Source organism: Camelina sativa, chromosome 3, assembly GCF_030686135.1.
Source record: "Camelina sativa cultivar CO46 ecotype springtype chromosome 3, ASM3068613v1".
NCBI classification, from domain to species: domain Eukaryota; kingdom Viridiplantae; phylum Streptophyta; class Magnoliopsida; order Brassicales; family Brassicaceae; genus Camelina; species Camelina sativa.
The window spans coordinates 26,910,692-27,191,893 of record NC_141882.1 but is presented as its reverse complement, the minus strand read 5'-3'; the positions used below and the strand labels follow the sequence as shown (position 1 = coordinate 27,191,893).

The window sequence follows — 281,202 nt, the reverse complement described above, 5'->3', positions numbered from 1 at the left end:
TAAGTGTTAAGACGATGAATCGATGCAGCAAAGATTGCTCGGTTTGTAAATAAGTCGATGTTGTTTATCATCTAGTTTGTATAGCAAATCTTTACGGGCTTTGGCCTTCTCTAATGTCTTCACCTGGAGTTAGTTAGTTTCAGACAGACTAATCTCAGCAGAGTGAAAGTCTTTTGTTCTTGATAAGTTGTCTTCCTTGTAATGGGATGGCGAAATATATTAGCTTGATTGCTACAATCCTTGGTTGGAATGAAATTTATGCTTAGGAGAACTGTGTTTTCTTTTGTGCTCTATTTGTATTTGATCTGACATACTGTTTTACTTCGCCTTTTTTCTTTAGTGATGCAGAACTACAAGAATGTACCGCAATACTTTTACGGGCTTAATCCAGCTCAAATGGATATGTTCATGACGGAGGATAGCCCTGTCCGTCAGCAAGCAGAAAAAGTTACAGAGGTTTGTTTTCTCTTTAAGTCTTTCTTATCAGTCTATTCACAGTTATGAATATGGAAACGGCTAAATAAAAGGTGAACAAAGTTGAATCTCAAATATATGAATCTGGACTTGTTTGTTTGTTGTGCTACTTTGTGAACAGGAAAGCATCTCGTCTAGAAGAAATTATTTGGACAATGGAGGGATATGGAGTATGTCCGGTATGAATGCAGCAGATCCTAGAAGATATAGTATGAGTGTCCAGATGTACAGAGGTGGAGGTGGCGGAGGAGGATCTGCAAGACCAAGAACTGCTCCTCCAGATTTGCCTTCTTTGCTATTGGATGCTCGGATATGCTACCTTGGGATGCCGGTAAGACCGTCATGTCTCGGAAATTTGTTATTAAACCCATTTCTTTGCTACTGTGTTTCCTCTCCGCTCAGGCAATGTATCTTGCTCTTTTTCTGTATTTTGCTTGTAGATCGTACCTGCTGTTACTGAGTTACTCGTTGCTCAATTTATGTGGCTAGACTATGATAACCCAGCAAAACCCATCTACCTATACATAAATTCACCCGGGACACAGGTCAGTTACAAGAAGTTTAATAACATATTGTTTTTTGGTTGGTACTTTTCTGGCGTTATTCTGATATGCTTGTCACCTATTATGAGCTATCAATTCGGATTTTTTCCTCTTGCTTATGCCATGTCACCTATTATGAGCTATCAATTCACTTTTTTTTTGTCTTGGTTCTGCCATGTAGAATGAGAAGATGGAAACTGTTGGATCAGAAACAGAGGCTTATGCAATAGCTGATACCATCTCTGTGAGTCATCTCACGAAACTGTCTAAGCATTTATCTAGTGTGTTTTCTTTGCTGATTTGTGTCACCTTTTTTTGTGTGGTATAAAGTATTGCAAATCAGATGTGTACACTATCAATTGTGGCATGGCTTTTGGTCAAGCAGCAATGCTTCTTTCTCTCGGGAAAAAAGGTTACCGTGCTGTACAACCACATTCATCAAGTATGGTTCGATTCTCTTAATATTTGTAGTCTAACTTTGTATTTAGATCATAATAAACATATGATATATCAGTTGCACACTTGTGTAATCTTCTAAGTTTTGATCGTTAATGTTGCAGCAAAATTATATCTGCCAAAAGTAAACAGATCTAGTGGAGCTGCCATAGATATGTGGATAAAGGTGTGGCTCACATTCTTAAACCCTTATATGTAATTCCCCTCGAGTTTCTTCACCTGTACTGTAATGAATAATCCTCTGGCAGGCCAAGGAACTTGATGCAAATACCGATTACTACATCGAGCTATTAGCTAAGGGAACAGGGAAATCCAAAGAGCAGATCAATGAGGACATTAAGCGACCGAAATATCTCCAAGCACAAGCAGCTATTGACTATGGAATTGCAGACAAGATAGCTGACTCGCAGGATAGTTCCTTTGAGAAACGGGTAACTTTCAAATTATACTTTACATTCATTGAAACCAAGTCATCTTTGTGTGTTGCCTTCATTCATTTTATTCATGCTAAAATGGAAAATATATCTTGGTTTAGGATTACGACGGGACTCTTGCACAGAGAGCCATGAGACCTGGAGGAGGTAGCCCAACCGCTCCAGCCGGACTAAGATGATCAATTCCCACCAGAAAAGAAGAGGTTGAATCTTGATTTTCCTTGTCGCTCTGGGATATGTAGCTCTTACAATCTATAAGCAAAACACATGTAGTAGTAACATACAAAAGTGTTGGCAGAAAGGAAAAAAAACATTAGAAGTTCTCTAAGTGGAAAGTTATTTGCGGTATACATATATCTCTCCAGATGCAGGTTTCTCAGACTCTGAAAAAACCAAGTCTCGGGTTTTCGGGACTTTCAGAAAGAGGGGAAGAATCTGTTGAGGTTGTAAGGCAATGCGTAAAACTCTTCTGTTCGAGTATCAGTGTGGTAGACTCTGAATTTCTCCCACCAATGTCTTCCACTGTCTCTCCGCACCGAGGCATGTCCATAGCTATGAGTACAGTCCAACAAGAACGCTGCCATTATCCCAACAGTTGCAGCCGAAGAGAATATCACTTGCATTATCACATTGAACTTTGTTGTTGGCAACACCAGACACGAATCAGTACATAGGAGAAGACCAATATAAAAAATGATAATGAAGGTTTCTGTTTCTCTTGGACACTTACAGCGGAAGTACGAGTGTGAACAGGTCCACGACCAGAAATGAATAGATATTCGGTGAAGTATTGTGCAACAGAGAGACCGATGAAGATGGAGAAGCCGAGGATAAATTTAGTCCTAAAGCTGTTTAAGTTGCAGAATTGAAGAAGGCCGAGTCCTGCAGAAGCTGTTCACAAGGTCATCTGCTTAATCCAATAATTTATATAGAAGCTAAATGGATCAGAACGAGTTTGTGTTTTTTAAGTTATACATACCAACATAGGCGAACAGAACACAGTACACAGCTGCAAAAATCGGTAATGGTATAGATGCGAGAACAGCCCCAAACTTCCCTGTTTTTCACCAACTTAAGCAGTCAATTACAAAAAACAAAGACCAGTTTCGGAGTGACTTCACGGGTTAGAGCATTACCGAAAATAGAGAAGAAGATCATGAAACCTGCAGATATCTGAACCACTCTTCTGCTCCCAACCTTCGTTAATCCTAGAAGCCCTGTATTTTCACTACACATAACAAGATCAAACCAAAACCTAGTTTAAGAGTCCAAAAACTAGTTTTCTTGATTGTAGAAAAGCTTCAGAGCAGAAAGAGAATGGTTTCCATTACACCAAAGCTGTGGAACCAGTTGCTGTTCCAAACAGTCCATCCAGCAAAACAGCTATGCCCTGTTTTTATTCAATTCCCACAAAGCACACACATCGGACTCACATACTAACATTCTTGAAATCAAACCTTATATAACAATCCGTTTTACCTGCCATCCAATGCCACGGCTAAGTACCGAGGGAGGGATATGTGTTGCGCTGCCAAATCTTGAAGCAGCGATGAAGGATCCTGTAGTCTACTCTCCATTGAACAAAAGACAAGGTGATCTTTCCGAAAGATACGTCATTCCATAAACCTAAAAATGTGAATTGAAATGGTTACAAAACCTCAACAATCGCCACATAAGTAGCTGCCATCATTGCGAATGCATCGCTTCCATGAAAACTTGGACGTCCCCATTGCAATGGATATGGAACTCTCACCCTAAGAATGTAAAAATAAATTGTCAAGAGATTCCTGTGTTTGTTACTGAAACAGAGGAGATCCAGTGAAAGATGGAAGATGATCAGACCATGGAGAAGCACTAATGAGACCTGACCGGTCTGTTCGACAACTGAGCTGTGTATTATCAGGTCTTTTGTCGTAAGCTCCAGCTGCAGTCAGAATCTCTGCGTAAGCCCAGACGATCGCTATTGTAAACAGAACAGCGAATTGCTCGCATATCGATCTTTTACACTTGAACAAGTGAGGAAGATACTGACAAACATTCATACAACCATTGTCAGAGACTTATGAAATGATAAAGGTTTTACAGAAAATCTCACAAAATTAACCAAAAAACCTGAGATAAAATTATCAGTATGATCAATGCTGGGAGTCCAACTTCTATACATCTCGCAAGCTGTAACAGAAAGACTTAATTAATCTCCTCTCACCGACTCACCCTAAAAAACTCCTAAACCAATTCGACTATGTTTCTTTAATGGAGAATAGAGAATAGAATGTTTACATATTTTAGATATGTGTATATTTAGTTTATACTTATCGTATATTCTCTTAGCTTGATCTCCAAGTTTTGTAAAATTGTATATATACTCGACCTTTAGGTCCAAAGCAATACACAGAAAATTCAGTCTTTGATCTCTTCTTTATTTATCATTGTATCAGAGCGGGCATAAAATATTTTCTGATTTGATCCTGATATTCGATCTCTTTGTTGAACCTATCTTGATTTTTCTGTGACAATGACCGAAGACGTGAAGAACATCGAATCGAAACCGAAGACGATGGAAAATCTACGACGAACGATTTCTCCATATGACTTGACCTCGAACGACAATCCCGGAAGCATCATATCGCGTCCTCTCTTGAGAGGAGATAATTATGAAGAGTGGGCTATCAACTTGGAGACCGCTCTTTACTCACGAAAGAAGTTTGGGTTTCTCGATGGATCCATCAAAGCTCCGACCGAAGGATCACCGGACTTTGATGATTGGAAGCCAATCAATGCACTAATTGTCTCTTTGTGGGAACACATAAGAAAGAGATTTCGTGTTACCAACGGACCTCGTGTTCAACAGTTGCGAAAAGAACTTGCAAATTGTCAACAAGCTGGGATGAGTATTGAAGCATACTACGGAAAGCTTACGAAGATTTGGGATTGTCTTGGATGTTATCGACCTCCGCTGAGCTGTACATGTGGTCTTTGCACATGTAACTTCAGTGCTGAAGATGAGAAGAGAAGAGAGGAAGATAAGGTTCATGACTTTGTGATGGGACTCGACGAAGAAGTTTACGGAATGGTGAAGTCAAACTTGCTTTCTCAAGAACCGTTGCCTACTCTCGAGTATGTTTACTTGAAGGTGACTCAAGATGAGGATGCTCGACTGAAGAAAAAGAATCCTGAAGAGAAACAGGAGAACATGGCGTTTGTAGCGCAAATTCAAAAGCCAAAGTATCGAGGAGATGACAGAGACGTTGGAGTTGTTTGTTCAAATTGTGGACGAACAGGACACCGATCTGAAACGTGCTTTCAAATCTTAGGATTTCCAGAGTGGTGGGGTGACAGACCACGAAATCGTGTGGGTCGTGGAAGAGGAGTTGCACCACCAGCCAGACTCTCACGAGGAAGAGGTGGAGTTGCCCGTGCAAACGTGGCAAGAGTAGTTGGTCAACCAACAGTTGGTGTTGCGAACGTAGCCGTCACGGATGCGGATAGAACAGCGGTGTGCGGTCTTACAGATGAACAGTGGCTCAGCGTCAAGCGTGTGATGAACGCTGCAGCCATCGGAGCAGATGAACAATCCTCGGGTAAGTTGATTTCTCCCTCTTGGATAATTGATAGCGGAGCGACACATCACTTGACATGTAAGAAAGAGATTCTTACAAACCTGAGAACATCGACACCAACGCAGATAATTTTGGCTGATGGTCGGATAGTAGTAGGAAATACAGTCGGAACAGTTGTGTTGAACTCTCATCTAAGTTTGATTGAAGTGTTCTACATAGAGAACTTAGGGTTTGATTTGATATCGGTTTCACAGTTGATGGAAGAAAATAACTGTGTTATTCAAATGTCTGTTCTGTTTTGTGTTGTTCAGGACCGCACTACGAGGATGCTGATTGGGATAGGTAGACCTCTTGGAGGGTTGATGTACTTTCAGAATATGAAGATAGTTGCAGCGGCAAAGGGTCACACAAGTCAGTCTGTGGAGTTGTGGCATAGACGTCTGGGACATCCATCTTTGAAAGTAGTGCAAAAATTGTCTGGTTTTGGTTTTAGTAGTGATAGTAGTGATTTATCGAATAAAGCATGTGAAATTTGTGTCCGCGCAAAACAAACTCGTCGTTCTTTTCCTTTAAGCAATAATAAGACTTCAAAGATTTTTGAAATGATTCATTGCGATGTTTGGGGTCCGTATAGAACTCCACCGTTCTCAGGAGCAAGATACTTCCTTACCATAGTTGATGATTACTCTCGTGGTACTTGGATCTATCTCATGAATGCAAAAAGTGAAACTCCAACAAAGTTGAGATATTTTCTTGCTTTGGTTAAACGACAGTTTGGGAAGCAAGTTCGAACAATACGTAGTGATAATGGAAGCGAATTCATGTCACTAACGACATATTTCTTAGAACAAGGGATACAACATGAGACGTCTTGTGTTGGAACACCGCAACAGAATGGATGTGTGGAGAGAAAACATCGTCATTTGCTTAACGTGGCTAGAGCGGTCATGTTTGAGGGACACTTACCGGTTGAATTTTGGGGAGAATGTGCACTTGCGGCTGCTTATCTGATTAATCGAACACCATCTCTAGTATTACAAGGGAAGACACCCTATGAAGTGTTGTATGGAAAACAGCCTTTGTATGATCATCTTCGTGTGATAGGATGTGTTTGTTACATTCATAACCAAGATCATAAAGGAGACAAGTTTGTGAGTCGCAGCAGAAAGTGTGTTTTTGTTGGGTATCCTCATGGAAAGAAAGGATGGCGTGTGTATGACATAGAAAAAGAAGTGTTTGTTGTTTCACGAGATGTGGTGTTTCGTGAGGACACACTTCACTTCTTGTCTTCGCAGAGAAGTGAAACTGAAGATCCATTTGTGGACAAAGCACAAGTGGGTTCTACGACTAACGATGATCAAAGAGACTTTGTAGAAGCTGATAAGGTAGTTGTGACAAGTTCAACTCAAGATAGAGTTGACGTATCTCTATCATCGAGCGACAGTGATAGTAATGATATCTCTGACGGTGACGTTGAAGGAGATGATGTCGTTGAGCAGAACGCAGATGATACACACGAACCAGAACAAAGTACGGCACCTCCGCGTGCTGGGAGCAGAGAACGTAAACAACCTGGATATCTCAAAGATTATGACACAAGTTTTGTATGTGTTGACTCGGACAAGCCTTACCCTATTGCTGATGTGGTTTCATGTAGTAGGTTTTCTGAAAGTCATAAAGTGTTCTTAGCTGCAATTACTAGTGCACATGAACCGCGGAGCTTTGCAGAAGCAATGAAAGATGATCGATGGAGAAATGCAGTGGGTAGTGAAATAGGGTCACTTGAGCTGAATAAGACATGGACACTTGAGGATTTAACAAAGAATAAAAAGGCAATTGGCTGTCAATGGGTGTTTAGAGTTAAGCATCGTTCGGATGGAACAGTTGAGAGGTATAAAGCGAGACTAGTTGTCTTAGGAAATCGACAGGTTGCTGGAGTAGATTACGGTGAAACATTTGCTCCAGTTGTTAAGATGACTACGGTGAGAGCCTTTCTATCTGTGGTTGCAGCTCGTAACTGGGAGGTACATCAGATGGACGTACATAACGCTTTTCTTCACGGCGATCTTGAAGAGGAAGTGTATATGACGTTACCACCTGGATTTCCTTCCCGACACGATGGTAAAGTATGTAGACTGCGGAAGTCGCTATACGGTTTGAAGCAGGCTCCACGTTGTTGGTTTGCTAAGCTTGCCTCTTCACTTGAAAAGTATGGTTTTGATCAGTCCTTTGCGGATTATTCTCTGTTTGTTTACAAGAAAAATGGAGTCGAAATTAGAGTACTGGTTTATGTGGATGACTTGGTCATCACGGGAAACACTGTACGCGCGATCGAAGAGTTTAAAAAATATCTTAGCACATGTTTTTACATGAAGGATTTGGGTGTGTTAAAATATTTTTTAGGCATCGAAGTCTCGAGAAGTCCAAAGGGGATTTATTTGAGTCAAAGGAAGTATGTGCTTGATCTTCTAGCGGAGACTGGGCTGTTAGATTCGAAACCGATATTTTTTCCTCTTGAGCAACATCATCGACTTGGTTTGGCAGTTGGTCCATTTCTTACAAACCCGGAATCGTATAGACGACTAGTTGGTAAATTGATTTATCTTGGTGTTACTAGACCCGACCTCACATACTTTGTTCATATTCTGTCTCAGTTCATGAGTGCTCCGCGAGAGGAACATTGGGATGCTGCTGTTCGGGTTCTTCGATATTTGAAAAGTAGTCCGGGGCAAGGTATATTGCTTCGAGCGGACTGTGATCTTCAAATCACCGGGTGGTGTGATTCCGACTACGCCGGCTGCAAACTAACACGACGTTCTTGTACGGGCTGGTTTATTCAACTTGGACAGTCACCAATTTCTTGGAAAACGAAGAAGCAAGATGTGGTCAGTCAATCGTCGGCCGAAGCCGAGTATAGAGCAATGGCTATGACAACAAAGGAGTTGAAATGGGTGAAAAATCTTCTTCTCGATTTAGGTGTGGTGTTGACGCAACCGATGCGTCTTTACTGTGACAATAAGGCTGCTCTACACATTAGTGCGAATCCGGTGTTTCATGAGAGAACAAAACATATCGAAAATGACTGTCATTTTATCCGCGATGAAATCAAGGCAGGACGTATTGTTGCAGCTTATGTTCATACGACAATGCAACTTGCGGACATTTTCACTAAAGCATTGGGACAACGGGAGTTCGATGAGTTTCGAGACAACCTAGGCATTTTGGATCTTCATGCTCCAGCTTGAGGGGGGTAATGGAGAATAGAGAATAGAATGTTTACATATTTTAGATATGTGTATATTTAGTTTGTACTTATCGTATATTCTCTTAGCTTGATCTCCAAGTTTTGTAAAATTGTATATATACTCGACCTTTAGGTCCAAAGCAATACACAGAAAATTCAGTCTTTGATCTCTTCTTTAATTATCATTCTTGCATTTAATCTTACCTGAGGAAACGCAAAGGCGACAAGGCCAACGCCTGTGAGAATCACGAGAGGAGCAGCCGAAAGAGGAGTAAGAAACCTGAAAACAAAAACGAAAAAAATCTTTAGGGTTAAAAGGGTTTCTTGTACTACAAGTAGTTAGACAAAGCTTTAATCTTGTTTCTCCGGACCTGACCAAGATCCTCCACAAACCGAAGAAACCCATAATCATATGACATATAGAAGCAATGATAAGAGCTCCTTGAATTGCTCTCATTGTCTCCTCAAATCTCTGCAATGACCACACAAGCTTTTCAGTGTTCGATTTGCAAATATCTTTAAAGAATGAATGAAGAAAACGGATTGTGATCTAACCAGGTGAGGGTGGAGATAGTAAGTGAAACGGTAAGAGAAAGTGATGTAAAGAGCAGGGATGACGTAAGCATAAGAAGCTCCGATGACGACAGGGAGTCGACTCCCGAACAAACTCTGTAGCAACGTGTTTATTCCGGACACGAACAACACTGTGTTGATCACTTCTGCTTTCTCCACCTGAAACGTCGTACGTTGTGTTTACTGCGAGACTACTCTGTTTATGAATTTATAAGTAATAATTTAGATGAGATTAGCGTTGTACTGCTTACGTCGCCACCACCCATGAGAGGGACGAGTATGGAAGGTATGATTACAGTAGCACCAAGCATTACAATGTAATGTTGAAACCCAAGAACTATGCCTTCCGCTGCATTATTAATCATATCAAACCTCATCAATTTGTTAGTACTTCTAACATATACGAAGACAAGTTTAGACAACTTAGACAAATATGAGTATACCATTCATCACTATTGGTAACACATAAATTCTTAAATATTAAACATCAATACTACTACTAATATAACAAATAACACACAATATATTAACCAAAAAATAAATGATAGAAAAAATGCATACGCCAATTAGGAGAGCTCGAGACACAAAATTCGACTCCTGGAAGCTGATCTTTAACCGGAAATGGTGCAAAATCATCGTTCTTTGTCGCCATAATTATTTGTTGCTGCTCTCTCTCTAGTCTCTTTGTGAAAGCTATAAAATTTACATTACGGCTTTGCTTAAAACAGACTCAGAAGTGGTAATTAAGCGTTAGGCGGGCAACTTTGTTGACTCTTTGTTGCTTTTCTTAATTTATGTTCTTGTGTTCTCGTGCACGTAATTAACCACTAGCTAATGCAATATGTAGAAAAATGAACCGGATTAGACCACTGGTTTTGACTTATCCAGAATTTCCCACTTGTCTAGTACATATGATGTTCTAGTATTCAAAATACCAAATTATTCCCATCTTAATGCCAAAAAAGTATACAACTAACTCCATCCACCACTTATACAATTTCTTTTTTACAAAGTTCATACATGACTAATTGGTATGACTTATTGTGTTGGCTTGATCAAAATAAAATTAAAAATCGATATGATAGTATTACAGATTTAGCGACGTTTAATTTCAATTTAAAGTATATATATCAGAATAATACATATGATGGGCATATAACTATGATATTTTCAGAATAAACTTTTAAGCAAAACACTTTTTTTAATGAGTTTTGTTGCAATTGTTACTTGAATTGTTATACCTAGCTGTACATATTTTCACATCATAAATTTCTGTGGGCTCATCACTTTTCTAGAGTTTTTTTTCCAGTTCTTACAATAAAAAGGCAGTGCTAATTGTTAACAAATTGTTTTGTATGGAATTGATTGCACATTTTTATTTTGTTTACAATTTCAACTTTTCTGGGCCAATTTTTGATAAACTGAAATAACATTTTGAAAAAATTATCACAACTACCTCAATCAGTGGTAGTCTCAACTCTCAACAATATAAGTTTTTCAGAGAAAATACTATGGAAAAAGGGAAAAAAAATAGCATTTTTGGAAGAAATGATCGTAACTACCACCTCCACCACACAATTTTTTTTTAATTACATCTATCAATTCAAAGGTTTGTATTTTATGTTCAAATTACGTCTAACTCCTCAGCTTTTTTTTATTTCTTATAATCAAAACTAAAATTTTGTAACAAATAAACCAAATTGGTCATGTAAATATATGACTGAACAAGGTGTTACTTTTGGATGAATAAAAAATTAAAATGATTAATCAAAACAATACTACACTTAAGAAGAAAATATTAGTTAGTATATAATTAAATAAGCTTGCTGTAAATTGTAATAAAAAAGGAAACGTGTTTAAAAGGCCGTTTAAAAAACGCGTTTTGAAGCCTAATTGGTGGTCTAAGCGGTTTGCCCCCCATCAGAATTGACGGAGGTCCGTTATCCTTTGTACTCGCAATTAACCCTAACTTTTTTTTCTTCAGGAGAAAGAACGGAAGCGTCTTGAAATCTGAATCCAGAGATAAAAGAACCAAATTGGTATTGCCGAAGATCGATTCTTTCTGATAAAAATCTCATCTTTCTGGTGAATTCATCTGTTTCTTGTTTCTCGATTGTTGGGCATGAGATTAGGTTTCCATTCTCAAAGTTAGGAATTTTTTTTCTAGGGTTTGAGTTCGGCATCTTTCCAGTGATGTGAAGAAGTTTTGGAGTTTGCTATTGCTTCGTAGTTTCTGAGTTACTGCTGCGGTTTAGTTTGATATGTACCTGTTAGGGTTTCCAAGGAACAGAGGATTAGGGTTTTACTGAGATTAGGTGAATCTACTTTTGGAGTCTTACTTTATTAGTTGTGGTTGTGTAAAGAGAATGGTTTGTGGGTTTACAATTGAAGAAACCATTTTTATGGTAGCAATTTTTGTTCTGATTGGTTTCGTGACGTATGGATTTTGTTGCAGAACGGACTTGCTCCGTAGTTGCATTTAGAAACCGGGATGGGTGCTCCTAAGCAGAAATGGACACAAGAAGAAGAATCAGCTTTAAAGTCTGGCGTTATAAAGCATGGACCTGGTAAATGGCGCACAATTCTCAAAGATCCTGAATTTAGCGGAGTCTTGTACCTTCGTTCCAACGTAGATCTTAAGGTCATGATTGTTTCTTATCCTTTGTTTTAACTCCACGATGCTGCTTTGTGTTTGTTTGTGATTTCTGTGTGTGTCTTTATCTGATTTGGGGGAACAGGACAAATGGAGAAACATGAGTGTCATGGCGAATGGATGGGGATCGCGCGAAAAATCTAGGTTAGCAGTTAAACGGACGCTCTCCCTTCCTAGACAGGAAGAGAACTCACTGGCCCTAACCCCTTCTTTGCAAAGTGATGAAGAAATGGTGGATGCAAAGCATTATTCAACTACTGGCTCCTCTGCACTGCAAGTGCAAGTTTCTTCTGCTCCTGCTCCAAGGAGACCTAATGTAAGGTTAGAAATATGTCTATTTTGTTTCTTGAATTGAAGAGTAGTTGCTTTGTTGCTTATCTCCGGGTGGTATTTCTGACGTTGGATAAATCTCAAAATGTATGGTTTGCCGTCACTTTTTCTTTTTCTTCTGTGAAGTCGATAAGTGTTGCATCACATTTATGTGACATAGATTTGTTTTCACACCTACTCTAATCTCTGTTTAAATTGTCTTCACTGGTTATCCTCCTCTTTCAGCTTTTTACCGTTAGCATGCGAGCTGTTTGCTCCATCTTATTGATGTTTCTATAATATTTCGATCTTATGATGAGGGTTTAAGTGTGTAAAGTCCCACTTATGTTGATGTTTGTATCATTTGAATCTATTGTTACACACAAATTGTAACTTTTTAAAAACGTTGCAGGTTGGATAGCCTTATAATGGAAGCAATAGCGACCATGAAGGAGCCTGGTGGCTGCAATAAAACAACAATTGGTGCTTACATTGAGGTATTCTTTCTCATTCTTGCATCTTTTTTTCTCATAGAAAATATGTACCGTTAAATTGTTCCTTGCAGTTAAATCGCATCGTCCTACATTTCAATTTGATGATCCTCAGTGGGTTGATAAGTTGTCGACAACTAGCAATTGTGAAGTCATTGCGGATGAAAATCAAAATGTAGCCGTTGGTTGTGTCAATAGAATATATTCTTCAATATAAGCAATGCATGGGATCAGTTTACTGAAAGGCAATGGGTGACATCTTTATCTTCTCCACTCCTGAATGTGCATTGAATATACTGACTCATATTAAGCTGAAATGTCTAGGAATACTTCTGTAATTACTAGAATTATTGTGATGGCATCTACTTATGTCTAGATATATATTGGAATATCATAAGAGTAGATTTTGTATTTATTTCAGAAACATGTTGGACATTACTTTGTTTATCTATTTATTTGATTAAAGCATGGGAAAATTGAACTCTCCATATACACTGATCTTTGTTTAAGTTCCTTGTAAAAGACTGATTTAGAGAATTAACTGTACCCGTGTTCCTTTTATTCGCTTGTGTATAGGATCAATATCATGCTCCACCAGACTTCAAACGGTTGTTGTCTACCAAGCTAAAGTACATGACAGCTTGCGGTAAACTTGTGAAGGTAAAATCCAATACATTTATCTAATGCATTTGCTGCATTGCAGGATCATGTGCATATAATTTTGGTCTATTGAATAGTATGTATGACTTTTTGTTTTTGTCTTTTGAATAGTAGTATGCTTGCTTTATAGTTGTTAGTAGAACAGAAGTCCTATTGATCCGGGTTTCCCTTTTACAGGTTAAGCGCAAGTATAGAATTCCAAACTCCACTCCGTTGTCTTCCCACAAGAAAAAAGGTCCAGGGGTGTTTACAGGAAGGCAGAGGACGTCTTCTTTGCATTCACCCAAAACAGACAGAGATGAAACGACTTTTCAGACAAGGTCACAGGTTGATGCAGAGTTAGCCAGAATGAAGAGTATGAACGTACATGAGGCAGCAGCAGTTGCAGCACAGGCAGTTGCAGAGGCAGAAGCTGCCATGGCAGAGGCTGAGGAAGCTGCAAAGGAAGCAGAGGTAGCAGAAGCGGAAGCAGAAGCAGCCCAAGCTTTCGCTGAAGAAGCTTCAAAGACATTGAAAGGAAGAAACAACTGCAAAGTGGTAAATAATCACCTCCTTTTATTTCAACACATGAAATCTATGACAGAGGAATACTTTGCAAATCTAAAAAAAGCTTGTATTGAAAATGTGATTCGACAGACGAATCCGTGCTTGAGGTGATGGAAAACGAAGAAGAAGAAGAAGCTAAAGGTGAAGAGAGAAAGAGTAGAGAGTGGCCTAGTGTTTGTGTTGATGATCCTCTCGTCTTGGGAAGTCTTTTTAGTAGTAAGCAGTTAGTAGTATGTATGTGTCTGTTCCTTGTTTCTTCACAGTTTACTCACTTTTGTATCCCTCTGTTTGGATTTGTAAACTTTTCAAATTTCCAATTAAGTTTTAGGAATCTTCATGTACATATCAGAGGAGATCTTTTAGTAATTGGACTTTACTCAACCAAAAGGAACATAATCTCAGTTACTAAAGCCATTGTAATGGTCACACACTTTACAGCGAATATAACCTTCGTTGGGCAACCACAGTAGCAACAATACCACACACAAGTCGACTTACTCTTCTCATTCCATTGTTCCCGACTATACCGCACGATTAGGGTATACTTTGGGTTTCGGTTTCACTTCGATTTCATTAACACTTCGAACAAAGATTGTGTCTGGTTCATGCCTGCAAAAGCACAACACTCAGTATCAGTTAAAAGCGAGATCAATCCAAAAGCAAACACAACAATATCTCGAAAATGCTATCCGTAAGTCTAAAGGCATGGAATTCAAAAACTTAAGGTTTTATAACGACAAAAGATTAAAGAGTGAAATTCTTACGGTTTGTCTCCCTCTTCAAACGTGTAACTAGAAGCAACAGCCAGTAATCCACCATCTCGGCTGAATGAAAGCGCCGCAATACTTGTTGGATACTTAGAGTACTGCAAACAAAAAGTAGCATATTGATGCTGTGTCTCACTAACCAAAAAACATTGAAAGATACAAATATCAAAAGCTCTTGTGATTGCTAAACCTGATATAGCCTCTTCTTGTTGTTACCATCCCAAATGTTGACGAAACCATCACAACCTCCGGAAGCAAAAGTGCCATAACTACAATTTATAAACCCTCAGGTTATTAGAAGCGATAGAGTTGGGCGATCGGGACAGATAACTTGAAGTTTCAAATTTTCTACATATGTAGTATCCCAGAACATACTTTTACAGAATTTGTTCTCAAATGAACTAGTAGCATTCACAATACTCTGAACTAGCCCTAAAAAGCCATATATTCTCCACTAGATTTTCATCTTCTCCATCCAAACTAACAAGTTCTGCTCTTTATCTAATAAACTGTAACTTAAGGCCCACTTCTGTGAAAAAACTAATTGATGCAATCAAAATGCTGAAAGGAAACAATCAGGTTTCTTGTTAAGATAAAGACTTACATCGGATGGAAAGCAATCGCATTTACAGGGTAGACAATGTCCTTACCATCCTCTGATTTCCGGTGACATTTGAAAGCATATCTGACATATTCAAATACAGTTAATGAGATTAAAGAAAAATATATGTAAAAGCCATATCTACCAGAAAAAAGATCAGCAAACAAACAAGAAGTCATAGACTACCATAGTTCGTCAAAAAGAGGTAAGAGGAAACACATTAGGGACATACTTTTTAGCTTGAGCAGCCTCTGATAGATCAAAAAACTCCATTGAAACCCTCCCTTCAACAGAGCTAAGAGCATATCCTGTAGAGTATTATTGAAAACAAAAGTGTGTAAGAAGAAATCAAGGCTACTGAGTATACTTGGCACAGAACAAAAGCAAATTTGACTGTTGGAAAAAAATCAGAGAATGGGAAATATCAGCCATTTAACCTGATCCATTGGGATAACAACGAACACATCTTGTCTGGTATTTAAGAGAGGACTCTCTTCTTTGCTCAGGCTGGGACATATATCTGAGGTCATAAATGTTGACGTGCCTTCCTGCTGTTGCCACTACCAAACGATTTCCAACTAAAGAAAGAGAGTTAACACGCTCAGGTTGCTGATATGTACCAATCTGTGTGCGCTCCATCCCACTTGCACCTCTTGGATCCCAACATTTAATCGTTTTATCCCAACTTCCAGTGATCACTTGCCCTATAACATCACGTAAACAAAGTGTTCAAGTAATACTATGATTAGAAAGACCAACATGCTAAAAAAGGATTTCTGAGTTCCAAATAAAATTGCAACGTTGAAGAAAATATATGCCCTCAAGTCTCAACACAAACGCACTATAATAGCTACTCTCAATAAATTTCGTCAACATTAACAATTAACAGAATGAACTTTTATCTAGCCATCAAAAGCATCTAAGTATCAACATGGTAAGCATAGGAATACTCAACACATCATGACCACATTACGAACCTGCAGCATAGGAATACTCAACACATCGCACTGGTTTATCATGAGTCCCTAAGACGTCCTCTTTGCCAGCATTAAAGTCAATTCTGAAGTATAACAAGAGAAACACAATTATTTAAAAATCCACAAAACATTTCCACTTAATCCCCAATTTAGGAATTTTCCTAAACACGATTTCCACTCTCTCTCTCTCTCTCTCTACATCACAAGTTTCACAATTTCTCAATTAAAATAGTAAGAGAACAAATTAAACATACCTTCTAACTTTATAATCGGCGCAAACACTGAATCCAGAAGAATCATCATGGAAACAGCAATCGAGTACCGCTCCGCCATGTTTGAACTCCCCTCTCAGCAAATCAGCGTTCGCGTCATATAATCTTACACTCTGCGATCCAAAATAATAAAAATCAAAGGATCAGATTAAACACAGATCAGACTTCAAAAGAGTAAAGAAGTTCAATGTTTAAGAGAAGAGAGATTAGGGATTTTATACTAACCTTGTCCCATGAAGAGACTAGTAAATGATCGCTGCTATTAGAAAATCGAAGATTAGAAATCCCATCTGACGGCGGATTCGAGAGCTCGCGACCAATGGTCGGCACCATAGTCATCCTCAAGAACACGAATTTTTAGGGTTTATGCTTAAGAGAGAGAGAGAGAGAGAGAGAGAGAGAGAGAGAGGGAAGGGGAGATTTGAAGAAAATGATTGTTTGAATTTCAAATTCTTTCCCAAATTGAATCTATGATCTGTATACAGTTTTTTGTTGGGCTGTGAATTAGGCCCATTTAATGCACTCGAATGGGCTTTTGAATATGATACATAAGTGTGATTTGCAGGGCCTTGAATGTTTACTACATTTTAAGTAATTTTTGGATTCTGATTTTTTGAAAATCTATTTTTTTACGATTCAAGATTTTCAAAAAACAGATTCTCTTGAATTTAGAGAAACTAGTTTTTGGATGGTTTCTTGCAATTGCAAAGAGAAATTAAAAACTATAGTTTGTGGTTTTTGTAAAAAATAATTATTTTCAACGAGAATATTTTTAATTTTTGAGTTTTTGATTTTTTATTTATTAATTTTAAATTCAATAGCAAAAACTAAAAATTAAGAAATTAGAAACCAAAATTCAAAATCTAAAATCTAAAAACCAAAAACCATCTAAAAACTAATTACTTTACTATTCATGGCCTAATTTGCAAGAAACGTCAGAAAATAATGAAAGAGAGAGACTAAAAAGTGAATTCTCTTGGATGATGTGTTTGAAATGAACTAATGACATATGTCAGAGATAGCCTAATCTGGCCACATCACGTCTACAGAAACACGTCGGTATTATAAGAAAAATCTGGTAATTAGAGTATCTCAGAATTTAAGTAGTTGCTTAAGAGTTGCTAAAGTATTATAACAGATAAAATTTAATTTTTTTTGTATGATTTAGTTTATAATTGTTGTTTACCTAATATGTTTTTGGTATGTTTAAACTTGAGTGTGTCAGTTTCTGATAGGATAGAAGAAAAATAAATATTTTATTTTATTTTTTTTTGTTATTTAATTTTCTCTCTCGTCTCTCTCCCTTGATCCCATCGACTTCCATATCATCTCCGCAGAAAAGACGACGATAGAATTGAAGGTCATTTAGTCGGTGATTCAGTTGGATATTGGATTTGACCGGCGGCATCACATCTCCACCGTAAGAGACACCATCGACAATCTCGAATCATCAATCCGATCGCGATTTGGTTGAACATATCAGATATTTGGTTGCTTTTTCTCTCTCGTCTGTGTTTATATGATTGTTCGCTTAGCTCCGAGTTTCTCTGGATTTGAAATATACGAGTTCGCTGCTCTGGATTTCGTTTTATCTTTCTTATTTGTCCTCTGAGATTTTTGTATGTTTGTTTGTTTCCTGCGTCTTTTTGTACAATTTGACTTTCAATTTTGAGATTGATTTCGTAGAACACTCGCTTTGTAGAATGTGCTGAGATAGCTTAATAAATGTAGCCTGTGATGTTTTATTATTCTAATCTGTAGGTGAAGTTTTCGCTTACTTGTGTTGTGACATTCAGATTTACATGTGCAAGCCAGAGTTGCTTCAGTTTGGTTATTCTGGAATTGATTGATCAGGTTCGTCTAATAGTTGTTTCAGTTCGTTGTCACTGCTTTACTCTTTGTTTGACGAGAGTCTCTGTTAAAAGTGCTCTTACTAATAATGCAGCACGAGAAAGTTGCGAAGATTGGTGAAGGAACTTACGGTGTGGTTTATAAGGCACGAGACAAAGTGACCAATGAGACTATCTATAGCTTTGAAGAAGGTCCGGCTTGAGCAGGAGGATGAAGACGGCGTGCCTAGCACAGCAAATTAGAGAAAATCTCCCTCTTGAAAGAAATGCAGCACAGCAACATTGTCAAGTACGTATGCAGTTGTCGAAAACTAATTCATCATGAATCTGGTGAACAATTAATTTTGGTTGATTTTTTTGTTTTGTTTGTTCACAGGTTGCAGGGTGTAGTGCACAGCGAGAAGCGTTTGTATCTGGTGATTTCTCTAAGGATCTACATCTGATCAAAGTGAGTGCTTAGAAACTTTATGTGCCCAGCTTAATGCAGTCTTTATGTGAAGCACTTTAACCGACCAGAAACTCCTAAAAGTACTGTCTTATTGAGCTATTTGGTTGGTCATGATGTCATACTTCCTCCTGGTCTTTTTAGTACTCAACATAGGCTGATTAGAGCTGTTCATTCACTCTTTGGAGAGACATATCTTTACCAGATTCTCCGTGGAATTCCGTATTGCCACTCTCACAGAATTACTCATGTGGTGCCAAAGAGCTTAATTCTTTGTTCATATGTTTCTGTAATGAAATCTTTCGCATGGGCTTCATATTTGCTTCATTCCTCAAGGGTAAAGAACCACTTACGTATCTGATATATATGTTAATAAAGGACTAAGAAATTTCAGATAGACGGTCGAATAATGTTAGATTCGATATATTCATAATAAGTTTCAGTGCTAGATTCAAATATTCGTAATAATTTACAATTACAAAGAAAAATATTTTTAAGACCTCAACTTTAAAAACCTTTAATGGACCTATGAAATATTAAAGTTTCTTAAGAAGTTCTTAATTTCACTTTTTTAAAAAATTAAGAATAAAATTTGTTTTAAGATACTTTATCACGTACGAGTGTACTGCTTACTAGTCTTCTTCTACTTGCTTATTTCACTAGTAAGTTATATCCCCGAACGAATGGTAGAGAATATGCCATTTGTCCCAGGAACGACGCCACGCCACAACACCCACACCTACAAAGAATCTTCTTCTTTTTAAACAAAATGGTAAAGTTGTTTTTTAAGAAAAAAAAAAAATTACCTTGGCTCCTTTTCCCATTATGTTATTGTTAATGTAGGTAATTGATGGATATATATATTTTTTTTTTTGATAAAATTGAACTTTATCAATTAATGAATTTTACAGGAAAAAAATATGATATTTAATTAAAGAAAAGATAAACCAATGAGACGTGTACGCGTCTGATTCAATGCGTGCCCAACACATAATATACAAGTTTTTTTTTTTTTTGCAGTGAATAGCATTTAACCTAATAAGTAGTTTTTATTAGGGTTAACTTAACCATCTTCTTAACAAGTGTCGTTTTTTATTTCTCACTCTCACTATATGGAAATTTTAAAAATTTACTTTTCTTTTTTTTTACTTTTCCTTTTCTCTCTATATACTAGATTTTACACTAAAAGATTAGAGATTAAGCTAATGGAGAATATTCCGGGTGTTGTAAACTAGAGGATTTAGGGAGCGAAATCTCTTAGTCTTATTGATGAATGTCGAGGTTACAAGTATATATAATAGGAGTACAAAGGCTAAAGCCCATAAAGCAAACGAGTACATAAGATAGGCCATGGGCCGTGAAGCAATGGCCATGGGCCGTAAAGTAATGGCCGATGGGCCGTACATGCGCGGACCGATATATGGGCCGTACATGCGCGGACCGGTATATGGGCCGTAAGGCCATGTCCTAACGGACTGTGAGCGGACCGGTCTATAGAGTCCACAAGTGTTTTACAACACTCCCCCTTGGACGAAATGACCGTGCCATGTTGGATGGGATCGCTGCAATGTGCTTAGGGGATGCTGCCTCATTAAAACCTTACCAGGAAAACCCAATGGGACAAAACCTTGGTGAAGGAAAAAGAGTACAGCACACATTGCTCCCCCTGATCCAAACATCACTCCAAGTCCTTAAGCCTTCGCATTCCAATCTTGTGCGTGAGCTTCCTGAACGTCGATGTCAATGCTTTGGTGAAGAGATCGGCTGAGTTGTCGCATGACTGTACTTGCACCACTTGAACTTCTCCGGCCTTTTGTATTTCATGTGTGAAGAAGAACTTCGGCAGTATGTGCTTCGTCCGATCTCCCTTGATGTATCCTTCCTTGAGCTGGGCGATGCAAGCCGTATTGTCCTCGTAGATGACGGTTGCTTCCTTGCTGTCTTCTAAGCCGCTATCCGTCCGAATATGCTGAGTCATGGACCGCAACCAAACACACTCACGGCTGGCCTCATGGATGGCTAGAATCTCCGCGTGATTTGACGATGTGGCTTCATCGAACGCCAAGAGATCGCCGTACCACCGTGCGTAAACACATAACCTGTTTGTGACTTACCGTTGTGTGTATATATTTTTTTTGATAAAATTGAACTTTATCAATTAATGAATTTTACAGGAAAAAAATATGATATTTAATTAAAGAAAAGATAAACCAATGAGACGTGTACGCGTCTGATTCAATGCGTGCCCAACACATAATATACAAGTTTTTTTTTTTTTTTTGGCAGTGAATAGCATTTAACCTAATAAGTAGTTTTTATTAGGGTTAACTTAACCCTCTTCTTAACAAGTGTCGTTTTTTATTTCTCACTCTCACTATATGGAAATTTTAAAAATTTACTTTTATTTTTTTTACTTTTCCTTTTCTCTCTATATACTAGATTTTACACTAAAAGATTAGAGATTAAGCTAATGGAGAATATCCCGGGATTATATTTTTCCTTTTCTACTAATAACCCCCTATTTCAATTGTTATCATCACAACAGTGAACAAAGAGTTTACCGACTTAAAAACTACAATAATAGTATTATATGTGTCCACACAGACACATAAACATTATCTTTCTTTTTTGTTAATCACTCCAAAAGTTTCTTAGGGTTTTGATCAAAAAAAAGAAGAAAAAAACTTGTGAAACGTATCGGAGAAGTATGGATCTTAAAACAACGCTTGATCAGTGTCCGCCGTTGAGAAAACTCACCTCTCTGAAACACAGATTCTTACAGCCACTCAATCAAGACGATTTGACAAGTTACGAACGACCAAAGCGAAAGTTTTCTTCTCTTCGTGGTAATGATGACGGCCAAGAAGATCCTTCTTGGAAACGCATACGCTTTAAACTCCGGCCAGAGAAGAAAGACGACGCCGTTTTCGTTGAGTCTCCTAGGTTTAAAAGTAGTCAATTGACGATACGACAGCGTTCTACTAGTGACGACTCTTCTGATACGATGAAACACGGAATCGAAGTAGGAGAAGGGTTTACAAGCGATGCAGTTTTCTATAAGCCGTGGTTTGATAGTTTACGATTGAAACGACAGCGTTTGGGTGAAGATCAAGATCCTTCTTCTTGTTCTCCGTCTGTAGATGACATCGCTGCTCTCACTCTCATCCAGTTTTCCCGTGATGATCGGCAATCTAAAACACAAACCCTAATACCACAACCGCAAACGCAGCCACAGACGCAAACGCAGACGCAGACTCATACAACTCAACAACAGACGCCTGTGAAGTCTGATCTGTTCGAGTGTACCGTATGTGGAAAAGGGTTTACTACGTATCAAGCATTAGGCGGTCACAAGGCTAGCCACAGGGTTAAGCCGCCACAACCGCTTGTTGAAAACGCAGGAGTAGACGCTGGAGATAAAACGCGGACAAAGATGTTGGCCCCTTCTGGGAAGATCCACAAGTGTTCTATATGTCATGTTGTGTTCCCGACGGGACAAGCACTAGGTGGACACAAACGCCGTCACTACGAAGGCGTTCTAGGCGGTCACAAACAGGGTAGTGACGAAGTTGTTCACAAGTTAAGTCCCGATAGTAATGGGAGCAGCCTTGTTACAAAAGTATTGGATCCAGAACAGAGCTTCAGTGTTAGTGAAAACGTTCTTCTCAGTGGTCACAAACGCAATCAGGACGAGGTTGTTCACAAGTTGAGTCTCGATAGTAATGGGATCCTTGTTACGAAAGTGTTGGATCCAGAACTGAGTTTAAGTGTTAGTGAAAACGTTCTTCTCAGTGGTCACAAACGCAGTCAGGACGAGATTGTTCCCAGTGTAGACAAGTGGAGTCTCAGTGATGCGAGTGTTGTTAAAAATTTGGTGAATCTAGAGCTAAGTCTCGGGGGTCAGAAACGTAGTCAGGATGAGGAGGTTGTTCTTGGAGAAAACAAGTGGAGTGCTAGCTGTAATGGGAGTGGTGTAACAAATGTGTCGGAACCAGAGCAGAGCCAAAGAAGATTGATAGATCTTAATAGCCCGCCGTCACCGGAGTTTGATGAATCTGGAGTCAGAGATGTCGAGGAAGCTGAAAGTGCAATCAACTAAGCCTTGTCAAGAAATGTTTTTTTTTTTTCAATTCTACTATTATGATTAAGGGTCTTACTTTGTTGTTATGATTTTTGCACATGTTCATTCGTCCGGTTTATATATTAAACAAATGCATATTATAATGTAGTTTACTAACCAAGATTCTGTGTTGAGTAATTTCAGTTTGCAACATCTTCGAAAACACACACAAAAAAAAAAAAAAAAAAACAGAAACTTAATTGGGCCTTTTAGATTAAAGAAATCTTTAAAAATTGAAACTTTAAAAGAGTCAATTCTTAAAAACAGAGTATGTTAAAATTGTAACGCAAGAAAGCAACTAGTATTTGGGAAAAAGAAAAAAAATAGATTAAAATAAAAGAAAAAAGGAAAAGTCAGTCGGGAGAAAAAGGAAAAGTAGAAAAAAATGTAAAATAATAACTTGACTTTTTTTTATGTAATTTAGGAAAACTACTCCAGTCAAGAAATAGAAATCGAACTTATACCTAAAGATATTCTGAGACCTCCAGCAACAAAAAAACCTAACCGACTATAAAACTAGTATATATATGAGTGATCCGTCAAGAAAACAGTCAGTACTCAATTCTATATCTCTATAATAATAATTCAACTCTGGTTTGTTTGTTTACAAAGTCTCCCAAGTTTTTCGTAGTCACCAAGGAAAAAAAGTAGGGTTTTTTTTTTTAATCTGATAGATATCGGAAGAGAAGAGGTATGGCTATCTCAACGCACTTGAGACAGATCTTAACGAAGGTGAATCAAGTTTCGCCGTCGATGTCTGTGGCCGATATGAAGAAAGAAGTAGAACTTTGGATGCAAGAAAACAAAGACGGTTTACCAGTCGACGACGATATTTTCGTTGAGAGCTTTTTGGGAACGATCGAACGTAATTGTTCTGCAACTGGTGATCAAGATCCGAATTCGGAACGCAGAGTCATAAAAGCGATAGAACACAGATTCTTAGAAGGAGTAGGAGGAAAAGAAGAAGGGTGTGGTTACGACGGCGTTTCGAATGACACGGGTTTGGAAAGTAGTGAGCGGTCTCAAAGACAGCGTTTTGGTGATGATGAAGATTGTTTCTCGGAACAGAGTTCATCCTTCTTGGAAACTAACCCGCGAGAAGAAGAAAGACAAGGAGGGTTCGCTAATAACGACGCTTTCCTTGAGCTTTTGGTGGAAAATATTGAGCGATCAAGACGAGGGCAAAAGCGTTCATCTTCTTCTGATGATGATGATGTTAAAGATCCTTCTTCCTCTTCTTCTCTGTCTGAAGATGAAATCGCTGCTCTCTTTCACAAACGGCATTCACCAACACAACCTCAAACGGAACCCCTACGGAAACCGAAACGGCAGATGCTGCACAAGCCTGATTCGTACAAGTGCAGTGTCTGTGGACAAGAGTTTTCTACATTCCAAGCTTTAGGTGGTCACAAGGCTGGCCACAGGATTAAGCCGCTTCTTGTTGACGCTGGAGAAAAAACGAGGCAAAAGTTGTTGGCACCATCTGGTAAACTCCACAAGTGTTCTATTTGTCATAGAGTGTTTCCCACGGGACAATCCCTCGGTGGACACAAACGCCTTCATTACGAAGGCGCTCTCGGAGGTCATAAAGACAGCATGGACGTGGAGGCCGTTTCCCAAGGAGACAAGTTGAGTCCTGGTGGTAATGTTGGTGTTGTAACACATGTACCTGACCCAAAGCAGAGCTTAGAGGGACTGATAGATACGAACAAAGTGCTGTCGCCAGGAGACGTTGAAAGTGCAAGCGAGCTTCGACAAGAAGAAGGAAGTACCAATGCTAACAGGATTCAGTTTTTTAACTTTTTTTAAACTGTTTACCAATTCTAGATTAGTTTTTTTTTTGTTCTTCTATAAAATTCTGGACTAGGTTACTTTCTGTTATCTCATACCCCTGATGTGGGACTGTTTTCAACTCTTACTAGTGTTATAAAACTTTTTGGAGGTTCCCCACAAAAGCAAAAGGAACAATTAGAGTTGAGGTGAGAGCGTCCTCTTTTTAACAACTAGAAACGAGTAAATGACAAGACATCATAATATGAAAGAACGGCATCAAGTCTAGAACTAGAAAACGGAGACAATCAGTAATTCATCAGATCATACATTACTACATCTTTATATGTACACAAGCCAAAGAACCATTAGAAAAACTTCTGTATATAAAAACTAAGCTTACTTACTTTTAGAGGAATTACCTGCAATCTTAAAAAAAAAAAAAACAAACGTAGAGCTAAAAGAGCAAGAGAGGGAGAGATGATAATCCGCGAATCTCACCTTGATCTTGGTTTGAAAACGATAAGGTCGGGATTCGTGGAAAGAAATGGCCCGTGTTAGCAACTCTGTTCTTGGTGAGTAGTGTAGTCAAAAAGAACAAATCTGTTCTCTTGAGGAAGATCAGTTTTTCTACAGTTGTGAAGTCAAGCTGCTTGTGATTGGTATCCGACTTAGTTGTATTATGTGCGTTTTCATGCTACAATCCGTAACCTGGTAATTGCATTTACACAAATGCAATGTCAGAAATGAGTAGAGACATCGCGAAGTAATCTAAACCCGAAAACAAGAAACCAATTATAAAGAGAGATGAAGATAAAGACCCTTTACCTGCATAGCTGCTACTCTTGATAAGCAATCTTGACATCTTTCAAGCAAAACCTTTTCCTTAGCAGTTACATTCACAGTTTCGACCATTACAGAATTCATCTCATCCACCTAAACGGACATAGATGAGTTTAAACCATAAAAACAAGGGTTGTGATAGAATAACTCGAGATAGGTAACACTTAAGACCCAAAAGGTTCAATAGACTCAAAAGATGTGTTTTAACTTCGGAAAACCATAAAAACAAGGGTTGTGATAGAATAACTCAAGATAGGTAACACTTCAGACCCAAAAGGTTCAATAGACTCAAAAGATGTGTTTTAACTTCGAAAAACCTGAGAGAGACAGAGCATTTATACCTTCAACGTCAGTGAGAATATGGAAGATGACATAGCTTGCATTACATCGACAGCTGAACTAACAGCATGCTTGAGGTCTTGGATATCAACCTAAACAGTTCAAGGAACATATTAACTTTTCTAATAACCTAAAGTTTTTAGATTAAGCAATCATATCAAGGTTTACAACCCAAAATTACTAACCACGGTTTTCCCAACTATTGGTAGACGAAGCGTGCTGGCTTTCAAGGATTCGGTTGCTCCAGACAAAGAACTTGAATGATCTCTATCCAGAAGAGACCATTCTTCTAGGAAACCCATCTACAGTTAAATAAACACAGCAAACACGTTAAGTATTACTAATACAAAAAAAAAAAATATATATATATATATGCATAATCTCTTTATATTTTCTTATCTGCTGCCTCTCCTGTAGGGATTTACTATTACTACAGTTTTCATTTCAAAAATAAATAAAATCTCATGTTTCTTATGATGATTCCTTGTCAAAGATTCAAATACTGTATTGTGGGATGATTCTAAGCAAGTAAGTATACCAACTTCTAAAGGTAGATCTAAGTATACCAACTTCTAAAGATAGATCTAAGTATACCAACTTCTAAAAGTAGATATAAAAATCTACCTACCTACATAAATAGTTAATTAGAGTCCAAATTTATTTGCTAAACACGTTATAGGACAGATACCATTCTACATAATTGAGTTATATCCAAAACTTTATTTTCTTCTTACGGAAAGAAGGAATCACTAAGCTAAATTCCATAGAATAACTGTTATTTCTCAAAATTAGAAGATAAAAGAAAACGTCTGAATTGGGACATTGGCCCTTTTAAAGTAAGAAATTGTAAGAACTTAAAAGAGATGAAATTCTTACCTGTCCCCTCAGAATAGAAGCCAGTTTCAATTTTTGCCTTAGCAAAAGCAACTTGATTCGTTTTAAAGTGACACTGTGCCGTAGTTCCGAGATTGATACCCATGCATTCCATAGGTTTTTCTAGCAAAGAGAAAAAGCAAGAGAGGAAATTTACACTTTGTATTACGCCAGAAACCGCTAGAAATAAAGACTTAGTTATACTTAAAACCATGATCTTGAAAGATAAAAAAAATTATACCCTATTCAGTAAGATTACTCTTTCACTGTATTAGTTCAGTAAGATTAAAAAACTCATGGTTAAGGTTAATCGTCAAATTGTCATATAATATCTGGGATGATGACACCTAGGAGCCTAAATGATGAGTTTCCATAAAAGCTCACTTGTAGCATCAAGATCCTACCTATAGCTGCAGTGGCTAAAAGTATTTACATCCCAGAAGGGACACAAATCCATAACAGTCAAGTTATTGACCCCAAAAGGAAATGAGAAACTCAGAATTAAGCCATACCTCTGCATTCAATCTTTGCACCATAACAGTAGAGTCTGCCCTCGCATTGACAAACCGCCACTGTAGGTATCGGTTATACAGAAGCCTCAACAAATGTGCATCCATAACACGATCTTCCCCAATTTTCCCTCTCCTAATATCAGCAGAGAAACTGAGAATCGAAGGCGTGTTGTTGCGGTTATAAGCGTTCATTTGATCAGAAACTCCATTTCTCACTCGAGAAGGACTAGAAAGTGCCCTAGCTGGAGATGATGTAGTTGTCGCCCAAAGCTTACTTGGTGAGGCAGAGCGAATAGCAGAACCTCTTATAGGGGAAGCCATACCACGAGGAGATGATAAAGGAACAGCATCACTAGAAAACCGTTTCGAAAGACCAAATTTTGATGATATACTACTGGCTTTCAAACCCGGACTAGAGGATAAAGGGGAGCCAGGATCCTGCAACCGCCTTAACCGGCTATTAGTCTCTTGCCAGAACCTAGCAGAAGCCATAATATTGCGAGGCAAGCTCTTAGATTTAGAGATTTCCCCATTAACACCAGAGCCACATTCCTGAACACCATTAGTGCTACCAGAAGAAACACTATCAGTATCAGAAGCAGTGAAGTCGCAGGAGACACTAGACGTCAGACCATTGCTAGGTCTTCTCTGGCTATCATCTCCAGTTTCCAAATATTCATCCCTACCTCCCAAATCTAAACTCAACCTCTCATTAACAGAAACCCTAGGGCTGTCATCAATCATAGAATTATGCAACATTGACCTCCCAACAAACCCAGATCCAAGCTTTCCTCTATCACTGCCACAATCTAAGCTTCTAGAAAGCGAATTCGGCACAACAGATTCAGAATCCCCTCGCCGAGAAGCTCCAGGCCACCGTTGCTGGTCCAGAGGCTTTGAGTTCTCTCTCTGATCTCGAACCGGCGTCGATCTCCGCCGCTCCGGAGTAGGTTTCCGGTGAGAAACAGGCGTGGAAGTAGTCTCTTTCTTTTTACTAATCGGAAGAGAAAAGGCTTCACCTTGAAACGAAACAGACAAACTCCTAGTGGAAGTGATGAGCATCTTCGTAGCCGCCGACATTTCACTACCTACAGCGACGGGAGCCGGAGAGGGTCGACGACGGTCCACGGATTGAGACCGTTTAGGTAACAAAGACGGCGTTTTGACGGAGTTAGAAGCGGAATTCGTGGTAGAGCGAGAGAGTAAAGGCGAGGGAGATGGGTACCGCTTACTTGTTCTGAGCACAGCAGAGGAAGAAGAAGAGGAGGAAGAGGATGTGGTGGTTGTGGTAGTGGTTGTGGTGTTGGAAGAAGCAGAGTGAGAAGGAGAAGGAGATAAGTAGCGAGAAGGGACTTGTTTGCCTCTGGGTCGTCTCTGCCCGCCATTGTTGGTAACGGGTTGAGGTTTATCTTGTCGATCTCGAGGTGGGTTTCTTTGTTCAGTGGTTGAAATCGCTGCAGCCACCATTCTCGTCGGAAAAAAACTATTCCTTTTTTATTTTTTTTGTTTCTTCCTTAGTGATCCTCACATTGCATTCAAGAGATTTGTGTGTTCTTCCCCCAAAACACTGACCCCAAAGCTGAAAAATTTCAGAGATTTTTGGGTACCAAATCGAAGAAGGATTTTGGGATTTGCTTTTTTTTTTTTTTTTTTTTGCTTCACAGCCGAAGGAGACGAGAGAGAGAGAGAGAGAGATGGGGAGATGTGGGGAGAAATTGTAAGTGGGGTTTGTGAATTTGGGGTTTCCTGAGAAACTTTTATTTTTGTTTTTGTTTTTGTTTATGTGTGTGTATGAGAAGAGCTTTCTCCTTAGTATATGTTTATTTTAATATTATTATTTTTTTGCTTTTTTAGAGGTTTACATCAACTTTAAAAGCTTCGTTTTGCCCTAAACTATATGTTTAAATTCTAATTAATCATTTGTTTTGGTTTTGGATGTTTATTCTTTAATCTTCTTTATTTAACCTTTTTTTTATGGAAGATCAGAAGTTAAATAGTATCGTTTTTGTGGCATTTTCTACTTTCTAATTCCCACAGTAAGATATGATTCTTTTCAAGTTTGAAGCACTTAACAATACTAACCATGATTTTTTGCATTTTTTTTCTTGAAGACAGAAAATGAGAAAAATAAGAAAAATGAACTAACTTTTTTAATATGACAATCGACATGTATGTATTTAGGTAGAATATATAGAAATAATAGCATGAATAATCTATATATATATATATATATATATACATGGAGAATCCAATGCAAAATTGAAACTATTATCTGAAAATAGTTATATGAACTCAAAAAGTTTTAGTTTGTTAAGTTTCAGTATTGTCAGAAATCTGTGTGATCTCACATGCCATTAGCTAACTTAACCATAATTAAAAAAAAAACTTGAATTTGAGTAGAGATTTTTCCTCTTCCAGCTATCGTGGTTGTTTTATGGCATAAAATTTTTAAATAATCCATCTATATTTGTTTTAAAAATCTACTTATAATTCGTTATATGTTGCTTATTGATATTTATACATCATGTTGTTGAGATTAATTTAATCATCAAAAACAGTTTATAGAAAATATGGGTTTTATTTATCTTTATGCTTTTTGAAAAGTTGATTTGAATATTTGCATGTGCTCAAATTGATACTTTTCTTAGAATTGTCACTGAGGATTACTTTTGGCTCTCTTTTACTTAAGAGAGCATTTCCTTGGCTTTCAAAGTTTGTTAATTCACCGCTAATATCTTTATCTTAAATCTTAACCGATAAATATATACACAAACTAATACAAGCAAAAATAAAATAAAAAACAAAATTGGAATAAAAAATGAAAATAAGAGAGAGATATAAATAAGTGAATGAATAATGATAATTTACTAATTTCTAGAATATGAACCATGAAAGCTGACAATCAAATACGTCGTCGGCAACTTCGGCATTATCCAATTCTTACGTTTCAAATATAATAACGATTACTCCCCCTCAAATATATATGCCTAATGAGAAATTTGAGTTTATTCTTCTTTACGAAAAAAAACAGTATGTATTTTTACGCATTGGTAGAGACATTGATGTGTACATATTATGATTTAGATCCATATCGAATTCTATATTTTTTTTTAATTAAAAAATCCACTAAAATAAGAAATACGTCTACTCTTGAGTCTTGATTGGTTTGGTCGTCTACGGTCAAGATATAGTCAACTAAATAGAAAAAGATACGGTCAAACTTTTTCTTTAAGGAAGAAACTTTCATACTAGTATGTATGTGTGTGAGAGAGAGAGATAAATAAATAGTAGTAATTCAAACTACAAGCAAAGTGATGTATTGTGCCATTGGTATTAAGGAAATACTAATTGAAAATCAAAGAGATGTAATGTCACTTTTAGCTTCCATTAATATTTTTTCTTGCTTTCGAGTGAGTATTAGTTAGTCCATTTTTAGTCATTTTTGCTTAGAGTCAAAGCTTTCTTAAACAACTCTCTTAATTTATAGATAACCAAAGTTTATTAGAATTTATCTAACGTTCATTTCTCGACATCATATTTACATGCACATATATATGGTGGACTATGTGGTAAACTGGTAATTACGACTATCAAATATTAATAGCTTTTCGTTATATATATGACAATGGTAATTATATTATATTGTAGTAGTATTAAACTTTAAATCATTTATTCAAAATTTTATCATTATTTCCATATTTTTTGTTTATAACTATTTTTTAATGAATAGAGGCATAATTTCACCCAACATAATTGTTTTGAGGGTTGGAATTACTTTATGATATATATTAATACTATAACAAATGAGTTTATTTTCCCGAAAAGTACTTACCTTAATCGATTCGAAAGCAGAATACGGACGGCAGGCACACCCCCAGAACTCCGGGATTGTGTTCAGCTTGTATACGTGAACGAAGAAGGTTGTGTATATTGTATCAAACTATAAATGTAGTAATCCATATTATATAATCAATCTTACAAGCTAAATTAAAATAAATATTATGGTTAAACCACTAAACCGAAAATGTCGAATAAGGTGAGGGGATGACATCTATTTGATTGTTATTAATTGGAAAAAGGGAAAAAGGCCTTTAAGTTAAGACCCATATATCTCTCTCACACAAACACAAAACACTCTCTAACTACTTTGACAACTTCATTACACTAAAAAAGCAATAGCGTACAGTGCAATGATTTTCTTTTTATTTGCATTGAGTTTTCATTTCTTTTTTTATTTTCTATAACTCACCAAAGCACACTATAAGATTTGAACATAACTTATTAAACGGTGATAGCGATAATACAAATCATTAAACTATATACGTTCTATCAACTTTTTTGTTGAAATCTGGATGAAACAATTTCTCAGGACAAAAGTGACATGCAAGTCTAGTTCTAATCCCTAAAACATAGCGACCAAATGCCAGTAATCGTTTGCAGTTTGTGAGAACTTAATCAAAATATCCAAATTGTAACATTTTTAAAAATTATTTTCATCAATAGACAAGTCAATCCAAATTTAGCAGTTTTTTCTCTCTTTTATTTTAGTTATATTGAAGAGTTTTAAAACCACCATAAAGCATTTAGCTTAAAAGTAATTTAGTTTTGAAAGTACCTTAAATCATTTAGCTTTAAAGTTGTTTAACTTATATATCTATAACAATATGATCACGATGCAAACTAGACGATTCGTTAGATGTCATTGTTGGGGTACTTGTAGTTGAAATTATAAAAGAGATCTTTATAAATTCTTAACGTTAGGTCTGATTTATAACTACACGCTTGTACTGTGGTAGGTTTTTGGTTGCCTTTTTATTAATAAGCTTGTTAAGCCCCATATCTACTTATAATTAATTTTTAAAAAACAAGTCACTTATGGATTTAATATTAAATTGTTTATCAGCCAAGTTTCTTAAGATCATGTGACTTGAAGCATACTCCATAGATTATTGACTAATCATTTTATATATTCAGTTGAGAGACCAATAATAGTTAGCAAACTTTGAAAGTAATTAAAATATTAAAACCCTTTTTGACAAACAAGTAGTAAAGTAACAATTATAGATTTTAATATTGGGTCACCTTTCTGCTTTCCAGACTTAGAACATCCTTTCCACTTAATCCCAACACATTCTTCTTCAAAAAAAGCTATTTTCAAAGGATCTTCACTTTATTTATAGATAATGTGTATTGTTTCTGTAATAATTATACTCACTGTATACAACATTCCACTATATTATGAATAGTCTCGAACAAGCTTAGTTTCTTTATTAAGTATGTAATGGTGAGAAATACAAATTTTTAGTTAATCCCCAAATAGAATATTCTCTATATTATATTAAAAGGATAGTTCTTGAGATTATCTTGCATCTCAAAACTCAATATTTACTCGATTATTTATGGGATTTGCACAAAACATGATACACATGGAGAGCTGGTGTAAAAACATTTTAAAATTGTCCATCGTAAATTCGTAATCAAGTAATTATGTAGTACAGTAGTAGTATTATATTTATCTAATTATGCGTGCCCTTGAATCAAACTTAAGATGTGATTTTAAGTACTTGATTTTTAGTCGTTCCCAAGTTTCTTAGAGGTAACGTTTCATCACATATATATAGCACACGAAAAAGTATGGAAGGAAGAAGAATAAAAAATATAACTAAAGAAGAAATTTGAGCACGAGCTAAATTTGATGGTAAATGTAGTATAACCAACAACCCATACATTTACACTTATCAAACATTCAAATATTGGTTTTATACATTACTTAAGAATTGGTAATTAATGTTTTAAGTTTTAACGATTTATTTCAGTTAATCCGTCAAATCAATTTTAATGTAATCGACAGTTTTTTTTTTGTAATTATTTAACTTAACTAAATGTTAAATAATTCACCAGTTACCACTTACCACTATCAAATATCAGTCGAACATCTCCATCAACAACTTTTGTTTCCTCCATTTTTTCAAAGTCTTTATTTACTTGAAATTTCTTAGAAAAGGATTGTAAATAGTTAAAAGATACTCTTTTTTTTCTTTCTGTTGTAAATTTCATAAATTATATATTATCAAGGTCAATACAAATAAAAGTAGTTAATAAAAATGGGTCTAAAAGTCCATAGAAGTTCCATGGAGATCACAACTTTTCTGCTCACACTCTAACTTGCCCCATCTTGCATCCACTCTCTCGCAAGGGAACACCAATTTCCCCAAACTGCAAAACCAATTTAAGAATCACATTGATTTGAGATATGCAAGAATGCTCCCACAATAACCTCGCTACATTTAACATTAATCTTCTTTACAGTGTTACCTTCTATTTACGGTGTTGTGTACATGGCAAAGCCACTGCGAGAACTCCTCCTGCGATCCAGCTTGTGCGGGATTTGATCTATTATACACAGAACCGAGAGAACGAGTGATCAAAACCCACTACAGTAAGTTGCTATGAGCTAAGAGATAGCACTACCTTAGGATTTCTTTGAAGTGATCCGCACATTCTCTACAAGGGTACATTCGAGAGAGTATCGACATCTACAGAAAAAGAGGTGGTTCACTATTAGCTTTCACAGGAAGAACACTTAAGGAGTGCAGGTTCTTGAGAACGAATGATCGAAAAATTAAGCCTTAAAGTCAATAAAGTAAATAAGATGATAGACAAGGGCAGGAAGAGTTGTACCAGTTCTTTTACATCCTTCTTTTGCTGTCTTGTTGGTTTTTCTGGATACTGATGGGAAAAAGAAAAAAAAAAGAAACATCTGATTCAGAATACATACTCTAGTTTAACCAATCCACAAACATCTACGCAAAAAACTGCTCGAGGTCTCATCAAGGTAATAAGATAGAAGTATGGAAACATTTGTTTCAATCTGTAAAACCAATGAACACAGAGCAACCTAAAGCAAGAACCAAAAGCTAATCAAAGAGCACTCGCGCAAAGACTTGCCAATAAACAATGAATCAAAACGCAAAAGAACATCTAAGTCTGTTCATTATCCCTCATGCACCACGGGTGTTCAAGGGAAGTGTAAAATACGACTAATTTGAGAAAAAAACGAAAGCAAGACTCAACCTGCGCAGCAAGAGTGTGCAAAAATGTCCATGTAGCTCTCCCAAGATCCTCTTTAGTCACAGGACCTATAGACTTTTCCTGAAAAGAATGAACATGAAGTAAGTTTGGTGTTTCGTATCAACAAAATCTATTGCTGAATGGGAAAGGTCGGATAACACTGACCAAATTCTTATCAATGAGGGGCTTAAAGGTGAATTTTTTTCGTAATGAAACCCTTAAACTTCGATACAAGATATACAGCCTCTTAATTTTATGGCTAGTTACACAAACTCCAAATCATCAAGTTTCAAGATAATGTAGTAAATGAACTAAAGTATATAAATTTCAACCATATATGTTTGGTAACGAAACCAAGGGAGACGATTTCTGACCCAGAAAAGGTAGAAAAGGTACATTGGGGAATTTCATCGAACACATTGGTGATCATAATAAGCAGATGAAAGGTTTTGAAAAGTTGCAAAAAAAAACCCTAACTTTTTGGAACCGGAATAGATTTGTACCTTCAAAGGGAGTTTCTGAAGGCTAGAGGAACTGTTGGTTGCGATTGGTGGAGAAGAAGAAGAATCCACGGAGATGACTGGGTTTTGGACTGTGGTTGACGAACGACGAGTAGTATTTTGGATGCCGATGAAATTGGAGAGGTGAGTTTGAACGCAATTCGATAGTTTCTCGAAGGTCTGGAGAAGTGGCTGCCATGGATTCTCACCCATTTTGCTTCTTTTGTTTGTCTGGGAATTCCGAATTTACTAAAGAGACAAAGGAAAGGACTGTGTTCAAATTGTTCGCAAGTGTTGTTGCTTTTGTTTTGTCTGAATAGATCAAAATTATGATAAAGAGTGAATAAAACAATTGGGTCCATAGCTCAGTGGTAGAGCAATTGACTGCAGATCAATAGGTCACCGGTTCGAACCCGGTTGGGCCCTTTTACTCTTTTGCATTTTAAAAATGACTTTTTCTATATATATATATATATATATATTTGACTATGGTTTATTCCAGCTTGATAATTTAAATTTATTTACATATTGATCATTTATTTTGTTGCAAATTGCAATGCTTTCTAAGTAGTTTGCAGAATTTAACGTCTGTTATTCAAATTTGTTCGTGATTTTATGATATTTTTCACACAAAGATTTGTAATCTGATTGAGCAACACATTGATGTAATTTTTTTTTAAAAGTTGGTCCTTGATAACAAAAGAAAACTTTATTACATACACGCTACAACTATTACCAAATGAAATTTACATAATATTTTTTTTTTTTTTGAAACTAGCTACATCCTTATGATCTAATTGTCCATTTATTATAAGAATCTACATATCTTTCTATTTTCTGTTCCATTTCACATTAGTTTCCTCCAGTAGTTTCCTCTTTCTCGGCCTTAATCCATGCAGCCTGCGAATGAGAGAACCAAACAGCAAAAAACAAGCTCAAATGATTGTTGTGTTATTAGGACAAAAAATCAGAATTGTTTTTTCGAATTGCAGCAGAAGGATAGTGTACCTTCTCTCTTTCAAGTTTTGACAGACTCGGTCGAATCGAGTTCCCGAGATCTAAACCACCCCAAGCTTCTTGCATCTCTCTATCCCTTGCTTTTCTTCTTGTTGCCAGTGGTATTGCTTTCTCTGTCTTCTCGGTTTCAGGTTTCGTTTTCTGCTTATTTTGGTGCAGGCTTGAGTCCCCAAGTCCTAAACCGCCCCAAGCTTCTAGCATTTCTTTGTCCCTCGCTTGTCTTCTAGTAAGAATCGGTCTTGTGTCTTCTCCCAAATGCTCAGTAGCTTCCGTTTTCTTGATTTCGAGTCTCTTCTGGCTATTGATCGTTGACTCCCCAAGGCCTAAACCACCCCAAGTTTCTTGTATCTCTATATCCCTCATTTGTTGTCTGGTGAGAATTGGTTTTGCCGTCTTCGTGCTCTCAGGTCCCTGGTTATGTTTTTCCCGTGTTTGGTCCAAGCTACCTTCATTATTGTTCACTGAGTTTTTCGTCTCTTCTAATTCAGTTTTGAACCTCTGCTTCTCATTCTCTAGCTTTGGAACATGTTTCACCAAAATTTTGTCCAAACTCTCATAATCTGAGTCTGTTTTTGCTGCTTGTTTTCTCTTTTGAATCCTCCGATTTCCATAAAATGCTTCTGATGCAACTTTTTCTCTTTCCAACCTGTGAACCGGCTTGACCAAGATCTTGTCTAAGCTTTCTTCTTGACCCTCAGCTTTATTGTTCAACTCGACGTTTTCTTTTCCCAATTTTTCAGCCGCCACACTTGAAACAGTTTCTAAATTTCTTGAATCAAGTTCTTCTTGGTTTCTCTTCTTTGCATCTTGGACTTCTTTCTCTAGCTTGGAGACATGTTTTACCAGACAACTATCCAGGCTGGGAACCTCAGACGAACTCTCTTTCTTTCCCGGCTTCTTCACGTTCTCATACATTTTTCCGCAGTTCCTTATAGTTTCTTGAACGTCCTTCTCCAGTCCAGAAACATGCTTTTTCACTAGCAAACTTTCCAAGTCGGGTATAGGATCCATTGACGTTTTGTTTCTGCTTGAGTTCTTCTGGTACTTTCTAGAATTCATTCCAGAGTTTTTCTTGGCTTCTTCTATCTCCTTCTCAAGCCTTGAAGAATGTTTCACAAGGAGGCTTCCCAAATCTGGAACAGGATCACTTGCAACACCTTGAGGAACCTTTCTGTCTTTGTCAGAATTTTCCTTTGAAGCCCTTTTGGCTTCATAGACTTCTCTTTCTAATTTGGTCATGTGCTTAACAAGATACTTGTCCAAACTCGGAATCTCTGTCTCTGTTCCATTCCTTGTTGTTTTTCCTTCCATTAAGGACCCACACTTAGAATCTCTTCTTGATCTTATATCCATTGAAGAAGAATTCCCATGTTCTGAAACGGTTGGTTCGTCGATGCTCGTGGTATGTCCCCTCAAGGCCTCATTTAAACCACAAGTTGCAACTACAGAGGCAAGACTTGAAAGATGATCTTCTTGTAAGCCCTGAAGCCTCTCAAGCAACATATCCAACAGCTTCTCTCTGCTAAACTTTCCAAAGGACTGCCGCCTTTTGACTTTTAGCTGTCTCGTTTTGAAAGATGGAGTCTCCTCGCATTCAGCCACTTCCTCATCAACCTTTTGTAGAATACCTAGTTCAGAATCTGACTCTGTGTCGCATTCTGAAGACATCTCAGTGATCTCATGAGTATCACGCACATCAGGATGCTCGCTGATTTTCTTCAGAAGGTCTTTAAACTCAGCTTTACTGACAGAGGGGGAGTTTGCAAGCCTAGCAAATGCAGTTTTAACAGCAGCAGCTACTTCTTTATCTACATCAAAGGCAGTTTCGAAAGACGCAGTAACGGTATGAGTAGGAGATCCCCTTCCATGTGTTCCTGACGTTTCGATACGATATTGTTTCCTCGAGCTATTGGGTTTATCATGCATTATCACTCCCATTGCAGATGCCGCTTCAAAAGCTTCCACTGCAGCCTTTTCTGCATTCTCCATCAAAGTTTCTGCTTCTGTACATGGAATCCTATTAACAGGAAACAATCCTATAGTTAAGAAAAGATAAAGAGGTACCCTCACAAAAAAATCTTCAAGATGTTAAATTACCTAGCAGCTCGAAGTATTCTACACCAAGAAGCTTCAACGAGAGCAGCTTTGCGGAGCTCCATGGCTTTACCAGCAGCCTCTCTCACAGCCATCTGTTCCCTTACAATCTTACAGTAGTGTGGATTAGAGTCGCCAAGAGTCTCATCAAGCGTCTGGTTCATTCCACCAACCTCCTATACAACAACACCATACAATCAAATTCAATATTCAAGATTGAACTATCAGTGGGAAGTATATAAAAACTAGAAAGAAACATTACCTGTAGCTTTTTAATCTTCCTATTAAGGTATGAATCCCCCTTTCTACTCCGAGGGAACCAGCCAAGAGGTGAGGTTTTACGTTGAGAAGAAGACCTCTTTGATTGTGATTTCCTAATCGCTGATGATGTCTCTCTTGGTGATTTGTTCTGCATTTTAAAAAAACGAATAGATTCGTAACAGGAGAACCTTAAAAATAGAGTATAGAGAGATCGATCAAGTTCGAGTAGCCTCTAAGCACCATGACTAAGAACTAGTTTCAATAGTGAAGAGGTATCATCAAATTCAAGTAATTAGGTATGTTTAAGCATCAATTCCACAATACGAGAGCCTAAATTACCAAAACCCTAATTTCTACTCAACCCAATGTCACTCGAAGCATCAAACGGGAGAACAAAATCGATTACACGGAATGAAATAAGATCTCGAATCAGAACTGACCTTTCCAGATCTCGAAGGTGAAGAAGAGAATTGAAGAGGATCGGAAACACCGACGGCGGCAGTTTTCTTGTCAGAGAGTGAAGAAAGACATCCCAAATCCAAACAACCGAGATCCATGGCGGCTTTAATCATGTTATCCTCAAATTTTGCTGTATCAACCTACTAATAAAGCGAAAGAAGAAGAAGATTCAGATTAAGCGTTGAAATCTTTGGAGAAAAAATTCGATTGGAGAAGACGAGAAAGAGAGAGAGAGAGAAGAACGATTTGATTGGTGACTCTTCTCTTCTTTTTCTTTTTTTAATTGAGTTTTAGGGAAAAATTATACAAAATGTGGAAGTAGCCGTTACAACGGGCATATTTGGTTTTTTCGTTTTTATTTATTTATTTCCCTCAACATTTTTTTCTCTCTCAAACGGTTCGTTTTGGGATGAATAATCTCATTTGTGCCTGTTCGCAATAGTAACGGATAGTCTTTAGCTTACGAATCAACCCGTGTCCTTGATTTATTTTGTTTTTCGTATCTCACTCCTATTAGATTCACTTTTCCATCTATGGCTCTGATTGGTAACATGATTTTAGTGAAGTTGAGTTGCATAGAATATTATAATTCGATGTAAGTTGGTGGTAAAAACAGCAGTTTGATATAATGGAACGCTGTAAAAATATGATTTATTAATCTTATCAAAATTACTGACTGGTGACTGTTGAACGAGTGACTGCACTAGCTCGATGGTTATGATTAAAGAAGGTGAAACAAAAGACTTTATTTAAGATTGTCAAAGATCGTCGAATTACAAGGTATTCACTATGAGGCCGATCAGCCGATTACAGAGTTATGTATTCTCAGTTTGACTAATAGTACTTAAAGCTAGAATTGGACGAACTCCAGATTCCTGCCTCCGAATACTTGATGCCCTTCTCCATGCTGCTCCCTCGGTATTTATAGTTGATGGGACGTTTCATCCCTCTGCCTCGGGATCGATGTGGTATTGTCTTGGAGCAAAGTCGGTGACCGACTTCTTTGCGGGCTGTCGTTAAATGGGCTATCCGTCCTTATTGGGTCTTCTAGAAGCTAAGTCGGCCTGGTAGGGATGACCTGGTCAGTCAATACTTCCAAAGGCTAGGTTGACTATTTCGTGAATGGGTCGGGTTGGAGGCCTGATAAGGAGGGGTGAAACCCATATCCAACAATTGTCCCCCCTTAGTTCATTGTGATCGATTTTAGTTCGAGCCAATGAGCTTTTGTTTGAGGGTTTTCGGCCTGGCCCATTTGCGAAATGTCTTACTAGGGTTTTGTGTCCTTTCGGAGGGAAAGAGATTGAAGCGTCGCGTCTTGGAGATCGTGCCATTTCACGCGCAATCGCCGCGTTGAGGGTTTCTCTATCCTCTTCCTATAAAAGGAGGGACTTCGGAGCGTTTTCCTCACTTCTTCTCCAGCCACAAAATTCGAGGTAACCTTTTATCTCTTTAGTAAATAATTTCTCTTGTAGTTTTAGCCTGTCATACTAGTAGCCCCTGGTTGGGTTGTTGTTGTAATTGCCGGCCTAGATCCTTTTTAATGTCGAACTCAGGCGAGGAGTATGTAATGGAGCGCTCGTCTTCCAGTTCCTCCGGGGTTAGCCCGTCGAATCCGGCTTTTGGGTTGTCTGATTCCGAAGCATAGACGGAATCGTGCAGGCTCGTTAGTCGGACCAAAGAGGGACGAACTCGCGGCTGCTCTCCCGATCTTAGGATTAACCCGGAGTCTTCTTCGTCTTCCAACATACCCATCGAGCTGGAGGTGGCTAGATCTGCACCTAACCAAACTGGCCTCTCTGATTCCCCGCATTCTTGTGACGAAGCGAGATCCGTCAATTCGCCCGATGATGTTTCGTTTGGCGACGAAGTCGAAGTTGGCGAAGGGATTGACTATCCCAACGCTCCCTTTGACTCTGGGCCTACGCTTTGTGATGTTGAGTCGCTAATCGCCATGATGGATTTCTGTAAGCCGCCTAGGCACGTTTCCATGGTATGTCTGACATCCGATGAGCGGGCTTTTAATTGTCTGGATGGGTACATTAGCTTGTATGAGCCCTTTTTCACCAAAGGAGGTCTCCGTTTCCCGATTCCGGCTTTTTTGATGGACTACTGCTGGCGTCGTCAGATAGCTGTGACTCAGCTTACCGTCCATACGACCCGCAATATGGTCGGCCTCAAACATCTCGCCGACCAGTGTGGGGTTAGGCTGACGGCTTGTTTTGTCGAGGATATGATGCGCTTTACCAGATAGCAAGGGTTTAATGGTATCTGGTATGCCAGCGCGATTCCTGGGTATAAGTTGATTGATCATCCGCCGACGAAAACCCACACTTGGCTGAATAGATACTTTTACGCTAAAGTTGATGATACCCTAGTAGAGGATGTGTCTTTAGGCTTTAAGACGGAGTGGAATTTGTCCCCTGGTAGTTTCTCAGGTGGACTTTGCCTTCTTTTCTTGTTTTAGTTGCTTGTTATTGACTAGTTTGCCTTTGTTGATTTTCAGAATCGGTATGCGAAATTGGCTGAGCCGCCGACTCCAGATTTCTTTGAGGTCTGCGATTTACTAAGGAGGCAGACAGTTCTTGATTGGCGGAACGTTCCCCAGCTGGACCAGACTAGAGGCAAGAAACCGTCAAAAGGTATTCGCTTGGTATATCTTATATTTATCCGATCGGCTCATTTTACCTCTTCTTTGTTCAATAACCTCGATACACATTCTTAGGGCATGCAAGTCGCATGAATATGGTTAAAATGGGCGTTCCCGAGTATTCTGGTAAGCCTGTGCCGAAGAAGAAGGATCCCGTGGAAGAAAAGGAACTGCAACTGGCCTTAAAGAAGAGTTTGGTTGACCATTCGTCTGCTTAGAGTTCTCGTGCCGCGGGTGCTTCGGGCAGTTGAGTTTCCGATGGAAAATCTTCCCGAGAAAAGGGGAAGGCTGGTGACGCTGGCAAGCGAGATAGGGATATTGTCTCGATCGATCTCACGGCCGAGAAAGATCGCTCATCTTCGAAGAACCTACCTGACTTGGCGGGGGATTCTGGCAAACACAAGGAGATTTCATCTGGTTCTGACGGTCTCGCTGTATTCAAAATCCGAGGACTTCTTCATCGGATCCGAACGAGAAGGGTGTCCTATCCTCCCATTATGTCCTTTTCTGTTATGTGAATGATACCCCTTTTTTGTCTGACAAGAAGGAGTGTGGTGCTCTTATCCGCGAAATATCTAAAGTGCCGGGCGATCGGTTCGAGGAAGATTTGAGGGAATCTGAGGTGTTGGACGAGTGGGCTCGGAAGGAACTTCAGGTTTTTTTTTTTTTTTTGATATTTTTTTTTATTAACTTTTTGCTGAACTGTGTTTCAGTCAGCGAGTTCAGTATACTCGATGGTATGCCGTTACGAACGTAAGTTGAAATCTGCCGACCGGGAAATTGCTGAGGCTGAGACCGGACTGAAGGAATCTCAGAATCAGATCGGCAAGTTCCGGGCTGAGTCGAATAAGGCTTGGCGGGAAGTTGACCGCCTGAAGGAGGAGAACCGCCAGTTGCAGGGGTCAATAGAACGTTCTTGCGCTGACGTTACTCGTTTGGAGGCCTCTGCTCGTCATATTGCGGAAGATTATGACCATCATCTTAAACTGGCGGTTGACAAGAGGGCCGAGGAGGTTCATCATGAAGTGAGAGAAGGCTACCGGGAACGGTCGTATCAAATTCGTCAGCATATCTGGGACGCAAGGCGCACTTTTAATTCGATGATGATGAAGGCTCAGGCTAACGGCGTTGCGAAGCAGGTTGAGGATCTTGTGTTGAGTGGTTGTGTGATTCCTGATAGCACGATCAAATTTATGGATGAAGGTTCGGCTTTTTGGGACAATTTTGTTGACGGTATCGAGATCCTTCCGCTAGTTAATGATGGGTATGTGGTGACTCCGACTGCTGAACATGTTGCGGTGATGATGAGGTCATCGATTTTGATGAATACGGTTCAAACATGCCGCCCGCTGCTATCGAGAATGTGGAATCTGGGCTGCTTCAGAAGAACAATGACGAGCTGGCTCCGGTTGTCGAATCGCAGGATGTGCTGCTGGAGACGTCTGAACGAGATATTGTCACCAGTCTTGCGCTAGCGGATGCTGTTCTAGTGCCGATCTCTAAGGGGATAGGGGAACACACCGTCCAGATTCTGGGACTTTTGAGTGGCGTGGCCGTTGTGGATCCATTAGCGCTGGTGCTCGCTCCTAAAGTTGTGAACGAAGCTGATCCGAATCATCCGTGTGTGGCTTTTAAATAACGCCGCTTGTGGCTTTAACTATCTTTAAGACCTCTTTTTGTGTTTGTTGTTTTTTTTATGAACTTGAACTCTAGTGGGGAAAATGGGATTTGTCCGTTTTTACTCTCCCCCTTCTTTTGAATATTGACGAAGCAGTTACCAGTTAAATTGTTTTGCAAAATTTGGAATTTGCCATTCTTTTTTTTTTTTTTTTTCTGGACGAGCTGGGGGCGAGCCTAAGCAAAGTTGGAATTTGCTATAGCCCCCCCCCCCTCCACTTTTTTTTTTGACGAGCTGGAGGCGAGTCTGAGCAAAGTAGGAATTTGCTATAGCCTCCCTTTTTTTTTTACGAGCTGGGGGCGAGTCTAAGCAAAGTTGGAATTTGCTATAACCCCCCCCTTTTTATTTTGACGAGCTGGGGGCGAGTCTGAGCAAAGTCGGAATTTGCTATAGCCCCCCTTTTTTTTGACGAGCTGGAGGCAAGCCTAAGCAAAGTTGGAATTTGCTATAGCCCCCTCCCCTTTTTTTTTGACGAGCTGGGGGCGAGTCTGAGCAAAGTCGGAATTTTCTATAGCCTCCATTTTTTTTGACGAGTTGGGGGCGAGTCTAAGCAAAGTTGGAATTTGCTATAGCCCCCTTTTTTTTTGACGAGCTGGGTGCGAGTCTAAGCAAAGTTAGAATTTGCTGTAGCCCCCCCCCTTTTTTTTTTTGATGAGCTTTGGCGAGTCTAAGCAAAGTTTGAATTTGCTGTAGCCCCCCCCTTTTTTTGACGAGTTGGGGGCGAGTCTAAGCAAAGTTGGAATTTGCTGTAGCTCCCCTCCTTTTTTTTTGACGAGCTGGGGGCGAGTCTAAGCAAAATTGGAATTTGCTGTAGCCCCCCCCCCCTTTTTTTTTTTGACGAGCTGGGGGCGAGTCTAAGCAAAGTTGGAATTTGCTGTAGCCCCCCCCCCCTTTTTTTGACGAGCTGGGGGCGAGTCTAAGCAAAGTTGGAATTTGCTGTAGCCCCCCCCTTTTTTTTTGACAAGCTGGGGGCGAGTCTAAGCAAAGTGAAATTTGCTGTAGCCCTACTTTTTTTTGACGAGCTGGGGGCGAGTCTAAGCAAAGTTGGAATTTGCTATAGCCCCCCCCTTTTTTTTTTGACGAGCTGTGTGCGTTGTGGAGGTAGGGACTCTCAAACTTTGGACTCTTCTATTTTGTCGTATTAAATGTTTGATTTGATTTGAAGCGTTTCTCATCATTACCGCGCGTGGATGTTGCGTGTGGCGCGATTTTTATTGTGGGATCCTGATCTGTGGAAGAGGGAGGCGCATTGAATGCTGGTAAGTGGACAGGCGCTTGGTTAATGCGACGTATCTTCGCTTTCCTTTCGTCCTTGCTATATAAAGGGAGGTGGGGGGGGGGGTGGGGAAGTAAACTACACAGCCTCTTCTTTTCAGCTAATAACTCTGTCTTGCTCTACATTCTCTTGCTTCCTTTCTTGTTTGATCATGAGTGACTCCGATAATTCCGGGGAGTGGGTTCCGGTGACCCGTGGCGGTCTTTCTCTCACACGGATGGGACTCGTGGCGGTCTTTCTCTCACACGGATGGTAGATTGAGATTCAGCATCGTGCCATATTTTCGTCAGCATGAGCTCCTGGTCGAGCAGATGATGGATCTCGAGATGGGAATGAGGAAGCTGGAGGCTTGGCAGGAAGATTGGGAGCGGTTCGGGTTCGGGAGATTCCGTATGATGCCTTTTTTACATTGTGACCGAGTTCGTGCTCTTAACCGTGGGGGTGATGGAGGTCGCTAAAGACGCCTTGCATGTTATTTGTTTCAACTTTTATATGACTTGAACTAGTGTTTGCACCCGTGTGTAGGGTTGCTGACTCTTTTCGGGGCCCTTGGCTTGTTATTGGGCATAATGTGTATTTTTTTTTTTTGAACATTGCACCTCCTCGGCGAATTTTATTTTCGAATATGATATGCTATGTTTTGGTTATTTTTATGTCTGGTTATTCTCGACAGTGAGACGTCTCTCAACTTATTATGTCGAGCCGAATGACTCTGTTCGGAACCATATGTTTTCTTTTGCTCGTAGTCTGCTTTGGCAAGGAGTTGCTATTAGATTCTGAGAGCGGGAAGCGTTGAATTCGCGTATTGGAGCCCGGCTTATACCCTGCCTTGGATCGAAGAGATTGCGCACGGGTGGCGGCTTACTTTGCTCGTCGACTTCGGACTATTTGCAGGCATTGCTTGGAGCCCGGCTTTTACCTACACTTCGCCTGGAGTGTAGCTATTGTGTGTAAAAGATTGGTTGGACAACTGGCCAGATTGCCGACTTTATTACTTGCATGTTTATTTTTTTTTTTTAGGAATTTTGTCGCGCTATGACTTTTGTCAAGCTTTGTAAGGCAGTAAACTTGAATAAAAAAGGGATATCAAAGTGACTTGAAAAGAAATTTTATCAGTATTGGCTGCGCCTTTTCAGGCTGCCTACGTACCTATTTTTTTTTTTTAAAGGATCAAGCCGATCGTAGTTCGGATTACATAGATTGTAAGTGTTCTTAAACAGGAATAAAAGAAGGTTGCTTAATAGAAATAACGTTTGAGGTTGCCAGCATTCCAGGATCGCGGGATTGCCTCCCCGGACATAGACTCCTGGGCGGACGACTTTAGAAACTTGGTACGGACCTTCCCACTTTGCGTCGAGCTTCCTTGCGTTGAGTTCGGTGGTATTCTCAAATACTTTGCGCAAGACGAGATCTCCCTCTTTGAAAGATCGCGGGTTGACCTCTTGATTGTACTGACGAGCTGCCGCCTGTTGGTAATTATGGATTCGAAGTAAGGCGCGGTCTCATAACTCTTCAATCTCGTCTAAGCTGTCGTAAAGCATTTCGTCGTTTAACTCTGGGTTTTGGACGAGCATGGTTTGGCGTAAACTGCCAATGCTGACTTCGGCCAGTGCCATTGCTTCCAAACCGTATGCCAGCGAAAATGGGGTTCGTCCTAATGCTCTTTACGGGGTAGTTCGGTGGGACCACATCACACCATCTAGTTCGTCGGCCTAGAGTCCTTTCTTCTCTTCGAGTCATTTCTTTAGGCCATTTATAATTGTCTTATTAGTTGCTTCTGCCTGGCCGTTGCCTTGGGGGTACCATGGGGTTGACTTACTGAGACGGATGCGCCAGGTTGCACAAAAGTCATCGATTTTTTTGGATATGAACTGCGATCCGTTATCAGTAACGATTTTAAATGGTAACCCGTGTCGGCATATTATATTTTTCCAGACGAAATTCTGGACCTCGCCTGCTTGGACTTTCTTATAAGACTTTGTCTCGACCCATTTGGTGAAATAGTCCATCAATATGAGGAGGAATTTTTTGCCTCGCGAGGCAGGCAGTGGTCCGACAATATCCATCGCCCATCACATGAACGGGTACGACGCCATCGTGGTGGAGAGTAATTCCGCCAGAGCGTGTATATCGGATGCGTGCCGCTGACATTTTTCGCATTTATCGGCAAATTGCTCTCAATCACTGATCATAGTTGGCCAGTATATTCCATGCTTTTTAATTTTGAGTGCTAGAGCATGTCCGCCTGAGAGGTTTCCACCGGCCCCTTCATGTGTTTCTTGCATTACCCGGTAGGCCTCTTCTGCCGAGACGCAATGAAGTAAAATGCCGGCCGCCTCCATCGATAGAGGCACCCTTCGATTATGGTGTACTGTGCCACAATCTTCTTTAGACGTCAGGCCTGCCACTTGTCTGCTGGGGTTGTTCCTTCATTGATGTATTGCAGTATCTCCTGTCGCTAGTCGGTCGGCTCGGCATCGTTGGGTTGCATTTCTTCATCAAGGTCGGCAGGCTCTGCTGGGTCGGCAGATATTACATTGACGAGGGCCACGACGTCGATGCTACTTGTGGAAATGCTCTCGACCGGGATTTTGACGTAGGTCCAGGTCCGAGGTTGATGCTAGGAATGCCAGGGCGTCTGCTGGAGCGTTAGCACTTCGAGGTATTTTGTTGATTACGAAGTGATCAAATTCTTGTGCGAGCTCCTTAACTATTTTCAAATAGGCGTCCATGCGAACGCATTTGGTGCCGTACTCACCATTGTATTGGTTGGCGACGAGCTGGGAGTCGTAGTAAGCGTGAAGTCGCTTCACGCCGATCACGGCTGCAAGTCGCATCCCGGCAAGTAACGCTTTGTATTTCGACTCATTCTTTGTTGCAGTGAAGTTTAGTCGGAACGACTGCTCAAGGACCTCTCCGGTAGGTGATGTCAGGCGGATTCTGATCCCTGACCCATGCTGTGACGATGCTCCATCGACGTATAGATACCAGTTCTCTTCGGTAGGGGTAGAAGTGGTGAAATGCTGTGGCAATTCGACAATAAAGTCTGCCAACACTTGAGACTTCATGCACGTCCGACCGAGTTACTCAATGTCATACTCGCTTAATTCAATCGCCCATTTTGCCATACGACCGGATTGTCCGGGACTGTGGAGAATTTGCCTTAGGGGTTGGTTTATCAGGACTGCAATCATATGTGATTGGAAATAGGGCCTAAGTTTACGAGCCGAGATGACCACGACGTAGGCTATTTTTTCCAAGTTTGGGTAGCGTAACTCGGCCCCATCCAGAGTCTTACTGACGTAGAAAATAGGCCTTTGTTTGCCTCGGTCATCTTTGACTAGTACCCCGCTTACTACCGATCCGGAAACACCGATGTACAGGTAGAGCTTCTCTCCTTCTTCGGGCTTCGAGAGTATGGGTGGGGTAGTCAAATAAGTTCTCGCATTCGGTTGTCCACTCGTATTCCTTGTTTGTGGATCGTAGCAACTGATAAAACGGCAAGCTTTTGTCGGTTGACCGCAAGATGAATCTGTTAAGGGCTGCTATTCTGCCGGTCAGACGTTGAACCTCACGCTTGTTCTTTGGCGAGGGCATATCGAGTATGGCCATGATCATGTCGACGTGACGTCGTGGTGGCCATTGAGTTGTCGTCGGGGTTGGCATAAAGGGTGTAAGTGTCGAACGCCGTTGGGAGTTTTACGCATTGATGGTACGTTGAGACCACGACCTTCATTTTATGGAGCCAATGCGTTCCGAGGATTACATTATATGCGGTTGGCCTATCGACGACTGCGAAATCGAAGAGATGAACTGTTCCGCCATTGTATACCGGGAGCATGACCGTGCCTAGGGAAGTGAGGGAGCGTCCATCGAAACCAGTCAAAGTTTGCACCTCTGGCATAGCAAGGTGCAAGTCGACTTTTATCTGGGGGAGCGTTCTCCGAAAGATAACATTTACTGAACTTCCCGTGTCGATTAAGACATCCGGGACTAGGAAATCGCCTATATTTATTTCGACAACGGTAACCGGAGGAACCACGAATGAAACTAGATCGTCCTCCACGTTAAGACCAAACCTTGGAATGATCTGCCAGCCCCTCCGATGGTGGATTTGCTATTATTATGGTTTTTCAAAATAGATTTGGGCATGAAAGGTGTCGTGGTGTCACGAGGTTGTTGTGTGTTGGTGTTGCTTTGATGAAACCTTCTTCGCAAAGAGTCTTGGCTTTGTGGCTCAAATCTGTTCATAATGAGTGTAGGGTTTCAGGGTTTTTGTTAGAGAAGACTACAACTCAAAGTGTTTCATGTGTTCTTTGTATGCTACGGAGAGAGATAGATAGAGAGAGAGAAAGAGAGAGAGAGAGAGAGAGAGATTGTTGTCTTAAATATTTCATTTAATTTGAAAGTACATATGCAATTTGGACTTCTCGTTAAACAATGGATCCTTTTAGACCTTCCCTATCGGTAAGCTCTTATAGGAGGTTTAAGGGGTTTGAATCAAAAAAAATAAATCAGAAGTAAAGAAAAAATGTAAGGGCGCCCCTTATATAGTATACTGAATGTTGATCTAAGAGACTAAACGTGTCAGCATTCTATTGGCCGAACAAAAAAATAGAGAAGAGAAAAAAATATTATTTGGATCGAATTTCATTCGTTTCGTTCTCTCTCTCTTTCTCTCGCGATTGAAGTCCCGAAAAGACAAAGATTTGTATTTGGAATTGAAGGGTGTGGAGGAAGAGGAGATTGCGATCGGAGGAGATGACTCTTCAATCTTCAATCTTCAATCTTTCTCTCTGAATTCTCAGATCTCTGAGAATTTGCCAATCTCCGGAGGAATCCGATCGAGAGTTTGGGGTTCTTGGGTCACAACCAACGACGCAAGAGAGTAACAAGAGTTCTTTGTTGGATCCAGATTCAGTTTCTGATCGATTTCACACCACCAAATCTAACTCCAGGAAGAGGAAATCGATACCTACTGGTAATGGCAAGGAGTCTCCAGCTTCTTCGTCTCTTACAGCTTCCAATTCCAAGGTTTTTTGATTTCACAATCTCTCTCTCACTCTAATTCAATACCTACTGGTAATAGCTTTCTTGATTTTATGAAACCATATGTGTGTTTTGTGGAGACTTTATCTTATTGACTTTTATTAGTGTGTTGATGATAGATTGGTATTAAGGATTATAAGCTTATTGACAGACCGGTCAATTCTGAGAACTTTTGTAGCCTGGACTTGGATAAGGGGTAGTAAGGACTTGTAATGAGACTATTAATGTCCCTATTCTATTATGTTTATGTGATGATTCTTGAGATTTAGTCACATTAATTTCCCTATTCTATTATGTTTATGTGATGTTAATCTGAAAAAGTCCTTAAGGATAAGCTAATTGATGGCATGATGTCATCAGTTTGAATCTTAAAGAATGTAGCGTTTTAAATTTGATGTTTGTGTTGTTCTTGTTTTATGTAGTCGGATGACATATTTTGATGGTTTATTGTGTTTTTTGTAATCTGGTTCTTATTAATCTGTTTAAGTTTGTGTAACCGACTGGTGTTAACTATGATTTTGTAATGGACTAAAGTTAACTTTGTTCTTGTTTCAGTTTGTTTGTGAAATCGGCTAGTGGTGTTACACTACAAGAAAACATGCATTTAGTGACTACCGTTTGTGACTTTTTTTTGGGTCGCAAATAATAGCGACTATTTTGCGACTATTTTGAGACTATTTCCCAACCAATATTCGGGCGGAAGCAAAACAGTCGCAAATTTACGACGAAGCATATATCGTCGGCAACTCATCGCAATTAGAGACGGTTTAGTGACATCTCCTTATTAAAAATAAAGAGTCACATATTAGCGACCTTTTTGCAACGCAAATTTCGGTCACAAGTTTTTTTATCGACGACGTGTTACGAATTTGCAACTCCTATTATCTGCGACGAATTTGCTACAAAATTTGCGACTAGAGTGCTACTACTTTTGCAACTGTTTTGCGTCTAACACCTGGATTAGATACTATTTTGCGACTTTTTAGCAACTTTCAATTTTTTTAATTTGAAGTTTCAAATTAGAGAAATGTTAACATGTTTCTATACATATTTCTACTTTAAGTTGATCAATATCAGTCATATAAACTTTGTCAAAGCTTTCCATTTCAATATTTAACCAGAAATTTTTTATAATATCTAAATCATTTTAAAGAGTTATATGTTATTTCATAAGAAGTTTTGTTATTTTATGAAATTTTCAAAACAAAGGTATCAAAACAATATTTTAAGCTCATAAATTGTTGATATACTCTATAATACAACCATGAGTGCTTATTGTGAATTTATATCAGTAGAATTGGTCAAAAACTATAGATTTCAAATATTTTGTATTGTGACTGAAATCTGAGAGTCACAATAGAGTAAAAATTTAAGACTACCTTGTTACGAATTTACAACTCATATTATTTGCAACGAAGTTGCTACTACCTTTGCGACTACTTTTCTCACTGTTTTGCATCTAACACCTGAATTAGATACTGTTTTGCGACTATTTAGCAACTCTCGATTTTTTGAATTTCAAATTTCACATTAGAGAAATGTTAACATGTTTCTATACACATTTCTACTTTAAGTTGATCAATATCAGTCATATAAACTTTGTCAAATCTTTTCATTTCAATATTTAGCCACAAAATATTCATAATATCTAAATCAATCTAAAGAGTTATATGTTATTTCATAATAAGTTTTGTTATTTTATGAAATTTTCAAAACAAAGGCATCAAAACAATATTTTAAACCCATAAACTATTTGGTATACTCTATAATACAATCATGAGTGCTTATTGTTAATTTATATCAATAGAATTGGTCAAGAACTATAGATTTCAAAAATGTGTATTGTGACTGAAATCTGAGAGTCACAATAGAGTAACAATTTGCGACTATATTGTCACGAATTTACAACTCCTATTATTTGCGACAAAGTTGCTACTACCTTTGTGACTAGTTTGCTACTACTTTTGTCACTGTTTTGCGTCTAACACCTCAATTAGATACTGTTTTGCGACGCTTTAGCAACTCTCGATTTTTTTAATTTGAAATTTCACATTAGGGAAATGTTAACATGTTTTTATACACATTTCTACTTTAAGTTAATCATTATCAGTCATATAAACTTTGTGAAAGCATTCCATTTTAATTTTCAATGTTTTAGAAACAAATTTTTGTAAAAAACCAAGTCATGTATTATATGTTACATATGTTTTAAAACTAAGTTTCCTAATTTATGTATAAACTTACCAAATGATTGTTTTACCATCCTAAACTAAGAGATATAGTTCAAAATGGATTATAAACTATATAAAAATATTGTAAATTGATAGTAAATCTTATAAATAAAAATATGGTTGTGAATATTACAAGTACGTCACAAAAGAGTAGCAATTTTGTGACGTAATTGCAACCGAATTTATTTACGACTATGTTGCAACAATTTTGCGACCATTTTACTATGAACTTTGTGACTACTTTGTTACTATTTCTTACTTGCGACCACTTTACCTCTGCTTAGCAACTCTTCGGGATTTAAAATTTGTAATTTGGCAATATAGAATGTTAAATATGTTAAGTTACACATTTTTGCATTGATTTGTACTAATACATATATATATATATATGTTTTATTAATATTTTTATTTTCAATGTTTTAGAAAAAAAAAGTTTTATAAAAAACCAAGTCATGGATTATATGTTACATATGTTTTAAAAGTAAGTTTCCAAATTTATGTACAAACTTAGTAACTTACCAGTTAAGTGATTGTTTTACCATTCAAAATGAGAGATATAGTTCAAAATTAGCTTATAAGTGCTTGTAACTATATAAAAACATTGTAAAAACTAAAAAGTAAAAATCTTATAAATCAAAAGTATTGGTTGAAAATATTACAAGTAAGACCCAAAAGAGTAGCAATTTTGTGACGGAATTGCAACCGAATTGATTTATGATATTTTGCTACAAATTTTTTAATTATAAAACATACATTTTAAACTCTAAATCATCAATTTATTTAATATATAGTGTTTAAAAAAATTATTTATGTTTTATTGGATGAAGGCTTCTCATTGGCTAATTCCTAGTGACAAGGATTGCTCTATCATTTATCATCCTCTGTTGATTAGAATTAGATCTAACGGACCAAAACTTCTCCTTCTACTTCTCTTCTTCTCCTTTATTCGATACAACAAATTACCAAAATCACTCACCACTCTATTATTACTTCTCTTCTTCTCCTCAGTCTTCTCTCTTCCTCTCAGCAAACCTCAATCGATTCTCCATTTGTGTCTTTAATGACTTCACTTCATCATATTTCCATTATTGTAAGCTTTCTACAAGTCGGTTCTCACTTTCCCCTTTTCATGTAATCGATTTTTTTTCTTGATTTTGTTTTTTTTAATATTCAGATCTCAGCAACAAATGCTTGTTGGGGACATAGATCTGGCTTAGCTGTTCGAATGAAACTCAAAGCAGGTCGATCTCAAGCTCTATCTCCTTCTTCTCCCTAATCTTGCCGTTGTTTTCTGTCACTGGCCGTCGTCGCTTCTCGTCATGCCATCGTTCTTCTTTACTCATCGTACGAAGCCAAAAAGAAGAAAAACCTAGTTTTTTTTTTTGTATTGGGTATGTAAATATGTATGTGGGCTTTAGAGAAGTTAACTATTTGGGTCTTTTGCCATTTAAGCCCATTGTTTTTTTTTTGTGTTATTCCTTTCAAATTAATTGAAATACAAATTTTCAGTTCTATTTTGGAATTGATTTTAAATCCAGTAACCAAACCAAACTTTTATTCAAATAAACCAAATAAATCAAACCTAAAAACTAAAATATCCGGATATCCATAACTAGTTAAATAAAGTCACAGTTTGGTCACAAATTAGCAACTGTTGTACGACTACTATAATTTGTGACAAAAAATAAGCGACTATCAAAACGGTCTTAGATTAGTCTTAAATGTGTGACCTTTTTGAAACGATTTTGATGGTTACAAAATGTAAATTTTTGGTAGTGTATATGGTCACAAAACCGTCACACATTTACGACCACGTTATGTTGTCTCAATATCGTCGCTTATATGTGACCATATAATGGGTCACAAAGGGGTCGCAAATTTGCGACCTTGTTGCGACCGATATATTTAGCGACCGTTTTTTAGCGACTAATTTTGATAGTCTCGCAATAGTCGCAAATAGCTGTTTTGCAACTCTTTTAGGACTCTTTTGGGGGTCGCAAACGGCAGGTTTTCTTGTAGTGTTAACTTTGTTTCAGTTTCAGATTGTTTCAGTTTGTTTGTGTAAGGGGCTGTTTTATTAGATGGTTTCAGTTTATAATCGGCTAGTGTTTTATACTTGTCATGCAGGTAGAAGCAGAGAGCAAGGAAATATGACCCATGACACCAAAAGAACAAGAAGCAGAAAGCAAAAATGACCGGTGACACATAAAGAAGAAGGTAGAAGCAAAGATGTTCATCTCACTATTGTAGCATTGTATTTCTACCACATAATTGTAGAAATACATATTCACTTTTGTATAATGTTGTACTTTGACCACATATTTTTACAAGTACTTTTGTATTTTTGTACTTCTACCACACATTTTATCCAATGTTTGTGTACCACAAATTTAAAGTTTTCCTATACCACAAAATTTTCTATATAATGTTTAAACCCAGCACACAAAATATTCACACGAAACCAATCAAAAGAACAACTCTTTCTCTAAATTTGGTTGAGAATCAGTATTAAAATTAATATTTTTCTCCATTTATGAATTGCACTTCTATTGTAGTATATATTAATGTTTCTATTATGTTTGAAAATTAATTAAATGCAATATTTTCTATTTTTATAAAATCTTAAATGTTTACACATTTATACCACTTCTATTCTATTTAAAATTTAAACAAACAAATTAAAGTAACATCAAATATAGCCTAACAAAAAGGAATTTTTTTTTTCATTTTCTCTCTCTCGTTTAACATAATACATCGGCGCTTCAAAAATTTCAGATCTGAGACCGGAGTGCGGTGGCTCCTCCAGCACCGGCTTCGGTCTCCCTGTTTTTCTTCATTTCTTGCTTTGTTTTAGTTTTATAGTAAGTTATGGGAAGTTGTTGGATTTCGATTGGGGATTCGTTATAGTTTAACCAGTTTGTAAGTTGGGTGTCTTGCGGAAACGGTTGAGCGGTTCAGATTTGCTAGGTTTGTTGCTCTTGCGAAGAGGATGGTACTGTATCTGAGATCGACGGAGATAAGCCTTTGTTTTTTCTCATGCTCACAACCCATATTTGATTTTACCGCTCCTGTGCTTCAAGTTGTTTTGATGCTGTGTGTGGCTTGTGAGTGTTCTGTTTGCAGACTTCACTTCGCCTTTGGTCTCGCTCATCCGTTTAGACTGGTTTTAGCTTTTAGTTTCCCATCTAGTTCGTCTCCTTACGAAGTTGAGGTTTGTGTTGTTCAAAGTTTTTGCTTGGTTCTATGCTTCAGATCTTTCTGCTCTTAGGTGGAAGTTGCTGGTGATGGTAGCTTTTGTAGATGAGTTTTGTTCTTGTTTCGTTTTCAAGGCTCATCGAAGTAGTTCTGTTTCGCTCCTTGTCTCTGCGTTTCTGAATCTGGAGGATGTCGGATTGCTGTTATATGGCTTCTATCTAGGCTCTACTTGACGCTTCAACCGTCAGCCGCATCTGACAGTGATTATTGAGGTTTTGAATTGAACCTTTGCTTGTCAGGTTATGAAGTTTGGTTCTTGTTTTGGAGAGATCATCTCTCATGTGAAAGGAGGAAGCAGCTGTGATCAATGTGTTGGCCGTGGCCAGCATTGGTATAGCTCATTCGCAGAAACTTCAGAAGAAAAGATCGGTTTGTTTGTTTAGACTTAGTATTTGTCTTCATTTTTATTGTTAGTATGCTTCTGACTTTAGTTGTTGGGTTCGTTCTCTTTCGTTCTCTGCTTTAAATTTCTCTTGTTGTAAGTTTTAGTTGTCTCCGGGGACTTATCCGTTGTCCGCCGGCTTAGCCTCCCTCTTTTGGGCCTTAGACTCCAAGGACATTCCTGTTTTCCGCCAGCTTAAGATTTAGGTTACAATGTATCCTTTCAAATATTATCAATAACATCAGATGACAAAAAACAAATTCTATTTAAAATTTTTAAATTTCAAAAAACAATATTTTCAAAAATAAAAGACCCAAAATTAGGACCTACTATTGGAGGAGAAAATTTTAACTAAGAGATCATGGGTTCTTATATTCAAAACAATACACAATTAATTCATAAAAAAATCAAACAGTGTTTAAGATCCTCCTTATAAGAACTCACCTATAATCTTGCCCTTAATAAACAATCAGTTTAATATTTAATCATTCAATGAACAATTGGATTCACATAGATGTTCGCATGCACATGCATATGTATCAAATGATACTACAATGCTAGCTATAATCTATCTGTGTCACTGTGGGAGCAAGAGCTGTTACTAGAAATGGCTAAAGGTTTTACTAATTTACTCAACATTATTTTCAACCCAATTTGTTTCTTTCAAGCGCAAGATAAATATGCAATTATGCATATGAATACGAAGATATATTAAAAGTAATAAATGTTTAGAAAGGTGGTCCACCTGGTTTAACAATTGACGTTGTTAGTTAACGATAAGGTGGAACGTTGTTGACAAAAAAAAAAAAAAAAGATAAGGTGGAACGTTACACAACCCAAAAAACAGGGTTTCGTTTATTTATTTACTAGAATTTGTCCCGCTTTTTACTTAAATTATAATCAAAATAAAATTAATTAAGTTGATTAAATTACAATTATGTAAAAAATAAATTGTCACGGGGTTAAATCATAAAATTAATAATTAAAATAAAATTATACAATTTTAAACACTAACTAAATAAAACAAATATTTTTAATATTTAAATTACAAAAATAGCCATTCGGTATACAGCAGGTTCAAATCTTGTTATATTTGACAAAAATTACATACTCCTCCATCCACATTCCCATGAGTAAGAACTTAAATTGCATCAAAATTCCTGTGCTGATTTATTAGCTAAAACAGCAGTCTCATGTAATTCTCAATGGTCTTTGTTTCGTAATTGTCCGGCTTTTCTAACTACTCTTGTAAACAATGATTATGTCAACGCAAACTAATAAAGTGATTTAGAGGAAAAAAAAAAGATTAAGAACTTAAATCGCATATTCGCATGTTGGATTATTTTGATATACAAACACATAATATGTTTGGATAAACCCAAAGAAAACACACAAATTGCTTCAATTCATTACAAATTGACTCATACAAATAAAAACATGCATAAATGACTCACTGAGTCTGAGACTATCGGTGCTTATAGCCAATGCAGTTTTCTGAGCAACAATAGTTGTTAATTCATGACACGATGAGTCTAACCTTTTAGGTAAACAACGACAATGCTTCATCAAGTCAACGATGTGGTTTTTCATGACGACTGTTTTTAGCCAAGCGGGTCTCGACTTCATCTTCTCGACCCATGCGGCTACATTGGGACGCGAATAGATCAAGTTTTTTAGCTCTTCTTCTTCCGCGTTCAACATCAGCGGAAGATGATGAAGATCTACTAAAGTGAAGCTTTCGCCCGCCAAGTATGGAGACTCTCCTAAACGAGTCTCGTAGATGTTCAGAATCTCTGATAACTTCTCTTTGTTTTCTTGAACGGATGTAACGTCTGTGGCTAAACCTTGGTACAGTTTAATTATGAGTTGTTTGATGAGAGCTAATGCGATATATAGGAAGAACCTGGTTATTATCTACTTCCATACACATCCCCACCATTGCCCTCTTTTTGGGATCATCTGGTAATAGACTTGTTCCACTGTCTTTGTATTGCTCCGCTAGGTATGGCATGATCGCCTTTGATTCTATATTTGCATTAGCACAAACAATACTATCAATTTTCACAAATTCCAAACAAACCAATTGACAAAGAAAATATATCATATAACTAATGACCGGTTATTTAAATTAAAAAGTATATAGCTAGTTTTCATATGTTACTTCAGTGTTACACTTTATAATAGTCACAACCGGCTGTCCGGCCAGAACGCATGCAAATTATTGTTTCCAAACTTAGCTATAAGACTAACAAAGGTATTAGAGCAAGCCACAAAGCTCTTCTCCTGACCAAACTATAGCTTTCATCCTCACAAGATCAACAACGCCTTTAAAGACATCTTCAGCACCAATAGGTATCTGAAGCACCAACGGCTTAGCACCCAAATTAGTCACAATCATATCCCTCGTCCTGAAAAAGTTAACTCCAAGACGGTCCATTTTGTTGACAAAGCAAATCCTAGGCACACCGTATTTATCAGCTTGTCTCCACACAGTCTCGGACTGAGGCTCGACACCAGCAGCACTATCGAACAAGCATATAGCTCCATCGAGAACTCTAAGAGCACGTTCGACTTCAAGAGTGAAATCGACGTGACCCGGTGTGTCAATAATGTTGATCCTGTGTTTGTCCCAAAACGTTGTGGTTGCAGCTGAAGTAATGGTGATTCCTCTTTCTTGCTCTTGTTCCATCCAATCCATAGTAGCTGTTCCTTCATGGACTTCCCCGATTTTGTAGTTTCTTCCTGTGTAGTAAAGAATCCTCTCTGTAGTTGTGGTCTTCCCAGCGTCTATGTGAGCCATAATACCAATGTTTCTGTAATCTTTAAGCGGCACAGCGCGCTTCGTCTCTGCTTCGGCTGCAGCAAAGACTGAGAATTGTTTTTTCCTGTGAGAAAGCTTGGAAGAACCAAGCCCAATACGAGAAGTGCCCAGAAACAGAGGAATTGAAGAAGAAATCGAAGAAGATGAAGCTCTAGGAGGAAGACCCAGAAACGTAGCACGATGAGACAGAGGAAGAAGAACAGGCCGCCTCTGTGACCCATTAAGATTACAAACCAACGAACCGGAACTAGAACTCGATATCCTCAGAGCATCCGCCGCCATTTTTGTTTATCAAAATCGCTCCTTTCTTCTTCTACTTCTTCTTCCTCGTCCTCTTGGCTAAAACGTATCACTTGGTAAATCTCTCTCTCTCTCTCTCGTATGGCTTGGGGTAAGTCTTCTTCTTCCTCTTCTTAGCACCACCACGGAGACGGAGCACGAGATGAAGCGTCGATTCCTTCTGGATGTTGTAGTCGGCGAGAGTGCGGCCGTCTTCGAGCTGCTTCCCGGCGAAAATCAAACGCTGCTGGTCCGGTGGGATACCTTCCTTGTCTTGGATCTTCGCTTTCACATTGTCGATGGTGTCAGAGGACTCAACCTCTAGGGTTATCGTCTTCCCCATTAGGGTTTTCACGAAGATCTGCATCGTTAAGGAACATATTAAAAATGTATTGATTATGTAACATTTTGCAAAACCTTCAAAAAATCTCTATACCATTAGTCCAGATTTAAAATAAAATTATAGAATAGGAGACACAAGATTTAATACCAGAAAGTTTGAGATCTCCATCTTCGAGAACCAGGACTTCACCAAATGGCTGCAAAAATTGGAAGGAAAATGATAGTCATTCATACACATGAAGTTAAAAGAGCTCTGGTAGAAGTAATAGTTAAAGAGTTAGCATTGAGAGTAGAGAGAAAGGTTTTGGTTTTGGATTCACCAGCAATCCAGTCTACGAATACAAGTTGGAAGTCAAGACCTTTCTCACTGATACCAAAGATAGCTGCCGAATTTAGAAAAAACCAGCCACAGTGGAGCTTCATCTTGGAATCAGCCATTTCTTTGTCCATGCACTAGCTTACTTATTATCGAGTCCGACTGTGATATCCGTATATATATCCATTAATTTTCAAAAGGAGTATATAATATGTTAATAATCTTTCGGCCTTCTAAAAGTTGCTTATGGAGATTGATAGTTGGATTATTTAGGTATTAACTAAATGGCTGTCAGACTCATTAACTCAATAACAACCAAAAAATGAGTTAATTAACAAAGTGGCAATAAAAACAAGACACTAATTAATGGAGGGAACTTTTTATTTATCTTAAACCAACTTGTAAACTGCAACTAGTACGTTGACTTTAACTGACCAAACAGTTAATGGACTTCAACTGTATAGGCCTAAACTTATTTGGGCTTCTTGCCTCACTTATCGGTACAACGACACCGTTTTAAGAAATGTCTTCCTTCAGACAACAACGAGTGGGATGACGTCACCTTTTCACTGCAGTTTCCTTTTACTTTTTCTTTGCAATGCTTCTCTGTCTCTCTCTCCTCCTTATCTCTATCGTCTCTGCACTTGTTTCAGAGAGATCATATTAACGAACGAATTCGGTGATTGATCGGTGCATGACGAGCGCATCAGAGCTCTTCTCTACACGAAGATCTCGTCCAGGTCGATCCGACCCGGATTTAGAATCCGATACTTCTTCTTATCGACACCACTCACACAATCATCATCGCCGTCTCGGTACCCATCACCATAACCAACGTCATGATTCCGACGGCTGTGATCTTCTCCGAAGACCCACTCCACGTCTCCGACGCTTCTGTCACCATACTGTTAAGTTTCCTTCCTCCAAAGAGTAGTTTCGATAGTCGTATGAATGAATTATGAATCTGATCCAATTTATTAAAATCTCGCCTGATTTGTTAATTCAGGAACGTAGACCTATTCGTGATGTTCAAGGCACCGCTCAGTATTTGAATCCTGACAGTAGTACTGATACTGAAACTCAGAGTAGCAGCTTTGTAAACCTAAGTGGATCCGAGAGGCTTCCTGGAGCTGTTCTGCTCGCAAGGGCAAGACTTTTCGAAAGATTGAGAGGTGTTTCTTTGTCTGGTAACAGGTCTGTGTTTAACCCACTGTAAAATTCTAGAGTTTTACTTGATAGTTTGATTTTAGATATTTTTCTTTTCTAAAGATGATTGTTTTTTTCTGATCACGGTTCTGGTTTTGATCTGCTCTTGATTCTTGTTAGAATTGGTCAAGACTTTAGCGTAAAAATCAGTTCTTGTGGATTCTTGCTACTTAGTCTATACTTACAGATCTTTCTTTGGAGCTTCTTTTCACAATTTGGGGTACTGAAGTTGTATTGGTGTCAACTTTGTTTTTCTCTGATTCAGTAGAAGCAACAGAGTAACATTGGGAGATGAGCAAAGGGAGTCCTCATTTCATTCTCCAGATGTTGATCCAATTTTTCAAGTAGAAGGGCTTCAAGTGACCTATGAATGTAACAAGAAACCACAAGGTCTTACTCAAGATGCTATTAACTGTTTACACCGGCAAACTTTTAGCTCAGCCGAGGTTAAAACTGAGATGAGAGATTGTAGCATATGTTTAGAGAGTTTCACTAAAGACGACACACTTATATCCTTGCCCTGTACCCATAGCTTCCACTCTTCTTGCTTAAACCCTTGGCTAAGAGCTTGTGGAGATTGTCCTTATTGCCGTAGAGCCATAGCTCAGGAATAATAAGACTTGTAAATAGAAAACCTTTACCCAACTATAGCCACGTCCTGCTTCTTTTAGCTCTAGCCAACCTTAAATCGGTCTTGGAGTTTTGTCGCCCATTTGAATGTTTTTGGTTGTTGTTCTGTCACGTGTTTTTGTTTGTAACGGTTTTTGTGTGCCATTGGGCAGTTCAAGCGTTGATTTTGTATGGTGTGAATCTTTTTAGTTTTCTTCACTGAGATCTCTCTTTTAATGTCTTGTTGGTTATCCAAGCGACCTTTTTTTTTTACCAAATCTTGATCCAACAATTTGGTTATCCTTTTGAGTAACGCTCAACAACTTTAACGTTCTCATTTTCAGAAACTTTGATCGTCTCAATCAGGCTATGCGGTTACAGCTTTGTTTCGTCTTCCAAAACTATGTCATTTTCATACATCCATGTAGGTTAAGTATATTGAAGTCGAATAATAAAAGATGCAATCAATATATAACAACTTTAAAAAGAAAGTTGTATGTCCAAAAAAAAGAACTTTAAAAGAAAGTTAAGGCAAAAAAGAGAAGACAGTTGTTCAAAAAGCTATTTTTTTGCTACAAAAGCATACAAATATGGACCCATTTCTTCATAAATTCATAATCATCATCTTCAATTCCTTTCATAAAATCCAATTTATGTGTTCCTAACTATCACTTTCTTTATTGGGTACCTAACTCACCTCACTCTCTGGCCACTAAAATTAACTATACATACATTAAGAATGTTTCAAACTTTTTTTTTGTATCACATCAATATCATCATGTCTTTAACAACATTAAATCTAATATGATTCAAATTCAAACAACTTGGAACGGTTTAGTCTGGTTTAAAACCAGGACATTTGATAGAAGATGGAGAAACTTAGCTTTTCCATTAATTGAAAATTTATCAAACAAACAAAAAAAAAATGAGACAAATTCATCACTTAAGCAACAACAATTCTCCTTCTCTTGTTGCCACCGTTTTTGCAAATCAATCCCATCATCACCTTACTCGAAAAAAATTGAAGGTGACAAAGAAGAAAAAAAACAGACAAACGAAAACTGAAATAAACCAGTTGTGTAATCAAACTCCTAATATGTAAGCTGTTAAACAAAAGTGGTTAGTTAGTTTTGATTTCAAGGATTACGGCTTGTTATAAGCATTACTATGCACAGATTGCATCTTCCCTACACAACTCAGACGTCGATATGCCAAACTGGATTCTCGTGGAACCTTCCTTTCTCCAAGGCTGCTACTTTAGCTCTATGTGCTGTTGTTGCAGCCAACGTGATCGAGCTCTTCCCTTTCTCCTCTTGACCCGAGTACTCGCATGCTTCAGTTAACGAACCAGACCTAAGATCAGCAGGAGGGATAAAGCAATCTGGAGACAGACCAGGAACATCGAAAGCAACTTCTTCAATAGTCCATCTTTCCTCCATCTTTGTCCTAGTGTGGCTCATCGCCACTTCCCCGAATCTGAAGAGAGTAACAACAGAGCGTCCAGAGTGAGCAATCATGATCCCTTCGACTTGTTTGTAATCGTCTAGAGACGAACTGATTGTAGTCTCCCAGTAAACAGCATCACCATCGTTAGATTGGATTCGAGTCAACTGAGAATCCTCGATTTGAGCTAAAAGCCCTGTTCTTTGGCTGAAGTAACCAAAGAGGATGTGTCTTACGATCTCTGCTGGTCCTTCACTCCTCGCCTTTAGCGTTTCAGGGTCAGTGCATAGCTTCAGAATGAAACAATCTTCACCATTCACCTTCCTCTCTCCAACACACTTCGACTCAGCAAACATAGTAGCAGTAGTTCTCGGATCAAGTCCCTGGGTGATCATTAAACATAATAAGACAACCATTGGATTGACTTCAAGAACCATGGAAGTTTTTTTGTTTTCGGTTAGGGGATTAAACCTGAAGAGCACGGCGAAGAGGTCTGACGGGTCCTTTAGCAGTGTGAGAACCAAGCCAAGGAGTATGTCGCCAAACGAGCTTCCCATTGCAGCCAGCACGAACCTTACTACCACCAACAGAGAGCTCAACATACCACATATCAGGATTCATCTGCCAGAGAACGAACCCTCCAATTTCAGACTTGGTGGAGTTCCGGTTTCTAACAGTACCAGTAGGGGTTTCAAGCTCTGAAGTGATCATCTTGAGCTTACCCATAGCATAAGCGTTTTTAATGGAGTTTTGTAACTTCTGACCACCACAACAAGCCGCCGTGTACTGTTGCAAAATGTACTGCGCAGATGATGTTTCCTACAAACAACACACCCACAGAAAAACATATATCACACAATAATACAAACAAAAAAACTGAATTTTATTATTATTATAGTAAATCAAATTCATATACAACTCAAAATCTGAGTATTATATGAATCAAACCCCCACCAGATAATGACAATACTCCACCAACCAATCCAAACAATCAACTAGAATTAAGAAATTTTCAATAAAACCAGGACATCACAAAAATGTCCATATTCTCAAACAAGAACTGGAGTCTAAAAGATTTATGAATTCAGGGGATTAAAAACTTCAACTTTATGAATGAGAGACTAACAATGGGAGAATCTGTGATGGTGAGGTGAAGGAGATGAGTTGAGGAAGAGACGCTAATGGGAGCGAGAGGAGCTCCCATAACGCCGAGGAGAACCCTCAGATCAGACCTCCGAGAAGCCGGAGTGTTGGAAGGCACGGAGGGAGCACGTGACCACTGACCTTTGACCCAATGGGTAAGACCCGACCCGAGTCTTTTCGAATCCCCACCACCAGGAGGAGGTATTTCACCGTTATCATCCGGATCAGGACCTTCCATGACAGGTCTTAAACTACCGGATCTCCCAATCAACGGCTCCGGTTGCGGCAAGTAGAGACCTCCGCCGCCGCCGCCGCTGCAGCCGCCGGAGCTAGCGAGTAGTTTCTTTCTACCCCAGAGAAGAGCTTTCATATGTGTTGGGTTGTTATTTGAGCGTGATGGGCTTGCGGAACGAGAACGTGGTGGTCTGGAACGAGAAGGTGATAAGCCTCTTACCACTTCGTCTCTCAGTGTTGAGAAAAACCCTTGCTTCTTCTCCATTTTTTACTTACAAAATGCAAATAAAAATGCAACCTTTACTCTTTCTTCTTCTTCGTAACCGAATGAAACTGAAAAACCCTAAAAAAAAAAACAGAGAAGCCGGAGAGAATGGGAAGAAGTCGCAGCGGAGAGAGAGAGAGAGAGAGAGAGAGTGAGAGAGAGAGAGAGAGAGAGAGAGAGTGCTTGTTTTGTAGAGAGGATTGTTTTGTTGGTAAATGACTATTTTACACTCTGTAGTGCTATAAAACGCGGCTAATGTAAGTTGTTGTCGTTGTCATTTTAGTATAGAAAATTTGGAAATTTTTAAAAATGTTAATAAATAACATGTCAAATTTTGATAGATTCTTTAAAATAATTTTTAATATTTAAAATTTTATAAATTTATAAAAATATTAATGAGTAACATGTCAAATTTTTATAGATTGTTTAAAATCTCATGTGAACAGCCTTAGGAAATTTGGACGCTTGATAAATTAAGCTTTTTGCTCGTTCGTAGTTGAAAACATATTTTTATTTATAATGTTTCTCAGCCATTGTCTAAATTATTTTAGCCGATGTGGGACGTTATAAAATTTTCCTTTTTCTAAAAATTTTTAATATAGAAAATTCTGGAAAGTTTTAAAATGTTAATAAATGAAATGTCAAATCCTGATAAGTTGTTTAAAAAATTCTTAATATATAAAATTCTGTAAATTTATAAAAAAATTAATGAGTGACATGTCAAACCCCTATTGGTTGTTTAAAATCCTATGTGGACAACTTTAAGCGCTTATAGCTCCTACTTTTATTTAGTACTAGATTAGGACCTGCCCGATGTGCGGGTTTAGAGTTTTTAAAATAAAATTAAATTTAACAAAGAATATAAAAAAATATTTTTAGTAAGTAAAAACTATCTCTAAAAATAAATTGATACACTGAGTTGTCCAATGTGATTTTGGTGTAAATGGTGCGACTATGCGGTTGACTATTAATCATGTTTTCTTTGAATGCCCTCGCTCGTGTGAAGTTTGAAATTTATCTCCGACTCAGGTCTCGTCAGAGGGTTTTCCATATGAGTCAGTGTACTCAAATTTGGATTTTGTTTTCTGGAAGGTTGCCTCTCAACAGGGTGACTCTGATCAACTTCTTCAATTATCATAGAATTTATGGACAATCTCGGAGGCCATAACTAAAAAAAAAAAAAATCAAATTTAGAGATCGAGGCGAATGAATAATTGCTCAGGCTTTGGAAAATTAGCCTGGGAAAAGGCGCTCTCTTTTACGGCGGTCATGTCAGCTCCATCTCCGTTTTCGGAGGTCCAAATTTCTTCACCTGGTTGTCAGATTAATGGTTCTTGGAAAGCAACCAATGCGCATTCAGGATTGGAATGGTGGTGTTGTGTTGGTGAGGAGCGAACCTTGTTGTTGGAGGCCAAGTGTCTAAGACAGAGTCCTCTCCCTAAATTCGGAGTTAAAAGCGTTGTTGTCGGTCATGGAGCGGATACGTGCTGCAGGTATCGCTTGTCGACATTTTGAGACTGATTGTGTGAGTTACTCACTATTGTGTAGTCTCTGAAGACTGACCGTCCTTCTCAAACATGCTCGATGAGTTTAACTTGCTGGAGTCCTTCCCACTATTCTATATCTCTTGGATCCTCCGTGCGTCAAATACGAAGACAGATTGTCTTGCCCCTCCTTCGCGTTCTCTTATCTTTGAAGTTTCTTTTGTAAACCTCTTCCCTCCAGCTTGGACAACTAACCAAGGAAATTCTTTTTAATTTATTGTTTGGTTGAAAAAAAAAGTAAATAGATACACTTTTAGTTAAAGAAAATAGTTGTAGATATGTTCAAAGTTAAAGTTTTAGTTAATTTATTGTTAAATTTAAAAAAGAATATATATTTAATTCTTTTCATAAGTAAAACAATGTATAAAAGTAAAGAGATAAACTTTTAGTTATAGAAAATAGTTATTTTTTTGTTTTCTGTAGTACATTAATGTATATTCATTTACAAATCTACTATATACATTACCACTAAAAATGTATTTGTAAACACAAATATATTTTACTGTTAAAATATACTCTTTAGTCTTTACTACTACCAACAAATTATCTTTATGACCACATTAAATAACCTATTATATGTCTCTTCACTTTAGCATTTTTATAGTTAAAAAACGCATACATTAATATTGCATACTCCTATCTTATATATTACAATAACAGTTTTTTTGAATAAATTATTTGATTGGTGAAAAAAATATGAGAAGATCTTTTTTTTTTTTTTTTACTTCAACCATCTTTTTCTTAGAAACAGTAATTAACTGTATATTTTCACAATCATTTTTTTATCTTATATAAAAAGTAATCAATTTTCTTGTAAAATTAGCAACTTAAAATTAAAATAAATAAAATATATTTTAAGTTAGAATTTTATTTATATATATAATTTCCTTATAATGATCTTTTTAAATTTTAAAGCTGTTTAAATTTTCTAATTTTCTTATAATTGCCTTTTAATATTTTAAAAACTTTTCATAGTTTTGTTTTACATTTGGAAGTTTACAAAGATTTTTTTTCCTTAAAAATTTTAAATAAACTTAGGTTTTCTTTTCTATATTTTACTTTTATATACAACCTTTTTATGGTAGGTTTTGAATTTTTACATTTTTATATTTTTAAAATTTTAATAAATTTAGAATTGACATGTGTCAACTTCTGAATGATACAATTGACACGTTTAAAATAAACTTAGGTTTTCTTTTCTATATTTTACTTTTATATACAACCTTTTTATGGTAGGTTTTAAATTTTACATTTTTATATTTTTAAAATTTTAATAAATTTAGAATTGACATATGTCAACATCTGAATTATACAATTGACACGTGTCATGATCTTGTTAATTAGTAATTTCGTCATCAAGGTTTATATAATAAGATAGACTAGGTTTTGAACTCACGCTACGCGTGAGATTATTTGATATAGTTTGGTAAAAACTATATACAATTGATGATAGTTATTATATATTATCTTTAAAAAAAATTAAAATTACTATTAAGACAAAAAAATTCAATTCAAATATACAACTTTTAAAATTATAAAAGTCAATAGTGTCTAAGAATCAAATATGATGAAAAGAATCATGAATCAATCTTGTTTTTCATATTTAATTGGCAGCCAATACATATATATATTCATATTTCTTTTTACGTTCACCGTCTCTTTATATTCCTTCTCGTTAGTCATATTCAATTTTTCAAGTTCATTGTTGTCGTTACTTTCACAATCCACTTATTCGTTATACTCTTCTTCTTCCTCTTCCTTACTTTCTTCCTAATCTTCTCCATCTTTTTCTATGTAAAACATTCGTTATTATGTGGTTGAAAACAGAGCAAGAAATTTATAATTTTAATTAAACATAGCTCTATAAGCCTATGAATTAACTACCCAAAACAACATCGTTCATTTGATATATTGAACTCGAAATTCAGTTATCTTCTACCATAACTTAGTTTTCAATGATTCTTGTCGTCTATCTTTCTTCTTAATATCCAAAAATCTTACACAAACAACATCAAATCATCTATAATATCATACACAAACACATGTTTTAGGTTTATAAGAGATGTAAAGAATAACCAGAAAGAGAAATGCCCACAATGGTGGCAAAAGCGATGAAAAAGAAAAATTAACGCCAGTAAGACCTATTAATCAACCATAACTGTAACTAATGTTCAAAATTTACAAATAAAAAATTATGATATGCCCCCGGTTATTATTTATACTCAAAAGATGTAGGATTGATCGAATACATTTTTTTTTGTTAATATTCATATTTTATTAAGAAATAAGAAACTTAACAAAATAAGAATAAAAATATCAGTTTCGTATATTCTATATGTTATTTTTGAAAATTTACATTTCTCTTTTTTAATATATTGATTTTCTTTTCTTACAGTTTCCTTAGTATAAACGAACAAAAGTTTATTGAACTAATCACATGTCAATTGCTTGAAATCTGTGTTTAAGAAAGTGTTAAGCACGTCAGATTTTAATAAGCACTTTAAACAATCATACAAATGACAAACTGATCAACTAAATTTCATCCAAAATCTGTAGGCCCAACACTATTTCATTCAAAGTCTCTAGACCCATCACTATTTTTAAATCCTATGAATTCAATTTTTTTTATTTTAAAATATTCATTTAGTGCATGTTTTTTGTTAAATATAATTAATCGAAAGTTTAAATAAAAAATAATTATGTAAAATAAATTAAATGTTAAAATAAGAAAACAATACTATAATTTTTCATTAGTGGTAAAAATATAGTTAAAAATTTCTATTAAACTGATCATAATTTAAAATTTCAAATATCAAAACAAGGCAACCCAAGCAACACTTTCAAAGAATCAAGGAAACACAACTAGAAATCAATTAAAATTATTTGGCAGCACTTCACAAATCCATCACCAAAGACAAAGAAGCAAAGAGATGAACACACATTTAATAAACTAAAAAGGTTCAAATATATGAATGCCACAATCAGATAACTGTAACACAAAATTATATGAAAAAAACAACCGAGAAAACAAAAAAACAACCCGGACTTTATAAAATTACAGCAAGATAAACAAGAAAATAATTTTCCCCAAAACACAACTTATATCGAATCGAAAAAACCACTCACAGGACAAAGGGGAAAAAATTACAACCAAGAACACAAAACAACTCACAACTTAATTAGGAAACCTAAAGAAGCCAACATATTTTCATATAAACAAATTTGCAACCCAATTGACATTCACCTTTAACAAAATCAACAGGGGATAACGATTACGACATGAATGACTGAAAAAACGATTAAGAGCATCAAAGACATAAGTTCAATACTCAAACAGACCTCTATATCGGAAAATTGCTTTTCTCCTATCCGTTCATGAGGACATCGGATTTTGAAAAAGAACAAATCAATTTCAACTCAATAACATATAAATAATGGTCCAATAAACCCACAAATTATAAGCTTTCCAGAGAAATTGGGCCCGATTGAAACAAACAAAAATAGCCCAGAAAAGAGGAATGTAAGTTATTGATTTTATTTATTTTTCTTAATAAAATCCACAATCTTTTCACTCCAAACACTAAAACATGGACAAAAAAATTACTCCAATAGTTTACAAAATACATATGAAAATATTAAATAACAATCCAATCACAAAATAGAAAATAATAATAAATTAATGACATCTAACAACTACAGCAAAACAACAACTTCAACTAAACAATGTTAACTTCTAATAATATTTTTTTAAAAAAACATTATAAACACACAAGATGATCTCAATTTTTCCTTTAAAAACAGCAAACTAAATTATACTTACTGCAAAACATATTTTTATTAAAATATTCAACAAAACAACATAAGCAACTTAAATTAAATACAAAAACAAACGTAAAGATGAATTTACAAAACCCAAAAAAAATATACACAACAAAACTCGGAATACACCTTATTCTAACTACCGTGCATAGCGCGGATCGATTGCTAGTATAAATATAAAATAGTTAGCTGCTTGAAAGTTTTTTTTTGTTTGACCTCTTTGCATTAACTTTAGGACTGTTTACCATATAACCAAGTTTGGTCAAAACTGACTAAAACATGCTGTAAACGCGTAAATAACTGATGTGTGTTATTCTATTACCAGTGCAATTGGACGATCACAATCACTATTACTTCTTCCGCTTATTTTTGTTTGTCCTCTTTGCAACAAAGGGTTCCTCGAAGAATACATAAACCTAACTCTAATCCAACCCCAATCTGATTCTTTGGATGTCGGATCCAATCTCATCTCACAATCAATAGAGCCACAGTCTACTACTCAGCAACAGCCTGATGCTTATGATCCGGTTATAATTATTCATAACCATCATCTCCAACTAATCACCTTTCAAACGAATTGACCAAAACCAGTGAGATTTTTTCACTAAACGATACATAATATTTATAGTAAGTTAAGAGGCGGCTATAAAGAAATATTAAATTATCATACGATTTTAACAAATTTAACTCTTTAGATTTAGAAAATACACATATCAATCAATTTTTGGTATTTAAAAAAATAGAAATTTTTTGGGATCTTTAATTTCCAGTTTTTTTTTTAACGAAAAACATAATATATAAAAATATTGTAATGACAAAAATGTTAATTAGTGAGATATCTAATTCTCATTGATCGATTAAAATCCTAGGTGGACGACCTTAAATTTATTTCCATATTTTTTTAAGTAACTTAATATATAGAATTCTGTAAATTTTTTAAAATGTTGAATAATGAAGCTAATCCTGGACAACATTAGGAGCTTATAATTCCTACTTTTATTTAGTATAGACTAGGTTTTGAACCCACGCTTAGATATATTTTGATGAAAATTATATATACTCACTTCGTTTCAAAATATAAGAAATGACCACTTTAAAAAAAGTTTAACCAATCATAAATAAAACAGTATAATAAAAAAATATTAAACTAATCTAAAATTAGCATATAAACTTGAAAACATCTTATATTATGAAACAAAAAATCTTTTCTAAAACATCTTATATTATGAAATGGAGCGAGTATGTGACTGATGACAATAATGAAATATTATCTTATAAAAAATTTAAGTTTTAGATACAATTTTTTTAAAAATATAAAAATGAGTTGTATTATAAAATCAAATCAGATCAAAAAAATCATGAATTTAACTCGACGTCCAGGAGAGGCGAATCAAACCGGTGACCTTACATATCCTAAACCATTTCTTTAACCATCAGAAAACGAAATAATTTTATAATCTTGAATTTATCTCGTTTTTCATATTTAATTGATTGCTACCATCTATGTGTTCGTGTTTTTATTCAATGTTTTCTTATTTTTCATATTCTTTCTTGTCATTTTCATTGTCAAATTTTATGGTAATTGTCATCATTACTATTATCCGGTTTTTCGTTATACTCTTCTTCTTCTTACATCAATTTTTTCACATTTTTCCAATGAAATTTTTTTTAGACAACCATACAACTTGTTAACCCATCAAACTCCAAGACCAAAATCATTTCTTTTCTCATAAAATTTGTGCAATTCATAAGACCAGCATAGTCAACACATGCATCCAATTATTGATAATTTCATCCATATGCTTATTCGGTTTTAGATCCACACATATTGAAAGTTCTCAAACCAAAATCCTTACTCGCGGAGAAAGTAATTTGAACACATGTATAGTTAAATATTTGTGCTTTTCGTCGATCCTTCTTCTTTAAACTCAAATAACATCAACTCAAGGTCTTGCGACGTCAATTCTTCTTTCTTAGACTTAAAAATAAAAATTTTACTGCAAGAATATCAAATCATATTTCTTTTATTTCTATAAATTTTACTCTTTGTTTTTTTTCTAAAAATTCATGATAATATAGATTACTACTATATTTCCAAAAATGTTAATTAGTGAAATATATAATTCTTATTGGTTGTTTTAAATCCTATATGGACACCTTTAGGAGTTTATAGCTTCAACTTTTTATTAATATACTAATATTTTAAAATTTTTATGGAGGTTAAGTAATTGTAATATTTTAAAACATTTTATGAAGTTTAAATATTTTTAATATTTGAACCTTTTAAAAGTTTCAATATTTCTAATATTTTAAACTTTTAAAATTTATAAACAATAATTTTTTAGAAACCTTTTATAAGCTAAGAAATTTTTAAAATTTAAAGATTATAAGATTTTGAAATCTTTTAAAAGCTAAGACTTTTAGAAGTTTCAATATTTCTAATATTTTAAACTTTTAAAAGGTTTCAAAATATAATATTTGAACCTTTTAAAAAGTTCAATATTTATAATATTTTAAACTATTAACAATTAAAAATTATAATATTTAAAACCTTTTTAAAGCTAAGAACTTTTAAAAGTTTCAATATTTATAATATTTAAACTTTTAAAAAATTTCAATATTAGAATTTTTTTTTGAAACTTTTTAAAGTTTTAATTTGATCAAATAAAAAATCGAATCAAATCGAATAAACTTTTTAACTTGGACGCCTGATAAATCAAGCTTTCCTGCTCATTCGCTGTTGGAAGCATATTAATCTTTATTTATACTGGTTCTGAACCATTGTCTAAAATTTTCTAGCCGATGTGGGACGTTGTACATAATTCTTTTATTTCCATAAATTTAAAATTTTCTTTTTAAAAAAAAATCTTAATATAGAAAATTCTGGAAATTTAAAAAATGTTAATGAATGACATGTCAAATAATTATAGGTTGTTTTAAAAAATTCTTAATATAGAAAATTCCGTAAATTTAGAAAATATTAATGAGTGACATGTCAAATCCCTATTGGTTGTTTAAAATCCTATGTGGACACATTAAGAGTTTATAGCTCATACTTTTATTTAGTATAGACTAGGTTTTGTACTCACGCTACGTGTGGGCTTAATTAATATATTTTGGTAAAAATGATATGCGATTGATGAATATTATGATATATTATCTTATAAAAAAATTACTATTAATGGAAAAAGTTCATTCATGTACTAGGTTTATTTGATATATTTTGATGAAAATTATATAAGATTGATGACCTTTGATTAAATATTGTCTTATAAAATTTAAATTAGTATTAAGGAAAAAAAATTCATATACAAAATTTTAAAAATAGAAAAAATCAGTTGTGTTATAAACTCAAATCTGATCAAAAAAATCATGAATTTAACTCGACGTCGAGGTGATGTGGATCAAACTGGTGACCTCACAGATCCTAAACCATTTCTTTGACCACCAGAAAAACGAAACAATTTTATAATCATGAATTTATCCCATTTTTCATATTTAATTGATCGCTACCACTTATGTTTTCATGTTTTTTTATTCAATGTTTTCTTATTTTTCATATTTTTTCTTTTTGTTTTCATTGTCAAATCTTATACAACTGGCGTTGATATAGATAGAAGCTATAGCTATAGCTAAATAAAAATTATAAATAGAAACTATAAGCTATAAGCTCCTAAAACTGGTGTTGATATAGATAGAAGCTATAGCTATAGCTAAATAAAAATTATAAATAGAAACTATAAGCTATAAGCTAAATTAGAAGTTCATTCAATTAAACTGGTGTTGGTGATAACATACATCTAATAAATAACAAAAAACAAAATTAAAATTTTTCAGACTATAATTTTTGTGACTTTTTTGAGTAATAACTCTTTTCCAATATGTACTTTCAAACATGCTAAGGGTTCTGCCAGCGCACATGAAGCATTAGATCCCTTTGCAGTGAATTTTTTTCTTGTGTTAAATCCTCAATATGCTAATAATGAAAAAGGAAACCATGGCTCAGAAATTTTACATGACCAATGCAACCGAAAGAGTGAAAGCAATGAAAGCTAACATCCTGATAATCAAAGTAAGAAGATTATTATATTTAAGGACCAATGCAAAACAAAGTAAGAAGATTCTTATTCACCAAAAAGGTTTCAGCTCAAACCGAGATTGTTTGCCCAACCCACAATACAACTTGTCAATTGTCATTGTTCATTCCATATATACAAAGCCTCCATAACAACCCTCGAATAAAACACAAACTAACAATTCCATTCGCAATTCCACTGTTGATTATGGAGCTTATATTACCACGAGTCTCTCCACAAATTTTCAGCTTGATCGAACATCCTTACAACCTCATAAAGATACCCTCAATAACTCATCTTGGAACTGTTCATGTTCCATACTTAACAAAAATTGCACAACTCCAGCTGTTTCTTCTTCAGGAAGTAACACGCATAATTCCTTGAGTTTAATGCCTATTGAGGCTCTGTCAGTTTCTATGCACTCCTGGCTTGTCGGATATCACGCCGATATATTTAACTTTCCTGAAAGACATCAGATACGGCGCCGGAGATCCCCCAAAGTTGGCTACTCAACATAGATTTTTTATCTCCATCTTCCTTTCACTTTCTTTCTCTTCTTCCCCTTTCCCTTCTCAGATCTGACCTGTCTTGGCTCCTCCAAGACCATCAAGACTTACCACAACCACGACATGAGCCCCAGACCCACCAATGGCTTTCACCACCTCCGCTCCGTCTCTCTCACTAGTAAAAATGTATTGTATAGTTACGAAAAATTGTGTAGGTATAATACGTTTTGCGTAGCTAAATAAAATTTGTTACAGTTTTGAGACAAAAAAAATTTGTAACTATTTGGTCGTCGCAAAATTCCTCTTTATAACAAATTGTAGCAAATTGCCACAAATTAGATACAAATTAATATGTCGCAAGTTGCTACTAATTGTTACATTTATCTACCACCATTTGTTACAATTTGCGTCAGAGATATTAGTAAGGACTATATACAAAAAGCCACAAAATTTTGGTGACTAATAGACTCACAACAAGCTACACAGTTACTTGTCATAAACTTTTTACATTTATTCTGTCAAATTGTACACCTATTATAACAATAATCAATTGATAGATTTCTAAAGAACTAAAGCCCACAAAATAATCATAAATTACAAAAAAAAAATTCCATTTAAAGAAAAGCATACAAAGTGAACACATTACAAACATGAACTCTAGAAAAGAACATGTAACCATCAAACCAAGTCATAAACAAAACACAAAATCATGTCCTAAACTTATCATTCGCACATTCCTCTGATGGCCAACTGCAAATGCCATGAAGTTATACTCTTCACTTTCAGATCTTTGCTAGCGTTTCCAGCTAACTCATGAACCTCTGCAGTCAAGTACTCGAGGATTGAAGCAGCAGATGGCAGCGGTGGCACCAACTCTACCATGTGCACTCGAGTTGCCTGTGAATACCACCCATGGAAACTGAAATAAACTGAACTTGACCTGCAGATATTTTCAAAACTTTAACCTCTAGTAATAAGAACAATATCACTAGAAATTTGACCAACAACTAAACAAGTAAACATCAAGAACATCAGACCGCATTGAGAGAAGTTAGTTACCTTTCTTGCAGCCATCAATACTCACCATCTCCAGTTTATCGAGAAACTCAGTCTCACCACAATACTTAAGGACGACTTATAGTCCCAAAAGTAGCACCTGGGATGTTCTGTCTTCTCTAAACGCATGTGAGAGAGGCTTAGACTCTTCCCGTGGTTCCTGAGAGATAAACGGATATCTCTTCAAATATAGCAGCTAAAAACAAACAAGCACAGCTAAACTACAAAGCTTTTGCAGCCCTGCAAATTGTTCTTACTTGCCAATTTAAGAAAAGTTTAACAAGGACCAAAAATGAAATGTTTAATTTACCTCTTCTCGTTAAAATCAGATACACTATTTGCAACAAGGAACAATTATGAATGTTCTGTTCCAATATCCAATGAATTCAGATTATCAGCTATTAGAAATACATGATTTGATAACAGTTTCAATATGAGATTGGAGATCAAGATAAAAGGGATAGGAAATCGAAAAGACAAACAAACCAAAAGTCAACCTCTCAAAAATAGCAAAACACATAATCTTAAAATAGAAGGACAAAAAATAAACCTAAGTTTGCTGTCTCTATTCCTAATTCACCCGATACGAAGAAACCAAATCAAAAGATATGATAACTAACATATAATTAAGTCATTTATAAGCTGAATTTGTGAGCGATTAAACAAAATACAATACGAATTCTAAGCAGAATAATAATTCAAACATAAGTCATTTTAGATTCCGACATAGAAGACATATGAAATGTTATGTGTTAGAACAGTCTTGGCTGTTGTGGGTCCCCGCTTCTCATCATAGCACAAAACTCGTCGTAGTTGATTTTACCGTCCTGTAACAAGAAAGATAAGAGGTTAGAGATTGAAAACCAAAACGTTTTAAGGGAGAAAGACTTCTTTTTTGGCTTTACATTATCGGAGTCGACATCATCTCCCATTCCATATTCCTTCAAAGCAGCCTCTAGCTCGTCTATCGTAATGTATCTATCAACACACAATTCCAACAAAAAGTCTCATCCATCATGCCTACAAATCTATTTACCGTTCGTATCAAAAACAAATAAAAAGATCACTCACCCACTCCCATCTTTGTCAAAATGTTGGAAGGCTTTGTAGAGACTTTCATTACTTTCAAGCCTATGTCTATGCATCGTTGCGGTAATAAACTCGGTGTAATCTATCGACCCGTTTCCATCAACATCAGATGGGTAAATCTCTGTGGAAGAAGATTAGATTACTTACGAAGAACTTGGCTAATCCTTCTTTCAATTCTTCATATGTGATTGTACCTATTAGCAAACATCGCCTTTAAGCCTTGTATCTCTTCCGTGTCAATATTCTCCGCAATCACCTGTTTCAAAATTTAAACAGTAAGAAAAAAAAAACACAAAAGGTCTGTCAGAATTTAGCAACAATGCATCACATCTTTGATCTTAAACCTTTAGAGCAAGTTTCTTTAGCTTATTCATCGCTTTAAATTGTTTCATCCTTGAGAGAACAGCACTATCAATAGGTTTATCCGATGCTTCTCCACCTTCTCTTAGCCATGGATGTTCTGCCAAAAAAGTAAACCAACCACATTTTCAGCATTCAAGTAAGTATACAAGAAGTTATCATAACTAAAAAGATCGTTTTACTTACCAAGAACTTCAGCAGCAGAAACCCGTCGTTTAGAATCTTGAGTCAACATTTTACGTACCAAATCCTTAGCACTAGTGGAAATAGAAAGCCAAGGTTGGGTATCAAAGTCGATTTCACCTTCCAATATAGCATCAAATATCCCTTTCTCCGTTTCTACATTCCCAAAGCCAACAAAACCATATACTCACATACATCACTAACTACACTCTTCTCAAATATATAATATGAAACTAAAAAAAGACGATAACAGTATCTTATTACCAGCCCAAAATGGAGGTACACCGCTAAGTAGAATGTAGAGTATAACTCCAGCACTCCGTATATCGACTTGTTTACCATATCTACGCTTCAAAACTTCAGGAGCAACATAATATGCACTCCCAACTATATCTTTATACACTCTCCCTACAAAAACAAACCTATCATGCCTCATTCAACCAACAACAATCTCTTCTTTTCATCAATTCTCAACAAAAGATGTAATAATATATACCTTCTTGGATAAAGACTGATAATCCGAAATCGGTGGCTATGATAAGAGCCTTGTCATCTTTGCTAGACAACAAGAAATTCTCAGGCTTTAAGTCTCTATGCATCACACCCATGAAATGACAAATGTTGACAACATTCACAATCTGTCTACAAACAGAAGCAGCTGCTCTCTCACTGTAATGTCCCTTTGCTAGAATCCTATCGAACAATTCTCCACCAGCACAAAGCTCCATCACCAAGTTCACAGCTTTGTCGTCTTCATAAGCTCCTTTAAACTCAACAATGTTAGGTTGTACACTCAAATGCTGCATCATCTGAATTTCTCTCCTCATATCCTCTTTATCAGCTTTAGTCACTAGTTTCTTCTTCGAGATCGACTTGCAAGCGAATCTCTTCCCCGTCGACTTCTCTGTGCACAGATACGTTACCCCAAACTGGCCTCGACCCAGTTCTTTGCTCAGCGTGTACAACAGTTTCACGTCTTCGTACGGCTTCTCGAGATTGAAGCAGCACCAACACTGTGTTTCTTCGGCGGATTACGCCACGGCGGTGGTTGATTCGTTCCGGTGGGTTTCTCAGGCGGATCTTGGTGGTTACTACTCCTTCCTCTGTTCTCGATCTCACCATTTTGTTGTGGTTTCATCACCAATCCGTAATTCTTGGCTAAGCAATTTCCCATTGCTTTCTCGTCTCTGATTTAGCTTATAGATTAGCTCAATATATCACGACCCAGATACCAAAGATGGAAACTTTCTTTAAATAAAAATTGCAGAGAATCAAGAAAATAAAACAGAGAAATATGCTGATATGCAAAAGGTTTGATTTTTTTTTTTTGTGGATGGGTTCGTTTATACTATAGGAAGAGGAAGTAACATCAAGCAATGATTTTGTGAGAATTGATTAATTGGAAAGTTGAATTGGAGAAGAAGAATCATGAAAAGGTTGGGGAAGAAGAAAGTAGTGGAGGGATCCCCTAAAAGGTCGGCTTTTTGGGCAGCTGTGTGTGGACTATGGAGTTTAGTTATTAGTTAATGTGACATCAAATTTAATAAGACAAGTCAACTGTTTCTGCTTTGATTTTATCGATTTTTCTTTAATATTGGACTTTCTCAAGTTTTCAATCGTTTCCATGTGAAGCAGCAACATTGACCACGATAAAGGTGATGATTAATTTAAAAAGCTTATTTGGTTTCAAAGCATTAACGGCTTTCATCCATAATCCATAGCATAGTACTATGGTTGGAATCATTTAGAAATCAGCATCATTGTAAAAATTGTCATAAGACTATGTGTATTGGTTTAAGTTTTCAACAGTTTACTTTTTACTCCATATCATCATTTTTTCTTTTTCTTCCTCCTCATCTTCCTTTTATTCCACGTAATAATTTAACACCCTCTCAATTTTTACTTTCTACGATAGTTCTGTTTAACTAAATTCAACATCTTATCCTACTATTTTTATAATATATTTTATCTTCTTTTATTTTTTTTGTTTTTTATTAATTAATAACAATTACTGATTAAAATTAAACAATAGTTTATTAAAGGATAATTAGAAAAATTATAGTAAAAAGATGAATTTTTTTATTGTCCAAATTAAATGAAACAAGTCTCTATTTATAAAGTCAAAAAAAATGATAAACTTTGATCTAAACAAAAAAAAAAGTTTATTATAATTTAATTGATTCAAATAGTTAGGAGTGGAAAATAATCTTTAAAATTCTAAATAAATGAGATAGTTTATTTCTTATTTCATGAGTTTTACGGTGAGTGCACACCACACATTGCTTGCTCCATTCAGAAGATGACATGTGGCATCAGGGGTCCCAGATTTTGTTTTCTCAACATGTTGAAAAAATTCAATTATGTTTAATCCATGTAATGTTTTTTTTAAAACTTTCAACACCCTCATCCCCTATATAATAAAACGAAAGTATACAATATTTTTTATACACTATATAATATGTGTTATAAAATTAATGATTTAATATTTGATAGGTTATAGCTTACATGAGTTGTAACCATTAATTAAATCTTGATTTAAGATCCTTTTAAAAAAGATATTCGAAAGAACATCATCAAATCTCCAAAGAATTTTTACTTAACCATATATAGGTAACAAAATCTTAAAACTTAATCATTTTTCCGCGTATTAAGAGTGATTTCCGATTATACTTCTTTGTACAACAAAATCCAAGCAGGGGTGACGAAGGAGGATGTTAAGAGATTTAAAAAAGTTCTCACAAAAGAGGATTGGAAAATCATTGAGAAATTTTCAGTCATCAAGGTGTTATAGCACGGGTTGATTTTAATCACTATATTTTAACCGTGTACGAGTACATGTACGATTACAGACAACCACATATTATCCAAAAAACATTTTTAAATAATCATATAAATTATATTTTATATAAAAATGCAATATAAATTAAATGAATTTCAACCAGTGCTCTAGCACGGGTTTTAATCTAGTTGAATCTATTAAACTGTCAAATAAATAATTCAACATGCCAATTGTAAATGGTCTAATGAAGGAGAAAAACAAAATGCCATGCTGATATATAACCAACATGAGAGATAGGTGAGATCAGTAACGTTTTAATGTTTTTGCTCCTACATTAATGGCCACTACTCAGCAGAGGCCTAACCTATATCTAACAATCATGGTATAGGTTTATTAACATCGTAGACCCTTGTATCATGTCCCATGATAAAGTAGGGATTTATAAACTGAGAGATTGATAAATTTGAGTTTTACATTTCTAGTTTTTCTTAAATGAGAGAGAGAGAGACCTAGGGGAAGCAAGTTTTGTTTTGTTCGAGGGTACAAGAGATCAATTCTTTTTAGTTCCTTAGTTCTTAATAAGTCTATTATCTTCTTGCCTTTCATTCGGTTCCTTACCCTTATCAGTTTCACATGTAAGGTAGGCAACGTTATAGCTTGGAAAGGTATTGGCTCACAGTGAGAGAAGCGTCCTTGGCCATCATATCAATCCAATATTTATAGTGAAATGATTAGTATTTTAAACTTTCATAAAACTGGATAAATGAAAATCAATATATAAATTTGTACCAAATAAATATATCTACAAATAAAATCCCTCACATATGTGAGAGTTTATAATCAATAAATTTTACAACCTTAAATTAATAAATCTAATAAATAAAACTCTTCTAAAACATGTTTACAAACAAAAACTTTACCCCGTGCAATGCACAATTATTACTTAGTAAATTTGGTAAAATCCAGAAAATAAAACAAAACTCGTATTGAAGCGGTCGTGTTTAGAAATCACGATTTAAATTTTTGATTTAGTTGTATATACTATATTGAATAAAATATAACATTTGAGATTTCTTAGATTTTAATAATTTGTCACAGCGTTGATGTATAGTGCGAAAAATATATAATAAATTAGATAGAATATTTATATTTTTAAACGATAAGAAATGTTGTATCTTAGTTTTAAAATATATCTGTCATAATTAAACAATTTAGGCATGCATATATTTAATCCTAGTTTTATAATTATTCTAAATAGTTTGTTATTGTTTTTTTTAGATTTCTGAAACAATAAATGGAATCTGTTAAATAATTTTTAAAATATTGTTTTATTATTTATAACCAATGAATTAATTACATAACAACTAAACCAATAAAACAATCCAACATAAATCAAGAACCATCAATCCTAGACAATGTTCTAAGGACTCAACTCTAGCAACCTAACATGAGCCAGACAACAACCAATCGAACCACTAGAACATCCTCCTCTTCATCGCCTTGATTTCACTATCACACTTTGCCTTTACCAGCACCATACACACAAATTGAGATGCATGAGTATTGTCATAAACACTCAGTGAAGCAATCATGCCATCTATTGGGCTATACACACAAGCAAATGAGATTCCAATGTTAAACAAGCAACAAACAATCCAATGAAACAAGTTTCAGCCGCCTGCTGAAAAGGTTGGTGTGGACCGACACCCTCCTGATGTCGACCGACATTGGTTCCTCATTATCAATCGACACTGCTTCTGGGTGTCGACCGACACCACCTCCTAGTGTCGACCGACACCCTTCCTCGAATAGGAAACTGTGGCATCGACACTTGCCAAGTCTCCGCGTCGTCAATGTCTTTGTGTCGACCGACACCCACCTGGTGTCGATCGACACCGACTCTGTAGACATGTTCTGCTCGAAGCCAAAAGTCGAAGATCTGATTTCCAATTCCTCCAAAATGTCTGAAACTCACCCAAAAGTCCTGGAATCTTATGGGAACCAATAACCAAACAAAAGCATACAAGAACACAACACAAACAGCCACAAAACAAGCAAAACATTGGATTCTCAGGCTTAGATCAGCCATGGTCATGCAACCACCACTTTTGCAGAAAGTTCTGACCCAAAAACGAAGAATCCTACATTTTAAAAGGCTTCTCCTTCGTTCCTAGCACAAGATATTCACTCCATAGCAACAGATCCCCCAAACAAGCCAAGCATCTCCCAAAAACCTCCAAACACATAAGCGCTGTAATGACCCGTAACCAAAAGTACGGACCAGACGGAGAAACATGTCCGAATGACAAGGAAAGATCTCGAGAAGATGGAGAAAAGAAAATCCCATAGAAAATTTAAGAGACTTGTGGAAGAAGTTACCAAGTCATGAATTAATCCAAGACCGGTAATGGACGAGAACCGTTAGGGCATCCGGTGAATTGGACGGTGGATGATCAATGATGATGGGGAAAGATCAAAAGAAGGAAAAAGGAAGGAATAGCCGTGGAAAAATGGAGAAAAGTCGTAGTCACGGACGAGAGGTCTGGAGACGGACGAGAGAAGCTGACTTCACGGACGAGAGGTCTGGAGGTGAACGAGAAGAGTCGAAGTCTCAGATGAGAGGACCGAGGACTATCGAGGAAATTCAAAGTCTCAGACGAGAGGACCGAAGACTGACAAAGAAATAAACCCACGGACGCATAAATCTTGAATTTGCGGACAAGCACGGGAGCTTGGGACACATAAATCTTGAATTTGCGGACAAGCACGGGAGCTTGGGACGCAAGAGAGATGCGGGAAGGTTGGAGGAAGTGGAAAGGTCTCTCAAGAGCTGTGAGACGACACGTGTCGCCATCGCATGCTCTCTCGCCAGAGACTGAGATGCACGCGCGTGTGAGTGAGACTGGAAGCGTTTTACATGCAGAATTTCTGCCACTTGTCAAACACAAATTGCCACTTTCCTAGACAGAGAACTCGACCAAGGGCTTATAAATAGCCTCTTTGGCTTCTCATTTTCGAGAAAGTCTCTCTCAAACACTAAACTCTTGCAAAAATTTTCTCTCAACAAATTCTTGAAGAAAAATTAAGAGACTTCCAAGGGAGGAAGAGGAAGAAGCTCGTCGGAGCTAGAGGAGGAAGAGGAGGCGAAGCGCTGTCGGATTGCGGTGTGGTGGTGGAGCTCGAATCAGTAAATCCTCTGCCTAAATCACTGTTAGTTGAGGATATGACTTTAGAGTTGTTGTGATTTGCGTTTGGTGTGAGTGTAGAGAGTACATGAGCTTGGTAGCTCTTGTGTCTTTCTTGATTTCTTGAGTGTTGCATGTTTATCTTTTAGATCTACATGACAACAAGTTAAGATCTGGAGAGTAGACTAACATGCATACATTGATTGTTGCATATAGTCTTGTTTGGGGTTAAGAGATCATGCATGCATAAAGAATTGAGTGATTTTGGTTGCATGCAAGATCAGATCCGAAATGGATGATCATGCATGCATCCTTCTATGATTTTTATCAACCGGTTAGGGAAGAGAAATGAAGTGGTGAGATGAGTGGAAAATGCAATACTTTCTTGCATAATTTTTGAGAATTATTTGAGTAGCATGCATGATAGAAATGGGAGGAAAATGGGTTAGCACCACTTGCATGTCAAGGAAAAATATTTAAGAAATTGTTTTTAATATTTCTTGAGAGTTGAATGGTTTGCATGCATGTGGTTGTTGTCTTAAATGCTTTAATATTTTATATCTTGCATTTTAAGAATTTTTGGGTGAATTTCTTGTTTGTTTTTCTTGCATGCATTGCTTGATTCTTGTTTGAATTTTTTTGTTATTTAAGTACTTGATTCTTTGTGTCGGTAGACTTAGAATAAGTACTTGTCTAGCTAGTTCTCATGTGTCATGTTGGACTAGCAATCGACTTCTGTCCTCAAGTGAATGTGGAGTTCCGGCGAGTTAACCATTGAGGTCTCGTGGCTAGGACAAATCAGCGTCTAGTGAGAGACGAGACCGATCTATTGCATGACGATGCAAATGTGTGGTGATCCGGTTGGTAGTCTTTGTAGTTTCAACGTTGTGTGGATTGGGGAGATGGGACAGAAGGTCATTGGGCCCTAGGTTGCGTGTTTGAGATGAAGTATAGTGTGTACCTAGGGTGGTAGCATCACTAGTACTTTCATTTCCTTGAGTTTTGGGAGTTGTGTTGAGATGGCCTATGGTGGCTATGAGTCTAGAAGTGTCATGTTGGGTCATTTCTAGTTCTTGCATGTTGATTGTTGTTGCTTGATTGCTTTGTTTGCTTGCTTGCTAATCGCTTCCGTATTGCACGATTCTGATTGTTGTTGTGGGTATTTGGATTAAGAGGATTTCATGTTAGAGAGTCACCCAACTCACTGAGTTATCGTGGATTACTCACTCTTCTCCTTTACTATTTTTCTTGCAGGGAAAGTAAGTGGGTAGAGTTGGACAACTAGGAAAACCGGATATGATGTTTTGTGTTGTGTGATTGCTTGAATAAAACTCCTTGTTTTCTTTTGCATGCATTTCTTCAAAAATGGATTTAATTGTTTTTCTTTTGTATTTTTGTTTTTAAACGCAAACATTATACATAAGTAAATCGAGATATTTTCTTATATAATCGGACAAGTAGAAAAGTACATGGCCTAGTCCGGGCCATCACAACGCCGCGCATGTGCAAAAGGTTGAAAAGGTAGAGGTGTATGCGTAACGGGTAGGCGGCGGCTAGCGGACTGGTCGGAGAACCTAATTCGTTGGTGGAACCTCGACTGGACTGCGAGCTGTCGACCTAAACGTGACGTCCACCTGGGCCGGAGCGCGGTCTGGCCGAGTGACGGATGCGGTTCGGGGACGTTACAAACGCTCTCTTTTCTCCCTATATTTTCTCTCTCTCAAATCGGCAAAACAACCTTTTTCCATGATCTAGGTTGAGTTTTGCCTTAAATACGTCGGTTAGGGAGATTCCCAATTGAACCAAACCAAACCAAAACGATAATTTAAATCAACCTGGTCGGACCAGAAATTGATGATGTCGATCGATATCCACCCCAAAATCGACTATTTAGTTCGCGGATGTTACGATTCTCCCCCACCAACATAGATTTGTCATCGAATCGCGAACAACCATCAGCCAAGGACTCCCGTGCAACCGTCTCCAAAGCCCGCACCTCCTCCGACCGATCCGCGAAGGTTACCCTCAGGCGATAGACTCACGTTCCAGGCATTATTTGCTCTCGACTTTTGGACTTTCTCTCTACTCATAGGTCTTTACCTTGAGTTTTTACTGACTCCTCATCATGCCTTAGTCTGCATGCCATAATATTGGCTCCTCATCAGGCCTAAGCCTACATGCCGTAATATATAAAGAAGTCCAATATTCGTCTCTCGGGTTGCCACCCTACAACGCGCCCCAATATCGTCATTCAAAGTCTATACCATCAATATTCTTAAGCCAAAAAGTCTCTGAATATAACAGTACTAGGAGAACTAAAGTCCTCCAAAAGTCGTTCATGACCAAAATCAGGTCTAAACACGTCTGAGTCCTATCTCCTAATCTCTTAATCATGTCTCCCTCCCGTGGTTCGTGTAAAACATCAAAATGTTATACCAACCACATATTTTCTCACTGGAATACCTCATGACCACACAAATATCATCAACATGCCACAAGGGCCGCCACTATGGCCAACAAACGTCCTAAAGAGGACCACCACAAAGGCCAAAAATGTTTACTAAAACCGCCACTAAGGCCAAAAAAATGTCCTCAACAGGACTGCCACAAAGGTCAAACAATTGTCCTAAAAAGGACCTCCACCAAGGCCACAAATTCCGAAGGACCCTCACGAAGACCAATTGTCCCAAACGACCGTCACAAAGACCTCTCGTCCTGAAATACCGTCCTCAAGACCACTTGTCTCGAAGGACCTTCACGAAGACCACTCGTTTGGAAGGACCGTCACGAAGACGACACATCCCAAAGGATTGCCTAAATAAGCCACACGTCCCGAAGGATCGTCATGAAGATCATACATCTTAAAGGACTGCCTAAATAGGCAACATTGGCTAAACAACTCGCCAAGAAGGCCACACAATTGGCTAAACAGCCTGCCACAAAGGCCACACAATGTCTCGAAAGACCGCCCCACACAGGCCACACAGTGACTCAACAGTCTTCCACGAAGGCCTCACAAGCCCCACCAAGGGCACACAAGCCCTACCAAGGCTCAAAAATTCTAACTCTTATAAAACTTTCCATTTTTAGCACTTTCTATTTCTGGAAACTTTCCACTTTTCGAAACTTTCACTTCAGGAAAATTTCCTCTTTTAACACATGCTTTAGGAAAACTCGTATCCCAAACACCACCTCATCTTGATAGTTAGTCGCACAACCAACCACCCGTAAACGACCAAGTAACAAGAGAGATGGGCTGGAATACTCTATTTCCGCTCCAGCCACGGACTACAACTCAGACCAGGCTATAAAAGCTCAAGTCGCGGCCTGCTTCTCAAAACACTTCTTGAACCTTGCCTTCATCTTCACCTCTGGCTCCCAAGTCTGCTCCCCAACACCATCACAGTCCCATAGGACTCTCATCAAAGAAACCTTCTTCTTCTGAAGTTCCTTGACTCTCCTCTCGAGAACCCTCACTGGTCTCACCTCCAATGTCATGTTGGGCTGAAGATCCTTAGGAATCTTAGCCAACAACTGATCATCCTCGCGGAGACACTTCCGCAGCATCAACACATCGAATACATTGTGGAACGCGCGCATAACCTCAGGTAACTCCAGCCTATATGCCATTGGTCCCACCCGCTCAACTACTCTGAACGGAACCATATACCTCAGACTCAACTTTGTCTCAGTCAAAGACTTTTCGGACCACACAACATGGCCATCTTGAGGTACAGTCTGTCTCCTTCCTGAAACTCAAGATCTCTCCTCCCCTTATCAGCATAACACCTCTGCTGAGCCTGAGCTTCCTTCATATTCAGCTTCAGAACACGAATTTTCTCCGAGATCTCCTAAACAAAACTCGCACAATGTATGCTCCTCTCCCCCACCTGAGTCTAGCATAATGGTGTTCGGCATGGCCTCCCGTACAACGCTTCATAAGGAGTCATCCTGATACTCGCCTGGTAGTTGTTGTTGTAAGCAAACTCTACCTAGCTCAGGTGATCCACCCAATGCCACCCAGTCCTGCACACATATTCTCAGCAAATCCTCCAACGTTTGAATCGTCCTCTCCGACTGCCCATCTGTCTGAGGATGGTAGGGTGTAATCATATGCACCTTAGTGCCCATCTCTGCCTGAAATGTCCTCCAAAACACCAAAGTGAACGTGGAATCTCTATCCGACACGATACTCGCTGGCACCCGTGCAACGAGACTATCTCTTTCACATACTTCTTAGCCAAGACCGCTGCTCCATCAGTCTTCGTAATGGCCGGAAAATGTGCCGACTTAGTCAACCTGTCCACAATGACCCAAATAGTCAACGTTCATTGTGATCATGTCCCACTTCCACTCTGGAATGGGCAAACTCTTCAACAAGCCGCCCGAAACCTAATGCTCAGCCTTCACTAGCTGACAGACATCACATCTCGCGACCCAACTAGTGATATGTTAATATTTGTATTTCCTTAGCATGTATTTGTCATACATTTAACTAGGATAACTCATGGTTTTGCATCCTTTTCTAGTCTCTTTTATACACTTTGCATGTTAAGGTTGTTCTTGCATCATCTTCGCATACATTGTGCATGTTGGAATATTTCAGGTGCTTAGCAGATATCCAGACTGTTGGAACCAAATGGAGGTTGAGACATGCGACTCGACCAAGCATGCTCGGAATGGATGTTATGCGACTCGACCTACACTACCCAGCGACCCAACCTTCCACGTTTTTGATCGAGTCGAGTGAAGATTTTTATTTGGGATTCAGCTTTCATTGTCTTCATCAAAGTTGTAGGGAATTGAGTCATCTTTCCAATGGGGTTTATTTCAAGCCAATCGAAGGCGTGTTTCAAGAGTTATCACATTTTTAGTGGATGCATATACACCCACCTCGAGTCGTCACCACTGCACTCGACCCAGCTCGACCGACGTGCACCGACTCGACCACACACGTCAGAAAGAAAGATGCTCCCACTTAGCCAACCCAATTCCCGAACCGACGCTCTATCCTGTCGTTTTATGTTTTAGGGCATTCCATATTTTACTATGAATACATTTTGTTAAGTTTTTACTCAGACATCTCGTTTTTCATTAAGGTTTACCTAGCCACCTAAAATGTTTTCTGATTTTGTAATCTAGATATCTTTGAACTTATTTAGATTTTGCATTTGATTTCTTCTACAAAGTTGTTCATCTCATTTTTATTTATCTGATGATGGTTGATTTAATGTTTTCCGAATTTGCACCTTTGATGATGATTTCTGGATCCGAGTAGTGTTAGAGTTCTTGAGGATGAGATAGATTAGGTGGAGGATCTTAGTATGTAGGGTGTTTAAGTTTAGATTCGTATGATTCCCATCTGGACTAAAGTTAGAAATACTAGTTTATCTCTGATCAATTGGAACTAAGTTTTAGACATTTCCACACCTGAAAGGTGATTGATGAAATGTCTGACCAACTAGTGCTAAAGACTTACATTCCTAGCCTAAGAGATTAGTTATCTAGGATGTTTGTTTATGTGAATGAACTTATTTGTCATGCCTGCTTGATCATGTTTCTCTAGCGAGTGCTAGGTTTGGAAGTGGTTGAGTCTGAGTAGCTTCTGTCAAGAGATTGGATTAGCTAAGTTGTGATGTTCATTGTCTAGGGACAGTTTGTTTGTGGCATGTTAAACACTGTGTAGACTAGGAGACTCCGCCGACATCAATTATTCCCATCCGTAGGACTTCTATCTTTCTTATTGTTATTGCATTCCTGAGACTGTTTTGGTTCTTGCTGTTTAGTTCATGCTTAGATTCGTTTTTGTTTGTATTCATGTTTACTTCTTATCATGCATGTTCGTTTCTAGTTCTGTAGCTCATTCCCGTTTTGCATTCTGATCATTCTAGGATTGTTAGATATAAAACCACTCTTTCATTTGGCTTGACTTGTGATTTGTTGATTGCATCTTGAGTGATAGCATCATCCCATTTGGATTGACACTTAAGTACTATAACTACATAAGGTTAAACCTGCTAGGATAGACACACAAAAATCCTAGTATCAACTAGCTACATCCTTCTTCATTCCGATCCAATGATAGTACCGCTTGAGGTCATGGTACATCTTAGTCGCTCCTGGATGAATAGAGAACATGTTTGCATGAGCGTCCCTCAGATCTCCTGCCTCAACTCCTCATCCTTGGTCACACAGATCCGACCATGAACAAGTATGGTACCATTGGCAGAGACCTGATACTCCGTATCAATACCTCTAGAGGCATTCACAAGCCCCACATCCTTTAACTGAGCCAACCGCACTCTGCTCAGTTTCCAAAAACCTCCAAACACTTTTCTCCCTCTGTTGTCTCTCTGAAATTGGCAAAACAACCTTTTTCCATGACCTAGGTCGAGTTTTGCCTTATATACGTTTGCTAGGGATTCCTAATTGAACCAAACCGAACCAAAATAAAAAATAAATCAACCTGGTCAGACCGGAAATTGATGGTGTCAATTGACACTACCCTTTGTGTCGATCGACACCCATCCCCAAAACCGACTACTTGGTTTGTGGATGGTACATTTATAGATAAAATAATGTGTAACACAAATTGTGTTACACATTATTTGGATAAACAAGAGGATCATAACACAACGTTTCGTTAATTTCTTTTCGGCCGGCTTCGCCTTTGGCGTCAGCCATATTTCCATTTCTTATTTCGTTTACAGTTTATTCTCTTTACATAAAATCCATTTATATCCAGAGATCATCATATCCATCTTCTTCAATTCATGAAAAAGTTCCCAAGATTGCCAATGAGAAGAGATGGGTTTCATCGACAATTCAATTCATGCAGTCCGCCTCATATATATTCCCTAATCATATAAATTTGGGTTTGATATCAGAGAGTCATGTTGCAAAACCACCATCAGAGGCCTTGAAGATGGACCAGATTCCTCTATTTCGGCACAACCGTTAAAGGACTCTCAGACTCGGTAGAACAAAATATCCTCTATCTGATCCCTCCACTCATCCGCCATACTTGGATTCATGCCTCCTGGGAAGTATCCCGCACCAACATGTCGTAGCTGCACCAACATCTGAACATATTGTGCATCCACTACTTCGACCCCTGGCAGCACACCTGCATGCAACCCAACCACATGCTGCACCCCTGGAGCCTGCCCACCAACCACTGGCAGCACTCTAGGAGCCTGCCCACCAACCGTTGGCGGCACTCTAGGAGCCTGCCTACCAACCGCTGGCGGCACCACTTTCGGAAGCCGCACCAACACCTGAGCCAGAAAGTTAGCCAGAAGATCATCCCGACCTGGGGCACCACCTGATGCAACCCTCACAGCTAAGGCAACACCAACACCAATCCCGAGCCCACCAGCCTCGTCAATAATACCACCAGCCAAGCCCCCAAGCCCTCTAGGATGAACCTGCGACTCTGCAGTCCTCCTCAGATCTATTCTCCTAATCATATAAATCAGGGTTCGATTTCACAGAGTCATGTTGCAGAGCCACCATCAGAGGCCTCGAAGATGGACCTGATTCCTCAGTTTTGGCACAATCATCGAAGGACTCTCGAGCTGGGTAGACCAAAATCTATCTCTTCCATAATTATGTGTTTTGGTTGGCTCTTCGTAGCCATCCATCTCTCTTGTAGCACGTTTTTCTGCCAATCACAATTGTGTTGTTGCCGGCATTTCGTCTCCGATTATGTTTCATCTTCTTCTTGCAGCCACTTAGACATCATTGGCCTAAGAATGAAGTGGAATTTTTGGCAGTTGTCATTTCCCTCCACCAAATGGTATGGAGATGTAATTTGGATATATGATCTTGGTATCATTTAGACTTGTATTGACAATGAAAGCGAATGGAAAAGATTCTTAATGCGGACATCAGTTCATAGCCCCGGTTCGAGACGTTGCCTAAGGATATGGCGACGAGAGATCAGGTTGTCTTTGATTTTACGAATAGATTTCGGCAAATTTTTGCCTTGGTTTTCATTATCAATCAAGGAATTTACACAGCCGTTTGTTGTTAATTTGAATGGGTGCTTTTGGGGACGTCAACATTGAACATACGAGATTCAGAAGATGGTATTCTTCATTTCATAATTTATGGGCATTAGCGATAACAAAGAAAGATGTCATCTCCCGTTGCTGGAGATGTGTTGTTGGGAAACGACGTAACAATTGGATCGCGACCATTGATCGCTTCAAAGTTTATTGGAGTTTCGTCAAAAAAACGATAGCCAAACAAGACGATCATGTAAGGAAGAAGACGAATAAAGAAGATAATAGATTTGATAATCTATTGGCGTGTAAGGCTTACAAAGAAAAGCAGTGTTTAATTCAGTTGGTCGATTGTGTTTCTTCTTCTTAACTTTTAATCATTTTTTAGTTAGATGTGTATGTCCTAGAATAACTAGTTAATCTCGGTTTCCATTTTAGGCCTTGACTGTTTATGAGATCTTAAGTAGTCTTTAGATTTTGAGTCTTTGATAATCTATTTTCTTACCATTCAAGATTTTCAAAAAATAGATTCCCTTAAATTTAGGAAAACTAGTTTTTGGATGGTTTCTTGCAATTTCAAAAAGAAACTAAAAACCATAATTTGTGGTTTTTGTAAGAAATAATTATTTTCAACAAGAACATTTTTAATTTTTGAGTTTTTGATTTTTTATTTATTAATTTTAAATTCAACAGCAAAAAGTAAAAACTAAAAAATCATAAACTAAAATTCAAAATCTAAAATCTAAAAACCAAAAATCATCTAAAAATTAATTACCATTCATGGCCTTAACAAAAGTAAAGTAAGTTGGTTAAAAGAAAAAGATAGATACAAAAAAAACGAAAATGCTTGTGGGGACGGGAATAAAAAAAATTGATGAGGAAGTTCATTCCCCTCATCGGCTCAAATGAAGGGCTTTTGTGAAAACTGAGGAGTCCAAAACTGAGGGATTTGGATTGACACTTAAGTACTATAACTACATAAGGTTAAACCTGCTAGGATAGACACACAAAAATCCTAGTATCAACTAGCTACATCCTTCTTCATTCCGATCCAATGATAGTACCGCTTGAGGTCATGGTACATCTTAGTCGCTCCTGGATGAATAGAGAACATGTTTGCATGAGCGTCCCTCAGATCTCCTGCCTCAACTCCTCATCCTTGGTCACACAGATCCGACCATGAACAAGTATGGTACCATTGGCAGAGACCTGATACTCCGTATCAATACCTCTAGAGGCATTCACAAGCCCCACATCCTTTAACTGAGCCAACCGCACTCTGCTCAGTTTCCAAAAACCTCCAAACACTTTTCTCCCTCTGTTGTCTCTCTGAAATTGGCAAAACAACCTTTTTCCATGACCTAGGTCGAGTTTTGCCTTATATACGTTTGCTAGGGATTCCTAATTGAACCAAACCGAACCAAAATAAAAAATAAATCAACCTGGTCAGACCGGAAATTGATGGTGTCAATTGACACTACCCTTTGTGTCGATCGACACCCATCCCCAAAACCGACTACTTGGTTTGTGGATGGTACATTTATAGATAAAATAATGTGTAACACAAATTGTGTTACACATTATTTGGATAAACAAGAGGATCATAACACAACGTTTCGTTAATTTCTTTTCGGCCGGCTTCGCCTTTGGCGTCAGCCATATTTCCATTTCTTATTTCGTTTACAGTTTATTCTCTTTACATAAAATCCATTTATATCCAGAGATCATCATATCCATCTTCTTCAATTCATGAAAAAGTTCCCAAGATTGCCAATGAGAAGAGATGGGTTTCATCGACAATTCAATTCATGCAGTCCGCCTCATATATATTCCCTAATCATATAAATTTGGGTTTGATATCAGAGAGTCATGTTGCAAAACCACCATCAGAGGCCTTGAAGATGGACCAGATTCCTCTATTTCGGCACAACCGTTAAAGGACTCTCAGACTCGGTAGAACAAAATATCCTCTATCTGATCCCTCCACTCATCCGCCATACTTGGATTCATGCCTCCTGGGAAGTATCCCGCACCAACATGTCGTAGCTGCACCAACATCTGAACATATTGTGCATCCACTACTTCGACCCCTGGCAGCACACCTGCATGCAACCCAACCACATGCTGCACCCCTGGAGCCTGCCCACCAACCACTGGCAGCACTCTAGGAGCCTGCCCACCAACCGTTGGCGGCACTCTAGGAGCCTGCCTACCAACCGCTGGCGGCACCACTTTCGGAAGCCGCACCAACACCTGAGCCAGAAAGTTAGCCAGAAGATCATCCCGACCTGGGGCACCACCTGATGCAACCCTCACAGCTAAGGCAACACCAACACCAATCCCGAGCCCACCAGCCTCGTCAATAATACCACCAGCCAAGCCCCCAAGCCCTCTAGGATGAACCTGCGACTCTGCAGTCCTCCTCAGATCTATTCTCCTAATCATATAAATCAGGGTTCGATTTCACAGAGTCATGTTGCAGAGCCACCATCAGAGGCCTCGAAGATGGACCTGATTCCTCAGTTTTGGCACAATCATCGAAGGACTCTCGAGCTGGGTAGACCAAAATCTATCTCTTCCATAATTATGTGTTTTGGTTGGCTCTTCGTAGCCATCCATCTCTCTTGTAGCACGTTTTTCTGCCAATCACAATTGTGTTGTTGCCGGCATTTCGTCTCCGATTATGTTTCATCTTCTTCTTGCAGCCACTTAGACATCATTGGCCTAAGAATGAAGTGGAATTTTTGGCAGTTGTCATTTCCCTCCACCAAATGGTATGGAGATGTAATTTGGATATATGATCTTGGTATCATTTAGACTTGTATTGACAATGAAAGCGAATGGAAAAGATTCTTAATGCGGACATCAGTTCATAGCCCCGGTTCGAGACGTTGCCTAAGGATATGGCGACGAGAGATCAGGTTGTCTTTGATTTTACGAATAGATTTCGGCAAATTTTTGCCTTGGTTTTCATTATCAATCAAGGAATTTACACAGCCGTTTGTTGTTAATTTGAATGGGTGCTTTTGGGGACGTCAACATTGAACATACGAGATTCAGAAGATGGTATTCTTCATTTCATAATTTATGGGCATTAGCGATAACAAAGAAAGATGTCATCTCCCGTTGCTGGAGATGTGTTGTTGGGAAACGACGTAACAATTGGATCGCGACCATTGATCGCTTCAAAGTTTATTGGAGTTTCGTCAAAAAAACGATAGCCAAACAAGACGATCATGTAAGGAAGAAGACGAATAAAGAAGATAATAGATTTGATAATCTATTGGCGTGTAAGGCTTACAAAGAAAAGCAGTGTTTAATTCAGTTGGTCGATTGTGTTTCTTCTTCTTAACTTTTAATCATTTTTTAGTTAGATGTGTATGTCCTAGAATAACTAGTTAATCTCGGTTTCCATTTTAGGCCTTGACTGTTTATGAGATCTTAAGTAGTCTTTAGATTTTGAGTCTTTGATAATCTATTTTCTTACCATTCAAGATTTTCAAAAAATAGATTCCCTTAAATTTAGGAAAACTAGTTTTTGGATGGTTTCTTGCAATTTCAAAAAGAAACTAAAAACCATAATTTGTGGTTTTTGTAAGAAATAATTATTTTCAACAAGAACATTTTTAATTTTTGAGTTTTTGATTTTTTATTTATTAATTTTAAATTCAACAGCAAAAAGTAAAAACTAAAAAATCATAAACTAAAATTCAAAATCTAAAATCTAAAAACCAAAAATCATCTAAAAATTAATTACCATTCATGGCCTTAACAAAAGTAAAGTAAGTTGGTTAAAAGAAAAAGATAGATACAAAAAAAACGAAAATGCTTGTGGGGACGGGAATAAAAAAAATTGATGAGGAAGTTCATTCCCCTCATCGGCTCAAATGAAGGGCTTTTGTGAAAACTGAGGAGTCACCCCCCCCCCCCCCCCCCCCCCCCCCCCAAAAAAAATCACAAAAACAAAACAAACGCTCCACCTTGTGTTACGGCGGTTCCAAAAGTCGAGGCCTCAATCTATCTTGTCGGAGTCGAATTTAGGGTTCCGTGAGGAGCCGCCATGAAACGCAAGGACGATGAGAAGGACAGATCCTGTAGCAGCCGAAGTAAGTTAGATCCGATCCCTCCTGATCTCAAGATGGCTACAGTGAATCGATTGCCTGACAAGGAGGAGGACGATGATGATGAAGAGAAAGACACAAACCCAAGTAAGTTAGAATTGGATTCGCTCCCTCATGATCTAAAGATGGCCATACTGACTAGAATGTCTGCCAAGTCTCTTATGAAGTTGCGATGCGTGTCAAAGATGTGGTCTTCCATCATCCGAAGCCGAGGATTCATTGATTCCTTCTTCTCCAATTCCTCGAAGCAATCGCGGTTTATAGTCGCTTTGAGTAACGGTGTATTCACCAACCCGGAGGAGAAGCTTACCTTCTTCTTCTCGTTTTCACACGACGAGGGAGAGGAGCATAAGTCTTCTTCTTCTTCTTTGGTACCCAGCTTCGAGATGGCAATTCCCACCACCTTTTCTTTCTACAGACAATTTTTGGCTTCTTTCCATGGCATTCTCGCTGTGGAACTAGACTCATTGATGATCATGTGTAACCCTAGCATGGAGCAAGTCGTTAAGTTACCTGGAGATCCCATTGCTTCTTTTGTGGGATACGATCCCATTGATGATCAGTTCAAAGCATTATCCTGTTGTGCAACAAGTTGGAACGATTATGATGGTCATCTGGATCACAAGGTATTAACAGTGGGAAGTGGTCAAGGATGGAGACCCATTAAAGGTACTCCTTTACCTTATAGGGAGAGTTTAGCGAATGTATGCATCAACGGTTTTCTCTACTATGCTGCTTTCTTCACCCAAACTACAGGTGCTGCTTTTGTGCGTTTCGATGTTAGATCTGAGGAACTAAGTTTCATCAGAGCACCTAGTGTTGTTTTGCCTAGGGGAAACGAAACAGTTTTCTTAGAATACAAAGGGAAGCTAGCTTCCATTGTCAGACTCCCTTATGGTCGTTTCCCTAGTTTTGATTTGTGGATACTAGAAGACGCCGAGAAACCTGAATGGTCTAAGCAAACATGTGCGTTTCCTTCCTCTGTGTGGGATGATATCGAGTGTGGTGAAATTTCTTTTCCAGGCACCAACAAGGCCGGTGAAATCATTGTGGCCCCAACGAAGTTGTCACGCCATGTTCGACCCTTCTACATTTTCTACTACAATGTTCAAACTCAAAACATAAGAAGAGTTAGGCTCCTAGGAATTGGAGACAGTGATGAGTTTAGGCGCTCTTATGGATTCAATCCTAAACTCGAAGATTACTTTGTTCGGATCGCACATCAACACGTCGAGAGTCTTGGCTTTTTAAGAGTATAAATTAACTTAATTTTCTTTATTAAATTATTCATCAAATAATATCAAAAGATTTTACATATTAATTTTCTAAGTTAACATATTAATTTGTTAATTATCATTATACTTCACCTCTCATTTTTATATATGAGTCTGTTTTGTGAAACAAATAAATTATCGTAATATTTATTATAATTAAAAAATAGTTTTATTTGTGGAATTATAATGATAATTAACATAAGTTGAATTTTTAAAAACAAATATAAATGATTCAATCTATAAAATATTCAAGTTTTATTAATATTATTCTTTAAAAATAATATCTATTAAATTAAATTTTTTACTGAGTAACAGATCAAAATTTGAATATTTAAATTCAATTTCATACTTTTTTATTGAATTTTATAATTTTATATAATATAACAAACTTTAAATAATTTATTTTTAAATATTTTTAAAATATTGAAACTTGATATTAAAATTAGAAACTAAAAACACTCTAAATTGGTTTGTTATATTTTTTGTTTTAATATGTTTCTATAATATGAAAGAATTTAAGAAAACCAAGTATATTAAAACAAAAAGTATAATAATATATTAAATTACTCATTTGATCTTGCTTTACTAATTTTTGTATCCTAGGACTACTGCGTCTTGCAGAAAAGCCTTCTTCAAATTTCTGAACTACACTCAAAGGAAGTACTTCGGGAGATACATCGATAGTTATGTTATCATCTTCTTCATCCATAGAACTCTCACCATAATCCTCATGAGCTCGCTTCTTCTGCACTCGCTTGTTATTGCTTCTCTTATTTGTAAAATCCTTACTTTTCTTGTTCATCTTCCTACCTGATGATACACGACTCTTGACCAACACTCCTATCTTATCTTGCTTTACGAGTCTATGCATCCTAGATCTTCTGCGTTTTGCAGAAAAGCCTTCCTCCAATTTCTGAACAACATGACTCAAAGGCAGTACCTTGGGAGATGCATCATCACCATCATCAGATTTCTTCCTTGCATTAAAAGTTTCAGTTGTTTCTTTCTGCATTTCTGCAGAACCCAAAAACTTTGCAACTGACTTTAGCCACCAGACTCGGTATCTTGCAGTGACAGAACCTCGATCAAGGCGACAAGGCATGTAGAGCTTTAAACCATCAAGTGACTTACTGTAATCATTCCAAGCCTCCTTTTCTGTGAAGTTTCTGCGACGAGTAACCAAAGCAGGAAGATCTTGAGCCAAACCGAACTGCATCGCCACTCTATTCGGGAAGTAATCCTCTAAGAAACCATCTCCAACAAGCTGAGAAACTGTCACACATCGAGCAAAAGAAGCAAACTCATCATCAACACTGTCATCAACAGTCACCCACATAGCTTCGTCAAGGTAAAACCGGAGTGGGTTCCAGTTCTTTAGCGGTTTAGTGTAAGGACGCCACTCAAAATCATCAAAACTCAATCTCGTTTTACTTCTTTGTGGCAGATCACCCCACTGAGCTATCCTAGGTTCACCTTTGGGTATCTCTCTAGCTTTTGGTCTTGTGTTTCTGAATCTCGCCCATGTCCAAACTTGTACTAATTTAAACAGAGACTTGAGGTAAATTTTGTCATCAGATTTTTCTCTACAAAAATCACAGATTCGACCCAAATCTCTATAGAGGCTTGCTAGAACAACAGGGGCAAGAGCAATCCTTTCACCTCTAGCTAAACGAACAGCGATAGATGTAACATATTTGGAGACAGCACGACGAGCTGTAGCAGGAAAAACAAAAAGCGAAAGCCACAAAACCAGAAAAGCTTCATGCTCCATCTGACCACCGCTACCTGAAAATCCATGAATCTACCCTCACATAGCTATCGCTGCATCTACTCTCAAATCTTGCTTTGTCCAGTTTCTCTACGGCATCTCTCATCTCCGAGCTTTTCAAAGGGGCAAAGATCGGAGAGCCCAAAACAGAAAAGCCTAATAGCACCATCACATCCTCTAAAGTTATGGTTGCTTCACCCCAAGGAAAGACAAAAGAATTGGTCTCAGGACACCATTTCTCAGTAACGGAGAGAATCAAAGACGAGTTTTTGGAGATGTTGTAAGTAGAAGCCTTGATTGCGTCAAAAAATCCCAGCTTTTTTCCAAATGGGTGCGTGTAAAGCTTCCATTTTTCCAACCCAAGATAAGAAACGACTCCCTGCAAACCAAAACCCTGAGAAGGAAATTTGTGAAGAGAAGCGCTTTAGCTCCGAAGAGAAATCAGAAGAGGGTTTGTAGTCACGACGAGGAAGCTCGGCTACAGAGCCACCTTTGATGGAGGTAACGAAGGGTTTTAGGAAATGGGTTTTTCTCAAGCAGCCACCTTTCTTAGTAACCATGACTTCTTCTCTCTCTTCAGTGAGAAGATTCTCAGTGGGTGATGAGGAAGATGCGTTTTTCATCTCTCTAGATGGAGAAGAAGCAAACCAAAAGCTAGGGATTTTGAAAGTAGGAAAAAGAAAATGGAGACTTTACAAATCAGAAATTGCTATGTTTGGAAAAAGATGGCACTTTTGTTGAAGATGTGCAGAGTAAAATGTTTTTAGAGACCGCTGGACGCAACAGAGCAAGTCCCATTCTTTAATTTCCTACATTTTGACTGATACAGTACGAGTTAATCTGTAATTCAGTTAAGATGTGAATGATTAATCAATTTGGTTTTCGGTTCAGATTCAATTTAATTTGTTCTAGTAGAATAACGATTTTTTTAATTCTCATATTTATATAGGCCGGTTGGTTTTCTGGGACTATACAAAAATGAAAAAGTTTTTATTGGACATTATATTATCAAAAATAATTTTAAAAAAACATAAATTAGATATAACGAATAAGAAACTGGACTTCAGTCAAAATAAACCAAAAATTGGATAAAACTGAACTAGTGATCGGTTTAACCAAATCAAAAATACATTACAAACAAAAGCTGACTAAGCATTTTTATTCCGTTGACCATTTTGGTTCAAGTAAACCGAGGATCGGGAAAATCAATTCAAATCGATATCCCTAGACCGCATAAAACTTTTTGTGTTAAAACTTAATTATTTGCATGAAATCATTTTTTTTTAAAAGCAAATCGATCAAATGAACTGTTCTACGTTTTCTTTCTCACACTTGTTTTTAGGGAAAAAGAATATAAAAAGACTAATGATATTCAAACTGAAGCATATTTTCAAATCATGAAGTTGATTTGGAAAGCAAGAATCAAGATTCAAGAGTACTTGTAGTGACAATAGTGAAAATGGAGATGGATATTTTCAAATTTAGATTTCTGATTATTTCTTACTTATTTCTTATAATAAGGTAAATTATTGTATACTATATCAAATAATTGTTCCTTTCTTTCTTATCTCAATTTTTTTTTGTAATATATTTATAGTTTATTGAATGAATGAAAAATTTATTTAACAAAAGCTTTTTTGTACAATAAATGTAACCTTATGCTAAATGGTTTAAAGAGTACAGAGTTTGATAGAGTATATAGTTAACTTTGTAAAATATATTTAATATACTCATCATTATTACTTTTAATATTTGTGATCCAATAGATAATTTATATAAAATTCATTATAATGTTCATCAAAGTTTTGTGTTTTTAAGAATTTTCTAATATATTCTTAAGAGATAATGACGATGATACATTTTCAGAATTGATGAGTTTTCAATATAGCAGTTTTCAAAAGTTTATGAGAATCAAAAATTTTCTTAAAGAATTTTAATAAAGAAAAGACGTTGTTGGAAGACACTGGTCATGCAATTCTCCTTAGAGCAAGGCCAATGGGAGGTTTTAATTTTGAGGCTCTTCTGTACTGTTTGATTTTTTTTTATGAATTAATTGTGTACTGTTTTAAAAATAAGAACCCTTGATCTCTTAATTAAAATTATCTCCTCTAATGGTAGGATTTAATTTTGGGTATCTTATTTTTTAAAATATAGTTTTTTAAAATTTAAATTTTTTTTAAATTGAATAGAAGTAGTATAGAATATCAAGTGTTGGGTATTTTTGCCTCAATGCCTGGACATAAACCAAGAATAATATCAAACTTAGGTTACCATGGGAATTTCCGTTAGCAAATGGCATTCACATCTCCAGAATTGAAACCTTGTCCATCATGTTGGGCATAAATTTCTGGCCTCCAAATCCAGGCTCCACAGTCATCATAAGAACCATCACTACAAGAAAACAATCAATTTGTGATGGAAGAATTCATCGCACCTCCCTCGCAAATCAACAATAGCAAGGGATTTGCGAGACATAGAGGTTCCTCGCAAATCGCGTCTCGCAAATTACAAACATCGCAAATCCCTCGCAAGATTTGCGAGGAATATTTTCCCTCACAAATCCCTCGCAATTTGCGAGGACACCTTTCCTCACAAATCCCTAGCAATTTGCGAGAATCTTTTATACTCGCAAATCTGAAGCAATTTGCGAGAAAATGAAATCCATCGCAAATACCTTACAAGATGCAATTTTAATTGGAATTAGATTTAATATTGAATTGAACTTAAATTTCAATTACAATTAGGAATAGAATTCAAATTACTAATCAAATTCAAACTGAAAAATGAAATTTAAATTGTCTTAAAATAAAATTTGATTACAAAACATGTCTTTAAAAAGATTCCTAATGAAATTCAATTGCAAAACATGTCTTTAAAAAGATTTTGAGAGAGAAACAGGTGAGTATGTAAAAAGATTGAGAGAGAAAGGTTATGTTTCTGGTTCCAGTTCCTGTTTCATTGGTGTTGCCCTCTTCTCCGGCTACCTCTTCTCCGGCTACTGGGTTAGCTACTGGGTTGGCTTCTGGGTTGTTTGGGTTTCGAAATTTTGCAGCAAATTCAGGATCTTTATCAGCGAGATAGTCGAAGTAAGCATCATAGCTATGCATCCTTTGTGCACTCTCTTGGATTTGAGTCGCTTGAGTCTGAATACATTCCTCAGCAGCAGCTAGTTTCTGAGCCAAAATGACTGGATCATTAGTCGGAGACATAGGCGGTGCACAACTACTGGAAGAGGACGCTTCAAATTGCATAGAACCAACCCCAAAAATCCTGTTTTTTTTCTTAGGAGCAACCTAAGAACAAAACAAAAATGAACTTGTTAGTTAAACATATGAAGATCAAAGAAAGAGAGACACATCAGAAGCAGTACTCTACATTGCTAAATTTAACCATATAACTAAACTATATGATTGGCAACCCCAGCAGAAGCATTCTACGACATTACTATACAACCGCAACAAGCCGACAAACTGGCCAATTAAAATACACCAATTTTGCGAGGGATTAGCAAGGACACTCGTCGCAAATCCCTCGCAAAGGTTTGTAAATTACTAGACTATGGTTTGTAAATTACTAGACTATGGTTTGTAAATTTATCAATATTACATCTTGATTTATATATCTTATGATCTCAAAGTTTCTTTCTATATCTTAGCAACTTCCTTGACATGCCAACTTATTCATTGATCCAATAATATTAGTTTGCTAAGTCCAATATTATTATATACAAATATTTTTCTATGTGTAGATAAAATTAAAGTAGATTCATATTATTAGTTTACTAAGTTCAGATTTTCTTATGCTTTGGAAATTAATCTCCAAAGTTTCTTGTCTCTTGATGCAATGTTGGTTAGTAATGCTCTTCTTTAATTTGCATGTAAAAAATCAAATTGCGAGGGAACCGTAAGGCTTTAGCGAGGGATTAGCTAGGGTGTATCGCACATCCCTTGCAAATTGCGAGGGATTAGCTAGGGGAGCACTCGCACATCCACCGCACATCCCTCGCAAGTGTATATATTCTTTTGCATCAACTTTATTTTCTTAATGATACAATCTCTATTAATTTCGTGTTTTGGAAATGTTTTGGCAATTTCATTGTTCATATAGTTGGTGATTACTAGACTATGGACTCTACATTGCAAATGTTGATCAAATCACTTTAACACTTGGTCATATGTTCATAATGAAAGTAAATCACATCTTGATTTACATATATATATATATATATATATATATATATATATATATATATCTTATATATGTGTTTTCTTTACACATGTTGATTCATCTCAAATAATTTTTTGTCTCTTGATGTTTTTACTGGAAACTTCACTTCAGAATTAAACCTAAACTCAAACCCTAAGCTCAAACCCTAAACCCTAAACCCTAAACTCATAAAGACCTCACAAATCTCTCGCTTCTTCCTCGCAAATTTGCTACAAATTATATTACTCGCTAATTCGTAGCAATTCTGCGATAGATTTACGAGGGACAGCTTTTTCCTTGCAAAATAAATCGCACATCCCCCGCAAATTTGCGAGGGATTTGCGTGGGTCCTCGTCTTTGTAGCAAATGACCCGCAAATTCATCGCAAATTTGCGAGGGAATCTGTCCGTCGCAGATTTCCGTCGCAAAAAGCGTGTTTTCTTGTAGTGCATTTCAACCGGAGTTGCTCCTTCATCCTGTCATACATAGCTCAAGCCATGATAAACCGGATCGCACTCTGGAACATGTATATGCAAAACAGAAGAATAAAACTTCATACCAGAGGATAAACTTGTTCAACAGATGTTCCCAGCTTTAGAGCCACACCTGGCCTCATTCCAACAAACTTAATCTTCCTCACAATTTCTTGCCAATTCTCTTGAAAAGCAAATTGAACAAGTCAAGATCATAAAGATAAGACAAAATCAAAGGATGGTGCGGGAAACAGCTACCTATAGTATTATTTATACCTTGGGCCACCTCAATGTGGAATGCAAAACCAGACGCCCCAGCTTTACCCATCTGTTCCACGTAATCCATGGGGTTCGTCACCATCAAGTGGCAATCAAGGTAAGCACTGTGATAAAAGTTTTGAGGGACATCAGTTCTCACTTGAACAACATGTCAGATATTTATATAGAGGAATCAAAGAAAATGAACATAGGATTTAGGTGAAATGCAAAACACACAACAAGCTCAACGCAAGAAGTAAACATTCTATTTCAGGTTCCTAATACGAAACTTACATCGACTAAGATCATCAATGTGACAACCCGTCCTGTTGACCCCACTAGCCCACCGCTAGCTTACCTCCATAGGCCCCAGGCTGTCCCTGCAGGGCATCGATCCTAACCCCTCACCGTGGATAGGAACTATTCATCCAAATCCACCAGTAGGTTATTGGTGCGCCAGGCGTTCTTCGAACCCTGGTCCCCACCCTTTAACAACCTTCCCATAGGAAAAGCTGTCACCAACTGAAAAAAATCGATTTTTATGTGACAACCTGTCTCGTTGACCCCACTAGCCACCGCTAGCTTGCCCCCATAGGCCCCAAGCTGGCCTTGTCGGGCATCGATCCTAACCCCTCATCGTGGATAGGAACTATTCATCCAAATCCACCAGTAGGTTATTGGTGCGCCAGGCGTTCCTCGAACCCTGGTCTCCACCCTTTAACAACCTTCCAATAGGAAAAGTTGTCACCAACTGACAAAAATCAATTTTTATGTGACAACCTGTCTCGTTGACCCTACTAGCCACCGCTAGCTTGCCCCCATAGGCCCCAAGCTGGCCCTGTCGGGCATCGATCCTAACCCCTCAGCTTGGGGCCTATGGGGGCAAGCTAACAGTGGCTAGTGGGGTCAATGGGATGGGTTGTCACAATCAGTTCACAAACTGAGGAGCATGTTCAATTAGGATGCAAGCTACGTAGGCAAGGGATTCACTAATGTCTGATTAGGATGCAAGCTACGTAGTCACCTATTTATATAGAGGAATTAAAGAAAACAGAAGAGTCTAGGGTGAAATGCAAACCTTAGAGCCGGTCAGGTCAGGTACTACGTAGTTTGGCAATTTATCTTTCTGCACAACATATCCTCCTGCAAACCATGACACAAAATGTTATAGAAACGGTGTAAAAGATAGTCTAGAAACAAATCTAAATATGAATGATGACCAATTTTGATTGCAGGGATGAGAAAGGGATTTGCATCATCATCAAGAAACAATTTTTTTTAATTCAGAATGATTCTCTCAAATTGGATTGTTAAAAAATGGAACCTTTGCGAGTGTGGAAACCTGAAGGTTTAATCGTTTTGAGAGCTTCTCTAATGGCTATTATCTGTTCTCTCATGTTGCGCCTACAAAAAAGACAATACCACTATCAAAATCAAAATGCTTTCTTTCATATTCAGAACCACATTTCAAACCAAGAGAGAGAGAGAACCTTAAGCTGAGTCCTTCTGTTCTAAAACCAGAACTTGATTTGTCTAGGAGCCAAACCCAATTCTCTGCTAAGTTGATTCCTCTGCTTCTCATCAGGATGAGGACACTCCTTGAAACTCCTACAAGTTTGATAATTTAACGATTACAAAACATAACAAAGATATTTCTCAAAGAAACAAAAAAAAAAAAAAAAAAGTTTAAAGCCTTAATCTGTCGCGAATTCTTACTATCAAAATGAGAAACTTACCATTAAAGATAGGTTCAAGCTCCTCCGATTCAATCTCCTCTGATTCCAATCGATTCAATCTCTTCCGATTGATTAGACTCCGAATTCAATCTCGTCCAAGTTCAATCTCGTCCAAGTTCAATCTCCTTCAGACTCCTCCGATTCCAATCTCGTCCGATTCCATCTCCAACGATTCCGACCAATTCAATTTCCTCGGATTGAGAGGTTCGCGACAGAGAGCGAGAGAGAGAGAGGAAGAGAAAGAACACGATCGGGCCAAAAATTTTTGTTTGTTCTCAATAAAACTCTTTACCCAACCACGCGCTGACACGTCAGCGCCTATTATATGAAAACGAGTATACTAAATAAGGGAGCTCTTCTTTTTTTTTTCTTTCTGATTTATTTTTTTCCTACTTTTCCTTAAAACCTCTCTTAAAACCTCCGTTGAAGAAGGTCTTAGTTTAATCAGTAGTTGTGTTGCAGATTCGCATGACTAAAGAATTGTTCACCGAAACATAAACCCACATAATACCAAGGGGAAAGGTATTATTGCAAAACTTGGAGGTTTGAGCATGGTAAAGCTTTAACAAGTTCTCCTTGGAGATTATGAAAAAGCTATATAGATGTAAATAACCATTTTTGCTCTAAATTTCTGCCATTACATTTAAATATAAAATCTATATAAAAATGTAATTAAAATGGGTAACAGCGAAAAAGAAAATCAGAATTTGTAAGAATTTAACCAAAAAAAAAAATACGAAGCAAAAAATGGTATTTTAGACATGGAAATAACTCATAAATTATTACATTTTATGTGTTAGTTTAGTAATTAAACTCTTAACTAGATTTTAATCAGCGGTATACTGTGTAACAAATGTTTTGTAACTTAAAGCTTTAAATTTTAAGTTGTATTTGTTTATGAATTTTGTTTGTATTTTTTACTGTTTAACATTGTATAATTGTATTTTGATTGTTAATTTATGATTTAACTCTCGGTACACCGGGGGACAATATATTTGTTTACATAATTTTAATTTAATAAACTCATAACTCTAATATTGATAGTGCTACAAAATAATGAAATTATGTTTTACCCGTCTAATACCAAGCTAAAGATATTTGAACTTTTTAAAAAGTTTAAATTCTTTAAAATAAAGAACGGGGTAAACTAAATAAAATTTATAAATTTGAATGTCTGGTAAATCAAGTTACGCGCTCATTCATATTCGTAATAATTTTGGTTTATATTTATAGTCTGAATCTGAATCACAGTCCTATTTTTCTAGGAAATGTGGGACATTATACACACATTTTTTTATTTATCCATTGAGTAATATATGTCAGGTAAATTTTTTTTTGTATCACATCATATTCAGCAAAAAAATTACAAATTTTCATTGAGTAAATGTACTATATAATAATTCAGAATAATTTAAATATAAGTTCAAATAAAAACAAAAGAAAAGTCATATATTTATGTTTGAATTAGGTCGAAAAATTTATGGAAATTAGACAAAATTTGGAAATATTTTTTTTTCAAAGATCTTTCATGTAATTAATTATAACATAAGTTACTTTGCCAAATGTACATCAAAAATGTTAATACATATTTGAATTTTTTTTTCCTACTTTAAAACTATCAAAGTTCAATAATTTTTATTTATAGATTCACTATAATATTTTTGGTTTGATTTCAGTCGATATTGTTTGTCAAATCAAGCTAAAAATAAAATTCTAGTAAATAAAAAAGCTAGATTTTGTAAAAGAATCTAAATATATTCAGACTCTGCAATGTTGCAACGTTCAGCGTGGTAGCTAAAATTGAAATATTGTAGTACTTTTTAAGAAATTAAGTTTTGAATCCACGCTACGCGTGAGTTTATCTTATTATATAAAGTTGTGTTTTGAAAATTAGCAATTAACAGAATTTTGACAAGTGTCAAATTATCAATTTCAGATGTTACATGTGTAAAAGTTAATATTTAATAGAAAGATTTTCATAACAAAAAAAGAAAATATTTGTTTTTTAAAATATGAATAATGCAAAAAGATAATTATCAAAATTACAGAATTTATAAAATAATACAAATTTTTTTAAATAATTATAAGGAGATTATATATATATATATATATATATATATCATAAAATTCGAAATTATAATATTAATTACTTATTTTTAATTATAAGTTATTAATTCTAGAAAAATATAGAAAAGTGATTAAGAAAAATATAAAGTTAAGTATTAATTCATAATTTTGTAAATACTCACTTCTATATAAACATAGATCGTCTCATACTTAAATAATTTTCAAAAACACTGCTTTCAACTTTGTTTAATTGAATTTTTTTTTAATGGAAGGTAAATTTTTCTTGTTTTTTTAAACAAAAACTTTTCTCCTACTTTCTCCTTTTTTTTTTTTTGACAACCATTGGATCACAATAGGCCGGCCCATTAGCCAATCCCTACACATCCCTACTTTCTCCTTTTTCAGTTGGAAATAGGTAAGATTAATATGTTGACCCAAAAAAAAATTAATATATGCGTCTTTTTTTTTTAATACTGTATTTTAAAATTTATTGTAGTATTTTTAAATTGTTTTATTTGATTTATATTTTCATCTTTGAATTATTTGGGATTCATATATTACCGTGCTTATAATTTTCTATTGTTTCTTTAATTATGCCAAATTAATGTCTTCTAATTTCTCAACATTGATTGGGTTGTCATAAACCCTTTTTCTTTTTTGGAAACATAATTGTTACCATTATTCATTTAATCCCAAAGGAAGATAATGAGTAGAAGCTCATCAACCTAATTGATGGATAAAATAGGCTAATCAAACACAAGCTTACAATAAACATAGATAGATTGGAAAAACATAAATCATTGTTAATAGATTCATAGGAGCTCAAAGACTGTGACACATATGTTTGCGGGAAGGTTTAAAAGAAATTATTTGACCACATTTGTCATCAAAATGCACATATTTTTAAGGTCAAGAGTTCTGAGAGAACTTCATGATGGGTGACCTTCCTGGAAGTGATTGTTGAAACTGTGAGAGTGAGGACAAAACACAGGAAAAGATAATTTGTTGATTTGTATGGTCGGTAAAAATGCACATATTTTTTAGGTCAAGAGTTCTGAGAGAACTTCATGATGGATGACTTTCCTGGAAGTGATTGTTGAAACTGTGAGAGTGAGGACAAAACACAGGAAAATATCATTTGTTGATTTGTAGGGTCGGTAAACAAGTTTTTAAAGCCTCTCAGACGTAACAAACCGGCCATCGAATATGGGTGGATCCACGGGTCGGGAATGGATGTAAGACCCACTTCGGAAGGTGGGCCCATGGACTGAGAGTGGACATGGGCTCACTAAGCAAGGTGGCGGTTGAGGCGTTACAGAGACATATGCTACATCATGGCGTATCAAAGACACTTCTACGAATATATTAGAAAATTTAACATTAGTTACTATCAAAAGATTTTGTGACGTTGGAAAAAGGTTTTTACTTTCATTGGTTGTTGGAGCAAGCCATTTTGAGATAGCAAAAAGACGTGAACATGTTCTCTCCACACAGGAGGAGAGAAGAGCCGAGGTTCTCTCTATGGTGGAGAAGGTTGGACACAAGGTTATCTCCCCAAGGGAGTAAGATGAAGGAGGTTGGACGCAAGGTTATCTCCCCAAGAGAGGAAGGCAGAACCAAGATTCTCTCCATGGTGGACGAGGTTGGACGCAAGGTTCTCTCTATAAAGGATGAAGGCGGTGCTGGTCATACATTATTGTGATGATACATCATTGATTATCATATTATATAATATATTTTTTATTCAAAATATTTTTAAGCCAACAATTTTATTAATTAAAAAACTATGCAGAAGTAAAAGTAAAATAGTTGGCTTAATGTGTTCATATAGACATTTTCTAAATGGTGATAAAAAATATACTTATAACATAGAGTATATTTTTAGGTGCAAAAAATACACTTTCAAAAGTAACATACATAAAAGATTTGTAAATGGATATAAATCAGTGTATTATAACAAAAATAAAATTTAGAAATAACATACAACAAATTTTAATATATTTTTGTTAAATTTAATTTAATTTATAAAACTTTAAACCCGCACATCGGGCAGGTCCTTGATAGTTTATTAGAAAACAGCGTTTTTTCCTTAATAAAAAACAGTAAAAAAAAAGAAACATAACATAGATATTGGGCCATAGTTGGATTCAAAATATTAGAATGGGCTTTTTAGCATGTGGCTGAATATGAAAATGTAACCAAGTTTCCAAGAAGCCACAGCCAAGAAAGATGAATCACATTGAAGCCATAAAAGATAACTATGGTTTAGGAAAGTCAAACCGGTTCTCAATATTCATTGATTGGTTAACTACAAACCGGAAATACATGCACAAACGCTAATACTCATTTGATATATTTTGATAAACATTATATATGACTGATGACAATTATGAAATAATTATATCTATATAATAATAAAATTATCAAAAATAATGATAATATTAACCACACAATAATAATATTGATTAAAATGTTAATGAAAAAATAATATTATTTAATAACATGCTAGGATTAAAAATAACAATATTATCAAAATCTGGAGACACCGACGTCCACATCGACGTATAATAATACGTACATATGTTATTAATGCTAGCATGTTATAATCTATATAATACGTGGTAATTAATACGTGGTAATTAATGCTAGCATGTTGATTTGATATTAATGCTAGGTTTATAATCCACCTCGACGTATTGCGGTTTGTTTAATGATAATAATAAAATTTTAAAAACATTTTAAAAATATAAAATTCACTTGTGTTAAAAATTTAAATCTGATTATAAAATCGTAAAATTAATTGGACGTCCAGGCGGGACGGATCAAACTGGTGACATGGCATATCCTAAACCGTATCTTTTATAAGACAAACAAAATATTTTTATAATCATGAATTAATCTTGTTTTCTCATATTTAATTGACCACACCATCTATGTCTTCGTGATATTTTTTTCATTGTTTGATTACTCTTTATATTATTTCTCATCATTTTCATTGTCAAATTTTCATGACAGATGTCATCATTACTTTTACCGTCTGGTTTTTTGTTACTTTTAATGTCATTACTTTTACCGTCTGGTTTTTTGTTACTTTTAATGTCATCGTTACTTTTTCCTCTTTCTCATCAGCTTTCTCACATTCTTCCACTGAATAATCATTTAAAACTTTTTTTTAGATTACCACACAACTTGTTAACTCGTCAAACTCTAAAACCAAAATCATTGCCTCTTGTCTCGTACATTTTTTGCAATTCACGGACCAACTTAGTTACTACATGCATCGAATTGTTGATATCTTCACCTGTATACTTACTTGGTTTTACATCCACACATATTGAAACTTTTCAAACCAAAATCCTTAATACTACAAAATTGCAAATTATTTGTAGAGAAAGTAATATGAACACATGTATAGCTAATTAAACATGTGTGCTTGTCATCGATCCTTCTTCTTTAAACTCAAAAAATAACTCAAACAACATCAAATCAAGATCTTGCGACGTCAATCCTTTTTCCTTTGACCCAAAAATAATTTTACAGAAACAATAATAAATCATCTATAAAGTCATGCATAAAATCATGTTTTAAATTTTTGAGAGTTAAATACTAATGATACTTAAACTTCTTATAGAGTTTAAATATTTATAATATTTTAAACTTCCTATTGAGGTATTTATAATATTTTTAACATCCTATAAAGTTTAAAAAATTCGAATATTTGAACTTTTTAAAAGTTTCAATAATTATAATATTTGAAACTTTTTAATATTTTAAATTTGGTCGCTTGATAAATCAAGCTTCCTGCTCATTCCTAATTGAAAGCATATTAGTCTTATTTATAATGGTGTAGACTATTATGCATCGTCTTTGATTTATAAATGTTTTTTTTTTTACAAAATTTTGTAACTCCTAAGAAATCCGTCAGCCTTTTACAGGGCATATCTTCGTGACAAGTTCCACAACTTCAATTTGGTTGAAGTGGACTTTTAAATTTATATATATCTTACGATAGTTATAGTAAAGAAGATTTTTTTTGTTTTTTTTCACGTTCTACAATAGTTTTCGCTCAAGTTTTTGGAAACCTAAATAATGCCTTTAGATTCATGACATTTCTTGTCCAAACCTCTTCTTTTCTTTTCTTATTTTTTTTATAACAAAATTTCAATTCATTTGACAATCGATACCAAAAAATAATACCATCAATTTTTTTTTTTTTAATCCAAAATTAGCCAATTAGATGGAAAATTGTTCACAAAGGTAATTGGATATGACTCCACTCTAGCTCGACACGCCAGTTTGTCCACTCTACCATTTTGTGATCTGGGGATATGAACGACAAAGAAAGAAAGGAATTCATCCTTATCTTCTTCAATAGCGTCCATATATGTCTTGAAAGCAAGCCACTCGGAAGGCGAAGACACCATCTTCACCAAATCAGAACAATCTGTGAGAAAAACAACTTTCTCATTATCCGCACCAATCATACGTCGCATTGCCCATATGAGGGCTTCCACCTCTGCATGGAGGGGTGACAAGCTACGGCGAGAATTAGATGCACCCATAGTGGGAGATTCTCCCTCAGGAGAAATGCAATGCCATCCTCTACCTATAAACTGGTCAATCGCCTTCCAAGATCCATCTACAAAGCATCGGTAACTAGACCCATCACCGTGAACCGTGTCACAAGGGTGAGCCGTAACCATAGATAGAGATTGAGAGCCACCCTGAGGGAAGGATCCTAAGGGGTCTTCTTGGGCTGAAGACCAAAGCTTTGATTCCTCTTCCGCTATCCATAAAATTGCTACCGGATTGGAGTCCAAGTTGCTGAACAATTTATCATTTCGGGCCTTCCAGATATACCATAGAATCCACGGAAACACTTCTACCGAAGGAATGTCCTGAAATCTCCAAAATAATGAGTCCATATTATCATAGATAGAGTTCGAAGGAAAGCAACCCGAAGATGTCGGGAATTGGGACAATCCCCAAACCTGCCTAGCCGGAGGACATAAGAAGAGGGCATGGTTGACTGTCTCCTCCGCCCCTCCACAAATTGAACATTCCATATCACAGCTTAGTCCACCACACCGTAGATTAGTTGTTTACGCCATACAACCGTAATTGCTTGCCACAAAAAATGTCTAAGTTTTGGTGGACATCGAATCTGCCATAAAAATGCCTGTAGAGGAATAATTTTGGGACCAGAGACAGGGGAGTCACTCTCCGGTTTTTGGCGCAAAGCTTGATATCCAGATTTAACAGTGTAAACACTGCTTTTTGTCAGATTCCAACCCAAGCTATCCGGTGTGGTTAGATTGCCAAGGGGTAAAGCAGAATTAAGGGCTACATCCTCCAGCTCGAAAAAGCCGAAAGCAACGCCAAATTCCAGGAATGCGAAGTCCTGTCAATAAAATTTTCAACTCTAAGTGTTGGATCGACTGGCGATTCTGAACGCAATACTGGTCTCGGGGATTGAGCAGGAATCCATGGGTCAGACCATACTAAAATGGAAGCCCCAGATCCGACCCGTTTAGTGAGTCCTTTGTTCACCAGAGAGCGAGCAGAAATCATACTCCGCCATCCATAAGATGGAGAATAAGATTTAATTGGATCCAATGGATCAGAATGCCTATAATATCGTCCTTTGAAAACCTTTGCAAATAAGGAATCTGGAACTGAAATCAACTGCCAAAGTTGCTTAGCCAACAGTGCGGTATTAAAATCATCCAGACACCTAAAACCCAAACCTCCCTCCATCTTATCAACACACAACCTGTCCCAAGCGATCCAATGTAAACCCCTTGTTTCCCCTGAAGAGCTCCACCAGAAGTTAGAGATTGCACTTGTAAGTTTCCGTGTAACTGTTTTCGGAATTCAAAAACAGGACATAACAAAGGTAGGGACAGCGGTCGCAACCGATTTGATCATGACCTCTTTCCTCCCCCCGAGACAGTAGCCTAGAAGGCCATCCACCAGCCCGTTTTTGCAACCTATCCTGGACAAAGGAAAATATTTTGGTTTTCGACCCACCAAGACTTTCCGGGATCCCCTAGTATGAACTCATACCACCCAAAGTGGTAATGCCCAAAATGCCTTTTAATTCCTCACGCACACCCGCATCTACTGTATGTCCAAATTGAACCGAAGACTTCTGAAATTTTATCCGCTGTCCAAAAATCTGTTTATATTGTCTGAGAATCCCTAAAATAACTTCACACTGCTCCTTCGTGGCCCAACAGAAAAACAGACTATCATCTGCAAACAATAAATGAGAAATTGCCGGACAAGGAGTCGAGACCATAATACCCGTAACGAGTTTAGACCTTTCCGCTTTTTGTAGATTTGCAATAAGGACCTCAGTACAAAGGATAAAAAGATAAGGTGACACGAGGTCTCCCTCGCGAAGCCCTCTAGACGGGATTATGGACCCATGGGATTGACCATTTAATAGAACACTATATTCAACTGATGTCACACACCACATGATCCACGAAATCCATTTGTCACAAAAACCAAATTTCCGCAATAAATGCTCAACAAATGACCATTCTACCCATTCATAGGCCTTACTCATATCTGTTTTAATGGCCATGAACTTGCCCTTACAAGAGGGGTTCGTGCAGAGTCCTTGAAACATCTCCTGAGCAATCAAAATGTTATCCGTAATTAAATGTCCTTCTACAAACGCCGTTTGTGTCTCAGAAATCAATGCTGGCAAAAACTTACGTAGTCGCTGACATAAGATCTTCGAGATAATCTTGTACCCAGCATTGCATAAACTAATTGGACGCCATTCAGTCATCCGGGTCGTTTTATCCACTTTTGGAATAGGAAAAATATTTGTCCTATTTAGGCTTTTGTCAAAACTATCACACTGAAAGAAGGATTCTACCGAAAGCTTTAAATCAGCCTTAACCGTATCCCAAGCATGGTGATAAAAAAGGGCCGTCATACCATCCGGTCCAGGAGCTTTATCAGGATGCATCATAAACAAAGCCTCTTTGATTTCCTATTCTGTGACTGGTTGAGTCAGTGACTCATTAATGTCACCCGTGATAGATATGCTTATTTCACCCAACGATTCCTCAATATCTGTAGGATCTGTAGACGTGAAAACCTCTTGAAAATAAGAAACTGTAATATCCTGAACCTGAGTCTCCTCCGTAATCCAATGCCCAGACTCGCCATGCAGCCCGACAATACGATTTTTAGCTCTTCTTAGTTTCATTTTGATCCCCAAAACGCATCCACTTACTCCGACTTTTCTGATACCAGTAAATCTCTTCATCCCGATAAGCTTCACGCAGCTTCCAAGTCATTTCCGAAATAACCTCAACAGAAACAGAGCCATCCGCTTGGGCAGTTGCTAAGTAAGATTTTAAGTCCTCAATCATCTCCCGTCCAAACGGGGCCTGCGCTTTCCGCCATCGGGAAATTGCTTGGCGACACTTTATTATTTTGTCCATTAAGTTCCCAGTTACCCCTGTCTCCCCAGAGGCCCAACCCTCTGTAATGGCTCCAAAGAAACCCTCTTTTTCAATCCATCGTCGGTCAAACCGAAAAACGCTCCTCCCTCGCCAAACTTTATGGTCCAAGGCTATCATCGGTAAATACTCCATAAACAAATCACTAAACAAGTCGTGGAGCATCGCATTGGCTAGAGCTCGATCAAGACGACAATGAGTTGGCTTCTTATCCCACCAGCCACGCCAAAACAAGCTATCCCCAACCGTAGGAAACTCTAGTAAACCACAATGTCGAATCATTGTGTTAAAGCTCACAAAAGAAGATGCATGGCGGAGCTTTCCGCCCCACTTTTCGTGGTTACCTTTTAATTCATTAAAATCACCTCTGTAATGGCTCGAGATAAACCAATCCGCGTTAACTGTTCCCACACTAGATCTCGGTTCGTTGGGACCGGATCACCATAAATAAAGGTAAAGTAAATAATATGGCCTTTATAAGTAAGTTCCAAATCAATAAAACGATTTGACTCAAATAAAATAGAAACATCATAATTGTTATTATAAAATAAGGCAAAACCGCCACTACAACCGATAGGATCAACCGTTTTAAATTTGAATAAACAAAATGACCAACAAAAGGTTCCAAGACAAGTAAAGGCTGTCTAGTTTCAGATAAAAATAAAAAATCAGGTCTATGCTTCTCCCACAAATCCCTGAGATATCCAATAGTTGCGTTATTCCCAAGCCCTTGAGAATTCCAGCTTAAAATCTTCATTTATCCATTGTTGATTTAGGTGGCTTTGCTCCACCAGTGGGGCCCTTCTCCTGTTCCGTGTTCCTCGGGTATGTTCCTTCCCCAGCTGAATCTTTATCTTTAGGGACAGGACGTTTCCTTGGGGTTGTACGCATGTACACATTCAATTTCCTAGAAGCTGCTCCTTTGAGAGCCAAAGGAGGCTTCACCTTGTTGGTCTTATCCACTTGTGGAACCACGATAGGAGCTGCACCTGTGTTGGTTCTCTTATTCGTGGGATCTTCCCCTGAATCCGCTGCCTACCCCCCCCCCCCAAGAGTCGCAATGACCATAGCGGGGTCCAAAGCAAGATCCTCCACAGAGTCATCCACACCTCCATCAGTCTGCTGCTCTGGATCGACAACCGTTTCGTCCACATCCTCCGTCTCCACCTCCTCCAGCAGCTGATCAATGGTCTCCTCAGAGGTTTTCCCTGCTACTATCGGATCCTTCTATACCATTACCGGACCTGTCAAATTTGCAAGCGCCGGGATTTCACCAATATTCACTTCGGTTGAAGCAGACTGCATGGTATCAGAACCAGTGGACTTTGAAACCAACCCATCATCCGGAACTAATGAAACTGCACCTACCAATGTCACCTCTTCCAAACTAGAGTGTGAAGCCGACTCTGGGTCCTGGAAGAGAGGCCTCCGTACCCGCTTTAATGGTGGAACCTCAAAAGTCGAAGACCTGATCCGGAATTTGTCCCTGTTCCAACTCCTCAACCGGAGCTACACCCGAGGCAGGTGCAACAGCCGCAGTAGTGCTAGCCCTGTGGCGATGATCATTAAACTGGACATAATTGTTGGACCGAGGGGCTTTAGATGAATGCTCACCCGCTTCCTGTGAAGACCGATTCTTTGCCCCTGAATCCTGCTTGCCTTTAGGTGGCCGCTGACTGGAGTGAGTTGACCCTCGACTCTCCACCTCCTTACCTTTTCCTTTGTTCCTGTCATTCATTACAGCCCCTTTGTAACTCTGCAACTGACGAACTGAATCTTCTTCCATTGGAACATGCAGAGCCAGTTTAATCTTGTTAGAATCCCACAGTGGGCAATGGTCCACATCGTGACATAGGCTGGAACACTTCTTACAGCAACCATGAAGTCGGTCATAACGAAGGTTGACAATGGTCTCCTCCCTGTTGTAAAACTCGATCACCGTGTCGAAGCACAAGGGCTTAAAACCATTAACTGTCACTTTCACTCTCCCACCATCAATATCCACCGTCTCCACCCGACCAAGTTCTGAACCAATGCTGCGGAAGGTTGGCTCAGCCCAGACAGGGCCGTGCCTATGGGTAAGAAAAAAGGCATTTGCCTCAGGCCCCCAAAATATATTTTTTGTGGACCTTCAATTCTGGAAAATATGGTGAATCATTATGGTTTTGGGAGTCTTATTATTTCTTAAACAACCTATGTACGACTAGCTCGTTTCAATATATATAGATATCTTTTTAAAAAATATACAAAAAGAAAAACAAAATCCTTATATTGTGTAGAATCGAGTAAGGCTGTGAAACCGAAGGAAGAAAGATTACGCGAAGTTGGTGAAAGAGTTTACTGAAACAAAAGGAAAAACGATTATGTCTTAGTTTTTTTAGATTATTATTTTTTTGTTTACGAATAATTTCTATAATTAAATTTTAAAATATTTATTTAATTCTAATTTCAAAAATTTTAATATTTCCTTAATTTAAAAAAAAATATATTAAAATGGCCCCCAATTTTTTAAGCTCACCTTAAGCCCCGATAAAACCTTGGCACGACTGAGCCCAGAACTGAAAGGGAACATCCAATACCGTAACCCAGAAGGTTAAGTCCGAAGGATAAGCAGGATCAACTGTTGGACTCCAACACACCATTGACACCATCCAGCCATCAAAATGGAATGGACCCATCTGAAGCACCTCCGTGATGTCTTCTTCATTGTCAAAATCGAATTGAAACTTCCCAAGCCCTAAGTCAGCTCCCACAACTCTTCCTTCCACATGCCAAAACTTGGGAAGCATGATCAGAAGAGATTTCATGTCCTGCACCCTAGGATTCATACAGCAACCCACCATCGTTTTTGAGTACCCCGCTATCAAAGTTGTGTTATCAAAATATGGGATTTTGATTCTGCGCTTAGGAACCATACCCTCGTCATTCTTGCTTTCCACATTCTTCCCCAATAAATCACTCTGAGAGATGATGAAGCTCACCACCAAAACCCGAACACACCAACCAGACAAGAAAAGAAACCTTTCAAAAATTGTAACAAGGAAGCCGATAACTGAAACAAGGAAGTAGAGAGAATTGTGATGAGGACTAAGGACTACAACACGATCCTTTATATATTCCCAAACATACCAAAGCCAATAAGCTAGAAATCCCACCGATTTGATACATAAATGGCAATTGATAGCCTCTTGATACGCCAGAACCAGATAAGTATCCAGAAACACCATGAAGCCATTCAAAAAGGAAATTAGAATCATTGTTGATCTCCATTGCGAATCAGTCTGCGATCCAATTCGAAAGAAAAATAAACCTCTATCCCAAACATAAATGCATTGGTTCAGCGACCACTGTGCTTTAGTATCTTCCATCCGGATCTTCTGTTTGTTTTCGAACCAGGAAAGGCAACAGAAATTCTCTTGATACGCCGAAATCAGAAGAGAATCCGACACCAACATTAAACCATTCAAAAAGGAAGAGCAACTCATTGATACTCTCCATTGCGAATCAATCCTCAACCTGATTCAAAATGAGATCAAAACTCTGTCCCAAATCAATATTCCGCTATCACCTGTAATAGCAGATCATACAAACCAAATGAATCGCAATGAGTGAGAGATTTGGCATATCTCAACCCCGAGACCCATTAAAGTCGATCGTATCTGATAACATCATTATTTTACTCATATTAGCTATAGTTTTCATATACACTTAGGACTATTTTGATGAGATTTCAGGTATAAAATGTCTATTATCAAGTATTTTAGGTTTCAAGAAGGTTTTACAGGTTTTATAGCAAAAAGGACCAAAAGACAAGAAAAATACGTTTTAGAAAAGTTTCAGAGCTTTAAAGTACGGGCCACTTTGGAAGAACTTACACAACTCCAAATATATCATGCGTGGTGTCTATAGAAATCTGGAAGAGTCATCTTTCTCCTCGAAGTGGAATCAAGTCAATCCATTCATCCATCCGGAAGTTATGCTCGATTTACCGAGATGTGTTATAAACCGACGTGAAGAGAAGCAACCAGCCGATGGGCTTTTATTCAAGGCCTGACCAGCGACCATCACCACGGCCCAGTCCAAGCCTCTTCCACGGTCCAGAAGCCTCCTTCGCCGCCCCTTGTCCTGCACTTAACAAGAGAAGACGTTTCTACCCTTACAAAACCCTAACCCTAAACAAAACCCTATAAATACTCTTAAGACCTAGGGTTTTGAGGTGTGCTTCCTTTGTGAGTCTAAGTTCTTCATCCACGCCACCAGCAGCCGACCTAGAGACGACCAGAGACTCCTTTACCGCCGTCGAAGCTCGTTCTCTCTCACCTCCTCTTAGAAGCCATCGCCGAAGACACCAAATCTCTCTTTCTACTCTTTCTAGTTACTTCATACTATCTTTGCTTTGGGATCAAGTTACTTTTGTGACGAATAGAGAAGTTTACTTTGAACCCCCTTTTGTTTATTGATTCACTTTTGATGCTATACTTTATAATATCAATGTTGTCTCTTTGCATCATGAGCGAGTAGTTTACTTTGTTGGGTTATATGGGGTGATTCAAGGGGAATTCATAGGTTCGCTTCAATTAGGTTGTTAGATCTTATTTTCGGGTTTATTATAGAGTTCTTTTGGGACATCTTTATCTTAATGCTTATGCTTGGATAGATCACCAAGTACTGATCTAGAGAACAGGAGCGCTAACCGCGTTATCCTACTTCTCCGAACTAGTGTTATACCGAAACCTTGCCTGTAACCTGCGTAAGTTGAGTTACAAAGTTTGGTGAATGTATCGAACTTGTTTAACTAGCTGGTTGACATGCGTTGTTGCCTGCGAAAGTTGAGTAACGGAGTGTGAAGACTTTAGACTTTCATTCTATGAGAATAGCTTGTTAGTTCATTAGTGTTTCGTAGTTGAGAACCTAGAAAGAAAATTAGTATTTACTTGTTAGATCTTACACTTAATATTGCTTAGAACCATGAAAACCCTGAGATGACTCCCAGAACGCCCAATGCCTTAGTCTTATAGTTTTAAACCGTTTTTATTTATTTGCAATAGTTATTAGGAAAACCAAAACCCCAATCTCTCATTCAGTGTTAGCCATAGTTCTTTCTCTTATAATTCAATTTGTGTTTGCTATTACTCTCTGTGGGATCGATCCTAAAATACTACACTGATTAACTGTGCACTTTCAGTCGTTGTGTAGTCTTTTCAGGTAAAAGATTTGGAGTGAAATTCTACACACATCAGTATCTCCTGATCCCGAATCCGCTTACCCAAAGAAACCCAAGATACCAAATTAAAACCATATCGCCAAACGAGACAAGATAGAGAAGGCGAATCAGAGACCCAGAGAACCACAAAAACCCGATAACAATCCGACGTAAGCACGCTACAAATCATTCAGAAACCTAGATCCGTCGTCTCCTTCTCCATCGCTTTTTGCTTTTTATAATACCATTAAATTTCTTTCAATTCATACCAAAAAAAAAAGAAGAAGAAATAATTCAATTCATTTGACAATTGACATTTAGCATCAATTTGCCGCAACCTTCAAAAATAATTAATTCGTTTCTCCTAAAATTAGATGAAGAGTTAAACTTTTGATACAACGCCGTTACGCTACTAGAATGTGTCAATGTTTATACTTTATACTAACTCTATGAGTATGACTATTTATATCATTTAACTCATTGTTGTTTTTTTTATTGAGTTATCTATCTCGTGAACTAAGACTGTGATTGGTGAAAGTTCAAAGGCGGATTTCAATGCGTTTTATAGAAAACCGCACCTTTTACCCCAATCAGTATTTTTTGTATGAGTTGCATTTTTTGCCAAGAAAAAAAAAACCATACGCGGTTTTATCTTTTGGATAATAGCCTAAAACCACATTTTCAAACAAACACATCATTTATGCAGCGGTTTTACAAAAAAACGCCAATATATCCTTTTTTCTTATTATAAATAGATGTTATTTTATCCAAATAAAACAAGTATAAATAAAAGAAATAAAAATAACTTCTCTCTCAAGTAGTTTTTATAATTAAACTTGTTTAACTATTTTTTTTTCTTTTTTCATTCAAGTATCCATTATTATTTAAAAATATTGTTTTTAGTACATGGAATTTATTATATATTGTAATAAAATTTTAATTTAATAACAATTAAAAAACATTTACTAATTTATTCATACAAATAGTACTATAGTAGGCAAAATATACAAATCCAAGTAAGATATAATTTTTTGAGTAACACATCTAAACAGTAATTTAAATAATCTATAAAAAAAAATTATTGAATTTATTAGGTTTTATACAATTATGTTTACTTATGTAAAATATATTTTGTACAAAATCTATGAAAAATACATTACAATTATACTTTATATTAAATATATACAAAAATAAATTATTTATTTATTAATAAAAATAAATAAAAATATATAAGTATACTAGTTATTAATAAAAAAATATGAAATCCTCACAAGATAGCAATTAGCAACTATTATTATCCTAAAGGTAATATATTTTGTAGTTAAATTATTATTGTTATTACAAAATTACAAATTTTTAAAATTGTATTTATTTAGTTAGTAATGTTTCAATAAATTTTTCCTAGATATAATGTTCAAATTCAGAAAAGAGTGGTAATGGCTACAGTGGGACTATATAATTTCATCAGGATTTCAAATTTCTCGGATGCAGATTTTGCAGATGTAATGACCGAGACAAATAACAACCGAAATTTTGAACATGATACAAGTGACATAGATGCAACAGATATAGTAGATGGAGAAGTTATGACGCAAATATGGTATGGGAAAATCAAAGTACTCGATAATTATTTTTTAAAATTGCATCTTTTATGGTTGAGCTTTTTATCAATATGTCAAAAAAAAATTTACTTTTTGATCAACTATAGTATTTAAGGTTTATAAATACAATTATTTTTATTATTAATTCATAACGTACAATAATATACAAGCATACTAATTATTAATAAATTTATTTATAATATATGTAATCCGCACCGCTTTTCCTTTTTTTACCAATCACACAATTAATCCTGAACCGCAAATAGTTTTTTCACCAATCAAATATCATTTTGTACCGTTTATTTTGTATAAACCGCACTTGTCCCGCAAACCGCATGTACCGCAGTTGATACGTACCGCACTCTAAACCCGCTTTCCTTGTACAACCAAAATCGCGGTCACCATTCGGACCCTAAATCTCATCACTATCATCAAACAAACTTTCCTTTTCATTAAAGATACGTAGACAAACGTTGTTTAATGAGACCAATCATATCATCTTATAGTCAATCCTTCCTGTCAAGTAATGAAGGATAAAATATGTATATGGTATATAGTGACTTGGGAGTATTAATCAATATAGTAATATACAAGATATCAATATATCGATAAATTACACAACAAAGTTAAAGTTCAATTAATCCAGTGATAAAATCGAAGTTATCAATACAATAAAAGAAGAATGTGTTGCTTTCCTTGTCTCACACATCAGCTTTTGTATTGAAGCAGAAACTAACACATCAGCTTTTGTATTGAAGCAGAAACTAACACATCATTTAAAATGACTAACCTATCAAATTAAAACAATTAATACAGATCAGCACAATTGTTGCTTACATGTCTTTTTTGCAATGGTTTTATGTTAGGTCATGTCCATTCTTTATAACGCAAGCGGAGAAGTTGCAACCGTGAACCACCGCGATAGTTTTTCGAAGCTAGCTAGGTGAATGAAATCCTGAGAGCTCCGGAGGATCAGCGGATCACATGTGACACCAAAACCAAACCTAGAATCACAAAAGTATGCAGCACAATTGTTGCTTACATGTCTTTTTTGCAATGGTTTTGTATACCACGATCGAGTAACTCAGTATGGTTTTCTGATTTCGATCTTGATTTTTGTTTGATTTCTCCGAACTTCTCCTCGGCGATTGAGTAAGTTCGGCGATTGATTTCACATCCCTTAATTATATTGTTCTATTCTCTTTGGTTTTCTGATTTCGATCTTGATTTTTGTTTGATTTCTTCGAACTTCTCCTCGACAATTAAGTAAATGTGGCGATTGATTCAAAAACAAAACTCACAGAACAGAACCCTAGATTCATAACCAAAGCAGAACAGTAGAAAGAACTGTAGCGGGATATCATACTCCTCGGCTATTGAGTAAGTTTGGCAATTGATTTCGCATCCCTTAATTCTAATGTTCTACTCTCTTAAGGATTTCTATTGATCATAGTAGTTTTGAGGTGAAAGCTTAAAAACTCACAGAATAAAACTTTGCTTTCGTTCTGAATATTTTATCCTTAATCTTGTCTTTTACAGTTGTTTATTGTCAAGAAGTTGGACTAGAGGGATCCTGAACAACAACATGATCACGAATTTATCAATGTGAGAAGTCAGGCTGAGTTTCTCCTCTTACCAAATAAAGAATCAAAAGCACAAAACCACAAAACCTTAAGCTTGAATAAAGAATCCTTCCGTTATTAATGTTTAGAAAATCTTCTCAAAACTAAACACAAGCTCTGTTTTTCTCTTATGATCATACATCCTTCTTATAATCTCTATTTATATGGTTCTATACTTCCTTTTCTAAAACACCCTAACTTCCTTTTTAGTTTAGGATTACAACTTTTTCTTTTCCTAACTAGATTCCTAATTCCTTTTAGGATATCTATTCTAGAACTTTCTAGAAGCTTAACCAACAAACTGCAGGAGCTTCTAAGTCGGTTTCTTTATGCAATTGAAGAAGGTATGCAGTTGTTTGGTTTGAGTAGACCATATATATTGATTCATGTTTCTCTTTGAACATTTAGAAAGTATTATTGCACAAAGGTATAATGGTGATTTCTTGTGATTATAATCATAGAATGTATCTATTGGCATTTTTTTCCAGTTCTTATGGCTGCAGTATCATCACTTTCTAATGTGCGAAATGAATTAGTGTCAGTATTAGTAAAGCCAATCAAATCAAATCTCATAAATATTATAAGTAGGTCTAATTCAATGTTAGTAGCCATATCGAGTGGCAAAATATTTTAATGAGAGAGCAAGTGCAAAAGGGAACATACCACTATGATGCTTTAAACGCGATGTTCAATTACACGGGTTCTTGGCAAGTCGAATGAAGCATCCACAAAATCTTTGGATATTTTATTCCGCTTTATGAAGTCAAATTGGCAAAGCTTACATTGGTTTTGCACAACGAGATCAGACGCGCTGTTCCTTCCTCAAGGGATCCCGCTTCCTTAGCTAGGTATATTCCTCTCTTTTAATACACAATGTTTTCTGCTGTTTTGTATGTTCTGGTCTCTCTGGTCTAGCTGTTTATAATCTCTTAATGTTCACACCGGTGGAATGTTTAAGAACTAATTTAGAGTCAGTCAGTTTTCTCTTGTTTTCTTGACCGAACACATAGTTTCTGTGGCCAAATGAAAGAAAAGACATTAAAAGTTATGGTGAAGAACAAGCTTTGTTGAGTGTTGTATTCAATAAAAGATTATTCGGATAACTTTTCCTCTTTCTGCAGTTTTAAATTCATGAAAGCTACACTTGATGTGATTCTTGATGACATTTTATAATTCTTATGTGGTTTCTCCACTTGTTTACTCATTTGGTACAGCTTTATTGAAAATTACGGCACATATTTTGTAACTTCGGTGACCATTGGTGGAAGAGACGTAGTTTACATTAGACAACATCAGTCTTATCCTTTACCAGTATAAGAAATCAAAAACTACGTGAATGACATGATGGAGCACAGGTTTCATGAAGCAGAGAGTCAATCTATTACCGGCCCCCTAAAATACAAAGACAAGGTTAGTACGACGTCACATGCCACAAAGAGATTACTCTGGTTAACGAAATTCATTCCCTCTAACTATGATAATCGAAGATTTTAGCTGAAAAGCTCTCTCATGTAGGATATCACAGTAATATTTAGGCGAAGAGGAGGCGACGATCTATAGCAAAGCCATGCTCGATGGGCTGAGACAGTACCAGCAGCTCCAGACATTATCAACATGACTTTTACTCCTATTGTTTCTCTGCTCGAGAGTGTGCCTGGTCTACGACATTTGACTTTTGCGAACTTTACTTGGAATGTTAGTTTCTATCAAATAAATTGAACTTAGGTATGTTTGAAACCAATAAACATAACAAATCTCTTGTTGTTCTTACTAGATAAGCCTCCTATTGAAGATTCACAATACTTCTTGGATTTCCAAATAGCTCAAGCTTAGGCTCCTGAACAGAGTAACCTCCAACGTAAAGAATATGTGTGTCCTTCTCAGTTACTTTTTTTTTTATATAATTATGTTTTGTTAGGAGGATGATGTATTCTTATTTTGTGTAATACAGTTTTTTTCCAAATCATGGTTTCTTAATAATAAATATAGTGTTTTAATTTTTTATATCACTTCATTCCAAAAAAATCATTATTCATAATTTAGTAATATATATTGAAAATTGATTAAATTAATTAAAAAATTATTATTATCAAAATAATATAGTAATTTGTATAAATCTGTATAAATACATAATTACTGTATAAAGATGACCATAGGCGTATAGTCGCTAAATTTTAGTGAAGTAGTGTTGTGCTTTAATGAATCTAATTTGTAATTTTTTAGGAACTAAAACTGACAAAATATTAAATTGGTTAATTTTGGATTGATCTCTTTTCAATTTCAGCTTCAATTGGGTGTGGATGAGTCATGAGAGTTATACACTTATAGTGTCAAAGAAGAACGAGCAGGTTTTACTTCTGCTACTATCGGTTATATGTTGAAACTTAATTCTATATTTAAATTATTTATTTTAGTATCTTATATCAATCTACAACTGAAATATAAGGGAAAAAATGCTACTTAAAACAGTTTCTTATAAACTCTACAATAGAGCCACTAATCATTTTGCTTCTCTATATAAGCTAAATTTTTTAAGTGTTAGAGTTTGAAACACCAAAAAATTGTTTACTTGCTTAGTTTGAAATACAATTTATGAGAAGTACCCCGTCGGATAGTACGGGTTTTAACCTAGTATAGGTAATAGGTTATAAAACAAGAAGGTAGGTTAATAAATTATAGTTGGCCAATGTGATTGATAGTTTAATCACTTTGAAACATGTGATTAAACTAAACTTAAACTAGATACCACGTGAATATCTTTGAGCTTCTCGCTTCTAACGGTCAATAGAGCCGATAAACAAAAGAAAACACACACACACACACACAACCTTCTTCTTTTAACCAATTAAAAATAATAATAAAAAACACATTAACTTATTATTTCCATTGTTATAAAAGTGGTTACAGCTAAGTTATGATTCGTATTTTAACAACATATATAACCTTTTGGTCCAACAAAACTATTGCTATAAAATATATTCATCACGACATGTCTCCCCAAAAGCCAAATTAATCAGTAGGGACATTAGTGTGCAACAGTGCATGTGTGATTCACCGATTCTTAAAACGATGTTACTCAATTACACTCGAATGGTCTTTGACTCGTAAACCTTAATAAACCCTGACTAAAAGAAAATGTCTTGACGATCTTACTTTTACACTTGATTAACCCACACTTATCCCATTCATAAGCAATGAAAGATGTGTCCATTTTCCCAAAAGAAACAATCAAATGTGTGTTACTACTAGGTATTTGTTTTTTTTTGAAAATAATGTTAAATTAGATTCAAAGAAAATCGTTTTTACATCAAGTTCATCAGTGTTATCGAGAGTTTGATGAAAACATGTTTACAATGCTTAAACCGTAAGAATTAAAAGTGGATCATATTAGGCGAGTAGCAAGCCAGGTAATCAGTCCTTCCTTGTACCGTTGATCCCCAAGGAGTTGGATTGCTAGCAATTGATTTATGATCTGGCGATCCGTCCAAACAATGAGTTGAGCTGGAGTTATTGGAGATGACCCATGGCGACGATCATTCCTTTCTCTCCACAGTGTGTGCACCAAAATCTGCAGAGTATATCTTTCTAAAAAAGCATCAACGCGTCTGAGTCCATGAGAAGAGACGTAAGCAATAATGGTCGGCCAATCCATTGAGAAGTGTGCCTTATAAATGTGAGAAGCAAGTCCTTTCCAGACCTCTGCCGAGTAAGCACAGGAGAAAAAAATATGATCTCTTGTTTCAACAGCAGTGTTGCAGAGCACACATGTTGCATCGACACCGCTGTTCCAAATCAGCATATGGTCGCCTGTAGAAAGGCGATTCTGAACAGCGAGCCAGACGGTGAAAGAGTATTTAGGAGTGGCGTGAGTAAACCAGACCGCGGTGTGCCAAGAAACAGAGTTCGAAGTCTGACGAATATTTTGCCAAGTCTCTCTAGTAGAGAAACAATTTAGATACTCCTACCTTTTTCCCCTCCATAGTGCTACATCTTTACCAGTCTTTCGGTTAGTCCACTGATTTTCCAACACCTCCTCCATTTCGTTGAGGTAATCGACACGGTGCCTTCGCCGGCGACGCGTAGTCCATGCCTCGAGAAATGTGGCTGTACGGCTAATCCCCATATTAATACAACCTCGATCTCCTGCAATGTCCATTAAACGGCTCATACTTGACCAGTTATCATACCAAAAAGAAGTATCGGCACCATCATGAACATCCACTCGACATAAGAGTTGAGCAACTTCTCTGCATTTAAGGATTTTCCTCCACATCCATGAACCAGATTGATTATTTTCCTTCAGTCCCCAAACTTTTTCCCGCTTAAGGAGATATGTTCTCACCCATCGAACCCACAAAGAGTCTCCTCCAGAGATGATCCACCAGAGCAATTTCAGACAGCACACATCATTTGTTTCTCTGAGGGATCTCAGTCCCATACCACCCTCTTGTTTCGGTTTACAAATAGATTCCCACGCCACCTTAGCTTTAGTTGAGGTCATATCAGAGCCGGACCAGAGATACACATAGCATAACTTATCAACCTCGTTCAGACATTCCTGAGGTAACCGATAAGCAGACATCCAAAAGCTACAAATACTCCAGAGAACAGAGCTTATAAGGGTCAGTCTCCCCGCATAAGAAAGATATCTTGCCGTCCAAGAACCGATTTTCTTTTTAACATGAGAAATGAGTGGAAGATAGTCTGCCGCAGATAACCTTTTGGTAACCAGAGGAAGACTAAGGTACCGGACCGGGAGAGTACCCACACCGAGGGGAAACCGTTCAACAATCGCCTGAGTAACCGTGTCAGTGACACCGGCCAAATAAATTGTGGACTTCTCCATACTGATTTTCGATCCTGAACATTTTCCAAACTCATCGAAAACACTCATCAACCCTTCGATAGAGCGTACTCTACCATCTGAAAGAAGCATTAAATCATCTGCAAAGCTGAGATGACTGAGACCAATGTTCTTACATCTAGGGTGGTATCCAAACTTTTGTTGACCTGCTGATTTGTCCAACATTTTTTAGAGGACATCCATGGAGATGACAAAAAGATAAGGAGATAGAGAGCATCCCTGCCGCAACCCACGAGAGCTCTGAAAGTAACAAACCAAGTCACTATTAACTTGCACAGAAAATGAAGCAATCGTAACACAAAGCATGATCCAGTGAACAAACTCCTGAGGGAAGTCCATAACCGTGAGAACATGACGTAGAAAGGACCATTGGACCAAATCAAATGCTTTGGAGATGTCGATTTTAATGGCACAACAGCTGGAAAGAGAGTCTTTGTGATAATCCTTCACAAGCTCAGTAGCTAGGAGAACATTCTCGATAAGCAAACGATCTTGAACAAAAGCAGATTGGTTGGCGGCAATGAATTTTGGCAACACGCATTTCAGCCTGTTTGCTAAGATTTTGGAGATAACCTTATACAAAACATTGCAGCAAGAGATTAGACGATAATCCTTCATTTCAATGGCCTCCAGCTTCTTTGGTATAAGAGCGAGGATTGTTGAGTTGACTCCCTTTGGCAAAAAAACTTTTTCAAAGAAGGATTGCACATATAACACAAATTCACTCCCTAAAATGCTCCATGCAGACTTATAAAACTCACAAGTAAAACCATCAGGACCCGGAGACTGGTCACTTGGCATAGCAAACAGGGCACTCTTGACCTCGTCGGCAGTGACAGACCGAGAGAGCAAGGTTTTATCCGCAGTGGAACAACGGTACGATAACAACCCTTCTAGAAAACTCGGGGTAACCTCCTCATAATCAGATGGGAGGAACTGTAAGAATTTCCGAAAAAAACGCTTTGCCTCAGCTTTAATCTCCTTTGTTTTCTTAGTCACAGACCCATCAGGTAGTTTGATCTCTCGAATCGAATTGTTCGCCTCCCGTAATGTAGCAGCCCTGTGAAAAGTTTTATTATTCTTATCACCTATCTGCAACCAAAATAGTTTGGATTTCTGCTTTAAGTACTGTTCCTCTAACCCCTAAGATCCACTCCCATCGGTTATATGCTGCAGTTTATGCTTCCATGGCTGCAGGTGAGGGATGCATCATATTTTGTTCCTGTTTTTGACAAAGGTCCTCATGAGCTACCTTCGTCTGCTTGACCAGATTTCCCATTCTGTCTTTAGCCAACCTTCGCAGAAGTGGTTTCAACGCCTTCAACTTCTTGGAGAAACGAAACATTGTAGAAGTGGACATATGGAGCGGAGAAGTGTCTCTCCAAAACTCTTCATGGAGAGGTTGAAACTCTTCTAACTTTGTTATCACATTAACGAATTTGAAGGGCTTATGACTGCAAGCAGAAACCAACACCTCAACGTTTAGTTGGACCCGACAACGGAGGTGATCAGAACATCCGCCTGACTCGAAAGTACAGTAGGAGTTAGAGAAAGATTGCCTCCACACATCATTTACCATAGCTCTGTCCAGCTTCTTTGAGATGAGACTTGTTTGACGTTTATTGCACCAAGTATACAGTGGACCATGCGCTGCTATATCAGAGATAGAACCATAGTTTACCAGTCCCTGAAAGTCTCGCATCCCTGAAGTAACCATGGGATGATCTACCATTTGTGAATGCTCCAAGATATCAAGTGTCTCATTAAAATCACCCATTAGTAACCACGGCTTATTACGAATAAGAGGAGAGTCAACATGATCACGAAGCTCACCCCATAACACCTTCCTATCCGCCACAGTATTAGACGCATAGACAAAAGAACAGAAGAACTCCTCTGTCTAGTCTGGTAGCTTTACCGAGCAAGTGATAAGCTGCTCACTCTTATAGAATGGAGTCACCAAGACATCACTCCTCCACATCACCCAAATACGACCACGCGAATTAAACTCGTAATTCGTAAGTATTGACCAATTCTTAAACATCTTCCTTCCCAACCTAGAAACCTTTCTCTCTTGCACTCTGGTTTCTAGAAGGCACACAAACTGAAACTTATTCTCCTCCACCCAATTCCTTATAATGGAATGCTTAGTTGATTTATTTAGACCCCGGACATTCCAAAAGAATCCTGACATAATCAACGTTTACGGTAACCCTTCTTACTCTGATTTCGAGCAGAAGAGTTGAGAATTACTTTGTGTGTTGTCTTTGAGTCTCTCGGAAAAACCGGACGTAGAGGAGGATCCACCAATGGGTTAGAGAGCTTAGAGGTATTCCCCATAGTCCCCTTCCCATCCACAACAGATTCACCTCCCACAGTGGAGGAGTCCTCCAAATCAACCTTCGCATCCCCCATTGTTTTCTTAGTCAGCTGAGGGACCTCCTCCTCACCTTCCTCATCCGGATCGTCCTGACTAAGAGCCAAATAAGAGTTTGATAAGCTGGATATATCACCAGACTTGGGGAGATTTTGTCTCCTCACCGGACTGCGACTTGTTTTAGGCATTTGTTTTCCTTTTCTTACATCAAAAACTACCAATATTATTATTCCAGCTAGTAATATACAAAATGTCAACTCATTTATTTCTTTTTTGATATTTGAACAAATCAAAAAAATGGAGTAATTTGATTCTCTTTGCAACTACATTCTGGTAACAGATTTGTAGATTAAAAGATGGAATATTGTTTGGTAATTTCCACTTTCCATTGCATTTAAAAGTCAATTACATGCATGCTAATGTTATTTGAATCAATATAAATAATAGCATATTAAAAAATATTCCCTAGCTCTTATTCACTCACTCTTAATTACCAATCAAAATTTGCCATGTAATCTAATTGCACAAATTAAAATACCTAATATTATCTAAAATAAAAAAATTAAGACATATATATCCAAGATCTCACCATTTTCATCAATATTTATACGAGTATTTAAAGTATATAATTGTTTTTGTTGATGAATTAGCAATAAAATATTTGGACTAGTTGGTAGTGTATAGTTGTTATATTGTTGAGGTGGTGGGTTCGAAATGACATTTTGAAAATTGGTGATTCAAATATCCTAAATTTGAAAGTTGGTGATTTTTTTGACATTTTTTCCATTCTTTATTGGCCCATTATACAAATAATGTTTTAGGGGTGTATTTGATATATAATTTTAAAATATTTGGTGGCTGTTTTAAAACTCCATGTTAAACAACTAGTAGTTTTTAAATGCCAAATCTTATGTTATTGAACATAAAATTATATGAAACTGATTGAAGTCACTTAAAATCTCATGTTATTGAATCAACAATTTGTAAAACTAAAACAAATTCATTGTAAATCAAAATATATTTTCTTTTTGAGAAAGTTGTGAAAGGATTTGAGTAGATTTTTACATCCACTTTTACTCACAATCAATGATTAAAAACTTCACACCTATATATGTGTTTTTTTTTGGAGATACTTCAATATAAAGGGATGTATTGGATTAGGAATTTAAGAAGATTGTATGCGGATCTATAATATTTGGTGAAATTTAGGTGAATTAATTTAATTTCAGGATATCTAGGTGATTTTAATGAGATTTTAAAATAAGAATTAAAAAATTGTTGATGATTTGGTAAGATTTCATCTTTAACACCATCTACTTGAAGAAATTAATCGGTCGGTTTTAGGACATTAATCGACCAAATTTATCAAAAAATTTGGTCTCAATTTTGACCTCTAGATTTGAACTGGTCTCTCGATTCAATCTCTCGATTCAATGATCGTGATATCGCAAACCCTAATTTTTAGAGAGAAAGCTTTTTTTTTGAGTCGGTTGATGTGCAGATTATAACGGGAGGACCGTTCCAATGACCGTTTGAGATTGGAATTATAATTAATCAGAAATTATACCGTTTACATTTGAAATTTGGTATCAAGCTGCAGACGGTTATTAAGTAGTTTTTTTTGTTTTTTTAAAGATTTACTACTTTATTATTTGTTTTTTGGTAGGATTTTTTTAATTAAAAATATGTGATTTTTAATACCGTAAATTACAAAATGCTCAAGAAAAATTATCCGTTTTGGAACATCATTTTTGTTCGACCGGCCCTGATTACATGCAATATTGTTGTATTAATTTATAATATCTTTAGTTTTATTTATCAATATCATTACAAATTTTGGAGCCTCTATTATATCATTTTTTTTTTGGATTGTGGTATCAGTAAAAACTTCTGAGTCAACCAACACCACACGGCGGCATATCCATTAAACCAATTGGTTAATAATAACCATAAATTTGAACATAAAGGTCATAAAGTAAACTTTTAACTATGAGACGATCCGAGTTACGTTCGGTACACATATTTGAAAAATCGTTATAATTTTGTTCTGTCGTTACTTTTCTGGTGTGTTATTAAAATAAAAATCAACTTATTTGCTATGAAAAAAAAGACTTCACTCTGGTTTTCTCTAATTTTCTCTAAGTATCACAAAATATGTTTACATTTCAAGAAATATCGTATGGTCATGTGAGAATTTTGCAGAATCATTGTTGCAACGTAATAGCAGAAAACCAAGGGGACTTACCCAAGTCAGCATACAAATCCGTGGTGAGAGTCAAACATTGCTCCACACACTTCAGGGGAAGAATACTGCAAAACAGGAGAGTGAAGTTTTAGTGTTACTGTATTTCATTAGATCTGCTTAACCAATAAAAGTCGTTTGAAAGCATTTAATGTCAAATATTGACTTGCCTTTGCATGGAGGAGGAAAGAAAAAAAATTCTCCTTGAGCTTGTTAAATATGATATCCAGGCCAAAGTCGTCAAGCACAACACCTATAACAGCAGATGAACAAAACAAAGAGGTAAGAGCACGGCAGAGAATAGGTGGCAAGATGATGGGTTATTACCTCTGCTATAGCAATCTCTGAAAGAAGTCAGGCTGAAACATTTGAAAGAAACGATCTCACATGTGTACAACAATGTCGTCGCCACCAGTACTAGCTAGTCTCTCACCAGATCCTGACCACTTGAGACCACAAACCTCTCGAGTGTGACCTCTGTTAGTTGCCACGACGTGTGATCTGATACGCACATCGCTGTTGATGATCCTTCCGTGGAATTAATGCTCCACTTGTCAGGATGTGGTTGTTCCACATTGTTTTATTTGTTTTGCAATTTTGCATCGAAAAGGTTAAGGCTTTCAATGGCTTTCTAAATTGAATAAAACATACAAACTGAGTTCAAAAAATACAAATGGAACACTTGAAAGCAAACAAGTCTTCAAAAGATACTAAACCAAAAAATCTAACACATGTGAGAAATGATCATTTGATATTCTACTTGCATGTGACTGCCCCAAAACAACCTCCAACACGCCTAGATCAAACTATCTTCTGCGATCTTTCTCTGTTTTTCGGCTCTCCTTTCTTTTAACCATGCCACATTTTGTTGTGCCTTAATAATACGCTTCTCTATTGACAATGTCAGCGCCTTCAGCTCTTGAACACTCTTTCTAATGAAAGCACTATCAACGTCAAACAGACAGTCCTGTCCCTGGCTTCCTTCCCGTACAGCTATGTGAGTGTTTGACTCCTCAGATGGGATCAGGACCTTATTCTTATATGCTTTGCTTGTTTCATCTCCATTAGTGCATCCAGAGGCAAAATTTTGATGAGGGCTTGGATCATTGTTGTCTGCATTTAATGCTAGCTCCTCTAATGCAAGCTTTTTCTGGATCAAACTGTCATCATCAACATCATCATCTACCTTGTCAGCTTCACTACTGCACAACCTCTCATCTGAGCTCGCCTTTTTTCCTGCTATGATACCATCTTCTTGGAGTAACCGGTCCGGTTCCTTGCTGCAATCATCAATCATAGTCATCTTCTCTGCAAAGCTACCATGTACATCAAGCTCATCGTCACAGGTTTGCCTTGTCTCTGGTGGTGACACAAGGATATTAACTACTACTTCTCGATTAGCACCAAGAGGCGAATCTGAAGAGTTGATTTCATTAAATGGGCTTGGAACCATCGCTGCTTTGTTTACAGTCTCTTCGTTCCTTTGTTCTATTTCTGGTGGTGGTAAGGTTTCATCTCCATCATATCTTATCGAAGCAAACTTTTGACAAGTCTCCGAATCATTGTTATCCGCCTCAAGTCTACTCTTTTTACCAAGCGGTTCAGAAGCAAAGGTGAGGCTATCATTGTCTAATCGAACCTGTGTTTTACACACAGTCAATGCCAACAAGCTCAGACACCTTGATGCAACGAGCAAAAGACAAATATTCATCATCAAGACTGGGACCAACAGGAACTATCATCGCTTCTTCAGGGTAAAACTGAGGAAACTCCCAGCATTCCACAGCTTGTGTGTATGGACGCAACTCAAAACTGACCGTCTTCGAGTTGTTGTGAATCTACCTTGCATTGCTTGTAACCTGTTTCAGCTTATGCCAACGGGCCAATCTTGGCTCACCCTTTTGCATCTGATTAGGTTTTGGCTGTAGTTCCCTGAATCTCTCCCATGTCCAAACTTGGACCAATTTAAACAAGGCAGTCAGACCAATCTTGAGGGTAGTAGTCGACTCCTTGAAATCTCTTATGTAGTTTTTCAAGAGAGTTAGCTCAGCATACAAGTGTGCAAGAACAGAAGGAGCAAGAGCAATCCTAGTACCCCTTGAAAGATGAATAGCAATTGGAAAAACAGCTTTATGGACATGAGGGAAGCGTGATGGCAGAACGAAATAACTAAGCCACAAGACAAGAAATGCTACATGTTCATACTCATCGTCTCTGTTCATGAATCTCTCCATCCATGTCACTTGTGTTACAATACTGACATGACCTTTGCGTTTAATCGCCAACCATTCGCTGTTTAGCTTCTCCATAACCATCTCTCCCGAGCTATCCACAGTAGCAAAAACAGGCAAACCCAAAACAGATAAACCTAGAAGCACCATAACGTCTTCTAGTGTTATGGTTGCTTCACCCCAAGGGAAAACGTACGTTTTGGTTTCATGACACCATTTCTCAGCAATAGCCAGAACAAGATCTATGTATTTAGGGATTCTGGCTGTGGATGCCATGATTGCTTCAAAGATCCCAGCTTTTCTCCAAGTGTGTCCGTGCAGATCCGACATCTTCTTAGCCCAAAGCTTGAAATCTTCATTCGCAAATCTCCAACCATAGAAAGAAACACCCATAGACAGAGCCTTTGACTGAGAACAAGGAGCTGAAGCACTTTGACTAGGAACCATAGCCTCAGATCCTTCAATGGAGGTGGTAAGACATGGTTTTAAAAGTTGGGTTTTTTCCCTGCTAGATCTTCGAGCAAGAGCAGAATAAGTTGATCTCTTTCCCACGTCAGAGGGTTCTTGAACCTCATCAAGCATGTCATCGTTGTTCTGTTGAGAAGACATCTACAAAACAAAACCTTTTTCAAACTCACATACGCATCTACAAGTTTACACCAAATCCAACAGGAAAACAACCCAAAAAGTTAGCTCTTTTTGATAAACAATTTCTAGCTAGGGGTCTACAAGTTAAGTGCCTAAAATGGTTCTGTAGCGATTTTTCAAACTCGTCTTAACCTCTGTTTTTCTCGAAATGCTACTCCAAAGTCTACACAAACACAAGGACAGCCTCATACAACATAAGACTCACTGAATCGATTCTCCGAGACCTAATAACACAAAAGAACCTACGCGAACCAAAGCAAACTCGAAGTAAACGCCAAGTTTTTAAAAAAAAAAACAGAACAGAGACATACCTTGTCAGAAGATGTCACAATGTCGGAAACGGAGTCGCTTAACGGCGCCGGAAAAGATCAAGAATCGTCGGAAGTCGAGTCAGTGTTGCTGCCGTACTAGATCAGAGAGACATTGGGTTTCTCGAAAAGAAGGAAGAAGCAAGCAAGTATAGAAATTGAGAAAGTAGGGTTTTTTTAGATGGGGACGAAGAAGATGTTTTGGTTTTTTATCTCATTTTTTATTTGTTTTGGTTGAGTGTTTGAAATGAGCAAAGAAATGAAGTGATGAGCTGATGGGAACAGCTTCTTTTTAAGGTAATTAATTAAATCATTAATTGGAAAATAATAAACTCATCAATAAACAAAATAATTTCCTATTGAGAATTTTAACAAAAATACCACAAATGATTAAGCTTTTCAACTATTCTACCACAATCTATAAAAGCTTTCTTATTCTACCACAAGCTTTATTTGAAATGACGATATTATCCCTAACCAACTCCTTCAACCATTGTCTTCTCATTGATATAACAAATAAAACAATTGCTCTGTCTTTTCAGTTTTGTGTCAGACCAATAAATTAAAGTAGTATTTGAAAATCGAAAAACAATTATCTCTTCCACTCTGGCGACTCACTATCATCTTCTTCATTTCCATCTTCCATCTCTTGAAAAATTAGGGGTTTTATTGTCAATTTTATTTTTAAAAAATAGTTGACAACGCTTTGCATAATATTTTTCAAAACTTGTGGACATCATATTCAGTTTTGGAAGAGTGTGTCTTTGTGAATCCCACCATAAAGTTTCATTTCTTGCATATTTTGTCTCCAATTTTGGGTATGTTTTTTAACTTCGTCTGTTTCCTAAAATTATAGTGTATACTAAAAATTTTTGTCCACCGATTTGTTGTCTATCATGTGGAATAAACCAGACAAGTCTGATTTGCAGGCATGTTCATCTCATTTTCCCATCGTAAGTGATGGACAAGTTATTTTGACATAATTATGGACAAGTTATTTTTAACGTAAACAAGAATTTTGTCCACAATATTTGTTCACAAAGTAAATGAGAACATTTGTCTACTATATATATATATATATAAACGTAAATGAGAATATTTGTTCACAAAGTAAATGAGAACATTTATGTACTTGTCAATTGAGGAGGATTTCAGTTATATGTTTATTAACAACATGTCATACATACACCTAAACTCTTGTCCACAAAATAAATCAGAATTCTTGTCCACTAAATTTGTTATATGAAATTAAACTTGTCTACTAAAAACATGTCTTGTATATGTTTGTTACGTTTGCAAAACTAAAATAACTGACCACAAAGTAAATAGGGAATTTTGTTTTTTTTATTATTAATTCTTTTTACTTATTCTTTTTTTTTGGACAAAAATTCTTTTTACTTATTCATGTGTTATTTCCAACCTATTACTATTACTGTAGGGCAGTTTCATCATTTTAACTATCCCATGTGGTAGATTGGAAAAGGAGTTTTCTTTGTGGTAGAACTGAAAAGGTTTAAAACAAATGTGGTAGAATTAACAAATTCCCTTTCCTATTCTTTAAAATCATGACACATTTGAAGTGTGCTTGACTGCTTGTATAAAATGTTCAATTATTGATTCCAAAGCAAAAAAGTATTGATTTCAATGCTTATATACACCATCAAGCTTGGTGTCTCATAAGTTCTCTCTCTCTATATATATGCTAATATGCATAAAGAAGAAAGATTGATATGTGTGGCAATAACATTGTTGATTCTTGCAAAAAGATTCAGATTAAAATATTAAATAGTCAAGGCACAACTAGCTAAATCAGAAACAGACCAAACAAAAACTTTCAAGTTTCAAGTTTCATCAATATATCTTCTTCTTTCCAACAAATATAAATGATTTATTATGGTAGTGACAGATATTTTTTTTAATGAGATATTTATAATTTTTAAAAGAATTTCAAAATAACAACGAATATATTTACTACAGATAATATTAATTAATAACTAAAATTAAATTTATAAAGTCAAAGTAAGATTAAAATACTAGAGCATCCAAATCCTGTCAGTCGTAGCGAACAAAGAATCAAGCGAAGAACATAGCATTTTTTGCATACATTGTAGTATAGAAAAGAAGTTACAAGTCTTGTAGGAAATAAAGATGATGAATCATTAGTTGCTGCAATCAATAGTGTGGCTTCAGTTCCGAAGATTATGAATCTATTATCAGTAACTGAATTTCCTACTACATTATGCAGCTCTGTAATAAATAATCCTCTCGAGCTATGCCAATTGAAATGAGCCAACTTCTTAATAACGATAACTAATTATGTGCCATCCTAACTCAACAACCGCACTTCCCTCTTCATTTTGTATCCAGAACAGCTTTGAGAAAAAAGATAATGGAGTAAAATTAAAAAAAAAAAGGCAAGGGTATTTCATCAAGGGTAGCCAAATATTCTGAGGATGAATGTGAGCACTTTCAAAGTCTCACACAAAATCAAATATATAGATGTTACCTTTTATCACACAAAATTAAATATATTACCTGTAAACCTTATACGTATCTTGTAAATGTTTTCACAATCACATACATTATTAGACTTTTAATATTTTAAACGAAAACTTCTATTTTATATATTATTTATTAATATTTTATAAACTTGATACTATCAAGTCAAGTAGAGCCAAAGCCCGACCCTGAAAAATACTGGGCTCGGACTCAGCCCGTTTGGGATATAGGATTTTTTGGGCTTAGACCGATCGGGTTCGGGCCATCCCGAAAAGCCCTTTAACAAATATATTTTTACTTTTTTGTTAACAATATTATTTTATAGCAATATTTGATTAATGATTTATTGTAAATAAAGTTTAAAACTCTAATCCTAGTTTTCATATTTACTTAATAACCTTGCAAAATACTTTTAAATTTTTTATCTATAATATTTTATATGAATTATATTTTTTTATTTGGTTAAGGTATGTATTTAGTTTTTAACTTTTTCTTTTAAATTAAGTTGGTTGTAGTGAATATAGAAGAATTATTAAAAAATTTGATTGATTTATTTTATAGTGCATCTTTAAATACTGCTTTTTAAGACTTATAAGTTTGAATTATTGATCTATAAGATAAAGCTTTGAAATATATGCTCGGAAATATTTCGGGCCAGGCCAGACCAGACTTAAATATATGCGAGATTTACGGGTTTCGGGCTGGGTCGGGCCAACCCGATTGACACCCCTAGTAAGGGAAACATTTTCTATTACATATTCTTTTTGACTTCGAAAGTTTTGTTTTTACAAAAATTCTAAGAAAACTTAAAAATCATGATTTTATTTATTCAGTTATCTATCATGCATATAAATCAGAGCCAATTTTATATTTTTAAGATCCATACACACAACTTCCATAACTAGGATCTGTCGCAGCAATTGTGCCTGTATTTTTAAAACTACACGCCTTCATGATTCGACCGTGGCTCTGGTAATAAGCATTCATCACAAACGATGCATGACTTACAAGAGTATCGGGGACGAAACAGGATCCCCCTGGTTGGATTGGCCCACAATCAACTCCTTGATTACATGCAAAATTAATATTATCTTGTAGCTGCGCATTCGTCGCGGTCAGAGTTGCTATACACCATTGTGTGGAACTTACCACATAGAGATGGTTGATCATGATCAAAGATAGAAAAATGAAAAGGATTGTCAAAGGCGATGACATTTTCATAACTGTTTAATTTGACTAGTTTCTTCTTCTTCTTCTTCTTGATATCTATGTGAGTGTATATGTGTCCATATTTATAAGTATACTGTATATGTCTTTATATAGTATATTTAACATAATAGAAATTCAAAGATTTAAAACTATACTTAGGTTAGAAATTTATATGTATAATTTAGAAATCTGACTTTAAGTATATGTATGTCTTAAATAAATTTTAATCACTAAATAAAGTCAAAGATTTTAAGATATTCTAGGAATACATAAATATTTCTTTATAAATACAAATAAATCTCTATACAATAAATATATCTTTACAATTATAAATACATAAGCTATTGTTTCAATATTTAATTCACAGCATTAGCTCTGTATTTGTAACAGATTAATGAGAAAACATAATAATATTAATAATCACAAGTTATTATTATATATTTTGTATTTTATTAATATTGGGACACTTTTAAGAATATACCAAATTATATAAGAAATTTGAAAATTACACTCAATGTTATAATTATTTGATAACTACACTTTTTCAAACAAAAAAATGACAAAAATTAGTGAGTTATATATATTTAAAAGTGGCATTTGATTTAAAATAGCTAGTAAAATAAATATTTTTAAAAATCAAATCAAATTTAAATAATTTGTTAGAGCTGAAAATTTCATAATTATTTAATTTTACTAGTTTGTATATTTATAATTAAATATGTAACTAACTTAAACAAAGTTTAATCCTATATTTAAATGAATATTATCTAAATTTTTTAACTAACATAAATCCAGAAAAAATAAATTCTAGCTAATCTTATTTTGATTTTATAAATTAGTTTTTAGTTAATAGTTAATGTTATCAATAGTAAATAAATTTTTTATCATCTGAAATTAATTTTAAAATTACATGTATCTCATTTAAAAATAAATTAATTGGTTTGTTTTTTTAAAATATTTAATTTTTAATTAAGGACAAAATTCATTTTGTGTATTAATTAAGATATTTTCCAATAATTGAATAATTCAGTGTAGATTCAAATCCTACTATATTAATTGAAAAGTACAAATATAAAACTAACCTTAAAATGCGTAAAAAATTACATTTAATTACCATTAGAAAAACTTAATTAAGATTAAATAATTAATTAAATAAATATTTCTAATTTAAAAAACAAAAATAGGAGAAACATCAAATAAAATAAATTGTAGAAAAGAAAAAAAAATCTGTTAGAATCAAAACTAATTTGTAAAAAACTAATAGATAAGATCTTTTTTTACATTTTAGTTATATCTTTTTACTTACTTCACAACTTAGCAAAGATTTCACAATAGGTTTAAATAATTTTATTCATTACATGCAAATGTTTTATTGACAAGTTTTCAATAAACATTTTTAAAATACAAAAATTATAATATAAGCAACAAATTTTTAATCACAAACAATTATAAATAACATAATAACAAAATAAATTATTATAAATTTTCATCAAAACAATTCAGTCCGCTGTTTTCCGTGGGATAGTACCTAGTTACTTATTAAATTAGGACACACTATCAAATTAATCCATTAATATTTGGTTACATAAATTTTCGTGATAAAAAACTTAAATGTGAGAAATGAAAAAAATTGTTAGCATGCAAACAGAATTGCTAGCAAGCAAATGACATTTTGCGGACCAAAAAAAAGATTCAATTCATCGATTCTAAAGAGAAGCTTATTCAATCCAATAGAATGCTTGTCATTCATCGATCCATCTTTTTCATAAATTTTATATTGAATATCTACTATTTTCTTTGGTTTTAGGAGTTATTGGATTCATCTCTTTTGTATGCTTATGGGGATTACGGAAATAGATACAAAGTTACAAACTAAACCTAAGAGATAATTAGATCTGTCTGGACGTCTTTAATAAGCCATTAATCTTTATTTTTTATACCCCTTAAGTGTAACTAAAAAGTAAGTGGCTTGATTAGATCATCTGGACTGCTTGTAAGCTTTGTAAATCATTCTGTTATACGAAGATGTCACCATGATTGTGCTGTGCTGGCAAACCCCTAATTCTTTTTTATTGAATTAACGAAGCAAAACTTTTAATTATCGAATTAAAATATGTCCAAGATTCTTGCTTATTCCAACCATCTATCACATCAACATTTCCAATTTCAAACAATATAAAATGAGTTACAACGACCTTCCTTTGGACTATACATCGAATTAATATAGTCTTTATATATTACAGAATGACTTCTAGAACTTACCCGATATTGATAGACTGATAGTGTACATAAGAAAGACATTTATTGATACTACTATCTCCGTCAGTTCCACGACCAAGCTCTATGATGAGAGTATGAGACTGAGAGGCACAACGGAGGAAGAAGACGGAATCAAAAACTTCTCTGATGTTCTTCTGCTGTGAAATGAGTGATGTCCATGGATCCAACAAACGTCGGAGAAGACAGCTTTGGTTTCGAATACACCAGAAAAGATACTCCACCGCGAATGCTCTGTTTTGACGGAGGATGCATGTATAAACGACGTTGGATTGGTCTTCTCAGAAAACCCTCTTTCTCTCCCGCTTCTCCTCCTCTCTCTTCAAGCGATAACACTTGTGCGGTCGATCGATGATAAATCTTCTAGATCCTATTTAAGCTTGTTATATTTAATAACATTCACATAATGGTTATAAGTCAAGTATAAAACCAAAAGAAAACTTATAGTTTCGTAAAGAAAAATTATAAAAAGATGAAACAAAAAGAATAACTAAATCAGATTATTTAATTTAATTGCATGCAACGGTACAAGATCCTTATTATGATTTATAACTACTGTTCTTTTATTTCATGTTTGTCTCCAACTATAGAAGAAGCGAAATGGTTTGTCTTGTGCTAAGGTTTGGCTTTAAAGCAATGGTTTATGTCTTGTGCCACTAGCTTGGACCGTGCACGTGGTATTGGTGCTGATTTGTGGTCACAAACAGTAAACCAGTAGACTGTAGAAGCCAAATTATACAAAAATAAGTAAGATGACCTTTAAAGTTTCATTGTTTATATATTTTACCAAATTGCATCATAAACAAACCCACTAAATTACATATCAAAGTCAAGAAATTCAGTATTTAGTATAGGGGCACAAAGGATTTAAAAATTTGTGTTACATTTTACTTTTCCAAAACTCCATTTTATTATTGCATTTTGATAATTTTCTTGGCAATTAACTCCACCAAGATCAAAACAAGACTTTCAAGTACTTGAGAAGAAGAACAAAAGTAAACAAAAAAACTTTTTAGATTTGTTGTTGAATTGCTGAAACAACTTCACCGATACACTTAAACTTTCTCCTTTCCTTGAGAAGCATCTTCCCAAACTCGAGTGCACTTCTCTCGCAAACCGCTCTTTGCTTATCTTCTTCAATCGATTCAAAGTCCTCAACATGTGCCACACCCACGATTCTCCTGTCAACATGTCAAGACAACACTGTCAACAACATTTTCGAGTTTATATGATCGACTACAAAATCTCGTGGTGTAAGATTCTCTCACCTAATCATCTTTGCAGCTCCGAATCCGAGCGAGTCATGCAACAAATTCTTCATGTAGTTTTCTTGAACAAGCTGCAAAACCTCGGCATCGTTATAGATATCTGCAAGGTACGCTTCACCAGGTCCATCTTTGTTTTGATCCCATAGCGCAATAAACCTTTTGTGAAACAGATCCCAAGTTTGCTCAATGGTTCTCAGGATCCAATTCTTGTATTCCTGTATTGTAGAGTTAGGTTGGTTTAAACCGAGGTGCTTGCAACCATGTAGACAATGAGAAGATAGAAAAAAACTGGAAATCAGAATTCTGAATATAATGCTTACTTTTCGATCATTTCCTTGAGCGGCATGTCCATCTTGTGCAAAGAAAGCTAGTATCAAGTTACCAAGATAAGCTCCAATGTCGAAACCCATCGGTCCATAAAATGAAAACTCCGGATCTATAACTTGTGTCGAATCTTGAGTAACCATGACAGAACCAGTGTGAAGATCACCATGTATTAAAGCTTGAGCTCTTTCACAGAACCTAACAACAGAATACACAAGGGGTGGTTTAGAGATAGCAGCAAGTTGTAATGAAAAAATCCCAGGGAAATGGGACAAAAAAACATACATGGATTTTAGCTCTGCAACTTCGAGCTTCAGAGCACTGTCTTCACGCACAGCCTTGGCAACATCATCCAGATAAGGTGAAGTCCAACGATTAAAAGTGGAAACTCTATATGGGTCCGAAAACACAACTTGCTCCGTTAATCGGCATAACTCCACATTACCGTAAAATTCAGTGACTACACAAATACAAAAGACACACTCAGTTTCAGGCCACACAGAAACGTTGAATAGTAATAATTCCACATCAAAACTTTGATATGTAAAGAGTTAAGAACCTGCTCTTCGGTGCTCTGTGGTATCGTGATAGAGGAGCGAAGTGAAGAAGAGAGATTTGGCCATGTAATCAGACATGTGGTCAGCAAGGAACGGATACTCAACTCCAGCAATGAGTCCTTTGCGGAGAATGATATGAGGAGGCTCGAGGTATCTCATTCCGATCAAAGCCATTGTTCTGTCAAAATGGTAGACTTCAGGAACATGATCTGGTGATAAAGATCCATGCTTTCTCAAAGTTGTTGCTTCAAAATAAGCTCTTTCTTTCGTCATTGGCCAAGACTCACCGATACAGCGAATATATGGAAGTGCCTGTCACATATATATAAATAGGACTTGTTGAAAAATCAAAACTCGGAAGTCAAAGCTTGTTCATTTTAGCCTCTAGATGAAAGTAAAGCAAAACCCTTAAAATATGGGAGACAAATTGAATCACAATCTCTTCACAATTAGGTCAAAGATAGGCATTTGCAGACGACAGAGATAAACCCTAAATTCCTAATCCATAGATATTTTTCCAGGGTTTGTTTGGGGTGAAGCAAAAGAGATACGAATCTATAATTAATGGTTAGATTGATGAAATAAGAAGAAGCAAAACAAGACCTGTTTGATGACAAGAGAGCCAGAGGATCCGACAACGATGAAAACGAAATTGAGATTGCCATCTCCAACTTCTTTGATAACCAAATCATCATCGGCAGCTCCACCAATCTTGGAGGAGAGAGCAGGAGTTGCTTTTATGTACTCTACGAGAGACTTCTCGTTCAATGGCGTAAACTCTGCAAAAGACATCTTTGCGCTTCTCTGCTTCAGTGATTGAGAGAGAGAGAGAGATGAAACCACGTTTTAAAGGTTCGATTTTTGCAAAAGATTCTCAATTTGGTTTTTTGTTTCACATCTTTGATTTTTTTTTTTCTGAAAGTGACCAATAATTGAAACGGCAATACTCACGCTTTGTTGTATCTGTTTTAAAGTTGGGGGTGAAATTTACTGCTCAAACAAGGAAAAATAAAATTTACAATGAACAAAAGCGGTTGGTGAAAAGTTAAAATTTTAGACCAAACAAAAGTTCAAAATTTATAAAAAAAATATAGAAAACAATACAAAGCCAGATATTTAAATACTATATATGAGGGAGAAATGTTATTGAAATGGATCGATTTAAAAGATGCATAAGACATATTTGAGACATATTAAACCAACTTAACCATCAAATTATATTTGAAATTGGCCTAAAAAATGGTTTATGGTTAGGGAGATTTGCACCCACACCTACTTTACCTCTATCTTTTTTATTTTCACCTACTTTCTACTATTTCTATACTTTTTCAAGTTTTTTTGGTTTAGGTGTCATTTTTTATGGCAATACTGCCCCTCTCCTCTTTCTCTCTTTCTCTCTTTTTGTTGTTATTAACACTTTAAATAGTTATCATAAAACAAATTATCTATTTATTTAAATATAATATGTTATGATTATATATTTTTTACATTTTAAGATACACATTGCTATATTTTTTTATGAATTTTTAGATTATACATTATCCATATGTCATTGAACATTTGTTCAATGATAAGTGGTTAATCAATTGCAGTCTTATGTTACGATATGATCTCTTTGCAAGGTTCATGTGTTACCCAAAACTCAAAGAACATAAAAAAAAAGAGCTTATGATGATTAGTTACGGACCTTAACTCGAAAAGAAAAATAACAAAGTTTAGTGGATAAATAAATTATGGATAGGTCTCCATGGATTCATTCAAAACAAAGTAAAATTTTCCAAAGTTAGTCTCTTTTCCACCACCAGTTTGGAATGTGCGGCAATAACAAAGTATATTCATACATTAAGATTCATGATTTCCATCCAAGTCCATCCACTTAACTTTGACCTCATGTTCATTAAACCTAATCTGTTGACATATGTTTGTTGGACATGAGCACATGCTTTCTTCTGTTATGATATCATTTAGTTTAGTTTGATCGCTACAAATGATAAGTATGTGTACATGGTAGCGTGGATACCATTGGTGTTTTGTTCATTCATATTCTGGAGGTATAGTATTGTTATTGTGGGGAGAAATAAATAGATAGTAGGGGAGTTAGCACAAAGATCATAGAAAGAATTTTTTTCATCATCGTGTAGGAGTTAAAATTTAAAATTTTAATTACAAAAATTAGTAACTTGTTTATTATTTTCAGATAGCTTAACATATGTTGTTAATTTCTCGTTAATATATTATGTTAAATTATGCGACGTTAAGTGGCAGTTACTTTTGTTCTTTTTGGTTTTTTTTACTTTAATTTTTCTTAAATGTGTATTTCGATTTCTTTTTTTTGTTTTGTAGAACAGAAAGAACGTGCTCTTTCTTTTACCTTTATTTCTTTTTTTTAGCATTGTACATGTCTTTTTTTTGGAGAAGAAACATATCAATTAACGTGATTTTATTTTTATCGGAGCTCTAATAGTTTTTGACGAATAGCTCTTTTTACTGTAATTAATAAGTTTGGAAAATAAATAATTTGTAACTGATAAATTTAAAATATTTTTGTGAAAATATATGGTGGAACACGTAAAATTTAAATTCATGAGTTGTTTAATTGAGAGTGATTTTAGGACTCTTTTAACTAAGATCATGAGAAGTGCGGTAGAGTAATTAGGATTTTATAGCATAAATATTATTTGTTTTGATATATTTTGGGAACTAAAAAGTAATAATTGTTTTTACGGTAAATAAGATATCTGATTTTTTTAAAATAAATTGTGATCGTTTTCTTATTTTGTTTTTGGAATTTTTTTTGTTAATTACTAAATTATGAAAATAAAATCTGATGTGGAGAGAGAGAGAGAGGAGAGAGAGAGAGGAGAGAGAGAATATAAGGGGTTAGAAGGAGTGAGGGGTAATAGGTAATTAAACTTGAGAAAAGTATATGAGTAGTAGAAAATATGTGTAGTTGTAAATAGTTTTGGAGAAAATGGGTGTGAATGCAAAATTCTCTTAAGAGATTAAGTGGCCTTGAGTATTTCCCTACTTTTTTTTAGGTGATATTCCTTATCTAGAGTCAATCATATATAGGAAACCTATCTTCATTAGTTACACTCGAGAGACATTGGCTTGGCCCCTAATTTTTATTGGCACATTATACAAATAATGTTTTGAGGGTGGACAATACTTGGTTCTTCATTCACCCTACCTATTCGTTAACCCTACCTCTTTATTCACCCACTTATAAAATAAGAAAATAAAATCTGTATACACTATTATAAAATTAGAAACTTAAAGCGCTCTTTTATACCCAAACCGTTATATAATTTCGTTCTAATTGTAAAATTTAAACTCTAACCATCTCATTTGTAAACCCAAACCGATATATAATTTCGTTCTAATTGTAACATCGAAACCCTAACTATCTCATTTGTAAACCCAAACCGACATATAATTTTGTTCTAATTGTAAAATCTAAAACCTAACCATCTAATTTGTAAACCCAAACCGACATATAATTTTGTTCTAATTGTAAAATCTAAACCCTAACCACCTCATTTGTAAACCCAAACCAACATATAATTTCGTTTTAATTATAAAATCAAAACCTAATTCTCATTTATAAACTCAAACCGATATATAACCTCGTTTAATTGTAAAATCTAAACCAAGCCAATATTTAACTTTCTTAAAATAAAAGTATACAAAATCTATTTCCTTAATTTGTTTTGCTTTTTAATTTAATTTTAATTTATTTTAAATAAAATATTAGATTGAAGATTCTAATTGGTTGAGAGAGGAGGGGGTGAATACAAGCGTTTACCCCTAGAGGTGAACCTAAGTATTTTTCTTCATTTGTAGACTCAAACGTGATTCTATAATCACCACTAAGATAAGAAAAATAATTTGATCTGGTTTTCCTGGTTCGTATCGAAACTACTCAACTACACCGATAATTGTTAACATTTTTAGGATAATAATGATATATATATATATATATATATATTTAATTTTCTTTCTATAAATCATTATAAAACTCCACCTCTACACAACCATATATTTTTTAATATTTTTCTGAGAAAATTCAATTGGCATCCCATCATTAAACATGAGGTGCATTTATTTATGACAAGATATAGTTGCATTAGAACGTCGTGATTACACCACTAATTTGCTGCATTAATATTGTTGCATTAATACAACACATATAGTAATATATTACTTCGTTACAAATTTATAATTGTAACAACCCGACACATTTTTTATTATATAATTAAGCATCCCATACTACTTAATTAAACCAACCAACCCACAAGTCATCATTAAACAAACAGCAACCAATATGCACAGCAGAAACATACCAACAACAACAATCTCCAACATATCATCAATACAAGAACATTTCTAATCATTCTATCCAACAACCTAGCATAATATTAAACAAGGTTCCAACAACATAACAATCGATACCCTAGATCATCCTTCTCCTCATTGCCATGATTCCACATCACATACCTGAACACCATAAACAACAATTGAGATGCGTGAGTATTATCACAAATACTCAGTGAGGCAATCCTTCTATTTACTGGGCTATACAAACAAGCAACTGAGAAACCAATATTGAATAAACATTAAACAAACACAAACAAACCATGATAACAAGTATGAGCCACCTGCTGAAAGGGTTGGTGCCGACCAACACTGACTCCTGGTGTCGATCGACACTGTCTCTCAGTGTCGCTCGACACCTCGACCCGAAAACCCTAGTACTGACACTCGCCAAGTCTCCACGCTGTCAACTGCTTGGTGTCGACCGAAACCAACCTAATGTCGATTGAAACCGACTCCGCAGACACGTTCTGCTCAAATCCGAAAGTCGAATCACCATTTTACAACTCCACCAATACGACCAAAACTCACCCCAAAAGCCATAAACACTCAAGGGATGCACAACCAACCAAGAGCATGCAAGAAAACACCACAAACAAAAATAAAACAACAAAAAAAAGGAATCTCAGCTTTAGATCAGCCATGGTCATGCATTCACCTCTTTTGCTAGATTTTTTTGACCAAAAACGACGAATCCAACCTCTTAGAAAGCTTCCCCTTCGTTCCTAGCACCATATCTCCACTACACAAGATCAGATCTCACAAAGCAGGCCAAGAATCTCCCAAAAAAACTCTAAAACATTAAAGAATCCTTTTTTCTGTCTGTTTATCTCTGGAATCGGCAAAAAGAGACTTTCCAGAAACCCCAAAGTCGACTTCTCACTAATATATCTCGGTTTAGGCTTCCCAAATCCAACCAAATTCTAATTTCTACGACTTAAAACAAACCGGTCGAACCAGAAATTGTTGGTGTCGATCGACACTCCCCTTGGTGTCGATCGGACACCCACCCCAAAACCGTCAATTTGGTTCGCGGATGTTAAAGTAATAATATTTTCTATACTTTTTATGTGGCAATTATATGTAACAATTGAAAGTTGCAAACATATGTTACACTTATACGACAAATTTACTACAAAAGTAATGTTGCATGAGTACGACAATATATCAAGAAGTCCATTTATTGCATATTTTGTAATATATGTGTAGCAAATACTAATTTGCTGAAATAGCAACAATAGAAAATATGTCTTAATATTGCATTTTCAAATTTGCAACAAAATATGGAGTTATTGCAACAAATTTTAGCGTAGTAAAAATACTATTTTTTTGTAGTGATCAGAGGTTGAAGATTAATAATCAGAAGACAGAGAGAAGGAGAAATGAAATGGATGAAAGAAGATATATAAACAATGTTTGAGTTTCAATTTCCTTTTTTTCTTTTCTTTTTTAATTCGAAAAATGTGAGACACTTATTTGATTTATTTGTTTAGATATAGAGGTGAGTATTTACAATTAATAATTAATGTATTATTTTCTTAATTATGATATTAAATGAATTAATTGTCTAATTTCCTTAACCCTTTTCTAGTTTTAAGAATAAGATTATTTTAATCATTTGTCTTACAAAAATTATATAAATCTCTTACACAACAAAGATACAGTTTATACTAAATCTCATGCCTATTTAATTTATATTATTGTAAGTTAATAAGAGATTTAGTATATATTTTATCCAATATAGAATGCATGTTGAAGTTCAAAATAATAATATAAGCTTATTAACATTTATTTTGTTATATAAAATTGTAGTTATCATTCAATGTAATGTCTTTTATTTATAAGTGAAAACATAAGAAAATTTTGAAAAGGTAGCGATTTCGTTAAAGTTAATTAGTTTTTTTTTTCATGGTCAAAGGTAATGATTTCGTTAAACTTTTCGTTAGATTTGAAAAGTTTATTGAAGATTTTGTAAATGTTGAACTTTTGAAGTGTTGGTTATTATATTTGAATATATAATTAAATTGCTGGCTTAGAGTTCAAAATTTCATATTAATTTTTTACCAGATATATAATTAGTTAAAAACTAATTACTAAATTCTTCTACTAAACTAAACTATGTTAATCTTTTATAAAGACTAGGTATTAAAGTATGGCAGCTTATTTCTAAACACTGTAGTGAAAATTTGGTGTGACAAATAATATTTGTTGAAAGTTTATAAATATAATTAATATTGACTGATACTAGTTCAAATCTTTGAATTTGAAAATTACGATGGCAAATAGTTCAATTTAAGTATACAATAAAATAAAAAGCTAGTACAAATTTTATATAAAGCAAAATCTGACTATCTATAAAGAGGAAATTAAAAAAAAAAATAAAAGTTTAGCACTTGTGGTAACGGTTGTGAAAATAAAAAAAATTAAAAAAATTATCGTTGTGGTTAGACGAGAGAGGGTAAGAAAAAATGTAAAGTACATGGTTAAATGTGGAATTTATAGCTATTAGAGTTAGAGGTAGTGGTTGTGAGAGAAACAACAAAAATCTTATTATATAAACTAATTTTAAATGAGAGAAAAATTATAAAATTGGCTAATAATTATAAAATATGTCAGTTGTTCCTCATGCTCTTCCACGGTGTGTGTAAGGAGATAATCAAACTATTTCTGCTGCCAAAGATTCTCAAAACACCGCATGCTGGTCCATGGTTCTTACAACTTAATGCTACGAAACCTTACCTCTCGGGTGCAGTTCAATGGACTCAGAATCAGGATGCTTGGTCGTTACTTTCTTCAAGATCACTTTTGGTTATTTGTGAAATAACACGACCCATTTATTTTAATAATAATAATATAATTAAATATCTCATTAATTTTTAATTATAACCAAAATAATAAATTAATAATTAACAAATCAACATCCACAGCGGAAACATAACTCATGATCAACTCCAATAAACACCAGCATAATACTATTCCTAACCATTTTATCCAATAACCTAACATATTTATATACAAGGTTCCAGCAACATATAAACACAACCACAACACATATTAACCGAGACCATAGATCATTCTCTTCCTCATTGTCATGATTCCACGTCACAAACCTGCACACCACAAACAACAATTGAGATGCATGAGTAAATTTATAAAATGTTGATGTGGTTTGTTTCTCTTAAGATCGCTATTAGCTTTTCTTTCTTTGTAAGATTGCGCCTAACGATAGAAAATTTGAGTTGAGTATTTTAGAACTTTAAACTATGTTCCTGTGGGAATGGTTGTTTGTGAAGAGGTGTTTTCCTCTCTTTGGACTTTTTGTTTATTTAATTCTTAAAAAAAAAAAAAACGTTGGTCATAAGAAAGCATTGTTGTGCCTAGTTAGGTCGTCTAGTTTTAATTTTGGTTCTGACTTCGTATTTTACGATGTCGTTGTGGATGGATTTGTTTTTGTGATAGATTTGAACTATACTTTAAGTAAGCATGATATGAATTGAATTCAACCATGAAGATTCGAGAATGGTAACAGCTGAGCAACTTACCTGTCACAATGATTTTAAAATTTGTTGGAAAATATACATCTTGTACTCCTCTGTTTCTCACAAGTTCATGATTCACATTCACATAAATAGTGCGAAGTTGACATATTAAACGAAGAATTGTAATATTAATATGATCAGGATTCAGAACTTTAAAACTCTAGCAAGAAAAACTCTAAGAAACAAATGAATATAGTTTCATTAAGAAACAAATTAATTCAGCTGCTACTACTTCATGTATCTTCCCTCCAATGATCCCTGACTCGACCACCTTGTTGATCTATTTGTTCAGTATCTCACATTTTCACTACCTCAAAAGTCACCTGTCACCACCGTGGATAATAGAACAAAAACGCTTTTGGAGTCTCACTCTGTTGATTCTAGTGATCATACTACTCCTGCTCATAATCACCATGTTCTCCTACATCCTTAATTATATTGTTGTTGCTTCCTCATCACTAATAGATGAGACAAGCATCGCCTAGCCCACTACTCATATGCAAGTTACAGAATTCACAACAAGGTCTGCGGGACCTCCCCATTGAATTTTAAGTAACCACTCAAGCCACAACTACAAGCCAAGGGGTTGTCCTACCGGCATCAACTGTTGTCACCACTTCTGAGTTGAGCTTGGCTCTACCTCCATTTTCACTTATCCACTATTGCTTCATTTGGTCTCAGCTTCTAGAACGGGTAAAGATACTTTGAATGAAGATTATGGAGTTAACATCTTCACGGCCCAAAGGATCTTAAGGGGAAAGGCCTGTCAACCCTACCCAAAAATTTCAAGACATGTGGAAGGTTGTAGGACGTGGGAACTGGCAAATGCGGTTGTGTCCGTGGAGGTCGCAAACATTAGAGACTAGTGACATCCAATGATGGTATATGGGTAGGAGCCAGTCCTAAAGTCACATATTTATTCTTCAAGAGGAGTAAAAATCTAACTTCGTTTCTTGCTGGAACAGAACCTTTAGGTAAAAATTCATTCAATGTTTAGAATGAAGATTATGGAGTTTATATTTGGTTAAATTTAGGTGAATTAATTTTGAGGATATCTAGGTGATTTTTAAGAGAGTTAAAAATAAGAATTAAAAAAAATTATTGATGATTTGGTAAGATTTCATCTTTCAATTTGAGAGTATTTTGAGTGATTTGGTAAGATTTATTCTTTTGTTTTACCAATTTTTTTACTTTTAGAACCCAACAAAAGTAAGCAATCTTTCAATAATGTCAAGAGCATGGTTAGAACTTATAAGCTCAAATGCAAATTATCAAGGAACGAAGTCTCTCTTCTCTACATGTTTTTATCTTTTAGCCATTTATTCTAAACTTTAAATAAAGATTCATTTATTGTAAAAAGGTTTTTTTTTTATGAATACAAGTTTACATTCATACAAAGAAAGAAGTCTCTCTTTGGAACGAAAATTTGGGCTATGAAATGTATATATTGGAGCATGGGAGTTTTCTATAGCCTTTCAAAAAGTTTTTAAAAGAATAGATTTCAAAAAGTTTAATAGAAGAATAGATTTCAAAATGTTTGAAAAGGTTTTCTATAGAGTTTTCTAGACTTGCTAAAGAAAGAATAGATTTTGGGAATGTTAATGTGTGTTTTATTATTAGTGTTTAGCTCTGATGAAGAAGCTATATATACGCATAAGTTTCTGAAGAAAACATTAGGCGGATGAGTCTTCCACTTTGAGGCAAGTTCAGGGAAACTAGCTAGCTGATGCATCATGCATAGGAACTCGTTGAATATGCATCTTGCCTTAAAGTTTATCTCTGGTTTTGACCTTGTTGATCTTAGCCACATGCATAGCTATGTTCCAAGTGCTATCTAGTTTAGAGTCAGTTCATGTATGTATGCGTTAAAAAAGACGAAGTTATAATAAAGTTCTGGATTATGTAAATTTTATTTACGGGCTTTTCTTTTTTTCTCAAACCGAGACACAAAAGAAACATCTTTGAAAGTTTGGTCCTCCTCTCTTCATAGTTCATATGAATGTTCCAGTAATTCTTGCTTAGCACAAAACGATCTCACATCAACTATAACACAGAATGAAAAAAAAAACTGAACGAACGACAAAAAAAAAAAACTAAAAATAAGACAGCCTCTCGTGCCATGGTTTGCTACACGTACGGTGAAAATCATCATCATTCATACGCTCTCATTCGATGTGAATCTCAAACCAATATCTAAATTTCAAAAGCATGATGCATAATTTTTTTTTTTTCTTGGAGTTGAATAAAATTTTACATTCTCTTAAGAGAAAAAAAAAAAAAAACGAAAACAAGCTTCCTCTGCTTCTAAGAAATTAGCTTCCTACTCCTAATCGTTGGAGTTATATAGTCTTCTCAGCTAGATAGCAAAACTACGAAACTAGGCCTTTCCTCCTCCGCCGCCAAAACCTCAACAGAAGCCACAAAAGCCTTGACCGCCACAACGACCACCTGAATAACGACCACCAACAAAAAGACTACGACCATCACCACCACCGTAAACACGATTAAAAGGGTTAATGAAGTCCTCTTTATCATATAAAGTCTGGAAAGGTTCCTCATCAGAAGATGATTCATCCATAGGCACGCTCTCTGCCGCAGCCTTTACAGATCCAGTTTTAACTTCATTATTTGACCTAATCAATGAGATCAACAGATCCATCTTTTCTTCGATCTTATGAAGACGAGCACCCTTCCATTATCTTCATCGCATCAGATATTTTCTTCTCAGTCGTCAAGTCTTTCTTCTGGTTCTTCGAATCATCTTTAAGCGTCGACGTCGTGTCATTAATCACACAAGGAGCTGCTTCAGCATTGGTGGCGGATTTATTGTCCATGAACAAGATGAGAAAAACGTCTCTAGGTTATAAAAAGAGAGAAAATGCAAACCCTAGACAGCTGCTTAAGGAAGAAGGTATTTGTAGAGTCTTTCTTTATATAATAGCTGATTGCGTAAACACAACAAAGCCATTGAGACATTGCGTATAAACAAAGCCATTGATTAGTTCGATTTTATTGGATTCATTATTTCAGTTTCAGTTAACCTAGATTTGGAAATTAATTTATGGTTTTGGTTTTAGTCCAATATGGTTAACCTCTCTAAAGCAGTAGTATCCATAAATCTTAAATTAATTAAAGTTATGTAGATTACTAGGATTTAACACATGGTACACACGGAACAATTATTTAATTTTATTTGTAATAATTTTTTTATTTTAGCGGTATTTAGTTTAGTTATAAAATTATATATTTTTAATTTTTAATATTTTGTATATTTAAGCGGTGATACAATTATTCTTAAAGTATTATAATTTTATCAGGATAAAACACTAAAATTATGAATTATCACTGTTTGTATAATGTATAATTAATCAGAATAATATTTTTTATTTATTTAAAATAATACTATTATTGTTTTTTTGATATATAATTATTTAATTTAACTGATTGTTTGTTTTTCAGTGTATATAGTTTAATGATTGATTTTTCTATTTTTATTTTTTATTTATTTTGGGACACATATATAAAAAAGAAATTTGCTATTAATAAGGAATTTAAGTAGAATAAATTAGTTTCTATAAAAAATTGATTTTATCAATTTACCATATTTTACGTATTGTTTCTAGTGCAATTTTGTAGGGACTAAAATTTGAAATAAGTAAAATTAAAAGTGTAGAACCCAAAATGTTCTTCAAAAAATATATATATATATATATATATATATATGTTGTAATTATGTTGTAGATTATGTGGATTTGGACAAATTATTTAAAATATTCATAAATGTAGTGTTATTAGATTAAGTGTTTTATAAAGTCATTAAAAGTTTTATGTTATTCAAGTAAAACATAAGAATCTTAGATTGTTAATGAATTTTATTATTATATTATTGGTTTAAGATTTTCTATATTTTTCTTCATAAAAAAAAAGTTAGTAAGACATCCTCATCAAATAGAGAGACTGTGAATCATGAGTCCATGACTTTTTGTGGTATAGTGAATAAGTTGAAGGCTCGGTTTGTTGCCAAGGGATTCAATCAAGAAGCTGGTGTGGATTTTACTGAAACCTACAGTCTGGTCGTCCGAACCTCCACCATTCAGATTGTTCTCACCGTTGCCACGACTAATAATTGGAATATCACACAACTAGATGTGAAGAACGCTTTTCTTTATGGTGATCTACAAGAAAGCATCTACATGGTTCAGCCTTTGGGTTTGAAGATATTAGTAGACCGAATCATGTTTGTTAATTGAAGAAGGCTCTCTATGGCTTAAAACAAGCTCCTCACGCCTGGTTTGACAAATTCAGTTATTATCTTCTTGAATTTGGTTTTGTGTGTAGTAAGGCTGATCCATCCTTATTCACTTATCATCGCAATGGTGATACCTTGGTCTTGTTACTCTATGTGCATGATATCTTACTCACTGGCTACAATCCCACACTCTTCAAATCTCTGATTTCTGATCTTAGTACTCGAGCCCTAGGTTTCCATCAAGCTTATAGTTGCATCGATCGATGCACGAACCGGAAATCCGGTTTGCGGGCGTTACAACGCTGGAGGATGGCAACCCGAGAGACGAATATTTGACTTCCTTTACATATTATGGCATGCGGGCTTAAACCTGTTGAAGAGCCAGCACTATGACATGCAGGCTAAGGCCTGTTCGGTATTGGTCGACACCACTTATCAGTTTGTGCTCAGGTTATTTCTATTTCTCCGGTTCGATACGGTTAATGGGAGAACCCTAGGGCTTATGATTAAAAGGAAAACTCGACGCGTCGGTGTGGGTTTCAGCCGTTTTGTCTTTTCTGAAAGTTGAGAAAAAGAGAAATCTCTGTGAATAAGTTCATATGAGTGTTCCTGAGGATTTATAAGCCATTGTTGGAGAAACTTGTTCCTGGAGTGGAGATCTAAGGCGACAGACATGTTGGGAGGGTTGTTGTGGTGTTGGATTCGTCGTTGTTGGTCAGAAACTTCTTGTTGGAAATGTTAGTGCATGACCATGGCTGATCCTAGCTTGTGATTCTCTGTTTTGTGTTCTGTGAGTTGTGTGATTGATTTCCATTTAATGTTTGTGTGCTTTTCGTGTCTTCTGTGGCTTGGCTTCGCTCCTGTGGATGCCTTGGACCAGTGAGAGATGAATTGAGTCATAGATCTAAGATGGAGATTGAAGGAGAACGATGCTCGACATTATCAATCGACCCCAGGAGGGTGTTGGCGACACCAATGCGAGGAAGGCGCGAGAACTCTAAGGAGTGTTGGTTGACACCATATGGAGGAAGAAATGAAGAAATAGAAAAGAGGTTGTTCTTCATTGCTAATGTTGAGAAAAAGAAATAGAGAGAGAAGGATAGAAGCCTATTATGGTGTGAAGGAGATTTAAGGAGGAAGCAGAATCATTAGGGTTTAGGAGGAAAAGGATTCGACATAGCAAATCATACGAAAAGGTAATGAAATTTCATGGATCTATACATAAGCCTTTCATCTAGATGATCTTTTTTACGGATTTAGATTTGAGTTAATAACCGATGAGTTACCTGAAGTTTTGTGAGGTGCTTCGTCTTAGACGTGAACTAAGACCAGCGGAGATTGTAAGTGCGATCGTGGACTCGTCTGTTATTTTGTCGACATGAGATTATGTGGGAAGATTCGTGACGTCTAGGGCTAGCTTTCCAACGGAGGGATTCAAAAGTTAACGGTTGGTTTCAGTTTTAGGGTTTCGTCTTTGAGACTGTAGTTTTGTGTTGTTATCGTCCAGTTTTGTTGTAAGGTTGTTGTTGGTTGTGTGGCTTGTTGTAGGGCGTTGCTGGGCTGTTGCAGGCGGTAGGAGAGTCTCTACTGGTTGTATTTGTCGTTAGAATCAGATTGATAAGGTGAGTGCGTGACCATGAGCTTATCTGAACGATTGGGTTGTATGACTTGTTTTGTGTGATGATATGTAGGTGTGGTAAATGTTTTATTGAGTGATCTGTTCAATGGCTGCTTTTTTATGTGTTATTTGTGGTTGTACTCATGATTAGCTTGTGTGTATAGCTCGTAGATTGGAGGATCGCCTCACTGGATATTTTTGATAATACTCACGCATGTTATTATGTTTGTGGTAGAGGTAATGTATAGCGTGGAATCATGGCGATGTGGAGAAGGATGATCTAGGGTCTCAGTTGTATTATTGGTCATGTTATTTATGTTGGAACCTGGTTTAGAAGCATGTTAGGTTGATGGTTTTTATTAGTTTTAATTGATATGTTATTTCTATTAAATTGGAGTTGGTTTGATTTGTCTTCCGCTATGCATGTTGATTTGTTGTTGATTTATTGTTTGAGTTATAATTAAATATTGTGAGCTATTTAATTATATTATTATTATTAAAAAGACGAGTTAGGTTGTTTCAGGTATGAGATCACTAATTAATTATTAAATAAAGAAAAATGGGTCGGGTCGTTTTAAGGAGAAAGGAAACGATGAAGGAAGATATAAACATTGTCTAGTTCAATTTCTTTTTTTTCCTTTTTTTAAGTTTTACAAAAGAAAATCGGATTTAGTTCATTAATTAATAACATCAGATTTTAGTTAGATCCACCTTCATCTTAATGGATAAGAAATATATAGTTTATTAATTAGCAAATCAAAAATAAGATGTGCATTATATAAGATCTATAAATTACTTAGTATTATAAATAGTTAAACATTAATAAACACATAATTAGCAAAGAAAAGAAAATAAAAACTATTATCATCTCAGATTTGGAAAACTAACATTACTTTAACTATATTTTTAAAAAAAATCTGATCACTAAATTTAACACATGTCACTGTTTTGTGAGTTATTAACTCTCAAAATCAAGTTTTCTATAATAAAATATGATTCTGCACAATATGTTTTCGAATATCTATTCTTATTTAATTAAATAAATATTAATATTAAGAGCTAAAAATCTGTGAAGAAATATGAAAAGTTTTTTTTAAGAATAAAATTAACTTCTCTTTCATAACCTTGGCTTTAAGACTATTTCTAGAAAAACATACATCATAATTCATAAAATTATTTTATAGCTATTTGCATACAGCATCATGATACAAAATATTGTTATGGTATTGCTGTTTGGAATAGGTTATGTTCTGATCATCTTCGAGAAGTCTTTAACTTTCAATAAAAGCGGAATAGCACTTTTGATGGCCGTGAGTTTGTGGGTTGTGCAAAGCATCGGGGTAGAAATTCATAGTAATTTTTTTTCATTTGGATTCATCTCTATTGTAAATGATCTGATGAAGTATAGCTTCAAAACAAAATAGCTCTACATTTTATGTGATCAATAATGTGATAAGCACATGTTTGCAGGCTTCTCTAGAAATTGTTGTTTTAGAGTTTCAACACGCAACAAGTGAAGTTAGTCAAATAGTGTTTTATTTGCTCGGCGCAATGACTATTGTAGAGATAATTGATGCTCATCAAGGATTCAAGCTAGTTACAGATTATCTACCATCTAGGAAACCAAAGATACTTTTATGGATGGTATTGTTGTTCTATTTCTGATATATTTTTGTTTCCTAGCTTTATGTTTTGAGGATACGAGTTTTCTTCTTCTCTCTTTCTCTCGCATTATCTTGACTTTAGCTTTATGGTTTCCTTTTCAGATTGGTTTTGCTACCTTTTTCCTTAGCTCGGTTCTTGACAACCTAACAACTACTATTGTTATGGTTTCTCTACTGAAAAGACTGGTTCCTTTATCAGAATACCGAAAGTACGAAAATCTTATATTTTTGTTAGTTTTTGTTATTTGGCTTTAGGCATTAAGCTGCTTTATTGTAAATCAAGGAAACACCTATTTGTGACATTGGTTTTTAAGAGAGAAACTCTATTTTGTGTAGTTTTTTTTTTTTTTTTTTTTGGTCAACAATTTTGTGTAGTTATATTATTATCTTTCTTAATAAAAATATGAAACAATAATGATGTTCAATATAACCTATGACAAGACTTTTAGGAGCAGTTGTGGTTATAGCAGCAAATGCAGGAGGAGCTTGGACTCCTATTGGTGATGTTACTACAACTATGCTATGGATACATGGCCATATATCAACATTTTCGACTATAAAGGTTTTTCACAATTTTTTTTTTTTGATTCAGATGATTAAATTAATAAAAGGCCTTGAATATGCAAATAATATAAATTTTACTTTTATCTTTATATATAGAACCTCTTTTTACCTTCAGCGGTTTCTCTTATTGTTCCACTGGCTTTCATGTCATTGACAAGGTTATAAACTCTTCTTGAATCCTCGACGTGTTACAACTTCTTGTAAAGTTTCAATACTGCATACGTTGATGTGGTTTTCAGTCTTTTTATTTATTTTTTATTATTTATTTTATTTTTTTTCAGTGAGGTAAATGGAGTGGAACTAAATAATCCCCCTACTCCATTATTAGATTACGATCAGATTGCTCCAAGAGGAAACCTTGTATGTGGAGTTGGTTTTGGAGCTTTGGTTTTTGTCCCAATATTTAAGTCATTAACCGGATTGCCTCCTTACCTGGGTATTTTGTTGGGACTTGGAGTTATTTGGATTTTAACTGATGTGATCCATTATGGGGACTTAGAGAGACAACACCTACAACTTCCACATACTTTATCTCGGATAGATTCACAAGGAGCTTTCTTTTTCCTTGGAATTTTGTTATCTATGAGCAGGTAACCACAAAAATGTTTCACTCGACCACATTAACTTGTATCTTTGTTGTGTAAGAGACTTATATATACTGTTGTCTATTTTTTTAGTCTTGATGCGGCTGGGGTTCTCAAAGTGATTGCAAACTATCTTTATGCTCATATACCCAATGTTGAGTTGATTGCCATTATTATTGGTTTGGTATCAGCTATCCTAGACAATGTCCCATTGGTTGCAGCAACCATGGGGATGTATAATCTCTCAACGTTCCCTCAAGATTCTGAGTTCTGGCAACTCATTTCACTTTGCGCTGGAACCGGCGGTTCCATGCTTATTACTGGATCTGCTGCTGGAGTAGCCTTCATGGGTATGGAGAAAGTTGATTTCTTTTGGTACTTCCGTAAGGTAATATTTAGATAGTTAGATATCTCTCTGGCTTGTTCAACATATAGATAACAAAAGTTAAGTTGTTTTCTCTTCTTTATCGTGCAGGTGACTGGTTATACTTTTCTTGGTTTTACTGCTGGTATCGGGACTTACCTCACGGTTAATAGTCTCTCTCTTTAACATCCAACAATCGTGGTTTATATCTATTTGTTCAGTGAATCATAAGCTACACTAGCATCAAGAGTTTCAATATCTATAAACTGGATTATTATATAACATTCTGCTATATATATATATGACAACGTCTCGTACATCATGAAGGTGGTTTCATTGGTGTTTAGAAGATTTTCAGTCAAAATATTTATCATACATCAGAGATTCATTTATCAAAAACAAAGTTGAAAGACAAAACAAACAAGATTTTATAACTTAAAATTCAAGGAAAGGTTAAAAAAACCCATACAATGAAGTTATGAAATAGTTCAGTGAGAGGAGAAGAACCAATGCAATATAAGTGTGTAAAATTAAAGACATATCTAAAAGTTAAGAGATTACATGTAACAATGGGATGTTAGTAACAGTCAGATTGAGTTTTCCTATGATCGTATTTTTTTTTCATGTCGAACAGTTTAATTAACTTCTCTAATCTCTAGTGCAAGCTTATTAAATCAATTTACAGTAGGTCGGATCCGCTAGTACAAGTGCCTCTCCCTTTTATAAAGAATGAATGCTCCTTTGGTCCATTATAAAAGTTTTTTTTTTTGGCTATAAGTAAAAAAAATATAATCTCGGAGTTATTTTCTAATTTAATGTTTGGTAGAAAAAATAAAATAAAAATAAAATAAAAATATCATAAGCTATTACATTAAAAAAACTAGACATAGAGTTTGGGACATAGGGAGTATCATTTTACCATTTTCACACAATAAAAAAATCTGTACATTTTTATAATACTCTATATCAATACACCAAATAAGTTTTCTCTATAATTTTTAACTTAAATAACTGGGATTAAAACAAGATTTAGTTTAATTATTTCTATTAATAGGACACTTTTGTGAAACTACTAGATTTTAACCGCGGTACACCGCGTGCATATAATTTTTATTATTATTTATAGTTTATACTGTATTTGTTTGTTAAATATTGAATGTTTTGTAAATAAAGGAATAACTAAATTTTTCGACTGTTTGTACCGCTAAATATTTATATTAACTTTTTAATTTATAATATACTTCATGACCATTTGTTTGTTATATTTAGTTTGTTTTGTTTAGTGTTACTTTAATTATTATAACAAAAAAATAAAGGATCTAAATACATAGAAGTCATTTATACACTATGATTAAGTCACGTTGTTCCTAATTATTTAATTATTTTACATAATTTTTGTTAAATCAACTTGATTTTATATGTCAAATATTCTAATATTAATAGTATTGAAAAATAATAAAATGAGGATTTAACCCGTGTTAGCACAAATTTAATGATATTTTATTAATATCAACATGTAGTCTTTATAACTCATCTATTATATAACCATATTATATAGCATATATAACCATATTATATTGCATTTTAAAATTTTTTAATTTTACATATTTGTAATATTTTGAAATTGTATTGAGTTTATATATATATATATATATATATATATTATATGTATATATATTAATTATAATATTTAAATAAATGTGAATCGAAATTCTTCTTACGTTAAGAATCAAAGCTCATATATAGGTATTTGAAAACAAAATGAGAATCAAATTGTTGTTTTCTTTGTTTGCAAATGATTTAAAGATAGAATATCTTCAAAACACAATAGAAGATGTGGTTAAATATATCATAATTTCTGTTTCCATATTGATTTAGCTGTATTTTTTTAGTTGGAATGGAATATAAAATATTTAGGAAACAAAATCTGAAGTAATGCTATTTTTAGAAATTTATTAGGGATTAACTTTGTAAATAAGTACAAATAAAATGGTAAAACCCAAAATATACTTCATAAATGTATATATAGCTCTAAATTTAAACTTCACCGTACATTTGAACATCTATGCACCTATAAATATTGTGAGATATACTTCAATATAAATTTATACCTTGGCGGATTATATATAATCAATAGGTGTTCAATTTAGATGTTCTAAGTGTACTTTGCAAAAAGAAATTTGACGTAGCAATATGGTTAAATATTTTGAACCGCGGAGATACCTAATATGGTGTAGATTTAAGAGATACATATTAATGTATAACCATTTTAAATTTATGAGATCATACAATCTCAAAGATCTAGTAAAATAGGTATGTAGATTATTTATAGGATTAAAAAATAAATGGGTTGAGTTGTTTTTGGAAAACTCAAAATGTATAGATGTTGTCAAGCTTTTTATGGCAATAAACGGAACAAAATTAGGTCGATTTAAATAGTTTCATTAATTGAGTTTTTATGAAATGTTATTTTAGGAAAATCGTTAGGGGTTAATGTTGTAACTAAAACAAATTAAACAAGCAAAACTTTAAGGGCGTACCAAAAAATATACTTCAAAATGTTAATATAGATTAGAGGGAGTATTAAGGTTATATACGACCTTGTATATTGGGTTGTTATTATGTCTTATTTAAGTCAATGACTGTTTATGTGAACCTAGAAAACCTAGAGCTAATCATGTATATATAGGATTGTAATATTTATGAATGAAAATCAAGTCAGTTCTATACCTAATTTTACATGGTATCAGAGCAGTAGATCATGTAGATCTAAATTTTTAAGGGTTGGGGTTTTATTGTTTTGACTTCCGCAAAAATGAAAAAAAAAAAAAATCTTTTGTGTACAGTCTAGATTCCCCTTGTTGATATTGTCTCTAGATATGTTTGTGGCGGAGGTACTCTCTGTATGTGAGACTTGTTTCTCAACTTATTGTCTACAAAGTTTTGTAGATGTTTCCATTTGAAGTTCAGCTTCTTATCTTTTGGCCAAACTCACGTTTGTTTGGTCCTTTGTGGATGGTGATTTTTGGATTTAGAGAAGAAAAAATAGCTCCAATCTGGCTGATTTTTTTGGGGAAAGGTTTGTGACTCAGTGTTCTACATATTCAACGGTGGAGATCTTGTTTCAACGGTTTTTTTGTAAAAGATCTGAGTTTTAGTGTGGTTGGTCGTGTCGTGAGTGTTTGTGAGATCTTCTCGGTTTGAGCTGAAATTTTGCAGAGTTGTTTCTGACTTCTTTATTTAGGATTTGTACGGTGGAGATCTGAATATGTTACCAGAATCTTAGTGAATCAAGTTGTTTAACTGGTTCAATCTCAAAGCTGTGTTTTTGTTTTCTCTTCTTCACCCTCTTGAGTTTGAGGGGGAGAATAGAGAATGAAGATCCTCTCTATTTGTTTGAGATATGTTTCTCAGTTCACTTGGTTCAACAAAGGATATAGGAAGTAGTTGCCTTCCCAAATGTATTTTCGTTTGCGAGTAGTGAAGTTATTCTTCATCGCAATGTTTGTTGTGCCGTCTTCAAAGTTGAGTTTTGATGAAGACTAGTCAATTAATATGATTCTCCTATACAGGGGAGTATCACTCTGGGTCCAAGTGAGGAGAATTCTTCTGCTCCTTTACAACAAGATGTTTTTGTTGCATAGAGAGATGTTACTACACTACAATAGGAGATTTCTATTGTACGACAAGTTGTTACGTTTGAGCTTGTTACTTCTATCACAATGGTTGTAAATGAATATGCTCCAGCAAGTATTGTTGAACATGTCGTCTACTCATATCGATAGTTTCGAATTGTTCTCAAGTCTCTTGGTTAAGGAATTTTCTTCTCAAGTTGGAGAAACAATGTCTGGCGATGTTGAAGATGGTTCTTCTGTAACTCGTCCAAGTGCTGCTACTACACGATGGTTTCGTGAAGAAAGATGGTTTTGCAGTTTGTTAAAAGAATTAGGAGTTGAACAAGCAGCGCCGCCTATTCGTTTGTTTGTGACAATTAAGGCGTTTGTTCGTCCTTAATTTCTTTACATCATTTCCACATTAGGCGTTCAAGATTTTCACGTTCCAACCTGAGGGGGAGGGAGTATTAGAAGGAGTATTAAGGTTATATAGGACTTTGTATATTGGACTTGTTATTATGTCTTATTTATGTTAATGACGGTTTATACAAACCTAGAAAACTTAGAGCTAATATATATATATATATATATACTAGAAGTAGACTCGCGCATCGCGCGAGATAAATTTATAATAATATTAATATATCTTAGATTTATTAAAATATTTAAAATTTAATATTTTGTGTTTCAATAAATTATCTTATGTTTGTTATTTGTTTTGTTTTTAAATAAGTGACGACTATTGATTAGTTAAGCATTAAACTGAATTTTTTTTGTTAATATAAAAGGCTACTTCAAAAAATTTAGTCTGTATCCCATAATATATAGAGCTCTTCAGGTTTTGATGCACAATCAAGACATACAAACATTTTTTACGTAGGAAAAAGAACATTGATACGTATAAAATAAAATGCGGCTGACCATGGACATTATGTGTTAGTTTGTCCGCTTTTAATATAATCTATAAAACATCAATATCTTTTAAAATCAGACACCTCCAAGAAAGGCGAGACAATATCTTGAATTTCTCGAACAACCTGTTCTTGAGCCGAAATTCATGCTCTTCATTCATTCTCTGTATAATTAATTTCATTAGTTAGATAACTAAAGGTAGCATAAACAATTTTGATATTTATATATTACCAGCATGCTTCACACATGCTTAAAATTTTTATTATTATAATTTGAATGTTTTAGCAATAAAATATTTTGATCTTAATGAATTATACAAATGACTTCAAATGCATTTGTGTTCTAGAAGTAGAATTATTTCTGTTTTTTAATTCATTGCATTTGGAAAAGAAAGTTCTCTGTTAAATATTTTTATATTTTTATCACGTACTTTATATCTATTGAACATACTAAATGCAAACTGAATTTTAGTTTAGAATTGAGTAAAAGATGTTATTAATATATATTGATATATTATTATATCATATAAAAATTGTTTTTTGTTTTGTTTTATACTTTTCTGTTTAAATATATATATATATATATATATATGTTGTATTATACTCAAAATGACCAACAAAAAGGAGTAAAAACAAACCATTGTATTATCGAGTTACTTTTTTTAGTGTTAACTGCATAACCTAAGAGAACATAAAATAATTGTTCACCAGATATTTTTTTTTTCTTCTATGTTCTTATTTTTCTAAAAATCATGTAATGGATGGAAGAAGAGATAACTCAAATTTTCCTACTTCTCCAAGACATTGTTTTTCTCTCTCGTTCCCTTCGTCCCTCTCTCTAGAATGTAACTGGGATTAGCTTAGGGTGATCTTTGGATCTTTCGACTTGATAAACACGTGGTAAAAGTGAGTCTTGTTAAGCACTATCATCACATCATCAACAATCAATAATGGCTAGGAAAAATAATGGAACATTTGAGAAGAGAAAAAAAAAAGTGCATACTTAGTATAACCCAAACAATAATGTTGTGAAAAGAAATTAGATGTTAATTATATTTTAAGAAAATAAGTAAATTATATTTTAAGAAAATAATTAAGACTAAATTGTGTAAGAAAATAAAAACTGAATTTGGAAGAATCACATGGCTTTGGAAACCCATATCATGAGTTATATATCACCTAGACGTCCAAATCTTCCTCAACCCTAAACCCTAAACCATTGTAAAACTTTTCTCATAAGAAGTCATAACCTATAAATAAAATAAAAGACTATGGAAATGGTTATCGGAAACAAAGTTGATAAATACATAAAAACACAATTGTAACGTTAAGGAACAAATTTAAAGTAATATTATTCTGGATAGTTAATATTTGTTTAAACTCATTTTCATGTGTAATACATACAAACACACTTGTATAAAATATAGCATGGGTAATAAGTAGCATAAATATTGTGATTAAGATATTAAATCTATTAGGATTTATGAATTATGATGAAAAACTAAATTTTTTATATTAAAAAATTATTAGAGGGATCAAAAGAAAAAAAAATTACAACATTGATATACAAAATAAGCATTCGAAACAACATTTATCAACATTTACAAGTGTGATTGTGTTATGTGCCTAAGACCTTCTCCAACTAACTCTTTCTAATAAATAACCACATTTCACATGTCCACTTCTATATATGCACCAAAATTTCGATTCAACTTATTTATTTCAAAACCTACAAAGTCACATAAAGGAAAAAGTTAAACATTACAAAATTTAGAAAATTATGTGAGAGATAGAATATGATGTTTGATAAAGACTTTGTCAACCTATTTATAGATAAATTTGTAGTAGTATGAGAGGTTTTTTATTTTTTTTGGTCAAACATCATGAGAGTTACAATTACATTTTAAAGAATAAATATAGCATAGGTTTTGTCTGTTTTTTTTTTTTTTGTAAAACACTAATTGTAATTAATACATTAAAGTGTTTTCATATGATGAAAGATTTGTTTTTAAATTTTTTTCAAACATCATGGCAGTTACATTTTAAAGAATTAATATGCCATAAATTGTATTAAAGATTACTATTAAAGAAATGACAAATATCATATTGTTTTATATTTTGAAATTATTTTAGAGTAAATTGATTTGATATTTTGGCACAAAATCTCTGAAACAAATATTATACTTTTTCTGTCAACATTAGTAAAGAATTTAATAACAATATTATACTTTTTTTTGTCAACATTAGTAAATAATTTCATAACCATCACATTATATTTCTCCAAAATTATGATATTAATATTTAAATCTTTAATAATCGGAAATTCATTTTTTCCAAATTTATGATATTAATTTTTAATTCTTTCTTATTTGCAAAATTAATATTGATAAATGATACCTATGTGAAATTATAATGTTATGTTAATTATATTAAATATTGATAAATGATATCTATATATAATTACTAAAAGACATTGTATAAATGTCAATATATTTTTTAGTGCAGAAATATCATTTAAATTTTAGTGAATATAAAACATATGTACTTTTAAGAAAAATGAATTAAAAATTTTAATAATTGAGAAGTGAGGACAAGTGTTGAAAATATATGCTGCCAAATGTCGTCGTATTATGCAATGTTATGAGAAAACTTTCTCATATTCTATAAGATATATATAGGAACATAATGTTTATGAATGAAAACCAAGTCAGTTCAATACCTAATTCTACAAAAACATATGTAAAATATTAAAACAACACTTTTTGTTAATCGGAGGAAACATGATTTGTGATTATGATTTATAGAAGAGATTCTTTGACTTAAAAATAATGGAAGCTTACCTGAAAATTTTGTGAACCTCAAGTAAGGTAGGTTCATGTACAAATCTCATGTAAAGCTATTCACTGTTTAAAGTCAAGAAACGATCCATTTAATTCCTTTTGTTAGAAAAACTCATTATTTCCAAAAAACTACGTACAAAACTTTAGTTAAAGTAGTTTACAAGTGTGAGGTTCCAATTGCAAAGTCTCAAATTATCAATGCTCCCAAGTCACGCGACAATGATACAATGAATGTGATATCATAATGACTAGTATAAACTCTTCGATAGCTACAAGCCTACAACAATAGTCAAAGCCTTTGATCCCGAAATTGCATTATGGCGAAACAATTATGTGAATTTGCACATTATTGCTGATCACATTGTTTTAGTGGAATGCATCAACAAACAAATTTTCGAAATTCTATCTCTTTACCATTTTTTTCTTTCGAAATTGATCTATTCCTTTTTTTTTTTCCTTTTTGTGGTCAGAAACTTTTTTTTAGTTTACAGATTCCATTTCCACTGCATTGACTTAAAAAGACAACGAAATCAGAATTGCTTTTTGTTGTTGTTTCCATGATTCTGCTTTTGTGCATAGTTTAGGCTTATGATATAAGGTTCTAGTCTCTCAGCTGTTTTGGTTGATTCAGCCAGCTAAATTAACATCATAATAAACTTATATTCTGTGCTCACAACAGTATAGTTGGAGAAATTCAAAACCCTTCTGCGCACCTTAACGTTGTAAGCAATTAAATCTCCTTTTTTGAACTCTGTTTACTTTTAACCTAAGCCTTGGCCATTAAATCTTATCTAACACTTATGAGTGATCTTCAATTTATTCCACAGATGAAAGCTGATATAGAGACAAAAGGAGAACTAGCAACTCTAGTAACGCCGAATTACTTTATTTTTACACAAGTGGCAAGTTCTTTTACATTTTAAACTCGACCGTGTTTTATTTTTACACTATGTACCTCATGAGGCCATAGTGTATTATTTACTCATATACTAGGTAGTAACCCGTGCAACAACACTGGACAAAATATTTTCATATAAATCTTAAATTGATAAAAAAACGAAAAATTATATTAACCCGGCGTTATTTATATGTAAATTAAAAAAAATTAAACCTAGACGTATTTACTTTGGAACGGGAAACACGTCTCGTCCCGTCTCATCCCGTCCCGTCCCATCCCATCCCGTCCCATCCCGTCTCGTTTCGTTTTGTATCCATCAGAATTTGTTTTATTTTATGTTCGCTCTCTTTAAAATAATTATTCATTAGACAATGTTTATTAAAAGATATTGGGTAAGAAATTTAGACGGGATACCAGAGTTCTAAATTAATTTTTGTTTTTTAATTAGTTGAAATTGTCCAAAATAAAAATATTTTTCAAAAACACCAAAAAATTTTAAGTGCTCTAAAGTGGTTAATTACTTGTCGCATAGTCAATCCTAATCAAAATTAGTGAAAGCTTGACACTTGAATTTATCTACCTATATTTTTTAATTTCGTACTTTAATCTAAAATTTATGTCCCATTTTTTTTAAAAAAATTGTTCAATATATTGTTTTTTGTTATTCAAATTACCGTTTCAGTTTACATATGCTATTTCTTGTCTTAGTACCATAAATAAACTGGAATTTTTCGCAAAATTTATTATTTTTTAAGTATATGTACTTAATTAGTAAATTAAATTACTTCAAAAAACACTGGTTAAACATATATTCAGTCAAATGATAAATCTTTTTAGATCGTAAAACTTTAATTGTATAATAAAATAATCTTCCATTATAATTAGTTGGCCACTCTTTTACAGTGTTATCAATATTTGGGTGTATATGTTGAATACCACAACCTGTACTAAAATAAATATTTTCCTTTTTTTTTGCAGATAATTTTTTAAAAACTGATTTACACAATAATCACTGAATATAAGGAAATGATTTAATATAGATATGCAGTACATTAAAAGTATACTTTAGAAAAAACGAATGAGTTAACAATTTTAACATATAACTAGATTTTAACCTGCGGTACACCGCGTGCATATAATTTTATTATTATTTATATTTTATATTGTATCCGTTTGTTAAATATTGGATGTTTTGCGAATAGAGGAATAACTAAATTTTCCGACCGTCTGTGCGGTTAAATGTTTATATCAATTTTTTTAACCCGTAAAATACTTCATGACCATTTGTTTGTTATATTTAGTTTGTTTTGTTTAGCGTTTGAGATTCTATTTTGATTTTTTATTATTATAACAAAAAATAAGGGATTTAAATACATAGTAAGTCATTTATACGCTATGATTAAATCATATTTTTTAATGATTTAATTATTTTACACAATCTTAGTTTAATAACCTTAATTTTCTATGTCAAATATTCTAATATTAATAGCGTTGACAAATAATAAAATGAGGATTTAACCCGTGTTAGCACAAGTTTAATGATATTTTATTAGTTCCGACATTTCATCTTTATAACTCATCTACTATATAAGCATATTATATAATATTTTAATTTTTTAATATTACATATTCGTAATATTTAAAAATTTTATTAAGTTTATATATATTAATTATAATTTTAGAGAAATGTGAATCGAAGTTTTTTTAAGTTAAGGATCAATGCTCACAGTTTTGGAAAACAAAATAGGAATCAAATTGTTGTTTTTTTTGTTTGCAAAGGATTCAGAGATAGAAGGTGTAATTATGTCATAATTTATGTTTCCATATTGATTATGCTGTATTTTTTAGTTGGAAATATACGCAAAATATTTAGGAAACAAAACCTGAAGTAATAATATTTTTGGAAAATATTTAGGGATTAACTTTGTAAATAAGTTTTTAAATAAGTACAAATAAAAGGGTAGAACCCAAAATGTACTTCAAAAATGTATATATAGATTTAGATTTTATAATTTTAAAATCTCACTATTGTCGAGTAGGTATTATAAGTTTATAACTAATTGCCAATAACAAATACATTTAACGATTAACACATCAAATTTAAATATTTCTATTAGTGAATGATTTGGTTGCTAAAATTATAATATTAACGATTAATGCATAAGAAAAAAAATACATTTAATTTCGATTTTATCTGTTGCTAAACTTGTGGAGAATTTTTTTGAATATGATAAATTATAAATATTAAATTTAATAATTTGAATTTGCTAACCTGTTTCCTATATTAATTATTAGTTCATATATAAAGATTTCTTATGCCATTTGCTAAAAATCTGTTTTCCATATAATGTTTCGTTTATAAATGAATTTTCAATTAATAGTAGGTATAAATGATCAATTCCCCAAACTTTATATAGATTTGATGAGTTTTGCATCATTACATACCTTACATTACATGTGCATTCCTCTTTGCCAACGGCCTTAGAGGCTGATGAGTGATGAGCGAGCTGCGCTTAAGCATTTCAAGGGGCCTAAGAAGAAAGCTGACATGCAAGAGGCTGCAGTTGAATACCGTGAACTAAAGAAACTGGAAAAGGAATTGTCTTCCTACTCTTATGGTCAGAGCATTCACTACGGTGTTGCCCTGAAGAAAATGGCCAACTTACGAGACAAGTAAAAAAAAGTCCCTACTTTGATACTCACTCATTAAAAGAACATTTTAGGTTCCTCCAAATGTTAAAAAAACTGGTTCTCTGAGGTCGGCGCAGAGGATAAGGAGGCTAGTCAGATTACGTTGCTCATGTTGGAATTTGTACCGGTTTATAACAATTTATAAACTAGTCACCAATTCTATTGTCAAGATTCATGTAAATATTGAATCAAATCTATGTCTTAGATTATGATAGATTTGGATAGTTTGGAGGGGAAAAATGAACTAAAATAAATCAAAGTTGTAAAGCAGTTCAAACGTCGTGCCTCTATTGGTATCCACACGCACACAAACTGGATTAAACGGAATGCACGTGACAAACACTTTTGTCTTAGATTAGGTTTGGGCCAGAATATTAGTGTATCTCATAATCAAACGCAAAGCGTTATTATATATCGATCGACAATAAACCTAACTGGTTTAGGTTGTTTTGCTAATGGGCCAAGCCCAGTTCTCCTACGTGCACATTTATATATATGTATATCCTATATAATATATAATAAACATTTTATTCTAAGTGCACAAATATAAATATATGTATATCTTATATATTATATTGTAGTTACACCCAATATTAATCCCGTCTGTTTAGGTGTGTGATCCTGTAGGATCGCATAATATCAGTAATGAACTTCTAAAATAATTGATTATAAGAGGTTTCTAGCAAAACGTATAATCATCTAATATTATAGGACTTTTAAACATTAACTATACAAAATTAAGTACAAATAATTTCAGGACATTCCCAACAGCTCATCCATGCGTTTCTTACCAGGACTTTAAGATCCCATTCGAATGGATGCTTGACTCGGTAATGATAAGAAAGGTATTGCTTTCTTCCGATGAGCACCGTTACACTCTGTTTGTCCTCTTTTTAACATAATTATAATACTGTTAATACCAATTTTTGTTTTGTTTGAGAAAAACACAAAAAAAAAACTCACCACTATACTACAACGACTTTGTTGCTTCTTTGATCCTTCTCTAAGTATATCATGTGTAGATGTAAGTCCATAGCTTGGATCATATAACTCAATAGCACAAGTCAAAGTCTTTTAAGCAAAAAAAGAAAAAAGAAAGAAAGCCATGTGTGCATCAGTGCATGAACAATCATGTTTACCATTATCAAATAAAAGAATCATTTTCCCAAGTCAATACCAATTTTTGTTTTGTTTTTTTTCTTCTCCACGTATTAGATTATTAAAGTTCCCACCAATAGAAGTCAACAAGGTTACGAAGTCATTCTATTTTGTTTAGTTGAGATTATAAATAAAACTAACTTGCGGATATAATTTAATCGGATTCAATCTTTGGTCGAATATATTCCCAAGTTACTCTATAGACAAACAAGCTTTGTGTAAATCCTGCTGATCAATCTCCTGATCAATCGCGACTTCGAATCAAACTTAGAATCCGATGGATAACAAAGAATGAAAGCAATAAAATTAAAGAACACATGAGATTTTACTAGTTCACGTCCTAAACTGGGAACACTATGTCTCATCAGAGATTATACTCCAGTAATTCACTAGAATCGAGAAGATACAATACTATTTACAAAAGCTCTGAATCACTCTCTCACTCTAGATCACAATCTCTCACTACTCTCTCTCTCACTTGATTAAGATCTAACAAACTCTTGAATTGATCCGTTAGAAGAGATAAGATCTAGAGGAAGAAGATATTAACCCAACTTTAACCACCTCGGGTTTGATCCACCGCATTGAACCACCTGCACGTGCAACTCACATGCTTCAACTTGAGCTCTTATGTAAAACCCTCTCATACATCGAGAGTCTTCTCAACACTTAGGCATTTTATTATAAATAATCCAAGTCACACTCCTACAATCCTCCACATTGACTCTGATTCTCACCTTTTGCATGTTCTTGTTCTAGTCCTTGAATTACCCCTCCAGTCCCTGAACTTCACCACTAAGTGTTCAGTAACTCGGAGCATCTCCAATGCTCCACTCAACTTGTCAACTGGAAGTACTTTTGTAAAAATATCAGCTGGATTGCATTCACTTGCAATCTTAAGTACTCTTACCACACCTTCATTTATTATATCTCTGATGAAGTGTAGCCTAATGTCAATATGCTTGGTCCTATCATGGTAAACTGAATTCTTCGCCAATGCTATAGCGCTTTGTGAATCTGAATGAACCTCGAAGTACTCTTGAGAATGACCAAGCTCCCCAGCTAACCCCTTAAGCCAAACCGCTTCTTTAACGACTTTAGTTAGAGCCATGTACTATGCTTCAGTCGATGAGAGGGCAACAACTTTCTGTAGTTTTGACTTCCAACTGATAGCATTGCCTCCCACTTTAAAAACATAACCTGAGATTGAACGCCTCGAGCCCCCATCTCCTGCGTGATCAGAATCACAGTAACCCCGAATCAAGAAATCATCATTTTTCTTATAACAAAGGCTCCTTCTATCCAAACCTCTCATGTACCTCAAGACCGACTTGGCCGCCTCCCAATGGCTCTTAAGAGGCTTACCCATGAACTTGCTAATCACTCCAACCGGATAAGCCAGGTCAGGCTGAGTGCCTATTATTTGCTTACATAATACTCCCCACCGTGTTAGCATAAGGAATCGTCTTCATCCTATGAAACTGATATTCATATTCCTGATCAGTAGCAGTTGTTGCTGCCTTTGACTGATCCATATGAAAATTCTTAAGGATCTTCTCCACATAACCAACCTGGGATAAAACCAACGTCCCAACAGCTCGATCTCGAGCAACCTCCATGCCCAAGATCTTTTTAGCATCACCTAAATCCTTCATCTCAAATTCTTGACTCAACAAACCTTCAATTCTCAAACATGAGACTTACTGGTAGATGCAATTAACATATCATCGACGTATAACAACAAGTATGCGTAAGTACCATTCTCAAGTTTCCTCCAATATACACAATTATCATAAGAGCTTCGTTTATAGCCTATCTCATTCATTAACATGTCAAACCGCAAGTTCCACTATCTAGGAGATTGCTTAAGACCATACAGAGATCTTTTCAGAAAACATACCTTGTTCGGAAAATTCTTATCCTCAAACTCTTCTGGTTGCGCCATTACTATCTCTTCATCCAGAAAACCATGTAGGAAAGCTGTCTTCACATCCATCTGTTGAAGCTCCATATCAAATTGGATAACCATTGAAAGGAGTTACCTGATTGATACATGCTTCACTACTGGTGCAAATATCTCTGAGTAATCCACTCCCTCTTTCTGGGAATACCCCTTTGCAACTAATCTCGCTTTAAATAAGGGTGCTTTAACTCCAGGAATACCTTGTTTTTGAGTGTAAATCCAACAACAACCAATCACCTTTCCATTCTTGGGTTTGTCTCCTAAGTCCCAAGTATGGTTCTTTTTCATTGATGATATCTCCTCTCCCATAGCAGCATTCCATTTTTCCCAATTAGGATCAGATAATGCGTCTCTATATGAACTTAGTTCTGTCTTACCTCCATCTTTGGTACAGTAAGCAAAACCCACCATATTTGATTCTTGATACATTCTGTTGACCTTGATAGCCCTTTTCCCTCTATCTCTAACCAGTTGATAGTTATTTAAATCCTCATCCTAGATTCATCATCGGTAACTCCTACTCCACTATCATCTTGATTCTGCGGTTGAATCACCACTTCTTCCTCGTGATCAGTTAAAACTCCACCTTGATCATTTAAATTTCCAATATCTCCACCTTGATCTAAAGAGCTTAACTCCAAACCCAGGTTCTCTAGATCAACTTCATGAATGTCTAACTAAGAAACGTCTTTAGACTCCTTATACATTACTACTTCTCTAAAGACCACATTACGACTAATGACACACCTTCCTTCCTCAGGAACCCAGATTTTATATCCCTTGACACCTTCTGGATAACTAGTAAAGTATCCCTTCTTAGTTCTAGGATTCAATTTACCTTGATCCGTATGAACATATGCCAGACATCCAAACCTTCTTAATGAGCTTAAATTTGGTATCCTTGAAGTCCACCTTTCTTCAGGGAGATCACACTCTATAGCAGTTGAGGGAGATCGATTTATCAAATACACTGCAGTAGAGGTTGCCTCTGCCCAGAACTTCTTTTCCATTCCACTTTCACTGAGCATGCTTCTCACCTTATCCTTGATTGTGCGGTTCATTCTCTCATCAACACCACTCTGCTGAGACGTGTAAGTACATGTCCAATGTCTCACAATGCCCTCATCCTTGCAGAATTTATCAAAGTATTGGTTACAATACTCTAGCCCATTACCAGTTCTTAACTTCTTCACTTTCTTTTCTGACTGTGTTTCCACCATTTTTTTCCATGCGACAAACTTCTCAAACGCCTCATCTTTCTTCTTTAGGACATAAATCCATGTCTTTCTCGAGTAATCATCAATAAATGAGATGAAAAATCTTGACAGTTTCCTAATGATAGTGGGTTATGAGGTGATCCCCATAAGTCTGAGTGCACATAACCCAACTTCTCCTTCGTTACATGTTGAGCTTGAGGAAAGCTCACCCTATGGTTCTTCCCGAATACACAATCCTCACAAAATTCAACTCCTTGATAACATCTCTTTTAATACATCCTTTCTTGACCAAAATTTCCAAACCTTTCTGACTCATATGCCCAAGACGACGGTGCCAAAGACCTGTCTCATCAATTGCTGCTTCTGAAACATGTGATTCACCTATCACTGTTTCACCTTGCAAAATATAGAGAGTCTCTCTCTTAACTCCTCTTAGAATGGTAGAACAACCCATAATAACCTTGAGAATACCATTCTGATATTTAAACCAACATCCTTTATCTTCAGTTGTACCCAATGAGATTAAATTTCTCGACATTGTTGGTACAAACCTCACATGAGTCAGAATGATAAAGGTTCCATCTGGAGTCTTGATTTTGACTCCTCCCAATACCTTGTACCTGAGACACAGAATCATTACCCATCTTCACATATCCTGAGCTTACCTTCTTAAACTCACAAAACCAGTCTCTCCGTGGAGTCATATGGAAAGAACAACTAGTATCTAGTACCCATTCATCAGTTTTACTTCCAGTTGTAACTAAACTCTCATCAACCGCCATTAGTACCCTAGCTAAATTGTAATCACCACTTGAATTTGCTATCCCTGATTCTCCTTTGTCAGACCCCTGAGTCTTTCCTTTATTCTCAAGCCATTAAAAACATTGTTTCTTAAAATGGCCTTCCTTCCTATAGATCCAACATACTCTTTTTCCATCTTTAGACTTAGAACGTGCCCTCCCTTTACCTTTGTTACCTTGACCGATATATTTCTCTTCGGATCGTCCCCTTGTTAAGTGTCTTTCACCTACAGATTTACTATACTTAGCTACTTCTCTTTCCTTATCTCTAGCAGCAATCATAACATCATCTAATCTCAGCTTCTCTCTACCAGGGCTATACTTTAAGGTCTCAACCAAACTATCGAACCTAGCCGATAAAGAACTCAACACGATTATGGCTCATCTGAGACTTTGATCTGAAGATGATTCAAATCCGCAACGATCTTCAAGAAGTCATCTATATTGTCATCAATCTTTTTACTCTCCTAAATTTTGAATGTATAGAAATTCAATGAAGAGTAAACCCGATGTGGTAGAGAGGTAGGCATAAACATTTTGTCTAACGTAGACCATGCCTCAACTGTCGTTTCACTCAACTTAATGTTCTGCAACACCTTATCTGCAACATTCAAGAAGATCATGTTCTTCGCCTTATCACAGCGTTCCGATCTTGCAACGTCATCCGCTTCCCGTTTCTTTTTCTTTTCAGGATCTTGTTCTTCCTCTGTAGTGAGCGGTGGAGATAGAATTTTCTCCACCAGCACATCCTTCAACCTGATCACACTTAGATGAGCTCGTATCCTTGTCTTCCACAACGAGAAGTCCCCCGAACCATCGAACACCGCAATCGGAACCCCATACATCTCGATTCAGCTTCGCGTTACCAAAACCATGGCTCTGCTACCAATTGTAAATCCTGCTGATCAATCTCCTGATCAATCGCAACTTCAAATCAAACTTAGAACCCGATGGATAACAAAGAATGAAAGCAATAAGAGTAAAGAACACACGAGATTTTACGAGTTCACGTCCCAAACTGGGAACGCTACGTCTCGCCAGAGATTATACTCCGGTAATTCACTAGAACCGAGAAGATACAATACTGTTTACAAAAGCACTGAATCACTCTCTCACTCTAGATCACAATATCTCTCACTGCTCTCTCTCTAACTTGATTAAGATCTAACAAACTCTTGAATTGATCCGTTAGAAGAGATAAGATCTAGAGGAAGAAGATATTAACCCAACTTTAACCACCTTGGGTTTGATCAACCACATTGAACCAGCTGCACCTGCAATTCACATGCTTCAACTTGATCTCTTATGTAAAACCCTCTCATACACTGAGAGTCTTCTCAACACTTAGGCATTTTCTTATAAAGAATCTGAGTCACACACCTACACTTTGGTACATGATTATATAGTACACAAAACTGTTGCATATAATACACTATGTTAGATATATTTACATTTTCGCGAAGGATATTAATTAACCAAGTTATGTCAAATTTACTTGATGTGGAGTGGATGTACAAATATAGGGAAGCGATGCTCTATTTTGTGGTTAACGAAACAGAGCAAGAGAGAAGGTGGGTGATGATGCTCTGTTTTGTGCACGGTGGAACAGAGCAAGAGAGATGGTAACAAGAGATAGGATCGAGAGCGGATTTGTGTGATCCGATGTCGATGGAATTTGCAAGTCCTCCTTGCAGGGCTTCAAGACAAAGCTCTTTGGGTAGTTAAGACTACCTCTTTTTTCTGGTTTTTTATTAATGCAATGCTGAATGATTTACAATGCTGCTACAACCTCTATTTATAGAGATGTAGGTAATTAAGAATAAGAATCCTAACTCTAGTAGAGAAACGACCAAATAAACCGACAATGCAATAAGACATAACGTAAAAACCGACTCAAATATCCTAAGCTTGATGGGCAAGAAAACCCATGAGAAATCCCATCAAGAAGAGTGTTCGTGCTGCATCAGGTTCCTCCGGGTGCAGAAAGATTCGGCCTCGAATCTAAGGTCTCATTTTCACCACGGAAAGGGTTAAGATGCTTCACGTTGAACACATTGGACGTGTTCATGTCCGGAGGAAGACAGACGCAATAGGCGTTGGCATTGATGCGTTCCAGAAGTTCAACAGGACCAATTTTCCATGATTTTAACTTGTTATACTCACGAAGAGGAAGACGATCCTTTGTCAAATAAACCCACACACGATCGCGGGGAACAAACTCAACAGCACGTCGCTTAAGATCAGCGGCTGCTTTATACTTAGAGGAGGACGCCATCAAATTGTCGATTGCTTGCTTATGTACCTCATGGAGGTCTTCCACAAAGTCAATGGCTTGCCCATGCAAACGTGTTTTATCCGGTAAGGATGTTAAATCAAGAGGACAACGGGGAACCATGCCATAGACAACACGAAAAGGACTGAACCCAAGGCTTCGGTTAAAGGCATGATTATGAGCAAACTCGTCTTGACAAAGCTTTGCATCCCAACTCTTAATGTTATCACCAACAAAACAACGCAAGAGATTACCAAGAGTACGGTTAGTGACCTCGGTTTGGCCGTCGGTCTGCAGATGATACGCAGTGCTCATGTCCAAGTTTGTCCGGAGAAGCTTCCATAAAGATCGCCAAAAATGACTTAAAAACGTGTGTCACGATCAGAGACAATCAAGTGAGGCAAAACATGGAGACGATAAACTTCCCGAAAGAATAAAGTAGCCACATTGATCGCATCGGTCGTCTTCTTACATGGAATAAAATGGGCCATCTTAGAAAAACGATCCACCACCACAAAGATAGAATCAAAGCCCCGATGTGTCCTTGGAAGCCCCAACACGAAATCCATACTAAGGTCGCTCCATGGCTGTGTTGGTATTGGCAAGGGAAGATACAAACCGACATTAGAAGCTTTTCCTTTAGCCTGCTGGCAAGTGCGACAACGTTCAACAAAACGAGCTACATCACGTCGAAGAGACGGCCAAAAGTAAGAGACGGAAATCAGCTGAAGTGTACGATCGCGGCCAACATGTCCTTCATTGTGCAGTTCACAAATAATCTTAGCTCGCAAACTACATTCAGGTACACAAAGACAAAGGTCTTTAAAATGAAAACCGTCTTGGATCGTATAGTCATCCAGGAGACCCTGTTAAGCATCCACATAGACCCCCGCAAAGAAAGGATCAGACTTGTAAAGTTCCGCAAATGTTGCAAACCCGGGAACCATGGTATGGACCGTTGCAAGCAAAGTGTAGCGACGACTGAGAGCATCCGCGACACGGTTTGTCTTACCAGACTGGTGTCGAATAGAGAAGGTGAACTGCTGGAGAAATGATATCCATGAAGAATGTCTGGAAGACACCTTTACTTGACTATCAAGGTGACGAAGAGCATCGTGGTCCGTGAAGAGAACAAAATCGCGATACACCAAGTAGTGCCGCCAATGCTTAATAGCTTGCACAGTAGCTTAGAATTCAATATCATAGGTATTGTACCATATATGCGAACCCGACAACTTCTCGCTGAAATATGCTATAGGTCGACCATTTTGACTCAAAACGGCACCAATCCCAAGCTTAGATGCGTCGCAATGAAGCTCAAAAGTAAGGGAAAAGTCAGGAAGAACTAATATCGGAGCTGTAGTGAGTTTAAGCTTGATGAGTTCAAAATCTGATGCCGCCTCCAATGTCCATTCAAACCGGCCATTTTTCATGCAATTAGTGATAGGGGCCACAATAGAGCTAAAACTTTGCACAAAACGGCGGTAAAAAGAAGCAAAGCCGTGAAAGCTGCGGACCTCCGTAATCGAACATGGTTGTTGCCTAGAACGTATCGCTTCTACCTTTTCACTATCCACCGATAATCCTTTATCAGAAACAACGTAGCCCAAAAACTTGACCTCCGGAGTACAAAATTCACACTTATGTTTTGGTGCATACAACTTCTCCCTTCGTAACACACGTAACACATCACGTAAGTGAGACACATGAAACGTTAGGGAAGAACTAAAAATAAGGATATCATCGAAATAAGCCACCACAAATTTGCCAATGAAAGGACGCAAGGCCTGGTTCATGATTCACATAAATGTACTTGGAGCATTTGACAAGCCAAATGGCATGACAATCCACTCAAAAAGACCTTCCCGAGTTTTAAAAGCGGTCTTCTATTCATCGCCTGGACGAATACAAATTTGGTGATAGCCACTCTTAAGATCGATCTTGGAGAAAACTGTAGCTTTACCGATATGATCAAGGAGATCATCTAAGCGTGGAATTGGAAAACGATACCAAACCGTAATCTAGTTAATAACATGAATATCAACGCACATACGCCACGAACCATCTTTTTGGGAATAAGTAAAGCAGGAACAGCACAAGGACTAAGACTCTCGCGTATGTGTCCCTTACGAAGTAGGTCCTCAACGTGCCGACGTAATTCTTCATGTTCTTTTGGACTCATCCGATAATGTGGCTGATTGGGAAGAGTAGCTCCAGGAACGAGATCAATCTGATGTTGTATATCACGTAACGGTGGTAATTCTAATGACAAATCAACGGGAAAGACATCCACAAACTCAGGTAACACATCATTGATTTCGGATGCACCTTGAATGTTGAAGGAGACAGCGGAAGCTTGCTTGGGAGTAATGCAAACGCAAACCCTTCAGTCCGGAGTTCGTGCTCAAATGCAGCTTGACAACACAACATGTGATTTGTTGGACGTGCATGCAGAGCTGGAGGAGGTCGTGGTTGCTCTTCACGAGACGGTTTGAGCAAAGAATGCTCTTGAGATGGTAACAACACAATATTATGCGCCTCCCAATAAAATTGATACGTATTTTTCACACCATCTTGAATAAATTTTCGATCATACTCCCAAGTTCGCCCCAAAATGAGATGGCTAATATCAATGGGAGCCACGTCAAAATAAAAGCGATCCTTATAAAGCGGACCAATTGAAAATGGCACCAACGAACGCTGAGATACACGGGTTGCAATGCCATCTTGAAACCACTGAAGTGAATACAGTGAGGGGTGAGCTTCAACGGCTAAGCAAGGCTTTTTAACGGCCGACTCGGCAATGACATTACGACAGCTCCCTGAATCAATGATAAAAGTGCAAATCTTCCCAAGGATGGTACAAGTAGAACAAAAAATATTGGTGCGCAGCCAGTGTTCTTCTCGTTGTTGCGGCGTAAGACAAACATGATGAAGCACAAGGGAATTTCCCACATCACCCATTGTATGATGAATGAGCTCCTCGCGAACATCATCCTCATTCTCGGAACCATTAGACTCACAACCCAAGTCTTTCTCATCAGCAAGAAGACCCCAACGTGTCTGATTTGGGCACGCCATTTGACGGTGTCCAGGTTCACCGCAAGCAAAACAACGAAGAGCATTACGAACAGAACGGCGAAGGCCTTGTTCTTCCTCCTTCACAGTGGCGTGCGGTTCTGACTTTGACTGATCCTCACGCTGTAGCGGCGAGACTTGTTGGTCAGATGTACGCATACGGGAAGTAGAGGGGTTCCAAGAAACAGATTTTGTTGTTGCTCAAATGACGCAGCTCGACGATGAGCTTCAGCAACTGTAGTAGGATAAAACGGTATCAAGGCGTTCTGAAGTTGTGCACGTAGACCGCCAATAAACCGTGAGCCTAGCTGAACCGGAGTGTCGTAAGTTTTGATCCTTGTAAGCATCAAGTAGAAGTCTTTGGCATAATCATCCACTGAACGAGGACCTTGCTTCAAATTCTGAAATTTGGTGTATTGTAGTCGATCATAGTTATGAGGAAGGAAGGTCGCCTTCAGTGCCTTCTTCAATTTTTCCCAATAACGAATTGGTGCTTTACCGCTGTGAGCACGCGTCGCCTTTGTTTGTTGCCACCAAGAAGCAGCATGTCCTCGAAACTTGGTTGCGACTAACGCGACTTGACGATCATCAGGAACGCCTTTAAAATCAATTATTTCTTCCACGGCAAGTAACCAATCCAGCAATTGATCACCTCGGATGCCACCGTGAAACTCCGGAAGGTCAACACGAAACCTGTTTTCCCATCGTGTATCATGTTGTCGTTGTTCTTGTTGATGGTAGTTAGCTAACTCACGTTGATGATTGTGATCGACCAAAGGCATGTATGGCTCCTGTTGACGAGCTCCCTCAACGTGAACCTGAAGTTGGTCGTCGTTGCGTGCAGGCTGCTCTGGTGCAATCGCAGGTCACATGGCACCGTCACCAAGATGTCGAAGTAGGGTTTGGTTTAAATCGGTAAACGATTTCTGTAACGCAGCTTGAGAAGCGAGAAGCATATCACGAAATTCGACCCAATTGATGGTGGTGTCGTGTCCCTTATCTCCCACTGTTTCGGGTTTAGGAGGCATAGTGGAAATCAATTCAACGCCAGGAAAGAGAAGACTCTGATACTAAACTGATGCGGAGCAGAAGTACAAAGATAGGGAGGCGATGCTCTGTTTTGTGGTTAACGAAACAGAGCAAGAAAGAAGGTGGGTGATGATGCTCTGTTTTGTGCACGGTGGAACATACCAAGAGAGATGGTAACAAGAGATAGGATCGAGAGCGGATTTGTGTGATCCGATGTCGATGGAATTTGCTAATCCTCATTGCAGGGCTTCAAGACAAAGCTCTTTGGGTAGTTAAGAGTACCTCTTTTTTCTGGTTTTTTATTAATGCAATACTGAATGATTTACAATGCTGCTACAACCTCTATTTATAGGGATGTATGTAATTAAGAATAAGAACCCTAACCCTAGTAGAGAAACGACCAAATAAACCGACAATGCAATAAGACATGACGTAAAAACCGACTCAAATATCCTAAGCTTGATGGGCAAGAAAACCCATGAGAAAGCCCATCAAGAAGAGTGTTCGTGCTGCATCATTACTCGTATATAGTTGTGTAGGTTTGAAGTCAGATATGACTTTAATTGAAATGGTGGTTAAATCTCAAGAATGATTTATAAACTTCAATAGATAGATAACGATGTACACTCATAGGTCCATGTTCCAAAGATAAAAGAACCATGACAGTAGAGCTAGTTTTATTAATAAGAATAAACCAATCAAAATATTAATTACAGCAAATTTATGTATATGCAACATTATATTTCCATGTTGTATTAGAAATAAAAAGTGCAAGATAGATGTTACGAAAATTTCAAACTTGTTCAAGTTGCACAGGAATCAACCTTAATATAAAACCAAACCTTCATTCTAATCCTTTTTCACAAAACCAAACAAAAGTGTAGTAAACCCTTTATTTTCAAACCCTAATCACTTCTCTTTGTTTTACGAAATGGGTCGAGTACCAGATCAAACTCAGAGTCCAAGGACGAACAATAACTTTAGTCCGGTCTTTCATGCACAACATGAACCACCGGTTGACAAGAAACGGGTTGTGCAAGCTGAGCAGAGATATCCCAATATATAATGGTGGAATGGTTAACCAATCAAACCAAGTACCGATGAGACCAGGTCAACCTACGTATATCAATCAAGGCGCAACAGTTAACCAACCATATGGAGTATCAATGGCCGGACCGGTCCATACTCAACCATCGAACTGGACTTCAGGCCTATTTGATTGCATGAACGACAGCGAAAATGGTTAGGGATCATTTTTTTTTTTTTGAATAATTCTATGTTGAAGGTCCATCGTTTACATTACAATATGATTCTTATGTCTTTTTTGTGTGTTTTGAATCAGTTCTCATCACATGTTGCTTTCCATTCATCACGTTCGGACAGATCGCAAAGGTTATCGATGAAGGAGCGACTAGTAAGTATACATGCATTCGATTTTTTTTAGTATGTGCATTGGATCGAAGACGAATATAATTCAAAAATAAAATATATTCAATTCGTTAGCAAATATATCCATGTTTAGCAAAAAAATTGCACATAACGTTCTACTTTGATACTGTCTTGTCTTGTATACATATAAATATATCACGTATATAAATATAAATATTGTAGGCGCATGCGTAAACATATATTATGATTGGTGTAAGAAAAATCCATCAGATTATGATTGTCAAATTGGACAAAAATTGCGGGATAATAAAAAAATAAATTTATTAATCACAAGATCGTTCGAAATCGTGATTTATGCTAATTTTGAATTGTAAAACCAAGATAAAGTTTTGTAGGTTTACGTATATATGTGTGTGATGTGTAGGTTGTGGGACGGCTGGAATGTTGTATGGATTGATACGTTGTTTGTTTGCGATACCGTGTGTGTATACATGCACATTCCGGACCAAGCTGCGAAGCAAGTACGGGTTACCAGATGCTCCAGCTCCATATTGGATCACTCATTGCTTTTGCGAATATTGTGTTCTTTGCCAAGAATATCGTGAACTCAACAATCGTGGCCTTGACCCTTCCATTGGTAAAATCATCCAGCTCTTAGATCTCTCTAAAAATAATCTCAACTTACTGTATAAAGTATTTTATTAAACGATTTATTTGACTTAAAATTGTATATCATATATATTGGTGTATATAGGATGGATTGGGAATGTGCAAAAGCAGCGAATGGGTCAGCAACAAGAGATGATGGCTCCTCCGACCGGTCAACGAATGATGGGTTGACTTGGATATAAATATTTTACACCAATATGCTCCTTATTTGAGTTATTTTCTCTCTCTCTTCCTTCTCTATGTATTTGTTTTATTTCACGACCAAAACAGCTTTTTTTTTTTTTTTGTGGGTGGCCATGAGCTATAATAATCTATATGCCATAGTTGTTGTTGCTATATAAAATTTCTTATTATATCATGTTTGTGTGAATCACTGAATCTACATATTTATCTTTTCAATTCTAATCTATCTTTAAGGGCAAGAACATCTAGCCGGTAATCATCTCCAACCTGCATCAATACAAGAAAGATTCATCAGATTCACAGTAACCAATTGTGCAGCATATGAACATCTAGAAATGATCAGACATAGACATAAATGACAGAGCAGAGAAAACAAAACAAATGGCTCTCACCTCTCCACTATCATAACAATCCATGGTGAATCGATTAACATGAACTTCGGTATTGAGAAAAAAAAAAAAAAACAAACAATTAGGGAAGACATCACCCATGGCACAATTTAGCCCTTCAAGGAATTGTGACCGAACCTCTAAAGTAAATTGTATCTTTGTGGATGTATAAATCTCTCAGCATTCCGTCAAGATGCCCGCAAAGTGAGACTGAGAGACCTCTTCTGACTCGCTAGAGATTGCAGGGGTGGTAGCTATTGTGACTTGTGACTCCAATGTCACAATACGCCAACCAGGAGCTGCGGTAAAATGCGGTCAGCAATCTGATGTGCCTATGCGGACTTATTTACATCGAGGAACCAAATCAGTGAATAAACAAGGCTTATCTTTTCCTACTCATTCTGCTAGGGATCCTTCTAGAGATCAGAGTAAGAAGTCTCAATCCCAACATTAATGTCAGGTTTCTGCTGGAATGTTCTCTTTTCAATGCCAAATGACAAGTCGTCGGGGTTAGATGGGTTCACATCGGAGTTTTATAAAAAAAAACAAAAAAACATGGGATCTCTTGGGAGCTGAGTTCGTCCTAGCTATGCAATCATTTTTTGCTAAAGGTTTCCTGCCAAAAGGTACAAATTCTACAATACTAGCCTTAATTCCCAAGAAGGTATCTGCTATGGAAATGAAAGATTATCTCCCCATCTCATGTTGTAATGTGATATATAAAGTTATTTCAAAGATCATTGCTAACCGACTTAAGAGGGTGTTGCCTAAGTTTGTTTCTACGAATCAGTCTTAATAATCAGTCTGTTGTTGATTGAGAATGTGCTTCTGGCTACTGAGCTGATCAAGAATTATCATAAGAAGTCCCTCTCTGGTCGCTGTGCTATTAAGATTGATATTTTCAAAGCATTTGATTCTGTCCAATGGTCGTTTATAATATTTCATATGGTAGTTATATTGTTCAGGTTTCACCTTTTTCTAATTCTACAAAAACATATGTAAAATATTAAAACAACACTTTTTGTTAATCTGAGGAAACATGATTTGTGATTATGATTTATGGAAGAGATTCTTTGACTTAAAAATAATGGAAGCTTACCTGAAAATTTGGTGAACCTCAAGTAAGGTAGGTTCATGTACAAATCTCATGTAAAGCTATTGGACTGTTCACTGTTTAAAGTCAAGAAACGATCCACTAAAATTTGTTTATTGATAGCACTAGAAAAACTCATTATTTCCAAAAAATTACGTACAAAACTTTAGTTAAAGTAGTTTACAACTGTGAGGTTTCCGATCGCAAAGTCTCAAATTCTCAATGCTCCCAAGTCACGCGACAATGATACAATGAATGTGATATCATAATGACCAGTATAAACTATTCGATAGCTACAACAATAGTCAAAGCCTTTGATCCCGAAATTGCATTATGGCGAAACAATTATGTGAATTTGCAGATTATTGCTAATCACATTATTTTTTTAGAGTGTACTTGTAAATTTAGTGCTATCAATAAACAAATTTTATGTTTTGTGCACGAATTTTTGGTTGAATTTTAATGGTTGGGTGACGTCAGTCCACTTTTTTCCACAAATTCGTTAAAAATCGATATATACTTTAGATTATGTAACGATCAATGTAAATGTATAACGTCAATTTTTCAATTCTCTCTTGGAGCCGAACTCAATACTTTTAGTTTACGTGGGCCAAACTCTATACTTTAGTTTACGTGAATATGATATCTCGCTGTTGAAAACTAATTGGAGGTGGCGGGCTGGCGGCATATCAACAGTTCCTAAAAATAAAGAACAAAAAATAGTATACGTCTACCATTGTTTTCCACGTATACTAATCTTACTTATACACTATAAATACTCTTAAACCCTATACCAGACTTTATCATGATCATCACCATATTAAATACATACCAACATTAGTTAATAAATTCGTTTTACGTAATATATACAAATCATTTCATCATGGTGATGGCTAAGAACCGCACCAAGTTCTACGTAGCGTTTCTTGTTTTTTTGATAGTGGTGGGATCTGTGTTACTAACCATTGAAGGACGACCGGTCAAGGATAGTTCGAGATCCTCGACCCAATTAACAGATTCATCTGTGTTCAATGGAAGCGTAATGTCCTCGTTTAAACCAGTCGAGTCTTCGGTACAAGATATGTCCTGGTTAGACACAGTGAAACAGTCCGGGCCAAGCCCAGGGGTTGGGCATCATCGAGCTAAGGGCTACAAAATGTTTGGACGAGCTGAAGATTCTGGTCCTAGTCCTGGTGTTGGACACTAAAAATAACAAACCTCATGAATTGGATTTATATTGTAACACCTTTACGCACCATGCATGTTTAATAGCCTCTATGATGTAATATTCTCTTCTTTTTTTTTTACTTCACTATCACATGTCCCTACATAAGAATCATTAAATCAAAGTCTTACTTTGAGATTAAAAGAAAAAGGAGACTGGATATATTATAAGCCTTTGTTTTCAATTTTTAAGCCTTGCCTTTAATTAGATCTTCACAACTTTAATTCCCAAAAGACATGGAAAGTAAGGAGGTGAATTCTAAGTTCCATGGAGCACCCAATATCAAAGATTGTGGTGAATTCCTACTATAACACAATATAGCAAGGTGATTTCTAGATTTAAATTATTGTGAACATGACGTTTTTGTTTATAGTCTTTTAATCTTTTATTATAGTAAACAAACATATATATAAAAGAGAAGGAAAATGAAACAGAATGTTAAAAATATAAACGAAAAAAGGAATTGATGGTTAATCACAAATTCATCCACCCGACCCAAGGCAAATGACTTATAGATGTAACATGTTGTAATCGAAATTCTGTTAGCATCGTTTTTAATTTATTTGAAATTTGTATGTTTTAATATGTAGCCGATGTTACAATCGTATCAGTAACTACATCACATCAGTTTTAAAAATGATGAACTCGTAGAATTTTTTTTTCTTTTGGGTCAAAGATGAACTCGTAAATTTGTGTTGATCTTTTCTAAGTAATGTAAGTTAATATCAATTCTAAGTACATGAATTATGTTAACACCCTTATAGTATGGATTAGCAATTTCTAGTGATTGGCTCGGTCTTGACAAAATCAAAAACGGAGGTTAGCCCTAGCCGCTCTCTGGCACAACCCCCGATACCTCTTCCTCTCGCGGCGTTGGTTCCGATCGGCATCGCTGGGCCATTGGTCTCTCATCTCCGTCTCTTCTTCTCTCTTCTAAGCTTGTTCTGGTCCTTTTTTAGTCCCTTCGAAGTTTTTTTGAGATCCACAATTTCGACTTTGTTCATGCGTCAGCTTCAGGCCCCCTTCCCCCTCCCTTCCCAGCTGGTGGTTCTTCTCGACGAGGCCTTTCTCTCGAGTCCCAGCCCCTATGACTGGTTCACGCTCCTGATGACTGGCCTGCTTTTGCTAATTTCCTGGAAGATCTTCTCTGTCTCTAGTCTGCTTTGTCAAAACCCTTAAGATGTATAAAAGGTTTCTTATTCATAATGTTGCACAAAGTGTGCCTTACATAGTAGATACAATATTTGACCTAAGGAAGTAAACATAAATAACCAAACTATACAAGTCGATATAGTATTTACACAATAGAATCCTGGCTCGTAATACCCCCCCTTAAGGTGGAGTGTGCAGGTCCCGAATACCCACCTTAAGCTTAAAATCGTCAAACTCTTTACGACCAAGAGCCTTCGTGAGAATATCAACCAATTGCACCTTAGTCGAAACATGTTGCGGAGCAATGACACCACGGACAATCTCATCACGAATGAAATGACAATCTGATTCGATATGCTTTGTCATCTCATGAAAAACCGGGTTCTTACTCAAATGAATAGCCGACTCATTATCACAATATAGAGAAACCGGAGCTGAGCAATCAACCCCCATGGAAACAAGAACCTCGCGCAACCATAGAAGCTCACACACTGTTTCGGACATAGCCCGATATTCAGCCTCACAGCTCGTACACACAGCCGAAGGATCTCGTAGTGGAGGAGATGAATAAGTACGTGGATCCACACGAACCGCGAAACTAGCCCCTCATTCCGTTCTTCCATCAACCTACCCGCTCTCTTTGATTCCTCATCTTGAGAAACAACTTGATACGCCTCATCAAGAGATGGAAGTGGATCACACGATAAAAGAGAAGATTTTACCGCGCCAAATACACTCTCATCAAGACCCATGAGGAATTGGTGTAACTTATCTTCTTCACGTTCCTTGGCAATCTCCTCAGTTGTCTTCGCACGTTGGAAATCAGCAAGACTTGTCCATAGTTTTGTAAGTTTCCCATAATAAGCTTCCACCGCGGAACCCTTTTGTTGACAATTAGCCAACTCAGTCTTCAAACGCTGGACTCTTTGGTCATTCTTCACCGAGAATCGCTTTTGTATGTGAGTCCATAAATCAGAGGCAATTTCATGATGCGAGAGGGAGCTACTCAAATCCGGTGCTACAGTTTGTCGCATCCAAGACACCACCATAGCGTTATTAGCCCACCAATCCTCAAGGTCATCGGACTCATCATCAGGTTTGGGGATAGTCCCATCCGCAAAACCAAACTTTTTCCTTGCTCTCAACGCAAGACGTAAGTTCATAGCCCACTCATCGTTATTGGATCCACGAAGTTGTGGTTGTGAGATCACGGATCCTGGGTTATCTCCAGCCGAGAGATCATAGGGATCGATTCTACGTCGGGTAGACTCAAGAAGAGACTTAGAACCCAAAGTCAGCGTCGAAGCAACCTTAGAAACAGATTGATCGTCCGTCATAGTTCCAAGAAAAATATATTGACAGAACGATCGATATACCAAGGTCAAAGGGAAAGAAAGAAATAAAAAAAAACAAGAAGAACAGAGTTCTCCAAGCAAAAACAGAGGATCGAATAACCTAAAAAATTAGGTTTAGCTCTGATACCATGTCAAAACCCTTAAGATGTATAAAAGGTTTCTTATTCATAATGTTGCACAAAGTGTGTCTTATATAGTAGATACAATATTTGACCTAAGGAAGTAAACATAAATAACCAAACTATACAAGTCGATATAGTATTTACACAATAGAACCCTAGCTCGTAATATGTTTTCCCTCATTTCTCCCTGTCCAAGATTTCACACTCAGAGAATTTGAAGGCGGATTGTCTTGTCCGGTCGTCTAGATCTTTACTTTCTGCATCCTCTTTTGTAAACTCTTTTTCTCCACTTTGGGTTACCAACTTTGGAGTTTCCATTTAATTAATTTTTGGTTGAAAAAAAAAAATCTAAATTTCAAATACTAAACTCTACCCTTAAAAACTATAACCTAAATGTAAAATAGAGAATTCAAACCTCAAACAAAATTTTAAAAATTAATTTAACATATTGTAATTGTGTAAAAGAAAGACAAAAATGAAAAAGTTCAAAAAAAATGTATTTTTGAAAAGAAATATTTCAAAAATGGCATTTTTAACAAATTCTCTTTCTATAAATCATATGTACAATCACAGCATCTAAACGTGGCCAATAATTTCCTCCATCTTTGGTTCTCCTTCAACTAGAATCCATCGGTGATCAATGGTGAAGAAGATTCTCTTTTCATCTTCAATGGGCTAATTGAGTTATTCTCTTTTTCTTTTACCAATATTTTGATGGTTCTATTCAAGTTGAGTCGTCCAGTAGATTGTAAATTTATAACATTTTCTTATCTATTGTGGGCCGTCTAAAACTTAATTAGTAGAAGATTCCTCATATTCACTGTTAGTTTGATTATCCTTTCTCGACGTATTAAAGTTTACGATATCAATATTAACATGCTGCATACATTTCGATCTGCGTCGTATACTTATATCCAATTATATGCTCTCTATTATATGTGGTTACTTAGCTGGCAGTGTCAGTAGACCTGGACCATTTTCACAATTGGCTCTAACCTTTTTAAAATAGGGTTCTAGACTTTTAGATTTAATCAAATTAGTCACTCACATAACATAAGCTTTCTCATGTGTGTTTTAAATATAATATCAAAAGCTTTTGACTCATATTTCTTTTCGTAGGAAAAACGACAACTAACCTTTTATCGTGATGCATAATTAACTAATATCTTAGCCTTTGTTCGAGCCATTTTAAAAAAAAAAAATTGAGTTACTAATTACAAGAACAAGATAAACATGCATGCACAAACGTCGTCTTGTTTCCATTTTATCACATTAAAACTCACAAATAATTATATATAAAAAAAACCCAAATACTACTATTAGAAAACTAAAGAGACCCTGGAACTCATCCGACAGTGGCAGTAATTGTTAAGGATTTTGGGAATAATTCATATTTTATTTGAGAATATTTATTTTTCTATATTGTTAGAAGATAACAAATACTGTAAGACGCACACAACAACGAAAACAAAAGAAGGATGAGCTGGGAAGCACGTGTGAGGGAGAGAGAAGCACGTGCAACAAAGACAGTGCAGGGTTGACCGGAGACCGTAGGGTCGCGAGAAGTGGGAGACGCACTGTCCCCTACACAGGCCTTTTACGACATCGTTTTCGCCTTTATGAACAAAACTAACAAATATTTCTTTGAATTTTAGGATTATTGTTTCTATTTTTTTGGGGGATTATTATTTGAAAATTAGTCAATAACTCCATCCAACTGCTAATATCATGCTAAATATTTGTATTGATTACAGTTAAATTCCAAAACAATTTAGCATCGTAGATATGATTTAGAGTTGATGAAAATATATATATATATATATATATATAGCAAAAAGAAGATATTTATTAATGATTAATGATGGACCAACCTCTTTTGTAATTGTTTTAATCACTTGGACCAAGCTGGACCCAATTTTTTAACATTCATGTCCTCACTGTTCATAAGATTCTTTGACCGTTTGACTCATCCAATTTTTTTTGGCTGCAAGTCCGGCGTTTAAAAACATACTTTGTGGTGGTTGGACTTATATAATTATGTAATACTGCATCAGCGTGGCATACATTTGTAAATCAAATAAATAAATTACTTATATATACTAAAATGAGTTGGTTATTTGGTAGAGGACATACGGTCGTGGGAGCTCTACTAATTTTAGTGCCTCTCCTTCCCAATCATTCGGTTGGTATATAATGTGTAACTGTAGGATAACCAGTTTTGTGTGTGTTTGTGTGCAAATTATAGATACGATCACCAGTTAATTATAACCGTAAGTCTTGCAACATCATGCTACGTAAAATAGTCACAATCCATCATACCTAATTGGTCTAATATATCATATCAAAGAAAAATTATTAATAAATACAGGCGTATACTAATAAGGTCTAATAACAAATCTCATGAATAAAGAACTTCTTTACATTTCATCATACTCATCTGTATGTTTTCGATATCTGGGATATGTTTCAATAACATAACATATTTCATGAATAAAAACTTAATAAAATTTTCAAATACTCATCCGTATATTTAGAATAGCACACAATCTGAAAAATCATGTCCCCATTTAGAATAGTCGTATAAAAAAATGCTGTAAAAATATAGATTCATTTTTTCCGTCAAATTAAATATATCGATATTAAAAAGTGATTATAACATACATAAACACTCCAATACAACCGTTATATGAAAACTTATAAGCACCATAATTTTTTTTTGTTGTTTTTTGTTTCGTTATATAATGCACCATTATAAAAATAAAAATAAAATGATTCTCCTAGATTTTTCCTTAACGGAAAAAGAGATGGACAAAGGCAAGAGATAATAATCACAAACTTCTTTAGTTGTCCTTGTTCCCATGAGGTCAAGCCAATGATCATTCAAAGTTTTCTAAAAAATTAAAAATTAAAAATAGAAAGAAAACAGACAATAAGACGGTCCAAGTCCATGGATCTTATCACTGCTCCCGAATTTATATGATTTCGATATAATTGTCTTAGAATATTTGTCTTCATCTATCCGATATTGATTTATTTATCTGGAATAGTTATTCTGTAAATTCTCGTACTTTCCCGACATTACATTTGTGCCGAAGCAAATTAAAACTCCAACAGAAACAAGTTACAGTCTGGATATAACTTTTAAACTATTTATCACGCATATTAATTATATATGTACGAAGTACGAAGCAGTCACAAACGTCCACGAGAATATATAAATGTATGTATTATATCCATGCACATCTTGTTTAGCTTCTATAATTAGTTTAGAATGTTGTTATGATGGCATTGATGCTATATAATTTTGCCAATGAATTGAAGGAGTGGCTGGTTTTATTTAAATACAGAAAACATTTTATTAGATTGACAACGTTGTCAAGGTCTATAGACAAAAGCAACTTTAAAGTTCTAAATCCTAATTTGAAACTAAACAAGAAACATTGACGTATTTCGATGATTTGACAGTTATATAAAGAAATGAAACTTATAAAAAGTGAAAAAGGAAGGTGTAAAATTTCCATCAGCGGCGTAAATTTGAAACCAGTAAAAAAAAAAAGTTATTCTATAAAAGACAAAACAGGCAAACTATTTATATGGTCTTGTTATGATCTATTTTGGTTAGAGAGATTAGATAGGCTTTGATGTAACACAAGTAAGTGGGAGCTGTCTCGTGTGGGTCCTGATTTCGTTCCCTGTCTTTCGCACTTTGGTTTGACCAAAATTTATAATTATATTATACTATACAACACACGATTCAGTATTTTATTTAACATTCGTCGTATAAATATGGTAGATAATAATAAATTCGGGTGGTTGTGGTTACTGTATACAACTGGTGGGATGATTGTCGATTATATTAGTAGTATAATTTTGTTAAAAAATAATTAAGATACTAAAACATAGTATATATTTATTACTAGAACTGATTTCATTTTTTTTTTGTAATATACACTTGTAAGATTAGATATTTTCTTCTAACAGGAAAAAAAATTGCGACTTTTAAAACCATGCGTCTGAAAGAAAATATTAAAACTTGGGACCTTTAAGGGCTATAAAAACGGAATAAGTGCCATTAGTGTTAATGACGAACGAATCCAACAAAATAGTACAAGCGATTATGACCTAAACCTCAACCAAATGCAAACACTATACAGTATATCTAACATCTCTACTAGGCCAAAAATAATAATGAAACCTAGCAAAACTTAGACTATTTCATATACACCCTCTTCTTAATACTATATTCGTTCTGTTTTTTTTTTTTTTTTTTTTTTTAAAAACCAAAAAAAAATAATATTCGTTCTGTTTTATGAATACTTTTTTTATATATAATGAATCACAAATTAAAAATACTCCTAGTGAGGTTAATTCAAAAATAAAGCCAAAAACGAACAAACAAAGAGTTATAAAAGCCACACGTGTGGCGCATAGCCTGCGCAGATAAGGTCCTTCTCCTTCGTCTTCCTTCCTTCCTTCCTTCCTTCTCTCTCAGTTCCAAAATTCCTCAAAGCTCAGAAAAAAAGAAAAAAATAATGCCGGGGAATTTAGAGCCGTTGGATCTCGGAATCCAAATACCATACCATTTCAGATGCCCAATCTCACTCGACCTAATGTCCGATCCCGTTACCATCTCCACAGGTCAAACCTACGACCGCACCAGCATCGACTCATGGATCGCTATGGGCAACACCACTTGCCCCGTCACACGCGTCTCTCTCTCCGACTTCACTCTCATCCCTAACCACACTCTCCGCCGTCTCATCCAAGAATGGTGCGTCGCTAACCGCTCCAACGGCGTTGAACGGATCCCTACTCCTAAACAACCTGCGGATCCTATCTCCGTTAGGTCTCTACTCAGCCAAGCTTCCGCAATTACCGGAACTCACGTCTCTGTTCGCTCCCGCGCCGCCGCGATTCGTCGTTTGAGAGGATTGGCTAGAGATAGCGAGAAGAATCGCGTTTTGATCGCTGCTCATAACGCCAGGGAGGTTCTGGTCAGGATTCTGTTTGCCGATGTTGAAACGACGTCGTCTTCGTCGGAACTTGTTTCTGAGTCGCTCGCTCTTTTGGTTGTATTGCATATGACGGAGACGGAGTGTGAGGCTGTAGCTTCGGATCCGGGTCGGGTCGGGTTTATGACCCGGTTGTTGTTTGATTCCTCGATTGAAATTAGGGTTAACGCCGCGGCGTTGGTTGAGATGGTGCTGACCGGATCCAAATCGACGGATCTGAAATTGGTGATTTCCGGATCCGATTCGATTTTCGAAGGCGTTCTCGATCTTCTCAGGAATCCGATTTCGTCGCGGCGAGCTTTGAAGATCGGAATCAAGGCCATCTTCGCTCTCTGCCTCGTGAAACAGACGAGACATCTCGCGATCTCCGCCGGAGCTGCGGGGATTTTGATCGACCGTCTCGCGGCGGATTTTGACAGGTGCGATACGGAGAGAGGTTTAGCGACGGTGGAGCTACTCTGCCGGTTACCGGAAGGATGCGCGGCGTTTGGCGAGCACGCTTTGACGGTGCCGCTTATGGTGAAGACAATACTGAGGGTTTCGGATAGAGCGACGGAGTACGCGGCGGGAGCGTTGTTGGCTCTGTGTACGGCGGAGGAAAGGTTTAGAGATGAGGCTGCGGCGGCGGGGTTGGTGACGCAGTTGTTGCTTCTGGTGCAGAGTGATTGTACGGAGAGAGCGAAGAGGAAAGCTCAGATGCTTTTGAAGCTTCTCAGAGACTCTTGGCCTGACGATTCTTCTACCGTTAACTCCGACGATTTTGGTCGTACTGAAGTGGCGCCGTTTTGAATTTTTTTTTTTTTTTTTTTTTTTTTTTTTACATTTTGTTTAACACGTTATTAATTCTTTGTTAGAAATTTTAGTGTAGTCTTAATTATGTAATTAATTTTTTAAAACCCCAAAAGAAAGAAGGAATCAATAGTCTTTTTGCCTAATTATTTCTTAGATTTTTTGGTTTAAGTTTATAAAAATTGTGAGCCAAAACCATGTATGTTTATAATTGGGAAAGTTGTTAAAATGCATAACGGAAGCAGCTGTAAATCGTCGTCCAGTATGGTTAATTCAGAGGAATCAATTTTATTTTGTAAGTATCTTTAGTTTCAAGTGATTCATTTGTTTAGTATGCTAAAGGTAGATGAATGACTTGTTTTTTAAGCAGTTTGATTCGTAAATCTACTATCAGCCGGTAGGTATGCATTATATTTTTATTATTTTCTCATTGATGCGCACTTATAAGGTATGTAATTAAGACTATATGTTAATCATTTTATCGACTTTGAGACAAAGGGGTGGAAAACAGAGATGATCTCGAGTCTTGTTGATCCTGCGGATGTGCCTCTAATTTTGGGACTTAAACCGAGCAGGACATTCCAAGAGGATGACTATGTCTGGGTACATAACAAGTCGGGTCAATACACAGTTAAATCAGGATACTTGATAGCCACACAACTGCACCATGATGTTTTAGACGTATCAGAGCCAAGTACCACAAGGCTAAAAAGTCATGTGTGGAAACTTCATTCATCTAGGAAGATTAAACATTTCATATGGCAAGCGATATCCGGGTGTATCTCTACAAATAGTCGGCTCGCAGACAGGCATTGTGGAAAAGATGAACGTGTGGTGGAGAAGTGGAATCAATAAATCACGTACTCTTCGAATGTCCTCCAGCTGCACAAGTTTGCGCCCTCTCGGGGATCCCGTCAAATCTGGGTGTTTTCCCGTGTCAAGCTCTGTTCTCTAACTTTGATTTCCTCTTCTGGCACGCTAAAGACCTGGGATCAGAGGATGAGCATTTACACAATTTCCCTTGGATAGTCTGGTATATATGGAAGGCACGAAACGACAAAGTCTTTAATAACCGAGAGATCCTCCCGACTGACACACTAAGTATTGCTCTCTCAGAATCGAAAGCATGGAAGATAGCTCAAATAGTGGAGGAAACCGGAAATGGGGAAGCCATGACACCAGGCTTTCTCCCGGAATGCTTGGTTTGTCAAGTAAATGGATCATGGCGACAGGAGGACAATGCTACAGGTATAGGATTTCGGTTGTCTAGCCCTGAGCCTCTTTGGGGTTTAAAAGCTGTATCATGCCTACTATCCCCTCTCCACGCGGAATTAGAGGCTTTGAGTTGGGCTATGGAGAGAGTTCTTTCTATGGGATATGCTAGGGTCCACTTTGAGACACATTGTCAAGAGATTGCGAGCGTTATTGATGAATCAAAAGATTGGCCGGCGTTTGCCTCGGAGCTTGATTCTTTTCATTCTTTGCGTAAAAGGTTTACTATGTTCTCTATTGGCTTTATTTCTAGAACAAACAATGTCCGTGTCGACTGCATTGCGAAAGCGGCTCGAACACGGGGTTCTCTCTTTTCCCATGTAAGTCCGCAGGTTCCGAATTGGTTCGCTCATCAGGCTATCCTATTTGAACCGGCTTAATAAAATATGGAGTTTTTGAGGTCAAAAAAAAAAAAAAAAAAGTATTTATGCAAAATTGCAAATGCAATGCAAGTTGTTAGGTAAGTAATTTTCATTTTGGTTGTGATTTAAATTTTAATAGATTAACAATATTTTTAACATTATACATTAGTTTGCTTTTATTTATGATTTCCAAAACATTGATGTTGATTTATAATTCTCAGTGTGATCCTAGCTTGAAGTTTGTTGCAAAACCAAAGCCCATATATATATATATATATATTTATATAATTTGTTTTATTGGTTGGTTCAAGGCTAACCCTATATGAACAAAATAATAATCAGTACATAATCAGATATCACAGCTTAAGGGTCCGACCGATTTAAACGTAGCGGTTGTGGTTGCGGGAGATTGCGGAAGCAGATGTTTGCGGTTTCAAGCGTTTAGCGTTTTAAGATCGATGTTGACCATAAGATGAAAAAATTGGATTAGATGACCCATTATGAAACCCATACCCCATAAGGTATGAGTTTATTAGCTCTTTAAATTTGTGTCAACAATCAAAACTGATAATTATTAATTAACAACTATAACCAAATCGATGAAGATCTAGCCAAAACTAGCATCTCTAGAGTCTTCTTTCCAGGCAGCATTCATACAATATCTCACTGTGTCTGATCCCCATTCAGGTCTTTGGTGGTACGGAATAGCGTGCAATCTAGGGTTTTCTGAGGTTTTGCTTAAGTACCATTCTCGGGTTTGGGTGATGGCCTGTGATGTGAACGCCGGACGACCTAGAGGCTCGGACGGAGTTCTACGTCGTTGGACGGACGGGAAAAACAAGTACTTTTCTCGGACAAAGGGAGGTGGGATGAAAGTAGAGAGAGAATGAGTTATGGAGGCAAGTTATGAGGGGAAATGGACGGATAGAATATGGAATAGAACGGAGGGTAATGTAAGACAGATGGTACGGACGGCTGAATGCGATAGCATACGGCTGAACGCGATAGCATACGGCTGAACGCGATAGCGGACAGACGGACCGGGGAGTACAGACGGTGGCTAGCGAACCGAGTAAGAAACTCGTCCTCGGTTCTCTAGAGGATGAGGGAGTCGAAGTGAGACACAACTAACGATCTGAATCGGACGTCGTGCGGTGTCGATGGTACGGATTGAACAGGTGGTGTACACGAGCGGTGGTGAGCGTCGTACGCCGACTAGAAGAAGAGCGATCCCGGATCAATTTTTCTAGGGTTTCTTTCAGGCTAAATCCTGGACTTTGTTGCGAGAAAGAGGGTTGAGACAAGAAGCAAAGATTCTCTCTTTGGAAAATTATGATTTCATTCAAGTCTGAAGAGTCTAAGCTAGGGGCGTTGGAAGTTTAAATAGTATAAGGGTTTAGAGGGGACTAGGGACACGCAGACTCGCTATGGTCCGCACATGTTGCCCTTGACGCGTCTCCACAAACAGTAAACAAGTCGCCCTCTATGTGGTTTAAACAAGGCCACACACGTCACACTATTCCAACGTTCACAAGGGAAGACTCTAGATAAAATCAAAACGCAAAGTTTAAAGAAAAAGACAATAGAAAGGCCACGTCCTTAGGCCGAGCTCGGATTGCCACATCACTGATGTTAAACGCGGTGTTGCATGCGTCCTCGGGTTAAACGCAGCATTGTGCGGTAGGACTCGTCGCCTCGTTAAAACCATCTCCGGTAAACCTCATGGGAAAACCCCGAAGTAAGGAAAAAGAGTACGAGTCATGATCCTACTGTCTTTGGCGTCCTCATCCTTGGGTAAGGACGAAGGCCGTACAGACGGTCTTGTCGATGGTTGCCTTGGCCGAGTCGATCTCTTGGTCCTCTTGGACGAATGTTTGGACGAAGTGGTTGATCCTTTGCTTGGAAGCCTTGGATGAGCTCTTGCTCCGCGTGGTTGCACCGAGAGTGATCCTCGGCATGCTGGCTCCAAGTTGTTTCGTGGGTGATACACATGTTCCGTTGGTGTCCGGGCCTGGTGCGAGTGTTCCTGGTCGCGTCTTCGGTCCGGTGCTCACATCAGCCTGGGTCGAATATGAGGTTATTGCAGCTAGTCCAGATCTTCCACAAAATCCAGGGACCAAAGGCACCATCAACAATTCTAGTCGGCGGTAAACAGATAAGTTTTCGGGATATCTCAATCTCTATTCTTATACTTTGTACACCAGATGAATCAATTTGGTTTTTGAAAAGCGTATGATCCCATATTTGTTTGGTAAATGTGCAGTGAAAAAACAAGTGGAGTCTGGTCTCCTCCTGACCACATAAAGGACAACCAGCAGAAGGATTAATTCCTCTGCTTCTTAGATTCTCACCTGTTATAGGAAGAATATAATCTTTGGTAAGCAATGTCGCTTCCATATCGCTTTCACCCAATTAAATATTTTGTTTTGATCTTCACGGTGTGGTTATGTTTCTTGTTTCATACGCATCGTTTGATAACCTGATTTTGCTGTCTATTCTCCATATTTTGTGAGTAACCACATGTGGTGATCCTCTGCTCCATGTTTGCTAGGACGGATGGACATAATCTCCTTTTCATGTTCAGGGAGTAGGCTTCTAAGTTTCTCGGTGTTCCAGTTCAAAGTTGAGGGGCATATGAGGTCTCCTACTGTAGAATTCCAGGAGGCTTCTAAAGGTGGACCCATTGGGACAGTAGGTGAGCAGAGGGACAACCAGGGATCATACAAGATTCGGGTAGATGCTCCTGAGCCAATTGCTTTCCCTATGTGAGTTTTGATCAAGTCTCTACCAATGCATATTCCTCTCTATATGTTGGAGGCTAAAGGAGGTAAAGTGCAGTTCAGGAAAGGAGTGTCCGACAATACTTCCCTAGTAGGACTCTAGCCAGTAAGCTGTTTGGGTGGGTTAGGAAGCGCTAGCTCACCTTGGCTAGTAGTGCATCATTAAATTTGGGTATATCTCAAAAACCTAGCCCACTATCTTTCTTTACATTTGTCATTTTTGACCAAGCTATCCAACACATCTTTTTGTTTTCCTCAGAATCATCCCACCAGAAGCGAGTGAGGGCGGATTGGATTCGCTTACAAAGTAAGCCTAGAATTTGAAGCAAGACATGGCATATGCAGGCATAGAAGCAAGCACTAGCTTTAGCATGGTGGTCAAAAATGATTCTATCACGCTCTGTCTCCGTGCTTCATTTATACGGTGTCTCTTCTTCAGCACCATCGAAGCTCTTATCCCAAAAGTTCAAACTCTCGTTTGCTCTCGCTTATAGTTCATCTGTATCTTCCTGTTTAAATTCTCTGAATCAATCTAATGGGAAATGGGTTCGTGGGTTTGCTTCTACCACCAAAGCAGAAGTAGAGAAAAAGGGTAATGATACGTTCTTCGCTGACCAAACCGTTTCTTGGAAGTCTCTTGGGTTATCAGATAAAGTCTCTATAGCTCTTCAAGATTCTGGGTTCGGTAGAATCCGAAAGGTCACACAGTCGCACAGCTTAATGTCATGACCCAGGTGACCATCAATGATCACTAGCAATATATAAACAACAAAACTTCTCCCTCAGGTTGTCGATGTGGGACAAAAAAAACGAATTAAACATTTTTGATAAACAGAGCCTAAAAACGTATTGTCAAAAAACAGAGCTTAAAACGTTGTCGTTTCATGACTCCATGAACTAATTGCACAACACGTCATCTTTCCTTACTTAGTGAACTAATGAAAGACCTTGAAGTTGGTCATCACCTTGTCCTTGTTTATCTGAGCATGTGCATCTCCACCTGCAAAACGTGTTATGCTGAAGAAAATCCCCTTAAGCTCTTCTCTCATTGCATCTTGTCTTTCAAACAGAATTTGGTTCTTTGATGACACATCCACCTTTAAAACAAACATCTCTAACAGATTGCAACTTAATAACAGTGACCTGCATGTTTCACACTTTCACGACAACAACTCCCTCAGTCACTGTCCTATCAATTGTTCGAGTTGATAACACTACAGCTATAAGATTCTCTCCAGTGTCTGTTAAACTATTGAATTTTGGACCCTCCTTAAGATATTGAATTTTGGACCCGTTATAGCTATCTTGTCCGCAAGATAGTAAGCATCCCATCCTATATTGCTTCTTTGCGCATCTTTGTTTTTCATCATCACAATGCTAGTACGTAGCTTCAACTTTTCACTCTTTTCACAAAGGGTGATCCATTCTTGATTGTGGAAGAAGGAGAAGGTATGATCTTGCCAATTGACACAAGTCTCTCCCAGTTTTGAGAGCCAAGTGTAGCCCAACAACAAATCAGCCCCATTCGTAGACAAGTCTAATGTTAGAAAATCCTCAATGATTTCAACTCCTTGAACCCACAAAAGAATCCCGAAACATGTCTCTATGCTTTGTATGGTGAAATCATTAGCTGGAGCTTTTAAAGAGTGTGTAAATGTGGTTGGTGCTAGAGTTGTGTATGATGGAGATACAGGAAGATCACGTGGTTATTGCTTTGTATGCTACTCTTCCAAAGCAGAAATGGATGCTGCCCTCGAATCGCTTGACGAATTTGAGCTGGAGGGTCGAGAGATTCGAGTGAACCTGGATCAATGCAAGAAGTTTTGATATCATACAACCACATTGTGGAATCATTTTGAGTTTTATACATTAGAGTTATGTTGAAACAAAGCTAACTAACTAAAATTCAATATATTAAAATCAGAATCACAATAAGCATTCACTTGAAGAGGAACCGTGGAAGAAAGAACAACACCCTGACCGCGTGAAGACTTTAAGTAACGAACCAAACGCTGAGCCGCATCCCAATGATCTAGAAGAGGTGTCTGCATAAACTGTGCTAGAATATTGACAGCATAACTTAACTCAAGATGTGTATGGGTGAGATAAACAAGACGCCCAACCAAGCGTCGATACTGAGCCAGGTCCGAGTACGGAGCACTTTTAGAGTCCAACAACGTATGATTTTGCTCCATAGGAGTATCAGCCGGATACGAACTAGACAAACCACACTCGTCGATTATATCAAGGAAATATTTCCGTTGGGAGAGAAAGATGCCATCAGGTCCACGAGCAACTTCAATGCCAAGAAAATATTTCAACATGCCGAGATCCTTCATCTTGAAACAACGAGATAAATAAGCTTTAAACGATTTGAGAACTGCAGAATCAGCACCACAAACAATCAAGTCATCAACATAGACAAGAACATGAAGAAAAACACCACCACGCCAATAGGTAAACAAAGAATTATCTTTGTGAGATCTAACAAAGCCGTAGTCAAGTAGAGCAGTAGAAAAAGTTGAAAACCAGCAGCGAGGGGCCTGCCGTAGACCATAAATGGACTTTTTAAGCTTGCACACAATTGACGGATCAGCAGGAAGAAAACCGGGAGGTGGTTTTATGTAGATATCCTCGTCAATATCACCGTGTAAGAACGCATTGTGAACATCCATCTGATGGAGTTCCCAATTTTTAATCAAAGCAACACCAAGTAAGGTTCGGACAATTTGAAGTTTCGCAACGGGAGCAAATGTCTCCGAGAAATCAACACCCTCTTTTTGGTGATTACCAAGAGCGACTAACCGAGCCTTATACCGTTCAAGTGTACCATCCGAATTAAACTTAAGGCGATACACCCACTTAGATCCAAGAGCTTTGACCCCCGGTGGAAGACGTTCAAGCGTCCAGGTCTCGTTAAGTTCTAATGCGTCGATCTCCTTGCGCATAGCCTCACGCCACTCTAATATTTGAACTGCTTGCTTATAAGTAACCGGTTCTTCAACCATAGTCACGGCTGCAAGAAACTGTTGATGGGCAGAGCTAAAATTTTCACAAGATACATAGTGTGCTATAGGATAGAAACAAGTACCTGAAGATGCTGGATCAGACGAAGGTTGGAGAGATATGAGGGTTTCCGCGTGATGTGTAGAGTAGGCAACATAAGGTTTAAGCCGAGTAGATGGAAACTCGGTGCGATGACCACGACCCAGTGGTTCAGTACCAATATCAAAATCATCAGAATTCGCATCAGAAGCAGCATTAGAGTCAGAAGGCGTAACTATCTCAATAGCAGAAGCCGGAGGAGAGTTCACCACTTGACTAGACGGTGAATCATTAACCGTATGAGGAACAAGAGTTGGAATTCTCCCCCTGGGTTCGAGAGGCGGAGATGCAATCTCATCAACTGAATCATTTGCGGAGATAAGTGGCAGGGGCAAAACCGGAGATACAACTGGCAGATCCGAGATGAGAGAGGAACAATACGGAAAGACATCTTCGTTAAAGATAACATCATGAGAAACGAAAATATATGTGGTCTCCATGTCATAAACCCGCCAACCTTTCTGATTAGGAGGATAACCAAGAAAAATACATTTTCGGCCATGTTCTTGGAACTTATCTCGACTCGAGGAATGGCGTTTGGCAAAGCACAAGCAACCAAAACCGCAAAGTTGTGCAAGATTCGGAGAGGTAGAATACAGGAGCTCATGCGGAGTTTTGCCTTGTAAAAGAGGAGTAGGAGTGCGATTGATTAAATACGCAGCAGTGAGAACACTCTCGCCCCAAAATTTAACTGGTAAGTCAGCTTGAGAAAGCAAAGAACACGCCATGTTGAGAATATGTCGATGTTTACGCTCAACTCTCCCATTTTGTTGCGGAGTATAAACGCAGGAGGTTTGATGAAGAATACCATGGTCTTTAAAGAAATGACGAAGACCAAGAAACTGTTGATGAGCCATGGCCACAAACTGTTTGAGATGAGTGGCAACTTCGCTTTTGGCAAGAAGAAGATAGGTCCACACGGCCCGAGAGTAGTCATCCACAATAGTAAGAAAATAATGTGCTCCACACATTGAAGCAGTTTTGTATGGTCCCCAGATATCACAATGAATCAAAGAAAAACATGCATCCGCTTTATTAGAACTTTCGGGAAAAACCGACCATATTTGTTTAGCTTGAATACAAACTTCGCAAAAATCATTATGATCACTACTATGGTGTGCAGAATCCGGGAAAATAGATAAAAAACTAGATAAAATCTTCGTAGATGGATGCCTCAAACATTCATGCCAAAGAGTTCTTGTGGATTTCCTGACGTTGTTGACGCGTGCTGAAACCGCTCCACGAAAGTGATAAACCCCATCTCTCTATTTACCTGCGCCAATCAGCATCTACGAAGTGCGGTCCTGTATTACACACAAAATATCAGTAAATAAGGCATAGCAGGACAACTCACGACAAAGTCTAGCGAGAGAGATGAGAGTGCAAGAAAGATCAGGAACATAGAGAACATGATTCAATGTCACGTGATCTCCAAGGATCATCGTCCCTTCTTTAGTAGCGAAAGTATGTTTTCCGTTGGGAAGAACAACAATACTTCAAGGAATGTCATTCACATCCACAAGAAGATCATCATCACCTGTCATATGATGAGACACTCCAGAGTCAAGTAAAAACTCAACACAAGAATGCTTACCGGAGAGCTGATTGGAACTGGAAGTTTGGTCAGGTTTTAACAAGTTCATAATAGCAGACCAGGTGGCCTTACTAACACCGGGTAAGTCAGGAAGATCAGTTTCAAAAAGAGCTTGAGCATTCTTAGCACGATAAGACGCATGAGAGGAACGCCCACGACCGCGTCCGCGGTAAGAGCCACGACCTCGACCTCGTGTGGATTCGGATCGTGAGCCAGCTCTAGTATCACCATGTTTCTCGATCCACCAATCAGGCAAGCCGTGAAGTTCGAAGCATGTATCTACCGAGTGATTGGTATGGCCACAGTGAGTACAAGGTCCTTGAGGAAGATGTGTAGCGGAAGCAATAGCATTGACACCAGCTTTCACAGCAAAACTGATAGCATCAATACGTTCTTCTTTAGATCGAGCCATAATAAGATGTCATTCTTTAGCAATAACCTCAGAATAAACATGATCAAGTGTTACATCGGTGTCGCGGTTGAGACGGCTAAGAATATTAGTACGTGTAGTACCAAACCGAGAAGCATCGAGACCCATGAGAAATTGATGAATACACTCAAGATCACGACGCGATTGCTGCTTGAGACGTTGAGGACAGGACAGAGAATTGCAACAACAATCAATAAAGGGCTCAAAGTCATCAAGATCATCCCACATCACCTTGAGTTGGCCGAAATAATCAGCAACAGGCTGACCATCTTGAGCACATCGAGCAATAGAAGATTTGATTTGGTGAACACGAGAAGCATTCCCAATAGAGTAACGAACACGCAAATTGTCCCATACGACTTTTGCGTTGTCAACAAACGAGATCACCTTCTGGACTTGAGGATCTAAACTCGCATAGAGCCAACCGCATAACATCGAGTTGACTTGAACCCACCGTTGGTAATCGGGAGAATCAGTAGTAGGTTTAAGAAGAGTACCATCAACAAGACCGAGTTTATGCTTTGCCGCAAGATTGTTGCGTGCGATCTTAGCCCACTTCTCATAGTTTTCACCATTAAGGAGAAACGAAGTAAGAACATGATGCGGCTGATCATTAGAGGATAAGTGGTAAGGAAAAGACGTGATGAATTCCTTGGTAGTAGTAGTAGAAAGAGCCGATGTTGTAGCCATCGTGAAGATATGAAACAAAAAAATAGAATTAGAAAAGCTGTTTCCTTTCGAAAGAAGAAACGACGTAGAAGAAGAAAATTTTTAGGTATTTAGGGTTTTGTAACTTGGCTCTGATACCATATAAATCTTAGAGAAAGTGTTGAGATTATTATTGATATGTAAAGAGTATGTATATAGATACAATAGACTTGATGCACAAGTAGAGAATATCGGCTAAAGATATACACCATAGGATATGGAACATATCCTTTTCCCTAACAACTACCTAGTGATCGCTGTTCAAGAGAGAACAATTTTGTTGGAGACTATTTTGAAAGATCCTGACGACTACAACAAAATCTTTATTTGTTCTTACAAATTTCCATCATATCCACGTAGTGAAATTTCATTTCAATAATATTGGTCAAAATAAAGGGTTACTGTCTGCAATGGTTTAGTATGCATCTACCAATGAGAGAACTTGTAATGACTAATGAGTAATGAAGGGACTGAAACAGAGGTTTCTTCTCTGAATCTCAATTTGCTTAAACCCTAAAACCCTTTTGGATTAGGTTTCTTCTCCAATCTTATCCGCCGTGATAAAATCCGATTGCTTTTTTTTTTTTTTTTCATGAAGTTTTGATTTTTGAAGTCCGATGATTCTCTCACGCTCTGTCTGCGTGCTTCATTTATACGGAGTCTCTTCTTCAGCACCGTCGAAGCTCTTATCCCAAAAGTTCAAAGTCTCGTTTGCTCTCGCTTATGGTTCATCTGTATCTTCCCGTTTAAACTCTCTGAATCGATCTGATGGGAAATGGGTTCGTGGGTTTGCTTCTACCACCAAAGAAGAAGTAGAGAAAAAGGGTAATGAAACGTTCTTCGCTGACCAAACCGTTTCTTGGAAGTCTCTTGGGTTATCAGATAAAGTCTCTGTAGCTCTTCAAGATTCTGGGTTCGGTAGACCATCTCTCACTCAGGTAAAGTTTTCAAATTTAGTGAAATCTAAAAGGGAATGCTAAGTTAATTTTTCAAATTTAGGATTGTGGTTCTGAAATGTGTTTTTTTTATCTGCTAGGCTGTTTGCATACCGTCGATATTGTCAGGGAAAGATGTAATTGTTGCAGCAGAAACTGGTAGTGGTAAAACACATGGATACCTTGCTCCAATAATTGATCGGTTAACGAACACCACCGCTCTTGATTCCGAGAATAATACGAATGGAGATGAGAGGCCGTTTCCGGTTAAGAATCTCTCTCTTATTCTGTGTCCAAATGTCATGTTGTGTGAACAAGTGGTTCGGATGGTTAATGGTCTTATTGGTGAGGATGGTAATCCACTTCTCAGAGTTGAAGCTGTTTGCGGGTCTCAGGTAACCATTTCCTTAATTGATGTGAGTTCTGTTACTTTGTAACTGTTTATATATATATATATATATATAGCTGAATATGGAAGTTGTATTTTGCTGCAGGGTTGGCCAGATAGACTGCCTGATATAATTGTTTCGACACCTGCTGCTCTTCTGAATAATATTGAGCCGAAAAGAAATAGGCGTCTGGAGTTTCTTCGATCTGTCAAATATGTGGTATGGCTTATTGGTTTGAGTTGTATTTGTAAAGCAATTTTGGAATTATAGATCTACTTTTGAATATTTGGATCACTTGCAGGTCTTTGATGAAGCTGATATGCTTCTATGTGGAAGCTTCCAGAATCAGATTATCCGTTTGATAAATATGCTGCGTTTTGATGAGAAACAAGTGTCTCGTTTGGTTACATCCAATATTGGAAAACCAATGGAGATTGATGCCGTGGTACCCAAAATTGATCTAGAGAATGAGGATGATGTTGAATTCGATGAGGGGTCTATTTCTGAGGAAGAGGATGAAGAAGAGGAAGCAGAGTATCTTGATGATACAGCACAGATGCTTAGTGTTGAAGGTGAAGCTGGATCAGATACAAAAAAGGGTTGGAGAAGAGTGAGAAAGATCTATAGCCGTAGCAAGCAGTATATCTTCATTGCAGCCACACTTCCAGTTAATGGGAAGAAGACTGCTGGAGGTATTTTGAAACATATGTTTCAAGATGCTGTTTGGGTTAGCGGAAACTTTCTTCACCGAAACAGTCCAAGGTGACAAGTTCTCACTTTTTATCTTCGTTGTAGTACTGTGCATCACTCACCCCTTTCAATAGTTTACTACGTCACATAATATGTTCATAAGAAATTTGTAATCTGCTTCTCTTGATTAACTACTTAGTAGTAGTTCTTAAGCAACTCAAACTAAATCTTATTTATTGTCTTTCTTATGTTTCAGACTAAAGCAAAAATGGGTTGAAGTCACAATAGACTCACAGGTTGATGCTCTTATAGAGGCTGTAAGAAACAACAACAACACTGAGAGGACGATGGTGTTTGCAAACACGGTCGAAGCAGTTGAAGCAGTGGCTGATATATTGGAGAAAGCTAGTATCCAGTGTTATCGTTATCACAAAAACCACAAGCTTGACGAACGTGCTAATATACTAGCTGATTTCAGAGAAACTGGCGGTGTCTTTGTTTGCACTGATGCCGCTGCCCGTGGAGTTGATGTTCCTAACGTCTCACACGTTATTCAGGTTGCTTTTCGAATTCTAACTGACACACCTTTTCAAAGTGTATTCAGCTCTCTAAAACCATAATGAAATTTCTTTTGGGTTGGTTGCAGGCGGATTTTGCTAGTTCTGCAGTTGATTTCCTTCACAGGATAGGTCGAACAGCTAGAGCTGGGCAATATGGAACAGTGACCAGTCTATACACTGAGGCTAACCGTGATTTAGTAGAAGCAATCCGTGAAACAGTGAAGATGGGTCAGCCAGTGGTATAGATTCTATCAAACTCCCATGATCTTAATTCAGTTTTATTATCGCCCTTAGTAGATTCCTCTGCATACCTTGTGATGATTTATTCTTGTGTTATATGAAATGTCCAGGAAACTGCATTCAGCAGGAAAAGAGGGTTTAGGAACAAGGTTAAGAAGAGAGGTAAATAAACTTAAGAATCCATAGATGCAATAATACAATGAGAAAGATAGTGAGAAGCTAACTGTGTTTTAATGTTTCAGCTTTTCTGAAAGCTGGAGAAGCAGAGGAGCCTCAAGCTGTGAGATTTTAAAACGTTCTCTTTTTTTTTTTGTTTCTTCTCTCTCAATTTCCATAGGCGTTGTTGTATATAGAAGTATTGCAGATCACTCTATATGTTATTGTTGGGTTTTGACTTGGTCTTGGTCCTTGTAGTTTTGGCTATTTAAAGCCTGCAATCTGATACACACTTTGGTATTAAGTATCATAGAAGGAAGAGGAAAGATTGAGAAGCTTCTAGTTCTTGAAAAATGTTATGTTTCCTTTTCTATTTAAAACTGGGTTTTGGTAGTTTTACTTTTAGTTAAGGTGTTAAGTCGGTTGTATGGGATCTATAAATAGGTTCCTAAATATCAATAATAATTATTTTCCAACATTAACCTAATTCTCTAAGCAAGAGACTTGGGTTAAAGGAAGCTTAAGTTTACGTCCCTCTGTTTTTCTAGTTGTTCTTCTGTTTTCTAGCTAACTAACGACGGGTCCTATTACTAGATCTGTATCAAAAGCTAAGGCTCATAACAATTTGGTATCAGAGCAGTTTGAACCGATGGGAGACTCTGAAGGATTCAAGGCAATGATTGCAACGATGACTCAACTCTTGGATGAGCATAGAAAAGATTCCATGAAGGAGATGGCTGCGATGAGGAAGGATTTCAATGAAAAACTGGCTCCGATTAAGGAGCTACAAGAGACTACAACATCGCAACAAGCTATCTTAGATTCAGTTCTAACGGTGATAGAAGGAACCACGGCTGGTCCAGGAGAAGAAAGAAACATGACCAAGGCTGCGGTCAAAGACAACCAAGGGGACTCCACCGAGGATACAGAGTTTTTAGAAGTTGAGAAGAAAAGCAAGGCCAGGAATTTTGAGCCTACACTTCTCGCGACTCAAACAAATCAAGTGTTAGGAGGAAAGGGATCCACATCCATGGTCAAAACAACTCCAAACCGAGGAACGTACTCGGGACATGGTGGTGAGGATAGACAGGGAAGGGAAAACGGGTGTACTGGTCCTTGTTCAGGGCGCTCTGAAGGTAATGACCGAGGGCATAGGAGAGCAGACAGGAGATTGGCATGTGAGACCAATTGGTGATGAAGCCTACTCCAACTACTTCGCATGAGATATGGGAGGACGAGAAGATGATTTTAGAAGTGTAAAAAGTGGTGGTTGCACACTACCGCCTGCAAGGATAGAGTTTCCACCGTATGATGGTACTACTAATCCGGTTGAATGGCTACAGAAGTGTGAAGACTATTTTGAAGACCAAAGAATTTACCATGATGATGCTAGAGTTCGACAAGCCACATTTGTGCTAACCAGTCAAGCTTATCACTGGAACAATAACTTAAGAAGGCTGGTTACCCACAAACTAAGTTGGATTGAGTTCAAAAAGATTTGTAAGAGCAGGTTTGGGAAAGCGGATGAAGTTAATCTGATAGGTGAGCTTTGTAACTTACGTCATACTGGTACAATTGATGAATATTGTAATCAGTTTGAAGAATGTTTGGGAAGACAAACAAAGTTATCATGAGACCAACAATTATGGCAGTTCTGTGCAGGTTTGACGGATAGTTTACGCAAGGAAGTGGAGTATTTGCGACCTGAAACAATTTTTAAAGCTATGGAGTATGCTAGAGACAATGAATATAAGATAACTGGGGATAGACGGGTGCGCACGTTTGGAGGACACTCAGCTCCCACGACAAGATATACGACCTCTTTTTCTAAACCAAGTACCATGGGGGGTCAAGTGCATCATATTGAAAAAGGGACAGAGCACACTTTGGTCAAAACCAGTTCGCCAAAACAGTTTCGTAAGAAACTTACACTCTTGGAAATGGCGGAGAGAAAGACAAAAGGTCTTTGTTTTAACTGTGATGAGCTTTATGCACCGAGACACAAGTGTCAATCAGTTTTATTCCGCATAGAGCTAGTAAGGGATGGGGAAGACCAAGCAGATGAATTTTTATAAGAAGAAGATTTGAAGCTTTCTATAAATGCCATGATAGGGGAACAAACTGAAAGTACGTTTCAAGTCAACTCAGATATTGCGGGTGCAACATGATGTATTTTATTGGACACAGGCAGCACTCACAACTTCATTAAAAGTAGTGTGGCTGAAAAATTGGGTGTTCCAATGATACGGAAGCCTGGAAGGGTCGTAGCTTTGGCCGATGGTGGGAAGTGTCAGGTGGATGGATTATGTAAAGGACTTACAATGATGGTGCAAGGACATCAGTTTGTCACAAATTGCTTTGCAATTCCATTAAGCGGATTTGACGTAGTCCTCGGAATACGCTGGTTAAACGCTCTCGGTCAAGTTATTTGGGATGGCCCGGCAAAGACTATTGAGTTTGTCCGCGGAGATACATTGGTTAAATGGCATGGGGAAGCTGATGTAAGGGAAGATAAGGGAGCAACTCTTAATACAATCAGCAGCAATGGTCCTTTGGAGAAATGGATCGGAGACGAAGAAGAGATTTTTACAACAATGAGGGAGAGTGAATCTGAATCTGTTTCTCAAAGGCCGTGTAGAGAGTCTGTGGTACACGCACTGGCAATGCAACCTACCCCATTGCTTGATGGACTACTATTTAAATTTGAAGAATTGTTTGATAAGCCAACAGGACTACCTCCGTAGAGAGCTTTTGATCATAAGACTCGATTGATAGGCGAAGTATCCGGTGGCAGTGAGACCTTATTGTTACCCACATCTGTTGAAAGATGAGATTGAGAGACAGTGTGCTGAAATGCTTCGAAATGGGGTTATAAGACCAAGTTCTTCACCATTCTCCTCTCCGGTTTTGTTGGTGAAAAAAGCGGATAATACATGGAGATTTTGCATTGATTTCAGAGAACTTAATAAGGTGACAGTTAAAGACAAATTTCCAATTCCAATAGTGGATGAGCTTTTAGATGAGTTGCACGGGGCGCATTACTTTACTAAGCTTGATCTAACCTCGAGATATCACCAAGTGAGAATGTTTGATGAAGACATTGAGAAAACGGCTTTTCGAACTCACCATAGTCATTATGAGTTTCTAGTTATGCCATTTGGCCTTGCAAACGCACCATCAACGTTTCAAAGTCTCATGAATTCAGTGTTCCAAGGCATACTCCGAAAATTTGTTCTCGTTTTTTTTTATGATATTCTAGTCTACAACTCGACATGGGAAGAACATCTGGTTCATATGAGGACGGTTTTTGAACTTTTACGAGCTCATAAGCTATTTTTAAAACATTCCAAGTGTTTCTTTGGAAAGGAGGAAGTGGGATATCTTGGACATGTTATTTCTCGTGCTGGAGTCAAGGTGAATGAGTCGAAGGTATCAGCAATAAGAGATTGGCCGAGACCCATGTCTTCACGTTCTGTTCGTAGATTTTTAGGGTTATCCGGATATTATCGCAAGTTTATACGCGATTATGGCATTCTCGCAGCTCCATTAACGAGTGTTTTGAAGAAAACAAGGTTTTTTTGGAATGACAAGGCTGAAGCAGCATTTACAACTCTCAAGAGAGCATTGTCTGAGGCTCCGGTTTTGGCACTACCAGATTTCTCTAAAGAGTTTATTGTCAAGTGTGATGCTTCAGGTAGTGGGATTGGAGCAGTTCTTCACCAAAAGGAACATCCGATAGCCTTCTTTAGTAGGAAACTTGCAGAATGACACCACAAGCTTGCAGCTTATGAAAGAGAGCTCATTGGATTAGCAAAGGCGGTGTTGCATTGGAGGCCGTATTTATGGGTTCGTCAATTCTTAATTCGGACTGATCATTATAGTTTGAATTTTATATTGGAACAACGTCTTTCCACGTCTCCACAAATACATTGGATCAGCAAGTTGTTGGGATTTAATTTTACTGTTGAATTTCGTTCGGGCAAGTATAATAGGGTGGCTGACGCTTTGTCACGGCGTGATGAAGAAGAAGAGGAGGGAGAATGTGCTTTGTATGCGTTACGAGGATCTAATACAGGAATTTTTGCAAGGTTACGTGCTGAAGTAGAAAACCAAATCAATATGGCGGAAGTACGAGATAAGATAATTCGTGGAGAGAGTCTCACGATTGGGAGGTTTATGATGGACTAATATTTTTCAAAGGTCGAGCCTATCTCGCCGCTGACTCTGTACTGGTGAGAGAGGTCATTTCTGCATTTCACAACTTTGGCCATGAAGGAGTACAGAAAACAATGGAGTGGATACGTCAGGATTTCTATTGGAAGGGCTGGAAGAAGGCGGTTCAAGAATTTGTTAGCAAATGCCAGGTCTGCCAAAAGAACAAGTGGGAAACATTACAACCTGGTGGTTTGCTTCAACCACTTCCGGTCCCAACTCAAATTTGGTCCGACATATCAATGGACTTTGTCGAGGCTTTGCCGAAAGTATTAGGGAAAACGGTGATTCTATTCGTGGTGGATCGTTTTTCTAAGTATGCTCACTTCATTACTTTAAGCCATCCTTACACAGCCGGTTCAGTCGCTCAAGCATTCTTCCGAGATATCGTTCGTTTACATGGCATTCTTGAGACCATAGTTACGGATCGAGACAATATCTTTCGAAGTTTGTTTTGGAGGGAGTTGTTTCGATTGGTGGGGACAAACTTATGTTTCACTACAGCTTACCGACCTCAGACAGATGGACAAACTGAAGTCGTTAACCGAACGCTGGAAATGTATCTACGGTGTTTAACGGGAGATCACCCAACACAGTGGTTGAGCTGGTTGCCGTGGGTGGAGTATTGTTACAAACATCATTTCATTCTGGTCTTAAGGCAACACCATTTCAAGTGGTGTATGGGAGGGAGCCGCCTAGGCTGCTGGATTATGCGGGAGGAAATACTAAGGTTGAAGCATTGGATGTCGCGTTGGAAGAGCGAGATGAGTTTTTGATCACAGCTCGAGAACGGCTTCTACAGGCTCAACAACGAATGAAGCTTGCATATGATAAAAATCATAGGTTTGTGGAATTTAAAATCGGCGACTGGGTGTGGCTCAAGATCCAGCCCTATCGACAATTGACTGTAACTAAGAAAGCTTTTACAAAACTGTCTCCTAAGTTTTACGGACCATTTGAAATATTGGATAGAGTTGGTACAGTTTCATATCGCCTACGTCTTCCAGACGGCTGCAAGATACATCATGTGTTTCATGTTTCACTACTTAAGGGTCATAAGGGATCTCGCTCTCAAGAAGAGCCAACTTTACCGCCAGTTCTACAGGGTCGATTGGTGCCAGAGAAACCACTAACACTGTTGAAAGCAAGAATGCGAGGAGGCAAGAGACAAGTGTTGGTCAAATGGACCAAAGATGCAGAGGATGAATCGACTTGGGAAGATGCAGACAAGCTCTTAGAAGCGTATCCAGAGTTGGAGCTTGAGGACAAGCTCTTAGTTGAGGAGGGGAGTAATGATACACACTTTGGTATTAAGTATCGTAGAAGGAAGAGGAAGGATTGAGAAGCTTCTAGTTCTTTAAAAATGTTATGTTTCCTTTTCTATTTAGAACTGGGTTTTGGTAGTTTTACTTTTAGTTAAGGTGTTAAGTCGGTTGTATGGGATCTATAAATAGGTTCCTAAACATCAATAATAATTATCTTCCAACATTAACCTAATTCTCTAAGCAAGAGACTTGGGTTAAAGGAAGCTTAAGTTTACGTCCCTCTGTTTTTCTAGTTGTTCTTCTGTTTTCTAGCTAACTAACGACGGGTGCTATTACTAGATCTGTATCAAAAGCTAAGGCTCATAACACAATCTCTATCAATAAAGTATCGAAGCATTCAGCTTTTGTTTGAGTTTTATATGAGACTAACAAATTTGGTAGCAGAGGTATAAATTGAGAGTGAGAGAAACACAAGTAAGAGGGTGAATGAGATGGCTGAATAAAGTAGCTTTGCACAGCCAAGCATCCTAGATTTGATGGAGATTACGATCATTGGAGTATTCTCATGGAAAACTTGTTTAAATCAAAAGAGTATTGGGGTGTGGTGAGAAATGGGTTTGTTGAGCCAACAAGTGAAGAAACGTTGTCCGACGCTGAGAAGAAGACACTTGGTGAAGCGAGACTGAAAGATAGTTCTAAGCAACTCACGCCTGCAACATGCTCATTTACAGACCTTGAGAAGGAATTTTGAGCAGTTGGAGATGAAGACTGGAGAATCTGTCACATATTACTTTGCGAGAGTTATGGTGGTGGCCAATGATATGAGAAATTGTGGAGATGATATGCAAGACGTCAAGATAGTGGAGAAGATCTTTCGCACATTGACTGAGAACTTCAATTAAATTGTCTGTTCGAAAAATTTGTGAATTAATTAGCCTTGAAAAAATCACCACTTACATGGTATTACAATCCATATTCAGGCATAAAAAAGCATAATTTAAAAATAAACTTGAATGTGAAATTCATGAAAGCTCTCAAAAACTCAGTGTATTTTAGTGACGTCAATAATCAATTCAGTTAAAATAAATTGCATTCCATGCACCATCATCAAAACTCTTTTGTCTTTGCACCATCTTCAAAACTCATTTTGTCCTTGCGATGAAAAAATGCTGTGTGTTGTTACGTTCAACTTTCTCATATATATATAGACAAAATAAAATTATGGTTTCTTTTTTGTGAAAACCAGAATTTAACTTATAAGACAACCAATTGGCGTATGAGTCACCACATCCTAATTTGTTTTTATCGAATTAAATTTCTCAACGTTCGAATAATTTAGTCAGATTTTCTGTTTTTTATAAAAATAATAGATAAAGAACAGTTCATTAATCAGAATAACAGTTGTATTATACAAGTTGTATATGAAGATTTTCTTCTTTCTTTTCTTTGAAACGTTTAAAGATAATATTGTGCCTATACTTTTTCATTGGAAATGCCGACAAATGGTCTCCATTTTTTTTTAAACTTAATATTACTTCATTCCAATTTCCAAATTTCTTATCTGTCTCAGAATTAGTGAATTAATTATTAAAATTAATTTATCAACTAAAAATGCATAAAATTTCAAAATATAATATATAGTTAGATATATTTAACAAAATGTAATTAGAATTTTGTGATGGTTTGATGTGAGGCTGTTTTTTTTTTCTTTTTCTGGTGAGTTTAGTTACATTTACTAGTTGTTTAGGAACTCATCAGTAAACAATTTTATGTATGTATATAAATTATTGACTATCAAAAGAGTTATTTCAAATCGAGTTATTAAGAAAAATTTCTAAAAAAACACTTAATGGTTAGAACAATGATGAAGGTATGCATGAGGGTGGTCTCAAGATTTCAATAGCAGCCGTTTTTTATTTACTCTATTCCGCTTTCTCTGAATGTCATGTTTTTACATCTTAATTTTATAGAGCTACAACGTCGTTATGGTCTTCAAGTATACTCTTAAGAAATTAAATTTTATTTTACTTAGTTAAGCCTTACATTATCATAGATGAGAATCATATCATATTATGTAGTATGAGAAATTCATCCAAATTCTGTTTCAAAATGTTTGTTTCATTTATAATTTAAAGCTAGTGACACTTGTCATACTACGGTAAACAATATTCCTACTTTATTAATAAAATACAGAGAATCATACGTTACATTCAATGGTAATTTTAAATTATATATTTGGTGAATGAAAATTAAAAGTTTTTATATCTTCGTTTTTCATAGAAACCAAAAATAATAACAATAGAAATGCTAAAACTTTCAAATATAACTACATAATCAAATATTCCCGATATTTTTAAGTGGCCGAAATGATTTGGGTTTAAGAAAATCTGGTCATTTCTATCCAAATTAAATGTTACTTCAGTATCATGTAAATTCTATTTTATATGTGAAAAAAAAAGAGTGATTAAATATTTTGGAGACTAACCTTAATAGAGAGGAAATGTCAAAAAGAATTGGTTTGTTATAACTTAAGCCAAAGTATAGTATCTCTCACTAATTAAGTAATTTTATGTGATCTCTCTCGTTTGATTGATCTAAGTTGTTCCCATTGTTTAAAAAACAGAAAAATGAAGAAGTTGTTACTCTGATTATGAAAAGAACAAAATGGTGGAATCCTTAATAACTTGTGAATATCTTAACTGGCTAAAAATTAAAGAGTGGTAAAAGTGAGCGTTATCTTTATGGTTTTCAGTGCATGTAATGATTGATTGCCAGAGATTGAAAGTGTCACTTTCTCTTTCTCTTTTTACGTAAAAACAAAACTTTTCGATTTAAATTTTTAGAATTTGTCTGAATCCTTTTCTTTTTTAATTACGAGTTTTTGTAACTTATTCCTTACCTAATGGAAACGGACCTAGATTATTTAATAAATTCTTATATATATAAAGAAAAAATTTGGGAATTCTTGTTTTGGATAACGTGGCAATCATTCACATACCACAATTGAGTGCAATTTTTGGATTTAGCCATGGAAAAGGGGGAAACAAATCCATGAAGAATAAGTTTTGCTAAATTTGAGTTAATTTAAAGCCATTATCAAGTAATTACACATGTATGTATAAAAAAAATATCAGATTTATTACTCTTCCATATTGTTATATAAAGAAATAGATAGCCAAAAAAAACACAAAATAAATTAGTAAAGCAACTTTTAACAAGTTTTGTTCTGCATAGTTTTCCTTGAATCATATGTTTATAATATCATTGGTTAAATTTTATGTTTTCTCAGCCTAACCTATTAGAGTCATGGGATAAGTTGAGTTGTGTTGGGTACGCGGGTTATTTATGTTTGGAGCATTCTTATTTCTTGATATAAAAAAAGACTAAACAAAATACTACTAAAGAACACTTTGTTAAACAACATTGGAAAAAATCATTAATTTAATTGTTCAATTATAAGACTAACGTGTTTAAGTTGTAATAGAAAATATTATGAAAACAGTACTTATAGCTTTATTTAATTATTTAACAACAGTCGAATAGTTTCAAACTGGTACTACCATTACCAAATTTATTAGACGAAAACATTAACGTTAAGTTGCAATAATTCTTTTTAATTGTATACCTTTTTTTTTGTTTAAACTTTTTGGTGGCAAAAAATATCAAAATGATAGTTGGACGACCGATCGGCCTATATAGGTTCTACTTGGTAAAAAATATCAAAAAATGTCAAAATCTTAACCTTTCACATTCTACCAGTTGACTAGGAAAAGAAAGAGAGACCAGAGTCGCTGGGCAGAAGGGTTGGTTAGATGGTCCATGAGGGTAAGGGAGTTTTCTTTTCAATCGGGGTAGAGGTATATCCAGTTCTGGGGCTTGAATTATTTTCCGAGTAAGAGGAGAGAAACTAGGGACTATATTTTTTCCTTTGAGATGGTAAGGAATTCTCGTATCCATAAGGTTTGGTAACCGGTTTCAAGAGTTACTTCGGGTTTAGGGTGTAAAACCTTGGTTGTCGATGGTTGGTTTGAAAAGGTTATACAGTTTACAAGAGTTAAGAAGGCTTACAAAAGATTAAAAAAGTGTAGCAGTAGACATACTAGAGTTATGATGACTTCATTACAAAGCGTTTATGTTGATAATGAGTCAGTATCTCATATGCGCATTTGAAACTACATTTTTATAATGTTCATCCAAGAAGTAGTGTTATGAATAATATTATGTATTATATGGATGCCCATTCTAGGATCTATTAATATTAGTGTAAGAAATAAATCCTAATATATATCCTATAATTAGATGAAAAAAGAAAGAAAGAATCGTTCCCCTATTCTCTATGTTTACAACAAAAATATATATATTAAAACGAAACCTATCATTTTAGACGGTCCATGCGATTATCTAGGTGTTGACTGAGTGCATAATGCCTAGACGACCGTCTAGTCTGTTTTTTTGAACACTGTAAGTATTGGTTTGGGGTGTAAAATAGAAATGTACCTTAAAACAATTAACCTTCAAAAAGTTGGTGCACTTAATAAATGTTTCATTGGAAAACATTTGCCAATACATTGATTCATAAGGATATAAAAATAAAATTACGAAAAAGTCACTAGACAACAATGTTTAAAGAAGCTAGTTATCTCTTCTCTTTGTTTTTTTTTTAAATGGGGTTTGAAGTGAAAAATCCAAGCGAATCTCTCTGCATAAGCAAAAGAGATGGGACTTTGCACAAAAAACAAACCCTGAAAATGCATTAAATTTAAACAGATGCAGCCAGTTATGATTTATGGAGATGAAAAATACAACACCAGTTCTTGAGCAACTTGCTTGAAAATCTCCCCTACTCCAACCCCATTTCCCAATAGCTGATTTGCATAACTCGGATTTACCTGTTTCATTACAGTTAAAAGGACCATCATAAATAGTATATATCACCATGCACATATCATATGATAATAATGTTTAAATATGTACAAGTTATAGTTACCTGTGCTTGGATCATGTAGGTGCTCCCAAAAACGTTAGAAGAGACATTAGCAAACAAAACCTCCAAGTTAAACTTCTCAAACAAGTAACAAACCGAAGTGAAAACCCCTAATTTGCCCTTAGGGACACACAAATTGAAGAAAGCTTCATTTCCACAAATATTCAGCACAACGTTGCGTGAAGACCAAGTATCGAAAGCCACGATCGGATCATTACAAGGGTAAGGCATGTTAACAGCAACAGCGCTGGAAGAAGGTATCTGATCGGCCAAGAAAGCTGCAGGACAGTAAGAATCTTCTACAGCGGCACCTATAGTAAGGATTTGGGGATGGTTTGATATTGGGGTGGGGAGAGTTGTTGCAGGAGAAGAGGATGAAGATGGACCATATGCAAAAGTTGTAGCAGGAGTTGTGCTTGTTGAGGCAGAAGAGTAGTGAAGTTTCTCGAGCTTTTGCAATTGGAGCTTTTGTAGAGTTTGTTCAAGGGATTTAATGGAACTCACCGCTTCATCCACAATTGTTGATTTGTCTGTCTGTGGATCAAAACTTAAAATATTAGAATATATGATTCTTATATAAACACTAGATATCCGACACATAAATGTACATATTAGTTAAAATTTTATTTTATGTACTTTTATAGTGCCTTAAAACCGGAGCCTTTTTTCCCATGTGCAATCGGTGGATTCAAATAGGGTTCTGATTATAATGTATTTTAAAAAACTCAAGAAAAATATCAAATATAAAACAATATTCTATAGAGTTTGCAAATAGTTTAAGGTGGTCTTGGTATAATGAAAATTATGAAAAAATGGGACAAAGACATACAACAAAAGTGACATACATTGGATCTAATTGTTTATACAAAACAAAAAGTTTTGAAACAAAACATGAAAAGGAACAAGCGTAAGCTATTGAATAAATTGAAATCAAACATGACAATACGAAAGAGAAAGAAACATAAGAGAATGTTGTGTTAAGTTAGCATAAAAATAATTTTATTATAAAATATCGTCTATGTTTATGATTGGAGATAAAATAGTATCAAAAAAATAAAGAAAAGAAGGAAATCTGCATAATGAAACTAAATATATTAGTTTTATATTATTTGGTTTCACAATATATATATATATATATATATATATATATATATATATATATATATAATTTTTGCAATTGGATAAGACCAGTGTTCAAGAAAGCGGTCTAGGCGTCCGCCTAGGCGCCGTTTAGGTGCTAGGCACTCAGCAGACGCCTAAATGCCCACTTGAACCGCTTAAAATTACATAAATTTTATTTAAATATTTATTTTTGATTTTTAACTCTATATATTTAAATTATTAAGTTTTATATATGTATACGTAATTATAAACGTTTATATCTAGTTAATGTAACTTAAATAAATGTATTTTTCCTACTTTTATTTATGATTTTTTATTTTTTATTTTTCTAGCATATAATTTTGTATGTTGTAAACTCCTAAACTGCCTACCGTCTAGGCCTCAATTAGGCGTTTTAGGCTCTAGGCGTTGGGTCACTTCCCAAATACCGCCTAGCGCTTTCTTGAACACTGGATAAGACTAAAATTTTGTTCAAAAATCGAATGTTATTTTCCGCATGAAATTGAATTTCTCCAGTTATATATGATGAGTATAGTTCATACACAAAATTGTGTGAAATCACCGATCGTAATATAATCAATATAATTTTCATGCCCGATGAAAAAAAAATCAAGAATATGTTTTTATTGTTAAATCAATACCTTAGGAGGAAGTTGGGGAAGCAAAGCATGTAGTTTAGCAAACATGTCCCTCATCTTTTTCCTCCTTTCTCTCTCAGTCCATATATGTGTTTCATGATCATGTGATTCTTCTACATCATTTTCATCACTTCTTTTCGTCCTTTTCTTTCCTTTTGCGACCTTTCTAACCGCATCAGTCTGGATTTCTGATGACGGATGAGAAGGTTGCGACGGAGGTGATTTCTCAATTTTTCTACAACCGCCTTTTGAATCATCAGAATTGGATATCCCCCACACAAATCCCTCTTGAGCATTAGTCATATTAATTTGAATGCTCATTGTACCTTTTTTGTTTTATTGTTTTTATTGTGCTTTTATGAATGTCTTATATGAAGAGAGAGAGAGAGAGAGAGAGAGAGAGAGAGAGAGAGAGAGAGAGAGAGAGCTAGAAGAACAAAGAGAAAGAGACGTTTAAAGATGGTGAAAGAAAGAGAAATAGGAGAGCATATATATAGAGAGAGTTAAGTGAGCTCATAGCAAAACCCCAAAATATAATCATAAGACAAAGCCGTTACTAGGAAATCAACATAAAAAAAGGTTCAATTCTTTTTTTGTGAAGTTCTTAAAGAATATTTCTCTTTCAATTTCATGAATTTCTGTAAAACAGAGATTTCTTTCTTAATATTAGTTATGGTAAAAAGTGGTCATAAATTAATACGCGGTTTCTCTCTATATATGTATATATATTATACATGCGGTATATATCTATTTTCCATAATAAATAAATAAATGACTAAATAATTGATTTAGTAATTTAGAATGATAATTTTAAGAATTCCAATTCATATAATGCATGTTGTTGAAAAAAGTTAGGTAAGTAATTCAATATATATACAACCATATCCAAGTAAAATAAAAAAAGCATGACTTCATAATTATATGAAATTACTAATATACTCTAAATTTGATAAAGTCGCTAATTTGGTATCTCTCAAAATATATCATTCTTAATTTCAGTCAACTTGGTTAAATTAAATTCATATATTTCTTTTTATATCTGGTGAAACTTCTATATATTAATCTTCAATAAATTAATAACCATTATAATTAATAAATTATTTTTATATTTATGGATAAGACTAGTATAGTATTTAACATAGTTCAATAAAATCATAGGATAATAATTAAAGTTAAAATCCAATGTATTTGTATGATCCTATCAATATTATTAATTATTATATGCAGATTCAATATTCGTGTATGAATAAAATTAATTTATACTACTAAATTTTTCGTTAAGATTTGATTTGTAGTGCCCGATAACCTGTTGTCTAGTCATGGGTAATGGACTGTTATTTAAGAAAGCTAACAAAATTTGTGAATTAATTAGCCTTGAAAAAATCACCACTTACATGGTATTACAATCCATATTCAGGCATAAAAAAGCATAATTTAAAAATAAACTTGAATGTGAAATTCATGAAAGCTCTCAAAAACTCAGTGTATTTTAGTGACGTCAATAATCAATTCAGTTAAAATAAATTGCATTCCATGCACCATCATCAAAACTCTTTTGTCTTTGCACCATCTTCAAAACTCATTTTGTCCTTGCGATGAAAAAATGCTGTGTGTTGTTACGTTCAACTTTCTCATATATATATAGACACAATAAAATTATGGTTTCTTTTTTGTGAAAACCAGAATTTAACTTATAAGACAACCAATTGGCGTATGAGTCACCACATCCTAATTTGTTTTTATCGAATTAAATTTCTCAACGTTCGAATAATTTAGTCAGATTTTCTGTTTTTTATAAAAATAATAGATAAAGAACAGTTCATTAATCAGAATAACAGTTGTATTATACAAGTTGTATATGAAGATTTTCTTCTTTCTTTTCTTTGAAACGTTTAAAGATAATATTGTGCCTATACTTTTTCATTGGAAATGCCGACAAATGGTCTCCAATTTTTTTTAAACTTAATATTACTTCATTCCAATTTCCAAATTTCTTATCTGTCTCAGAATTAGTGAATTAATTATTAAAATTAATTTATCAACTAAAAATGCATAAAATTTCAAAATATAATATATAGTTAGATATATTTAACAAAATATAATTAGAATTTTGTGATGGTTTGATGTGAGGCTGTTTTTTTTTTTTCTTTTTCTGGAGAGTTTAGTTACATTTACTACTCCCTCCGTTTCATAATATAGGATGTTTTAGAGGTTTTTGTTTGTTTCATAATATAAGATGTTTTCAATTTTCTAAACTATTTTTAGACAAATTTTTAATTTTTTATTTATTTATTTATGCAGTCTTGTTTATGATTGGTTAAACTTTTTAAAAGTAAACATGTCTAATTATGCGTGCTTTGGCTAAAACATTTTATAGTTTGAAACGGAGGGAGTAGTTTTTTAAGAACTCATCAGTAAACAAGTTTATGTATGTATAAAAATTTTATTGACTATCAATATTTATTAAGAAAACGCATTTCAAATCGAGTTATTAAGAAAAAAAAATTCTAGAAAAACACTTAATGGTTAGAACAATGATGAAGGTGCATAGCTACCGTATGCATGAGGGTGGTCTCAAGATTTAAATAGTAGCCGCTTTTATTTACTCTATTCTGCTTTCTCTGAATGTCATGTTTTTACATCTTAGTTTTATAGAGCTACAACGTCGTTATGGTCTTCAAGAATACTCTTAAGAAATTTAATTTAATTTTACTTAGTTAATCCTTACAATATAATAGATGAGAATCATATCATATTATGTAGTATGAGAAATTCATCCAAATTCTGTTTCAAAATGTTTGTTTCATTTATAATTTAAAGCTAGTGACACTTGTCATACTGTGGTAAACAATATTCCTACTTTATTAATCAAATACAGAGAATCATACGTTACATTCAATGGTAATTTGAAATTATAGATTTAGTGAATGAAAATTAAAGGTTTTTATATCTTAGTTTTTCATAGAAACAACAAATAATAACAATAGAAATACTAAAACTTTCAAATATAACTACATAATAAATTATTCCTGATATTTTAAAGTGGACGAAACGATTTCAATTTAAGAAAATTTGATCATTTCTATCCAAACTAAATGTTACTTCAGTATCATGTAAATTCTCTTTTTTATGGGAAAAAAAAAGAGTGATTAAATATTTTGGAGAATGAATTTAACAGAGAGGAAATGCCAAAAACAATTGGTTTGTTACAACTTAACCCAAAGTATAGTATCTCTCACTAATTAAGTAATTTAATTATGTGATCTCTCTCGTTTATTGATCTAAGTTTTTTCCATTGTTGTTTAAAAAAAAATTTGAAGAAGTTGTTACTCTGATTATGAAAAGAACAAAAAGGTGGAATTAGGATCCTTAATTAACTTGTGATTATCTTAACTGACTAATAATTAAGGGGTGGTAAAAGTGAGCGTTATCTTTATGGTTTTCAGTGCATGTAATCATTGATTGCCAGAGATTGAAAGTGTCACTTTCCCTTTCTCTTGTTAAGTAAAAACAAAACTTTTTGAATTAAATTTTTAGAATTTATCTGAATCCTTTTCATTTTCAATTACGAGTTTTTGTAACTTTTTCCTTACCTAATGGAAACGGACCTAGATTCTTTAATAAATTCTTACATATATAAAGACAAAATTTGGGAATTCTTGTTTTGGGTAACGTGGCAATCATTCACATACCACAATTGAGTGCAATTTTTGGATTTAGCCATCGAAAAGGGGGAAACAAATCCATGAAGAATAAGTTTTGCTAAATTTGAGTTAATTTAAAGCCATTATCAAGTAAGTACACATGTATGTATTAAAAAAAAATATCAGATGTCCTACTCTTCCATATTATTATATAAAGAAATAGATAGCCAAAAAAACTCAAAATAAATTAGTAAAGCAACTTTTAACAAGTTGTGTTCTGCATAGTTTTCCTTGAATCATATGTTTATAATATAATTGGTTAAATTTTATGTTTTCTCAGCCTAACATATGAGAGTCACGGGATAAGGTGAGTTGCGTTGGACTGTTGGGTACGTGGGTTATTCATCTTTGACGCATTCTTATTTCTTGCTATAAGAAACACTAATCTACTAGGTACTAACCTGCGGTATACTATGGGTTATGGGTTGAATATTTTATTTTAGTAAAATTTGCAATTATTTATAATAGTTTGTGACTGAAATTGTTGGTTTAGAATCTTAGCAATTTTTAAAATGTTTATTGAGAAAACGACATCAATAAAAAAACTGGTGTAACAATGAATGAAATAGTTTAAACCTTTGTTTAGAAAAACAACATCCTTACTATAGTTCTGATATAAGTACAAAGACATAACTAACATGTAAACAAAAAAATTAAGAGGGAATTATTGGTTCTATGATTTTAATGGATTTGAAAATCCAAACAAAAATCATGTGTTATTCAATCATTGATTTTAAAATACTTATCAAAATTAGGTGTTATTGGTTCTATGATTTACAAATACTTGCTAAAATCCCATGTTATTCACTTAATTATTTGTTTTTGGATTTCAAAATCCACAGTATGTTTTAAATGGATTTGAATGGATTTGAAAGTGTAAAATAGAAGAGTTCAAATCCAAGGATAAAACATGTTATTTCAAAATCCTTGTATTTTGATTTCTAGAATTTACAATTCCATTTGGATTTAGAAATCACCTCTCCAATAACATCCCCTAAATATAGCTAGCGGAGGTTTTGGAAAACCTCTTTGAAAACAACATTCATTGTTTTTTTTGTGGCTTCCCTTTGTTATATGTAATAAGCAACTTCAAACCTGCTTTTGATTTCACCCTCGACATTGCCACATAGAGTTGTCTTTGAGAAAAAACCGGTCTTGGCAAGTACAACCCTACAGAGGTTAAACTTTGGCCTTGACTTTTGTTGATGGTCATAGCAAAAGCAACTGATAAAGGAAACTGTCTTCGACGCAGCTTGAAAGGCAATCTAGTGTCTGATGGCGACAATAACATCCTAGGAATAAGCACAATGTGACCAATTCTAGTTCCAGTGATGATCCTAGCTTCTAAAACATGATCAACCATCTGAGTTATTTGTAACCTAGTCCCATTCATCAACCCTCCATTTGGATCTATATTTCTCAACAACATGACCGGACAACCTATCTTAAGTCTAAGACTATGATTTGATAATCCTGAAACCTTGATATTATTCAAGAAATCTGGACTATACACTGGATTTTTTTTAGCTCTTTTGTCGGAAGGGTCAATTGAATCAGAATTAAGGTAAACTCTCTCTTCACCTATGAACAAACCAAAAAACAAAACAAAAAAATGCAAAGCCCGAGTAAACTTCACAATTAATGTAAAATCATAGCATGTACGTAGTTTATTATAGAAGTAGTGGTCTTGATACTTACCTTTTAGTGTTGCAATCATGTGCTCGTTGATTGAATTCGCATCATCATTTGTAGGGCACAATATAGCTCTTTCTTGGAAGAACAAAGCATCGTTCTCTTCAGCGTATGACTTGCCATAAATGGAATGAATAATGGATTCTATAGGACTTTCACTCTCAGTGATTATAAAATCCTCTGGTATATCAGTTTCAGTAACTCCATCATTTGGTAGATTAAGTTTTCCTTCTTCAAGAGCAAGAATCCATTTTGAAAATTCCTCAATATCCCTTGCTTCATTGACACTTATGTCTTGCATCAGCCTCATGTTCTTTGTCAATCTCAACACTTTGCAATGATCCCAAATAGATGATGAGTTAAGCGAAGCATTAACAATTTCTTCTCTTCCAGCTCCATTTATAACAGGAAGAATTTGCCTAAAGTCACCACCAAAAAGAATGAAATTTCCTCCAAAAGGCTTATCATCTTCAAGTACATCTTTGAAACTTCTATCCAAGGTTTCAAAACAATACTTGCTCATCATTGATGCTTCATCCCAGATAATTAGCTTTGATTCCTTTATCAATTCACCAAGATCTGATGTTCATGTTATAAATTTAGATTTCTATATTCATGAAATCTACACATCCCAAAGATCATCTAGATTTGATCTAATTCAACCATGAACATTTTATTAGAGAAAAAGAAACACTAACCTTGATCCATTGCTTTCTCTATGCTTGATGATGGATCCAAGTCTTCAGTAATTGATTTTCTCTTCCCTTACTCTTTATTGCTTTTACGTGATCTTTAATGAAGAAAATCACTAATCTCTTTTCTGTTGTGAATTTGGTGTGGTAGTGTTTCTCACGTTATGAGAACACAACCGTTGCCGTAATGATTCAACAGCCACATATATATATATATATACATGTATATACAGTCACATTTGAAGAGATGTACTGGTTCGTAATAGCACCCCTTAATTGTACTGGTTCGTAACAACACCCCTTAATTGTACTGGTTAGTAATAGCACCCCTTAATAATGCATATACATAACATATACATGTATATATATTACTTATATAATATAATTAAGAGAAGGGAAGAGGGTTATCAATACACCCAAATTCTAATACATTAATCGAAACTGATTCATCACGGGGTCGTCTTTAATATTAGAATCTACAATGTTAAATATAACTTGAACTTTATTATTAAACCAAAAGACACATAGGCCACATAGAATATAAAATATTCTTACATTCTCCCACTTGGCATTTGTGTCAACTTATGGTTTAATAACTTTAATGTGCACTTTAATATCAAGTTCTCTTAACCTTTAATGACTTAAATAAAATCAAACTGATCGAATCATGGCGGTCACACATCATTGACGACATGCTCCCTTCCATGTATCATAAATTAATTCCCATTTTATATTATTCTTTCATATTGAGAAAAACTTTTAATTCTCAAAACAGTTATGTTATCTATATACCATAAATGTGTACACTTACTTTAATGATAACATGTATAATAAAAACAGAAACATAACTTTAAGTGAATTCATAGTGTCTCATACATAATAAGCATCCTATAATTAAAACAACATGGTCTTATCTATAACACTCATACGCTCTACATGGCCAATGAACACATTGGCTGGTAATCCCTTAGTTAGCGGAACTGCAACCATCATATCCGTCCTAATATGCTCAAAAGACACTCTACGTTTCCGCACTTCTTCTTTGACAGACAAGTAGTTTATCTCCATGTGTTTAGCACCTTTTGAGTACATGTCATTCTTTGAAAAAAAGACAGCTGCGGAATTATCACAGTAAATTTTCAGCGGCTATTCTATGTTGTCGACAATCCGAAGCCCTGAGATAAAGTTCCGCAGCCACAATGAATGAATTGTGGCCTCAAAGCATGCCACAAATTCGGTCTCCATAGTGGAAGAAGCAATGACAGTCTGCTTTCCACTTTTCCACGATATTGCTCCTCCAGCTAACAAGAACAAATATCCAAACGTCGATTTCCTACTATCAACGCATCCGGCATAGTCTGAATCTGAGAACCTTCTTTGCAGCCTTCCAGTGGTCCATTCCGGGATTACTTTGATATCGACCCAACATACCAATAGCAAAACTCCCAACCACTTATGAATAAGGAATTCTTTCCATTTCTTTACGTTCCAATTCATTTCTTGGACATTGCATTTTAATGAACTTGTCCCCTTTCTGAATTGGAATTTTACTAGCAGAGCATTTACTCATTCAATATCTCTCTAAGACCTTATTGATATATCCTTTCTGAGACAAACTTAGCAATCCTTGTGATCTATCTCGACTTATTTCTATTTCGATCACATAAGATGCCTCGCCCATATCTTTCATTTCAAAATTCTTAGATAGATATTTCTTTATATCATGTAGCATACCCATATCATTCGCAGCAAGCAAAATATCATCAACATATAAGACTAAAATTACAAACTTGCTCCCACTGATCTTTATGTAGATGCATCGGTCAAAGATAACCTCTACAAACCCATATGACGTAATGGTATTATTAAATTTCAAATATCATTGTCTGGAAGCTTGTTTAAGTCCATATATTGATTTTTTCAGCTTACACACCAGATGTTCATTTCCTGTGGCCACAAACCCTTCATGCTGATCCATATATACTTCTTCCTCAAGCTCTCCATTCAAAAAGGCGATTTTCACATCCATTTGGTGAAGCTCCAGATCATAATGAGCCACCAAAGCCAAAACAATTCTAAGAGAATCCTTCTTTGAAACTGGAGAGAAGGTCTCTTTATAGTCAATACCATCTTTTTGGGTGAAACCTTTGGCAACAAGGCGAGCCTTGTATCTTTCAATGTTACCTTTCGATTCGCGTTTAGTCTTAAAGACCCATTTAGAACCAACAGTTTTGAAACCATTTGGCAACTTTACTAAGTCCCAAACATTATTATCACCCATAGATTTTATTTCTTCTTTCGCGGCAATATACCGTTTTTCAGAATTGTCACTTTCCAAGGCTTTTTGGAATATGTTCGGGTCTTCGTCAATGCTTAAAGTCACATTCACTTTCAACAGCATAAACCACATAGTCATTTGAAATGGCAGATCTAAGGTTCCTTCCAGATCGCGTTAATGGTTCTTGTGGTACACCATTTTCTTCATGAATAGCGACAAGTTCATTAATTGTCTCTTCATCTATGAGGATTGGTACATCATCATGTTGTTCTATTGCCTCATTTGACTGTACTTGTAACATCCGTGAACTGAAATCTTGGTTTGGGGATTTGCATCGGTCGATGTTGGAGGAGCATCGGTCGATGCAGGTTCAGCTTTTGCGTTTTGACTTAAGTTAAACGCTGTGTTTTGGGCAAAGGGAAAAGTAAAACCCTTAAATTGTTTCTTTTGTCTCATTAGTCGACTTTGACCGCTTTTGAGAGAAACGAAAGAGAGAGAGAAGAGTTCTTGGTGTTCTTGAGTGTTTTTGGTGATTTCTTGGAGTTGGAAGCTGTTTCTGTAGAGATCTATAGCTGGGATCGTTGTAGGAGCTTCCTAGGAGCGTTTTTTTCCTGTGTTTGGGTTAGATTTCTTCTGTGGCAAAGGTAAGTGCATGACCATGGCTTATCTAAGCTAGAGATTCTCTGATCTGTTTGTTTATGTGTTGTTTGGCTTGTTAGAACATTGTTTATGTTCTTGTGAGGCTTTCTTGTGGCTTAGGATAGAGTCTTATGGTTGCAGGAATGAAGATCCGGCGAGAAGCTTCAGGGAAAACAATGCTCGGAATGTGCGTCGGTCGATGCACATTGTGCATCGGTCGATGCAGTGCGAGGACGGCGCGGATTGACCTAAGATCATCGGTCGATGCCATGTGGAGGCGTCGATCGATGCAATTAGGGTTTCCGCGTAATATCGAGCATGCGTCTGTCGAAGCAATGGGAGCATCGTTCGATGTAAGTGAACTTTGCATCGGTCGATGCATATTATGCGTCGGTCGATGCAGTCCCCAGTTGGTGTCGGTCGATGCAAGCTTTGTGTCCGTCGATGTAGAGCCTGGTTTGTTTGTTGATTGTTGTTTGATGGTTAGAGTATCTCTATTGCTTGTGTGTATAGCCCAGTAGATGGGAGGATTGCCTTACTGAGTGTTTATAAAATACTCATGCATTGCAATTTGTGTTTGTGATGCAGGTAAAGGCAAAATGTGATCGTGGAATCAAGGCAATGAAGAGGAGGATGTTCTAGGGACTCGATTGGATGTTGTCTGGCATTGCTAGGTTGCTAGAGTTGGGTCATTAGAAACATTGCTAGGTTGCTGGTTCTATGTTTCCTGTTGATTGATTATTGGATATTGTTAAATGCTATAATTGTTGGAGTATTATTGGATATTTATTGGTATTGGTTATTTCCGCTATTGGTTGTGGTTGTGGTTAGGTGTCTAGTGGGTATGGGACCACTAGTTGTAGTTTATTATTATTTATTATTTAATTATTTATTATTAAAAAAAAAAAAAACGGGTCGGGTCGTTTCTGTACTGAAACAATAGGAACAACAACCTTAGATGTGACAACAGGTGAAGAAACTTCAACCTGAACTTCTTGAATATCCACCTTTCTTGGTTCACCACTCCCACTAGTTTGACCATTTTCAATGAACCTAGCATTTCCCGTTTCAACTATTCTCGTATTATGCTTAGGACAGTAAAATACATACCCCTTTGATTTTTCCGGATAGCCAATAAAATAGCCACTTACAGTCCTCGAATCAAGTTCATTTTCATGTGGATTATATGGCTTTACTTCTGCTGGACATCCCCAAACACGTAAATGTCTTAAGCTTGGTTTCCTTCCCGTCCACAGTTCAAAAGGATTCTTAGGAACTGCCTTACTAGGAACCCGGTTTAAGACATACGTTGCAGTCTTTAATGCATATGTCCACAATGATAGGGGTAAAGAACTATTACTTATCATGCTCCTAACCATTTCCATTAAAGTACGATTCCGCCTCTCAGCTACACCATTCTGCTGAGGGGTACCAGGCATTGTATATTGTGCACAAATGTCTCTACTCTCAAGTAGCTTTGCAAATGGACCAGGACAATTTCCATTTTCTGTGAATTTTCCATAAAACTCACCACCTCTATCAGATCTCACTACTTTTACTTTTCTATCTAATTGCCTTTCCACCTCATTAATGAATATCTCTAAGATATTCACAGACTGAGATTTTTCATACAGAAGATAAGTATAACCATAACGTGAGTAATCAATAAAGGTGATAAAGTATTTTTCACCGCTCCAAGATGGAGCATCAAACGGACTACATATATCGGTGTGAATTAAATCAAGAACTTGAGTACTTCTTGTGGCTGGTTTCTTTGTAATGTGTTTAGTCTGATTTCCTTTCATGCAGTCTACACACACATCTAGATCACTAAAATCCAAGTGAGGAAGAATTTCATTCTTTACCAACCTCATAATTCTTTCCTTGGAAATGTGACCTAGTCTTTGATGCCACAAAAAAGCTGAACTTTCATCAGATGCACTACGCTTAATGCCTTGACTTTCAATATTAAACAACGATTCATAAAACTTTATATCAAGATTGAAACGATAAACTGAATCAAACAAAGTACCATTTCCATTAAGGTAATCATTTCGGTACAATGAGAAAACACCGTGTCCAATCTTAAAAACAAAACCTAAATTGTCCAACCTACTAACGGAAACAAGATTTCTAGCACACTCAGGTACATAGAGACACCCTTCAAGATCTACCTGACATCCAGTGTCCAAGATCAACTTATAAGTCCCAATACCTTCAATTCGTGCCTTCATTCTGTTTCCCATGAACAAGAATTGTTCAGCTCCTCTTATGGGTTGACTCGAACTGAATCCCTGTTTAATATGAGACACATGAGTAGTAGCACCAGTATCTAACCACCAAGTATTTTTAGGCACTTCGACAAGGTTCAATTCAGAGCAAACATAAATATGTTGCGTATCTTTCTTTTCGAACCATGCCTTTCCTTTCAGACAGTCTTTCTTGAAGTGCCCCATTTTCTTGCAAAAGAAACACTTCCTTTCCTTCTGGATTTGACTTTCAGGGCCTTTCATAAAAGCTTTATCCTTCATCTTGTCCTTCCTACTTGGTTTTCCTTTATTGATGCTAGCATTTCCATAGCCCACAAGATTGACAACATTATCCTTCATTTTTTTAATTCTCCCTTCCTCTTGAACCAACATAGCCTTTAACTCCTTAAAGTCCCATTTATCTTTAATGGTGTTGTAATTCACATGGAACTGGCTAAACTCAAAAGGTAGAGAGTTCATAATGAATTGGACCAAGAAATTCTCATGAACTTCCATTCCCAAGGTTGACAACCTTGCTGCCAAGTTAGACATGTGGGTCACATGATCATGAATTGGCTGAGACCAGTCAAACTTTTTCGTAGTAAGCTCATTCATGAGACTTCCTACAATCGACTTGTCAACCAAATCAGATTGTGAACACTCCTTAATTTTCTCTATGAATTCCCTTGATTTCTCTGTCTTAGGCATAGATGGCTTAACACTTTCTGCCATCTTCATTCTTATGAGGTTGAAACTCAGCCTGTTAGATCGCTCCCAAATCTCATAACAAGACTTTTCAGTTTTAGAGCTATCTCCTGTAATGGCTGGAGGTTCCTCATCCGTTAGTATTGCAGAGTCCAAAGCCATAATACCCAATGCAATCTGGATCTGGTCAGACCATTCACCGTAGTTCAGCCCATTGAACTTTACGACAGAGTTAGCAGATGCATATAAGTTTGAAGAAGCTGCAAACATGTAAACATGCTTACATATTAGTGCTTTGACAATTTTACACAGACTCTTAAGGCCTAACTTAAATTTAATGCATGAATTTAAATAACCTTTGGGCAATATTTAAACACAAGTCCTTTTAATGATGCTAAATTTATAATTTTATAATTAATCAAATCACATATATTTATCAAATAAATTTGTTACCTTTGGGTATACATATTATTGACTATATTGAAAATGATTAATTCTTTTCTGTTATGAAACTAGAGAGTTGAAGGATGAAATCTCTTGTTCTCATTAATGATAATCGAATGAGGTTACATATATATAGTAGAGTACAAGGGCTAAAGCCCATAAAGCAATAGAGTACATAAGAAAGGCCATGGGCCGCGAAGCAATGGCCGATGGGCCGTACATGTGCGGACAGTAAATGGGCCGTAAGGCCATGTCCTAACGGACTGTGAGCGGGCCGGTCCATGGAGTCCACAAGTGTTTTACAACACTCCCCCTTGGACGAGATGACCGTGCCATGTTGGATGGGATCGCTGCAATGTGCTTAGGGGATGCTGCCTCATTAAAACCTTACCAGGAAAACCCAATGGGACAAAACCTTGGTGAAGGAAAAAGAGTACAGCACACATTGCTCCCCCTGATCCAAACATCACTCCAAGTCCTTAAGCCTCCGCATTCCAATCTTGTGCGTGAGCTTCTTGAACGTTGATGTCGGCAATGCTTTGGTGAAGAGATCGGCTGAGTTGTCGCATGATTGAATTTGCACCACTTGAACTTCAGTAAGATGTGCTTCTTCCGATCTCCCTTGATGTAACCTTCCTTGAGTTGTGCGGTGCAGGCCGAATTGTCCTCATATATGACCGTTGCTTCTTTGCTGTCGTCCATGCCGCTATCCGTCCATATATGTTGAGTCATCGAACAAAACGCACTAAACCTTCTTTGCTATAACCTGCATCAACAATACCAACTAAAACCTTCTTTGTTATAGTTAGTATAATATAAACCCAAATCTTACCTTCCTTGTAGGTAACATAATAAATACTTAATTTTACTCTAGTGCCTTTGGGTTAGTCAAGAACTAATTCTTGCTAGGAGGTTCACGGCAAAACTTATCTCTGGTCTAGTGTGGCTAGCCAAGATTAATTCTCCTATAGCACTGAGGTATGGCATTTCAGGACCGAGAACTTTCTCATTGTCCTTCTTTGGACCAATGGATCTTTATCCAAATCAATGCTCCTTACAACCATTGGGCTAGTCAATGGGTGAGCTTAGTCCTTATTAAAACTCTTGAGTACTTTTCTGTATATGCCATTTGATGCACAAGGATTCTATCATTTATGTACTCAAGTTGTAACCCCAAACAGAATTTTTCTTTTGCCTAGGTCTTTCATTTCTTTCTTGTTTGGGCGATTTAACCAGGGGTTCCAAGGATGTTTGAATCATCCATATAGACTGCTATTATCACAAATCCTTTGTTTGCAAACTTCTTTATAAATACATGGACTGATGGAATCATTTTATAGCCTTCTTCGGCTAGGTACTTGCTTAATCTATTGTACCATATACACCCACTTTGTTTCAGTCCATAAAGGTATTTGTCTAGACTTATGCAGTATTTTCTCGAGAACCACTCTTATAATGGAGCTCTATACCCTCTGGTAATCTCATTTCATTTTCCAGTGGACCATGTAAGTATACGGTTTTAACATCCATTAACCGTAAATCCAGTTTTTCTTTTATAGCCAGACTTATTAAAGTCGTTGCATCCATCACAGGGAGTAAGTCTCCTCATAATCTATTCCTGGTCTTTGAGAGAATCCTTGTGCTATAAGCCGTGCTTTATCTCACGCTTTCATTATTCTAATTTCTCTTTCTTACAAAGACCAACTTATGTCCAACTGGTTTATATCAAGTGTTGTCCTTAAGGTCGGACCAAACACATTTCTCTTCTTTAAAGAGTTTAACTCCACGTCAATGGCTTCTTTCTATTTTAGCCAATCTTTACTTTGAGTGCACTCTAATATAGACGTGAGTTTCTGATCCTCATTTACTTCAAGTGCTACCTTGCATGCAATTATTAATGTCGACATCTTTGCAGTTCCATTTTATTCTAGACATGATATAGTTTATCGAGCTCTTATTATTATTAATACCTTAAGGACCTTGAGGTTTAGCGTCCCAAACCTCATTATTGGTACCTTAGGATTTGCCGCGGCCATGTCTATACTTTTCCTTAACCTCGGTTTTATTTGCACCTTTCTTAGATTTCCGAAGGTTCTTTTCTATGGAACATTTTGGTCTATTTAGACTCTGTAGCAACTTGATTATTGTGTTCCTTTTTGAACATCAATACGTACTGGTGCATTACAAGCTGGTATGTACGATTTCATAATTCTCTTTGGGTCATTAAAGGAATCTTGGCAATTGAATAGCTAGCTTTTGCAAATGTATAATCTCGAGGATCTTGCCAATTTAAGGATGTTTGATTCCATAATATTTCTTTGACCAGCTTGTCTTTCTCTCCACCCTATATAGGGAATTCGGATTCAGCAAACTGACAATCCGTGTATCTGGCCACATATAAATCACCCATAGTTGGCTCAAGATACTTAACAATGGTGGGAGAATCATATCAATATATATTCCCATCCTCCTTTGAGGTCCCATCTTTGTTCTCTGTGATGATGCAATATAAACGGCACACCCGTATATTATTTTAGATGGGATATGTCTGGCTTATGACCCGTTATGCATTTGGGAATATTTATACTCACTAGATGGCCTGATGCATATAAGTTCTGTTGCATGTAGTACTGTGTGTCCCCAAGCCGACACAAGAAGCTTCGATCTCATGAGTAATGGTCGAGCAATTTATTAAGTGCGTTTAATGAAAGATTCATCTAATCCATTCTCTGTATGTTCATGTGCCACAGGGTGGTCCACACCCCCCCCCCCATGGACATACCATTATTATTAAACGCTTGGGATATAAATTCACCAGCACTATCTAGACTTATAGTCTTAAGTGGAAAATTTCTTTAGTTACATTTGCTGGTGATGGCCTTATAAATGAGTTTCCCTTGTGTACATGCTACACACGTGAGATTGTAGGGATAACTCTTCTCTCTCTTAGGAGTGTGCCAATTTTATTTAATATCAACATACGCATCATGTTAGAAACACGGATGGCCAATCCGGTCATGCCATAAAGTGAATTATTGAACATTTCGTCCATTGCCATATTAGCCTCTATTATATTAATCTTAGCATGGTAAAAACCAGTGGCTAGTGCAAGGTATAGACTTCTAGGATTCTCTTTAGATCCTTGGGTGATTTTAGTAATATATATAGGAACTCTTGGTTTCCTTCACCCTTTATTTCAATATGGAAACCATTCAAATGAATGTCCTTAAAGCTCAATAAGCTTCTCTTAGAGCTGGGTGATTATAATGCAACACTTAGTTCAAAATGTGTGCCATAAAATATATGCCTGGCCGTAGCCTTTACTTAGGCTTGCTATACCCGCTTATCATTGCTAATATTGGCTTTGTGTGGCTTAATCCACTATCCACCACACTTATTTTCTTGTCCTTAACCATTTCCAATAATGGACAAGGATTTATGTTTTAATATATATTAAAGGAAATAAAATAATTGGATTTAAATCAAAATAATAATTCAATCAAATTCAAAAGCATAGAAATTAAATTAATACACCACATGAGTTTAAATATTTTTCTTTAGGCAATCAAAATCTCATAATCCAATTTAGGAGTTTTGCATGTCTCTATCTTATGGTTTTCTATACCATAATTATTATTACAAGTGGACATGGTCTTATATTGCGGGTTTAGATAACCCGCGGCCTTTACCCCGACCACGGCCGAAGCCTAATCGGTTTCTATAGCCTTGACCATCATAATTATGTCTTTGGTAAGTCCCACGACCAGGACCACCATGCCCACTTCTTCCTCGGCCACGGCCATACTTGTCTCTATGGACATAGATAGACTCATTAGTCTCTTTGGCTCTTTAGGCTCTTTAGGATTTTTCTTTGTCATGTCAACCTTGTGAGTTTCATTGCACTTTTCATTTACACATCGGTGACAAACCGATTTAGCCTTGATTTGCGGTTTAAAGGACCCATGGCCCCTACCACCGCGGCCACGGCTACTACGGCCGTAACCATCAAAACGGCTTGCCTGGCCCCAACGACCACCACGTCCTCTGCCACCACGGCCATGGCCATAGTGTCTTTTTCTGTGGACGTAGTTGGTCTCTTTGGGCTCTTTTTCCGGTAATGGGGTTGTACCGGGAGATCTCATAGCACTATTCATCAACAGCTCATTTTCATGGTACTGTTGTTGAAGTACTATATTGTGAGTACTAAAAGTAGACAAAGTCTTCTCTAGTAACTCTCTCTCCGTGACTTCAGTACCACACAACCTTAGGATTGAGACAATCTTAAAAGCTCTGAGTTATACTCATCCATGGATTGGAATTCCTGGATCCTTAGGTTTTTCGAATTGAGCCTTTGGTAGGAGCACCATCTATTGGTGTCCATATTGTTTTTCAACTCTGTCCAAAGGTCAATAAGATTCTCAATGGTATGGTACTTGGTCCTTGAGACTCTCAGCAAGGTGATGGTGTGTATGCAAAATTGCCTTACATTTATTCTTTTAGTGCAACCTTAATACACTCACATAGGTACTTTGACTTTACAAAACATGCACCCGATTATATCATGCGATTTTTAAGACCGAACCATGTAATTCATTTGGATCATGCCATGCGGTGTTTAAGACCGAACCATGGAATCATTTTAGTCTTAGGTCATGCGGTATTTAAGACCGAAACATGCCTTGCCTTTACTTATAATTTCAAACTTAGGTCATGCGGTATTTGAGACCGAAACATGCCTTTATTCTACTCAATTTCGTGGCTTAATATGCATGAACAACAAACCTAGATAGGAACTAGCATGCATGCAATAATTTCCTTTTTCTAGATAAGATTTCCTTTTCTTAAGTTTTCCTTTTCAGTTTAGGATTAAGACAAGTTTTAGGAAATATTTTATTTAAATTTTAGGATAATTACCAAATTAAATTTGGAAGTTATCCTGATTGTTCTAGCAACCTAGAACAGATCTATGATTTTCGAATTTCATAGTTTTAGGATCTAAAATTTTTCTTAATTTACAAGAACAAATTATATTATAATTGATCCTAAATTGTTTCTATGTTTTAAGGATCCGATTTCAACAATCCTAAAACAAGTCTATCCAATTCGATTTTAAGGTTCATACAATTTTAACAATTTATGCAATTTATGGTTCTCTTAATACCCTATGCATAATTTGATTTCATTATGATGCATGAACAACCAAGTTTTAAATCTCCTAGAACAGTTTGATTAACATCTTATGAATCTATCAAATTTAGTTCTAGGTTCTTATGCAACAATCAATCAAGCAATAATAATCAATCAACCAAATTCAAGCTTGATATCTTTTGGTGCAATTCACAAACAATCTAACAGTCCTATGCAACCGATTTTAAAGTTTTACAAGAATAGAACTCTTAAGATTTGTTTGTTTGTATACTTGGATGTCTTATGGTTCAATAGCTGTTAGGGTTCAGATTCGATTATATGGTTCTAAGAGGGTTAGACTTTATTTTACCTTTCACCAATTAGGGTCTGACTGGTTTTGATCTGGGAGCTAAAGACCTCAGATTTCACTCACGAACCTCGATTAGAACCGCTATCAACCCAATCCTCGTACCACTCTCGAACTGCTCTCGGACTGCTCTCGGACAGATCCTCGTACCGCCTACGTACCGCTCTCGGCCGGAACCGCGAACTGCTATCGTCAGGAACCGCGAACGTCAGGAACCGCGAACCGCGAACGTCAGGAACCGCGAACCGCGAACGTCAGGAACTGCGAACCGCGAACGATGATGGATTCCAAACATGGAGTAATCACCGAGAGTTTTGGATTATCACCGAGAGATCTCTGAGTTTGCCCCGGAACTTGCCGCGTACTGGATCCAAAACGGACGGAAGCTGATCGCCGAAGCTGATCGCCGGAACTTGCCGCGTACTGGATCTTCGAACATGAACTTACCCCGGACTGGCCGCGTACACGGACGGAAGATGATCGCCGAATTTGGGCGGCGGTTTTTAGGGTTTTAGGGTAAGAGATAGAGGCGGCGGCCGATTAGGGTTTTAGGGTTTTAGGGAGGAGAGAAACGGCGGCTGCTTTTAGGTTTTAGGGTTAGGGTTTTCTCAGCTGGCCTTAGAGGCTATCGTGCTGATAACGTGTTATGAAACTAGAGAGTTGAAGGATGAAATCTCTTGTTCTCATTAATGATAATCGAATGAGGTTACATATATATAGTAGAGTACAAGGGCTAAAGCCCATAAAGCAATAGAGTACATAAGAAAGGCCATGGGCCGCGAAGCAATGGCCGATGGGCCGTACATGTGCGGACAGTAAATGGGCCGTAAGGCCATGTCCTAACGGACTGTGAGCGGGCCGGTCCATGGAGTCCACAAGTGTTTTACAACATTTTCATATTATTAACTATTTTCAATGATCCACCTTTGGGTGATCTCCAAGAATCTTATTATAATTAAAAGAGAAGTACAAATAGGAGAATGTCTAAAATCCCTAATCTATTTACTCAAATTGCCACTCAATTATTACTAAAGGAGACACTTTATTGAAATTAAGAAGGACAAAATTGACTTAAAAAATACAATCAATCGATTTAATCAGTAGGGTCCGCGTCTTTATCCGAATACCCACCCAATAATCAATTCCTATCCAATAACTTAGGTATTCTCTTACTTAGTTTGGGCTTCACCGTTTCACAACATATTGGGCCTTACTTGGCTTTACATATCTGCAAAAATACAAATATTCTAATTAGTCGATAGATGGTTTTAAATCTTAAGATTAAATGTATAAATCAGTTCATATCAATTTACGCAAATCATTGAAATTATAAATATTAAATCTCCAATCAACTTATAATCAAGGTCTCAATTAACTAATTCCATAGTAGCATAATTTCTTAAAAAACATAAATAAAGATCGAACATACCTAAATTGATATCATAAAATCAATACAAAATTGAATACAAAGATTTCGCACTTTCCATTGAAGATTAACACAACTCAATCACTACGAAACCCTATGTTACCAACTTCAGTATAAATAGATATATTCTATAGTCATTCTAATCTCATCACATCAATCAATTTCGAAAACTCAAAGTCCTTTTAGTATTTCTTAATGGCGCAAGCAATTGCTTACCTCAATGATGTCAAGCCCTAGAAGACATCTTGGAGAGTGCAGGTCCGAGTCCTTCACTCTTGGAAAACTTACACCACCGCTTTTGGAGAGACCTTTGACATGGTCCTCACAGATTTTGCATGAGAAAAATGATCCAGAGTTTTTCCAGCAAAGAGCTATCTTATGTCCAACAAATAATGATGTCAAATAAATTATTTGTCAAATAAGATTTTCGAAACAAACCTTAAGATGCGAAGCCTTTCAAGACTTCATAGATAGTGCAAGTCAGGTTCTTCATACCTGGAAGACATATGAAATTGTACTCGATGATGCCAAGTAAGTATAAAGATCTTATATTTTTGTATACATAAACATTCAGCAATATTCATGTTCATACACCTAACATACTGTTATGTCATTTTCAGGGTACAAATATCACTTTTCTGTATTAAAAGGATCTGATGAGCCGGTTTCTGAAATTCAAGAGGAGAAGTCATGCAATTTAAATATGAATTTAATATTCGAATGTACCTGATTGTTGAGATTTAGAGGTTAGAAGCAACTACCTCCTTATCCTTTTATGTGAGGGTTGGTAGATCGATATGAACTTGAGAGGCGTGTAGAGAGAGAGAGCCAGCCAAAGTAGCAGCATTCCTTGACAGGTACATGACATCATCTCTTTAATTTAAAAAAATGTACTCCTCTTTTAATTATAAGAAGATACCGAAAGCCTAACTGATGTTGTGTCACTACCAGTTATTACCCAACAAATATACTATGAGCAATCGATCCCTTCAAATTTCCAATTCGATGAAGAATTGGGACATATCAAAGAATTTGGATTCTAAAGCATCAAGCAGTGAGAGAGCTCACGGATTTGTATTGCTCGAATCCTCGAGAAGAAGATGCCACTGACCTAGAAACAAGTTGCTAACTAATTAAAAGATAACTAAAAAACAACAGTATTAATCTTCTACATAGTTATAATACTAAGAGAATCACAAGTATATGATTATACAGGGTAAAAAATACTAGCTTCTAGGAAACCAAGTATATCTCTTACATGAACAAAAATCTCAACACAATTAACCATAAGCCGTGTTTTAGGAGCTTTGCATCAAAGAGACGAAAAATTTAGAAGCTTTTTCGCGAGCCACAATAATAAATAAACATATGCAATGAAGAATTTATTAAAAAAAAAGCTCAGCCTTACTCCGAAACTTCAGGAAGAATTAAAAAAAAAACTTTACAGTTGGGTAGAATAAAAATTCGCAGCTAGATGAGCAAAGAAGAAATCAGCAACTTAGCCCAAAATCTACGATCCAAAAATTCATAAACAGCGAAACTTTGCGCCCCCGAAAAAAAAAATCCAAATGGTTGCTCTTAAGTTGCCAATAGAGACGGAGACGAATGTAATTTTGAAAAAATAATGAAATTGTATTGACAGAGAACATAGTTATATGGATTATATAGTCAAAAATATCCAAAAAACTTCTTTTCACCAAAATAGAAGAGAATCAAATCAAATTAAGAAGTGACAAACTCAATGAAAAAAAAAGAGTTCTTACAAAATCGGAACTATGCATGGATAATGTCTTCTCCCTGTTGGAGGTTCTACCATGTTTGCCGATCTTGGCTTCTAGGGTAAGTGAAGTCGGGTTGGGATAACTCAACGGGTCGTTTGCTTTTTAGGATTGACACTCGTCGGCTAAACTGGAAATGGTAATTGCCGAGTGTTTTAATGAATAGAGAAAGCCACCGCATCATGTTTTTTTTTTAATTCTTTTTATTGACATCCCTTTTAATAAAACGGAAGTACACGACTTAGTTTTTGTAGACTTTACATTATTAATAAATGGTTAGTAATATGTTACGCATATAGGTTATAGGTTATACATTAATTCCAAAAACGAAATATTAATAAACGGTTACACCTTCACAACTACATATAACTTTCGTAACTAATAAAATATTTCACCAAATGGTTAACAAGATTATTCAAGTAAATCTTCCACCAAACAGTTTATCTTAAATATTCCAAAATATATACTTCAAAATATTTGATTAACAAATCAAATCGTCCTTTATCATGTCGTTACCTAAAATCTCTAAACTCAATATTCCAATTGTATATTTCCCACAAATTTATTAATAACCAAAGGTATTTAGAAAGTTAAGCAAAGGTATAATAATATGAATAAAAAAAGGAATAAAATCTTAATAATTTAACAATATCATACAAAATCTCTGATATCGTATTCTTTAACTAAAGAAAAAAAATCCTCAAGAAAATCTTACTTTGTATATAAGTAAAGCTAATCGACTTTCATTACGTATATTCAGAGATTTTAAGAAAACAGAAGAATGACGATACTTTCTCAGTTTACCATGCTAAACAATCTCAAGCCATACAAGAATTCATGGTGTATTCGAGCTAAAATACTGCATACTTGGACACATTACAACAAGGATGTTGGTATGTATTTTGAGATGGTTCTCTCGGATCAAAATGTAAGTAACCTACTTATTTATTCTCATTACTATCATCTGATTTCTTGAGAGTAGTATTCAATATTCATTGACAATCTTTTATATTGATACTTATTACTATAGGGTAACAAGATTCAAGCAGCGGTGAAGAAAGATGATGTTTCGAAATTTAAGAAACATCTCACTAAAGAGGATTGGAAAGTCATTGAGGAATTTTCTGTCACTAAGGTCACTAGACAATATCGATCCACCATCAATCCTTACAAAATAAAATTTCTGTATACAACAGAAATTTCTCCTTCAGATCCTATGTCCAATAATATTTGGCTTGATTTGGTTAATTTTAACAAAATTAACAATGGTGCCCTTCCTTATTATTTACTTATGTATTACTATTGATTTCAATTAGTTATATTTCAAAGTAATCTTCGATTTTGTAAATGTAGATGTTATTAGACAGTTGGTGAACGTGAGAGACATAGAGCTTCTTGGTGTCTCTTGAACCCACAGGAAAAAGATTGATTTCCAATTATGAGATGCTGAGTAAGTCAATCCATTAGAAATACTATAGACGTATTACTAAAAAATCAAAAAATCTACATAACATTATAATGCAAATCTGTGTGAAAATCGGTTACAGGAATAACTACCTCAACTGTACTCTTTGGGGAAAATGGGCCGACCAAGTGAAAGAAGTATCTAAAGAAAACATTGGTGGGACGGTCATTTGTTTAATTCGATGGGGCAAAATAGTAGAGTATAAAGGTTAGCAATAGTCACATCTTATAATGTTAGTAACTCCCTAATGTGGATTTAGTGGATTTACTACTCTTTTATGTCCATTTTGTAATAGGTGTGAGGAGTTTGACCACTTCTTTTGATGCATCTGATGTATGGTTTAACCCTGACATACCAGAGGCAGTGGATTTCAAAATTTTGTAAGTATTTTCAAGATCCTTAAAATTTTGATCACATTCGTTGTTTAAGAAGTAACAATAATGGAATATATCTCAGGTTACCTTCGGATGGTCTTGCCTTATCCATGTTGGGACCTAAACCGAAATTTAATTCCCGGAAAATAACTGATGCAATGGCAAATCTGCTTCCGTGGAAAACTATATCAGAGCTTCGTGACTCTTATGAGGTGAGGGTGAATTCCATTAATCGTTTCTCATTAATAAACATGTGTTTAGATATTCTAATGCAAGTTTTATGACAACAGCCTGAAAATGTTCGCATCATGTGCTCAATCATGGGATTTGACACTGACTGGTCATGGTATTACTACGGTCATTTTAGTTGCAAAAAAAGGTAACAAAGAAAAAAACTAAATACCCTAATAAGAAACAAGTCTATTGGTGTCAAAAATGCAGAAAAGAGGTCACTGAAGTTGTTTTAAGGTAACTACTTTTTATTTGCCAAATAATTGGATAATAGAATCTTAAATTAGAATATACTAATCCTTTTAACTTATACAGATACTGGCTACATTTGCTAATAAAGGACAGCACAGGTGAGGCGAAGATATTCTTATTTGATAGTACTGCACAAGAAATCATTGGGCAAGAAGTATCTGAAGTAATGGAAAGCTGCGGTCATGAGGTATAATAAGACCTTAATCTTGCTGAAACATAATAGTAGAATAATAAATGTTTTTTAATACAAACGTCACTTAAATGTTAGTGTTTAACTTTTCAGATTCAAGACCCATGCTATTTACCTGCTGTGCTTACTAAATTTATAGGGCAAAAACATCAATTTGTCATCTCAATCGCGAAAGACAATATAACTGGAAGTAATGATGAGTACAAGGTAGAAGAAGTGCTACCAATTCACAACTTGAATGATAATTCATGTGCTAGCCATTCACAAGGCCCTATGGAACTATCTACAATCAGTTCTATAGACCAGGTAGTTACGTGATTACCTCAAGTTATATGTAGTTGATAGTTTTATAGAGGAAGAACCTTGCTCAAACTAATGGTTATATTTAATATGATTCCAGGTTTTAATGCTTACTAATAGTTCCGAGAAATCAGACTGCACAATGAATTTGGTGTCTACTCCCTCATCTAAACGAAAGGAAGATTCAGGTGACGGATCAAATCAGTCATCCACAAACCAAAAAAAATGCAAGGGAATTGTGGACGAAGAGATTATAGATCTTGAACAGAAGGCTGTTGATGGTACCAATCTCATGCAAAAAATACAAGCTGTAGCTGACAATGAAGCAGATGGTAATCAAAAACTGGAACAAATCATGCTGAAGAAAGTTAAGATTGAAAAGATAGCCGAGCAAAAGGATGTTTAAATCCATGGTGGATGTGGTCAAATAACCGTGTTTCGGGTTGAGCATGTGTTTATTTCCTATTTTATTTAAATAAACTTGGGGGTGTGTGTGGAGCAATTATATTGTAATCATTACTCTATACATACCACCAAAATATTCCGCTTTCAGATCGTATCTTATTATTTTTAACATTTTTTTACTTTTTGAGTTTTTCTCTAAACTGTCGTGGAATAATAAAAGGGGGATACTTGACAAATTTTTCAAAAGACATATAAGTTATATCAAAAAATATTACTCTAGGAGGTGGTCAATTTACCTTTCATAACTCATTAACTCAAGTCCTTAGCTTCTTGATGACATGATCTTGAACGACGCTATCCTCATCAATGAAACATTATCCAATCCTACAAGAGTAATTTAGAATAATGTAATCAAATCCGCAAATAAATGTTAATTAAATATAAGTATACAATTAGAAAAGTTAATACTCATTAGCCTATGATACATTTTGATAGCAAGAAATACTTACATGATTTTTGAACAGGTGGATTGTTTAGAGCTCTTACACCAAATACACCTGCAAATCAAACAGATAGTGCAAATTTTGCAGGTTAGATATGCAGTCAACTGATTATCTAACATCTAAATCAATTTATTCACAGTAACATTTGAACTTTATCCACATCATAGGTAATCAGACACAGTTCAATAGTGTAAACAGAAAAGATCTTTTCATTCATAATCACGGAAATAAAAGAAGAGTTGATAATGAGCATGTTGGAGTAATGACAGACACAAATGAGGATTCTGAAATGCTAGAGTTTCATGATTACGATTCAGGTAAAATATCAATTACAAATGCAATTGAAAATTATACCTCAAGATCTTTATGTTCTATTCCTCATATTCTTTACCATAACATTTTACTAATTAAGCCTCAACTTATTTACCTTTAACAGAAGATCCAGAAGATGATTACCATCATGAATTTTACTGTAGTAGCCAGGAATATACAAGTAGTGAAACTTCTTTGGAGGAAATCGATATGATTGGAAGAAATGAGAAGATTTCAGATGAAGAGATAAATCAGGCCAAAGAACATTATGACATCCTTACACTTTTAGAGAAAAGTATAGAAAAGGTTTTTGGGACCAAAACTCCAATACCCACCAAGGTTAACAAATCAATCGAAACAGGTAATATAAAACTAATCAATTATCAGATCAGTAATAAAATAAATTAGTTTGTCTACTTCTCTAAACTAATAATTATCTTTTCTTTAAATAATCAGCTTATGTTGATGAGGGTGATCCAGACTATAGTTGTCAACACTGTGGTGCAATCTTTTGGTATGGAGAACGACTAAACAAGAGGAGGACCCCTAAAAATCCAACCTTTTCAGGATGTTGTATGCAAGGCCTAATTGTATTACCCCCACTTAAAGAGTCTCCTGAATTGTTGTGGCTAATGCTTAAGGGAGATGATGAATTCGCCAAAAACTTTAAAGAGAACATAAGAGCTTACAACATGATTTTCTCATTTACATCCATTGGTGGCAGAGTTGATCATTGTGTTCCAAAAGGACGTGGGCCTCAAATTTTTGCATTGCAAGGTGAGAACTACCATCTAATGGGTGCTTTAAAACCAAAACCTGGTGAAATACCAAAGTTTCTACAGCTCTACATTATCGACACTGCAAATGAAGTGGATAACAGAATGAACATAATGAGGTATTTAATCGTTAAAGTAAAGTTTTGTCTTTCCTAATTTTGGTATACCATTGTTTGAGTTTGCACTATCATCTAATAAAATATACAAATTCATTATATCCTACAGTAAGGGGAAAGATAATGATAATGGCCAAGGAAAACAAAAATTCAGAAAGGAAATCATTGAAAGTATCATCAAGCTACTCAACAAGATAAACCCACATGTTGAGGCATTTAGGTCTGCCAGAGACAGATTTAATACTAATGATGAAGAAAGTTTTCACATGAGGATTATTGCTAAACGCACAGGTGATGGAAGGGTATACAATATGCCAACAGCATCCGAAGTCGCAGCTTTAATACCAGGGGATTTTCATGAAGATATGGATAAACGTGATATCGTTTTACAAGAACACTCTGCAAAGCTAAAAAGAATACATGAACTGCATGTAGCCTATCTAGCACTGCAATATCCTCTATTGATTCCATATGGAGAAGATGGTTATAGGCTTGGTATAAAGAAAGTAAAACATCTGGTCGTGGAGAAAAGGAGCAAGAAGATGTCAGTATGAGACAAGTTTTTGCGTATAGACTTCATGAAAGATAAAATGAAAAACATGTTTTGCTAAGGTCTAAGCGCTTGCTGCAACAGTTTGTGGTTGATGCTTTCACAATGATCGAGTCAAATAGGTTGTGCTATATTAAAAAAAAATCAAATCAAGTTCAGGACTACAAATATTGAAACAGTTCAGAAGACAGCTTCCTCCGGTAACAATGATCTACAAAACCAAGGCAAAAGAGTGACTCTCCCACCATCCTTTACAGGTGGACCAAGGTACATTACACAAAATTATTTGGATGCAATGGCTATATGCAAACATTACGGTTTTCCAGATTTTTTTATAACCTTTACATGCAATCCAAAGTGGCATGAGATAGTTAGATTATGCAAGAAACGCAATTTGAGGCCTGATGATAGACCATATATTATATGCCGGATTTTCAAGATGATACTTGACAGGCTAATGGACGATCTAATAGTTAAGCATATAATTGGGAAGACGGTTTCAGGTAATTTAAATTATACTACTTTGTGCGTTTTGGCTAAGGGGTTTGTTTATCTAATTCTGACTTATTTACTTTTCTTTCACTGCAGCCATGTACAAAATTGAATTCCAGAAAAGAGGACTTCCTCATGCTCACATATTATTATTTATGCATTCAAGTTGTAAGTTTACAACATCTGAAGATATTGATAAGATTATATCTGCCGAGATTCTAGATAAAGAGAAGAAACCAGAGCTGTATCAAGTTGTTAAAGACTGTATGGTTCATGGACCATGTGGAGCTGCTAATCCAAATTCACCATGTATGGTCGATGGTAAATGTACTAAGTTTTTCCCAAAAAACTTTAACAACACTACTAAGGTGGATAAAGAAGGATTTCCAGTTTATAGAATGCGGAAAAACGGAGGTTATATAGAGAAGAATGGTTTCAAATGCGATAACCGTTATGTCATTCCATACAATGAGAAGCTATCTCTTCGTTACCGTGCTCACATTAATGTGGAATGGTGCAACCAATCAGGTTCAATTAAATATCTCTTCAAATATAACCACAAAGGACATGACCGTGTTACTGTGACTGTTGAACCACATAGAAAGGATGCAGATGTTGAAATGAATCTGAATGGTGGAGCGACTACAAACGAAAAGGAAGTCGATGAAGTTCAAGATTATTTTGATTACAGGTATATTCAAACACTTTTCAACATCTACATTTCTAAATTTTTAGTGTACAATTCTATAAGCTAAGATTTTTAATTTTTCCAGATACGTTTCAGCATGTGAAGCTATGTGGAGAATTTTTAAATTTCCTATCCATCATCGGACAACACCTGTTGTTAAACTTACTTTCCACGAAGAGGGTCTGCAGCCTGTTGTAATCAAAGAAGGAGAGACAATTGAAGCCGTGATGGAGAGATTAGGTAATCAGATGACTCAGTTTTTAGCATGGTTTAAGCTTAATATGAAGAACCTAAATTCCTTTAATCGTTCAAATGAGAAAAAGGAGAAAAAAGGTTGTCGATCCCAAAACACTTCTATATGAGGATTCAAATCATTTCACGTGGAATAATAAAGAGAAAAAATTCAGTCCAAGAGAAAGAGGATTTGCTATTGGTAGAATTAATTTTGTTCCACGTGCTATAGAGGATTCTTATTATTTGAGAATCCTCTTCAACATCCGAAGAGGTCCAAGAAATCATATGGATCTAAAAACAGTTAATGGTGTGGTCTATAGCTCTTACAGAGATGCAGTTTTTGCGCTTGGATTACTTGATGATGACCAAGAATACATCAATAGTATTAAAGAAGCAAACCTTTGGTGCTCAGGAAAATATGTCCGAAGGCTTTTTGTCATCATGCTTCTATCAGCAAGTTTAAGCAAACCAGAGATTGTATGGAAAGAAAGTTGGAGAATTCTATCAGAGGATATTGAGCGGAAAAAAAGACATGAGTTGAAGAATCCAGGTAACAAATATTCATGTTTTATGAAAATGCAACCTACTTAAACTTATATTGTTTTTATTCTTGATTATAGTACCAAAACTGTTATTTGACTTATATTATTAAATTTATTGTGCATATCTTATTATCAGTGACGATGATAAAGAAAAATTTGTTTTACAAGAAATAGAAAAGTTGCTTATCATAAATGGTGCATCTCTTAAGAAATGGAAACAAATGCCTCAAGTTGATATGGAAGAGGTAGAGAAGGTCAATCAATTTCTGCTAGAAGAATTGAAGCACAACAATCCAGAATTGAAAGTTAAGCATGATGAATGGTTATCTATGACTACTTCAGAGCAAACTGAGATATATACTGAGATCATTGATGCTGTTTGTAAAAATAGAGGAGGAGCATTTTTTGTTTACGGTTTTGGGGGAACTGGTAAAACGTTTCTATGGAAACTCCTAAGTTCTGTTATAAGATCTAAAGGAGATATTGCATTAAATGTGGCTTCAAGTGGTATAGCTGCATTGCTTCTCGATGGTGGACGAACTGCACACTCTAGGTTTGGGATCCCAATAAATCCTGATGAGTCATCTGTATGTAATATTTCTAGAGGCACAGATCTTGGTGAGTTAGTTGAAAGAGCAAAACTAATTATTTGGGATGAGGCACCAATGATGAGCGAGTATTGTTTCGAGTCTTTGGATCGTAGTTTGAGAGATATAATGAATTGTGAAGACAAACCGTTCGGAGGAAAAGTCATTGTATTTGGAGGTGATTTCAGACAAATATTGTTTGTGATTAATGGTGCTGGTAGAGAAGAAATTGTTTTTGCTGCATTAAACTCTTCATATCTATGGGAGCATGTCAAGGTTTTGAAACTAACAAAGAACATGAGGCTTCTAGCAAACATACCGGAATCAGAGAAAAAGGATATTGAAGAATTCTCAAGGTGGATTCTAGATGTGGGTGATGGTAAAATTTCACAGCCTAACGATGGTGTAGCAGAAATTGATATTCCGCAAGAATTTTTAATTACTCAAGGAATATATCCCAACGACACAATTATAGAGTCAGTATATGGTAGTTCTTTCATGAATGAAGAGGATCCAACATTTTTTCAAAGAAGAGCTATTTTATGTCCAACAAATGAGGATATCAACTCAATCAATGAACGAATGCTATCAATGTTGAATGGTAAGTGTTCCTGCAGTTATTTAGTAAGTATATTCTATAATCTAAATTGAAACAGTCATGTATAAGTTGAAAAAAAATTGTGTGATTTATATGTAGGTGATGAAAGAGTATATTTAAGCTCAGACAGTATTGATCCTTCTGACAAGAGTTCTACAAACAATCCAGTTTACTCTCCAGATTTTTTGAATGGTATAAAAGTTTCTGGGTTGCCTAACCATTGTTTGCGAGTAAAAATAGGTTGTCCGGTAATGTTGATTAGGAACATTGACCCATCTAAAGGGCTATGCAATGGAACAAGGCTACAGATCACTCAAATGGCAGATCATGTGATTGAAGCTAGGGTTATTACATGTAATAGAGTTGGAAAGATAGTTTTTATTCCTAGGATGCTAATCACGCCATCAGATGCCAGATATCCATTTAAAATGAGGCGTAGGCAATTTCTTTTAGGTGCAGCTTTTGCTATGACTATCAACAAGAGTCAAGGGCAGACACTACAACGTGTGGAAATTTTTCTACCTAGACCAGTTTTCTCACATGGTCAATTGTATGTCGCCATGTCTAGAGTTTAAAGTAAAACTGGTTTGAAGATTCTCATTACCGACATAGAAGGACGACCACAACAAACAACAAAGAATGTTGTTTTTAAAGAAGTCTTCCAAAATCTTTTCTAGAAAAAAAGATCAACAGATTCCACTACTTGATATTAAAAGGTAACAGTTTTATTAATAATTCATGTCTTTTATGATTTTTATGATTTTACTAATTATGTTACATATAACTTTCATATACAGAAGGCTTTTATACCAGCTCAGGAGTGATTGTAATTTTGAAGCAAAGATATTGTTTCTCATACAATAAATTTTATAAAACAACTCTTTATTTTCTCATTATTTTTCGATTTAAATTAGCAACTATGTTTAAACATTTCTCCATTATTTTCTTCATAATTATTATATAATAAACAAAAACAATTGGATCATTTCAAGTACTAACCTCTTTATCGAAGAAGAAAAACGGGTTATCTATGAACTCTGTCTTAATGTCTGATCATTCTGATTGACTTGATTACCATCAAAACCTGCAGAAGAAAATATCAAATGATATTAGTTTCTATATCAACACTATTTTCCTCATCCATAGTGTCGTAATTGATAAACCAACTTATGATGAAACTAAAACTATAGATTCTTAATAAAAAAGCTAGAATACTTATCTTCTACCTAGAAGAATATATGTAGATTCCATTTACTCCTAAAGCATTGTTTTCATACGATATTAACGATTTCCATGGATGTTCATCAGAAAGCGCAGTATATACAAACCTGTAGAATATACAAAATCGTGTTAGTACAAATAAATGATATAAAATTTAAGAAACGCCAATACATATAGCTTTTTGAGAAAACGACGATCCGGATTCTACAGTTTAAAAAACAGAGTTTTCGATTATACAAAAAATCGAAGTAACAATTGGATCATCTAACGGGTTAGTGATTTATAAATTAGAATACATAACTGATAGGAGAAGATAGGAAAAGCAATTTGAATTTGCTTACTGACAGCGAAGAATATAACCTTAGAGCATCATCCCACACCTGACCTCACCCACCTTCAACAATCGGAAAAGAATAAGATCCAATAAATTGATCGAATCAACCATGCGTATTTGGAAACTGAAACACAAACGCCTTCTGGTTTTCCAGATAAATTGGTGGGTGATGGTTTGTCCAAAAACATTCCCGATTTCTCTCTTTTCGAGAAAGTTTTAAAGGATAAGATACTTTCCTTTTTTCTAATCAGATCATTGTTTTAAAAACATTAGTAACCCATATGCTTTTCTAAACAAGATAGGCCCAAATTTGATTATTATACATAGATTTTTATTTTTTTATAACCAACATATGGCCCATTATAAAATCTAAATATTGAAAAGATCCATATATATTCATTTCGGACCAATATTCATATTTAAAAACTTACAATACACATGTTATAAAAAAACTAATACAACAACAAAAAAAACCATTTTTAATAAACTAAAATTCAAAATTAATAATATAAACCGTACATAATATGTTAACATTCCACGAGTTATATTTACCACAGATATTTATTGTATGAGTTGCATCCAAATATTATTATAAACAATAACATGTATAATATATAGGTGATAATAACATTTTTCCAACCGTGTTGTAGCACGGGTCTAAATCTAGTATGTTAATATAGGGTCTTTGGTTACATCAAACTAATATAGGGTCTTTGCTTCAATATTATTTCCAAACGAATCTTATAACATTTTGTAAATATTGTTTGAAGGAAATATTATTAGCAACAAAAAATGCATATAGTTCTTTCTTTTTTTGTAGATTAGATATATGTTACTATGTTAGGTAAAAAATAATTTGTTTAGTTATAAATTACATTAAAACATTTTATCCCCAAATATATAAATATTATTTATGTATGTGTGGAATAATATACTATATGGTTTTAGTTTCTTATGCAATTTAATGTTATATGAGAACAAATTAAAAGATCTTTCAATTAAAAGGACATGACTACATGACTAAAATATTATACATTTTTTTTGCCAAACGAGTAAATATTACACATTTTTACATACACACAATAGGTTAGTGTATTTGTCTTTGTACTTTGGTTGGTTGCTTTCTAATAAATGTTATATGATGAAAAAAAACAACTAATTTTAATTGATAAATTTCCAAACAAAAATGTTTAATCTGTATATAGTAACCTATCATATATATTATCCAATAACATATTAAATTTAAAAAACATGTTTTGAGTTATAAACTATATAAAACATAAGTAAAGCAAGAAGACATTGTCTCATGTTATACCAGGGGTCTAAAAAATAGAGAAATTCCTTTAAATACCACTAAAAAGGTTTTTTTTTCCAAAAATACCGCATTTTAGTTTTTTTTTCCAAACATACCACACACAAGTATTTTTTTCTAAAAATTACCACAAACACAAAAAAATTAATTTTTAAAATGTAGAATTTTTTTTTAGGTTTGGGTTGACACGTTTAGTTCTAAGGTATAGTTTTTAGGGGTAGGGTTTAGTATTTTGAATTTAGGAATTAGTTTTTAGTATCAGAACTTTAATTCAGTTATGTGGTATTTTTGGAAAAAAATTACATTTTTGTGGTATTTTTGGAAAAAAACTAAATTGTGGTATTTTTGGAATAAAAACCTATTTTAGTGGTATTTATGACAATTGTCCCAAAAATAACTAATTAATATGCAAAATTTAATAATAAAAAATCTCTTATTAATAAATTAAAAATAACATAATTAATATACCTACTAATAAAATTATTACAGCTCTTCAACTTCTTAATAAATAAAATATACATATATATATATATATATACCAAGAACAGATTTTTCTTTTCATTAGCCACGCCAAGAACAATAAAACTTATAATGCTAATAAAGAAATATTAATCCCGCGGTGTACCACGTGTTCAAATCTAGTATAGATAACAAAATAACTGATCAATCAAAACTTTTATGTCATTTTTTATCATCTCTTTAATCATGATCAATTAATAAATCTTTTAAATTTTAATATCTATATGTAATATAACAAGGCCAATTTGATGACTAACAAATTATATACAATATAAACATTAAACGTTTTTAATTATTTAATGGGTATAAATTATTTTATATTTTGTTAATATTACATAACAAAAATTACCCAGTTACGTTATTAATATAAACTAAAATTTTGCAGCGGAAGCAAAACTATAAGCCATAATTTTAACAAGTCATAACTATTAATCGTGACTTAATGGCAGCGTTTATGGTATGTTCAACATTAAGAATCACCGGTTAGTGATTAACATAATTCATACCCACTCTAATCCTTATAATTTTAATCATAAATTACCCAGATTCTTTCCATTTTAGGTTGCTATTCAAATAAGACAAAAGCCCAGAAACTCTAGACATGATTCTACGAAAATCTTCATGCACACACATTATTCAAAGTGAATTAAACTATTATTTAAGAATTATGTTCATTCATGCATGAAACGACGTAGAAGAATATGACAGTTACTATACGTGCCTTGTACGTACGGTTACGTTGGTTCATACACACCAAAAATTCCAGAATTGATTTACGAACCGTACGTTAAGCACTAGATTTTCATGTCGTTAGATGGTGAACTAAATAAATCTAGATGGCTCTGATACCAAATATAAATTTAGATTTCTATATTCATGAAATCTACACATCCCAAAGATCATTTACATTTGATCTAATTTAACCATGAACACTTTTTAGAGAAGAAAAAACACTAACTTTGATCCATTGCTTTCTCTATGCTTGTTGATAGATCCAAGTCTTCAGTAATTGATTTTCTCTTCCCTTACTCTTTATTGCTTTTACGTGATTTTTGATGTAGAAAATCACTAATCTCTTTTCTGTTGTGAATTTGGTGTGGTAGTGTTTCTCATATTATGAGAACACAACCGTTGCCGTAATGATTCAACAGCCACACATATATATACATGTATATACAGTCACATTTGAAGAGATGTAATAGCACCCCTTAATTATACTGGTTCGTAACAGTACCCTTTAATTGTACTGGTTCGTAATAGCACCCCTTAATAATACATATACATAACATATACATGTATATATATTACTTATATAATATAATTAAGAGAAGGGAAGAGGGTTATCAATACACCCAAATTATAATACATTAATCGAAACTGATTCATCACGGTGTCGTCTTTAACATTAGAATCTACAATGTTAAATATAAACTTGAATTTTATTATTAAACCGAAAGACACATAGACCACATAGAATATAAAATATTCTTACACTTATAAAATTGCATGTTGAAGACTCATTTACCTTTATAGGAATAGCAAACCTAGAGTGAGCTGTTCTTCCACCTTCTAGCAGCAAAGAAGCAATACCGCTAGATGCAACATTTAACACAATATCTCCTTTAGATCTTATTGTTGCAGATAAAACTTTCCACAAAAAAGTTTTACCTGTACCTGCTGGCCCATATAAGAAAAACACTCCACACTTGTCATGTACCACAGCATCCATTATCTCATCATATATTCTCTTTTGTTCTTCTGTTAGCATTTTCAACCACTTTCCATGCTTTTCTCGGAGTTCAGCCTGGTTGTATTTACGCTCATCTAATAACAGCTGATTAAATTGAGGTAGATCATCTTCATCAAGTTGGGGTAGAGTCTTAAATCGTGTAAGTGAAGTCCCATTTCTCTTAAGCAGCTTCTGTATCTCTTGAAGAGTGAATTTGCAGATCTCCTCATCATTCAAAATCAAATCTGCAGTAGCGGTAAAATTATAAGACACTTTGAATATTTTTTTTAAAAGGAACATGAAGATCAAATCGGTAATACTGTTCTAACCTGGTCGGTTCGTAGCATTTCTCCTTTTTCTAAGTATATTCTCAAATAATATATGCCAACTATGCTCCCAAACCACATCCGGAGAAGCTAAGCTATCAGAAAGCAGCATTATAACGAAAAGTCTTCGGACGAACTTGGCAGAACACCAAAAATTTGCCTCTTGAAGAATACTCTTTGTCATCATTTAACAAACCTAAAGTAAATCATGCATCTCTGTATGATTTGTGAATTACCCCTTTGACAGTTTTAATGTCATCAAATCCAGTAGGCCCGCGTTTGCTGTTTATAAGAACACGCAAATGATATTCATCTTCCATGTTATGTGGCACATAATTTATTCTTCCAATGGCAAATCCTGGTCGTACTCTCCTCCGAAAATCTTTCTGCTTTCCATCCCATATATAAAAATTCGGTATTTGTTCATATAAGAGTTTCGCAGCTTCAGGATCTAGCTCATTTAGTCTGAACCAAGCAAGAAACATTGTATGATCAACATTTACACGACTCAGTCAGTACACCTTATGGAGTTTCACCTTTCCTGTAATAAACTGGCTGCTTCCCCTTCATCTTTGAGGCATTCTTATTTCTTGCTATAAGAAACAATAATCTATAACAACAACAAAAAGAAGAATAAACAAAATACTACTAAAGAACACTTTGTAAAACAAAATTGAAAAAAAAAGAAAAAACATTAATTTTATTTGTTCAATTGTAAGACTAACGTGTTTAGTTGTAATAGAAAATATTATGAAAACAGTACTTATAGCTTTATCTAATTATTTAACAACAGTCGAATAGTTTCAAACTGATACTACCATTACCAAATTTATTGGACGAAAACATTAACGTTAAGTTGCAATAATTTATTTCCATTGTAAACTTTTTTTTTTTGTTTAAACTCTTTGGTGGCAAAAAATGTGAAAATGATAGTTGGACGACCGATGGGACTATATAGGTTCTACTTGCCACACATGAGTTAGGCCCTGTTCGTTTTCAAGTCGCTGAATGAGCGACGGCGACAGCTTGAAACGGCAGTGATAACGGCAATTAAAAAACAAAACGACAATGGAAAAGGTAAAAGGAAGACGCGGATGTGTCTGTTAGAGTGAGAAAAAGGGTCGCAGGGGGAGAGAGAAGTCGCCGGATTTTCAAGCGACCCTTGCGGCAGCTCATCTGAATAGTGCAGCGACTCTTCTTCACACCGGCAGCGACTCCTCTTCACATTAGTATGAATTGTTTTTGCCTATTTTTCTATCGCAGTCGATCATTTAGAGACTTGAAAACGAACAGGGCCTTAAACTGCTCTTCTTCTAAATTGCATTTTCATAAAAGCTTTTGGGCCCATTTAAATATATCTACATTGTTTTCTTTATTGCAGTTCTAAGTCAACTCAAATAAGTGAAGAATCATTATTATCTCCGGGGATACATACAAAATGAGATGTCTAGGATTTTGACCATGGCTAGTGACGATTCCAAGTTTTGAACATGGTATGTAAAGTATGTGAGTGCAAATACTACTGCAGCATGTAGAGGTTTTGTGTATTATATAATCATTTTGGGCTAAATGAATCACTAATGATTGTTCTGTGTGACGAACGTTCCTAATAAAAAGTTGATCATCAAATGGTTGCCAAAAGTTCTACATGAATAATCATTAGTGATTCATTTTGCAATGAAAAGAAAAAGAAAAAAAAAAGGTTGGATCAGGGAAATATTAAAGTATTGGACACAAGTCACACAACTAAAGAAATAAATAGGCATGTTTTTTCTTGTCAAAACTCTTGAACGTACCAAAAGAACCAAAAAAAAAAAGTACCTCTCACTCACTAGTCACTCCTCTCTTTCTTTACTCCTAAAATCAGTTGATTTATTAAAATTACTGAATAATCGTTCACCAAAATGATATACTAACTAATCTTCATATATGTTACAAATTTAGATCTAATATAATACTTAAATTTTACAAATCTAAGAATAGCTTATAAATTTGTAATGGAAAATAATAACTTGAACTAATATCATGCCAAATTTTCATTTACATTTCTTTTGCTTCATTAGTTTTCGATATTCATACTACTCATTATTAACTTTCATCTAACTAAACTTTCAACTATATATTTAGTTGTATACGAAGATTTTATTTAGCAAAAGTTACATCTCATTTTTTTTTATTAACAATTGATACTCTTAATTAAATCATACATATTTCGATACTTACATAAGCAAAACAACAATTATTGTACTAGTGGACTCCCACTGCCCAAAAGGCAGTGTCCATTGACTTCTCAAAATTCTTACTTCTCTTAGTCGTCTCTTGTTCTATGCTCTAAAAAAATCTCCTTATATACATAGTTGATAGTAACATACTTATCCTCAAAACTCACCACAAAATCTCACCCAAATCAATGGCTTCAATTCTCTCAATCCTTCTTCTCATTCTTGCACTTTCAAATCTCCGCTACACTCTACCTACCGGAGACAACCACATTACCGACAGAAAATCCTTAGAAATCATCATCGGTGGCGGTAATGACGACAATCCACCACCGTCACCTTCGCCAGAACCAGAACCGGAACCTGCTGACTGCCCTCCTCCTCCTCCTACTCCATGCCCTCCTCCAGCCTCTCCTCTTCCAAGCCCTCCTCCTCCTCCTACTCCATGCCCTCCTCCAGCCTCTCCTCTTCCAAGCCCTCCTCCACCCTCTCTTCCTCCACGCCCTCCTCCAAAAAAGCTCCCACCGCCTACAAAGCGGCCACCTTCACCGCATAGGAAGCGGCCACAACCGCCCCCAATGCCTCTACTCTCTAATAGCCCATTCTTAAAGAAAGCCTATCCAATTCTCCTAGAATTCAAGAAATCAGTCAAAGATCCATTAAATAAACTTTATAATTGGGGAGGCCCCGACGTTTGCAATTACAACGGACTCAAATGCGCCATTTTCCCGAATTCAAAGAATCTCGCAGTCGCAAACATCCAGTTTAATGGGTTTCAATTGGGAGGCAAGTTAGATAGCTTCCTCGGCAAGTTAGACACGGTCAGCATCTTCCACGCAAACTCCAACAATTTCATAGGCTCTGTGCCTGACGTCAGCAAGTTGAACTTCTTGTTCGAGCTCGATCTAAGCAACAACAAACTCACCGGAGATTTCCCAACCAATGTCTTGACAGGAACCAATCTCACGTTTCTCGATCTCAGGTTCAATACTTTCTCAGGCTCTGTTCCTCCTCAGGTCTTTAATCTCGACCTCGACGTCTTGTTCATCAACAACAACAATCTTGTTCAGAACCTTCCACGCAATCTTGGATCCATCACTGCTCTTTACCTCACATTCGCAAACAACAGGTTAGGGTTTTCTAACTCTTTTCTTTATATAGGAAAAAATTAAACTTTGTTTTTTTTTTTTTTGTGTAGTGAAACCCAAAACGGTCATTATCAAAAATAGAAATTTATAAGGGTAGTCAAAACGAAAGAAAAATATTGAACAGGGAACAAACTAGTCATGGTCATATTATCTTCAGATTCGTTTAATTGTTTCTGTGCTTCTATTTACAGCTAATAGAGTGTTTGTGATCATTGAGTAGCTAAATTGTATTTTTGTATTTATTGTGACGTGACTTAGGTTCACGGGTTCAATTCCCGAGAGTATTGGCAACATCAAGTACCTACAAGAAGTTCTTTTCTTGAATAACCAGTTAACCGGATGCTTACCGTACCAAATAGGAAACCTAAACCGAGCCACTGTTTTCGATGTTGAGTCTAACAGATTAACCGGTCCAATACCGTACTCTTTCGGTTGCTTGGACAAGATGGAACAACTCAGTCTTGCCAGAAACAATTTCTATGGAACCATACCAGAGATCGTATGCGAGATTGCTTGTCTTAAAAACTTGTCTCTCTCCTATAATTACTTCACTCAGGCCGGTCCAAAATGTAGAAAACTCATCGAGCGAAAGATTCTGGACGTTCGTATGAATTGTATACTTGATCTTCCAAACCAGAAACGACCAGAAGAATGTGCTGTTTTCTTCAAGCGGAAACAGACTTGTTCTGATCCCAAGTCTTTGTTTATTGTCCCTTGTGGAAAGAATCCAAACCGGATTAACCCGGATCAAGCACAATTGGAACAGGAGAAACCTCAAGTTTCTCATCCAGTATCTTACAACGCACTTAACCCGGACCGGCTTCGGAATCTATAACCTTCTTTTGATTATGATGTGCGAAGAAACTATATAGCCAAGTTGTTTATAATTTCTGGTGTCTAATGCAATATAAGTGAGTAAATGTATTTGTTGTGAACTTTCGCATCACTATATGTATTTTCATTGTTGTATAATCCATCGATCCTTCTTTTGTTATTGTAACATCTTGCTTTAATATATAGGATCTCATTAATACATATCTAGGGAGCAATTATAAATAATAGAGTCCAATCGTCGTATTAATCGTCCGAGCTTCGAAAGCTTATCCGCAACTCCATTGTTTTCGCCCTTTGGATGAATCACTCGGAGACCTGCATAGTTGTTCATCCAATGGTGGATATCATTGTAACACCCCAATTTCTCAATTCTAATTGGGCCGGTTTGTTTTGTTATTAAGGTTAGCCTTGAGGCCCAAGTGAAGAAAAATTATTAAACGACAAAAGGATGTCGTGGGTTGTGTGTGCATATATGTATCTCCTCTTTCTTTTGCCGTCAAAGAGAAAATCAAAACCTAAACCTAAAACCAGCCACCACTGAAAGTGGGAGAGAGAGAGAGCTGAGCCCCCATTGTTGTTGTTAATCCGGTATAGTTGAAGTTCCGTGATGAAGCCGTCGTCGAGTCCACTAGTATTGTTGTTGGAGCGCACCACTCGGATCTTTTCTGTTGCCGTCAACGTCAACTGTTCACCATTGTTCGTAAGACAGCCACCGTGTGTCTCACCTTAGATGTCACCCGCTGTCATTGGAGCAGCCGTAGCCTTAGTCGAGGCCGTTAAGGACTGTTGGAACCAATCTAATCACCAAGCTTGAACCACCGCAGATCTGCGATGCCGAGTCCTCCACTTCGCCGTTCAGTTCTTCAAGTCAAGCCATCGAGGAAAGTTGCGGAAAGAGGTAACGACGAAGCTTTACGTCTCGTGTTGTTGTTGTTGTATTGTGTTGTTCGTTCATAGCTAAACCAATACTTAACCAACTAAACCAGGAGAATTAAGTCCCGAAACTTGTTTAACGTACGTGCATGAGTTGTTTGTGGTGTCATGCATGGTTACGTACGTTGTCGATGACGTTGGTTAATTTAATATTGGTTAATCGTGTATTGTGGCTGGCTAGGAGTTGGTATTAAACTGGGAGCATGTGAACCTACGTGGACTAAATTGTGGTATTATGAATTATTAGATTGTTGGTTTGATTAATTATTAAACTACATCTAACTAATTTATTTGAGAAACACCAGCACAATTAAATCGGGTGTGATAATTAAATTAAATCATTGATTATTATTTGAGAATAATTTTTGATCAGTTAATCTAAACCATTGCAGACCAAGATTGTTGTTGAAATGGGTCTTCTATTGATGCTAGTTAGGATTCAACCCAATAGCTAAGGTGAGGGTGTTATTTGCGGATATACAGTAACATGTTTCTTTATATATTCTTTGATAGTTATTGAGAATAGACTCAAGAACTGTTTGTTAGTTGAATGTGTTTGTGTGGATTTGTTTGTAATGGTAAAGTAGGTTGTTAGTAGCATGTTATATGTGAAGCACATTAGCTACATAATATGATGTTATGAATTAACTTATATATTATATTATAAATATAATTATGAACATAAATGAGAATGAGAATGAGAATGATACTTGAGGATGTTGGACTGTAATGGACCGATGGGTTCATTGCATGTCATAAACCGCTGACGAGCAGTACGGGAAGAATCGAACTATTGGTTGTGGTCTTCCAGGAATAGGGTTTGTAAGCCAGAAAAAGTGATATTGGCTAAACCTATAAATAAAATAAAACTTCTTAAGGAATGTAAAGAAACATAAATGTTTGAATGTGGTAGTTGCCACAAAAGTGCATAAAATAAGATGAAAGTTATTGAGGAGAAATAAGATATTTGCTTGTTTGTTTGATTAATAGACATTCTAAATCTATGCTAAGTAATGATCATTGATTATATTTGGAACGTGTTTATTGTATGTCCAGTGGGCAGAGTTTCATCTCCTCATTGAGTAAACTTGTTTACTCACCCCCTTATTTCCCTTTTTCCCAGGTTAGTAAGTTCAACAGTTTCAGTTTGAAGTCTGTTCGTTGGTGAATTTTAAAGAAAGAAACATTTTTGGCCAGACCAAATGGATTACATGTTGTTCCGTCTTTTGCGACGGTACGGGTGTTACAATCTAGTGGTGTGATCATTTAAATTCTCATCTAGTTAACCATTATTTATAATCGTTTTGGGAGGATTTAAACCAGAAATTTCTTAAAGATGAATTATTCAACTACTTGATCACTTGATTTTTGAATTCTCATTCTCTTGAACCATATAAATTCTCCATTACCTTATCTAGCATCTAGACTAAGTGGACATATATAACCAATTTTCGATTTAATATAAAGAAAATAAAAGCAATGGATGACAATATTGTATATTTAAAATTTGCAAACTTGATTAATATCTATATAGGACTGTAGGAGTCAACAACAACAACAACAAAAAAAGGTGAGAGTAAGTGGTGCAAAGCAAAAGTAGACATGAAATATCAGTTGTCACGAACCATCAACATCTAACATGTAGCTATGCTCTTTCTCAAAGAAAAAAAAAACATGTAGCTATGTGTTTTTATTTTGAAAAATACTTAGGGGTGTATTCACCTCTCCACTCTCAACTAATCAGAATGTTTTATCTAATATATATTTTAAAAAAATTAAAATTAAATTAAAAATCAAAACAAATTAAGGAAACAAATTCGGTATACTTTTATTTAAGTAAAGTTAAATATTAGTTTGGTTTAGATTTTACAATTAAACGAGGTTATTGTAAGTATTGGAACAAGAATACGGTAGAATGATTGAGTGTAGAGATTGAGAGAGAGATTAAGTGTAGAGAGTGTAGGAGTGTAAGAGAAAGTGTAGAAGAAGAAATTCAACTTCTTACTTCATTTAGAACCTAGATACAAACTAAATATAGACATGTGAATACAATACGAATATTCTTTACAATATGCTATAGTTAATTAAGACATGAAAGTGACATGTCTTCTTCTTAACACAACATGTGACTTCTTCTTCTCCCACTTGCTTGAATCGCCAACGGTAAGATTAGAAGGATCTAGAGACTTGACTTGGATCCACATGAGGCTTGTGAGACATCGAATGGGCCTCTACACTTTGGACAACATGGTTGTACGGACGGCCCGGCTAGAGTTGTACAGACGGCCCGACTAGCGTTGTACGGACGGTGGTTGTACGGACAAGGGTGATCGTGATCCCAACTTATACTCCCCCTCAAGCTTAGTCATTGGACTCCAAGACTTAAGCTTGAACTGATGATCACCTACCTCGTTAAAAACCTTAGTATAGAAAACTCCCTTGGGAAAACCTATACTTAAGGGAAAAAGAGTGTAGGCTTCATGGTTTGGTGAGGTCCATGAGTCCAAGCTTTGAGTGTATGTATTCACACACTTGTGGGCTAGCTTCCTTGGTGAATACGTCGGCCAATTGCTCAGAGCTCTCGGTGTGACATGGAAGAGTTACGCCTAGTTGAATTTGCTCTCGAACTTTGTGGCAATCGACTTCGATATGTTTTGTTCTCTCATGGAACACCGAGTTGGTTGTAATATGAATGGCTGCTTCATTATCACATATGCATAGTGATGGGCTTGGTAATTTCAACTCCAAGGTCTTTAAGTAGGTTCTTGAGCCACATCAGCTCGGTAGTAAGCTTCCGCATCGCCCTATACTCGGACTCTGCGCTAGATAGAGATACCACCTCCTGCTTCTTGCTTTTCCATGTTACGAGGTTGCCTCCTAGGAAGGTACAATAGCCACTTGTTGATCGTCGGTCGTCTCGGTCTCCTGCGTAGTCTGCGTCACAATAGCCTACAAGCTCCGTGTTGTTGTTGCATCCCATCCAAATACACTGGCCCGGTGATCCCTTGATATACTTGAGAATCCGGTTGACTATGTTCCAGTGGTGAATCTTCGGAGCTTGCATATGCTGACTGGCCTGGTTCACAGCAAAGCAAATATCCGGTCTAGTAATAGTTAATTAAATAAGCTTACCGACCAATCTCCTATATTGAGTTACATTCTCAAAAGGTTGGTCTTCTAGCTCCCCCTCACGACAAACTTTGTAGTTCTCATCCAGCAGTGTAGTGACCAGTCTTGATCCAAGCTTTCCTACTTCATTTAAGAGATCAATAGCATATTTTTTTTTAGATAGAAATAATCCCTCTTCCGAGCGACACACTTCTATCCCTAAGAAATATTTTAACTCACCAAGGTCCTTAATATAAAAAACTGACTTCAAAAATGTCTTAGTTTCTTGAATACCTACCGAGTCATTCCCTGATATGATGATGTCAACAACATATACAAGATTAACTATGATACCTTTGGTGCTTGGATATGTGAACAGGGTATGGTCAGACTCGGATCTCCTGAAGCCCCGATTGGTCAAGGTCGAGCTTAGCTTGTGGTACCACGCCCTTGGTGATTGTTTCAGTCCATAGATCGCTTTGTTGAGTTTAAGTACCTTTCCCGGACCAATCGTATCTTCTAGGCCAGGTGGTGGTCTCATGTAGACTTCATCCTCCAACTCGCCTTGTAGAAACGCATTTTTAACGTCCATCTGCCACAGTTCCCATTTCAAGTTGGTTGCTAGCGACAGGACCACACGAACCGTATGTAGTTTAGCTACCGGAGCAAACGTATCCCGATAATCCTCCCCGTATGTTTGCGTGAAACCTCTCGCCACAAGTCTTGCTTTGTAACGTTCAATCTCCCTGTTACTTTGATATTTGATCGTAAATATCCACTTGGACGTAACGACCTTTTTCCGTTTTGGTAGATCAGCCTCGTCCCATGTGTGATTTGTCTCCATGGCCGTTCTTTCGTTTTAGACTGCATCACGCCACACCTAATGGTCTTTGGCTTCTTCATATGTTTGTGGTATCCAATGGCCATCAACTTGACTAAGAAATACTTGGTGTTCCATAGGTAAATGAGCAAGCGTGCATACGGCTTGGATCAGATGTGCTACCGCTGCATTGTTATAGTACACACGAGTGTTCTTCCAGTTGGATGGAGGAAATTTGAGTCGTTGGCTGCGTCTTAATGGGATAACTTCCTCATGATCATCATCTTCTTCTTCCGAGTCATGTGATTCGATATCTCCTCCCGGATGAGCCACATTGTCAGGATTCTACGAGTCAGTCTCTTCATCATTCGACTGGTTGGCTTGATCTGTCTGAGGGCCAGGTTCGGTAGACTCACTAGAGATGCTCTCTAAAGGTGGCTGAGGCCCTTCTGGTGAGTTCGGCCCGGGAGAATGATGCGCGTCCCGATCATTTGTGGCCCCTAGTTGTTCGAGGATGATACGGAGGTTAATTGCCCGATCTGATGAGGAGGTCGATAGGTCTCCGAGGTCTTCCCAATTTTTCTTGCTGAAGTACCCTTAGGATTCAACAAACTTCACATCTCGAGAGACTAGGACTCGTCTATCTTCATGATCATAGCACTTATATCCCTTTTTTGTAGTAGAATACCCAATGAACATTGCTTTAGTGCTTTTAGCCTCAAGTTTGTCTCGTAATTCACCTGGTTTTAACACGAAACAAGTACAACCAAACACACGTAAATGATCAAATGTAGGCTTTGCTTTGTTTAATACCTCAAATGGAGAGACGTCTTGTAAGATCTTAGTGGGAATGCGGTTAATAAGATAGCATATCGCAAGGACCGCATCTCCCCAAAATCGCCTTGGGACATTTGTGTGAAACATCATGGACCGGGCTACTTCCATGGGATGTCTATTCTTGCGTTCAGCCACACCATTTTGTTGGGGAGTGTATGGACAGCTAGTTTTATGAATAATGTCGTGATTGATCAAGTGTTGTTTGATGGCATGACTAGTATATTCGCCGCCATTATCCGACCTTAAGATTTTAATCTTAGCATTGTAATGGTTAGTCACATAATTTTGAAAACTAAGAAAAGCTTCAAAAACCCTATCTTTAGTAGGTAAAAGAGTTAACCAAGTATATTTAGACTTCTCATCAATGAATGTAACAAAATATTTTTGATTTTCTCTAGACAAACATGGAGATGTCCACACATCCGAGTGAACCAAGTCAAAACAATTTTCATAAATGGTTAAAGACTTTGGAAAAACGGTTTTGCAATGTTTACCAAGAATACAAGCCTCACATTCATTGTTTTTAAAAGAAATACTTGGAAACATAATTTCTAAAGCGCGAGAATGAGGATGTCCTAATCTAGCATGCCACATAGCATTGTTTGCCTTAATAAAAACTGAACTAAAACAAGAGGCATTAGAAGAAGATAGATTTAAGTCTTCAAGAACATATAAGTCATCCTTAGAGACTCCTTGTCCAAGAACTTGGCTGGTCTCAATATCCTGAAAATGCACATTGTTAGGACCAAATATAGCATAACAATTTAAGTCGGTAGTGGCTCTCTTAACAGATAATAATTTTGAGGTAAAACTAGGCATGTAAAACGCTTTTGTTGTCTTATCAAATAATTTTAAGTCACCAATTCCTTTGACTGGTACTTTCTCACCATTAGCTATAATCACATTCCCAACAGCCGGTTTAAGTTCACTTATTAGCTTAGAGTCACTAATCATATGGTGTGAAGCACCGGAATCGACTATAAGCGGTTTAGTTTGATTTAAAGCAAGATAGGAGTTACCAGAGGCGTCTTTGAGAGCTTTAATGAGAGCATCAAGGTCAGACTTCCTCACTAAGTCTGAAGTAGCAGCAAGGGCAGTTCCATTCACATCAGAGGCTCGCTGGTTTGGTTCAGCAGTCGATGGCTCTACGGTCACTTGATGTGCTCTTGGCCCTCCACAGTTGTTCATGGGTCGGTTGGCTCTAAGATGTGGATGGAGTATCCAACACCGGCTCTTGAAGTGACCAGGCTTCTTGCAATGGTCACACACCAGAGGGTTCTTGTCTTCGTGCCGATAGTAGCCCTTGTGTGCAGCCGCTACTTCAACCTTGTTGGCGGTTACAAGCTCCCCTTTGCTTCCAAACAATCCCATAGAACCATGTTCCTTTTGAATCTGGTTGCAAACATCATCTAGACTTGGGAGCTTTTCTGACCTCAAGATATGTTTTATGAGGTCATTGTAGGAGGGGTTCAAAGTCAAGAGCAGGCCGAACACTTTGTCTTATTCTCGCTGCTCGTTCAAGATGGCCGGGTCGAGGCTAGTAGGTCGGAGCATCTCAAGCTCTTCCCAAAGAGACCTAAACTTCCCAAAGTGTTTAGTGAACTCCATATCTTCTTGGTTGAGGTTGTTGATAGCTCTCTTGATCTCAAACACTCGGTTTAAGTTAGTGGTGTTGCCGAACACATTTTGAAGTGTGTCCTATAAATCTTTGGTCGTTTCACAGTAAGAGTAGGCTTCGAGTATTAGAGCATCAAGAGAGTTCTGAATGATGGCTAGAACACTTTGGTCTTCTTGGAACCACTTGTCTTCACCACTCTTGGCAGCTTCTTTTCCTTCTTGGGCTGCCTCCTCCTTTGGCGCTTCACTCAAAGTGATGTGAGCCCAAAGGCCACAGCCACATAGTGCCGTCTTAGTTGTTCTTGCCCATAGCAAGTAGTTCTCTCCCTTGAGAGTAACTGGAACAATCAAGGTCTTGGTGCCTTCCATGGTGAATTGTCCACTGGTTAATGTTATTACCCAACGATTAAAGAGAAAACGCCTTTTGCGATTGAAACAGAAATGACAGGATAAGATAGAGCGGAAGTAAGTGATGAACGAGAGATTTAGAATTAGGAGCAACAAGGCTCTGATACCATGTACGTATTGGAACAAGAATACGATAGAATGATTGAGTATAGAGATTGAGAGAGAGATTAAGTGTAGAGAGTGTAAGAGTGTAAGAGAAAGTGTATAAGAAGAAATTCAACTTCTTACTTCATTTAGAACCTAGATACAAACTAAATATAGACATGTGAATACAATAGGAATATTCTTTACAATATGCTATAGGTAATTAAGACATGAAAGTGACATGTCTTCTTCTTAACACAACATGTGACTTCTTCTTCTCCCACTTGCTTGAATTGCCAACGGTAAGATTAGAAGGATCTAGAGACTTGACTTGGATCCACATGAGGCTTGTGAGACATCGAATGGGCCTCTACACTTTGGACAACATGGTTGTACAGACGGCACAGCTAGAGCTGTACGGACGGTGGTTGTACGGACAAGGGTGATCGTGATCCCAACTTATAGTTATATATCGGTTTGGGTTTATAAATAAGAATTAGAGTTTAAATTTTACAATTAAAACGAAACTATATGTCGGTTTGGTTTACAATGGTTAGGATTTAGATTTTACAATTAGAACCAAATTATTTGTCGGTTTGGGTTTACAAATAAGGTGGTTAGAGTTTAGATTTTACAATTAGAACAAAATTATATGTCGATTTTGGTTTACAAATGAGGTGGTTAGGTGTAACATCCGCGAACCCGATATTGCATTTTTGGTCTGAGTCTCGATTGACACCCTTGGTGTATCGATCGACACCAACATTCCTGGTTTCGATAGGTTTGTTTTAATTGCTATTTGGTTCAGTTTGGTTCTATTAGAAATCCCTAAACCGCTTATATAAGTGGAGAAGCAACAAATTAAGGATTTTAGGGGGTGTTTGTCGCCGTTTGCAGAGGAAAAAGAGAGAAAGGAGAGAACTTGTGGTTTTTGAGATTTTGGCTTGTTCTTGGTGGTTTTTGGTGAGATCTGTAGCTGTAGAAGGGAGAGCTGTTGTTCGGAACGAATGATATGTTACGGTTTTGACTCACTTTGACCCCGTTTATTTGATAGTTTTGTAGTTGTTTGAGTCCTTTTCAGGTTATAATAAGAGGCTAGGAAGCTAAAAGCAAGGATTGGAACAGCAGGAGCAATCGGAGCAGAAAGGAGTTGAATTGGAGCAGAAAAGCTGATTTTAGACCCAGGAGCACACACTCCCGATTTCCGAGCACATGCTCCCAACTCTACGGTTTCATGATGATACATGGCAAGCATCTAGGCGCCGATTCCCTGTCTAATTCCCCTTATTTTAGGCGATCCTTTGTGAGAGAAAGAGGGCTGAGATCGCTTTTTAATAGGGAGATTTGAATTTGGAATCTTTCCTTATTTTTCTCTACTTGTATGCTATTTAACCTAGGGTTTTTAGGAGAGATAATATACCTTTTCTTTTGTTTTTGAGCGACGTTTTTGTGAGAGGGAGAAGAGCGGCTACCTTGTGAAGCATTCTCTGAACCTTTTTTTATTTTTATGTCATTGAATTTCTCATCTTTTGCTATGATTCATTTCTCTATGTCTGAGTAGTTTTCTTTGCTAGATTAGGGGTTTCAAAAGGGGTTTCATGGGTTAGCAACAGAACACAAATAGGGCTTTATATAATCGATTGTCTTCACTATTGTTAGACTTAATGCTTAGGTTGATTTGATCACCCAATCAAAAGGGGTTTCATGATTCTAGGTTTATCTATTCATCAAAAGTGTAATAGGTTGCTAGAAAAGACATTAGTGGGCAAATTATCCTAGACCTGCGAAAGTTGATGTGTAGGTGATTTGTGAACTTATCATTCCTGTTCTTTAATGCTTGTCTGCGATTCTGGGCTCAAACGACAGTTTAGGGTTTATGGACCGCCGAGCATGTGCTCCGGATGTCTGAGCATGTGCTCCGCGTGTCCGCACAAAATCGATCAGATAGAGTTATTGATACCACGACAGTGGATCATTTTATATTTATGTTTGAGTTCTAGACTGGTACTTAATCTATGCCCTGAATAGTTGTTTAGTTGCTATCTCTGAAATTCCCGAGAATTATCCCTGATCTAGTGTTTTGCTTATTGCCTTTTTTATACCGTTTTAATCGCGTTACTGTTACCAAACAAACCCAACTTTGAATTGTCTTAGCTTGAAATTGAACCAATAGAACCATAGAGTAAAACTTGGTCTTCGTGGGATTCGACCCCTAAGTACTACTTCTTTGATGTGCACTTGCAGTAGGAAAATAGGGTTTAAAACTCTGTGTATCAACGAAGGAGAAGCTTCCTAAGGTGTTGTTTTCACCGTTTCTCAATCAAATCTTCCTGCAAAAGAGGTGAGTGCTTGACCATGGCTGATATAAACCTTGAGATCTCTTTTGTTTGGTTGTTGTTTGTCTATATGTGGTGTTTGCTTGCTTGGGTTTGTTGTTTTCGTGTTTCCCATAGGTTCCTCAGGTATTTGAGAGAATTTGGGACGGTTTTGAGATGATTTGGAACGGAGGATCGAAGTTTGGATTCATGCAGTTCGCATCTGCAGAAGCAGTGTCGATCGACACCAGTGTGGTGTCGGTCGACACCATGTTGTGCTAGCGTCGATCGACACCAATCTTAACCGATGTTGAGTTTTGCCTTGTTTGATGTGTTGGTTGTGTTTATTTGTTTAGCTTAACAATGGAATCTCAGTTGCTTGTGTGTATAGCCCAGTAGATGGGAGGATGGCCTCACTGAGTGTTTATAACAATACTCATGCATCTCAATATGTGTTTGTGGTGCTGGTAAAGGCAAGGTTTGTTCGTGGAATCAATGCGATGAGGAGGATGATCTAGGGTCTCGTTGTGTGTTGGTCTTGGTTATGTTTATTAATGTTGGAAACTGGTTTAGTAGCATGCTAGGTTGTCGGTTAGAATGGTTAGGAATGTTCCTTTTGTTGGTATGTTTCCGTTGTGCATATTGGTTGTTATTGGTTTGTGGTTTGATGGTTTTATTAAGTATTATGAGGTGCTTAATTACGTGATATATATATATATAAAAAAAAAAAAAAACAGGTCGGGTTGTTTCATTAGGGTTCAGATTTTACAATTCAAACGAAATTATATGTCGGTTTGGATTTACAAATGAGTTGGTTAGGATTTAGATTTTACAATTAGAACGAAATTATATGTCGGTTTGAGTTTACAAATGAGGTGGTTAGAAATTAGATTGTACAATTAAAACGAAATTATATATCGGTTTAGTATATAAAAAAAGCGGTTTGAATTTTTTTTATTTTATAACGATGTATATAAATTTTGTTTTGTTATTTTATAAAAAGATTCACCCAGTACCCAAGTATTTTCCTTTTATTTATTTATTTATTTTGTTCAAATGTCCTTTTATTTTATGTTTTGGAAATTCTTAAATGGATCTACTCGAGTTAATATGGTTCTTTTTGTGAACATGGTTTTGCAATGTTGTTATCTCTAATTAATATTTGGCAACTATTGTAAAAAGAATCAAGTTGAACCATGTATTATTGGAACAAAAATACGGCACACCAGTTTACAGCTTATTTTTATATTCATTAAAACTTTTATGGTTTTTGGAGCAATAACAAATCATTTGGTACTCAGCAATGAAAGAGAGAGGCATGTCAATGTCTCTTCTTTTGTTGTCATCCTATTATTCTCTAAACCTTCTTAATATTAACTAAATTCTAAAACAAGGCAGATGTACATAAGTTTATCTTGAATAAAATTTACATTCCAACAAAGACTTCTAGCTAGGGTAAACATGGATACAGTAAGAATAATGTAAGAGGTGAAAGGAAGGGCTTGTATTCACGGGTCATGAGGGTGAGTGTCAAAGATGTAGTAAACCTTTCCAGTTGATTTAGTGGTAAGGACTTCCCGGGCATTTCGACTCATGTATAAAAAAAAAAGATACCAAATGTCGGTAACTCAATAAGAAAAACACTAAAGACAAAAACATAGAAGTCACAAGTTCCTGTGACACATGAAAAAGGACTACATTACATGTTTTGGTCCCGAATTAGAGTATGGGTCAGGTTCATAACCTTTTCGTCAACAACAAAAATTATAAAAATTTGAAACTATTTGATAAATTAAATTGTAGTTGATACGACATTCTATCGCGTTTTGACATCAGTAGGAGAAACTATACTCTTATGTTCCTATGTTCAGAGAAGAGATGGTGATCCTAAATAAATAAGGAGTATTACATTTCATGGTCAAATAGCATATGTTTTCATTTATGGTTTTTAGTTATTATTATATAACTTTGCGTTTAACATTTGTATATATTCACCTGCGTGTATCTTTGCCTTTGACATTTTTAATGATTAGTTCGTATATGATTGGGAATGTAGAATAATGAAACTAGCCATTACACTAATCTCTAAAAAATCCAAACACCAAATCTAACCGTTACTACACTAAAAACTTTATGGGAGAAGAAATAACACAATACACAGAGGTTATGGGAGTTGCCTCCAGTCCGGTGGCTCAGTCTTTCTTACTATCCACACTTGCCGTCAGCCTGCATATTATATTGAAAATTTTAAGAAACTGTAGAATTTACATAATGGCTTCAGATTCAAAACAGGTAAAGAAAATGACCTTGCACGCTGCAAAGTTATCGCAACCGCACATCAAATTGCCATTAGCAATATCAACCGCTTGCGGAGCTCCTCCACCATCGCTTCTCTGAACTCACACATACACACACACACACACACACACACAAATCAATAAGACGAAATCCAGACAATTTCCATAACCTACAACTACCGATATATATGTACCTTGTAGAAATCGACTGCTATGAAGTTAGGCCAACGCTGTCCCGCGGCTTGGTAACATGTCTTGATAGATTCAAGAAGAGAAGCCGAGTTTTGTTTACATGCAACTATCAAATCCGCGGCATCAGGGAAATGGTTCACAAGAACAAGAGATTTCGATTTATCGCTCATCGGTTTTGATTGTGCCCTATTCGGACACGCTCCTACCTTCAACCCCCCATTTCCATCTGCAGTTTTTTTTTTTTTTTTTCATTCATTAACGAAAAATATGTTCATAAAAATTTACTATATGATAATATGGTTTTGCATCATATAGAGTACTCACATTGATTCTCAACCATATAGTTCCATTGATATGCAATCCCTTCGGTTGCTTCTTTACGTGAATCGGATGTGAAAACTAGCAACCGTTGGTTTTGACGTACCATGTCGTCAAGCCTAGGCCAATCCCCTCCATTTTTAGGCATTCTAGCTACCGGAAACATGAACTTACGTAGACCAGCTGCATCAAACACTTTCGTGAGACCTTTAGGCGATTTCACATAGTCTTCGATGATAATCGTTACAACTTCCTCTGTGTTCTTCTCTAGAAACACTTGAAACTCCCTTAAAATGTTAATCGCCGGTTGCTGCAGCCACATTGCACACAATACAAACAATCATAAATGTAAAAAATCTTCAACAGTGTCCAGTGAACCAGACAATGAACATAAAATGTATCAAAAAACTTACGAAAGCGGTGAAATTGAAACACATCCCATTGAAAGAATGGCAAAGCCAGACATCGTTTTGGAAGTCATACATGTCGAGCATAAACCCTCTTACACCATTCTGTAATAATTCAACAAAACACATCAAAAAGTATTCACACTTTTGAAAGAAAAGGTTTGCTAAATTTTGGAACATTGTTTTGAAACGTTGTTGCAAGGTTTTACATTGAGTTGGCTTGTGATTGAATCTTGCTGATTAGTAGGCGCCAAAATGACAGAACCGGTCCTTGACACTTCCCCCAATCGAGCAAACGAGTTATGTGTTGTTAACCATGAATACTTGTTGAAAGGCAATCCCTTCGTCTTTTGTTCGTATATACAAATTCAATCCAATTTTATTTATCAATAAAAACGAAAGATTTATCTATACAAGTACAGATTGATGAAACAGAGTTTGAACCTTGGAGATGGGGTTGATGGGTTGGGTTCGGGAGCATCTGGGTCTGAAACCAGAGTTGGCTATACATGTTTCACAATGTAAACCAGCGTCACAGTTTCTGTTTGCTATACATGTTTTCCCCTCCTAAGATACATAACCAAAACAAATCAAGAAAAAAGATCCTCTGTTTTTGTTCTGTCGTAAGTGTTGTAAACTAAAATTTGATGAGATTTTTGGTTACCTGGAGAGCAGAGGATATATCTAAAAGGAAAGAAGATTGAATCAGAAGAGCTACGAGAAGGACGAGTAGTAGTCTTGGAAACATAGTTATCTACGCCAAGATAGTAAAAAGAATCCAAAAAAATCTAAAGAAGAAGAAGAAAGTGTTAGCTACTTTATCATCATCATCCATTCATCATAATCACTGTTGGATAAAAATGTTGGGTTTGCATTTGCGTGAAGATTCTTAAGACCAAGAAAAATGGGTCAGAGGATTTTAAGGATAGAAATAGAGTGAACGGAAGTGCGCGCGTGTCGGTGAAGACATGATGATGATGATAATAATAAATGGGGCTGCAAAAGTGGGTTTGTTGGTGTGCCTCTTTTTTTTTTCGTCTTTTTTCATCAAATCTTTCTTTTTATTATTTACATTTTATATTAAATATTTATATGTCCCATTGTTTCAGTCTCTCAAGAAAGGAGAATTACCATTCGTCTAGAACTCGACCAACTGTGTTTTTTTTTTTTTTTTTGAAACCCTAAAAGAGCATTTTGGTTCTCTCTAATGTTTTCCATGTTAAGTTAAGATGATTCGAGTGGTTATTGATAAAAGAGTCTTTTTTTTCTTCTTCTTCCAAATGTAGACTAGTTAATTGCGAATTTAAATAGATGAAGACTTATTCAACTACTCTTCTAACTAACTGAGCCAATTGCGCTAGAATGTTATTTACACTGATGTGGTTTGGTTGTGAACATCTCAAATCTAAATAAAAACTTTATAAGGTTATTAAAATTTCGATTAAACTCTTTGTTAATACACCACTCACTATTATTATACTGGTAGTGTGCGTGTTCGAGTTGTAAACAATAAATAAATAAACGCACTATAAACCTTTCATAACTACTATAATAACATGGATAAGAGTAGAATTTTGATCAAAAATATGCAATAATTATGCAAACAATTTTATAAAACAACTCCTAAGTTCTAAAATGACACCTTATCAATACGAGAAAATAGCATATTAGCATCCTAGTTTGTTTTTTTTTTTTTTAACTAGCATCCTAGTTTTTGCGTGCAATCTATTCACAACACAACGTTGATAATGGAACTATGGAAGTCATAACAAAAGTGATGCAGTGCATCGTTTGGTGTTTGTCAAATGTGGAACACATGAGTCGGTGTTGTGTTGCGTGTTCCACAAGTCTTTTTATTATTTACGTTTGGGTTTTGGTTTTTCTTCTAATTGTGATAAGTCTCACATGTTTATCACACTAGAGTTAGGATTAGATCGTATCTTTTCGTTTTGGCCTTATAAATAGAGTCTCAAGTCATTGTATCAACATCATTGATTTGAAGTGAATAAGAAAACCCCAAAAGAGGCAATTTAAATTGCCCAAAAGAGCTTGTCTAAGCCCTGGGAGGAGGACTCCCGCAGGTTACGTCTCGTTACACCATCGTCTCCACCGCATCTCCGTCTCCACCCTCTTTCCCTATAATTATTAAATAAATTTTCTTTATTTTGTTATCTTTATAATATAAACCATCGATCCATTCAACTAAAAGAATAACCGGCCCAAGGTAGCCCACTTTGCTACCATTCTAAACCAAGTCCAAAAACACTCTTAAACTATTTCCAAAAAATATCAAAGATATTGGTTGGAGTACAGATCAATTTGGGAGATATTGTATGAATCCAACTCCACGTTATAAATATTGGCACAAGGACGAATGATTTTGATATAAGTTTGAAAAGAAAAAAAAAACAATCCGTTCTTTCTTATTCAAGAACGGTACGATAACCTTGTTTTTATTGGTTAGGGGACCCCAAACCTCAGCGCTCATACCACATTCACATTTGCAACGCGACTCCTTAAAATCTTTTATAGTACATCTCTTCTTATTTCATTTTTTTCATACAATTTATCGGTAACTTGTATAACCTTTTCTACTATCATAGAATCTACATTATTACGTAACGATAGGTCCAGAACAGGCCTGATATTATAAATGATTGACTTATTCCAACCCTAGTTATATAAATTTAACGCTTTCAATGACCATATAAACGCTTTGTCTATGGCATTACTACAATATTTTAGGGATAAAATTTCATACAATACTAAAATACCTAACCAAAAAAAAAAAATTGTGCAGTTAAGGTCTCTGAGATATGTGACAGGGTGTGCACATGTGAGTGACCCTACCAACGTTATGTAGACCATTTCCATTTGGGTTCACATTGCATTGCTTCTTACATCTCATTTTTTTTCTTTTTTGAATTCGATGAAGAATTTATACCCAAAACTAAAATTAGGATAATTCAGGATCAATCCCAAAGCCCTCGAATGAACCCATTAAGCCATTTTATCTCTAGGTCGCTGTCGCTTCACCAAACACTTCATAAATGCTTGTTTTAATTTTGTTCTTTTATTTAACAAACAATACCTTTCCTTTACTCCAAGGAAAGGACAAAGGTCTAATAATTATTCTCTTTTATCACAAAGCAGAAGATTTGCTATGAAATTAATGCTCTTTCCGTTTCAAAATATAAGATGTTTTGGCTCAAAGTACGCATAATAAGGAATATATACTTTTAAAAAGTTTAACCAATCAAAAACAAGACTGCATAAAACAACTAATAAAAAATATGAAATTAATCTAAAAGTTGCCTAAAAAGTTGAAAACATCTTATATTATGAAACAAACCGAAATCTCTAAAACATCTTATATTTTGAAACGGATGAAGTATTTAATTTTAACAGTTGTAGAAACAATCATACAAAGAACAACTGTTATTATGAGCAACGGATGTGTTTTACTTAAATATCTAAAAACGAATGAAAACAAACAACATTTAATAATTACCGGAATGGCATGAGACATGATGATAGAAACATGCGACCTCCAATTTCAACTTGTTTTCAATTTTTAATCCTAACTCCTAATCATGTATTTGTGTTGGTCCAAATCATTTCACATGAAAGAAACAATCTAAATATCAACTTTTGAATAAACATTCACAAGTTAGTGTTGCATTGAGCCCATTACCGTGGACCGTGGTGGTATACTACGTAATAAAACCAAACCAATAGGTTAAAAACGAGATGAAATGATAAAGTTAGGGGGTTTTGTTCTGCAATTTCTTCAAATTTTGATCACGAATTGAATTAACTATAGCATCAGCAAGTTGATAACTCTAGAATTTGTCTGTTTCCTTGTCACTTGTCAGTGAGTAATACAGAGCCTCGAATGTCATATTCACACAGGGACCTTCCGTTAACTCCTTTTATAATCTCTCTCTCTCTCTTTCCTTCTCTTGCTCTCTTGACTCTTGGCCATGGTGATGAATAGTCAAGCTTTCTTGTTGGCATTAATTGCATTACTTGCAACCCAATTGCCTTCTTCACTAATACTGGCTAAAGGTTAAATCTTTTTCGATTTTCCTCTGTTTTCTTCTCTTCAAAAGCTTCATTTTCATAATCTTGTGATGTTAATGTTGAATTCTGAGCTTCTGGGTTTTGTAAATTTTGTTGCTTTCTTTGACTAAATTGAGTCTTCGATGGGAATTTGCATAGTTCTGGTTCATTAGAGTTGCTTACATGCAAACTCTGTTTTTGAAATTGAAGTCAGATCTTGAGAAAGCATAAAAAATAAAGCTTTCTGATTCAAGCTTCTGTTTGTTCAAAGCTACTGTGGTTAGAAAGTTAAAAACTTGAAACTTTTGGACTGATCTTTATAGGTTTTGAAACTTAAAAATGGTTTCTTCTTTCTTACAAGACACTAATGTAATGCTGCATTGTTGTTTGTGTTTTAGCAGATTGTCCATTAGATTTCAGTTCATCAAATTTCACACTAGTAGCTTCTGTGTGCTCCAACATAACCAACCGAGGCAAATGTTGTCGCTACATGAACGCTTTTGTTGCGGTATCCGTGGCTCGTTACGCTAACTTGTCAAGTAATCTTGGAGTCACATCAGATTTATCTGAAACCTGCATTGCTTCCATCTCTAGAACCATGGAGCAGTACGGAGTCTCGAGAAACGCTACTAGTTTCTGCGGTTTAGGAACCAAGATCCTTGTTAAGTACGACTGTAAAGGTCGAACCACTGTAAGACAAATGCATCAGTCTCCAGAGTTTGGACATGTTTCAAGAAATTGCAGACTTCCACTTTCCTCTGGAAACCAATGCAGGAAGTGTTTGAATTCTGGTATCACTTACCTTCGTGATCTCATTGGTCCAGACACTAATAACATTACATTGAGTACTTGTCGTGACGCAACTTACGCTACATTAGCAAGCCGAATTGACGATGCATCGGGTCTTGAACTTCTTGGTTGTTTCTTTCAAGTGACGGAGCTTAGCATTCCTTCAGGTCAGACACATGACTGCAACTTTCCATAGTATCACATTAAGTTTTTGAGCAATCTGTTTTTGTCTGATTTGCATTCGCATATTGACAGAGTCATTTCCACCTTTGGCAAGTCCAGAACCTTCTCCAAGCACGGTTGGTGCTATTAGCCCAAGCACGGTTGGTGCTATTAGCCCAAGCAACAGTGATTCTCAAATGACTACAAGTAGAAGCACCAATCCATATCACTTAACAATGGTTCCAACCATTGGGATTGTTGTTACAGCTGTTGCTCTTACCATGCTTGTAGTACTGGTTATTCTTATCCGTAAAAAGAACCGGGAACTCGATGAATCCGAGAGCTTGGATAAAAAGTCAACAAAATCAGTTCCTTCTTCCCTGCCTGTATTCAAGTTTCATGAAGGTAGGGGAACAAAAAAAAGAAAGTGATTTCTTTCTTTTGTTATGTCATACCAAAGAAAAAAGACTTGAAAAAAACTTTTATCCTGTTTCAAGTAACCTTAATCTAGGGCTAGGGGAACTAGGGACAGATCTAACTCCCATTCCTACCAATCCTTAACCTTTATCTGCAGATGATTCTTCTTCAGCTTCCAGAAAATTCAGCTACAAAGAAATGACAAATGCAACGAATGATTTCAACACGGTGATTGGTCAGGGAGGGTTTGGGACTGTTTACAAAGCTGAGCTGAGGGATGGATTGATTGCAGCAGTAAAAAGAATGAACAAAGTTTCTGAACAAGCTGACCAAGATTTTTGTAGAGAGATAGAGCTTTTAGCTAAGCTCCATCACCGTAACCTTGTTGCTTTGAAAGGATTTTGTATCAACAAGAAAGAAAGGTCAAGAATCATACATTGCTTTTTGCCTTCTGCATTTACCTTAGAGTATTCATTCTCATCTTCTACTTTCTTTTTTCCAATCTTTCAGGTTCCTGGTCTATGACTATATGGAAAATGGCAGCTTAAAAGATCATTTACATGGTATGTATATGCTTCTTATACCTTAACTTTAAGAAATCCAGAGTGTTGAAAACGTTTCTTCTTTCAATTTTTTTCTTTGCAGCCACTGGAAAGCCTCCACTAAGTTGGGGAACAAGAATGAAAATCGCAATCGATGTGGCAAATGCTTTGGTAAATATTCCGAAGTCTTTCATCCACATTTCCTTTGTAAACTGATTTGATAATATATCTTTTACAGTTTTTGGTTCTTGGCTGCACGTTGTTCTCTCCTCTAGGAATATCTTCATTTCTACTGTGATCCTCCTCTCTGTCATAGAGATATCAAATCAAGCAATATATTACTTGATGAGAACTTTGTCGCTAAGGTATGAGGAATCAAGCAATATAATATCTTAGCAACATCTTCTATGTAAGAAAAACCTTTTTGACTTGGCTAACTAGCTTATGACGTTTTCTTGGTGCAGCTTTCAGATTTTGGCCTTGCACATTCGTCTAGAGATGGCTCTATTTGCTTTGAGCCAGTGAATACAAATATCCGTGGAACTCCAGGTCAGGGAGAGATACTAGAACAAAATACCTTTACTCCTTTTGATGGAAACTGAATTTTTAAAATTTGCAAGTTCCTTTTCAGGCTATGTAGATCCGGAATACGTAGTTACGCAAGAGCTGACAGAGAAGAGTGATGTGTACAGCTATGGAGTTGTGTTGCTGGAGCTCGTAACCGGGAGAAGAGCAGTTGATGAAGGTATGAACCTTGTGGAAATGTCTCAGCGGTTTTTGTTGACGAAATCAAAACACCGAGAGTTGGTAGACCCAAGAATCAACGACTCTATTGATGATGGTGGAGTAAAACAGCTTGAAGCAGTTGTGGCTGTAGTGAGATGGTGTACTGAGAAAGAAGGCCGGTCTAGGCCATCTATTAAGCAAGTCCTGAGACTGCTGTGTGAAAGCTGTGATCCATTGCATAGTGCATTCGCTAAAGCAGTTGAGGGAGAGATAGGCTGGGATAGTAGGAAGAGAAGTAACTTGAGATTTCGAAGAGGTGATTCCAGGGTATTTGGTCCATCATCTAGTACAACCTCCAGGTCACATTACAGCCAGAGTTTACCTCACTCTCCAATAAATGGATTCTCTTTCTGAGTTAAGTTACTTCTTCTCTATAGCTGAATTGAAAGTTTAC

At 36.1% G+C, this 281,202-nt stretch overlaps 31 protein-coding genes, 4 long non-coding RNA genes, 1 other non-coding gene and 10 pseudogenes across 66 annotated transcripts in view; 21 read left to right on the top strand and 25 right to left on the bottom strand.

Moving 5' to 3' along the window:
- LOC104777919 (ATP-dependent Clp protease proteolytic subunit-related protein 1, chloroplastic) overlaps positions 1-2,234 on the top strand; it is a 2,839-nt gene extending 605 nt beyond the window's left edge. Inside the window, exons 2-9 of the mRNA XM_010502246.3 lie at positions 341-456; positions 596-805; positions 915-1,019; positions 1,198-1,260; positions 1,347-1,458; positions 1,577-1,638; positions 1,721-1,903; positions 2,008-2,234. Coding sequence (XP_010500548.1) covers positions 341-456; positions 596-805; positions 915-1,019; positions 1,198-1,260; positions 1,347-1,458; positions 1,577-1,638; positions 1,721-1,903; positions 2,008-2,085 — 929 coding nt within the window. The 3' untranslated portion in view covers positions 2,086-2,234. The remainder of the gene's footprint in view (positions 1-340; positions 457-595; positions 806-914; positions 1,020-1,197; positions 1,261-1,346; positions 1,459-1,576; positions 1,639-1,720; positions 1,904-2,007) is intronic.
- LOC104777920 (nucleobase-ascorbate transporter 4-like) lies at positions 1,869-10,077 on the bottom strand. The gene is made up of 14 exons (XM_010502247.3): positions 9,845-10,077; positions 9,535-9,632; positions 9,266-9,442; positions 9,082-9,182; positions 8,915-8,990; positions 4,019-4,078; positions 3,749-3,933; positions 3,564-3,660; positions 3,386-3,472; positions 3,238-3,296; positions 3,043-3,134; positions 2,886-2,963; positions 2,637-2,797; positions 1,869-2,541 (listed from the first exon to the last, which is right to left on the bottom strand). Exons 1-14 carry the CDS (start codon positions 9,933-9,935, stop codon positions 2,323-2,325), a joined length of 1,581 nt encoding a protein of 526 aa, XP_010500549.1. The 5' UTR covers positions 9,936-10,077; the 3' UTR covers positions 1,869-2,322.
- A 1,092-nt stretch (positions 10,078-11,169) lies between these two features.
- On the top strand, positions 11,170-14,285 carry LOC104777918 (telomere repeat-binding factor 1). 10 transcript variants are annotated; one of them, XR_015594496.1, is made up of 8 exons: positions 11,179-11,322; positions 11,739-11,924; positions 12,022-12,257; positions 12,658-12,742; positions 12,852-12,981; positions 13,313-13,396; positions 13,574-13,933; positions 14,033-14,285. XR_015594496.1 is itself a non-coding variant. In XM_087506876.1 (8 exons), exons 3-8 carry the CDS (start codon positions 11,775-11,777, stop codon positions 14,051-14,053), a joined length of 936 nt encoding a protein of 311 aa, XP_087363002.1. In that variant the 5' UTR covers positions 11,206-11,368; positions 11,451-11,598; positions 11,739-11,774; the 3' UTR covers positions 14,054-14,285. The 10 variants fall into 10 exon arrangements, 8 of the variants coding, with proteins under 8 accessions (XP_010500545.2, XP_087363003.1, XP_010500546.2 ...); XM_087506876.1 differs by lacking the exon at positions 12,852-12,981 and adding an exon at positions 11,451-11,598 and having other exon boundaries at positions 11,206-11,368; XR_015594497.1 differs by having other exon boundaries at positions 11,215-11,368.
- Positions 14,286-14,299: 14 nt separating this feature from the next.
- On the bottom strand, positions 14,300-17,023 carry LOC104777917 (mitotic checkpoint protein BUB3.2-like). The gene is made up of 9 exons (XM_010502242.2): positions 16,785-17,023; positions 16,542-16,672; positions 16,288-16,370; positions 15,748-16,014; positions 15,543-15,618; positions 15,314-15,394; positions 14,900-14,978; positions 14,707-14,807; positions 14,300-14,551 (listed from the first exon to the last, which is right to left on the bottom strand). Exons 1-9 carry the CDS (start codon positions 16,896-16,898, stop codon positions 14,464-14,466), a joined length of 1,020 nt encoding a protein of 339 aa, XP_010500544.1. The 5' UTR covers positions 16,899-17,023; the 3' UTR covers positions 14,300-14,463.
- Positions 17,024-17,653: 630 nt separating this feature from the next.
- LOC104777916 (uncharacterized) lies at positions 17,654-19,251 on the top strand. Of its 7 annotated transcripts, none has more exons than XR_015594502.1 (4): positions 17,654-17,979; positions 18,356-18,413; positions 18,505-18,698; positions 18,786-19,251. It is a non-coding gene; the product is annotated as an uncharacterized LOC104777916 (long non-coding RNA). The 7 variants fall into 7 exon arrangements; XR_015594499.1 differs by having other exon boundaries at positions 17,654-18,049; XR_766355.3 differs by having other exon boundaries at positions 17,654-18,049; positions 18,321-18,413.
- A 2,229-nt stretch (positions 19,252-21,480) lies between these two features.
- LOC104779257 (uncharacterized) lies at positions 21,481-25,028 on the top strand. Its single transcript, XM_019240817.2, has 2 exons — positions 21,481-22,946; positions 23,649-25,028. Exons 1-2 carry the CDS (start codon positions 21,562-21,564, stop codon positions 24,781-24,783), a joined length of 2,520 nt encoding a protein of 839 aa, XP_019096362.1. The 5' UTR covers positions 21,481-21,561; the 3' UTR covers positions 24,784-25,028.
- On the bottom strand, positions 25,011-29,104 carry LOC104777915 (QWRF motif-containing protein 2). The gene is made up of 6 exons (XM_010502241.3): positions 27,312-29,104; positions 26,803-26,922; positions 26,112-26,228; positions 25,929-26,018; positions 25,573-25,680; positions 25,011-25,455 (listed from the first exon to the last, which is right to left on the bottom strand). The coding sequence occupies exons 1-6, from the start codon at positions 28,776-28,778 to the stop codon at positions 25,375-25,377; spliced, it is 1,983 nt and encodes a 660-aa protein (XP_010500543.2). The 5' UTR covers positions 28,779-29,104; the 3' UTR covers positions 25,011-25,374.
- Positions 29,105-33,274: 4,170 nt separating this feature from the next.
- Positions 33,275-35,155, bottom strand: LOC104777914 (FAD-linked sulfhydryl oxidase ERV1). Its single transcript, XM_010502239.3, has 6 exons — positions 34,886-35,155; positions 34,386-34,463; positions 33,993-34,040; positions 33,783-33,847; positions 33,627-33,704; positions 33,275-33,527 (listed from the first exon to the last, which is right to left on the bottom strand). The coding sequence occupies exons 1-6, from the start codon at positions 35,093-35,095 to the stop codon at positions 33,422-33,424; spliced, it is 585 nt and encodes a 194-aa protein (XP_010500541.1). The 5' UTR covers positions 35,096-35,155; the 3' UTR covers positions 33,275-33,421.
- An 81-nt stretch (positions 35,156-35,236) lies between these two features.
- On the top strand, positions 35,237-35,308 carry TRNAC-GCA (transfer RNA cysteine (anticodon GCA)). The gene has a single exon. It is a non-coding gene; the product is annotated as a tRNA-Cys (tRNA).
- A 407-nt stretch (positions 35,309-35,715) lies between these two features.
- On the bottom strand, positions 35,716-39,143 carry LOC104777913 (uncharacterized). Of its 2 annotated transcripts, XM_087506873.1 has the most exons (5): positions 38,695-39,143; positions 38,256-38,402; positions 37,997-38,169; positions 35,891-37,916; positions 35,716-35,782 (listed from the first exon to the last, which is right to left on the bottom strand). In XM_087506873.1, exons 1-5 carry the CDS (start codon positions 38,824-38,826, stop codon positions 35,735-35,737), a joined length of 2,526 nt encoding a protein of 841 aa, XP_087362999.1. In that variant the 5' UTR covers positions 38,827-39,143; the 3' UTR covers positions 35,716-35,734. The 2 variants fall into 2 exon arrangements, with proteins under 2 accessions (XP_087362999.1, XP_087363000.1); XM_087506874.1 differs by lacking the exon at positions 38,695-39,143 and having other exon boundaries at positions 38,256-38,408.
- Positions 39,144-52,496: 13,353 nt separating this feature from the next.
- On the top strand, positions 52,497-53,110 carry LOC147947754 (uncharacterized). Its single transcript, XR_015594504.1, has 2 exons — positions 52,497-52,684; positions 52,769-53,110. It is a non-coding gene; the product is annotated as an uncharacterized LOC147947754 (long non-coding RNA).
- A 3,522-nt stretch (positions 53,111-56,632) lies between these two features.
- LOC104779256 (glutathione S-transferase F14-like) lies at positions 56,633-59,116 on the bottom strand (annotated as a pseudogene).
- On the bottom strand, positions 57,354-58,430 carry LOC104777912 (elongation factor G, chloroplastic). Its single transcript, XM_010502237.3, has one exon. The coding sequence runs from the start codon at positions 58,332-58,334 to the stop codon at positions 57,489-57,491; it is 846 nt and encodes a 281-aa protein (XP_010500539.2). The 5' UTR covers positions 58,335-58,430; the 3' UTR covers positions 57,354-57,488.
- Positions 59,117-59,502: 386 nt separating the features above from the next.
- LOC104777911 (putative E3 ubiquitin-protein ligase RHY1A) lies at positions 59,503-61,082 on the top strand. 2 transcript variants are annotated; one of them, XM_010502235.3, is made up of 3 exons: positions 59,503-59,896; positions 59,996-60,183; positions 60,461-61,082. In XM_010502235.3, exons 1-3 carry the CDS (start codon positions 59,684-59,686, stop codon positions 60,807-60,809), a joined length of 750 nt encoding a protein of 249 aa, XP_010500537.2. In that variant the 5' UTR covers positions 59,503-59,683; the 3' UTR covers positions 60,810-61,082. The 2 variants fall into 2 exon arrangements, with proteins under 2 accessions (XP_010500537.2, XP_010500538.2); XM_010502236.3 differs by having other exon boundaries at positions 59,535-59,896; positions 60,464-61,082.
- A 592-nt stretch (positions 61,083-61,674) lies between these two features.
- Positions 61,675-64,143, bottom strand: LOC104777910 (uncharacterized). Of its 2 annotated transcripts, XM_087506871.1 has the most exons (4): positions 63,374-64,049; positions 62,970-63,066; positions 62,719-62,868; positions 61,675-62,630 (listed from the first exon to the last, which is right to left on the bottom strand). In XM_087506871.1, the coding sequence occupies exons 2-4, from the start codon at positions 62,976-62,978 to the stop codon at positions 62,001-62,003; spliced, it is 789 nt and encodes a 262-aa protein (XP_087362997.1). In that variant the 5' UTR covers positions 62,979-63,066; positions 63,374-64,049; the 3' UTR covers positions 61,675-62,000. The 2 variants fall into 2 exon arrangements, with proteins under 2 accessions (XP_087362997.1, XP_087362996.1); XM_087506870.1 differs by having other exon boundaries at positions 62,719-63,066; positions 63,374-64,143.
- Positions 64,144-75,489: 11,346 nt separating this feature from the next.
- LOC104777908 (calcium-dependent protein kinase 33-like) lies at positions 75,490-77,840 on the bottom strand (annotated as a pseudogene). Its single transcript, XR_015594493.1, has 7 exons — positions 77,019-77,840; positions 76,787-76,930; positions 76,526-76,678; positions 76,324-76,439; positions 75,962-76,235; positions 75,796-75,868; positions 75,490-75,717 (listed from the first exon to the last, which is right to left on the bottom strand). The product of XR_015594493.1 is annotated as a calcium-dependent protein kinase 33-like (transcript).
- Positions 77,841-90,240: 12,400 nt separating this feature from the next.
- Positions 90,241-90,862, top strand: LOC147947753 (uncharacterized; annotated as a pseudogene).
- A 2,360-nt stretch (positions 90,863-93,222) lies between these two features.
- LOC104779255 (uncharacterized) lies at positions 93,223-93,844 on the top strand (annotated as a pseudogene).
- A 542-nt stretch (positions 93,845-94,386) lies between these two features.
- Positions 94,387-98,552, top strand: LOC104777906 (putative F-box protein At1g32660). 2 transcript variants are annotated; one of them, XR_015594494.1, is made up of 3 exons: positions 94,387-95,866; positions 96,491-97,235; positions 97,332-98,552. XR_015594494.1 is itself a non-coding variant. In XM_019243915.2 (2 exons), the coding sequence occupies exons 1-2, from the start codon at positions 94,553-94,555 to the stop codon at positions 96,569-96,571; spliced, it is 1,395 nt and encodes a 464-aa protein (XP_019099460.2). In that variant the 5' UTR covers positions 94,387-94,552; the 3' UTR covers positions 96,572-98,552. The 2 variants fall into 2 exon arrangements, 1 of the variants encoding a protein (XP_019099460.2); XM_019243915.2 differs by having other exon boundaries at positions 96,491-98,552.
- LOC104777907 (protein MAINTENANCE OF MERISTEMS-like) lies at positions 96,686-98,278 on the bottom strand. The gene is made up of 4 exons (XM_087507437.1): positions 98,138-98,278; positions 97,719-98,034; positions 96,747-97,600; positions 96,686-96,697 (listed from the first exon to the last, which is right to left on the bottom strand). The coding sequence occupies exons 1-4, from the start codon at positions 98,276-98,278 to the stop codon at positions 96,686-96,688; spliced, it is 1,323 nt and encodes a 440-aa protein (XP_087363563.1).
- A 1,279-nt stretch (positions 98,553-99,831) lies between the features above and the next one.
- On the bottom strand, positions 99,832-113,380 carry LOC147947752 (uncharacterized). The gene is made up of 13 exons (XM_087507436.1): positions 112,462-113,380; positions 111,856-112,256; positions 111,575-111,796; positions 110,705-111,293; positions 104,083-104,200; positions 103,935-103,996; positions 103,671-103,735; positions 102,951-102,972; positions 102,611-102,751; positions 102,421-102,518; positions 102,315-102,337; positions 99,976-100,045; positions 99,832-99,888 (listed from the first exon to the last, which is right to left on the bottom strand). Exons 1-13 carry the CDS (start codon positions 113,378-113,380, stop codon positions 99,832-99,834), a joined length of 2,787 nt encoding a protein of 928 aa, XP_087363562.1.
- An 8,112-nt stretch (positions 113,381-121,492) lies between these two features.
- LOC147947751 (MACPF domain-containing protein CAD1-like) lies at positions 121,493-124,289 on the top strand (annotated as a pseudogene). Its single transcript, XR_015594492.1, has 8 exons — positions 121,493-121,835; positions 121,951-122,063; positions 122,223-122,288; positions 122,567-122,649; positions 122,914-123,153; positions 123,520-123,715; positions 123,821-124,000; positions 124,080-124,289. The product of XR_015594492.1 is annotated as an MACPF domain-containing protein CAD1-like (transcript).
- An 8,110-nt stretch (positions 124,290-132,399) lies between these two features.
- Positions 132,400-135,217, bottom strand: LOC104777905 (uncharacterized; annotated as a pseudogene). Its single transcript, XR_015594495.1, has 2 exons — positions 134,979-135,217; positions 132,400-134,628 (listed from the first exon to the last, which is right to left on the bottom strand). The product of XR_015594495.1 is annotated as an uncharacterized LOC104777905 (transcript).
- A 3,058-nt stretch (positions 135,218-138,275) lies between these two features.
- Positions 138,276-138,753, bottom strand: LOC104777904 (major pollen allergen Ole e 10 pseudogene; annotated as a pseudogene).
- Positions 138,754-141,851: 3,098 nt separating this feature from the next.
- On the bottom strand, positions 141,852-144,085 carry LOC104777903 (methylthioribose kinase). Its single transcript, XM_010502230.2, has 6 exons — positions 143,713-144,085; positions 143,112-143,421; positions 142,838-143,012; positions 142,549-142,750; positions 142,229-142,443; positions 141,852-142,141 (listed from the first exon to the last, which is right to left on the bottom strand). The coding sequence occupies exons 1-6, from the start codon at positions 143,899-143,901 to the stop codon at positions 141,973-141,975; spliced, it is 1,260 nt and encodes a 419-aa protein (XP_010500532.1). The 5' UTR covers positions 143,902-144,085; the 3' UTR covers positions 141,852-141,972.
- Positions 144,086-153,377: 9,292 nt separating this feature from the next.
- On the bottom strand, positions 153,378-153,897 carry LOC104779253 (uncharacterized; annotated as a pseudogene).
- A 4,061-nt stretch (positions 153,898-157,958) lies between these two features.
- On the top strand, positions 157,959-160,540 carry LOC104777902 (sodium/proton antiporter 2). 2 transcript variants are annotated; one of them, XM_010502229.2, is made up of 8 exons: positions 157,959-158,229; positions 158,360-158,533; positions 158,656-158,762; positions 158,995-159,115; positions 159,214-159,275; positions 159,399-159,707; positions 159,795-160,089; positions 160,177-160,540. In XM_010502229.2, the coding sequence occupies exons 1-8, from the start codon at positions 158,092-158,094 to the stop codon at positions 160,249-160,251; spliced, it is 1,281 nt and encodes a 426-aa protein (XP_010500531.2). In that variant the 5' UTR covers positions 157,959-158,091; the 3' UTR covers positions 160,252-160,540. The 2 variants fall into 2 exon arrangements, with proteins under 2 accessions (XP_010500531.2, XP_087352385.1); XM_087496259.1 differs by having other exon boundaries at positions 158,045-158,242.
- A 5,538-nt stretch (positions 160,541-166,078) lies between these two features.
- LOC147947750 (uncharacterized) lies at positions 166,079-166,533 on the bottom strand. The gene is made up of 2 exons (XR_015587332.1): positions 166,414-166,533; positions 166,079-166,319 (listed from the first exon to the last, which is right to left on the bottom strand). It is a non-coding gene; the product is annotated as an uncharacterized LOC147947750 (long non-coding RNA).
- Positions 166,534-179,616: 13,083 nt separating this feature from the next.
- LOC147947749 (uncharacterized) lies at positions 179,617-181,510 on the bottom strand. Its single transcript, XM_087507435.1, has 3 exons — positions 180,758-181,510; positions 180,492-180,659; positions 179,617-180,216 (listed from the first exon to the last, which is right to left on the bottom strand). Exons 1-3 carry the CDS (start codon positions 181,508-181,510, stop codon positions 179,617-179,619), a joined length of 1,521 nt encoding a protein of 506 aa, XP_087363561.1.
- Positions 181,511-183,467: 1,957 nt separating this feature from the next.
- LOC104777901 (protein PLANT CADMIUM RESISTANCE 6-like) lies at positions 183,468-184,765 on the top strand. The gene is made up of 4 exons (XM_087496247.1): positions 183,468-183,778; positions 183,879-183,950; positions 184,350-184,562; positions 184,680-184,765. Exons 1-4 carry the CDS (start codon positions 183,532-183,534, stop codon positions 184,763-184,765), a joined length of 618 nt encoding a protein of 205 aa, XP_087352373.1. The 5' UTR covers positions 183,468-183,531.
- A 2,317-nt stretch (positions 184,766-187,082) lies between these two features.
- Positions 187,083-187,634, top strand: LOC104777900 (precursor of CEP16-like). The gene has a single exon (XM_010502227.2). The coding sequence runs from the start codon at positions 187,143-187,145 to the stop codon at positions 187,464-187,466; it is 324 nt and encodes a 107-aa protein (XP_010500529.2). The 5' UTR covers positions 187,083-187,142; the 3' UTR covers positions 187,467-187,634.
- Positions 187,635-189,025: 1,391 nt separating this feature from the next.
- Positions 189,026-189,973, bottom strand: LOC147947748 (uncharacterized). Its single transcript, XM_087507434.1, has one exon. The coding sequence runs from the start codon at positions 189,971-189,973 to the stop codon at positions 189,026-189,028; it is 948 nt and encodes a 315-aa protein (XP_087363560.1).
- A 4,377-nt stretch (positions 189,974-194,350) lies between these two features.
- Positions 194,351-196,063, top strand: LOC104777899 (U-box domain-containing protein 26 pseudogene; annotated as a pseudogene). Its single transcript, XR_015594491.1, has one exon. The product of XR_015594491.1 is annotated as a U-box domain-containing protein 26 pseudogene (transcript).
- Positions 196,064-196,427: 364 nt separating this feature from the next.
- On the top strand, positions 196,428-197,566 carry LOC147947747 (uncharacterized). Its single transcript, XM_087507433.1, has 2 exons — positions 196,428-196,608; positions 196,797-197,566. The coding sequence occupies exons 1-2, from the start codon at positions 196,428-196,430 to the stop codon at positions 197,564-197,566; spliced, it is 951 nt and encodes a 316-aa protein (XP_087363559.1).
- Positions 197,567-206,391: 8,825 nt separating this feature from the next.
- On the top strand, positions 206,392-209,470 carry LOC104777897 (DEAD-box ATP-dependent RNA helicase 22). Its single transcript, XM_010502225.3, has 8 exons — positions 206,392-207,103; positions 207,202-207,495; positions 207,595-207,708; positions 207,791-208,251; positions 208,436-208,736; positions 208,826-208,978; positions 209,090-209,141; positions 209,222-209,470. The coding sequence occupies exons 1-8, from the start codon at positions 206,783-206,785 to the stop codon at positions 209,269-209,271; spliced, it is 1,746 nt and encodes a 581-aa protein (XP_010500527.2). The 5' UTR covers positions 206,392-206,782; the 3' UTR covers positions 209,272-209,470.
- A 9,668-nt stretch (positions 209,471-219,138) lies between these two features.
- Positions 219,139-221,820, bottom strand: LOC104777896 (transcription factor bHLH95-like). Its single transcript, XM_010502224.3, has 3 exons — positions 221,360-221,820; positions 219,600-220,130; positions 219,139-219,501 (listed from the first exon to the last, which is right to left on the bottom strand). Exons 1-3 carry the CDS (start codon positions 221,675-221,677, stop codon positions 219,397-219,399), a joined length of 954 nt encoding a protein of 317 aa, XP_010500526.1. The 5' UTR covers positions 221,678-221,820; the 3' UTR covers positions 219,139-219,396.
- A 4,282-nt stretch (positions 221,821-226,102) lies between these two features.
- Positions 226,103-228,512, bottom strand: LOC147947746 (uncharacterized). Its single transcript, XM_087507432.1, has 3 exons — positions 228,374-228,512; positions 226,759-227,331; positions 226,103-226,641 (listed from the first exon to the last, which is right to left on the bottom strand). The coding sequence occupies exons 1-3, from the start codon at positions 228,510-228,512 to the stop codon at positions 226,103-226,105; spliced, it is 1,251 nt and encodes a 416-aa protein (XP_087363558.1).
- A 78-nt stretch (positions 228,513-228,590) lies between these two features.
- Positions 228,591-228,941, bottom strand: LOC147947745 (secreted RxLR effector protein 161-like). The gene has a single exon (XM_087507431.1). The coding sequence runs from the start codon at positions 228,939-228,941 to the stop codon at positions 228,591-228,593; it is 351 nt and encodes a 116-aa protein (XP_087363557.1).
- Positions 228,942-243,238: 14,297 nt separating this feature from the next.
- On the top strand, positions 243,239-245,675 carry LOC147947744 (uncharacterized). Its single transcript, XM_087507430.1, has 10 exons — positions 243,239-243,385; positions 243,488-243,592; positions 243,811-243,827; positions 244,005-244,129; positions 244,218-244,302; positions 244,379-244,508; positions 244,587-244,675; positions 244,843-244,966; positions 245,063-245,275; positions 245,370-245,675. Exons 1-10 carry the CDS (start codon positions 243,239-243,241, stop codon positions 245,673-245,675), a joined length of 1,341 nt encoding a protein of 446 aa, XP_087363556.1.
- Positions 245,676-245,885: 210 nt separating this feature from the next.
- On the bottom strand, positions 245,886-252,881 carry LOC147947742 (uncharacterized). The gene is made up of 5 exons (XR_015587319.1): positions 252,635-252,881; positions 252,299-252,400; positions 252,072-252,156; positions 246,184-246,231; positions 245,886-246,058 (listed from the first exon to the last, which is right to left on the bottom strand). It is a non-coding gene; the product is annotated as an uncharacterized LOC147947742 (long non-coding RNA).
- Positions 248,371-251,749, top strand: LOC147947743 (uncharacterized; annotated as a pseudogene).
- A 2,962-nt stretch (positions 252,882-255,843) lies between the features above and the next one.
- LOC147947741 (uncharacterized) lies at positions 255,844-256,697 on the bottom strand. The gene is made up of 3 exons (XM_087507429.1): positions 256,517-256,697; positions 255,984-256,432; positions 255,844-255,870 (listed from the first exon to the last, which is right to left on the bottom strand). The coding sequence occupies exons 1-3, from the start codon at positions 256,695-256,697 to the stop codon at positions 255,844-255,846; spliced, it is 657 nt and encodes a 218-aa protein (XP_087363555.1).
- A 1,988-nt stretch (positions 256,698-258,685) lies between these two features.
- LOC104777895 (uncharacterized protein At4g06744) lies at positions 258,686-260,915 on the top strand. The gene is made up of 2 exons (XM_010502223.3): positions 258,686-259,861; positions 260,139-260,915. Exons 1-2 carry the CDS (start codon positions 258,924-258,926, stop codon positions 260,713-260,715), a joined length of 1,515 nt encoding a protein of 504 aa, XP_010500525.1. The 5' UTR covers positions 258,686-258,923; the 3' UTR covers positions 260,716-260,915.
- An 11,940-nt stretch (positions 260,916-272,855) lies between these two features.
- Positions 272,856-275,086, bottom strand: LOC104777894 (PI-PLC X domain-containing protein At5g67130). Its single transcript, XM_010502222.3, has 8 exons — positions 274,715-275,086; positions 274,495-274,617; positions 274,260-274,397; positions 274,057-274,155; positions 273,650-273,953; positions 273,328-273,551; positions 273,143-273,229; positions 272,856-273,062 (listed from the first exon to the last, which is right to left on the bottom strand). The coding sequence occupies exons 1-8, from the start codon at positions 274,796-274,798 to the stop codon at positions 273,042-273,044; spliced, it is 1,080 nt and encodes a 359-aa protein (XP_010500524.1). The 5' UTR covers positions 274,799-275,086; the 3' UTR covers positions 272,856-273,041.
- Positions 275,087-277,747: 2,661 nt separating this feature from the next.
- LOC104777892 (putative receptor-like protein kinase At1g49730) overlaps positions 277,748-281,202 on the top strand; it is a 3,637-nt gene continuing 182 nt past the window's right edge. Inside the window, exons 1-9 of one of the 5 annotated variants that reach the window (XR_015594489.1) lie at positions 277,748-278,118; positions 278,514-279,068; positions 279,157-279,468; positions 279,638-279,902; positions 279,991-280,043; positions 280,126-280,193; positions 280,261-280,387; positions 280,487-280,571; positions 280,654-281,202. The exon at positions 280,654-281,202 is cut by the window's right edge and continues 182 nt beyond it. Coding sequence is in view for 3 of the 5 variants with exons in the window: in XM_087506866.1 (XP_087362992.1) it covers positions 278,034-278,118; positions 278,514-279,068; positions 279,157-279,468; positions 279,638-279,902; positions 279,991-280,043; positions 280,126-280,193; positions 280,298-280,387; positions 280,487-280,571; positions 280,654-281,162 (2,022 nt within the window). In the remaining 2 variants the exon portion in view is untranslated. Of the gene's footprint in view, positions 278,392-278,510; positions 279,069-279,156; positions 279,469-279,637; positions 279,903-279,990; positions 280,044-280,125; positions 280,194-280,260; positions 280,388-280,486; positions 280,572-280,653 lie in introns of all 5 variants that reach the window. The other 4 variants (XM_087506866.1, XR_015594490.1, XM_010502215.3 and 1 more) reach the window with 4 other exon arrangements.
- The window catches only part of LOC104777893 (ABSCISIC ACID-INSENSITIVE 5-like protein 4), a 2,715-nt gene continuing 2,668 nt past the window's right edge, over positions 281,156-281,202 (bottom strand). For all 3 annotated transcript variants that reach the window (XM_010502220.3, XM_010502221.3, XM_087506868.1), the window contains one exon: positions 281,156-281,202. This exon is cut by the window's right edge and continues 295 nt beyond it. The gene's annotated coding sequence lies outside the window, so the exon portion shown is untranslated.

Excerpts from the sequence above, each read along its gene's own strand:
- LOC104777902 (XM_010502229.2), top strand. The coding sequence starts at position 158,092 with ATGATACAAAATATTGTTATGGTATTGCTGTTTGGAATAGGTTATGTT. Across the intron at positions 158,534-158,655 it reads CAAAGATACTTTTATGGATG|ATTGGTTTTGCTACCTTTTT; the intron begins GTATTGTTGTTC and ends TTTCCTTTTCAG. Across the intron at positions 159,116-159,213 it reads CAACATTTTCGACTATAAAG|AACCTCTTTTTACCTTCAGC; the intron begins GTTTTTCACAAT and ends CTTTATATATAG.
- LOC104777912 (XM_010502237.3), bottom strand. The coding sequence starts at position 58,334 with ATGGCGGCGGATGCTCTGAGGATATCGAGTTCTAGTTCCGGTTCGTTG.
- LOC147947745 (XM_087507431.1), bottom strand. The coding sequence starts at position 228,941 with ATGAATTGGAACGTAAAGAAATGGAAAGAATTCCTTATTCATAAGTGG.
- LOC104777895 (XM_010502223.3), top strand. The coding sequence starts at position 258,924 with ATGGCTTCAATTCTCTCAATCCTTCTTCTCATTCTTGCACTTTCAAAT. Across the intron at positions 259,862-260,138 it reads CTCACATTCGCAAACAACAG|GTTCACGGGTTCAATTCCCG; the intron begins GTTAGGGTTTTC and ends GACGTGACTTAG.
- LOC104777906 (XM_019243915.2), top strand. The coding sequence starts at position 94,553 with ATGAAACGCAAGGACGATGAGAAGGACAGATCCTGTAGCAGCCGAAGT. Across the intron at positions 95,867-96,490 it reads AGAGTCTTGGCTTTTTAAGA|GACTACTGCGTCTTGCAGAA; the intron begins GTATAAATTAAC and ends TTTGTATCCTAG.
- LOC104777917 (XM_010502242.2), bottom strand. The coding sequence starts at position 16,898 with ATGACTATGGTGCCGACCATTGGTCGCGAGCTCTCGAATCCGCCGTCA. Across the intron at positions 16,673-16,784 it reads TAGTCTCTTCATGGGACAAG|AGTGTAAGATTATATGACGC; the intron begins GTTAGTATAAAA and ends TTTGGATCGCAG. Across the intron at positions 15,395-15,542 it reads GAGGCTGCTCAAGCTAAAAA|ATATGCTTTCAAATGTCACC; the intron begins GTATGTCCCTAA and ends TGAATATGTCAG.
- LOC104777903 (XM_010502230.2), bottom strand. The coding sequence starts at position 143,901 with ATGTCTTTTGCAGAGTTTACGCCATTGAACGAGAAGTCTCTCGTAGAG. Across the intron at positions 143,013-143,111 it reads CACAGAGCACCGAAGAGCAG|TCACTGAATTTTACGGTAAT; the intron begins GTTCTTAACTCT and ends GTATTTGTGTAG. Across the intron at positions 142,444-142,548 it reads CTCAAGGAAATGATCGAAAA|GAATACAAGAATTGGATCCT; the intron begins GTAAGCATTATA and ends TCTACAATACAG.
- LOC104777920 (XM_010502247.3), bottom strand. The coding sequence starts at position 9,935 with ATGGCGACAAAGAACGATGATTTTGCACCATTTCCGGTTAAAGATCAG. Across the intron at positions 3,934-4,018 it reads TACTGATAATTTTATCTCAG|TATCTTCCTCACTTGTTCAA; the intron begins GTTTTTTGGTTA and ends AATGTTTGTCAG. Across the intron at positions 3,661-3,748 it reads CTCATTAGTGCTTCTCCATG|GGTGAGAGTTCCATATCCAT; the intron begins GTCTGATCATCT and ends TTACATTCTTAG.
- LOC104777896 (XM_010502224.3), bottom strand. The coding sequence starts at position 221,677 with ATGAGCATTCAAATTAATATGACTAATGCTCAAGAGGGATTTGTGTGG. Across the intron at positions 220,131-221,359 it reads TTCCCCAACTTCCTCCTAAG|ACAGACAAATCAACAATTGT; the intron begins GTATTGATTTAA and ends TTTGATCCACAG. Across the intron at positions 219,502-219,599 it reads CCTACATGATCCAAGCACAG|GTAAATCCGAGTTATGCAAA; the intron begins GTAACTATAACT and ends GTAATGAAACAG.
- LOC147947752 (XM_087507436.1), bottom strand. The coding sequence starts at position 113,380 with ATGCATCCTGATAAAGCTCCTGGACCGGATGGTATGACGGCCCTTTTT. Across the intron at positions 111,797-111,855 it reads CTGCTCAATCCCCGAGACCA|GACTTCGCATTCCTGGAATT; the intron begins GTATTGCGTTCA and ends TTTTATTGACAG. Across the intron at positions 102,519-102,610 it reads CCACATTGAGGTGGCCCAAG|AGAATTGGCAAGAAATTGTG; the intron begins GTATAAATAATA and ends TTGCTTTTCAAG.
- LOC104777914 (XM_010502239.3), bottom strand. The coding sequence starts at position 35,095 with ATGGGTGAGAATCCATGGCAGCCACTTCTCCAGACCTTCGAGAAACTA. Across the intron at positions 34,464-34,885 it reads TTCAGAAACTCCCTTTGAAG|GAAAAGTCTATAGGTCCTGT; the intron begins GTACAAATCTAT and ends CATTCTTTTCAG. Across the intron at positions 34,041-34,385 it reads TGCACACTCTTGCTGCGCAG|TATCCAGAAAAACCAACAAG; the intron begins GTTGAGTCTTGC and ends TTTTCCCATCAG.
- LOC104777894 (XM_010502222.3), bottom strand. The coding sequence starts at position 274,798 with ATGTTTCCAAGACTACTACTCGTCCTTCTCGTAGCTCTTCTGATTCAA. Across the intron at positions 274,398-274,494 it reads CCATCAACCCCATCTCCAAG|ACGAAGGGATTGCCTTTCAA; the intron begins GTTCAAACTCTG and ends TACGAACAAAAG. Across the intron at positions 273,552-273,649 it reads CTATATGGTTGAGAATCAAT|ATGGAAATGGGGGGTTGAAG; the intron begins GTGAGTACTCTA and ends AAAAAACTGCAG.
- LOC147947749 (XM_087507435.1), bottom strand. The coding sequence starts at position 181,510 with ATGGCGTGCCCAAATCAGACACGTTGGGGTCTTCTTGCTGATGAGAAA. Across the intron at positions 180,660-180,757 it reads TGTCTCCTTCAACATTCAAG|ATTGATCTCGTTCCTGGAGC; the intron begins GTGCATCCGAAA and ends ATACAACATCAG. Across the intron at positions 180,217-180,491 it reads TACTTATTCCCAAAAAGATG|GCCTTGCGTCCTTTCATTGG; the intron begins GTTCGTGGCGTA and ends ATCATGAACCAG.
- LOC147947741 (XM_087507429.1), bottom strand. The coding sequence starts at position 256,697 with ATGACAAAGAGTATTCTTCAAGAGGCAAATTTTTGGTGTTCTGCCAAG. Across the intron at positions 256,433-256,516 it reads AAATGCTACGAACCGACCAG|ATTTGATTTTGAATGATGAG; the intron begins GTTAGAACAGTA and ends CCGCTACTGCAG. Across the intron at positions 255,871-255,983 it reads GGTTTGCTATTCCTATAAAG|ATTCTAATGTTAAAGACGAC; the intron begins GTAAATGAGTCT and ends TTAACATTGTAG.
- LOC147947746 (XM_087507432.1), bottom strand. The coding sequence starts at position 228,512 with ATGGAGATAAACTACTTGTCTGTCAAAGAAGAAGTGCGGAAACGTAGA. Across the intron at positions 227,332-228,373 it reads GTTCATTGGCCATGTAGAGC|ATCTTGGTGAATTGATAAAG; the intron begins GTATGAGTGTTA and ends CATGAACATCAG. Across the intron at positions 226,642-226,758 it reads CATGATTGCAACACTAAAAG|GTGAAGAGAGAGTTTACCTT; the intron begins GTAAGTATCAAG and ends GTTTGTTCATAG.
- LOC147947744 (XM_087507430.1), top strand. The coding sequence starts at position 243,239 with ATGACGATACTTTCTCAGTTTACCATGCTAAACAATCTCAAGCCATAC. Across the intron at positions 244,130-244,217 it reads CAAAATAGTAGAGTATAAAG|GTGTGAGGAGTTTGACCACT; the intron begins GTTAGCAATAGT and ends ATTTTGTAATAG. Across the intron at positions 244,967-245,062 it reads TGGAAAGCTGCGGTCATGAG|ATTCAAGACCCATGCTATTT; the intron begins GTATAATAAGAC and ends TTAACTTTTCAG.
- LOC104777900 (XM_010502227.2), top strand. The coding sequence starts at position 187,143 with ATGGTGATGGCTAAGAACCGCACCAAGTTCTACGTAGCGTTTCTTGTT.
- LOC104777901 (XM_087496247.1), top strand. The coding sequence starts at position 183,532 with ATGCACAACATGAACCACCGGTTGACAAGAAACGGGTTGTGCAAGCTG. Across the intron at positions 183,951-184,349 it reads TATCGATGAAGGAGCGACTA|GTTGTGGGACGGCTGGAATG; the intron begins GTAAGTATACAT and ends TGTGATGTGTAG. Across the intron at positions 184,563-184,679 it reads TGGCCTTGACCCTTCCATTG|GATGGATTGGGAATGTGCAA; the intron begins GTAAAATCATCC and ends TGGTGTATATAG.
- LOC104777915 (XM_010502241.3), bottom strand. The coding sequence starts at position 28,778 with ATGGTGGCTGCAGCGATTTCAACCACTGAACAAAGAAACCCACCTCGA. Across the intron at positions 26,019-26,111 it reads CAATAGTTGGGAAAACCGTG|GTTGATATCCAAGACCTCAA; the intron begins GTTAGTAATTTT and ends TGAACTGTTTAG. Across the intron at positions 25,456-25,572 it reads CAAGAGTAGCAGCTATGCAG|GTTACGGATTGTAGCATGAA; the intron begins GTAAAGGGTCTT and ends TGCAATTACCAG.
- LOC104777918 (XM_010502243.3), top strand. The coding sequence starts at position 11,775 with ATGGGTGCTCCTAAGCAGAAATGGACACAAGAAGAAGAATCAGCTTTA. Across the intron at positions 11,925-12,021 it reads GTTCCAACGTAGATCTTAAG|GACAAATGGAGAAACATGAG; the intron begins GTCATGATTGTT and ends TTGGGGGAACAG. Across the intron at positions 12,743-13,312 it reads CAATTGGTGCTTACATTGAG|GATCAATATCATGCTCCACC; the intron begins GTATTCTTTCTC and ends GCTTGTGTATAG.
- LOC147947748 (XM_087507434.1), bottom strand. The coding sequence starts at position 189,973 with ATGACGGACGATCAATCTGTTTCTAAGGTTGCTTCGACGCTGACTTTG.
- LOC104777910 (XM_087506870.1), bottom strand. The coding sequence starts at position 63,889 with ATGGAGAAGAAGCAAGGGTTTTTCTCAACACTGAGAGACGAAGTGGTA. Across the intron at positions 63,067-63,373 it reads CCATCACAGATTCTCCCATT|GAAACATCATCTGCGCAGTA; the intron begins GTTAGTCTCTCA and ends TGTTGTTTGTAG. Across the intron at positions 62,631-62,718 it reads CTCTTCGCCGTGCTCTTCAG|GGACTTGATCCGAGAACTAC; the intron begins GTTTAATCCCCT and ends ATGATCACCCAG.
- LOC104777897 (XM_010502225.3), top strand. The coding sequence starts at position 206,783 with ATGATTCTCTCACGCTCTGTCTGCGTGCTTCATTTATACGGAGTCTCT. Across the intron at positions 207,496-207,594 it reads AAGCTGTTTGCGGGTCTCAG|GGTTGGCCAGATAGACTGCC; the intron begins GTAACCATTTCC and ends ATTTTGCTGCAG. Across the intron at positions 209,142-209,221 it reads GAACAAGGTTAAGAAGAGAG|CTTTTCTGAAAGCTGGAGAA; the intron begins GTAAATAAACTT and ends TTAATGTTTCAG.
- LOC104777911 (XM_010502235.3), top strand. The coding sequence starts at position 59,684 with ATGACGAGCGCATCAGAGCTCTTCTCTACACGAAGATCTCGTCCAGGT. Across the intron at positions 59,897-59,995 it reads GACGCTTCTGTCACCATACT|GAACGTAGACCTATTCGTGA; the intron begins GTTAAGTTTCCT and ends TTGTTAATTCAG. Across the intron at positions 60,184-60,460 it reads GTTTCTTTGTCTGGTAACAG|TAGAAGCAACAGAGTAACAT; the intron begins GTCTGTGTTTAA and ends TCTCTGATTCAG.
- LOC104777913 (XM_087506873.1), bottom strand. The coding sequence starts at position 38,826 with ATGATTAAAGCCGCCATGGATCTCGGTTGTTTGGATTTGGGATGTCTT. Across the intron at positions 38,403-38,694 it reads CACCTTCGAGATCTGGAAAG|AACAAATCACCAAGAGAGAC; the intron begins GTCAGTTCTGAT and ends TTTAAAATGCAG. Across the intron at positions 35,783-35,890 it reads CAAAACTTGAAAGAGAGAAG|GCTGCATGGATTAAGGCCGA; the intron begins GTACACTATCCT and ends TCTCATTCGCAG.
- LOC147947747 (XM_087507433.1), top strand. The coding sequence starts at position 196,428 with ATGATCTCGAGTCTTGTTGATCCTGCGGATGTGCCTCTAATTTTGGGA. Across the intron at positions 196,609-196,796 it reads TTTAGACGTATCAGAGCCAA|CTGCACAAGTTTGCGCCCTC; the intron begins GTACCACAAGGC and ends AATGTCCTCCAG.
- LOC104779257 (XM_019240817.2), top strand. The coding sequence starts at position 21,562 with ATGGATCTTAAAACAACGCTTGATCAGTGTCCGCCGTTGAGAAAACTC. Across the intron at positions 22,947-23,648 it reads GAGGAAGCTGAAAGTGCAAT|ATATCGGAAGAGAAGAGGTA; the intron begins CAACTAAGCCTT and ends TTAATCTGATAG.
- LOC104777907 (XM_087507437.1), bottom strand. The coding sequence starts at position 98,278 with ATGAAAAACGCATCTTCCTCATCACCCACTGAGAATCTTCTCACTGAA. Across the intron at positions 98,035-98,137 it reads CCTCCATCAAAGGTGGCTCT|GGAGTCGTTTCTTATCTTGG; the intron begins GTAGCCGAGCTT and ends TTTGGTTTGCAG. Across the intron at positions 97,601-97,718 it reads GGACAAAGCAAGATTTGAGA|CTCGTCGTGCTGTCTCCAAA; the intron begins GTAGATGCAGCG and ends TTCCTGCTACAG.